Genomic DNA, 203,239 nt, shown 5'->3' with positions numbered 1-203,239 from the left:
AAAGTGAAGTCGCTCAGTCGTGTCCAACCCCTAGCGACCCCATGGACTACAGCCCACCAGGCTCCTCCATCCATGGGACTTTCCAGGCAAGAGTACTGGAGTGGGGTGCCATTGCCTTCTCCGAGATAAGTTTAAAAAAAAAAAAAAGACAACTTTTTTTTTTCTTATTCCCCTATTTTTAAAAAATGAAAGCTTCACATCCCAAGGCAACAGCAATGTAAATAGAAAACCTAGGAAACAGAGGTGGGTCCAGAGGGGCACTGATATCCCTCCCTGTACAATCTTTCTGACAGATCGCCTCCTCAGGATGGCTGGTGTCCTAAAACGACATTTGGACCGGAGGCAATTCTTACACATAGCGTTGTGGATATTGTAAAACTACACACTATATTTAAAGAGATCTAGTTGAAAGGTAAAAAATTTCTAGATACTTTGATAAAGACTTGGGTAAAGATACTTTAGAAAAACAATTTTGGCAGAAGGAGAATTGGAGACAAAAGAATTTGACAGTTTTTCCCCTGAAATTACAGTGTTTTGGGCTTTTTCAGATATATCAAATTCGATTTAAAGGTAATGTTATGCTTTGTACACAGTGAATCTGTTTTTATAACGTTTGAAAGTAAAGTCACTCAGTTGTGTTTGACTCTTTGCAACCCCATAGACTGTGTAGCCTGTTGCGCTCCTCTGTCCATGGGATTTTCCAGGCAAGAATACTGGAGTGGATTGCCATTTCCTTCTCCAGGGGAACTTTCCAACCCAGGGATCTAACCCAGATCTCCTGCATTGCAAGCAGACTCTACCGTCTGAGCCTCCAGGGAACCCATTTTAATTTAGAACCTTAAAAATAATCTCTACTCAATATCCTATAGTGGTCAAAGCAGTGAAAGAGCTTGGTGACATGTAGCAAAAGCCATTCATGTAGGGATGTCAGCCAAACTATTATACTTTCTCTAGAGGTTGATGTGTCAGAAAATTTATAACCTATTTGTATTTCTATATAAATACATCAAAACTGGCCCAAATTATAGTTTGTATGCTTGCTTTAATACAGAGAAAATTATTTGTAGTTCAGTTCAGTCGCTCAATCATGTCCAACTCTTTGTGACCCCATGAACTGCAGCACGCCAGGCCTCCCTGTCCATCACCAACTCCTGGAGTTCACCCAAACTCACATCCATTGAGTCAGTGATGCCATCCAGCCATCTCATCCTCTGTCGTCCCCTTCTCCTCCTGCCCCCAATCCCTCCCAGCATCAGAGTCTTTTCCAATGAGTCAACTCTTCACGTGAGGTGGCTAAAGTACTGGAGTTTCAGCTTTAGCATCATTCCCTCCAAAGAACACCCAGAGCTGATCTCCTTTAGAATGGACTGGTTGGATCTCCTTGCAGTTCAAGGGACTCTCAAGTCTTCTCCAACACCGCAGTTCAAAAGCATCAATTCTTTGGCGCTCAGCTTTCTTCACAGTCCAACTCTCACTTCCATACATGACCACAGGAAAAACCATAGCCTTGACTGGACGAACCTTTGTTGGCAAGTAATGTCTCTGCTTTTGAATATGCTATCTAGGTTGGTCATAACTTTCCTTCCAAAGAGTAAGCGTCTTTTAATTTCATGGCTGCAATCACCATCCGCAGTGATTTTGGAGCCCCCAAAAATGAAGTCTGACACTGTTTCCACTGTTTCCCCATCTATTTCCCATGAAGTGATGGGACCAGATGCCATGATCTTTGTTTTCTGAAGTTAATTATATGATGAAGAATATTTCATAATTATTTACAATGTTTGATATGAATTTCTCTCCTATGCTAGGGAGCTTAATGTGTTTTTATTATCTCTGTGGAAAATTATTCACCAAATTCAGGAAAACCAATGTGGAATTTTATAATAGGACAGTTATCACTTCCAAACAAATCCATTAGCACAATGACTACGTGTTGTGAGAAATGCAAACAACTTCATGAAAATGTAACCATTTTGACCTCAAAGAGTCACAATAATAGTTATCAATTATTGGGATTTTAAACTATAAATATTATAAGAGTTGCAAAGAGTATTATGATACCATTTAGGGTTCATGTCAATGTTAGTTCGTTTATCACTTAAAATGAGATGTAATTATTAAAAAAATTGAGTTTTAAGGTTATGTCCTTTAAATAATAGATTTTCTATCTTTAAGTAACATGTCTTAATTATTCATATTAAGTATTTAAGAGTGAATCACATGGTTTAGATGGGTGTTTGTCTAGTAACTAAAGATGTACAACCAGTTGCTGCTTTAGGGTCCCCTTAATACTGACGCCTAACACTAGTCTGTCTATTCTAGTTCAGTATTTAGTCTAGGCTTCCTTTTGATATGAACAAATCACAATATATATTTTTAAAAGGAAAATAATTAAAACATATTAGGATGTATGTGCTTGTAGCAAACAAAAAATGCTTTAAGTGTTAAAATATCTCTTTTCCCAAAGATGATTAAACTTTAATCAGTATTAGCCAACATTCTTACATATATGACCAAATGAGTTTGTAGATTAATGTAATAAACTTTCTAATAAAAACTTTAAAGTAGTGTTTATTGCTATGTTTGATTCTATTGTTAATTAAAGAGGAGAAAAATTATGATGCTACTGGAAAAAAATTTAATATTTTTTCATATGTGATCCCTTAGCACTATATGTACATTTTTTAAAAAACAACTATATTTTATTATATTTAATTGCTTATATACCTGCTTTTTCTCCAGATCACTTGTTCTTTAAAGACAGAGGCAACATTTTTGTTCATATTTGGATCCCTGGAACCCAGGTTAGTGCCTGAGATTCGGGTCTCTGTAAAAAACTTCAGGTTATCTTATGTGGATTTGCTTTTTAAATCTCAGTAACCTGTTAATGCTTCATTTTAAAATTTAAAATTTTTTGGAGGTCTCACTTTATAGCTGGAGAAGGAAATGGCAACCCACTCCAGTATTCTCGCCTGGAGAATCCTGTGGACAGAGGAGCCTGGTGGGCTGCTGTCTATGGGGTCGCACAGAGTCAGACACAACTGAAGCAACTTAGCAGCAGCAGCAGCACTTTATAGCCCTGTGTTCTAGGGCTCAGATATGAATAAAGCATTGCTGGTTCTGTCAGTCACTATTCACTGAGGGCTTGAGTGCCAAGAGCAGTTGGGGCTGCAGAGATGTAGAAGATGTGAGCTCAAGTAGCGCATTATTTCATGAAAGGAATAAAGCATCTACTTTAGCTGCATGACTGTGGTAAGTTACTTAACTTCTCAGGACCTTGGTTTCTATATTATATGTTGGAAATAATAATACAAAGGGTTTTGCGAGAATTTAATAACTTTAATTATATCTGCAAACACTTACTTCTCCAGGGGATCTTCCCAACCGGGGGATCGAACCTGAATCTCTTGTATTGACAGGCAGATTCTTTATCACTGAACTACCAGGGAAGCGAGGCATATAATTATAGGACCAGAGTGAGTTTCCTAGAACTGGAGATAAAGATTTCTCAATTTGGAAATTTAATCAGTTCAGTTCAGTCGCTCAGTTATGTCTGACTGTTTGCAACCCCATGGACTGCAGCATGCCAGGCTTCCCTGTCCATCACCAACTCCAAAATCTTGCTCAAACTCATGTCCATTGAGTCAGTGATGCCATCCAACCATCTCATCCTCTGTTGTCCCCTTCTCTTCCCGCCTTCAGTCTTTCCCAGCATCAGGGTCTTTTTCCAGTGAGTCAGTTCTTTGCATCAGGTGGCCAAAGTATTGGAGTTTCAACATCAGCATCAGTCCTTCCAATGAATATTCAGGATTAATTTCCTTTAGGATGGACTGGTTCGATCACCTTGCAATCCAAGGGACTCCCAATAGTCTTCTCCAACACCAGAGTTCAAAACCGTCAATTCTTCAGTGCTCAGCTTTCTTTATAGTCCATCTCTGACATCCATACATGACTACTGGAAAAACCATAGCTTTGACGAGACAGACCTTTGTTGGCAAAGTAATGTCTCTGCTTTTTAGTATGCTGTCTGTGTTGGTCATAACTTTTTTTCCAAGGAGCAAGCATCTATTAATTTCATGGCTGCAGTCACCATCTGCAGTGATTTTGGAGCCCCCTAAAATAAAGTGTGTCACTATTTCCATTGTTTCCCCATCAATTTGCCATGAAGTGATGGGAACAGATGCCATAATCTTATTTTGAATGTTGAGTTTTAAGCCAACTTTTTCACTCTCCTCTTTCATTTTCATCGAGAGGCGCTTTAGTTACTGTTCACTTTCTGCCATAAGGGTGGTATCATCTGCGTATCTGAGATTATTGATATTTCTCCCGGCAATCTTGATTCCAGCTTGTGCTTCTTCCAGCCCAGTGTTTCTCATGATGTACTCTGCATAGAAGTTAAATAAGCAGGGTGACAATATACAGCCTTGACATACTCCTTTCCCTGTTTGGAACCAGTCTGTTGTTCCATGTCCAGTTTTAACTGTTGCTTCCTGACCTGCATACAGATTTCTCAGGAGGCAGGTCAGGTGGTCTGGTATTTTCATCACTTGAAGAATTTTCCACAGTTTATTGTGATCCACACAGTCAAAGGCTTTGGCATAGTCAGTAAGGCAGAAGTAGATGTTTTTCTGGAATTCTCTTGCTTTTTCCATGATCCAGAAGATGTTGACAATTTGATCTCTGGTTCCTCTGCCTTTTCTAAAAGCAGCTTGAACATCTGGGAGTTCACCATTCACATACTGTTGAAGCCTGGCTTGGAGAATTTTGAGCATTACTTTGCTACCGTGAGAGATGAGTACAGTTGTGTGGTAGTTTGAGCATTCTTTGGTGTTGCCCTTCTTTGGGATTGGAATGAAAAACTGACCTTTTCCAGTCCTGTGGCCACTGCTGAGTTTTCTAAATTTGCTGGCATATTGAGTGCAGCTCTTTAACAGCATCATCTTTTAGGAATTGAAATAGCTCAACTGGAATTCCATCACCTCCACTAGCTTGTTCATAGTGATGCTTCCTAGGGCCCACTTGAAAATTTAATAGAAGAATGTAAAAACAAAAAATATGGTAACTACTGAGAAATGCAATCAAGAGAAAATTTCAAAAATGATAAGTATGAGTAAGAGAATTGGGAAAGACTCATCCAAGAGACCCAATAGTGAGAAGGGAAAACAACTGAAGTAGTAACCAAAGAAATATAGAACAAAAATTCCATAATCTGTACTCTTGTGTACTGTGAATCTTTCAGTTTTTTAGATCTTTATTTCAGTTATGAAAGGATCTACTGGACAAATGAAAGAGAATTAATGAAAAAAACATGGAAACAGATAACTCCTGATGAGTTTTCTGAACTCTAAGACTATAAAAAAATAAAATGGTACAAGTAGAATTAACAGAGTGCTTACAAAGTTAAGATATATTGAATAGAGAGAGTGTAGGGTGGAAGCAAGAAAGGGGAGGATACCAAGGTGGGAAAGGGTATAAGACTGCCTGACGTGTTCTCCTGCCTACTATGCTTCTGCAGCAGCAGCTCCTCTCTTCCTAGGACAGCATGGCTACTTGACAGGAGATTGCTAAATAGCCCCATTTCATTCTACTTGAAATCTCTGATCCAGTTGGCATAGATCAGGAAGAGACTGTGGCAACAGGAAGAGAAAAAGGACTCTATGTGACAGACTGGCACAGGAGAAACTAAAAATACCAAACCACCAGCCAGTCATCCTTTGGTGGTAATGGTTTAGTCACTAAGTCATGTCTGACTCTTGCAACCCCATGGACTGTAGCCCACCAGGCTCCTCTGTCTGTAGGATTCTCCAGGCAAGAATACTGGAGTCATTTGCCATTTCCTTCTCCAGGTTATCTTCCTAACCCAGGGATCGAACCCCGGTCTCCTGCACTGCAGGCAGATTCTTCACTGACTGAACTATCAGGGAAGCCCAATCATCCTTTACTGAACTGCTTTTAAGGAATCAGTGAATGTGTACATGGCTGTCAGCTTATGGTGGGTTGTACTTCCTCCTATACTGATAGCCTGGACTTGTTTACTGATGATAAAGCAATAGAAAAATCCACATATGCCTTGAAGTAGCCAACCTGCCACAGTGTATTTAATGACTGGCATATGATTGAGAAGTTTACGGAGCAAGTGATCTTTCAATATGTAAGAGCAGAACTTGAAGTCCATTAATTTCTTAAAACCTCCACTAAATACTTCACAAACGGAAAATATTGCTAGACTGATGCTTGAGCCTTTCCCTTTTCTAGGCTCCTACCTAACCATACAGGTTAGTTCTGCCTGTAAACAGGCTAGTTTAGCTACATCTTGTATATTAGGACAATCAAGAGAAGATAGGAACACTAACTTCTCTGAAGGTCCAGCCATGATCGGAGACTTGAGACATTGCATCCCAAGGGTTTAGAGTAGAACTTTAGATGCCATATTGAAATTAAGGTGAAGAATTGAGTGCTTGTGGATGAAAGCCAAAGTTCATTTACATATAAGTCATTTTATATCCCATGCAGATTTGGAGGTTCATGCTAGCATTCATGCTTTGAGTTCTACCAAGCATGCCACACCACAAAGGTTTATGAAGAAAGTGGTGCTGGTATGTGTCATCACTTTCCAATATTCAGAATCACACTTTAAGATTGATTTTATGGTTAAAGAAGAAGAGACTTTTTTATAACCTATTTCTTATAGAGGACCTGGCTTGATAATAATATAGTATTTTATATTATATAATAATTAATAACCTCAGATACGCAGATGACACCACCCTTATGGCAGAAAGTGAAGAGGAACTAAAAAGCCTCGCGATGAAAGTGGGAGAGGAGAGTGAAAAAGTTGGCTTAAAGTTCAACATTCAGAAAACGAAGATCATGGCATCTGGTCCCATCACTTCATGGGAAATAGATGGGGAAACAGTGGAAACAGTGTCAGACTTTGTTTTTTTGGGCTCCAGAACCACTGCAGATGGTGATTACAGCCATGAAATTAAAAGATGCTTACTCCTTGGAAGGAAAGTTATGACCAACTTAGATAGCATATTGAAAAGCAGAGACATTACTTTGCCAACAAAGGTCTGTCTAGTTAAGGCTATGGTTTTTCCAGTGGTCATGTATGGATGTGAGAGTTGGACTGTGAAGAAAGCTGAGCACTGAAGAATTGATGCTTTTGAACTGTGGTGTTGGAGAAGACTCTTGAGAGTCCCTTGGACTGCAAGGAGATCCAACTAGTCCATTCTGAAGGAGATCAGCCCTGGATGTTCTCTGGAAGGAATGATGCTAAAGCTGAAACTCCAGTACTTTGGCCACTTCATGTGAAGAGTTGACTCATTGGAAAAGACTAATTCTGGGAGGGATTGGGGGCAGGAGGAAAAGGGGATGACAGAGGATGAGATGGCTGGATGGCATCACCGACTTGACAGACGTGAGTCTGAGTGAACTCCGGGAGTTGGTGATGGACAGGGAGGCCTGGCGTGCTGCGATTCATGGGGTCGCAAAGAGTCGGACACGACTGAGTGACTGAACTGAACTGAACTGAATAATATAGTCAATATATCCACATGCAACTGTAGAGGAAAGTTACAATGATTAAGTAATGAATGAATGAATAATGGCTTCTGCTTACTTTGGCAATGCCAGGTTTAACTTTGTTATTCCTCAGCATTTTTTTTAGATGACTTGGAAATGTTGCTCCTTCTGTCCCATTCTATAATTGGCAATAATTCGTGATGAGAGCTAAAGGTTCAGGAAGCTAGTAACATAAAGGGCTATAGGATAACTACAACCTATATAGCAAAATATTTTACAATTTTATTTCGAAGCTTAAGTCAGGTCTTTGATATTTTGCCCACAAAGCTGAGAGCCCCAGTTCCAGAGGTTTTGGATGTCAAGAGCAGTTCCATTGAATTTTATGGCAGGTATCGGTAGGGAGTTTATTTTAGTGGGAAATGTTACACGCAACTTCTCCCAGTCTTTACATCCATGAACCTTCTATTACAGCTCAGTTGTGCCATATGCTGATCTTCATTCCATGCCCAGATTCTCCCTCATCTTCTTCTTCCCCACACTTCTCCCCATCTCTCCCTCTGTCCGCATGTCTGCCTGTACAGCATTTGCTCCAAGGCCTTGCTTTCCACGGGCTGCTCTCAGGCGATGATTGAGTGCAGGAAGGAAACCAAGGAAAGCCCTTAACTTTGAAATGAGGAACTCCTTTGATGGGTGACTTTGGCTCAAAGACTCCCCACTGGCCTGACCTGACCTTTCTTGAAACTGTACTCGTACTCCAGGATCTTCCTTCTGTCTCTGCTTCACAAGACTGGGCTTGCATCAGCCTAAGGAGAATACAGACCCAAGTATTCTGAGGTAAAAATATGTGTTGTGAAATCGGCCCTGTGCAAACCCATCTGTCTGCTCTGCTTTATGGTGGCACTCAGTTCTGTTTCTTAAATTCATGACTCTTTTCTTTCCTTGGTGTCAGCCTAGTGACCCCAGTGGTAATGCTGGTAAATGTTTAACAGTCAGCTCTCTGAAAAGAATGAAAAAGCAGGGATTTGTAGCATTCTCCCAGTTTCATTTTCCTAATGAAAATACATCGGTTTAAAATTAAAATAATTATAAGCTTAAAAAGATTCACTTTAGTATTTCTACTCACTGAGTACCTGGGCATTGCTAAGTATCAATTGCTGTCCTTTATGTTTGAATTGTGGCCATATGTTTATTAAATTTAAAATTTTTACGAATATTTTATTTGTGCTGTAGGTAGATTTTCTTTTCTGGTAAAAAACCAAACTAGAGTGGAGTCACTTGACCAAGGTAATTTTAAATCATCAGAATGAAAGGCAGGATTTTTCTTACCTGCCTGAGATGTTGAAAGAGAACCTGGAGGCGCTAAACTGAAATGTTGATCTCCAGAAAGAATGTATTATTTTAAAAGGATACAAAGAGGGGAGAAAGCTGGGGAAACATGCAGAGGCTGAAAATACTGCTATTTTCCCTCACAGCGAAAAGTATAAGGTGATTACCAATGGATACCCTTAAATCTAGAATGGGGAACCATGGGGCCATATTAATCACTAGAAAATGTCTTTTGGATATGAAAAGAGCACTGTTTCATTTAGTAGGGTAACCAGTTCTTCTATGAGCTGAGCAGGTTGTATAAATAAAATAGGGTTTCATAAGGTAATTTTGATTGAACAAACACATGTAAGAACACGATGTGCTTCATTAATGCTTTGCAAGTGTGTTTGCTCATTCGCACAGTCATGTCCGACTCCTAACTTCAGGGACTGTAGCCTGCCAGGCTTCTCTGTCCATGGGGATTCCCAAGCAAGAATACTGGAGTAGGTTTCCATGTCCTCCTCCAGGGACTCTTCCCGATCCAGGGATCGAACCCGAGTCTCCTACTTGGTTGTGTTTTAAAATGTTATGCTTAGTAAAAATTTCTTCTTTGGCAGTTACCAGTTAAAGGCAGACTGATTTAAGTCAAGACACCATCTCTAAAAAAAAATGTCACAGCCCAAGGTGATTATTTCAAGGAAAACTTTGCTTAGTGTTTACATCTTGAATTAGTCATTAAAACAAAAACCTAGACTCACTACTTTTTAGTCAGCACTCTTATATTGTAAGAAATTGGTTCAGAAGCTAAGAGAAAATCAGTTCTCCCAGGAAAACTTCAGAGGAATTTTGGAAAACCAGCAACTTCTCTGAGAGGCAGGAAGTGCTGTGAGCCAATGACAGAGATGCCTGGTGACCTCAGCTCTTAAGGGTGTGATCAGCCAGTACCCAAATCCTCTAGTCCCAGTGGATTTCTTCTTGACATTTTTACTCACAGCTATGCTCAGCATCTTGTTACCTAACGCACATCGAACTGGAGCCTGTTGCTTGTGTGTAATCATTACATTGTTGACTACAGTAGATTGCAGTTTCTTAATAGAATTGGAAGATGTTCCTTGATTTCTCTCTGCTAGTCTACAGAGGATCGTCTCAACCTTCTGTGAACTCCTTCCCTATGTCCATCCCACTGCATACAGACCACACCATCTCTTCCAAGTGACATTGCTTCATATTGCAAAGAAAATATTGGTAGTATGTTTTAGGGATTCTGACCTCAATTCCATTAATTACTGTTGCAGTAAGTCTCCATATTTATTTTACATAGAGCTTACTATCTTCATTGCCTGCTTTTGCAGTGCTTTATTAGTGGTTTTAATGTGACTACTTTAAATTCTTTTTCCGAATGAGAACATACTCTAAGTCAATATCATTTGAGAATGATAGGAAAAAAATAAGAAATATGGAGTGGCAGGATTGGTGATTTTTAGTTTAGACACCTGTGATCTTGATCATGAAAGTTCATTTCACTTGACTTTAGTCTATTCACCTGAAAAGATACACTATTCTTCATAGAATTGGCATAAGATGTAAAGTATATATTTGAAATCTCCAGGTGAATGTGCCACTTACTGGAAAATAATATAAAATAACTTTGAGATGTTGAAATATTTTGTTGAAGCTCACATTTACCAAAGTTATCATTGTAGGAAGAAGGGATATAAATGTAATTTTCTAAAATTAGTAGAATGGCATAAGATATACTTCTGAGGTGATTAGTCATTTAGTAGATTCTTAGTCATGGGTGGACACTAAGATAGGAAAAGATAAACTAGTAGTTCCAAATCCTGATTTAATCTGTTCAGCTGTAGGATGAACCTTCTGGGTAGCTCTGTATAAATCACTTTATCTTACACCATAGGAGTGACATCTGGTGTTTCTAGCAACTGATGACATCAGAGAAGTAAGGATGGGGAAAAAATGTCCATGAGATAATTTGTGGAAAAGTCCTAACCTTTGTGGAATGATGCTGCTGTGAAAACAGCAAATATTATTTTAATACAGGGATAATCTCATGTTAGGAAACTATTTTTAAATAAATTAATGAACTTCATTTTTTAGAACGGTCTTGGGTTTACATCAAAATTGAGCATAAAAGTATGTAGAGTTCCCCCAAAAATGTTCCTGTTTACCACTTCCCTGATATCAATATCCTCACCAAAGTGGTACATTTATTACTACTGATGAACCTACATTGGCACATCATTATGATTCAAAGTCTGTAGTTTACATTAGGGTTCATTCTTGCTGTTGTGCATTTTATGGATTTTGACTAATGTACATACAGGTATAGTGGCATTTACCCATCATTGTAGTATTGTACAGTGTGGCTTCACAGCCCTAAAAATCTTCTGTGTCCTACCTATTCATTCCTCTCTCCCCACTAACCCCTGGCAACCACTGATTTTTAACTCTCTATCGTTTTGCACTTTCTGGAATGTCATATAGCTGGAATCATATGTATGTAGCTTTTTCAGATTGGCTTCTTTCAGTTGGTAGTATGCATTGAAAAGCTTCCTCCATATCTTTTCATAGCTTGATAACTCATTTCTCTTTGGTGTTAAATAATACTCCACTATGTGGATGAACCACAGTTTGTCCATTCACCTGCTAAAGGACATCTTGATAGCTTCCAGGTTTTGACAGTTATAAATAAAGCTGCAATAAGTATCTATGTGCAGGTTTTTCTGTGGGCATAAGTTTACAGTTCACTTAGATGAAAGCCAAGGAGTGTAATCGCTGGATTGCATAGCAAGGAAATGTTCAGTTTTTTAAAAAACTGTCAAACTGTCTTTCAAAGTGGCTGGTCATTTTGCATTGTCACTTACAATGAATGGGTTCCCCTGGTGACTCAGTGGTAAAGAATCCACTTGCCAATGCAGGAGATTTGGGTAGGATCTCTGAGTTGGAAAGATCCCCTGGAGAAGGAAATGGCAACCCACTCTAGTATTCTTGCCTGAGCAATCCCATGGACAGAGGAGCCTGGCAGGCTATAGTCCATGGGATCTCAGAGAAATGGACACAACGACGACTGAGCAACAACAACATATAGTTGATTTAGTGACTTATCTTCTCATTCTTTTGATATTGTCTTTTGCAGAGCAGAAGTTTTCAATTTTAATGAAGTCCGGCTTATCAATTATTTCTTTTATGGATCATATCTTGATGATGAATCTAAAAAGACATCATCGTATCCAAGATCATCTAGGTTTTTTCCTATGTTATTTTATAGGAAGTAGTCTTTGACCCATTTTGAGTTAACTTTTGTGACGGGTGTAGTCTTTGTCTAGATTCATTGTTTGCTAGTGGATGTCCAGTTTTCTAGCACTGTTTGTTGAAAAAACAACCCTTGCTGCATTACATTGCCTTAGTTTCTTTATCAAAGATTGGTTGACTGTATTTATGTGGCTTGTTGCTGTGCTGTTTATTCTGTTCCAGTTGGTCTATTCTTTCACCAACCTTCTCCACTTCATCTATAGGTTAGTGTCTGACATTAATTTGGAGGAAATTCTTGCTTACTGCTTAAATACTGTCTGTTTCTTTTCCTTTTGCTATTCCCATTATGCATAGCTGTCCACGGTTCTTAAATATTCTGTTCTGTTTTTTCTTTCTCTTTGCTTTCAAGTTTTAGAAGTTCTGTTATGTTCTCAAGCTCAGAGGCTCTTTCCTCAGCTTTCCTAACCCATCAAATGCATTTATTTCTATTACAGTATTCTTGATCTGTAGCATTTCTTTTTTATTCTTTCTTAGAATTTCCATTTATCTGCTTAATTATCCACCTGTTCTTGCATGTTGTATATTTTGCCATTAAATACCTTAATCATAGCTTTTTAAAATTCCTGGTCTGGCAATTCCAAGCTTGCTGCCGTGTCTGACTCTGGTTCTGATGCTTGTTCATCTCTTCAAACTTTGCTTTTGCCTTTTACTATGCCTCATAATTTTTTGTTAAAAGATGTACATGAGATATTAGGTAAAGGGAACTCAGATAAATAGGTCTTCCATAATGCAGTGATGAAGTATGGAGGGAAGGAGAGAATTCTCTTTTTTAACTTTTTATTTTATATTGGAGTATAGCCAATTAACAATGTTGTGATAGTTTCAGGTGGACAGCAAATGAACTCAGCCATACATATGCATGTATCCATTCTCTCCCAAACAGGGGGAGTGTTCTTTAATTCTGTGATGGGTCTCAGCCTTGCTTTCTGAGCCTTGCTTCTGGGCTGTGAACCTCACAGGTGCTCTCAATTTTTAGGTGGGACAAGTTGATGAGAAAAGGCTGAAATTTCCCTCCTGCCAGGTCAGTTGCACATGTGCTTAATTGGTTAGTCATGTCCGACTCCCTGCGAAGCTCTTCTGTCCATGGAATTTTCCAGGCCAGAATACTGGAGTGGGTTGCCATTTCCTCCTCCAGGGGATCTTCCCAAGCCAGGGATGAACCACGTCTCTTGGGTCTCCTGCATTGGCAGGTGGATTCTTTACCACTGTGCCAGCTGGGAAACCCCCAAGTCAGATAGTCTGGGATAAAAGCCCAGCAGGTTAGGCTGTGCTTAATTAGTTTCTCCTGAGTTAAGCTTGTTAAGGGCGTGCTCTGGTGTGTTGCAAAATGGTACCCCTACCCCGTACCCCGATAGAAGCTGGAGAGGATTTTCCTCTGATATTCACTGTGAGAACCTAGTCTGAGCTCCTGGAGCTCATGAAAGCACGGAGGTCCTCCATGACTGGGCCCCTCTAGAGTTTTTAATTCTCAGATTTGTCCACACTGAGCCTCCAGCAGTTCACTAACTGCAGTTCGGGTTTTTCTGCCTCAGCACTGCTTCCTGCAGCCGTTTCTGCTCTGGTAAGTCATGACTCTACTCTTTCTATCCATCTGTCTGTCTCTTCAGTTTTGAGAGCAGTGGTCTGCCCTGTGACCTCCCTTTTCTGATGGATTTAAGAACAATTGCTGATTCTTTAGTCTGCTTGACTTTTTACTGGTTATTAGAATGAAGTGGCGACTTCTAAGCTCCTTACATGCAGGACTGGAAGCTGGAAGTCTAAAATACCATTTTTATATCAAGTAAATTTTGACTTTTTAAAATTATGACTGTGAAATTGTGTTGCAAACAAATGCTGAATTTTTCTTTCCTCTTGAATGTGCCAAAGATCCTTATTCCTCGGTTCAATACCACACTAAGAAGGGCCTACTTTGTTTTACTGGAAATTCTCAATTATTAATATTTCAGCTGTTTTCTTTTGATAATGGGGAAAATGTGCATTTTGAAAGTTTCATTTTAGTATTTCATGTAATGGTTTCCATGTGTATGGTGCAGAGTGAAATGTTGTACGTTTAGAAAATTATTTTTACCCTTTGGAAGCTTCTAGTCTAAATTGAATTTTCTTCCTTGTATGTAGCAACCATTCTTTCTGGTGTTTGATGGCAAAGCCAGGAGGAAAAGCATTAATGTGTTTCCTCAGTAACTTGTACTTCATGAATCCATGAAAAGTTCTAAAATATTAAAATGCAACTATGCATCCCAAGAATAAGATTCACAATATTTATTTAAAAGCAGCCACTAAAATCATTGTAATCAGACATTTCTTTCACTTAGTGAGTCGGTTATTATCTAAGTTATTACTCAGGTAATAAGTTATTACTTATTCATTTGAATGAGTCTAAAATTCATTCAAACTTTCCAATTCTACACTTTTTCCCTCTGGATTTTCTTATCCAAACATGTATGGAATAATGCCTGAATCCTTTCCTGTCAAAACCCTGCTGGGCAATAAATCACTTTCTATTTTAAGTAACAAGTGATTTCATTTATATCTGATCAAGACATTCAAATAGTTGCATAAATTAGTAAGACAAATCCAAGAGAAATAGGGCTTGGATACCTCTGTTAACCTTTCATTTCTCTGCAATTATTTTCAGTTACCTTGTGCAGTGATCTTATGACTTTTCAATACTTGCTGCCATCTCTGCTATCAGCAGGGTTTTGCCTAGATTCAGCATCATATGTAATCTATTCTAAGTTTGTTTGTTTGTTTGTTAAGTATTTCCATGGCCTGAATAAAAATGAAGTATGGTCATTTACCATTTTTGAAAGCTAAAGATTTTTTTCACCGTTTTTCAGCACATCAATGAGATGGGGCTGGGCTTTTTTTTTTTTTTTTTTTAAACCACTAGTCCACAGCTTTGAGCTCTCATTGGAGTGTAACGTCTGACCACATCCACACAGATTCAATGCCCTAGGTCTTGACTGTTTTTCTTAGCACTGTAAAGTTTCTGTGAGGCAGCTAATATGAAATACAGGAAGTCCAAGCTCAGGATAACTTGACAGTTTCCACTGAAGGGCTTTGAATTCTCATGGACCAAAGTTCAGTCAGAAATCAAATGAGTTATCCAAGAAGTGAAATTGTGCCTCAATACAAACTCAGGGAGGAAGAGAAATCTTTCCAAATATTGAACAAAGAACCTTAGTTCCTTTCATAAGTTTGTGTCTAATCAGAGGAGAAACTCAGCATGAATTAATAAACCAATGTGTACAGGTATCTTGTGAATATCTGGTGTGTCCTCTCTAACCCAGCAAACATTCCTATGTGTGGTTGTCCAGGCCAGGGGAGATGGAGAGAGGTAAAAGGCAGTTTGTCTTGAGTTTAGCTTCAGTCACTTCTGGCTTAGCTATGAGCATGTATGTCTGAACTGGGATGCATTATGAAGATATGCTTGGATATACAGAGTTTCTTAGACATATGGCCTGGCAATAGTTGTGAATTTTTAGTAAAAGGCAATTAATTTGGCAGGTTCTAGTGCACTTTTAAAAATTTCTACCTTTTCAGTTTCCTCTTTCTTTCACAATTTTTAAATTTAATTTTTATTTTATATTGGGATATAGCTGATTTACAATGTTGTGTTAGTTTCAAGTGTATAGCTGTAATTCAGTTGATTATATGCATATATCCATTCTTCTTCAGATTTTTTTTCATATAGGTTAAAACAGAATATTGAGTAGTTTCCTGTGCTGTTCAGTAGGTCATTGTCGGTTAACTATTTTATATACAGTAGTGTATATATGTTAATCTCAAACTCCTAATTTATCTCTCCCTACTGTGTTTCCCCTTTGGTAACCATAAATTTGTTTTTGAAGTCTGTGAATCTGTCTGTTTTGTAAATAAGTTTATTTGCATCTTTTTTTTAGATCCCTCATATAAGTGATATCATGTGATATTTGTCTGACTTAATTCACTTAGTATGATGATCTCTAGGTCCAACCATTTTGCTGCAAATGGCATTGTTTCATTCTTTCTTGTGGTTGAGTAATATTCCATTGTATATATATACCAAAACATCTTTATCCATTCATCTATCAGTGGACATTTAGGTTGCTTCCATGCATTCACTATTATAAATAGTGCTGCAATGAACATTGAGTTGCATGTATCATTTTGAAGTATGGTGTGTTCTGGATATTTGTCCTGGAGTGGGACTTCTGGATCATATGGGAGCTCTACTCTTAGTTTTATAAGGAACTTCTATACTGTTCTCCATGTTGGTTGTACCAATTTACATCCCCATCCACAGTGTAGGAGGGTTCCCCCCACCCCAGCATTTATTATTTGCAGAATTTATTTCATGCAAAGATGGGCTCGATAAAGGACAGAAATGGTATGAACCTAACAGAAGCAGAAGATATTAAGAAGAGATGGCAAGAATACACAGAAGAACTGTACAAAAAAGATCTTCACGACCCAGATAATCACGATGGTGTGATCACTGACCTAGAGCCAGACATCCTGGAATGTGAAGTCAAGTGAGCCTTAGAAAGCATCACTACGAACAAAGCTAGTGGAGGTGATGGAATTCCAGTTGAGCTCTTTCAAATCCTGAAAGATGATGCTGTGAAAGTGCTGCACTCAATATGACAGCCAATTTGGAAAACTCAGCAGTGGCCACAGGACTGGAAAAGGTCAGTTTTTCATTCCAATCCCAAAGAAAGCCAATGCCAAAAATGCTCCAACTACCGCACAATTGCACTCATCTCACATGCTAGTAAAGTAATGCTCAAAATTCTCCAAGCCAGGCTTCAGCAATATGTGAACCGTGAACTTCCTGATGTTCAAGCTGGTTTTAGAAAAGGCAGAAGAACCAGAGATCAAATTACCAACATCCGCTGGATCATTGAAAAAGCAAGAGAGTTCCAGAAAAACATATATTTCTGCTTTATTGACTATGCTAAAGCCTTTGACTGTGTGGATCACAATAAACTGTGGAAAATTCTGAAAGAGATGGGAATACCAGACCACCTGACCTGCCTCTTGAGAAATTTGTATGCAGGTCAGGAAGCAACAGTTAGAACTGGACATGGGACAACAGACTGGTTCCAAATAGGAAAAGGAGTTCGTCAAGGCTGTATATTGTCACCCTGCTAATTTAACTTCTATGCAGAGTACATCCTGAGAAACGCTGGAAGGGAAGAAACACAAGCTGGAATCAAGATTGCTGGGAGAAATATCAATAACCTCAGATATGCAGATGACACCACCCTTATGGCAGAAAGTGAAGAGGAACTAAAAAGCCTCCTGATGAAAGTGAAAGAGGAGAGTGAAAAAGTTTGCTTAAAGCTCAACATTCAGAAAATGAAGATCATGGCATCTGGTCCCATCACTTCATGGGAAATAGATGGGGAAACAGTGGAAACAGTGTCAGACTTTGTTTTTCTGGGCTCCAAAATCACTGCAGATGGTGACTGCAGCCATAAAATTAAAAGACGCTTACTCCTTGGAAGGAAAGTTATGACCAACCTAGATAGCATATTCAAAAACAAAGACATTACTTTGCCAACAAAGGTTCATCTAGTCCAGGCTATGGTTTTTCCTGTGGTCATGTATGGATGTGAGAATTGGACTGTGAAGAAGGCTGAGCGCCGAAGAATTGACGCTTTTGAACTGTGGTGTTGGAGAAGACTCTTGAGAGTCCCTTGGACTGCAAGGAGATCCAACCATTCCATTCTGAAGGAGATCAGCCCTGGGATTTCTTTGGAGGGAATGATGCTAAAGCTGAAACTCCAGTACTTTGGCCACCTCATGCCAAGAGTTGACTCATTAGAAAAGACTCTGATGCTGGGAGGGATTGGGGGCAGGAGGAGAAGGGGATGACAGAGGATGAGATGGCTGGATGGCATCACTGACTCGATGGACGTGAGTCTGGGTGAACTCCGGGAGTTGGTGATGGGCAGGGAGGCCTGGTGTGCTGCAATTCATGGGGTCGCAAAGAATCGGACATGACTGAGCGACTGATCTTATCTGATCTGATTCTGACTGGTGTGGGGTTATAACTCACTGTGGTTTTGATTTGCATGTCTCTAATAATTACTGATGTTGAGCACATTTTCATGTGCTTTTATTGATTGTGTTGTTTGTCTTTTTGTTATAGAACATCATGTGAGCTCACATGTATGTTATGTATTTTATGGAGATTAATCACTTGTTTGTATCATTTACAAATATTTTTCTCATATGGTTTCCCTTGCTGTGTTGTGCAAAAGCTTTTAAGTTTAATGAGCCCCATTTGTTGATTTTTGTTTTAATTTTCATTACTGTAGGAGGTGGATCCAAAATGATATTGCTGTGATTCATGTCAGAGAGTGTTTTTCTATGTTTTCCTCTAAGAGTTTTATAGTATCTTACCTTACATTTAGGTCTTTAATCCATTTTGAGTTTATTTTTGTGTATGGTGTTAATGAGTATTCTAATTTCATTCTTTTGCATGCAGCTGTACAGAATTCCTAGCACCACTTGTTGAAGAGACTATCTTTTATTCAGGTATATTCTTTCCTCCTTTATAGTGGACTAATTGACCACAGGTGTGTGGGTTTATTTCTAGACTTTCTGTCCTGTTTCATTTATCAACATGTCTGTTTTTGTGCCAGTACCATATAGTTTTGATGACTGATGCTTTGTAGTATAATCTCAAGTAAGGAAACCTGATTCTTCCAGCGCCTTTTTTCCCCCTCAGGATTGCTTTGGTTCTTCGGGGTCTTTTGTATTTCCATACAGATTAAAACTTTTTTTCCTAGTTCTGTGAAAAGTGCCATTATTCTTTTGATAAGGATTGCATTAGATCTGTAGATCGCTTTGGGAATTCCTTTGGATAATATAGTCATTTTCACAATATTAAATTTTCCAATCCAAGAACATGGTGTATCATTCTGTGTCATCTTCGATCTCTTTCATCAGTGTTGTGTAGTTTTCAGAGTACAGGTCTTTTGCCTCCTTAGGTAGGTTTATTTCCAGGTACTTTGGTCTTTTTGATGCAATGGTAAATGGGATTTTTTCATTAACTTCTCTTTATGATCTCTCATTATTAGTGCATAGAAATGCAAGAGACTTCTGTGTATTAACTTTGTATCCTGCAACTTTATTGAATTCATTGATGAGCTCTAGTTCTCTGATAGCATCTTTAGAGTTTTCTATGTATAATATCATGTCACCTACAATGCTGGTTTGAATTATTTTCCAATTTGAGTTCCTGCTCTTTCTTTCTCTCCTCTGATTGCCATGGTGAGGACTTTCAAATCTATATTGAATAAACGTGGTGAGAGTGGACATCTTTGTCTTGTTGTTGATCTTAGAGGAAATGTTCTCAGCTTTTCACCATTGAGAATGATGATGTTCAGTCGCTGAGTCTGAACAACCCAGTGGATTGTTGCATACCAGGTTCCTCTGTCTTGCACTATGTGGAAGCCATACATGTCCATTGAGTTGGTGATGCTGTTTAACCATCTCATCCTCTGCTGCCCACTTCTTTGGCTTCAATCTTTAACAGAATCAGAGTGTTTTCCAATGAGTTGGCTCTTTGCATTAGGCGGCCAAAGTACTGAAGCTTCAGCTTCAGCATCAGTCCTTCCAATGAATATTCAGGGTTGATTTCCTTTAGGATTGACTGGTTTGATCTTGCCATCTAAGGGAGTCTCAAGAGTCTTCTCCAGCACCATAATTTGAAAGCATTAATTCTTTGGTGCTCAACCTTCTTGATGGTCCAACTCTCACATCTGTACATGACTACTGGAAAAACCATAGCTTTGACTATACAGACTTTGGTCAGCAAAGTGGTGTCTCTGCTTTTTAATACATTGTCTAGGTTTGTCAGAGTTTTTCTTCCAGGGAGCAAGCATGTTTTAATTTCATGGCTGTAGTCACTGTCCACAGTGATTTTGGAGTCCAAGAATATAAAATCTGTCACTGCGTCCACATTTTCCCCCTTCTATTTGCCATAAAGTGACTGAATGCCATGATCATAGTTTTTGATAGTGATGTTAGCTATGGATTTCTCATGTATGGCCTATATTATGTTGAGTTTTTATCATAAACGGGTACTGAATTTTGTCAAAAGCTTTTCTTGCATGTATTGAGATGATCGTATGATTTTTGTTCTTCAGCTTGTTAATGTGGTGTATCATGCTGATTTGTAGACATTGAAAAATCTTTGCATCCTTAGGATAAATTTCACTCTATCATAGTGTATGGTCCTTTTAATATGTTGTTGGATTCAGTTTGCTAGTATTTAACACATTTTAAGAGCAAAGATTCAAGTTTAGATTTTGTCACAACTGTCTCCTTTTTATGTTCCCACTGGGAATATAAAAGGTAATATTCATCTCTAAACCTAATAATCTCTATTCATCCTGAGAGAAATAACTCAGTAGACCTGAATGGAGATTCTCTAAAAGGGCCTCAGAGATCCTCATTTTATGGACTCAACAAAGACTTTAATTCAGCTCTCAAGAAGGTGGCCATAGGGTCAGAAATGAAAAGGGAACCTTAAGTCATTTAAAGAGAGGTTACAACTCAGGAGTTAACACAACACTGATTCTGTGTTCCCATGACATTTACAACTGAGGATGTCTGACAGGAGTTGTAAATTAGAGTATATACTCTCAAATCAATTGTTGTAAGATGGTAAATATATATTCAAGGGGAAAAACTGGTAAAAATATCATAAAATTACCTGGGCTTATGGTATGTTTTAAAGATAAGTTTATTTTTTCAATGACTTTATAATTATTTTTATTTAATATTTGGTACTGGCTGTTTGTGAATTATTTCAATCCAGAAATAGGTTTTGTAACATGTCATCAGGTTATAAACATTTGTATATGCACAGAAAAGTTCTGGAAGGACATGCATACAAAAACCAGTTGTGGTTGCTTCTGGGGAAAAGAAGCAAGAAGGGAAATGGCTTTTCATTATATAAACTCTGTGGTGATTTTTATTCAGTTCTGTTCAGTCGCTCAGTTGTGTCCGACTCATTGCAACCCCATGAACTGCAGCACGCCAGGCCTCCCTGTCCATCACCAACTCCTGGAGTTCACTCAAACTCATGTCCATCAAGTCAGTGATGCCATCCAGTCATCTCATCCTCTGTCGTCCCCTTCTCCTGCTCCCAATCCCTCCCAGCATCAGAGTCTTTTCCAATGAGTCAACTCTTTGCATGAGGTGGCCCAAGTATTGGAGTCTCAACTTCAGCATCAGTCCTTCCAATGAACACCCAGGACTGACCTCCTTTAGGATGGACTGGTTGGATCTCCTTGCAGTCCAAGGGACTCTCAAGAATCTTCTCCAACACCACAGTTCAAAAGCATCAATTCTTTGGCACTCAGCTTTCTTCACAGTCCAACTCTCACATCCATACATGACCACTGGAAAAACCATAGCCTTGACTAGACGGACCTTTGTTGGCAAGGTCATATCTCTGATTTTCAATATGCTATCCAGGTTGGTCATAACTTTCCTTCCAAGGAGTAAGTGTCTTTTAATTTCATGGCTGCAATCACCATCTGCAGTGATTTTGGAGCCCAGAAAAATAAAGTCTGACACTGTTTCCACTGTTTCCCCATCTATTTCCCATGAAGTGATGGGACCAGATGCCGTGATCTTCGTTTTCTGAATGTTGAGCTTTAAGCCAACCTTTTCACTCTCCTCTTTCATCAAGAGGCTTTCTAGTTCCTCTTCACTTTCTGCCATAAGGGTGGTGTCATCTGCATATCTGAGGTTATTGATATTTCTCCTGGAAATCTTGATCCTGGCTTGTGCTTCTTTCAGTCCAGCGTTTCTCATGATGTACTGTGCATGTAAGTTGAATAAGCAGGGTGACAATATACAGCCTTGACGTACTCCTTTTCCTATTTGGAACCAGTCTGTTGTTCCATGTCCAGTTCTAACCGTTGCTTCCTGATCTGCATATAGGTTTCTCAAGAGGCAGTCAGGTGGTCTGGTATTCCCATGCCTTTCAGAATTTTGCAGAGTTTATTATGATCCACACAGTCAAAGGCTTTGGCATAGTCAATAAAGCAGAAATAGATGTTTTTCTGGAACTCTCTTGCTTTTTCCATGATCCAGCAGATGTTGGCAATTTGATCTCTGGTTCCTCTGCCTTTTCTAAAACCAGCTTGAACACCTGGAAGTTCACGGTTCATGTACTGCTGAAGCCTGGCTTAGAGAATTTTGAGCATTACTTTACTAGCGTGTGAGATGAGTGCAATTGTGCAGTAGTTGGAGCATTCTTTGGCATTGGCTTTCTTTGGGATTGGAATGAAAACTGACCTTTTCCAGTCCTGTGGCCACTGCTGAGTTTTCCAAATTTGCTGGCATATTGAGTGCAGCACTTTCACAGCATCATCTTTCAGGATTTGGAATAGCTCAACTGGAATTCCATCACCTCCACTAACTTTGTTCATAGTGTTGCTTTCTAAGGCCCACTTGATGGCGATTTTTATTAACCATGTCTAAATATAAGGTTCACAAATTCTCAAAAAGTACAAAACAATGAATGAGAGAAATGTCATGTGTGTGCATGAGGAGCTTATAGACTAATAATTTACTTCAAAATTAGAATATGTTGTGAGAAATGATAAACCAGATTTGTGCTGATGTGGCATAAAAGAAGTGTCTAATTGTAATAGCTATTTTTTTTCAAAGTATAGTGGATCTACAGTATTATATTAGTTTCAGATGTAAGACATAGGCATTTGATAGTTTTATAGGTTATACTTCAAAGTTTTTCCCCAGAAAAGGAAAAGGCTACCTACTCCAGTATTCTTGCCTGGACAGTTCTGTGGACAAAGGAGCCAGGCAGGCTACAGTCCACGGGGTCGCAAAGAGTAAGACGTGATTGAGTGACTAGCACATTTCTAAACTTATTATAAGATATATAAAAGACTATATCCCGTGTGCTATACATTACATCTTTGTAACTTATTTATTTTTAATTGGAGGATAATTGGTAACTTGTTTTGTACCTAGTAGCTTGTTCCTCTTAATTCCCTTCTCCTATTTTGTCCCTCCCCCAACCTCTCCCTTTCCGGTAACCACTAGTTCATTTTTGGTATCTGCAAGGCAACAGATATTTTCTTACAAAAGCAGGAGAAGGTATTGCATGATGGGGCCCCTTTTCTTTTCTTCCTATGGGGCATCCAACTTTAAAAAAAAAAATAATCCTCATTTACCAATTACCAGAAACATGGAATTCTATTGTGCCCAAAACAGATTCTCATGAACAAAGGAAGTAAAAGCAAACAAAAACCAAAGAGTAATTGTTTCTAAACAGAATATACCATTCTCACTGTGGGAAGAATCATTCTTTAATATAGTCTTCTCTGATTATTTTTCCCCTTTCCTTTTATTTCCAGCCATCTCTCAGGCAGGGTTGAGAATCACGTTCATGGTTTGCTGCTGTCAATTGTAAAGTAAAATATGGCCGTGGATTTGTTCATGAAGTGCTGATATTTTAAGTGAATTCTCCCGTCCTGGATGATGGCTGACCCAGCGGCTCTGTATCTGTGGCACTGGCTTTGCCAGCATGTGGCACAATGGTGACCGTGCCGTGGCAGTCAAGCTGAAGGCCATTTGCACAGTGTGACATGCCTCCTTGCTTTGTGCACTTGCGGGGATTTTGATGATGTGATCCATTGTTAGAAACAAGGGGCCACTTCATCTTGACATGGACAAAAGGGGTGAATTACTGAAAAGCTTGAAGGAGTTAAGTTTCTCACCATAAGCCAACAGTCTGGGAAGCATTGGCAGCAATATAATCCTTTAGAAACACATTGATCTTCGGGTTTCTGTTCATTGTATGCTAGAGTTCAGAATTCCATGCTTCTGAACTTTTTTTGCTTGGCAGGAAAAAAAAAAATGGAATGTTTTAAATGTATGAAACATAATAGCTTATTGTAACAGCAAAAGTATTGTGTTTGTAGGCCCCCGTTTGGCAGATTTTTCTTGAACGGTTCAGAAATCTCATGTTAACTTTTAATGCCTTTAATTGTAAAACGCACTTTAACCCCGAAATCGCCGCATCTCTGCACTGCCACAAAAAGAAACTGGTTAGTTTTGTTTTCCTGCATGTCTCATCGCTCCTTTTCTTTCTCAGTAGTCGAAGAAATACTTGAAAAAAAAATATTTTTTATATTGAGAGTTTATCTCAGCTGTTACCAAGACAAGTAATTCCAGTAATTAATATAGTCAAAATGAATAGGAAAAAAATCTGAGTCCCCTTGAGGCCGCTTTAAGCTTTCTAGTTAGTGAAAGTGGAAAATACCTACAGCAGATGATTCAGGCAATGGTTTCCCATTATGTAACAACCAGCTTGCAACAAAAGCCAAAGGAAGAAGGCAAATAGAGTAAATATGGATTTCCAAAGCTTCTGAATAAAGGTGAGAATAAAACATTACATTCTGTACTTCCAAAATGATTTTTCACTTGAAGTTTCTAAAACTGACAAGCACAATTTAGAATTACTTGACCTTTTATACTACTATTTCTAGTAGAAGAAAACTTTCATTTCTGCATATAACTAAAGTTCTTTTCATATTCCACAACAGATAGTGTTTAGATGGTGTAAAAAAAAAAAGCCAAGTTATTGAAACATAATTTTATCATCATTTCTATTACCTAAAAGCACAGGCTATAACAGTACAAAGAATATCATCTAACTTGAGGTAAATAAAGATTAATTTTAACTTGGTTCACATTAAGTATTTTGCTGAATACAATAGAACACGTTCTTAAATTTTAACCCCTCTCCCTATAAAAATGATTTTACATTGATGTTGAACACCTGTTTCATTTGAGTGAGTTTACTGATGTTATGTATTATGTACTGTGTGAATTCTCCACAACCAATGAATGATCCAGATTGACTTTCCCTGCCAAGATATGAGCTGATTAGTTCTGCGATGGACTGTTACAATCATAAAGTGAAAATGTATTTAATATTGACTTCACTAAGACACACAGGAGACAGATTGGCCCCTAACAATAGCATCATGGTCTTCAAAGCCAAATGGAAATGAATTTCAGATCTTGGACACCACTGCTTCTTCCCTTCTATCACAGGAATAATTAGTGCTAAATGTACTTTTCTTAAATGCATCAAAGATAATTTGATAGTTTGCATCAAGATTTTTGCCAAGTGTGTTTGGTTTCTGTTCCTATCCAACCATTAATCTATTAATCAATGCTCTTGGTAAATACTTAGCTCAAGATCAGTTTCCAGCCTTTAAACTCAAGCAGTCTGACTCCAGATCTTGCATTCCTAACCACTAAGCTGTGCATACCCAAGCAATGTTGATTTCACAGAACTGATTTGACTGGATACTTCCACAGATACCCTGAGCAAAGTGCCTTGAAAAGAGGATGAGGGAACTTATTTGTCCAATGAAATCTGATGACTTAGCAGAGGTCGAAGTTAAATTATGCTTTCCTCACATTCTAATTTATCTTATGCTACTTTAAATTAAATACCAAGGCAATATTTCTTTGTAATGTGTCTGAAATACTCCCAGTTTATAGGTTCTCCTAGAATGTTACATGCAATTTAGGTTCGCTGTTTTCATCATTAAGTTTATTTCTCTTTAAATGAAAGATCCATTTAAATTAGCATGCAAGTTAATTAAGAATGAGTGTGTAATTCATTTTATGGATAAGTAAAGTGAAAAGGTGTTAAGACACTTCAGTGCATAACATTTGATGCAATTTTTTTCTACTACACTCTGTTTATAGATAATGCTGTCTTGAGTGCCTGGCTATTTTTCTCAAAATGTGAGGTAACACAGTAACTATTATGAAAAGGGGGCTATGCTGTGCTTTAGGCAGATAATAAATAATGTAGTATTACTATTCAAAGGTGGGAATGATTATCTCTGGCTAAAGGAGTAGGATGTGGGAAGAAAGACCCAGAAGAACATCTCCCAGGATGGGTCTTGAAGAATAAGTAGAGCATGGTCTTATAAAAAAGATGCAGAAGGCCATTCCAGGTAGAAGGAATATTCAAAGGAGGACAACTCTGGTTCCTAAACTGTGGTAGACTCAGCTAACATGGGCTCTTTCCTGATACAAGCACTTGAAGATTCTGGGGGGAAAAATAGGAAAAATAATGTAAATATTATGGTTGAGACTGTAAGATAAAAAAAGTGGGAGGGGACAATCCTTTTGGTATCAAAGAGAGTTCCTGAAACATAGAGCAGTAGAAGTAGAGACTATTGCCACTGTGGTCAGAAGGTAGGATCTCAGACCCACAGTTAGGTCTCGAACAGGCCTAGAAGCTGAAGACTTAATGTCTGCCTAGAAATAAGAGTCTTGCCCTCCATATATGAAGTTAGGAAAGGCTGCTCACTCTGTGACAGGAAGCTAGAAGAGTGACATCTAGAGGACCAATGATGGGGAAGAATGTCCAGAGCAATGTGTAGGGAAAAATCTCCATAAAAAATGTATATAGTTCATCTAAGATGAAAATTTGACATAAAAATTATTCAGTGCTTTGTGATATCCCTAGATACCAGATATTGTAAAAATCAATACCATTCCAGAATGTCACTTGCACAACTCAAGCCACATAGGATTAAAGATAAACAATTAAAAAGATACAACGATTCCTACTGAAGATGGACTTACAACAAACATTACCGAACAAATGAGGAAATATATCATACTTGAAAATTAGCAAATACAGGAAGCAGAAGAGTAACATCTTCAAGAATTTGAGATAAATCCATCTGAAAAGGGAAAAAATACTTATGTATATTTATAGAGGGATAAACAAAGGAATGAAATCCAAAAGGAGAACCAACACATCAAGACAAAAGAACAAGTGGATTACAGAAAGAATAAAAAGAAATTTCTAGAAACACACAGTCATTTAAAATGTCAGGGTTAAACAGCAGATTACACAGTCAAGCAGGAATCTGTAGCAGCCATGAAACTGAGCGCGGCAGCTCTCCAGTAGGGAATGTAATTGATGAATGGCCCAGGTGCTTTGCTCTGAATCTATCCCCACATTCAGGCAGAGGCAATTCTTCCAACAGCCTGATCCAAATCAATGACTAAGTGCTCTAGGGATACTAAGGCAAACTGAGTCCTCAGAGATCCAGGAGTCTTCTAATGAGTGACTGTGCCCTGAGGTTTCCCAATGGCCTGGCAGAAACTTTCTTAGGGAGTTTAAGACACCATGTATCCAACACCCCTTCCTTCCCTCTCTCCTTTGAGGAGTCAGACTTGCATCCCCAGTCTGATAGCTTCCTACTTCCTCCAGTTCCCTCCTTTTCTCCTTCACCACCATTTTCTTCAATTAATCTCTTGCTGTCTAAACCCATCTTGATGGGGACCAAACAAATGCAGAAAAAAGACCTGAAATAGAGGTTTCAGAAAAATTATCAAGAATGCAAGACTGTAATAGTTTATATCATCCAAAAGCAAGGGCAAAATTAAAACATTTTTGTTTTTTAAAAATACAAGTAAGGCATTTTACTCACAGATCCTGTTTGCTGATACAATTCAGGAATAAGAACATGGAACCCAAAATGAAGGAACTGATCCTAGAAAATAATGATAAATACATGGCTATTTTTAAAATGAGAATTAAATATAAAAACAGCAAATGACATAGTTAATGAGAGTTTTTTAAATGACCCTAGGTTATTCAGTTCAGTTCAGTTCAGTCGCTCAGTCATATCCGACTCTGTGATCCCATGAATTGCAGCATGCCAGGCCTCCCTGTCCATCACCAACTCCCAGAGTTCACTCAAGCTCATGTCCATCGAGTCAGTGATGCCATCCAGCCATCTAATCCGGTGTTGTCCCCTTTTCCTCCTGCTCCCAATCCCTCCCAGCATCAGAGTCTTTTCCAATGAGTCAACTCTTCGCATGAAGTGGCCAAAATACTGGAGTTTCAGCTTTAGCATCATTCCTTCCAAAGAACACCCAGGGCTGATCTCCTTTAGAATGGACTGGTTGGATCTCCAGGCAGTCCATGGGACTCTCAAGAGTCTTCTCCAACACCACAGTTCAAAAGCGTCAATTCTTTGGCGCTCAGCTTTCTTCACAGTTCAACTCTCACATATCCATACATGACTACTGGAAAAACCATAGCCTTGACTAGATGGACCTTTGTTGGCAAAGTAATGTCTCTGCTTTTCAATATGCTGTCTAGGTTGGTCATAACTTTCCTTCCAAGGAGCAAGTGTCTTTTAATTTCATGGCTGCAGTCACTATCTGCAATGATTTTGGAGCCCCAAAAAGTAGTCTGACATTATTTCCACTGTTTCCCCATCTATTTCCCATGAAGTGATGGAACCAGATGCCATGATCTTAGTTTTCTGAATGTTGAACTTTAAGCCAACCTTTTCACTCTCCTCTTTTACTTTCATAAAGAGGCTTTTGAGTTCCTCTTCACTTTCTGCCATAAGGGTGGTGTCATCTGCATATCTGAGGTTATTGATATTTCTCCCAGCAATCTTGATTCCAGCTTGTGCTTCCTCCAGCCCAGCATTTCTCATGATGTACTCTGCATATAAGTTAAATAAGCAGGGTGACAATATACAGCCTTGACCTACTCCTTGTCCTATTTGGAAACAGTCTGTTGTTCCATGTCCAGTTCTAACTGTTACTTCTTGACGGGCATATAGGTTTCTAAAGAGGCAGGTCAGGTGGTCTGGTATTCCCATCTCTTTCAGAATTTTCCACAGTTTATTGTGATCCACAGAGTCAAAGGCTTTGGCATAGTCAATAAAGCAGAAATAGATGTTTTTCTGGAACTCTCTTGCTTTTTCGATGATCCAGTGGATGCTGGCAATTTGATCTCTGGTTCCTTTGCCTTTTCTAAATCCATTTGGAAGTTCATGGTTCACGTATTGCTGAAGACTGGCTTGGAGAATTTTGAGCATTATTTTACTAGCGTGTGAGATGAGTGCAATTGTGCGGTAGTTGGAGCATTCTTTGGCATTGCCTTTCTTTGGGATTGGAATGATAACTGACCTTTTCCAGTCCTGTGGCCACTGCTGAGTGTTCCAAATTTGCTGGCATATTGAATGCGGCACTTTCACAGCATCATCTTTCAGGATTTGAAGGAGCTCAACTAGAATTCCATCACCTCCACTAGCTTTGTTCATACTGATGCTTTCTAAGGCCCACCTGGCTTCACATTCCAGGATGTCTGGCTCTAGGTGAGTGATCATTTCATCGTGATTATCTGGGTCGTGAAGACCTTTTTTGTACAGTTCTTCTGTGTATTCTTGCCACCTATTCTTAATATCTTCTGCTTCTGTTAAGTCCATACCACTTCTGTCCTTTATTTAGCCCATCTTTGCATGAAATGTTCCCTTGTATCTCTAATTTTCTTGAAGAGATCTCTAGTCTTTCCCATTCTGCTGTTTTCCTCTATTTCTTTGCATTGATCACTGAGGAAGGCTTTCTTATCTCTTCTTGCTATTCTTTGGAACTCTGCATTCAGATGCTTATATCTTTCCTTTTCTCCTTTGCTTTTTGCTTCTCTTCTTTTCACAGCTATTTGTAAGGCCTCCGCAGACAGCCATTTTGCTTTTTTGCATTTCTTTTCCATGGGGATGGTCTTGATCCCTGTCTCCTGTACAATGTCACAACCCTCCATCCGTAGTTCATCAGGCAGTCTATCTATCAGATCTAGTCCCTTAAATCTATTTCTCACTTCCACTGTATAATCATAAGGGATTTTATTTATGTCATACCTGAATGGTCTAGTGGTTTTCCCTACTTCTTCAATTTAAGTCTGAATTTGGCAATAAGGAGTTCATGATCTGAGCCACAGTCAGCTCTCGGTCTTGTTTTTGCTGACTGTATAGAGCTTCTCCATCTTTGGCTGCAAAGAATATAATCAATCTGACTTCAGTGTTGACCATCTGGTGATGTCCATGTGTAGAGTCTTCTCTTGTGTTGTTGGAAGAGGGTGTTTGCTATGACCAGTGCGTTCTCTTGGCAAAACTCTATTAGCCTTTGCCCTGCTTCATTCTGTATTCCAAGGCCAAATTTGCCTGTTACTCCAGGTGTTTCTTGACTTCTACTTTTGCATTCCAGTCCCCTATAATGAAAAGGACATCTTTTTTGGATGTTAGTTCCAGAAGGTCTTGTAAGTCTTCATAGAAGCATTCAACTTCAGCTTCTTCAGCGCTCCTGGTTGGGGCATAGACTTGGATTACTGTGATGTTGAATGGTTTGTCTTGGAAACGAACAGATATAATTCTGTCGTTTTTGAGATTGCATCCAAGTACTGCATTTCAGACTCTTTTGTTGACCATGATGGCTACTCCATTTCTTCTAAGGGATTCCTGCCCGCAGTAATAGATACAATGGTCATCTGAGTTAAATTCACCCATTCCAGTCCATTTTAGTTCGCTGATTCCTAGAATGTTGACGTTCACTCTTGCCATCTCCTGTTTGACCACCTTCAATTTGCCTTGATTCATGGACCTAACATGCCAGGTTCCTATGCAATATTGCTCTTTACAGCATCGGATCTTGCTTCTATCACCAGTCACATCCACAACTTGGTATTGTTTTTACTTTGGCTCCATCCCTTCATTCTTTCTGGAGTTATTTCTCCACTGATCTCCAGTAGCATATTAGGCACCTACTGACCTGGGGAGTTCGTTTTTCAGTATCCTACCATTTTGCCTTTTAATACTGTTCATGGGGTTCTCAAGGCAAGAATACTGAAGTGGCTGTGCATTTGCCATTCCCTTCTCCAATGGACCACATTCTCTCAGACCTCTCCACCATGACCCGCCCATCTTGGGTGGCCCCACAGGGCATGGCTTAGTTTCATTGAGTTAGACAAGGCTGTGGTCCTAGTGTGATTAGATTGATGAGGTCATCGATAACATGAAATATGGGAAAATAGTTAAATCATTCTATGGAATAGTTATTGTTCAGGAAGAAGATAAACATTTGAATAAATTTATCCGTTTAAAGTCAAGTAAGCACAATAACTCAGTTGATAAAGAATCTGCCTGCAATGCAGGAAACTGCAGTTTGATTCCTGTGTCAGGAAGATCCACTGGAGAAGAGATAGGCTACCCACTCCAGTTTTCTTGGGCTTTCTTTGTGGCTCAGCTGGTAAAGAAGCCATCCGCAATGTGGGAGACCTGGGTTTGATCCCTGGGTTGGGAAGATCCCCTGGAGCAAGGGAAAGGCTACCTACCCTGGCCTGGAGAATTCCGTGGACTTTATAGTCCATGGGGTTGCAAAGAGTCGGACACAACTGAGAAACTTTCACAACCAATCAAAAGCACAAAAAGAGAAAGGTAGGATCTCTTATAAACGTGCTAGTTTGAACACATGTTCCATTCAGTTCAGTTCAGTCACTCAGTCGTGTCCGACTCTTCACGACACCATGAATTGCAGCACGCCAGGGCTCCCTGTCCATCACCAACTCCCGGAGTTCACTCAAACTCATGTCCATCAAGGCGGTGATGCCATCCAGCCATCTCATCCTCTGTCATCCCCTTCTCCTCCTGCCCCCAATCCCTCTCAGCATCAGGGTCTTTTCCAATGAGTCAACTCTTCACATGAGGTGGCCAAAGTACTGGAGTTTCAGCTTTAGCATCATTCCTTCCAAAGAAATCCCAGGGCTGATCTCCTTTAGAATGGACTGGTTGGATCTCCATGCAGTCCATGGGACTCTCAAGAGTCTTCTCCAACACCACAGTTCAAAAGCATCAATTCTTCGGTGCTCAGCTTTCTTCACAGTCCAACTCTCATATCCATACATGACTACTGGAAAAACCATAGCCTTGACTAGATGGACCTTTGTTGGCAAAGTAATGTCTCTGCTTTTTAATATACTATCTAGGTTGGTCATAAATTTCTTTCCAAGGAGTAAGCATCTTTTAATTTCATGGCTGCAGTCACCATCTGCAGTGATTTTGGAGCCCCCCAAAATAAAGTCTGACACTGTTTCCCCATCTATTTCCATGAAGTGATGGGACCAGATGCCATGATCTTAGTTTTCTGAATATTGAGCTTTAAGCCAACTTTTTCACTCTTCTCTTTCACTTTCATCAAGATGCTTTTGAGTTCCTCTTCACTTTCTGCCAGAAGGGTGGCATATCATCTCCATATCTGAGGTTATTGATATTTCTCCCACAATTTTGATTCCAGCTTGTGCTTCTTCCAGCCCAGCATTTCTCATGATATACTCTGCATAGAAGTTAAATAAGCAGGGTGACAATATACAGCCTTGACGTACTCCTTTTCCTATTTGGAAACAGTCTGTTGTTCCATGTCCAGTTCTAACTGTTGCTTCCTGACCTGCATATAAGTTTCTCAAGAGGCAGGTCAGGTGGTCTGGTATTCCCATCTCTTTCAGAATTTTCCACAGTTTATTGTGATCCACACAGTCAAAGGCTTTGGCATAGTCAATAAAGCAGAAATAGATGTTTTTCTGGAACTCTCTTGCTTTTTCCATGATCCAGAGGATGTTGGCAATTTGGTCTCTGGTTCCTCTGCCTTTTCTAAAACCAGCTTGAACATCTGAAAGTTCACGATTCACATATTGCTGAAGCCTGGCTTGGAGAATTTTGAGCATTACTTTACTAGCGTGTGAGATGAGTGCAATTGTGTGGTAGTTGGAGCATTCTTTGGCATTGCCTTTCTTTGGGATCGGAATGAAAACTGACCTTCTCCAGTCCTGTGGCCACTGCTGAGTTTTCCAAATTTGCTGGCATATTGAGTGCAGCACTTTCAGAGCATCATCTTTCAGGACTTGAAAGAGCTCAACTGGAATTCTATCACCTCCACTAGCTTTGTTTGTAGTGATGATTTCTAAGGCCCACTTAACTTCACATTCCGGGATGTCTGGCTCTAAGTCAGTGATCACACCATCGTAATTATCTGGGTTGTGAAGATCTTTTTTGTACAGTTCTTCTGTGTATTCTTGCCACCTCTTCTTAATATCTTCTGCTTCTGTTAGGTCCATACCATTTCTGTCCTTTACTGAGCCCATCTTTGCATGAAATGTTCCCTTGTATCTCTAATTTTCTTAAAGAGATCTCTAGTCTTTCCCATTCTGCTGTTTTCCTCTATTTCTTTCCATTGATTGCTGAGGAAGGCTTTCTTATCTCTTCTCGTTATTCTTTGGAACTCTGCATTCGGAGGTTTATATCTTTCCTTTTCTCCTTTTCTTTTTGCTTCTCTTCTCTTCACAGCTATTTGTAAGGCCTCCCCAGACAGCCATTTTGCTTTTTTTGCATTTCTTTTCCATGGGGATGGTCTTGATCCCTGTCTCCTGTACAATGTCACGAACCTCATTCCATAGTTCATCTGGCACTCTATCTATCAGATCTAGGCCCTTAAATCTATTTCTCACTTCCACTGTATAATCATAAGGGATTTTATTTATGTCATACCTGAATGGTCTAGTGGTTTTCCCTCCTTTCTTCAATTTAAGTCTGAATCTGGCAATAAGGAGTTCATGATCTGAGCCACAGTCAGTTCCCAGTCTTGTTTTTGCTGACTGTATAGAGCTTCTCCATCTTTGGCTGCAAAGAATATAATCAATCTGATTTCGGTGTTGACCATCTGGTGATATCAATGTGTAGAGTCTTCTCGTGCTGTTGGAAGAGGGTGTTTGCCATGACCAGTGCGTTCTCTTGGCAAAACTCTATTAGCCTTTGCCGTGCTTCATTCCGTATTCCAAGGCCAAATTTGCCTGTTACTCCAGGTGTTTCTTGACTTCCTACTTTTGCATTTCAGTCCCCTATAATGAAAAGGACATCTTTTTTGGGTGTTAGTAGGTCTTATAGGTCTTCATAGAACCATTCAACTTCAGCTTCTTCAGAGTTACTGGTTGGGGCATAGACTTGGATTACTGTGATACTGAATGGTTTGCCTTGGAAACAGAGATCATTCTGTTGTTTTTGAGATTGCATCCAAGTACTGCATTTCTGACTCTTTTGTTGACCATGATGGCTACTCCATTTCTTCTAAGGGATTCCTTCCCACAGTAGTAGATACAATGGTCATCTGAGTTAAATTCACCCATTCTAGTCCATTTTAGTTCACTGATTCCTAGAATGTCGACGTTCACTCTTGCCATCTCCTGTTTGACCACCTTCAATTTGCCTTGATTCATGGACCTAACATTCCAGGTTCCTATGCAATATTGCTCTTTGCAGCATCGGACCTTGCTCTATCACCAGTCACATCCACAACTGGGTATTGTTTTTACTTTGGCTCCATCCCTTCATTTTTTCTGGAGTTATTTCTCCATTGATCTCCAGTAGCATATTAGGCACGTACTGACCTGGGGAGTTCCTCTTTCAGTATCCTACCATTTTGCCTTTTCATACTGTTCATGGGGTTCTCAAGGCAAGAATACTGAAGTGGTTTGCCATTCCCTTCTCCAGTGGACCACATTCTGTCGGAACTCTCCACCATGACCCGCCCGTCTTGGGTGGCCCACAGGGCATGGCTTATTTTCATTGAGTTAGACAAGGCTGTGGTCCATGTGATTAGATTGACTAGGTCATAGATAACATGAAATATAGGAAAATAGTTAAATCATTCTATGGAATAGTTATTGTTCAGGAAGAAGATAAATATTTGAATAAATTTATCATTTTAAAGCTAAGTAAGCACAATAACTCAGTTGGTAAAACATCCACCTGCAGTGCAGGAAACTGCAGTTTGATTCCTGTGTCAGGAAGATCCACTGGAGAAGAGATAGGCTACCCACTCCAGTATTCTTGAGCTTCCTTTGTGGCTCAGCTGGTAAAGAAGCCATCGGCAATGTGGGAGACCTGGGTTTGATCCCTGGGTTGGGAAGATCCCCTGGAGCAAGGGAAAGGCTACCTACCCTGGCCTGGAGAATCCCATGGACCTTATAGTCCATGGGGTTGCAAAGAGTTGGACACAACTGAGCGACTTTCACAACCAATCAAAAGCACAAAAAGGGAAAGGTAGGATCTCTTATAAACGTGCTAGTTTGAACACGTGTTTCATTCAGTTCAGTTCAGTTACTCAGTTGTCTGACTCTGCAACCCCGTGAATTGCAGCACGCCAGGGCTCCCTGTCCATCACCAACTCCAAGAGTTCACTCAAACTCATGTCCATTGGGAGAAGGCAATGGCACCCCACTCCAGTACTCTTGCCCAGAAAATCCCATGGATGGAGGCGCCTGGTGGGCTGCAGTCCATGGGGTCCCTAAGAGTCGGACACGACTGAGCAGCTTCACTTTCAATTTTCACCTTTATGCATTGGAGAAGGAAATGGCAACCCACTCCAGTGTTCTTGCCTGGAGAATCCTGGGGACGGGGGAGCCTGGTGGGCTGCCATCTATGGGGTCGCACAGAGTTGGACACGACTGAAGCGACTTAGCAGCAGCAGCAGCATGTCCATTGAGGTAGTGATGCCATCCAGCCATCTCATCCTCTGTCGTCCCCTTCTCCTCCTGCCCCCAATCCCTCCGAACATGTGTTTAGCACCATATATTTCCCAAATTCCATTAAAATGGCAAAAAATAAATAAGAGATAAACCCACAAGGAAAAGGAGAAGAGAAGATGGGATGACAACAGCCAGCCTGTGTTTAAAAATAATTGAAGACATAAAGTATATTAACTAGAAATATACATTATAGCAGGGGACTAGGAAATACAAGAGCCTTTAATGAGTAAAACCTATAAGAAACAATCTAGCTCACATCACACAGTTAGGAAAGGACAGAGAATTGCAAATAACAGGTTTTCCTAAAGCATGGGTTGGTGTGGGGGGTAGCGGGGGATGTAGAGTTGAAGAATTGATTGAAAGCATAAAAAGCAGTTCAAACCTCAAACCACCTCCATGGTGCAAACAAAATGTCTGCTTTTCCACAGCAAAAAAAAAAAAAAGAAAGTTTATTCTCTGAAGACACTGTTCTTGAGAAGCTCTGGTGTTATTGGGTTGGTGTGACTAAGAGCAGGGGTGAGGTGCCAAACTAAAAGAAGAGTCAAATTTTGCAAGCTCCCTCCCCAGTCCTCTCCTTTCCTCTGGGCTCTCAGGGTGCTGATACCCAGGCTGAGAGTTTCAGGTAGACGATACAAAGACCCCTCATTGATGAAACTGACCAGCCCAAGATAACCAAATGAAACAGAAAACAAAAACAATTCTAGATCCTCTATCATGTAGGGATGTCAATAAGAGAAATTTCAATTAGCTTTTAAGGACCTTGTTCTTAAATGTGAATAGACATCCCGTGAGCACTAGACATTCAAGGAAATTTTCCAGAGTAAAAGACAGCCATAAAAATAATTGATTAAACAGAAAATAATCTGGAAGATGGAGCAAATAATTTGAATATAACTGATTAATATTCTATGAAAAATAGAATGTATTGCACCTTTGAAATAGTAACAAAAATTCATGTTGAAATATTAGAGAATAAAAAAGCTTTGGAAAGGAAAATTTGGACTGCAGGACCAAAATTTTTAATAGAAGAATTAGAACACAAAATTAAAAAATGATTCCAGAAATCAGAACAGGAATTTAATGGATCAGCAATAGAGAAAAGAAAGAAAAGTAGAAGATCATATTAAGAGCTCTATCAGTCAAATATAGGAGCTTTAGAAAAAAGGAACAAAAAACATAGGAAAGTATCAAAGATCTAATAGAGAAAAACTTAATGACCCAAAGATATGAGATTCCAGATTGAAGATGCCCCACTGATTGCAGAGTTCAGTTCAGTTCAGTCACTCAGTCATGTCTGACTCTTTGCAACCCCATGAATCACAGCACGCCAGGCCTCCCTGTCCATCACCAACTCCTGGAGTTCACTCAGACTCACGTTCATCGAGTCAGTGATGCCATCCAGCCATCTCATCCTCTGTCGTCCCCTTCTCCTCCTGCCCCCAATCCCTCCCAGCATCAGAGTCTTTTCCAATGAGTCAACTCTTCGCATGAGGTGGCCAAAGTACTGGAGTTTCAGCTTTAGCATCATTCCTTCCAAAGAAATCCCAGGGCTGATCTCCTTCACAATGGACTGGTTGGATCTCCTTGCAGTCCAAGGGACTCTCAAGAGTCTTCTCCAACACCACAGTTCAAAAGCGTCAATTCTTCGGCGATCAGCCTTCTTCACAGTCCAACTCTCACATCCATACATGACCACTGGAAAAACCATAGCCTTGACTAGACAGACCTTTGTTGGCAAAGTAATGTCTCTGCTTTTGAATATGCTATCTAGGTTGGTCATAACTTTCCTTCCAAGGAGTAAGCGTCTTTTAATTTCATGGCTGCAGTCACCATCTGCAGTGATTTTTGGAGCCCAGAAAAATAAAGTCTGACACTGTTTCCCCATCTATTTCCCATGAAGTGATGGGACCAGATGCCATGATCTTCGTTTTCTGAATGTTGAGCTTTAAGCCAACTTTTTCACTCTCCTCTTTCACTTTCATCGCGAGGCTTTTTAGTTCCTCTTCACTTTCTGCCATAAGGGTGGTGTCATCTGCATATCTGAGGTTATTGGTATTTCTCCCGGCAATCTTGATTCCAGCTTGTGTTTCTTCCAGTCCAGTGTTTCTCATGGTGTACTCTGCATATAAGTTAAATAAGCAGGGTGACAATATACAGCCTTGATGTACTCCTTTTCCTATTTGGAACCAGTCTGTTGTTCCATGTCCAGTTCTAACTGTTGCTTCCTGACCTGCATACAGATTTCTCAAGAGGCAGATCAGGTGGTCTGGTATTCCCATCTCTTTCAGAATTTTCCACAGTTTATTGTGATCCACACAGTCAAAGGCTTTGGCATAGTCAATAAAGCAGAAATAGATGTTTTTCTGGAACTCTCTTGCTTTTTTGATGATCCAGTGGATTTTGGCAATTTGATCTCTGGTTCCTCGGCCTTTTCTAAAACCAGCTTGAACATCAGGAAGTTCACGGTTCACATATTGCTGAAGACTGGCTTGGAGAATTTTGAGCATTACTTTACTAGCGTGTGAGATGAGTGCAATTGTGTGGTAGTTGGAGCATTCTTTGGCATTGGCTTTCTTTGGGATTGGAATGAAAAACTGACCTTTTCCAGTCCTGTGGCCACTGCTGAGTTTTCCAAATTTGCTGGCAGATTGCAGAGTAGAATGAAAAGAAACAAAAAGTCTGTTAAGAAAGTACATCACTGTGAAACATCAGTACCCTAATACATGGGTGATTAAGAGAAAAAGTTGAAAGTTTCCAGGAGGAATCACAGAATCAGATACAGAATGACATTGTACTTCTCAGCAGAAATATTGGAAAGTGTAAGGAATTGGAAAATGCTTTTGAGATTCTTAAGGATAATGATTGTTGGTTTAGATTTCATACCCCCATATTCAGTCAAATAATCAAGTGTGAGAGTGCGATAAATCATCTTTAGACATGCAAATTCGGAGAAAAAGCTGCATCCCAGGCACCCTTTTGTAAAGTAATCTTTATAAGCAATTTTCAGAACCTCAAGACAGGCTGGGAAAATAAGAAACAAGAATCATGGAGTATGTGGGTAGCAGAGCTAATATAGTAATAGCAGGGTGATGGTAAAGAGGAAATCCCAGGAAAGTAGGCATACTGGTTAAGTCAGTAGATCATGTCTAGAGTAAGTATTTTTTAAAGTAGCATAAAATACTATTTTATAAAATGAATATAATTATTCAAAGAAAGAGCTGAAAGTGTTCAAAGAGGTTGCTTCCAGGGAGTGGGATTTAATAATAGGAAGGCTAGCCAGTTTCTTTTCATCCTAATCCTAAACACTAAAGCTTTGACTTTGTAACATTTTTGTGTTAGTTTAAGGAAATTAATCTTTTGGATGAAGAGAATCTACAAATATAAAAAGAAAGTCAGTGTGGGGAGCAGTCAAGGAAGTGGAGAAAAGGAAATGGGGAATATTTTTGCACAGATGTATATATTGTTATTCGTTGCTCAGTTGCTAAGTCATGTGTAACTCTCCGACCCCATGGACTGCAGTACGCCAGGCTTCCCTGTACTTGATTGTCTCCTGAAGATTGCTCAAACTCATGTCCATTGAGTCAGTGATGCTATCCAACCATCTCATCCTCTGTCACCCTATTTCCCAACTGCCTTCCATCTTTCCCAGCACCAGGGTCTTTTGCAATGTCAACTCTTTGCATCAGGTAGCCAAAGCATTGGAACTTCAGCATCAGTCCTTCCATTGAATATTCAGAGTTGATTTCCTTTAGGATTGACTGGTTTGATCTCCTTGAAGTCCAAGGGACTCTCAAGAGTCTTCTCCAGCACCACAGTTTGAAAGAATCAATTCTTTGGAGCTTAACCTTGTTTATGGTCCAACTCTCACATTCATACATGACTACTGGAAAAATCATAGCTTTGATTACACAGACTTTTGTTGGCAAAATGATATCTCTGCTCTTTAATATGCTGTCCAGCAGCAGCAGGTTTATCATAGCTTTCCTTCCAAGGAGCAAGCATCTTTTAATTTCATGGCTGGAGTCACTATCCACAGTGATTTTGGAGCCCAAGAAAATGAAATCTGTCACTGTTTCCATTTTTTTTCCCCCATCTATTTGCATGAAGTGACAGGACTGGATGCGATGATCTTAGTTTTTTGAATGTTGAGTTTTAAGCTGGCTTTTTCACTGTTCTCTTTCACCTTCATCAAGCTCTTAAGTTCCTCTTTGCTTTCTGCCATTAGAGTGGTATCATCCGCATATCTGGGGTGGTTGATATTTCTCTGGGAAATCTTGATTCCAGCTTGTGATTCATCCAGCCTGGCATTTTGCATGATGTACTTTGCATATAAGTTAAATAAGCAGGGTGACAGTATACAGGTTTGACGTACTCCTTTCCCAATTTTGAACCAGTCCTTTGTTCCATGTCCAGTTCTAACTGTCGCTTCTTGTCCTGTATACAGGTTTCTCAAGAGACAGATAAGGTGGTCTGGTATTCCCATCTCTTTATGAATTCTCCACAGATGTTGTGATCCACAGTCAAAGGCTTTAACATAGTCAGTAAAACAGAAGTAGATGTTTTTCTGTAATTTCCTTGGTTTTTCTATGATCAAGTGGATTTTGACAATTTGATCTTTGGTTCCTCTGCCTTTTCTAAATGAAACTTGTGCATTGGAAGTTCTCGGTTCGCATCCTTCTGAAACCTAGCTTGAAGGATTTTCAGCATTACCATGCTAGCATGTGAAATGAGTGCAATTGTATGGTGAAGTGTTAGTTGCTCAGTCGTGTCTGACTCTCTGCAACCTCAGTGACTGTAGCCCACCAGGCTCCTCTGTCCATGGACTTCTCCAGGCAAGAATACTGGAGTGGGTAGCCATTCCCTTTTCCAGGGGATCTTCCTGACCCAGGGATTTAACCCAGGTCTCCTACATTGCAAGCAGATTTCTTTACTGTCTGAGTCACCAGGAAATGGTGGTTTGAGCATTCTTTGGCATTGCTCTTCTTTGGGACTGAAATGAAAACTGACCTTTTCCAGTCCTGTTGGCCACTGCTGAGCTTTCCAAATTTTGCTGGCATATTGAGTGCAGCAGTTTAACAGCATCATCTTTTAGGATTTGAAATAACTCAGCTGGAATTCCATCACCTCCACTAGTTTTCTTCATAGTGATGCTGCCTAAGGCCCACTTGACTCACACTCCAGGATGTCTGACTCTAGGTGAGTGATCACACCATCATGGTTATCTTGGTCATTAAGATCTTTTTTGTATAGTTCTTCTGTGTATTCTTGCCACCTCTTCTTAATATCTTCTGCTTCTGTTAAGTCCTTGCCGTTTCTGTCCTTTATTGAGCCCATCTTTGCATGAAATGTACCCTTGGTATCTGTAATTTTCTTGAAGAGATCTCTAGTCACTCCCATTCTATTATTTTCCTCTATTTCTTTGCATTGTTCACTTAAGAAGGCTTTCTTATCTCTCCTTTCTATTTATTCTCTGGAACTCTGCATTCGGTTGGGTATCTCTTTTACGGTCTCCCTTGTCTTTTGCTTCTCTTCTCTTCTCAGCTATTTGTAAGGCCACCTCAGAAAACCACTTTGCCTTCTTGCATTTCTTTTTTTGGGGATGATTTTGGTCACTGCCTCCTATACAGCGTTATGAACCTCCATCCATAGTTCCTCAGGCACTCTGTCTACCAGATCTAATCCCTTGAGTCTATTCCTCATTTCCACTATATAATCATAAGGGAATTGATTTAGGTCATACCTGAATGGCCTAGTGGCTTTCCCTACTTTCTTCAGTTTAAGCCTGAATTTTACAATAACGTGGCCATGATCTGAGCCACAGTCAGCTCCAGGTCTTGTTTTTGCTGACTGTATAGAGCTTCTCTGCCTTTGGCTGCAAAGAACACAGTCAATCCATGTGATCATTTTGGTTAGCTTTCTGTGGTATATGCATTCTTTTTCAGATTCTTTTCCCATATAGGTTATTACAGAGTATTGAGCAGAGTTCCCTGTGCGCTACAGCAGCTCCTTGTCAGTTATCTGTATATGGTAGTGTGTATATGTCAATCCCAGTCTCCCAGTTTATCTTCCCCCCACCCATGCTTTTCCCCTTTGGTAACCGTAAGTTTGTTTTCTATGTCTAGGAGTCTATCTCTGCTTTGTAAATAAGATCATTTGTATCTTTTTTTTAGATTTCACATATAAGTGACATCATATGATATTTATCTTTCTCTGTCTCTTTCACTCAGTTTGATAAGCTCTAGGTGCATCCATGTTTTGGCAAATGGTATTATTTCATTTATTTTTATGGTTGAGTAATATCCCATTGTTATAATGTACCACATCTTCCTCATTCATCAGCTGATGGACAAAGAAATGTCATTTTGATTATTTTATAAGCATGGAGGAAAAATGAAGCATAGCGACACCACAAATATAAAAGCACAAACTAAGATCTTAAAAATCTAAACTATAAGTTAAAAAATAATGTAACAGATGATACGAGTCAGATAAAAGTCAGAGTCTCATATAAAATAATAAATCCATGTCTGTTTTGTTTAAAAGAGGCATACTTAGAGCATGACAATGTAGGAAGATAGAAATTTAAAAAATGGAAAGAATGTATCAAACAACACTAATCAAAAGAAAGTTGTCATCTTTATATTAATGTCAAAATAGGCTGTAAGGCAAAAGTTTATTAGGGACAAATAATTCTTACATGTGGATAAAATAATTTACTTGGAAGCCATAATTTTGAATCCATGTGAGCCTAAAAATGTGGCTTCAATCTATATAAAGAAACACTGAGAAAATTTCAAGGAAAAGTGGAAAATGGCAAAAGTGTAGCATTTTTTAAAAATGTAACAATCTTGGGCTAAAGTTATATAAGTGTGTGTGTGTGTATGTGTGTGTGTGTGTGTGTGTAGATATACATAATAGTGATACAGGCATGCTGCTGCTGCTGCCGCCAAGTCGCTTCAGTTGTGTCTGACTCTGTGCGACCCCATAGACGGCAGCCCACCAGGCTCCCCCATCCCTGGGATTCTCCAGGCAAGAACACAGGAGTGGGTTGCCATTTCCTTCTCCAATGCATGAAAGTGAAAAGTGAAAGTGAAGTTGCTCAGGTTGTCTACTTGAAAGTACATGGATAAAGATGTATCTTTACGTATGATTTATTGAACTATCAAATTAGTTTTTATAAAATACAAGGAAAAAACAGCAAATCTTTCAGCTTCTAAGGATTTTGCTCCTAAATGTAATCTCAACAAGTCCAGCTCTTCTTGTTGTTTTCGGGAAATGAGAGTCTAGTCTGGTCCTGTATAAACAACTCTACATTCATATGATTTTAGATACTCTCCTTCTCCAGTTCAATTGTCATAGGTGTGAAAGCCCACCACAGGAAAGCTTGATGTGGTTGGCTTCTTTCCTTTTCCTTGGAAATCTCCCTTCTTTACTTCATAGAGGTGTTGTTGGCCAATGAGGAAAGGAGGTGGGGCATAAAAGGGGATTAAGGAAAAGGGAACAATTTTTGAAAGCTTACAGGGTTACAATCTGGCATGAAGCTTTGCTTTGTGGTCATACGCAAATTCTGGCTCGCTCTTTTAAGAGATACTTTTATGAAAATTTATTTAGAGACTTCTTGGCAATTTATAAATCCCTGGATTGGCTAACTTCTAACAGTCCACCTTTCTGTATTAGTCACCTTGTCTCTTCTAAATCATGCTCTTGGGAGTATCTCCCTCCCAAGCAGCAATGAAATCTTGAGAGAGCTATGCATCTATTTTTGCTAACAGATTCTGAAAGTACAGGCCAAATCCAGGCAGACCTCCGGCCAGGCTCTCATCTTTACTCATGAGTCAGGTACCAATTAGTATCCCCCAAGTCTAGGAAACACCTGTCGAGCTCTCTGATTGGTTCTTTTGAAACAGGCTCCTTGATTAAAATAAGAGTAGTATTAACATGACATTTGGATGGAGAGGAGAAATACCTTGGCTCTGCAGCATTTCTTCCCCAGCCTCTTCATCAACACATAACCAATTCCCTAGACCAGTCTCATGCACCGTTGAAGTGAGTGATGATCTAATGGTTGTAAAACCTGCCCCACATTTTCTTAGAATGCCTAGCAAAGATGTCCATTGACAACTATGCAACTTCTGGAAAACACTAAGCCAACAATAAATGTCAGTTAGTATCTTATTACACACATTACCTTGCACTCATAATTTAAAGCCCAAAAAAACAGTGCAAGTCTCAACACATCTCAAAGAACTGACATTATACAGACTGTTCCTTTATCTCAGTGCAATGAAAACAGATATAACTCAATGAAAAGATGACATCTTCATAGACTGGTAAATTTAAACACAATTCTAAATGAGTCATGGGTCAAAGAATTATTATAAGATTAGAAAGTAACTAGAATGGAATTACAAAGATAATCTCTACATATCAAAACTTGGGCACCTAAAATCTAACTTAAAGGAAAATTTAAATATATATATATAGTAGGAAAAAAATTTACCTATAGAGAGTAAGGATTTTAACCTTGATTAGATGTCAATAGGGTGTTGATCACAGAGTTTATTGTATTAGATTTTTATACTCTTTGTGACTTTTTGAAAAAAACAATTTTTTTTACTTTATTTTTGAGAACATCTCGAGGAGTTTATTTTTTTGAAAAAATCTAGGAAAACTCAAGGTCTTAATGACAATGGTAGTTTTAAGTGCAGAAAGCTGAGAAAAAAAAAATTTTTTTAAGCTTTGAGCTCCCTCTACAGGCCCAAAGAAAAACTTCCCAGATACAATAAGAAACTATAATAAGATAATAAACCCCATATAAAGGTGTTTTAAAATTCTCAGAACTCTTCACATTGCTGCTTCTCTTTAAGGCGAACATCCGTGATGGTGAAGCACTGATGTGTACCCAACTGCTGCGGGAAGAACCTATTCACTTCATCTACATTAGTTATGAGAGATACATTAGCCCGCCCCCTAGCGGACGTTTGCAAAAATGACACAAAGATGTCTTGCAAGATTAAATTATTAAATCGTATGCTTGAGAGAGCCCTGGTTGAGGCTCTCAATATTATTTAATCCAATCAGTCATTTTGTGCTTGAGGAAATGTAACTAACTTACTTATGACAATAATAGAATGTCTTCACAATGTGTATGTTTTTTCGTTTGTATTTTCTTGGTAATTTTTTGTTTAATTTCATTTGAGTACAGTTGGTGGCTCAGAGAGTAAGGATTCCGCCTGCATTGCGGGAGGATGTGGGTTCAATCTCTGGGTTGTGAAGATCCCCTGGAGAAGGGCATGGCAACACATGCCAGTATTCTTGCCTGGAGAATCCACATGGACTGAGGAGCCTGGCAGGCTACAGTTAGTAAGGATGCAGAGTCGGACACAACTGAGCGACTAAGTACAGCACAGCACACAGTTGATTTACAGTGTTGTCTTAGTTTCAGGTGTATAGAAACGTGATTCAGTTATAAGTATGTACGTGCGTGTGTGCTAAATAGCTTCAGTTGTGTCCCACTCTGAGAACCTATGGACTGTAACCCACCAGACTCCTCTGTCCATGGTATTCTCCAGGCAAGAATACTGGAGTGGATTGCTGTGCCCTCTTCCAGGGTACCTTCCCAAAACAGGGATGGAACTCATACCCCTTACATCTGCTTGTATTGGCAGGTGGGGTCTTTACCACTAGCGCCACCTGCGAAGCCCAATACATATACCTATATTCATTTTCAGACTGTTTTCTCACATACATTATTAGAATATTGAGCACAGTTCTCTGTGCTATCAGTAGGTCCTTGTTGGTTGTCTATTTTATATTTATTAGGGTCTGTGTTTCCCAGGTGGCTCAGTGGTTAAAAAAAAAAAATCTGTCTGCAATGCAGGCGACATGGGTTTGATTCCTGGGTTGGGAAGATACCCTGGAAAAGGAAATGGCAAATGGCAACCCACTCCAATATTCTTGCCTGGGAAATCCCATGGACAGAGGAGCCTGGTGGGTTACAGTCCATGGGGATACAAAAGAGCTGGACATGACTTAGTGACTAAGCAAAAACAAAGCATATGTAGATTAATCCTGAGCTCCTGATTTATCCCTCTCCTCTACATTTCCCCTTTGGTAACCACAAGTTTGTTTTTGAAGACTGGGAGTCTGTTTCTGTTTTGTAAATAAGTTCATTTGTGTCATTTTTTAAGATTCTACATATAAGTAATATCATATGACATTTGTCTTCCTCTGACTTACTTCACTTAGTATGATAATCTCTAGATCCGCCCACGTTTCTGCAAATGTCATTATTTCATTCTTTCTTATGGCTGAGTAGTATTCCACTCCATTCCACATATTCTTTATCCATCATCTTGTCAGTGAATAGTAGTTTGCTTCTGTCCTGTGCTAAGTCACTTCAGTCATGTCTGATTCTGTGACCCTGTGGACTGTAGCCCGCCAGCCTCTATCCATGGGATTCTCCAGGCAAGAATACTAGAGTGGGTTGCCATGCCCTCTTCCAGGGGATTTTCCAGACCGAGGGATCAAACCCTCATCTCTCAAGTCTCCTGCATTGACAGGAGAGTTCTTTACCACTAGCGCCACCTGGGAAGCCCAGGTTGCTTCTATGTACTGGCTTTTGTAAATAGTGCTGCAATGAACACTGGGGTACATGTATCTTTTGAAGTATGGTTTTCTCTGGTTATATGCTCCAGAGTGGGATTTCTGGATCATATGGGAGGTCTATTTTTAGTTTTTAAGGAACTTCCATACTATTCTCCGTGGTGGTGGTACCAATTTCCATTCTCACCAACAGTGTAGGAAGGTTCTCTTTTTCTCCACACCCTCATCAGTTGCTTGTAAACTTTTTGACGATGGCCATTCTGACTGATGTGAGGTTATACTTCATTGTGGTTTTGATTTGCATGTCTCTCATAATTGATGTTGAACATCTTTTCGTGTGTTTTTTAGCCATCTGTATGTCTCTTTGGAGAAATGAGTATTTAGATCTTCTATTCACTTTTGATTGGGTTGATTTTTTTAATATATATAGAGAGAGAGCTACATAAGCTGTATGTTTTGGAGATTAATTCCCCTGTAGGTTGCTTTGTCTGTGAATGTTTTCTCCCATTCCATGACTTGTCTTTTTGTTTTGGGGTTTTTTTCTCAATTTATAATTACAATATTATGCTGGTTTCTGTCACACATCAACATGGATCAGCCGCAGATATACATATGTCCCCTTCCTCTTGGACCTCCCACCCCATCCATCACAGAGCCCTGGTTTGAGTTCCCTGAGTCATGTAGCAAATTCCCTGAGTCATGATAGCAAACAGGCTATCTATTTTATATATGTTAGTGTATATAGCTCCATGCTACTGTCCATCGTCTTTTTGTTTTGTTTATGGTTCCTTTGTTTTGCAAAAATTTTAAGTTTAACCAGGCCTGATTTATTTTTGTTCTTACTACTCTAAAAGGTAAATCCAAAAAGATGTTGCTGTGATTCATGTCAAAGACTGTTCTGCCAATGTTTTCCTTTAAGAGTTTTATAGTGTCTGGCCTTACATTTAGGTCTCTAATCCATTTTAAGTTAATTTTCTTGTATGGCATTAGAGAATGTTCTAATTTTTTTTTCACATGTAGTTGTCCCGTTTTTCCAGCACCACTTATTGAAGAGACTGTTGTTTTCTCCATTATAGTTATGTGTCCTTTGTCATAGATTAATTCACCATAGGTACTTGGGTTTATTTCTGGGCTTTCTACCCTGTTCCATAGATCAGTATTTCTGTTTTTCTACCAGTATCATGCTATTTTGCTTACTGTAGCTTTTTAGTATAGTCTGAAGTCAGGGAGCCTCATTCCTCCAGCTCCGCTTTATTTAATCAGGATTGTTTTGGCTACTCCTGGTCTTTTGTGTTTCCATAAAATTGTAAAATATTTTGTTCTAACTCTGTGAAAAATGCTATTGGTAATTTGATAGGGAATGCATTGAATCCGTAGATCACTTTGGGTAGTATAGCTATTTTTATAATATTGATTTTCTCAACCCAAGAACATGGTATATGTCTGCATCTGTTTGTGTCATCTTTTATTTCTTTTAACAGCATCTTCGTTTTCTGAATACAGGTCTTTTGCCTCCTTAGGTAGGTTTTTTCCTAGATATTTTACTCTTTTTGATGTGAGGGTAAATTGGATTGTTTCTTTGATTTCTCTTTCTGATCTTTCATTGTTAGTGTATAGAATGCAAGGGATTTCTGTGTGTTCATTTTCTATCCTGTAACTTGATCAAATTGATTAAGCTCATTGATGAGCTCTAGTACTCTTCTTGTAGTATCTTTAGGATTTTCTATGTATAGTATTATGTCATCTGCAAGCAGTGACAATTTTACTTCTTTACTAACTTGGACTCACTTTGCTTCTTTTTCTTCTGATTACTGTGGCTAGGACTTCTAAAACTATGTTGAATGTAAGTGATGAGAATGAATATCCGTGTTTTGTTCCTGATCTTAGAGGGAATGCTTTCAACTTTTCACTGTTGAGGATGATGTTAGTTGAAGGTTTGTCATCAGATCAGATCAGATCAGTCGCTCAGTCGTGTCTGACTCTTTGCGACCCCATGAATCACAGCACACCAGGCCTCTCTGTCCATCACCAACTCCCGGAGTTCACTCAGACTCACGTCCATCGAGTCAGTGATGCCATCCAGCCATCTCAGCCTCTGTCGTCCCCTTCTGCTCCTGCCCCCAATGCCTCCCAGCATCAGGGTCTTTTCCAATGAATCAACTCTTTGCATGAGGTGGCCAAAGTACTGGACTTTCAGCTTCACCATCATTCCTTCCAAAGAAATCCCAGGGTTGATCTCCTTCGGAATGGACTGGTTGGATCTCCTTGCAGTCCAAGGGACTCTCAAGAGTCTTCTCCAACACCACACTTCAAAAGCATCACTTCTTTGGTGCTCAGCCTTCTTCACAGTCCAACTCTCACACCCATACATGACCACAGGAAAAACCATAGCCTTGACTAGACGAACCTTTGTTGGCAAAGTAATGTCTCTGCTTTTGAATATGCTACCTAGGTTGGTCATAACTTTCCTTCCAAGGAGTAAGCGTCTTTTAATTTTATGGCTGCAGTCACCATCTGTATTGATTTTGGAGCCCAGAAAAATAAAGTCTGACACTGTTTCCACTGTTTCCCCATCTATTTCCCATGAAGTGATGGGACCGGATGCCATGATCTTCATTTTCTGAATGTTGAGCTTTAAGCCAACTTTTTCACTCTCCACTTTCACTTTCATCAAGAGGCTCTTTAGTTCCTCTTCACTTTCTGCCAGAAGGGTGGTGTCATCTGCATATCTGAGGTTATTGATATTTCTCCCGGCAATCTTGATTCCAGCTTGTGTTTCTTCCAGTCCAGCATTTCTCATCATGTACTCTGTATATAAGGTTTGTCATATATGGCCTTAATTATGTTGATGTATGTTCTCTCTATGCTCACTTTATGTAGAGCTTTATTTTTTGTCGTAAACAGGCATTGAATTTTGTCAAAAGCTTTTTCTGCATCTATTGAAAGGATCATATGGCTTTTATTCTTCAGTTTCTTTATGTGATGTATCACACTGATTGATTTGTTCATACTGAAGGATCCTTGCATCCCTCAGATAAATCCCACCTGATCATGGGGCACAATTTGTTTAATGTATTGTTGAATTTGTTTTCCTAGTATTTTGTTGAGGACATTTGCATTTATGTTCATCAGTGATATTGGCCTGTAATTTCCTTATTTTGTAGTATCTTTGTTCTGGTATTGGGGTGATGCTGGCCTCATAGAATGAGTTTGGGAGTATTGCTTCTCTGCAATTTTTTGGAAATAGTTTCAGAAGCATGGATGTTAACTCTTCTCTAAATTTTTGATAAAATTTGTCTGTGAAGCCATCTGGTCTAGACTTATTTTTTTGGTTTTAAAATCACTTGTTTCCATTTCAGTACTTGTGATTGGTCTCTTCATATTTTCTAGTTTTCCCTGGTTCAGTCTTGGAAGGTTGTACCTTTCTTGGAGTTTGTCCATTTCTTCCAGGATGTTCTTTTTATTGATGTATAGTTGCTTTTAGTGGTTTTTTATCACCCTTTGTATTTCTGTGGTGTCCACTGTAACTTCTTTTTTATTTCTAATTTTATTGATTTGCGTCCTCTTTTTTTTCTTGATGAGTGTGGCTAAAGGTTTATCAATTTTGTTTATCTTTTTCCAAGAGCCAGATTTTAGTTTCATTGGTCTTTTCCATTGCCTTCTTCATCTCTATTTCATTTATTTCTATGATCTTTATGGTTTCTTTCCTTCTGCTAACTGGGTTTTGTTGATTCTTCTTTCTCTAGTTGCTTTAGGTGTAAGGTTAGGTTGCTTATTTGAGATGTTTCTTGTATCCTGAGGTAAGATTGTATTGCCAAAAACCTCCCTCTAAGAAGTATTTTTCCTGCATCCCATATGTTTTGTATCTTTATGTTTTCATTGTCATTTATTTCTAGGTAATTTTTTATTTCTTTGATTTCTTCAGTGATTCATTGGTTGTTTAGTAAGATGTTGTTTATCCTCCATGTGTTTGTGGATTTTACTATATTTTTTCCTGTAATCGATTTCTAATTTTATAGCCTGTGGTTAGAAAAGATGCTTGATATGATTTCAATTTGCTTAAATTTATTGAGCCTTGATATGTGGTTAGAAAAGATGCTTGATATGATTTCAATTTGCTTAAATTTATTGAGCCTTGATATGTGGCCCTAGATATGCTCTATCCTGGAGAATGTTCCATGTGCACTTGAGAAGAAAGTGTATTCTGCTGCTTTGGAATGGAATGTTCTATAAATGTCAATTAAGTTTATTAGGTCTAATATGTCATTTAAGGCCTGTGTTTACTTAATGATTTTCTGTCTTGATGACCTGTTCATTGATGTAACTGGTGTTAAAGTAGTTGTGTTACTGTTGATTTCTCCTTTTATGGCTGTTAGCCTTTACCTTATATGTTGAGGTGCTCCTATACTGAGTGCATATATATTTATAATTGTTATATATTTTTCTTGGATTGATCCTTTTGGTTATGATGTGGTGTCCTTCTTTGTCTCTTATAACAGTCTTTATTTTAAAGTATTTTATCTGATATGAGTATTGCTACTCTAGCTTTGATTTTCATTTGCATGGACCTTTTTCCATCCCCTCACTTTCAATCTGTATGTATCCCGAGATCTAAAATGCGTCTCTCACCGATAGCATTTATATAGGTCTTGGAAGGAAATGGCAATCCACTCCAGCACTCTTGCCTGGAAAATCCCATGGTCGGAGGAGCCTGATAGGCTCTAGTCCATGGGGTCACAAAGAATCGGACACGACTGAGCGACTTCACTTTCACTTGTTTTTGTATCCATTGAGCCAATCTCACTCTTTTGGTTGGAGCATTTAATCTACTTACATTTAAGGTAATTATTGATATGTATATTCTTATTGCCATTGTGTTAGTTGTTTCAGATTTGTTTTTGAAGGTCTTTTTCTTCCCTTCCTCTTTTGTTCTCTCTTGTGATTTGATGTCTAACTTTACTGTTGCGTTTGGATTGCTTTTTCTTTTTTGTGTGTATATCTGTTGTAGAATTTTGATCTGTAGTTCCCATAAGTTTTTGATACAGCAGTCTGTATATGTACAAAATTGTTTTAAGTTGCTGGTCTTTTAATTTCAAATGCATTTCCAATATCCTGCATATGTATGCTCCTCTTCTCACAATTGCTGAGGGGGAGGTATTTGTTTTTAAATGGAGGATAATTGCTTTATAATATTGTATTGGCTTCTGCCACATGACAACATGAATCAACCACAAATAGACATATGTCCCCTCCCTCTTGACCCTCCCCAGCCACTCTCCACCCTATCCTACCCCTCTAGGTTGTCACAGAGCAGTAGGTTGAGCTCCAGTATGGAGATTCCTAAAAAACTAGGAATAAAACTACGATATGACCAAGCAATCCCACTACTGGGCATATACCCTGAGAAAACCATAATTGAAAATACACATGTACCCCCAGTTTTAATAGCACTGTTTACAACAGCTAGGACATGGAAGCAATCTAGATGTCCTTTGGCAGATGAATAACTAAAGAAGTTGTGGTACAAATATACAGTGGAATATTACTCAGCCATAAAAAGGATCATTGGTTTTGACATCATATTTGTATGAGGCTGATTTCATACCTTTACTTCATGTTTACCTTTGCTGGTGAGCTTTCGCATTTATAATTTTCTTGAGTCTAGCTGTGGCTGGACTTGAGTGTTTTCTTTCCCATGTTATGGAAGTTTTTGGCTATAATATCTTCAAATATGTTCTCAGACCCTTTCTCTCCTCTCCTTCTGGGACCCCTGTAATACAAATGTTGGTGTAAATATAACTAGTATTTCTGATCAGATTGTGAAGTAGAGTGCTCATGTGATCATGTTAGCTCACAAAATCTTTACTGGTAGCTGGAATCAGGACAGAAAAATAAGAACTGCATATTCTCAGGGCAGCTAACAGCATGTGTAAAAAAGAGATGGTGTGAAATATTTAAAGCATTGAAAGAAAAAACTACCTATTAGAATCTGTACCCTGCAAAATTATTCTTCAAAAGTGAAAGAGAAATAAAAACTTTCTCAGCAAATAGAAATTGAAGGAATTTCCTGTCAGTAGGCTGCCTAGCAAGAAAGGTTAAAAGATATTCTTTTTCTGAAACAAAATAATGTATATTAGGAACACTGATCTACATAAAGAGAGGAAGAGCATTAGAGAAAGTAAAGTGATATAATGTTATCTAAAAGTGGGCTTAGATTAGTTGTAAATTGCTAACTCTAGTGTTGTTCAGTCACTAAGTTGTGTCCAATTCTTTGAGACCTCATGCCAGGCTTTCTTGACCTTCACTATTTCCCTGAGTTTGCTCAAACTCATGTCCACTGAATCAGTGATGTCATCCTCTGTCGCCCCCTTCTCTTCTTGCCCTCAGACTTTCCCAGCTTCAGGGTCTTTTCCAGAGAGTTGGCTCTTCACATTAGGTGGCCAAAGTATTGGCGCTTCAGCTTCAGCATCAGCCTTTCCAATGAATATTCAGGGTTATGTCCTTTAGAATTGGTTTGATCTTCTTGCTGTCTAAGGGATTCTCGAAAGTCTTCTCCAGCACCACAGTTTGAAAGCACCAGTTCTTCAGTGCTCAGTCTTTTTTATGGTCCAGCTCTCACATCTGTACATAACTACTGGTAAAAACCATAGTTTTGAGAATATAGGCCTTTGTCAGTAAAATGATGTCTCTGCTTTTTAATATGCAGTCTAGGTTTGTCATAGCTTTCCTTCCAAGAAGCTAGCCTCTTTTAAATTCATGGCTGCAGTCACCATCTGCAGTGATTTTGGAGCCCAAGAAAATGAAATCTGCCAGTTTCCACTTTTTTCTCATCTATTTGCCATGAAGTGATGGGACCACGTGCCATGATCTTCATTTTTGAATGTTGTATTTTAAGCCAGCTTTTTCACTTTCCTCTTTCACATTCATCAAGAGGCTCTTTAGTTCTTCTTCACTTTCTGCCATTAAACTGGTATCATCTGCATATCAGAGGTTGTTGATATTTCTCCTTGAAATCTTAATTCCAGCCTGTGCTTCATCCAGTTCAGCATTTTGAAGGATGTAATCTGCGTATAAGTTAAATAAGCAAAGTAACAATATATAGCCTTGATGTACTCTTTCCCAGTTTTGACCAGTCCATTTTTCAATGTTCAGTCCTAACTGTTGCCTCTTGTCCTGCATACAGGTTTCTCAGGAGACAGGTAAGATGGTCTGGATTCCCATGTCCTTAAGAATTGTCCACAGTTTGTTGTGATCCACCCAGTCAAAGGCTTTACCATAGTCAATGAAGCAGAAGTTGATGTTTTCTGGAATTCCCTTGCTTTTGCTATGATCCAGTGGATGTTGGCAATTTGATCTCTGGTTCCTCTGCCTTTGCTAAATCCAGCTTATACATCTGGAAGTTCTTGGTTTATGTACTGCTGAAGCGGTTGGATTGAAGGATTTTGAGTATAACCTTGCTAGCCTGTGAAATAAGTGCAATTGTATGGTAATTTGAACATTCTTTGGCACTGATTGCCTCTCTTTGGGATTGGAATGAAAATTGACTTTTCCCAGTCCTGTGGCCACTGCTGAGTTTTCCAAATTTGCTGGCATATTGAGTGTAGCACTTTAACAGCATCAGCTTTTAGAATTTAAAATAGTTCAGCTGGAATTCCATCACCTCCACTGGCTTTGTTCATAATAATGCTTCCTAAGGCCCACTTGACTCACACTCCAGGATGTCTGGATCTAGGTGAGTGATCACACCATCATGGTTATCTGGGTCATTGAGTTTTTTTGTGTGCAATTCTTCTGTGTATTCTTGCCACCTGTTCTTAATCTCTTGTACTTCTGTTAGGTCCATATACTATTTCTGTCCTTTATTGTGCCCATCTTTGCTTGAAAAGTTCCCTTGGTATCTCTAATATTCTTGAAGATATCTCTAGTCTTTCCCATTCTATTGTTTTCCTTTATTCCTTTGCATTGTTCACTTGAGAAGGCTTTCTTATCTCTCCTTGCTGTTCTCTGCATTCAGTTGGGTATATCTTTCCCTTTCTCTTTTGCCTTTCACTTCTCTTTCTTCAGCTATTTGTAAGGCATCCTCAGACAACCACTTTGCCTTCTTACATTTCTTTTCCTTGGGATGGTTTTGGTCACTGCCTCCTGTACAATGTTATGAACCTCTGTCCATTGTTTCTCAGGCACTCTGTTTACTAGATCTGGTCCCTTAAATCTATTTGTCAGCTCCACTGTATAAGGCATTTGATTTATACCTGAATGGCCTAATGGATTTAGACCTAATGGCCAAATATCCTTCTTTGAGCCTGAATTTTGCAATAAGGAACTGATGATCTGAGCCACAGTCAGCTCCAGGGTTTTTTTGTTTTTTTTTTTCTTTTTGCTCACTGAATATAGCTTATCCATCTTTGACTGTAAAGAATATAATCAGTTGATCTTGGTATTGACCATCTGGTGATATCCATGTGTAGAGTCAGCTCTTGTGTTGTTGGTAACCATTACCAAAAAATTAAGTTATTGTTTATATATTGAGAAAAGAGAAAAAATAGAATCATATAAAAAGGTCAATTAAAATCACAGAAGCCAGAAAAAAAGGTGGCAGACAAAAAAATTAAAATGTAAAAAAAATAAGCCAATTAATAAAAAATTATATCAGAGTGGGTAAAAAGCAAGACCCAACTATATGCTGATTATGGATACTTTAAATATAGGAGATTTTAATTCCAATATCTCAGTTCATAAAATAGCAAATTAATAATTTTGTCAATGGAATATATAGATAATATAAGCAATAGGTAGGTAAAAGTGTTTTGCATGGAATTAAGTTCCATTACTTCATATTCTCTTTACATATACATTAAAAATTGGAGCTAATTGGATATGTTTTAGGACACAAAATCTTAGTCAATTAAAAAAATTATATGAATAAGAAGTGTAAATATTATAAATAATTGGTTAACAAAAGCAAATGAATTCATTGGCTATTGGATGCAAATCAATTCAATAAGACAACTGGTAAAAAAATTAAAATGATGAAATAAGTAGCCTTCTTATATAAAAGCAATAATCCATTTGAAAATTCAATAGAAGAAAAGACCCTATTGAAAATGGCAGGAAAAATATAAAATACTTAAGAAAAACTTATGAAGAAATATTTAAGTTCTAATTTTTTATCAGGGTACATAAAGACTGTTTTGACAAGACAGCATTATAAAGATGTCAGTTGTGTTTAATGCAATCTACTTGATAGGATCTCAATTAAAATTTATCATCTGAGTTTTGTTGTAGTATAGAAGAACTGATCATAAAGATCTAGTAATTTGATATGAGAAAGATAAAAAATTTCTGCACGGCCACACACACACACACACACACAAAGTCAAAGCCCAAATTACGAAGAAGACAAAATATTTGCGATATGTATTATATATAAATGCCTAATTTCTTTACTGTATGAAGACTGCCTATAAACTAATTATAAAGTCAATAATATAATGTAAACCAGAGATCACATCAAAAGAAATACAAACAAAAATGCTTAATCTCACTCTTCATAAGATAAATGCAAAGGAATATTTTTTCCACCTGTAAATCAGCAAAGATTCAAATATTTGATAACAAACCTTAGTTGAAGAAGAAGTAGAGAAGCAGGCCTCATACCTTACTGATGAGGGTATAAATCAAAACATCCCCAATGAAGAGCAATTTGACAATATTTATCAAAATTCCAAAAACATATCCTTTGATTAAGTAACTCTACTTTTGGGAATGGCACCCCACTCCTGTACTCTTGCCTGGAAAATCCCATGGACGGAGGAGCCTGGTAGGCTGCAGTCCATGAGGTCGCTAAGAGTCGGACATGACTGAGCGACTTCACTTTCACTTTTCACTTTCATGCACTGGAGAAGGAAATGGCAACCCACTCCAGTGTTCTTGCCTGGAGAATCCCAGGGATGGCGGAGCCTGGTGGGCTGCAATCCATGGGGTCACACAGAGTCGGACACGACTGAAGCAACTTAGCAGCAGTAGCAGTAGCATGCTTTATGATGTGTAAAATGGCATGTATCCAAGTAGAATCAATATAGCATTGCTGATATTAGCAGAAGATTGAAATGAACTAAATGTTTAGGAATTGGCACAAGTTAAAGAAATTATTGGCAATCTAATCCATTCAATGGAAGTATCAATATATATAGCTCTTTATAAATGAAGTAGCAGAAACGAATGATGTGGAAATAGCTCCAAGGTGTGTATGCATATGTGTGTGTGCATGCATGTGTTACTGACCAGGGTTCTTGGCCTCCTTAATTAATAGAAATTGATCAGAGGCCAGAGGAGGCATTCTGGCAAGGTTTTATTGGAGTACCTACAGCTGTTGGGAGGCAGGGGTTGAAAACAAGTAACAGGTTCCCTCTTGGTCACTCACTCACTGAGTGGGTGGTAAGCCGGTTCCTTATATGGAATGAGGGTTGGGGTGTTTTCAGGTGTTGGGTCAGAGGGGTGGGTTAGGTGACTTGCCCACCCCTTTGTGGTGGTGTGTGCAGGGGGCATGCCTAGTACCCTGCTTTGCTCCTGACCCAACTTTCGTTCCTGGCTCTTCAGAAGTAGCAGTTAGGTTTTTTGGTCTTTTTTTTTTATCTTGTCCATAATTTTCCCCAACTTTTAAGGCATGCAGTTATTTTTAGTCCCTTATAGTTTCTTTGTATTTTGTTGTTCATGGAGATGTTTGTCCAGGTGCAAGCATTGCAGCAAAGGGTCCCAGGTTCCAGCCTGTCTCATTCCCCACTGAGAGATGCTACACCGTTATTCTTAAGGGGTAAGGGGCTGAAGGTCTCTTCTGAAACTTCTTTCTGTTGGACAGGGGCTGCAGATCTTAACCTACCCTAGAGGTATAGAAGTTTCCTGTTGATTATTCCAAAGAACTGTAGGGACCTGGGCCACCCCTGGAATGGGTTTAATAGCTTGAGCCATCGTGAGTGAGCCTTACTTCAAACTGTTAGAGCCTAGAAGACACAAACCTAACCAGAAGTTGAAACAAACAAGGGAAGAACAATAATACCCATTAAAGAGCCTAGAAAGGGAAGGAACCAGATTAACTTTGGGAAAGTGGAGTCACTCAGTCGTGTCCGACTCTTTGCGACCCCATGGACTGTAGCCTACAATGCTCCTCCGTCCGTGAGATTTTCCAGGCAAGAGTACTGGAGTGGGTTGCCATTTCCTTCTCCAGAGGATCTTCCCAACCCAGGGATCGAACCTGGGTCTCCCGCATCGTAGGCAGATGCTTTACCATCTGAGCCACCAGGGAAGTCCATCTTGGTCCACCAGTGGAGGCAATATTGCCTCTGCCAAAATTGTGAAGCCACTCTGTGCAGGCATTTATTTCCTTAATATTAACTTGTGCCTGTCCTGTTGCATTGATCCAGGGGCAGCAGGTAGTATTAGGCATCACACGAACTACCTTTTGATGGTGCCTGTCTTTTGGATAGGCATCTCAGGTTTTCCACTGGCTCACAGATGTATATTTTCCTCTGTTGTGACCTGTGGGGTTTCTGGAGGTAAAAGCTTTAGTCTGGACAAATGTACCCAACTAGGTATCCTTGCGGTTTGACAGCAGCGAATGTGGTCAAAATTACTTTACAAGGACTCTTCCATTTTGGCAATGGTTGGTCTTCAGGGGAGCCTCTTTCCAGGTTTTAAGAAGAACTTGGTCCCCAGGGTTTATTTGTGAACTGTTCCTTCCTCTGTATTTTTAATGGGAGCTGGCAGTGCTTTGTGGGCATAGTCCTAGATTGCCTTCTGAACTTGTCCTAGATTAATAATAAACCTCAGGGTCTGGTTCACTTCCTTCTTTAATGCAATGTCAGTAGTAAAAAGGCCTCTCATAGGTCATTTTAAATGTGCTGAGCCTCAGACCATTCCTTGGGGCTACACAGACCCTGAGGAGCGCAATAGAAAACAAGTTGGTCCCAGGTTCGACAGGTTCTTGGCAGAGCTTTGCTAAGGTTTTCTTTAAAGTATGGTTTATTTTTTTACCTGTCATGGTCGGGAGAGGGAGGAGGATGCCAAGAGGTATGTAGCTTGTAGTTTATCCCTAGCGTCATTGTGAGCCCCTGTGTGATTTTTGGCCATAGGACCAGTTATCACTCCAGAGGGACTTTGAAAGTCCAAACTGAGCAATTCTTTTCTTTAAAAGGGACTTAACCGACTTCCATGGCCTTTTCAGATCGGATGTAGAAGGCTACAACCCATTCTGTGAAAGTATCAATAAACACCAGAAGGTATTTATACTCTGATCATGAGGGCATTTGGGTGAAATCGAACTGCCAGTCTTCCTTGAGATATGTCCCTCGGTATTGAAGTGGCCTGAGTAACAAGGGAGAGATCGGATTGGCTTGTGAATTATTATGGGCTCATAAGTCACAGGCAAGTGTCACTTATTTTAGTGTTCTTTTAAGTCCCTTCCCTGAAAAAAGCCTTTTGCACTGAGTCCCATAGTGCATCCCTCCCATTAAGGGGTGGTATCATGTAAGCTCTTAGTTTCCATTGTTGGAATCAGGAATTAGAAACTTCCCTTCCTTTTTATATCAACATGTGCTTCCCTTCTCATAGCCCCATTTCTCAGCATGTTCTTGTTCCTGTGGGGAGTACTGGGGAGGCTGGGGGAGCCAACCACCAGAACCATAACTTGTTCAGGTTCCTGCAGAGGAGCTGCCTGTTTTGTAATCTAATCAGTTTTGCTACTTCCTTGGCTCACAGAACATCCATCCCTCTGATGGCCCCTCCAGCTGGACTACTGCTGCCTGGGTCAGGAGCTGCTCTCCTTCTAAAAGATCGAGAATCACATCTTTATGTTTCGGGGGTGGGGGAATTTCTAGCAGCTAACATGCCTCCTTCTTTGCAAATGGCAGCATGAACATGTAGCATATGGAACCCATACTTAGTAAAAATTTAATTTCTTATCCCTCCCTGCTTGCAAAGCTCTCATTAATGCAATTAGTTTGGTCTTTGATGTCTGGGGTGGCAGGGCCCTGGCTTCTGTGAGTTCATCTAGACGAACTAAGGCATACATACCCCGCCCTTTGGGTTACCATTTCTATAAAGCTGGTCCCATCAGGAAATCATTCGACCTCAGGACTGTGAAGAGGTTCATCTAGAAGATCAGATCAGCTGGAATAAGTTTGTTCTGTGGTGTGTATATACTGTTGTGCTGTCTCTACTCTCAACCACTGGAAGCAGAGTTGAGTTGGTATACCTTTAAGGTCATTTGGGGGTGTCCATTAGGAGGGCCTGATATCTTGTTAACCTTTCTTCAGCCAGTCAATGATGTCCTTTGACTTCAGCACAGATTGTACCACTGAAGAGTTAACCCATCTAAGTGTTGTCCTAGGGTGAGCTTGGAAGCCTCATTAACCTATAGGGATAGGGTTGTTCCTGTACAATGTTATGAACCTCTACCCATAGTTCTTCAGGCACTCTATCAGATCTAATCCCTTGAATCTATTTGTCACTTCCACTGTATAATCATAAGGGATTTGATTTAGGTCATACCTAAATGGTCTAGGGCTTTTCCCTACTTTCTTCAATTTAAGTCCGAATTTGGCAATAAGGAGTTCATGATCTCAGCCACAGTCAGCTCCCAGTCTTGTTTTTGCTGACTATATAGAGCTTCTCCATCTTTGGCTGCAAAGAATATAATCAATCTGATTTTGGTGTTGACAATCTGGTAATGTCCATGTGTAGAATCTTCTCTTGTGTTGGAAGAGGGTGTTTGCTATGACCAGTGTGTTCTCTTGGCAAAACTCTATTAGCCTTTGCCCTGCTTTGTTTTGTACTCCAAGGTCAAATTTACCTGTTACTCCAGGTATCTCTTGACTTCCTACTTTTGCATTCCAGTCCCCTATAATGAAAAGGACATCTTTTTTGGGTGCTAGTTCTAGAAGGTCTTGTAGGTCTTCATCAGTTCAGTTCAGTAGCTCAGTCATGTTCAATTCTTTGCAACCCCATAGACTGCAGCATGCCAGGCCTCTCTGTCCATCACCAACTCCCAGACTTTACTCAAATTCGTGTCCATTGAGTCAGTGATACCATCCAACCATCTCATCCTCTGTGGTCCCTTTCTCCCGCCTTCCATCTTTCCCAGCATCAGGGTCTTTTCCAATGAGTCAGTTCTTCACATCAGGAGGCCAAAGAATTGGAGTTTCAGCTTCAGCATCAGTTCTTCCAATGAATGCAGGGTTGATGTCCTTTAGAATGGACTGGTTGGATCTCCATGCAGTCCAAGGGACTCTGAAGAGTCTTCTCCAACACTACAGTTCAAAAGCATTACTTCTTTAGTGCTCAGCTTTCTTTTTAGTCCAACTCTCACATCCACACATGATTACTAGAAAAACCATAACTTTGACTTGATGGACCTTTGTTGGCAAAATAATGTCTCTGCTTTTTAATATGCTGTCTAGGTTAGTCATAACTTTTCTTCTGAGGAGCAAACGTCTTTTAATTTCATGGCTGCAATCACCATCTGCAGTGATTTTGGAGCCCCCAAAAATAAAGTCAGTCACTGTTTCCATTGTTTCCCCATCTATTTTCAATGAAGTGATGGGACTAGATGCCATGATCTTAGTTTTCTGAATGTTGAGTTTTAAGCCAAAATTTTCCCTCTCCTCTTTCACTTTCATCAAGAGGCTCTCTAGTTCTTTTTCACTTTCTGCCATAAAGGTGATATCATCTGCATTTCTGAAGTTATTGATATTTCCCCTGGCAATCTTGATTCCTTTTGTGCTTCATCTAGTCTGGCATTGCTCATGATATACTCTGCATATAAGTTAAATAAGCAGGGTGACAATATACAGCCTTGACATACTCCTTTCCCAATTAGGAACCAGTCTGTTGTTCCATGTCCAGTTCTAACTGTTGCTTCCTGACCTGCATACAGGTTTTTGAAAGGGCAGGTCAGGTGGTCAGGTAGGTCTTCATAGAACTGTTCAACTTCAGCTTCTTCAGCATTACTGGTTGGGGCATAGACTTGTATTATTTTGATATTTAGTGGTTTGCCTTAGAAATGAACAGAGATCATTCTGTTGTTTTTGAGATTGCATCCAAGTGTTGAGGGAGTGTGTAATTTCCTCAGTTCTGTCTCACCACAGCAAAAATTTGAAGCGTCAGATGGACCAGGGTTATAGCTCAGTTTTATTGGCAAGCAAAGGAAAATACATACTTGAGGCATGAGGGTGGGCTGACCCAAAAGGCACGAGGAGAAGAGAAGTCCCCAGGCCCAATTTTGGCTCCTCTTTTTATATGTCTTTTCTCCTCTCCCTGAGCCTGCCCTATGTAAATCGGGCTAGCCAGGAGGGCTGTTTGTTTTACCTGAGGTTCTCACTCCAGTCCTCGGACCTTCCTTTGTTCTATTTCCTTGGGCTTTTCCCTTTGTCTTTTAGCCACTGCCATTTTGGACTCCTTTTTCCTAATCTAACTACCTAACACAAGTACTGCATTTCGGACTCTTTTGTTGACCATGATGGCTACTCCATTTCTTCTAAGGGATTCTTGCCCACAGCAGTAGATATAATGGTCATCTAAATTAAATTCACCCATTCTAGTCCATTTTAGTTCACTGACTCCTAAAATGTCAGTGTTCACTCTTTTCATCTCCTGTTTGACCACTTCCAATTTACCTTGATTCATGGACCTAACATTCCAGATTCCTATGCAATGTTGTTTCTTACAGCACTGAGCTTTACTTTTGAGAGGGTAACAAGCAGGAAGGACAGGGGTCTCCAAATGGAGGAAATAGGCTGCAAGTGTCAGACATTTTTTCTCTCTCTCTTAAGCGGCAGGAGGAAACAAACTACAAGCATTAGATATTTTCCCCTTTTCTATACAAATATAAAAAGAGGTTTGTTTTAAAATTCTGTGTTGCCATGATGACACCTAGTTCCACCTGAACTGAACTTTTCTCAAACCTTGAGCCAACCAATGTATTTTTCTTATGGAAATGTTCATCTTAAGCTATGCTAATGAACTATGTATTTACCTTAGATTCTGTCTTCAAGTGGGTTCCACCTAAGACGCAGAATCCACTTAACAAACCAGTATGTTTTACTCATGCAAATGTTCTCTTAAGCTATGTGAATGAGCCTGTATTTGCTTGGAAACCTGCCTTTCTTCAAGATTCATGTCAATCATTTCATGGCCCTGGACAACTCACCTTGGGTCAATGTTATCTCAAAGTGCATGTTACGGGTGAGGGGCCTGATGCCAGTCTCTGAGTTTTGAGACATTTCCTTTCTCCAATTAGCAGACTGCTAGTAGCTATATAACATCTGGCAATGGCACCCCACTCCAGTACTCTTTGCTGGAAAATCCCATGGACGGAGGAGCCTGGTAGGCTGCAGTCCATGGGGTCACTGAGGGTCAGACACGACTGAGCGACTTCACTTTCACTTTTCACTTTCATGCATTGGAGAAGGAAATGGCAACCCACTCCAGTGTTCTTGCCTGGAGAATCCCAGGGACCAGGGAGCCTGGTGGGCTGCAGTCTATGGGGTTGCACAGAGTCGGACACGACTGAAGTGACTTAGCAGTAGCAGTAGCAAAGACTAGCAGGGGGACACTCTTTCTGATGCCCCCTTCTGATGTCTATGTCAGAAGCTTTCTCTATCTCTATTATACTTTAATAAAACTTTATTACACAAAAGTTCTGAGCCATCAAGCCTCGTCACTGGTCCCAGATTGAATTCCTCTCCTTCAGAGGCCAAGAATCCCGGTGTCTTTCACAGCTCAGCAACAACCTTTTACTTCAATCACCAGTCACATCCACAACTGGGTGTTGTTTTTGCTTTAGCTCTGTCTCTTCATTCTTTCTGAAGTTATTTCTCTACTGTTCTCCAGTAGCATATTGGGCACCTGCCAACCTGGGGAGTTCATCTTTCAGTGTCCTGTCTTTTTTCCTTTTCATACTGCTCATGGGGTTCTCAAGGCAAGAATACTGAAGTGGTTTGCCATTCCCTTCTCCAGTGGACCACGTTTTGTCAGAACTCTCCACCATGACCTGTTCATCTTGGGTGGCCCTACACTGCATGGCTCATAGTTTCATTGAATTAGACAAGGTTGTGGTCCATGTGATCAGTTTAATTAGTTTTCTGTAATTGTGGTTTTCATTCTGTCTTCCCTCTGATGGATAAGGATAAGAGGCTTATGGAAGCTTCCTGATGGGAGAGACTGACTGTGGGGGAAACTGGGTCTTGTTCTGATCAGTAGGGCTATGCTCAGTAAATCTTTAACCCAATTTTCTGTTGCGGTGCAGGGCTGTGTTCCCTCCCTGTTGTTTAACTTGATGCCAAACTATGGTGGAGGTAATGAAGATAATGGTGACCTCCTTCAAAAGGTCCATGCATGTACTGCCACACACAGTGCTCCTGACCCTGCAGCAGACCACCGCTGACCCATGCTTCTGCCAGTCACATCACCAGTCACATCCACAACTGGGTGTTGTTTTTCTTTTGGCTCCATCTCTTCATTCTTTCTGGAGTGTATTTCTCCACTGTTCTCCAGTAGCATATTGGGCACCTACCAACCTGGGGGGCCTACACTGGAAACTCCTGGACACTCACGGGCAAGTCGGGGTCAGTCTCTTGTGGGGGTCACTGCTCCTTTCTCCTGGGTCCTGGTGTGCACAAGGTTTTGTTTGTGCCCTCCAAGAGCCTGTTTCCCCAGTCCTGTGTACATTCTGGCGGCTCTATGGTGGGGTTAATGGTGACCTCCTCCAAAAGGGCTTATGCCATGCTCAGGTCTGCTGCACCCAGAGCCCCTGACCCCACAACAGGCCACGCTGACCCATACCTCCACAGGTAATGCTCAGACTCAGTCTCTGTGGGGTCTCCTGGTGCACAAAAGGTTTTGTTTGAGCCCTCTGAGTGTCTCTGGTGGGTATGGGATTTGATTCTAAATGAGATTTTGTGCCTCCTACTGTCTTGCTGGGGCTTCTCCTTTGCCCTCAGACATGGGGTATCTCTTTTGGTGGGATCCAACATTCTCCTGTCAACAGTTGTTAGACAATGAGTTGTAATTTTGGAGTTCTCACAGGAGAAGATGAGTGCATGTCCTTCTACTCTGCCATCTTGTTTAGTCCCAGAGGTTCATGACATTGTGCAGGAGGCAGTGATCAAAACCATCCCCAAGAAAAAGGCAAAAAAGCAAAATGGTTGACTGAGGAGGTCTTACAAATAGCTGAGAAAAGAAGAGAAGCTAAAGGCAAAGGAGAAAAGGGAAAATAACCCATTTGATTGCAGAGTTCCAAAGAATAGCAAGGAGAGATAAGAAAGCCTTTCTCAGTGATCAGTGCAAAGAAATAGAGGAAAACAAAAGAATTGGAAAGACCACAGATCTCTTCAAGAAAATTAGAGATACCAAGGGAACTTTTCATGCAAAGATGGGCACAATAAAGGACAGAAATGGTATATGGATCTAACAGAAACAGAAGATACTAAGAAGAGGTGGCAAGAATACATAGAAGAACTATACAGAAAAGATCTTCATGACCCCAGATAACCACGATGGTTTGATCTCTCACCTAGAGCCAGACATCCTGGAATGTGAAGTAAAGTGGGCCTTAGGAAGCATCACTGTGAACAAAGCTAGTGGAGGTGATAGAATTCCAGTTGAGCTATTTCATATCCTAAAAGATGATGCTGTGAAAGTGTTGCACTCCATACACCAGAAAATTTGGAAAACTCAGCAGTGGCCACAGGACTGGAAAAGGTCAGTTTTCATTCTAATCCCAAAGAAGGGCAATGCCAAAAACTGTTCAAACTGCCACACAATTGCACTCATCTCATATGCTAGCAAGGTAATGCTCAAAATTCTCCAAGCCAGGCTTAAGCAGTACATGAACCACGAACTTCCAAATGTTCAAGCTGGATTTAGAAAAGTCAGAGGAACCAAAGATCAAATTGCCAACATCCACTGTATCATTGAAAAAGCAAGAGAGTTCCAGAAAACATCTACTTCTTCTTTATTGACTACACCAAAGCCTTTGACTGTGTGGCTCACAACACACTGTGGAAAATTCAAGAGATGAGAATACCAGAACACCTGGCCTGCCTCCTGAGAAATCTGTATTCAGGTCAAGAAGCGACAGTTAGAACTGGACATAGAATAACAGATTGGTTCCAAATCAGGAAAGGAATATGTCAGGGCTATATATTGTCACCCTGATTATTTAACTTATATGCAGAGTACATCATGAGAAATGCCAGGCTGGATAAAGCACAAGCTGGAATCAAGATTGCTGGGAGAAATATCAATAACCTCATATATGCAGATGACACCATACTTATGGCAGAAAGCAAAGAAGAACTAAAGAGCCTGTTAATGAAAGTGAAAGAGGAGAGTGAAAAAGTTGGCTTAAAAATCAACATTCAGAAAATGAAAATCATGACATCCGGTCCCATCACTTCATGGCAGATAGATAGGGAAACAATAGAAACAGTGACAGACTTTATTTTTTGGGCTTCAAAATCACTGCAGATGGTGACTGCAGCCATGAAATTAAAGACGCTTGCCTCTTGGAAGAAAAGCTATGACCAACCTAGACATCAGAGACATTACTTTGCCAAAATAAGTCCATCCCTGGTGGATCAGATGGTAAAGCATCTGTCTACAATGCGGGAGACCCGGGTTTGATCCCTGGGTTGGGAAGATCCCCTGGAGAAGGAAATGGCAATCCACTCCAGGACTATTGCCTGGAAAATCCCATGGACAGAGGGAGCCTGGTAGGCTACAGTCCATGGGATCGCAAAGAGTTGGACACGACTGAGCGACTTCACTCAGTCAAAGCTATGGTTTTTCCAGTAGTCATGTATGGATGTGAGAATTGGACTATAAATTCAGCTGAGCACTGAAGAATTGATGGTTTTGAACTGTGGTGTTGGAGAAGACTCTTGAGAGTCCCTTGGACTGCAAGGAGATCCAACCAGTCCATCCTAAAGGAAATCAGTCCTAAATATTCATTGAAAGGGCTGATGCTGAAGCTGAAACTCCAATACTTTGGCCTCCTGATGTGAATAACTGACTCATTGGAAAAGATTCTGATGCTGGGAAAGATCTAAGGCAGGAGGAGAAGGAGACAACAAAGGATGTGATGGTTGGATGGCCTCACCGACTCAATGGACATGAGTTTGAGTAAGCTCTGGGAGTTAGTAATGGACAGGGAAGCCTGGCGTGCTGCAGTCCATGGGGTCGCAAAGAGACGGACACAACTGAGGGACTGACCTGAACTGAACTGATGATTTCTCCTCCCTACAGGCAGCTTGCCCATCCCAGGGCTACTGAATCCAGTTGTTTTGGAAAGCAAGTTATTGGTCTCTGATTTGTCCCATTTTTGGGGACTCCTAGTGTTATTCCTGACCTCTTGTGAATGTATAGAGTGAAAGGCTGTCCAAATTTGAAAGTCCCAATGCTGGTGTTCTACTCAGCTCAGTATTTAGAGTCTCAAAGGCCCGCCGGTATTCCGTATTCCATTGAAGGGGTTCCCTTTCTTCTCACTTAAGAGCCTCATAGAAAAGTTTGGGACTTCCCAGGTGGTTCGGTGGTAAAGAATCCACCTGCTAATGCAGGGGACACAGGAGACACAGGTTTGATCCCTGGGTTGGGAAGATCCTCTGTAGGAGGAAATGCAACCTAATCCAGTAGTCTTGCCTGGAAAATCCCATGGACAGAGGAGCCTGGCAGGCTATAGTCCATAGGATCACAAAGAGCCGAACTCTACTGAGAAACTGAGCATGCACGCACAGGGGTTTTGCTTATAAGGCCATAATTTGGAATCTCTCAGATACGAGAGAGCCCAGTCAACCGGAGAAAAACTCGGAGTTGCCTCTGTGGTTGGAGATGGTTGCACTAATGGCTGTATTTCCATCTGTGGTCAGGGCTCGTGCCCCTGGGGTCAGAACAAATCCTAAATATTGAATCCATTGCTGTGAGATTTGAGCCTTGGTTGGAGACACTTTATATCCCCTTTCTGCCAGCAAATTTAGGACCCTAACAGTACTTTTATGCTAATCTTGTTTGGCCTCACTGCTTATCAATAAATCATCAACATATTGTAGCATAATTCCCTTCTCAAGACTCCATTCCCTCAGTTCCAAATAGCTGGGGACTGTCCCCAAAACCCAGTGGAAACACTGTCCAGGTATACTTGGTAGCCTCCTGGGTGTCAGAGCCCCTCCATTCGAAGGCAAAAAGATATATTGAGGGTCTGGATATAGAGGAATATAGAAAAAAAAAAAAAAGACATCTTTGAGGTTCAAACAGAAATGCTGAGAACTCCCGGGTACTTGGGTGTGGGTTTGGGTAAATAGTGATGCCTGCCTCATTCACTGTTCATAAACCAACACTCCCTATTACGCTTCTGAATGGGAAGGATCTGAGTGTTGCAAGAGATTGGCAGGGCCTAATGAGTCTGTGTTTTAGAATTCGGTGAGCACTAGTTGGATTTCCCTCAGGGCCTCAGGCTTTAAGGGATATTGTCTTTTCCAGGGGTATTTCCCTGAGGTTTTAACCTTATTTTTATTGGGGGAATACATTTTGCCCTTCCTGGTACTGAGGTATCCCAAACTGTAGGATCTACTCATTTCCTCATTTCTTGGGGGATGTCTTGTAGAATATTTTGATGACCAGCAGGTGGGTATTTGGGGCTACTAATTGATGCATTCTCTGAATTCTCTATTTCCTTGGACTTCACCCTGTTCTAAAACTACATAAAGTACAAGTGTTAGTCACTCAGTCATGTCTGCCTCTTTGCGACTCCACGTTCTGTAACCTGCCAGGCTCCTCTGTCCATGTGATTCTCCAGGCAAGAATACTGGAGTGGATTGTCATTTCCTTTTCCAGGGGATCTTCCAGACCCAGGGATCAAACTCGGGTCTCCTGCATTGCAGGCAGGTTCTTTGCTGTCTGAGTCACCTGGGAATCCCTAGCTCCTCATTATTTAGCAAATCTCTTCCAAGGAGGGATACAGGGCATTCTGGCATATACAAAAGGAGTGAGTAATAATAGTGGGCCCGGCACCATAGGCACTGGGAGATGGCCCTACCTTTGGCTGTCCACTGGCTCCTGTCACAGTACAATCACAGTTGGAGAGGGGGTTGGCTGGCCAAGTCAGAACAGAGCAGGCAGCTCCAGTATCTACAAGAAACTCAGTTTTCTTATGGCCACACAGAGGGTGACCTGAGGCTCCCAGGAGTAACGAGGATGGATTGAGTGGGATCTGGAACCAGGCAGGCAGTTGGGCCCCGTCAGTGAGTGTGCGGGACTCTCTCATCCAAGAGACTTGCAAGGAACGGGGGCAGTCAGTGTTGCCCCTCAGGTATCCTACAGGAGGGTGCTCAGGACAGACCGCTTTCTCACGCTCTTCCTTCCGGCAAAAGGCACGTTGGTTCGGGCCCAGGTGGCTTCTAGTGGTCTGTCTCTCTAGATGGTGGGTGGATCAAAGCAGCCAAAAGCTGTGTTTTCTTTCTTAACTTCTGAACCTAATTTACTTTCTCCATGAAGTCTCAGTTGTTACAGATCTTAAAGGCCTCCTCTACCAAGGTGACAATGGGACTTGTGGCCCAGCCTCAAACTCCTGCAATTTTCTCAGGGTATTAGGAGTAGCCTGGGTAATAAAATGCATGAGCTGTAGAGTCCTCCCCTCTATGGACTTAGGGTCTGTATTGGTGTGCTTGCTGGAGGCCTCTGTCTGCTGGCTCAGTAAGACTGTGGGTTTTCATCTTGACTGTGTTATCTCTCGGACCTTGTCATAATTTACAGAATTCACCATATACCTTTCAGTCCATCTGACAGATGAGTAATATAACACCTCATCCCAGCCTGGCCTACACAACCTTCATAGTCCTCATATGGGTCATGTTCTGGGATTGTATCCCCACCCGCCTAACAGATTTGGTGTGGATTGGGGCCGCTAGGCTATGTACGTGTTTCCTGGCCTTTCTAGGTATTCACTCCTTTTCATCTGGGGTACAGCAGTGGGCCAGAATAACCATGATGTCCTGCCACGTGAGAGAGAATGTCAACCCCAGCATGATAAATCCATCCCTAAACTTGTCAGGGTTCTCTGAGAACCTGCCAAACTTCTCCTTACAGATTCCTAAGTCCCCCACTGAGAAGGGGACATGCACTCCAGTAATTGCTCTGTTCCCATCAGCTACTTCACGAAGGGCATAAAGGCCTGTGGGACAGTGGTGGGGGTGAACTTTGAACCTGATCCTGGATGACAGGAAGTTCCTCTACACCTTACCCCAGAGGGATTAGTCTCTCCTTCCTGGTGTGATGGAGGAGATAAAGGGATATAAAGAGGCAAAGTTGGGATTGGTCAGAAGGACCCTGAGAAGTAGGTGGCTCCAGGGATGCAGATGGGGCTTGGTTTCGTCCCTGAGAGCTGGGGAAGGTTGAAAGAGGATCATCTAAGATGTTACAAGTGTTTTCTGATTTCCCAGGCTTTTGATTATAGGAGTCACATAGTGAGGTTTTGGTACAGGACCATGAATGCTTGAATGTAGAGAACCTTAGTTTATTTTTCCCATCTTGTGACAGCAAAGATCCAATTGCAAAATGGTAAGTATCATATACCTAGCATGTTTCAGGTGACGGGGTCATTTCTTATTTACCAGGATTGCTCTTACCACAGATTTTCTCTTAGATAGGCTAGAGGGAAGGCAGCTTAATTAACAAAACATTGTCAAAGGACCATAGTATTGATTGTATAATAAAATCAGATCAACATCACCAAATAGGGACTTATAAATTATGAATCAAGTGGTTGTAAATGGGCACTTTCAAATCGTCTTTTGAGTAGGTTACATATTTCTCAGATATTTTTGTTTTCAGTTTTACCTGGGGCATTCAAAATTAGTGAGTTTCAGTGAGGTTTGCCATATGGTTTAATGGTTTCTTTTAAGTCACAATAGGAAGGTCACATCAAGCAAATCATTTTTTTAGTATCTGCTAACATGTGGATGAGATGGCTGGATGGCATCACCGACTCAATGGACATGAGTTTGAGTGAACTCCGGGAGTTGGTGATGGACAGGGAGGCCTGGTATGCTGCAGTTCATGGGGTCACAAAGAGTCGGACACGACTGAGCAACTGAACTGAACTGAACATGTTTTCTGTGGTCTTTGTCCTGGGAGTCTGATAGAAAGTAAGAAACAAAGCAAAGCAGATAGTTATAAGGGCCTTGTAGAAATGATACAGATAAAATTCAATAAAGGTTCAGAGAAAAGAAATTTTTTGAGGGTTCAAGGAGGACTTCATGGACTATAAATCTGATGGACCTATAATCTCCCCAGGCTGTAGACCTAATAACGGAAAGGATTTGTTATTGCCATTTTTATATTAAACAAGGTGAAGTGGTCATTTGTTTGAATGTTGGTGTTTTGGATCATAAAAAGTAGGTTTCTATCAATTCTCCTTCCTAATCAGAAAAGAGGGCTTCCCTGATGGCTCAGTGGTACAGAATCCACCTGCCAATCCAGGAGATGAGAGTTCAATCCCTGGGTCTGGAGATCCCTGGAGATCCCTGGAGAAGGAAATGGCAACCCACTCCAGTATTCTTGCCTGGAGAAAATTCCTCCCATGGACAGAGGAGCCTGGGTGGGCTACAGTGCATGGGCTTTCAAAGAGTTGGACACAACTGAGGACTAAATAACAACATTATGGTTTACAGACCCATTTTCAGGCCATTTGCCTCCATTCCCTAACTTATGCCAGGGCCAGGCAATGTTAAAGTAGTTTTTCTCTTCTCAGCCTATTTTGAAAATTTTCCAGTGTTTAAGGATACACTGCAGAAATGTTTCTTCTGGCTTAGAAGAGGATCCTCGCATGTTGAGTAACCTGCAACCAATAAAAAGCCCTTCTAGAAGTGAAGTCTGGAAACATTTACCAGGAAGATTTTGTCCTATAATAAGTTTCCCTACACTGAAGATGTTTCTTGAGATTGAGCATCTGTGAAGTCTAGGATGTTGGCTACTTGTAAGTGGCCAGTCCAATATGAAATCTGTCACAATGTCTGGGCTGTCAAAGTCTGAAGCAAAGAGGGTCCTGCTGCTGCTGCTGGTGCTGCTAAGTTGCTTCAGTTATGTCTGACTCTGTGCGACCCCACAGACGGCAGCCCACCAGGCTGCCCCGTCCCTGGGATTCTCCAGGCAAGAACACTGGAGTGGGTTGCCATTTCCTTCTCCAATGCATCAAAGTGAAAAGTGAAGGTGAAGTCGTTCAGTCGTGTCTGACTCTCAGCGACCCCATGGACTGTAGCCCACCAGGCTCCTCCCTCCCTGGGATTCTCCAGGCAAGAGTACTGGAGTCGGATCCTAGAGGTATAGAAAGGAACTCCTGGAAGAACCGCAGATGGGCACAGTGGAAAAATGCCACAGGGAATATTACCACAGGGGATTTTTTTTTTCTTTTCACATAGAGTAAGCTGTGACACTAGGAAGTAGAAGAACCCCAAATCCTCCCCCCTATCTGTTTGGCAGCCACGATAAAACTGGGGAAACCCTGATGATTCCATCTGACACATGCAACAGTGAGTTTGAACAATGTTTACCGTGTAATTTAACATCCCAAAGGAACCCAGTTAGTTTAGGATCTCTCTTTGGGATGCTCCAGGGGCCCCATGTGGCAACCATGAAGTGTCTTTGACATTAGCATTCCCTGATTCAGTTCAGTTCAGTTCAGTTCAGTCGCTCAGTCGTGTCCGACTCTTTTGCGACCCTATGAATCACAGCACGCCAGGCCTCCCTGTCCATCACCAACTCCCGGAGTTCACTCAAACCCACATCCATCGAGTCGGTGATACCATCCAGCCATCTCATCCTCTGTCGTCCCCTTCTCCTCCTGCCCCCAATCCCTCCCAGCATCAGAGTCTTTTCCAATGAGTCAACCCTTCACATGAGGTGGCCAAAGTACTGGAGTTTCAGCTTTAGCATCATTCCTTCCAAAGAAATCCCAGGGCTGATCTCCTTCAGAATGGACTGGTTGGATTTCCTTGCAGTCCAAGGGACTCTCAAGAGTCTTCTCCAATACCACAGTTCAAAAGCATCAATTCTTTGGTGCTCAGCTTTCTTCACAGTCCAACTCTCACATCCATACATGACCACAGGAAAAACCATAGCCTTGACTAGACGGACCTTTGTTGGCAAAGTAATGTCTCTGCTTTTGAATATGCTATCTAGGTTGGTCATAACTTTCCTTCCAAGGAGTAAGCGTCTTTTAATTTCATAGCTGCGGTCACCATCTGCAGTGATTTTGGAGCCCAAAAAGATAAATTGTGACACTGTTTCCACTGTTTCCCCATCTATTTCCTATGAAGTGATGGGACCAGATGCCATGATCTTCGTTTTCTGAATGTTGAGCTTTAAGCCAACTTTTTCACTCTCCTCTTTCACTTTCATCAAGAGGCTTTTGAGTTCCTCTTTGGAATATCCTATAATCTCCAGAAACATGTGTCTTCCCAAAGCACAGTTCCTTTCCTTAATATGGTGCAAGATGTATCTAATAAACCCAAGCATCTTTAGTTTGCCTCTTACGAGAAAACAAAGGTAGGTAAATGTAGACCTGTTTAGCAATTAATGTTCCAGTATTTCATTTTACTTAAAATGACCTGAAAACTCAGTGAATTTCTATCATTTAACTTAACTTAGTTTTAAGTTACCAAAATCTGGAGGGACTTTTAAGTAAATATAATAGGACAAGAGCTTTGCAGTAAATTCTGTAGAAGTACTGAAAAGCTCTTATCCTACTTAAAAGTGTAATCATATTGGGCAGTTTTCCTTCCTGACAAAGTTGATAACAGAAACAATATGTACTTAGTGATTTTCAGTAACCTAAGGTACAAGAAAAATATTATACTTAATGCTGATAACTCTAAAGACAGATCTGTATTAAATCCACAAGCTTAAGCTAGACAAGTTAATTTTTGACAAAGCCAGATATCTCATAGTTTTCTCACTTGAATGTAAAAGGCCTCCTTTTTTCTCCCTCAGTCTGGGGGACTCCAGGTGGACCAGGTGGTTTCCGAGAGTCCAGGCACAATAGTTACGTTGCAAAGGCAGAGGAGAAAGATGCAAGCTCCTCTCTTTTATTGTTTTGCTCTTTAAAATCCTACTAAGTAACCCAAGACTGGAGTTTCAGGCAGTGTAGGCTGTCTTTGCATTTCAAGACTTAAATGCTCCACTATGCCCACACTGTAGACAGAGACTTGCAGGAGCAGCTGGACAGACAGAAATACATAAAACAAAGATCCTTTTAAAAACATGTACCAATAACAGAAGGTGGACATCCCTGGAGGCTCAGATGGTAAAGAACCCGCCTGCCAACGCAGTAGATGTGGGTTGGATCCCTGGGTCTGGAAGTTCCCCTAGAGTAGGAAATGGCAGCCAACTCCAGTATTCTTGCCTGGAGAATCCCAGGGACAGAGGCGCCTGGTGAGCTACAATCCATGGGGTTGCAGAGAGTCAGACACAACTTAGCTTCTAAACAACAACCACCGCCAATGACAGAAACTTAAAGACACAAACAAGGAGTCTTCATGATGAAGGGGATGGGAGTGTAGGGGTGAGCACCAAGGGAGAGATAAAGGGAGGAAGGACAGAAAAGATTGAAAAAGAGAAAGAGGCAGAAAGAGAGAGATTGCCATTTCAATCCACACCCCTGTGGGTGTCTATTCAGGCACCAACCTGTGCACTTCTAGAAAGGGCGAGTGAAGGAGGGAGCACTCTGCCCACTGTCCCCCAGGGTGATCAAGCTCAGGAACCAGCCAGTTGTACATCATCTGTGGGACTCTCACCTATGCATACACCAGTCAATAGAAATCTGCTGCCTCAGCTTGCTCCCAGGGGGGCTTCTCTTGGCGGCAGGAAAGTACAGATGAGAGAACTGGGGTGATAAGACTTCCAGCCACTGCACGACACAAGGTTTGAACCGCTATCATTCTTGTAAATCTCCCATTTGGGAGAGACCAAGGTCTCCCCGGTGTGAGGGGAATCTCTCCCTGGCTACTTGTCACCCATCAGGGTGAGCCAGTCCCAGCCAGAGTGAGCAGGTCTCACAAGCTGAGAGGAGTGATTCTGAGGCTGTCTGACGTTCACTGTCTCGGATGGGAGGACACAAGCTGGAGAGGACAGAGAGAGGAGTAGAGAGATTTCAGGGGAGAGAAGGGGAAAATGGTGAGGGAGAAAAGACAAAGAGAAGGGGGAAAACCTTGCCCGAATGAGGGTAAGAGGCCAGGAGGGCAGACTTACCAAATGTAGTAACACTGAGACAAGAGAGTCAGGTGACAGCTTGTCACCCGTGGGGAAGCTGCTTTCAAGTAGGCCGAAGGTGCTCGGATCTTCTCCTGGGAAGGGGACAATCGTCCCTTCATGGTTACCACAAAGGATGTTACTGACCAGGGTTCTTGGCCTCTTTAATCAGTAGAAATTGATAAGAGGACAGACATGAAATTCAGGCAAGGTTTTATTGGGGCCCCTGCTGCAGCAAGGGAGCAAACACCAGTTTCCCTTGCTCCCCAAGGGGGCACAAGCTGGTCCCTTATATAGGGTGAGGGTTAGGGTGTTCAGGGGTTGGGCCAGAGGACTGCCTTATGTGGTCTGCCCACCCTTGTGTGGTGTTGTGTGCAGGAGCGGTGGGGGGCCATAAGCTGTACCCTGCTTTTGTTCTTGGTTCTTCAGACATGGCAAATGGGCTGTTGGGTCTTCTCTGTATCTTGTCCATAATTTTCCCCAGCTGTGTGTGTTCACAGTTATTTTTAGCCCCTTATAGTTTCTTTGTATTTTGTTGCGTTAGTATACAATATTTTCCTTTCTGACTTATTTCACTGTCTAAAATAGGCTCTAGGTTCATCCACCTTATTAGAACTGAGTCAAATGTGTTCCTTTTTATGGACCTTGACAGTTTGGAGGAATACTGGTCAGATATGTTGTAGAATATATATTCTCATGGTTCCTCAGGATTATGGGTCTTTGGGAGGAAGACTACAGAAGAAAGTGCCATTTCATCACATCGTATAGAGGGTAGACTCTATCAACATGGCTTACCACTGTTGATGCTGAGTTTGAGCCAAGGTGTTTTTTTATGAGAGCAAATGGAAAGGCAGAATTGCCATTCATTGACCAGGAAGAGTATAAGTGGAGTGATTTTGGAAACATTAAGAGTTTTAATTAGCCTTCTGATTAAATACCAAAAACTAAAGCTACTGAATAGGTTAGAATGTAGGAGAGAAGTTAATGGTTGAACATATAAATGGTGGAATCTCTGGAATATAGATCCTATTTAAAGCCATGGACTAGATCACTAAGAACTTGAAAAAAGGGGTGCAGGGTTTTTTGTTTTTTTTCTTTTAAGATTTCATCAGGAAGTTTTACTGCAAATGAGAACAGTTTTGGTTTTTACTTTTCCTGTTAAAACTTTTAATCTTTTTCCATTATTTCTGACTTTAAGTGAAATCTTCTAATAGCTCCACATTAAGTATGATATTTTCTATGCTATTTTGCATATGCTCTTTATCAGGTGAAAGATGCCTTCTAATTCTAGTTAACCAAGAACTATTGTGAATAAGAGTTGAACTTTCTCAAATGCTTTTTTCTGTATCTGTTGGTATTATAGACTTCCTGGTGGCTCAGATGGTAAAGAATCTGCCTGCAATGCGGGAGACCTAGGTTTGATCCCTGGGTTGGGAAGATCCCCTAGAGGAGGGAATGGCAACCCACTCCAGTATTCCTGTCTGGAGAATCCCCATGGACAGTAGGGCTTATAGTCCATGGTGTAACAAAGAGTCGGACACGACTAAGCACATGGCACGTTAGTATTATTAGATTGACTTTCTCACATTTAAAATTTATTAAATCATCAGTACATTCTTCTGAAATGGAACCATTCGTTCCATTTCGAGAGAACCTAGTTAATCACCATGTATATCATCATCCTTGCCATCATCATTCTTGTATCCTCTGCAATTCCATTTTGTAACATTTTATCTAGTACTTTTCATCTATATTCATGGATACAATGCCTTATTTTCCCATCTTATGTTGTTAGGAAAGTAAAAGTGTTAGTCACTCAGTTGTGTCTGACTCTTTGTGACTGCATAGACTATAGCCTTCCATGCTCCTCTGTCCATGGAATTCTCCAGGCAGGAATACTGGGGTGAGTACTGGAGTGAGTAGCCATTTCTTTCTCAGGTGTCTCTGATAATAAAGAATCTGCCTATGATGCGGGAGACCCACGTTCAATACCTGCGTTCAGAAGATCCCCTAGGAAAGGGAATAGCTACCAACTGCAGTATTCTTTGGAGAAGGCAGTGGCACCCCACTCCAGTACTTTTGCCTAGAAAATCCCATGGACGGAGAAACCTGCTAGGCTGCAGTCCATGGGGTCGCTAGAGTCGGACACGACTGAGCGACTTCACTTTCACTTTTCACTTCCATGCATTGGAGAAGGAAATGGCAACCCACTCCAGTGTTCTTGCCTGGAGAATCCCAGGGACGGGGGAGCCTGGTGGGCTGCCGTCTATGGGGTCGCACAGAGTCGGACACAACTGAAGCGACTTAGCAGCAGCAGCAGTATTCTTGCCTGGAGAATCCTATGGAAAGAAGAGCCTGGCGGGCTACAGTCCATGGGGTTGCAAAGAGTCTGACACGACTGTGTGACTAATGTCGTTCGGAAGTCATAATTAACATCTGTCTCAGAAATCACTTAACAATCCTTCACTTGTCAGGGAAGGAAATTGAAGCTCAGAGAAGGTAACTCCAGAGTTGCATTGTTAATTAGTGGCAGTATTAGATTTCTAGTCAGATGTGCTTTCCACCTTACTCTGATGACCTGCTCAGCGACAGTTCTAAAAGAATGCCAGTGGGAAGACACCAAATGGCTATGTACATGCTTTTGGGTTGGTATGTGATATGTGAACTAGGGGACTTTCCCGGTGGCTCATCAGTAAAGAATCTGCCTGCAATGCAGGAGACAATGGGTTCAATCCCTGGGTTAGGAAGATCCCCTGGAGGAGGGCTTAGCAACCTGCTCCAGATTTCTTGCCTGGCAAATCCTACAGACAGAGGAGCCTGGCAGGCTATGATCCACTGGGTCGAAAAGAGTCAGACACAACTGGAACAACTGAGCACGCACACATGTGACCTAGAGTCATTTATCTGCTAGGCTGTCTTTCCAAAATTTCATTTCTAAGCCTTTAAGAAAATGCTGAATTGCCAAAAGAATAAATACAAGTTTTGAGCTGTAATTATTGCTTGAAAATGAATGTGCTTATTAAAAACAACTGTGTTGTTTTTCCTTTTTCTTTTTTCTAAACTATGATGTAAAACCTAGAGGGGAGAAGTGGAGTGTTCTTAAATTCAAAGGTTTGAGAAGCACTACTACAGGTATAAATATTTAGGAGTTGTTAGGCATTGGAAACAACTAGTTAAAATTATGCAAACTTAACTTTGTAAAAATACAAAAGTCTAAAAAAAATCTAGAATATTTTGTAGTATTATCACATATTATCATTGTGGTTTTTGTATTCTTTTTTTTTTCTTACCAGAAAACTCATTTTACTTGCTTGGTTTCTTGTTTAAAGTAAAATTTCAGATTTTCCAAAGAAAGCATATTTGTTCTGCCTCCTACATGATTATTTTTAGCAAAATCTCATTTAGGGGAGAAAAGGAGATGATTGTAAGTGTTTTATGCAGTGTATGTTCTATGCATAGATCTTTATAGAAAATTCAAATCCATTCAAAAAAAAAGTTTATAGAGTACTCACTCTGTGTAAGCATTTGAATATACTGGGATTCTAAAGACAAAGTTATTGCCATCAAGGAACTTATAAATGAACAGTGAATATAGACACAACCAACAAAAATGCAATGCACAAAGATTTAGAATGGAAGAAAACTTTGAGCTGGTTCTTGAAAAATGAGGAGTGGCTCAGACAGGAAAAAGAGTCTACTTGCAATGTGGGAGACCTAGTTTCAATCCCTGGGTCAGGAGGATCCCCTGGAGAAGGGCATGGCAGCCCACTCCAGTATTCTTGCCTGCAGCATCCCATGGACAGAGGAGCTTGGCAGTCCTCTGGGATGGCAAAGAGTTGGACACAACTGAGTGACTAAGCATATCACAACACAAAAAAGGAAAAAGGCATGTCAGGAAGAGGGAGTGAACAGAGCAAAGGGTTGTGAGGTGGCGGATCCTTGAGGCTGGTGCCTGGGGATGGAGGAAGATGCAGGAAGAGAAGAGTCTAGAAAATAAACATGAGTTTCACTGTTGATGTTTCACTACTCTCTCAATTCATCCCACCATCTCCTTCCCCCACTGTGCCCACAAGTCTGTTCTCTATGTCTGCGTCTCCCTTGCTGCCCTCCAAAAAGGTTCATCAGTACCATCTTTCTAGATTCCATTTATACATTAATATATGATATTTGTTTTTCTCTTTCAGACTTCACTCTGTATAACAGGTTCTAGGTTCATCCTCCTCATTAGAACTGACTCAAATATTATGGCTGAGTAATATTCCATTGTATATATGTACCACAGCTTCTTTATCCATTTGAAAGGTTGCTGCTGCAAGCCATGTGTTACATCGGGATTCATGACCTCCGGAGGAGAGGATTTCGATCCGGGGTCAGAGATGAGGCTTGACTACTTGCAGCTTTTTGTGTAGCAAAGTTTTATTAAAGTGTAATAGAGATAGGGAAAACTTCTGACATAGACATCAGAAGGGGAAAGAAAGAGTGCCCCCTTGCTAGTTTTTAGCAAGGCATTTTATGTCTGTTGGAGAGCTTCTAATCAAATAAAAGAAACACCTCAGGGTTGAGGGAGTTTCACCAGGCCCCTCTCCCACAACGTGCATTTTTGAGATAGGATGGCATGATGTGTGTCATCCCCAGCCATAAAGCAATTGACATGAAAACTGGTGTGTTGAGCCATTATCAGTCCAAGGTTTGAGAAAAGAAAAAAAGAGGTTAGTCTTAGGCAGAAACACTTTCATCAACAGAGAAGGGAAAAAAATATGCATGCCACTTGCAGTTTATTTCCTCCTGCTGCTTTGGGACCTCTGGCCTTCTTACCTGTTAGCCTCTCACATTCATATGTTGATGGACATCTAGGTTACTTCCATCCTAGCGATTGTAAATAGTGCTGCAATGAACATTTGGGTACATGTGTCTCTTTCAATTTCGGTTTTCTCAGGGTATTTGCCTAGTAATGGGATGGCTGAGTCATATGGTAGTTTTAGTCCTAGTTTTTTTTTTTTTTTTTTTTTTTTTTTTAAGGAATCTCCATACTGTCTTTAGTAATGGCAGTATCAATTTACATTTCCACCAACAGTGCAAGAAGTTTCCCTTTTTTCCACACCCTCTCCAGTGTGTACTGTTTGTGGATTTTTTATTGATGGCCATCCTGACTAGTGTGAGGTGCTACCTCATTGTGGTTTTGATTTGCTTTTCTCTAATAATGAGTGATGTTGAGCATCTTTTCATGTGTTTATTAGCCATTGTATGTCTTCTGTGGAGAAGTATCTGTTTAGGTCTTTTAGCAGGTGGATTCTTAACCACTGGACCATCAGGAAAGGCCTGATAAGTTGAGTTTTTAATATTTTACCATGCAAGCAATAAGGAGACAGAGTGTTTTTATAAATGCATATTTTTTTAAAGATTCGTTTATTTTCTCTTTTGGCCGTGGTAGATCTTCATAGCCACACGCAAGCCTTCTCTAGTGGCGAGTAGGGATTACTTTTTGAGGCAGCATGCAGGTTTATAATTGCAGTGGATTCTCTTGTTACGGATCACAGGCTCAGTAGTCGCAACTTGCACACTCTAGATCACTGATTCAGTACTTGTGGCTCACGGCCTTAGTTGCTCTGCGGCATGTGGGATCTTCCCAGATCAGGGATTGAACTGGTGTCCCCTGCATTGCAAGGTGGATTCTTAACCACTGGACCACCAGGGAAGTTCCTATAAATGCTTATTTTAGGAAGGTAAGTTAGTTCGTTGAAGCAAACTGCAGTGGACTCTGGTGATGATTGTGTTTGCACAGGCAAGGGGCAGTTACTGACATGTCCACACTGTAACTCACATGTGCAGAGAGTAACTCTTTAATAGCTCTGTAACTAGCACAAACACAAAATTTATTGTGTAAAGTGGAACACTTTTGAGAATAAAAAGTGGTTGCTTTTACTAGTTACACTGGGAATACAGTCGTAAATTGGGAGTGTCCTTGGCAAATTGAGAGGTTGAGTTACTTTGTAACTAGATGAAGTTTTCTTTCCTGAAAACAAACAAGCACATCAAACTTTTATTTGGAAATTACACCTCAGACTCACCTAAATAAAAATCTTTTCAGTTTAAAATAGTCATTGTTGGGTGAATATTTAGACAATTTAAAAGTCAAACAGTAACACATACACAGAGATTACTGTGAGTCTGGCACTGTTCTAAGCACTTGCCACATATTTAGTTATTCAATCCACAAGTGAAGGACTGAGGAAAGTATTAAGTTCTCAGTTTATAGGTGAAAAAAAATCCAGATACAGTGATTTTAAGTGAATACGCCCAAGGCCAGCTGTTGACTTAGCAGGTATTGGTGGCAGGATTGAAGCCCAGGGCATCTGGTACCAACATCTGTGTCCCAATGTTCCTCACACTGCCTCTCAGACTCTTGGTCATGGCTTGCTTGCCTCCAAAATTTGAATTCTGGATAAACAAAATGGCACCCCTGGTGACTGAGATGGTAAAGATTTCTGCCTGCAATGCAGGACACCCAAGTTCGATCCCTGAGTTGGGAAATTCCCCTGGAGAACAGAATGGCAACGCACTCCAGTATTCTTGCCTGGAGAGTTCCATGGACAGAGGACCCTGGTGAGTTACAGTCCATGCAGTCGCAAAGAGCTGGACATGACTGAGTGACTAACACATATGTTCCGTGCAGTGTTTGGGATAACCCTCCTCATTCCTAGTTGCCAAAGGCACTTCATATCCTCTTTTGTAGGAGTTGGGTGTGGGCATGAGACCTTGAGCTCTATGCCTGGGCCAGTACCCTCGACACATCCACTGACATGTCCTTCATGGCTATACAACTCACAGACTGCTCTCTCAGTAGAGCCCATGGTCTCTCAAACAGATTCAACTCTGTCTCTAGTCCTGATTGTGCTGTAGATGCTCAGAACCTCAGCCTGGTCTCCTCTCCACCTGGAGAAACACACATCAATATTCACATGAACAGTACAAACTTTATGGACTGTTTTAAGACTATATATAGATCTGTTCGGAGAAGGCAATGGCACCCCACTCCAGTACTCTTGCCTGGAAAATCCCACGGGCGGAGGAGTCTGGTAGGCTGCAGTCCATGGGGTTGCCAAGAGTCGGACACGACTGAACGACTTGACTTTCACTTTTCACTTTCATGCATTGGAGAAGGAAATGGCAGCCCACTCCAATGTTCTTGCCTGGAGAATCCCAGGGACGGGGGAGCCTGGTTGGCTGCTGTCTATGGGGTCACACAGAGTCAGACACGACTGAAGCGACTTAGCAGCAGCTTAGCAGCAGCATAGATCTGTTAGCTCTGAACTGAGCTAGGAAAAAGCCTCAACTCAAATGGGAAATAGTTTGGTTTGCTTTTGTTTTTGAGCCAGAAAGACAAAATTCTACTATAGCACTGTATATCTCATAGTAGCTCAGAAATGAACTCTATTATGTATTAGAGACTTCCTCTAAGAAGAAATTTGATGAGTTTTGCTAGTAACCCAGGTGGCGCTTTTGGTAAAGAATCCACCTGCCAGTGCAGAAGACGCAAGAGACATGTGTTGGATCCCCTGGAGGAGGAAATGGCAGCCCAATCCAGTATTCTTGCCTGGAAAATTCCAGGAAAAGAAGAGCCTGGCAGACTACAGTCCATGGGACCGCAATGAGTTGGACATGACTGAGCATAAGACAAGGCTACTAGCTAAAGCCAAAAGACCTAAGTAGTTTGTTTGTTGTCATTAAGCTATATTTTTCACTTGACTTCCCTCACTGCCCTTTGTCTAAGAACATACCTTCTTTTTTTTTTTTTTTTTAAGAACATACCTTCTAACCCATCACCTCAAAATTAGGCAAGGATTTGGGGGTAGAGATAAAGAATTCTGGGTTCTAATTCCAGGTCTACACACAATTCTCAGAGCCTTAGTTTTCTTATTTCTAATATTGGAATAATAGTAATAATACCTGACATATAAGTTCTTTTGAAATTCAAGTGAAAAGTGATGAGTAAAACATATTACAAATGCAATTCAAGGTTAATGTCAAAACTCATTTTATAATCCTGTTTATTTGGTTAACTCCCATCTCTCATGACCCATATAGTGGGTAGAACAGTGCCCTTCACAAAAAAGATATGTCCACTGGGAACTTGTGAATAGGAGCTTATTTAGAAATATGGTCTAGACCCTCAAGGACCTTTAGATGAGATCATTGTGGATTTAGGGTGGGTTCTACGTGCCAAGTGGACCTTAGAAAGCATCACTACAAACAAAGCTAGTGGAGGTGATGGAATTCCAGTGGAGCTCTTTCAAATCCTGAAAGATAATGCTGTGAAAGTGCTGCACTTAATATGCCAGCAAATTTGGAAAACTCAGCAGTGGCCACAGGACTGGAAAAGGTCAGTTTTCATTCCAACCCCAAAGAAAGGCAATGCCAAAGAGTGCTCAAACTACTGCACAATTGCACTCATCTCACATGCTAGTAAAGTAATGCTCAAAATTCTCCAAGCCGGGCTTCAGCAATATGTGAACCGTGAACTTCCTGATGTTCAAGCTGGTTTTAGAAAAGGCAGAGGAACCAGAGATCAAATTGCCAACATCTGCTGGATCATGGAAAAAGCAAGAGAGTTCCAGAAAAGCACCTATTTCTGCTTTATTGACTATGCCAAAGCCTTTGACTGTGTGGATCACAATAAACTGTGGAAAATGCTGAAAGAGATAGGAATACCAGACCACCTGACCTGTCTCTTGAGAAACCTATATGCAGGTCAGGAAGCAACAGTTAGAACTGGACATGGAACAATAGACTGGTTCCAAATAGAAAAAGGAGTATGTCAAGGCTGTATATTGTCACCCTGCTTATTTAATTTATATGCAGAGAAACGCTAGGCTGGAAGAAGAACAAGCTGGAATCAAGATTGCGGGAGTAATCTCAATAACCTCAGATATGCAGATGACACCACCCTTATGGCAGAAAGTGAAGAGGAACTCAAAAGCCTCTTGATGAAAGTGAAAGTGGAGAGTGAAAAAGTTGGCTTAAAGCTCAACATTCAGAAAACGAAGATCATGGCATCTGGTCCCACCACTTCATGGGAAATAGATGGGGAAACAGTGGAAACAGTGTCAGACTTTATTTTTCTGAGCTCCAAAATCACTACAGATGGTGACTCTAGCCATGAAATTAAAAGACGCTTACTCCTTGGAAGGAAAGTTATGACCAACCTAGATAGCATATTCAAAAGCAGAGACATTACTTTGCCAACAAAGGTTCGTCTAGTCAAGGCTATGGTTTTTCCAGTGGTCATGTATGGATGTGAGAGTTGGACTGTGAAGAAGGCTGAGCACCGAAGAATTGACGCTTTTGAACTGTGGTGTTGGAGAAGACTCTTGAGAGTCCCTTGGACTGCAAGGACATCCAACCAGTCCATTCTGAAGGAGATCAGCCCTGGGATTTCTTTGGAAGGAATGATGCTAAAGCTGAAATTCCAGTACTTTGGCCACCTCATGCGAAGAGTTGACTCATTGGAAAACACTCTGATGCTGGGAGGGATTGGGGCCAGGAGGAGAAGGGGACGACAGAGGATGAGATGGCTGGATGGCATCACCGACTCGATGGATGTGAGTCTGAGTGAACCCTGGGAGTTGGTGATGGACAGGGAGGCCTGGCGTGCTGTGATTCATGGGGTCGAAGAGAGTCAGACACGACTGAGTGAGTGAACTGAACTGACCTGAACTACATGCTCAGCTGGTAAAGAATCCGCCTGCAATGCAGGAGACCTGGGTTTGATCCCTTGGTTGGGAAGATCCCCTTGAGAAGGGAACAGCTACCCACTCCAGTATTCTGGCTTGGAGAATTCCATGGACTGTATAGTCCACGGGGTCATAAAGAGTCGGACATGAGTGAGTGACTTTCACTACATGCAATGACGGGCATGTTTATAAGAGAAAGGCAGACAGGAGAGAAGGCCATGTGGACACAAAGCCAGAGACTGGAGTCAGGCTGGCATGATCCAAAGAACAGCTGGCACCCATCAAGCTGGATGAGACAGGGAAGAGCTCTCAGAGAGGCCCTGCCTCTCTTCCAGTTCTCTAGAAATGAGAGAGAATAAATTTCTGTTGCTTTTAGCCAACCAGTCATGGTAATTTGTTTTGGAGTTCTTAGAAAACTAATATAGTCACATCCAATCCATCAGGAAATCATGACAGCTTAACCTTCAAAAGATGTCCACACCATGTACTCCCTCCCCTGCCTGCCCCATTAGCTATACTAAGGCATGTGTGTGTGCTCAGTCATGTCTGATGCTTTGAGACCCCACAGACTGTAGGCTGCCAGGTTACTCGGTACTCTAAGGCAGCATCACTTCATTGTGATCATTCTGCTTTTGTCTTTGCACCACCACCCCCTTCACAGTTCTCAAACAGCAAACAGAATATGACTTAAAATGGAAGTCAAATCTTATCTGTCCTCTGCTCAAAACCTTCCACTTGCTTCTCATTTCTCTCCAGATATAACCCAAAGGCCTTAAGATGGCCTCCATGGCTGCCTACCATCTGGCCCTGCTATCTCTCTGACCTCATTTCTAACCACCGTCTTAGTCCCAATTTCCTTCTTGTTCTACAGACATGCCAGGCACCCTCCCTCAAAGCCTTTGGGTGTTCTTCCCTCTGTTCAAAGAATCACAGGGCTGCTTCCCCGTGATCTCAACTAAAATCCTACCTACTCAGAGACACCTTACACTTCTGGCCCATCCAAGGTGGCCTCCCCCAGTTATTATGAAGATCACATCACCCCATTGACTTTCCTCAAAGTACCCGTCACAAACAGTACTCACTTTATTTTTCTGCTCATAGCCTGACTCTCCCTTGAGAAGATCTGCCTCTCCCTCAGTGTAAGGATCTTGTCTGTGTTGTTCATTGCTACATTTCTAGTACTGATGCTCAGGACATTGCAGACACTAATGAATATTTGTTGATTGAATGGAGAAATCAACAGTTCTTACAGTTATTAAGGGTGTTGACCAAAAAGGATGGGAGATGGTAACTCTTTTCAGCACCACCCCAAACAGCACTCTATGGAGAGTAACCCAGACAGCCACCTACACACATTCTCAGGGGACAAGATAAAGAGTCACCACCTCAGGGACCAATCCATTGAAGCTGAAAATCATTTTGTCTGAAGTTAGGGCACAGTTAAACAGTATTAACTCTTTAGTGAGGTATTTTAAAATGCTTTTAGCTGTCAAGTCTGAGAAATATATTAATGCTAATTCTACAGATGAGTTCCTGAAATAATTTGAAAATAAGGTAAACAACAGTTGTTTATGTATTTAACAGCAGTTTACAAAGTGCTTTTGTGTGTCTTATTTTGATTCTCTTACCTGCTTGATTAGAGATGGCAAGTATTCTTATCTTACAGATAGAAGTATGGAGACTCAAGGAGAATAAGCGATCTGTATAAGGTAACATGACTGCACAAGCAACATTAGGGCAGTCGGGACTCAAACCAGGACTTCTGATCGCAAATTCTTTATATTCCTCCATTGTACTGTATTGATTGATTGATTTAGGGTACATTATTGAGCACCGACCTTCAGGACCTGTTTTAAGTGCAGCACATAAGGTTAAGAAAGTGGATAATTTTCGATTTTCCATTAAAAATATGTGTAATATATGAACTTGGGGAAAATCAGTATAGTATCTGCCACCCTGCTCTCTTTCGGGAGGCAACCGCTATTATCTGGAAATCTTTGAAAATACATAGGATAAGTCTGTTTTGGGAGCGAAGTTGCCTGGAGGCTGCATGCCCTTGGGTTGGGGGGAGGTAATCGCCTTCCCTGGGGGCGGCCATGGAGTAAGTGAGTAAGTAAGAGTAAGTGAGCTACACCCAATAACAAGGGTTCCATTCTCGCATGCTGAGGTTGAGTGGTGGAAAGGAGGGCAGTCGTGTTTCTGGAGCAGGGAGCGCCCGCCCTGGTGGCACGAAGATCTTTCGACCCAGGTGCTCCAGCAGGTTCAACTGGCAGCGGTCTCTGGGCGGGACTCTGCGGGGCGAGGCCCTGGGGGGGCGGGGCGTGGGGCGGGACTCAGCGCGGGGCGGGGCGGCGCGCCGGGGACGTGGCAGCCTCAGGGACTGGCGCCTCCGGTGGCCATCTTGGAGGCGGGCGCACGCGCTGCAGGGTCTTACCTGCGTCTTGCTCGTCTTCCCACAGCAGTAGTCTTACACCCAGCCTGTCTAGCCTCCACTTTTCATTGCCACGCAGACACTATCTCGAGCCTGCAGGTAAGCGTTAGTCCGGCAGCAATGCGGGTGCATGTGGGCGGCGGGATGGGGCTCAGGCGCCCAAACCAGCGCCCAGGGGCGCCTTGCCTGCGAGATGGGCGGGCCGGCGGGGCCGGGAGGCGAGGGTCGCTCAGAGCTCCTCACTGGTACAGTCCAGGCTTCCGCTATTGGAGCGTCCAGGGTTCAGCCCAGGCACCGGTAGGCTTCATGAAGCAAGCATTCCTGCTGTGGATTTTGCGGAGAGTGCGGCCCGGGGGTCTTGGCAAGTTCTAGGGTCCACTCCCCGTACCCACACCGGCGCCCCTGGGCTATTTGGCTCCACCTTCCACCGCGCTGGCCAGAGGGGAGAGACCGGAGGCAGGCGACCTTGGCCCGGCCCAGCCCGCCTGGAGACGTGGCAGAGCCTGGGGGGAGGCCGCTCCCGCCTAGGAGACTCCCGGGTCAACAAATCGGGTGGGCACTAAAAAGTAGCTTCTTTAACAGTGGGTTCCCCCATAGATGCCTAGCGCCGCTCTGGAGGGCTTTTGCACTCTGCTGTCTCTTTGTTCATTTCTGGGGCCTGCTTCGAGCAAATTTGAGGGATAGCCTGTGTCCTAGATGTGCAGAATTTGTCCAGTTTAAGAGAGTGTCGTTGGAAGTAGTTCTTGAGAGACAGCATGTGTCTTTCTTCGAACATGACACGTTTTGACATTCCAGTCTTTTTCCTTTACAGCCGCTATTTGGCCAGTGAACATTTATAGAAGATTTATTTTTGGGATCAGAACTGGGAATGCAGAGACAAAATTCAGACCTTCCTGCAGAAGTGCTCACTAAAGGGTAGTAGAGAGCATCTATTGAACCGGTAGCACATCAACAGTAGTAATCGTTTTTAATAAGATTTTATGTTTATCAGAGGTTCACTAGTCCATCTGTTGCATCTTTATAAGTAGCCACCTTTAAGAGAAAATCCAGGGCACAAGAAAATTGGAAGAGCAGAGTGCATCCAGAAACAGACCCAGTTTTCCAACCCATTTCCATCACTTTTTCTTTAATGCTGATACATTAATATACTTTTTGTGTTGAGACTAAGCATTAGAACCTCTCCCAACTCTGACATTTCCCTGTTACTTTTATCACAGTAACTTTTCTTTTGTAGATGGTATTATATTCCCTAGTGGCTCCATGGTTAAGAATCCTCATACAGTGCAGAAGACTTGGGTTTGATCCCTGGGTGGGCAAGATCCCCTGGAGGAGGAAATGGCTAGCCTGCAGAATTCTGGCCTGCAGAATTCCGTGGACAGAGGAGCCTGGTAGGCTACAGTCCAAGGGTCACAAAGAGTCAGACACGATTGAGCACATTGTTTATGAATCCAAGATTTACCCAATATTGTTGTTAAACTAGTTCTCAAACAGTCTAGCTTTTAAAGACAGAAAGAAATTGACCAATATTCCATTTTATGGGTTGTATTCATTGTACAAGTTCGTTTGCAAGTGCATTCAGTAATGTCTACCTTTAAATTTGACTCCCACAAATCACTTTGAGGATTGGTAGCATTTGTAGTAGGAAGATGAATAACCAGTGGAAAAATGAGATTAAGAGAGATAGCTTGGTTAGGGAGTGATAAAGTCCCCAGAAGATGGTTCTGTCCCATATTATCTACCTTTGATCTGTTGTTAAGTCACTGAGTCATGTCTAATTCTTTTCAACCCCATGGACTGCAGCATGCCAGGCTTCCCTGTCCTTCACTGTCTCCCAGAGCTTGCTCAAACCTACGTCCATTGAATCAGTAATGCCATCCATCCATCTCATCCTCTGTGCTCACCCCTTTCTCCTCCTGCCTTCAATCTTTCCTAGCCTCAGGGTCTTTTCCAGTGAGCCATCTGTTTGCATCAGGTGGCCAAAGTATTGGAGCTTTAGCTTCAGCATCAGTCTTTCCAATGGATATTCAGGGTTGACTTCCTTTAGGATTGACTGTTTGGATCTCTTTGCTGTCCAAGGGACTCTCAAGAGTCTTCTCTGGTACCATGATTCAAAAGCATCAATTTCTCGGCATTCAGCCTTCTTTATGGTCCATCTCTCACGTCTGTACATGACTACTGGAAAAATCATAGCTTTGACTATCGGACTTTTGTTGGCAAAGTGGTGTCTCTGTTTTTTAATATACTGTCTAGGTTTATCATAGCTTTTCTTCCAAGAAGCAAATGTCTTTTAATTTCATGGCTGCAGTCACGATTCCACAGTGATTTTGGAGTTGAAGAAAATAAAATTTGCCACTGTTTTCACCTTTCCCCCTTCTATTTGCCATGAAGTGATGGGACCAGATGCCATGATCTTATTTTTTTGCATGTTGAGTTTTAAGCCAGCGTTTTCACTCTCCTCTTTCACCCTCATCGAGAGTCTCTTTAGTTCCTTTTCACTTTCTGCCATTAGGGTAGAAGGGCATCTATACATCTGAGGTTTTTGATATTTTGATATTTCTCTCAGCAATCTCAGTTCCAAATTCTGCTTCATCTAGCCTGGGCCTTTCACATGATGTACTCTGTTTATAAGTTTAATAAACAGGGTAACAATATACAGCCTTGACATACTCCTTTCCCAATTTTGAACCAGTGCATTGTTCCATATCCTCTTCTAACTGTTGCTTCTTGACCTACATACAGATTTTTAAGGAGGCAGGTAAGGTGGTCTGGTATTTCTATCTCTTTAAGAATTTTCTACAGTTTATTGTCACCTACACAGTCAAAGGCTTTAACATAGTCAATGAAGCAGAAGTAGATGATGTTGAATGAAAGGATTTTGCCTGTCTGGATATCTGCTTCCTACTTCCTGCCCATAGATCTTTCATCTACACTCAGAGCAAAACTTTTAAAAGTGTTGTACATATTTTCTTTACTTCCTACCTCAGTCCAGTTGAAACTGGTTGCTATCTTCACTCCATTTTGGAAACAGCTCTCACTAAGTTTTAACTCCAGTTTGGGAAATCTGTTCACTTTTTCATATATCATCCTATTTGGCTTCTCTGCAGCATTTGATCGGAGAAGGCGATGGCACCCCACTCCAGTACTCTTGCCTGGAAAATCCCATGGACAGAGGAGCCTGGTAGGCTGCAGTCCATGGGGTTGCTAAGAGTCGGACACGACTGAGCGACTTCACTTTCACTTTTCACTTTCCTGCATTGGAGAAGGACATGGCAACCCACTCCAGTGTTCTTGCCTGGAGAATCCCAGGGATGGGGGAGCCTGGTGGGCTGCCGTCTATGGGGTCACACAGAGTTGGACACGACTGAAGCGACTTAGCAGCAGCAGCAGCATTTGATACCGTTGCCTTGAAACACTCTTCTCTGGTTTTTGGACACTGCTGCCTTCTGGTGTTTTTCCTGTTTTTGTGGTCTCTCATTCTTCTCTGCAGGTGTTTTTTTCCCCTCCTTGGCTGTTCTTCAAGGGTTCGTTGCGCCATCTTCTTTTTTCACTTAGTCTTCTCAGTTTATCTCTTTTCAGCACATGACCTTAGAGATTATTAGTGAACTGATGAAGCCCACATTTATGTGGTTTCTGAGCTGCAAAACAAGTCAGCTGCACTTGGTTGTTTCAAGGAGTTTGCACTTAGCATGTCCAATATTAAATACCCTGTAATCCCTTCTTTCCCAAAACATCAGACACACACTTTGACGTCCTCCAGTGTTCCTTATCTTATTGAATGGCACCACCATCTGTCCAGGTGTGCACGTCATGCCTTTCCCTTTTCTGGACCCCATATCCAGTCTATTGCTGGGTCTTACCACTTAAACATCTCCTGAGTCTATCCACTCTTCTCCATCTCCACTGTCATAACTTTAGGCTAAACCAAAGTTTTTCAGCCTTGGCATTATTGGTGTTTGGGGCCAGATAATTCTTGTGCGGACTGTCCTGTGCATTTTAGAATTTTTAGCTGTATCCCCAGCTTTTACCTACTGGATGCCCCTAATACTCTCTAATTGGTTTTTTTTTTTTTTTTTAATATTTATTTATTTGGCTACACTGGGTCTTAGCTGTGGCATGCGAGATCGTTCTTTTCAGTGAATGGGTTTCTCTGGTTGTAACGTGCGGGCTCAGCAGTTGCAGCGTGCACGCTTAGTTGCCCTGCAGCATGTGGTGATCTTAGTTCTCCAACCAGCGTTCGAACCCACGTCCCCTGCACTGGAAGGCAAATTCTTAACCATTGGACCACAAAAATGTCTTCAGTTCACTTGTTCAGTCGTGTCAGACTCTTTGCGACCCCATGAATTGCAGCACGCCAGGCCTCCCTGTCCATCACTACCTCCCGGAGTTCACTCAAACTCAGTCCATCGAGTCAGTAATGGCATCTAGCCATCTCATCCTCTGTCGTCCCCTTTTCCTCCTGCCCCCAATCCCTCCCAGCATCAGAGTCTTTTCCAATGAGTCAGCTCTTTGCATGAGGTGGCCAAAGTACTGGAGTTTCAGCTTTAGCATCAGTTCTTCCAGAGAACACCCAGGACTGATCTCCTTCAGAATGGACTGGTTGGATCTCCTTGCAGTCCAAGGGACTCTCAAGAGTCTTCTCCAACACCAAAAAAGTTAAAAAGCATCAATTCTTCAGCGCTCAGCTTTCTTCAGTCCAACTCTCACATCCATACATGACTACTGGAAAAACCATAGCCTTGACTAGACCTACCTTTGTTGGCAAAGTAATGCCTCTGGCTTTTGAATATGCTATCTGGGTTGGTCATAACTTTCCTTCCAAGGAGTAAGCGTCTTTTAATTTCATGACTGCAGTCACCATCCGCAGTGATTTTGGAACCCCCCAAAATAAAGTCTGACACTGTTTCCACTGTTTCCCCATTTATTTCCCATGAAGTGATGGGACCAGATGCCATGATCTTCGTTTTCTGAATGTTGAGCTTTAAGCCAACTTTTTCACTCTCCTCTTTCACTTTCATCAAGAGGCTTTTTAGTTCTTCTTCACTTTCTGCCATAAGGGTGGTGTCATCTGCATCTGAGGTTATTGATATTTCTCCTGGTAATCTTGATTCCAGCTTGTGCTTCTTCCAGCTTCAGACACTGCCAAATGACCCCTGAGGGGCAAATCACCCTTCTCCACTCCCTGTTTGAGAATCACTAGTCTAGAATGTTATTTGAAATACTTCTGTATCCTTCTTAAGGGTCTTCCTGTGTCTGTTCTACGTAGATGCCCTATGGCATGGTCTGCATTCTTTGGTCAGAGGAATGTTTTCAAAACACAAATGTGAATTGCCTAAAGCAGCCTAAATGTCCTTCAGCAAATAAATGGATAATCAAACAGTGGTACATCTATAAAATGGAATAGTTTTCAGCAATGAAAAAGAACCAACCACCTATCCATCCAATGGCTTGGATGGATCTTGAGAGCACTCTTGTGCATGAAAAAAGCCAATTTCAGAAGGCTATATGCAGTATGGTTTTATTTTTGTAACATTCATGAAATGAGAAAATAGAGAACAGTTGTTTGTCAGGGTGTATGGCAGATGAGAGGGTGTAACCAAGGAACAGCATGTGGGAGTTTGGGGAGATGAACAGTTCTGTGTCCTGATTGTGGAGGTGGCTCCCTGAGTCAGTGCATATGATGAAATGTCATGGAACTGTGTACACACTCACACATGTAAATAAAAGCAGGTGAAATCCAAAGACGGTTTATACTTCAGTTACTCATATTGTGCCAGAGTTAATTTCCTAGACTTTGTGGTTGAACCCTAGTTAGGTAGGATGCTGTCATTGGAAGGAGCTGGGTTAGGGCACTGATGAACTCTGCTCTATATTGGCATCTTCCTGTGAGCCTGAAATTCCTTCAAAGAAGTTAAAAGACAAATACATCATCCCTAGTTTGAATGCCCCCACAGTGACTTTCTCTTAGAAGATTCCACTCTTTAACATGGCTTGTAAATCTCAGTACAGTCCGGGCTCCCATCAGGTCTGCAATCCTCATTCCTGTTCCTTTCTGACTCTACATAGTCACTTTTCCTGGCATGTACCCTCCTTGTCTTCTTTCCCTTTCCTAATTAAATCCTGATCATCCCTTTCTGACCCCAAGTCAAAATCATTTTCTAGCAAACAGAATTGTTCTTACCCTCAGAGCACATCATGCAGGCTGCAGTTCTCTGTATGTTGGTGTTACTGATTGTCTCCTGGGCTGGACTGTAAGTGTCCTGTTTGCCTTTGCTTACCCTCTTATTTCCAGAGGCACCAGTGTAGGGCTTGGCAAGTGGTTGACCTTCGCTGAATATTGGTAAAATGAATAAAAACTTCAAAAATGTATTTGATGTATTTAGAAGTTCTGATTTTATACTTGAAGCAGGCTTGAAAGTTTGTAATTTTTAAGGAAATTTTCTAACATTTTGTAATCCATTTTTGTCTGTTAGGGAAAATGCTCGTGGCACTTTTGCTAAAACCTGACTTTTCTAAAAGCTGAGACCTAATCATTTAGCCATTATGTTGTTTAGTTGCTGTCATGTCTGACTTGCATCCCGGTGGACTAGCCTGCCAGGCTCTCCTGTCCATGGGATTTCCTAGACAAGAATATTGGAGTGGGTTGCCATTTCCTTCTCTAGGAGATCTCCCTGACCTAGAGATCAAACCCGTTTCTCTTGGCTTGGCAGGTGGGTTAACCATTATGGGGGTACCTTTTAGAATGTAAACAAAGAAAAACTGGGACTAGGGAAGAATACTGGAGTGGGTTGCCTATTCCTTCTTTAAGGGATCTTCCCAACCCAGGGATCGAACCCACATCTTCTGCATCGGCACGTAGATTCTTTTCTCTGAGCCACCTGAGAAGTGGAGTAGCCTGTTAACAGGAGTAGCCCATGTACACTGCTTAGTGAGGAGGGAGGAAGTGTTTCAAAAATACTTTACATATTTTTGAAGTAATAGTGACTGGAATCTAGATATAAATCTAACATGCATTCCTGTGGCAGAAATTAAATTAGTAATTTACTATTTGAAATATATTGGGTAATTAAATAGCTAACATAAAATTATTTCTCAATTATGAAGTAGGTGTATGAAAAAGTCTCAGATTGTTTGCACATTAAATAAGTCTCACAGACTACTTTTTTAGAAATTTTGACAAATCCTTCACCTGGAAATAAGTGGCATTGTATACAGTAAAAACAGACATCTATCTGTTGGTTATTTATTTACATTTGAGCTATGTAATTTTTATTTTATTGGCATGTAGTTGCTTTACAATGTTGTGTTAGTTTCTGCTGTACAGCAAAGTGGATCAGCTCTATGAATACATATATCCCTTCCCCCTTAAACCTCCTTCCCATCCCCCCACCCCAGGCCCTCCCCTGTAGGTCATCACAGGGCCCTGAGCCTAGGTCCCTGTGTTACACTCTCTATCTGTCCTACATGTGGAAGTGTGTATAGTCAGTCCTGCTCTGCAGCTTATCTCCCCCTTGCCCTCTCCCCACCCCACCACCATGCCCACATGTCTCTCTGTGTCTGCATCCCTGTTCCTACCCTGCAAACAGACTTGTCTACCATCTTTCTAGATTTCATACATATGTGTTAATACAGGATATTTTTCTCTTTCTAACTGACTTTACTCTGTATGACAGACTTGGGTCTATCCCTGACCCAGTTTTGTTCCTTTTTATGACTGAGTAATATTCCATCGTGTGTATGCACCCCTGTATCTTCTTAATCGATTCATCTGTTGATGGCCATCTAGGTTGCTTCCATGTCCTGGCTGTTGTAAATGGTGCTGCAGTGAGCATTGGGATGCATGTGTATTTTGAATTATGGTTTTCTCAGAATATGTGCCCAAATGGTGGCATTGCTGGATCATATGTTAGTTCTGTTTTTAGTTTTCTAAGGAACCTCTATACTGTTCTCCTAGTAGCTCTATCAATTTACAGTCTCACAGTGTATGAAGGTTCCCTTTTCTCCACACCCTCTCCATCATTTATCGTTTGTAGATTTTTTGATGATGGCCGTTCTAACCAGTGTGAGGTAATATCTCATTGTAGTTTTGATTTGCATTTCTCTAGTAATAAATGACGTTGAGCACTTTTTCATGTGTTTATTAGCTATTTGTATGTCTTCTTTGAAAAAGTGTCTATTTAGATCTTCCATCCATTTTTTGATTGGGCTGTTAATTTTTTTGATATTGATCTACGTGATTTGCTTGTATATTTTGGAGATTAATCCCTTGTCAGTTGTTTCATTTGCAAATACTTTCTCCCATTCTAAGGAAGGTCTTCTCATCTTGTTTATGGTTTCCTTTGCTTTGTAAAAGCTTTCTAAGTTTTATTAGGACCCATTTGTTTATTTTTGGTTTTATGTTTTTTTAGGAGGTGGGTCAGAAAGGATCCAGCTGCATTTTATGTCAGAATGTTTTATGTTTTCCTTTTAAGAATTTTATAGTGTCTAGACTTGCATTTAGATTTTTAATCTATTTTGAGTTTATTTTTTGATGGTGTTAGGAAATGTTCTAATTTCATTCTTTTACATGTAGCTGTCCAGTTTTCCCAGCACCCTTACTGAAGAGGCTGTTTTTCTCCATTGTATCGTCTTGCCTCCTTTGTCACAGATTAGGTGCCCATTGATGCCTCAGGTTATCTGTAGACATTGAACTGTATTTCTGTTTTTGTGCCAGTACTGTATTGTCTTGATTAGTGCAGCTTTGGAGTACAGGCTGAAGTCAGGGAGCCTGATTACTCTAGCTCACTCTTTCTCAAGATTGCTTTGGCTGTTCGGGGTCTTTTGTGTTTTCATACAAATTGTAAAAATTTTTTGTTCTAGTTCTGTGAAAAATGGCATTGGTAGTTTAAGAGGGACTGCACTGAATCTGTAGATTGCTTTGGATAATGTAGTCATTTTCACAATATTGATTATTCAGACGAAGAACTTGGTATAGCTCTGCACCTGTTTGTGTTGTCTTTGATTTCTTTCATCAGGGTCTTATAGTTTTCTGCATACAGGTCTTCTGTTTCTGCAGGTAGGTTTATTCCTAGGTGTTTTATTCTTTTTGTTACAATGGTAAATGGGATTGTTTTCTTAATTTCTCTTTCTGATCTTCCATTGTTAGTGAGTGGAAATGCAGGAGATTTCTGTGTATTGATTTTGTACCCTGCAACTTCATTGGTTAGCTCTGGTAGTTTTCTGGTGGCATCTTTAGGATTTTCCATGTACACTACCATGTCATCCACAGTGAGTTTTATTTCTTCTTTTCCAATTTGTATTCCTTTTATTTCTTTCTCTTCTCTGATTTCTGTGGCTAGGACATCTAGAACGAACTATGTTGAATAATATTGGCCAGAGCGGGCACCCTTGTCTTGTTCTAGAGAAAATGCTTTCAGTTTTTCACTATTGAGAATAATGTTTGCTGTGGATTTGTCATATATGGCATTTACTGTGTTAAGGTAGGTTTGCTCTGTGCCTGTTTTCTGAAACGTTTTTGTAATAAATGGGTATTGAAATTTGTTGGAAGCTTTTTCTGCATCTGTTGAGATCTTCCTGTGATTTACCCCTTCCATTTGTTAATGTTGTGTATCACATTGATTGATTTGCATATATTGAAGAATTCTTCCATCCCTGGGATTAAACCCCACTTGATCATGGTGTGTGATCCTTTTAATGTGTGGTTGGATTCTGTTTGCTAGTATTCTGTTGAGGATTTTCGTGTGCATGTTCATCAGTGATGTTGGCCTGTAATTTTACTTTTTGTGTGATGTCTTTGGTTTTGGTATCAGTGATGGTGGCCTCATAGAATGAGTTTGGGAGTGTTCCTCCCTCTGCGATTTTTTTTTTTTGAAGAGTTTGAGAAGGATAGGTGTTAGCTCTTCTTTAAATGCTTTATTCGCTAACTATACAAGCTAAAGCTGAAACTCCAGTACTTTGGCCACCTCATGCGAAGAGTTGACTCATTGGAAAAGACTCTGATGCTGGGAGGGATTGGGGGCAGGAGGAGAAGGGATTGGTACATTTAACAGAGGGTGAGATGGCTGGATGGCATCACTGACTCGATGGACGTGAGTCTGAGTGAACTCCGGGAGTTGGTGATGGACAGGGAGGCCTGGCGTGCTGCGATTCATGGGGTTGCAAAGAGCCGGACACGACTGAGCGACTGAACTGAACTGAACTGATAAAAGGTTTATAAGTATACTTTTTATTACTGTGTAATCTTTATTACATTTTAATATTTTTAGTTGTACTAAAATTGAAAAATGATGGAAGAAAGTGGAATAGAGACAACGCCACCTGGGACCCCCCCACCAAATTCTGGGGGCCTGGCTTCTGCTGCGCTCTCCTCCTCCCCGGCTCCTTTAGGTACGTGCAGTTGTCTAGCATCAGTGGGTTTTGAGGAGAGTCAGGATACTGTCATCTTTTCTCAGAGTCATTTAACAAAAGCCTAGAGACATACCTCAGAGATACTGTGAGTTCAGTTCCAAAACACTGCAGTAAAGCAAGTCACATGAATTTTTTTATTTCCTAGTGCATGTAGAAATTACGATTGAACTATACTGTAGTCTGTTAAGTGTGTAATAGATTATGCCTATGTCTAAAAACAATGTACCCACTTCAAAATGTAGCCACTTCAATTAAATACTTTGCTAAAGCATTGCTTTAAAATGCTGGCTATCATCTGGGCCTTCAGCAAGTTGTAATCTTTTTGCACTGCCAAAGATCAGTGATCATGCATCACCATAACAAATAAAATAATAATGTAAAATTTGAAATATTTTGAGTGGTACCAGAATGTCACACAGAGACACAAAGAACAAATGCTGCTGGGTAAAACGGCACCGATAGACTTGCTTGACATAAGGTTTGCCGCAAACCTTCAATTTGTAAAATGAAGCAAAATAACTTGAGGTGTGTTTATATACTAAAACTTCTGTAATCTTTGCCAGGATGAAGGTAAATAGCCTTTTTTATTTAAGCCCAAAGGCAGAAAACATCTTTGTTTTGCTTTAATTTTTATTTTTTGTTTTCATATTAACTAGAAATCATCTTTGTTATGACAGAAATATCCTAGAAAGCGCATGTTAGCTTTGTCTAATGTTCTGTGACTTCGTGGAGATTAACCTTCTGACCAAAGTTTTTGAGCCTTAAATTGTGAGGTTTTATGCTCGTATTAGCAGAGATGAAAACAGGTCTGTTTTATTAAAAGCACAACAAAACAAACAGAAACACAAAGATGTGCAATACCATAACTTAATTTTATATACCTGCTGCTTTTACTGATGGGAATTGAAAGTCATTTGCACTCAGTCATACTCATGTATTGTTAATTATGTATTTAAAGATAACTCTTGGGAACAGGGTCTGTTAAATTGAAAAATTTTCCAAGATGGTAATAAGATACTTTGAAAACCAAGTGAAAAGCATGTCACTGAAGTGTGGTTTTTCCTCCCCTCTTTCCTAGCCGCAGCCAGCACCTTCTCTTCTCCAAGCGGGTCCTCTGTGCAGAGCCTGCCACAGGTGTACTCCACCCCCCAGCCGTCCCTGCCTCCTGTGCAGCCTGCGGCACCCTTGCCCTTTGTGCCATCTTCACCAGTTCCTTCCGTTCCTCCACTCGTTACCTCTCTGCCACCTCCTGCTTCTCCACCGACGGCTGCTGCCTTCAGTCATCCTCCTCTATCCCACTTCCCGCCTTCCACCTCTGCCCCAAACACTCTCTTATCTGCACCCCCTTCGGGTCCTCCCACTTCGGGATTCTCTGTTGGCTCAACTTACGACATTACGAGGGGACATGCAGGAAGAGCTCCACAGACACCCCTGATGCCATCGTTTTCTGCACCTCCAGTGACAGGTATTCTCTCATTGACACTTTGAAACAGGTGGCTGGCTATAGGGAATGTATTATCTGTTGTTTTTTTTTAAACAGCTTCATCGAGGTGTAATTCCCATAGAGTTCACTTCCACGTGTACAGTTTAATAGTTGTTACTATTTTTACCAAGTTGTGCAGCCATCACCACAGTCAATCTTAGAACCTTTTAATCACCCCCAAAGAAACTGCACACCTGTCAGCAGTCGCTCCATACATCTCCCACTCCTCATGGTTCTCAGAACCACTAATCTGCTTTCTGTCTCTGTAGATTTGCTTGTTTTGGACATTTCACATAGATGGACTTGTATTAATATGTAGTCTTTTGTGACAGGCCACCTTCACTTAGTGTGATGTTTTCAAGGTTCATCCATGTTGTAACAGGTGTCAGAGCATTCTTCCTTTCTAGGACTGGATTATATTCCATTGTATGGATATACCATGTTTTTATTTATTCATCAATTGATAAACTGTTGGGTTGTTTCCACTTTGTGGCTATGGTGAGTACTGATTTTATGAACCTTGGTGTGCAAGTTTTACATGGAAATGTTTTCATTTCTCTTGAGTATATACCTAGGTTCAGAATTGCTGAGTTTTTTTTTTTGTTTTTTTTTTTTTTTCCTGAAGGGCTTCATTTTTTTTTTTCTAAGTAAAATGAAGTAAAGTTGCTTTATAACATTGTGTTAGTTTCAGGTATACAGCATAGTTACTCAGTTATACATATATCTATATCTATTCTTTTTCAGATTCTTTCCCATTATAGGTTATTACAAGATATTGAGTAGAGTTCCCTGTGCTATACAGTAGGTTCTTGTTATTTATCTGTTATATATATATAGTAATGTTTTTCCGTTAATCCCAAACTCCTAATTTATCCCCTCCTCTTCGCCTTTGATAACCATCAATTTTTTTATTTTTAGTATGTCTGTGAGTTTGTGTTGTGAATAAATTCATTTGCATCATGTTTTTAAATTCCACATATAAGTAATAACGTGATATTTGTCTTTGTCTAATTTACTTCACTTAGTATGATAATTTCTAGGTCCATCCATGTTGCTGCAAATGGCATTATTTCATTCTTTCTTTATGGCTGAGTACTATCCCATGGTGTATACATATACCACATCTATTGAATCATCTGTTGATGGACATTTAGGTTGCTTCCATGTCTTGGCTCTTGTAAATAGTGCTGCTGTTGGGATGCATGTCAGAATTGCTGACTTTAGTACAACTATCAGACTATTGTCTAAAGCAGCTGCACCATTTGTTTTACTTTCTTAGCAGCAGTAAAAGAGGGTTCTTGTTACTCTGCATGAATGTTTTATTCTCTTTTCTTTGATTTTCAGAGCTTTCTATTTTCATTTAAAGTATTAAAATAAAATGGATGTTACTTAATATATGATTTTTATATGATATAAAACTTAGAACATGGTTAGTATGTGAAAGCAAAAGTCGCTCAGTCGTGTCTGACTCTGTGACCCCATGGACTGTACAGTCCATGGAATTCTCCAGGCCAGAATGCTGAAGTGGGTAGCCTTTCCCTTCTCCAGGGGAATCTTCCCAACGCAGGGATCTAGTCCAGGTCTGCATTGCAGGTAGATTCTTTACCAGCTGAGCCACGAAGGAAGGGAAATGTAAGACAAAATTACAAAATTTTGTCCTAACATTTTGTGCGGTTATAGAGAAACACCAAGGTGAAGTCTGAGTTTAGCTTTACTTAAAAATTATCAGAACTGAACAATCCAGGGAGTAGTTTTATTTAGCCATGTAAAAGTTCAAAATCAAGTAAGTGTATGTACCGTAAGTTGGTGGTGTCGGACTATTTTATTTTCTAGGTCAGGAACACCTAGAAATGGCTGTTCTTTGGCTTCCCTGGAATGGTTGTTGGAAATCAGTATTAAAACTTCATCCTGTCATATTCTTCCTATTGTTTCTCTAATTTTAGGAAAAGAAACAACTTTGTTGTGATTTTTTTTTTTAATCCAGTTTGGATTATCTACTTTAACAAAAATTTTTGCAGAGTGCAGGTATGACACCCATGTGTATGTATTTGTGGATTTTCTTTTTTAGTTAAAATATTGTATATGGATATGTTTACTAATTTTTATTTTCATTTTGTATAATGAGCTTGAGTGCTTATATCAGCTATTTTTATGCCTTAAGGAGAATCAGGCTGTAGCTGTTTGCGTCCACATGCTACATTGGACAAACATGAAGTATTTTGGGGTATATTTTTTTGTCCATTTTCAGGGCACTAGATAATAAGCCTAAGAAGAAGGAAAGAAATTTCTTTTTTGGAGTTTGTATAATTTAGGTGATTCTTTGAATTCATATCTCAGTGTTGAAATGCCTGAGTGTATAGTAACATGATTAAAGCTGTTTTGAACTACTCATTTCATATGTTGTAGCATCTTTTTTATAGGAGATATTTTATAGAATAAATTACATGTGTTAACATTTTTGCCATTAACTAGGTATTTTGCCAACTCCTATTACTCAGCAAGCCGGTTTGACATCTGTGGCACAGGGAACTGGAACCACATCAGCCATCACTTTCCCAGAGGAGCAGGAAGACCCTAGAATTGGTAGAGGTCAGGATGAAGCTTCAGCTGGTGGACTCTGGGGTTTTATTAAGGTAAGGGGTATTTACTTTAAAAACCGTGTGTAAGTTTTTAATTATAAAACTTAAGAGAATTTTGAAAATAAAAAAGAATAGTATAAGGAAAAATCATTGTAAAATATCTTTTTAGTCTTATTACACTTTTTCTGGGCTTCCCTGATAGCTCAGTTGGTAAAGAATCCTTCTGCCATGCAGGAGACCCCGGTTTGATTCCTTGGTCCAGAAGGTCCACTAGAGGAGGGATAGGCTACCCACTCCAATATTCTTGGGCTTCCCTTGTGGCTCAGCTGGTAAAGATTACACCTGCCATGCGGGAGACCTGGGTTTGATCCCTAGGTTGGGAAGGATCCCCTGGAGAAGGGAAAGGCTACCCACTCCAGTATTCTGGCCTGGAGAATTCCATGGACTGTATAGTCCATGGGGTTGCAAAGAGTCGAACGTGACTCAGTGCCTTTCACTTTCACTATACTTTTTCTATAGTTCCTCTTAGTCTTCTGGATGTGCATATCTAGGTAGATATATCTCTTTAAAAGCAAAGTGGAGTAGGAACATGTGGACACAATTTTGTGTCTTTCGTTTATCTTTACTTCGTGATCATGAACATCTTCCCAGCCATAAAATATTCTTCAGTCTACTTTGCCCAGCATGTTATTCATTGCATTTATTTCCCATGTTTTAGTTCACTAACCTGTTATTGGCATTTTCTGGTTGTAATTCTTATTAATAAAATTATGATGAGCCTCTTGTATGCAAATCTTTGTGTACCTCTGCTTTATCAGGGTTAATTCCTAATAAATGTCAGTGTGAACATTTTAAAAACTACAGATATATATTGCCCTCCAGGTAAATTATAACAGAACACCCCGCTGTAAGATCTTTCACTTGTGAGAAGTGATTATTAATTGAAATATAGTATTTTCTAATTTGACAGGCAAATAATACCTTGTTTAAATTTACATTACTTTGTTACTGAATTTGAGTTTTTTTTTAACTGTGATTTTTGACATTTGTATTTTTCTTTTGTGAAGTCTGTATTCATATTCTTTGCCCAGTTTTGAATTGGGATTACTTTCTTTATTGACTTCATAAGAACTCTTAATATTTTATTTTATGCTGTCATACATTGCCATATTCTCCATTTTTATCATATATTTCAACTTTATTATGCTTTATTGACACACAATCTTCAAAATTTTTGGGAGTCATTTATATGAGTTTTTTTAAATGATAAAAATGACCTTTACCTACTACATTTTGATAATTGTTTTTTATGATTTCTTTTAATTTTCTTATGGCAGTATTTTTTTTACCATACCATTTGATATAGCTGATACTTGAATATATTATGGAGGTGGAAATCAAACTTACTTTTTTCCCAGCCACTTAATCGAGTATTCTGAAATCATATCCCAGTGATTTGATTTGTCACCTTCATCTTAGTTACTAAACTGTGTGTGATAATGTCAGTTAGTGGGCTCTGTATTGTATTCCACTGCTCTGCCTGTCCTTGCAGCAGTACCACACTATCTTAATACTTGTGACTGTTTGTTACACTAATATTTATTGAAAGCCTACTCTGTGCTGAGGTGGGGATCGGAGTATCTGTTGAGTCAGATAGAAAGGTGGGTTTGCAGTCTTTGCATTCTTAAAGACAAATCAGCACTTGATTGTATTAAGTTTTCTGTTTTTCTCTTCAGAATTTTTCTGTACTGGTATTTTCCATGTATTTTTCTTAACCACTTTCTTAAATGATTCCAAAGTCACTTTGTCAATCAAGTTCCCTTCAGTAGACTGAGGGTTTGGTTGCAATTGGATTATACGTTAAACATATTTTTTGATTGTTAGGTAGTTAAGCTGATTTACAGCATTTGAGCTTTATGTATTAGAAAGATGGCATTTTTTCTAAGCTTGCTTCTTTCTATCACTTTGTGCTTTTTAAACGTTTTCTTTGTGTAGGAACTATCACTTCTTTTTCTTGTTAAGAGCCTGTGTTTGCATGTCAGTTACCAGTTGTAATAGTTCAGCTGTACAGATTTTGTAAATAACTCTTCTAATGTTCAGCATAAGATGAGTTGACAGTCTTAAATATCAATGTTATGAAGACATTTTTGTTTTGAATCACCTTAGGTTAATGGTAGTTGAGACAGGTGGAATCATGGCCTGTTAACCAGATGCCATCTCAGGAGGCATTGCTCCCTCTAAGTCTATTTGACTGTGGGAGAAGCATAGATGAAAGGAACTCCTCAGATCTGGTTCTTTCTATCTACTAGTGTGGTTTTAAGAATTCAGAGGAATAGGTCTGACTTTTTTAAAAGTGAGAGTTTGGGAACAAGACAAATAGGAAGTAGGAAAAAAGAAAACTTTCATAGAATGTAAAATATTATATATTAAAGTAATTAATTTTTCTGGGAAGTAAAGATAAATTGTTTTTACTATTAGGGAACAAAATATGAGTCTTTGGAGAAACACTTGATTACAGACTGTATTTGGGACACTAATGGACAAGTTTTGCCTAGTCTTTTATATAGATAACAAATAATGAAATGAAGTAAAAATATATGTTTACATAGAAATGCAATTAACATATATGCATACACATATGCTTATATACAATAAACATACTTTCAAGGTCAGTGCTGCTTGAAATGGGGTCTGTTGGTTGCTGTCAATCCACAATGAGATAAAGAGAAGTTGAGAGGAAGTGTTTTGAAATTTCATAGCAATTTGACGTTGCCATAGCCTTATTTTTCTTACACTTTAGAGAAGCATAGGTCTGCAGTGCATTGGAAACTTAAAGTTTGTTTCACCATCACAGTGATTTTTGCTTAGAATGTGTATTCACATGTGAATTTGTTCTGTGCAGGGTGTGGCTGGGAACCCTATGGTGAAATCTGTGCTCGATAAAACAAAACATTCGGTAGAAAGCATGATTACAACGCTGGACCCTGGCATGGCTCCGTATATCAGTATGTACTTAAACTAGAGCAGCATCTGCCATGTAAAGTATGTGCTCATGTCAGCCACTGAGTGTAATCCTATAGGTCTTACAATCAGTGGCAATCCTATGTTCTTACGTTGATTGTTAGTCTTGGTGCTTTTAATTCATGTTTTCCTTAGTCATTAAAATTTTTGAAAACTTCACAGCACGAACTTTGCAGGAGTAAAAATTTCAATTATTAGTATACTTGCTGATTTTAATTATAAATATGGTTAGTGTTGCTTTATATGAATTTTAGTAAAAATTTGAATTATTAGTATACTTGCTGATTTTAATTATAAATATGGTTAGTGTTGCTTTATATGAATTTTACTATCACTATTGACATTAGAAGTGTTGATTTGTTCATATTTGGCTTTTGACATTTCTTCAGTTATCTACTTTAATTACATGTGGTTATGTGTAACTCAGGAATAAACTTTTTAGAGGCTGTTAATCTGTTTACTAATAATATTTCATTACTGAAGTTTGCTAGGGAAGCTATTTTAATTTTAACCACCTTGGAACCCTCATTACCAAGAATTTTCCAGATGGTTAATGTACATATCCAATAAGTGAAATAACATAATCTCTCAGCAGGATTTATGACCAATTATTAGTAAATCTATTGAAGATAATAATTTAGTGGCCAAAGCTGCGCACCAGGTACTTGAACAGAGATTTTTCAGTAGCAATAAAAAGTTAATAACTTTCTCAAGTCTTGAGTCTCTTGATAATTGACTGTCTAGTAAATGTCAAAAGACAAGACCTACTAATGGTAAGTACCATTTATTAAATATGATCTGCCAGATACTAATTCTCATAAGAGATCTGCAAGCTAGGTGTCATTTTCCTCAAGTTTTAGATGAGGAACTTGTGTTCAGAGAAATTTACTATTATTCTCTGTCATACAACTTGGAGCTAACAGCCACTTTGCTTCCCTTTAAGTAGAAAATTGAATCAAAGAATTAATTCAGCTGAATTGTCACGATTTAGAATTGGACCCTACCATATATATGGATTTTATATATTCATAGTAATCAAGTTTGATATAATTTGTAGTATATTTATTCTTTTCACAGGATCTTATTTTTCATGAGAAAAAGAAGAGAATTAGTATTTTTGGAGCTCTTGTTGTTTTAATGGGTATTGTTAGACCCATTACCTATTTGAAGCGTTTACCTTATTAATCCTTAGAGCAAGCTCTGTGAGGTGGCAGGAATTTTTCTATAAGGAAACAAGCTCTGTGACTTCCCCAAGGTAACAGAGCCAGTAAATGATAAAATTGGGACTCAAACCCAAGAGTTTCCTCAGGCTAGTACTCTGCATGACATCTAGAAAAAGGGGGGGGGAGGGGAGAGAAAGATACAAAATGAAATTTCTATTATTAGCAGATAAAAAGCAGTAAGACTTGAGTGTGAAAAAGCTATTGACAGCAAAAACTAGACCATTTGGATCTAACAAAACTCTAGTGGAACTTAACCATCTTTTTATACAAATATTTTAGAAATCACTATAACAATTTCAAATGTATCAAGAAAGCATAGGAACTATTAGAAATGGATTTTAACACAGTTTAAGTTTCTACATTTTTTTTGATGAGCTGTCTTTATAATCATTAAAAGTGACATGAGTCATCACAAACTGAACAGCTTTTTGAGCTGAAGCCTAATGGAACAGTACTTTGCTTGGGTCAAGAGCTATATCCCACATGGAGGGGAAAAAAAAAGACATATTCTTTTTCTTTCCTATGTAACCCATTGCTTTTAGGTTTTGATGACTTAAGAAATTCCAATAAAGATGGGATCTGTGGAACATTATTCCAATCAGGAAAAAGTCCATAATAAAAAGCTCAGATATTTGGAAAATACTTTCAACTGCTCCAAAAGACACTAAGGAACAGCATAGTGTTGTTTCAAGAGCAAAATGTTTCACAGCTTTTTTGAGAAATCTCAGAACAAGATGTTAGATGACAGGGTGAAGTGTGTGTGCTTACCTCACATGGTAGAGTCAAAATGTACAGGCCTAGGGTGGAGTCCTGATATCATTGCTAAGTAGCTGTGTTACCTTGGGCAAGACCTTGTTGGCCTCAGTTTCTCAGCCAATTAAAAGGTTAATCTATATCTTAGGTCGTTTTGCCAGGTTGGTACTAATTATGTCATAAAATGTTAGTGCATGTAGTAATTAAGAGAATTCATTAATTTGAATTTTTCTTCTGGTCTTTTTAGAATCTGGAGGTGAACTGGATATTGTAGTGACCTCAAATAAAGAAGTAAAAGTTGCTGCCGTCCGAGATGCCTTCCAGGAGGTCTTCGGCCTAGCTGTGGTTATAGGGGAAGCCGGACAGTCCAACATTGCCCCACAACCAGTGGGCTATGCAGCGGGATTAAAAGTGAGTAATAGAACATCTTTTTAGGATATAGAAACTGCTGGTTTATTTTTTCATAATTCTGACAATAATTCTATGGTCTCTGTGGAGTTGTTGGGTTTTTACATACTGAAATACTAATTTGGTTTTTAATTGGACAACTCTCTAGTGTTACGACGATAGTGGAATTTTAAAGAAATCTAAAAATATGTTTTGATTATTGGGAGCAGGGTTTTAAATTTACCTGGCGAGTCCCCCTTTTCTCTTGTACTTGGTAAGGGGATCTCAGCCACTCACCGAAAAATCTTTCTTAGCTTGCTTACTTTGAGTCTTCTCTTTCCTTGTCCTTTTAACTGATTTACCTTAGAGACCCAACTACCTGGCAAGTTATAGGCACAATGCCTGTGTATAATCAGAGTTTGCCAGGGTCTCACCAGCATGTAGAAACCTATTAAATCTTATAATGCACTCACCTAAAGTAAGACATTGCTGTACTTTTTGGTAAAGGAAGATGACCTTGTGATTGCATCTGTAGGTGTCTATAATCCTTACATAATAGTGGCAGATGATAGAATGGCTTATTTTGAAGACAGATTTCATACACTTGCATACTCACACCTCCACTTGAATCTCACATACTTGGTCTTCTGGCCTATAATCATTAAAAACAAACAAAAACCTGTCGGTTATCCAAACCAATCTTATTACCATACTAGACATAGTCCCCCCTAGCCTTCTAGGTGCTAAGTTCCGAGAGTTCTGCCCTCCCTCTCATACATGTTTTATCATCACCATCAGTATACAGACATGCAAGAACAAGTGAACAGTTCATCAGCATACAAACACTGCTCCCACCTTAAAAAGAAAAACCAAAGAAAACCTTAGTTTTTTTCCCCTGTTTCCCCATCACCTCCTACCTTAGCTTTTTGCTTCATTTTGTAGCAAAACTTCCAGTTACCAACACTTTTATCTCTAGTTCTTTTCTTCATATTGTCTTAACAGTCCCCTCAGTCAGGGTGTCACCTTCCACCACTCCACTGAGGATGTGCTCTCAAGGTCACCAGTGTAGTTCCATCTTCTTTGCTCTAGCATGGGCTTTAAGACTCCTCTGTAATGTCTTTTGTGCTCACGGATGCCACACTTGGTTTCCTCCTTGCCTCTCTAGTTCCTTTCTGCTTTCTTTGTCGGCGCCTCCTTTTCTCTCCAGCCTCTTGATGATCTCTGTCCCCTCATCTGTGTTCCCTGTCCTGGTGATCTCATCCAGTCCCATGGCTTTGAATAGCCGCTGTATGCTGACAGATTTGAGTTTATGTCTCCAGCATAGACCTCTCATGTAAACTAGGTTTATATAAAAGTTGCCTTTTTGACACCATCACTTGAATGTCTCAATACGTCTAGTCCTCAACTACTTTTCTTTCCTTCTATCTGTTTCCCCAAGATTTCTCCGTCTCAGTTGATGACATCTGTGTCCTTCCATTTTCTCAGATGAGAAACCTGGAGTCATCCTTGACTTCTCTCCTTACCCATGTCCAACTCATCAAGAAATCTTGTTCACTATACGTTCAAAATACATCCAGCATCTGACTGCTTGTCAGTGTCTTCATTGCCCCCACCCTGGGTGAAGCCATCACAAGGTCTTGCTGAAATCTTGCATTCACCTTCTAACAGGTCGTCAGTTTCTACCCTTGTAGCCCTGTAGGTTATCTTCAACAGAGGAGCCAGGATAATTCTTTCAGCACACTAGGTCAACCCATGTCACTCTCTTTTCAGAACTTTATGTTTCCCATAGTGTAAAAATCCAAATTTCTTACCATGGCTTCCACAGCACCATATGACCTGGCTGAACTGGCCTACTTTTTTTTTTCCTGATTGAAGTATAGTTGATTTTCAGTGTTCCTGGTGTATAGCAAAATAATTCAGTTATATCCTATATATATGTGTGTGTATTCTTTTTTAGATTCTTTTCCAGTATAGGTTATTAGAAAATATTGAGTATAGTTCCCTGTGCTATACAGTAGGTTCTTATTGTTTATTTTTTTTTGTATATATAGTAGTGTATATCTGCTAATCCCAAAATGAAAGTGAAAGTGAAGTCACTCAGTTGTATCTAACTCTTTGTGACCCCATGGACTGTAGCCTACCAGGCTTCTCAGTCCATGGGATTTTCCAGGCAAGAGTACTGGAGTGGGCTGCCATTTCTTTCTCCAAGGGATCTTCCCAATCCAGGGATCGAACCTGGGTCTCCTGCATTGCATACAGACACTTCACCATCTGAGCCACCAGGGAAGCCTAATCCCAAACTCCTAATTTATTCCGCATCCCCTTTCTTCTTTGGTAACCATAAGTTTGTTTTCTATATCTGTGAATCTGTTTCTGTTTTGTAAATAAGTTCATTTGTACTTTTTTTTTTAATTTCACATAAGCAATATCATGTTTGTCTTTCTCTGATTTACTTCACTTAGTGTCATAATCTTTTAGGTCCATCATTTTGCTGCAAATGGCAGTGCCACATCTTATTTATCCATTCATCTATTGATGAACATTGGGGTGTATGTATCTTTTCAAGATAGAGTCTTTGTCTTTTCCAGATATATGCCCAGGAGTGGGGTTGCTGAATCATATAGTAATGCTGTTTGTAGTTGTTTAGGAAACCTCCATACTATTCTCCACAGTGGCAACACCAGTGGCCTTCTGTTGTTCCTCTGGCTTCGTCTCCTCTAGTCTTACGCCTTGCTCACTCCATGCCAACTGTATTGGCCTCCTTACAGGTCTTCATCCTTGTCTAACAGGCTGCTCTCTTGCAGCCTTTCCACTAGCTCTCTGTGAGACACTTTTCTCACCTACTTGGTTGACTCCCTCACCTCCTTCGAGTCCTCAAGTCTTCCCTGTGCAGCGAGGCCTGTCCTGACTGCCTAGTTTAGGACTGCAGGCTGCACCCACTGATCCTGCACTCCTGATCCCTCTAACCCTCTTTTTTCCCTCCTATAGCATTCAGCATTTTCTGATCTACTATATAATTTATATTATTTTTATTTTTAATGCTTTTTTTCCCACTAGAATTTAAGTTCTACAGGAACATAGATCTTTGTTTTATTTACAGATATGAACTCTTAGAATAGTGCCTTGTTTTTTTGTTTTTTTTTTTTAAATGAATATCTAGCAGCCTTATTGAGGTAATTTGGTATCAAGCCACAAACAGTACAATTGAAAGTGCTAGGGTAAACTTTTAAAAGTAATTTTCTCAACTAAACAGTCTAATGCAAAAGATGTTTTCACTCTGGGAGCTGTTTCAAAGTTTGGGGTAAACAAACCTTACCAGAACAGATATTTCCCTTAAGAGAGCTCTGGCTGCCCGTCTGCTGCCATGCTGTGATAGTGCCTTTGCCATCAGACAGCGCACTGTCTTCACACTTGTCTCTGTGAGCTTCTGGTGAGACACAAAGACTGCAAGGTCGAGGCAGACCCAGAGAGTTTTTAGGAACTCAGCTTCTCCTTCCTCAGTTTCCACATGCATTCTTTCCTAAAATGTTCTGACTGAATACATACTTGTAATGGAATCTCCTTTCTCATCTCCTCTTTATAAGCTCTGCCCTCTCCCAGTAGAAAATAAAGACATATCTCGTGTCCCCAGATTACCTCAGAACATGAAATCCTCCCGAGTGTCATCCAAAGGGACAACTCCAAATAACGTTTTGGATGTTATGGACGCAAATGACACAGTGACTCAGTAAAATCTTCTGGCAAGTCATGTGGTTTCTGATTGTTCTGGAAAAAAAACAGAAAAAGGACCAGATAAAGTTGTCAGCTGATAAGTTGTTAATACTTTCTAATGATAGATCACTACATGATTTTTGGAATATAACTCAGAATTTCATGGTTTTTAAGGCTTGAGTCTTCAGTATTTTGTTGTGCTAAATATCATTACATCAAAGATATTTCAGATAACTAGATACTGAACTTGAAAGGCTGATGGAGATTTTTTTCTGTAAAAACCTTATTTTATGAACATAGTTTAGTTTATGTTGTGATTTTGCTATTATTTGACAGATTTGTTTTAGTATTGGTTTTTGCCCCTCAAATTTAGACATGGTTTCCTTTTCCACAGTCTTTAATACAAGCTTCAAATTCATTGAAACTGATAAAATATCAAACTAATTTGTAATTTTATCAGTTGTTTATTTTGGGTACACTAGAGGGAGCTAATGAGAAGAAAATAAAGCAGAGTATTAAAATTTCAAACCAGATTTTTTTCTATCCATCTGCTTTTATTTGAAGTGAATGGTTTTTTGAACTAAACCTAAGTTTTCCTTTATGCATATGAAATTGTTTCAGTTCAGTTCAGTTGCTCAGTCGTGTCTGACTCTTTGCGACTCCATGGACTGCAGCATGCCAGGCCTGCCTGTCCATCACCAACTCCCAGAGCCTGCTCAAACTCATGTGCATTGAGTAGATGATGCCATCCAACCATCTCATTCTCTGTCATCCCCTTCTCCTCCTGCCTTCAATCCTTGCCATCATCAGGGTCTTTTCAAATGAGTCAGTTTGCATCAGGTGGCCAAAATATTGGCATTTCAGCTTCAGCATCAGTCCTTCCAATGAATATTCAGGACTGATTTCCTTTAGGATGGTCCAATTAGATCTCCTTGCAGTCCAAGGGACTCTCAAGAGTCTTCTCCAACACCACAGTTCAAAAGCATCAATTCTTTGGCACTCAGCTTTTTATAGTCCAACTCTCACATCCATAGATGACTATTGGATAAACCATAGCTTTGACTAGGCAGACCTTTGTTGGCAAAGTAATGTCTCTGCTTTTTAATATGTTGTCTAGGTTGGTCATAACTTTTCTTCCAAGGAGCAAGCGTCTTTAAATTTCATGGCTGGAGTCACCATCTGCAGTGATTTTGGAGCCCAAAAAATAAAGTCTGACACTATTTCCATTGTTTCCCCATCTATTTGCCATAAAGTGATGGGACCAGGTGCCATGATTTTAGTTTTCTGAATGCTGAGTTTTTAGCCAACTTTTTCACTCTCCTCTTTCACTTTCATCAAGAGGCTCTTTAGTTCTTCTTTGCTTTCTGCCATAAGGGTGGTGTCATCTGCATATCTGAGGTTATTGATATTTCTCCTGGCAATCTTGATTCCAGCTTGTGCTTCATCCAGTCTAGCATTTCTCACGATGTACTCTGCATATAAGTTAAATAAGCAGGGTGACAATACACAGCCTGCCAGTTCTAACTGTTGTTTCCTGACCTGCGTACAGATTTCTCAGGAGGCAGATCAGGTGGTCTGGTATTCCCATCTCTTGAAGAAATTTTCCACAGTTTATTGTGATCCACACAGTCAAAGGCTGTGGCATAGTCAGTAAAGCAAAAGTAGATGTTGTTCTGGAACTCGCTTGATTTTTTGATGTAAGGAAATTAATCAGCCATAATTAAAGTTAGGAAGCTCCCGAGACTTCTCTAATGCTAAGTATTACTTTTACTGAAAAACCAGGTATATTGACCACTGTCTTATAGGTTATATTCAACAGACATGTTGTTACTATCCATTAGAAATTAGGAAGAAGTGTGGAATCCAAGTTGCTTAGTTTAAGCTCTCAGAGCACAGTGTAACCTCTAGAGGCCTTTCTGCATCTTATTTCAGTTCTGAGATAATTACTTCAAATTAACCAAGCCTTTAAACTACCTAGTTTTTTATTCTCCTTCACTGCTAAGTTCCCTGGTAGCTCAGACAGTAAAGCATCTGCCTACAATGTGGGAGACCAGGTTCGATCCCTGGGTCAGGAAGATCATCTGGAGAAGGAGATGGCAACCCACTCTAGTACTCTTGCCTGGAAAATCCCATGGATGGAGGAGCCTGGTAGGCTACAGTCCATGGGCCCACAAAGAGTCGGTCATGAGTGAGTGACTTCACTTTCACTGCTGAAAAATAAAGTTAAAATTCCCTTTTCAAAACATGGGACTAATATTGAAGTGTCTCTACTTGTGACTCTAAAAGATGTGCATTTAAGTAAATGCTGTGGTCAGAGGAGGAGAGAGGCTGATTTACCCGCTCTGCATATTCTGGGTTCCATGAATAAAAACAAGAAGTAAACTTGTCTTCCCAACTCACCATCCTATCTTTCATAGGTGCTAATTCATTTCAGGTAAATATTTTGTGAACCTTATGCAGTATAAGCCGTGTGCTATAGGGTAGTTAAAAATGAACTGACTGAGTTTCTGTTTCCTGGGAGCATGAAATCTAGGACTATTTTTTTATGGTACATAGTTGAGATACCATCTTTAAAAAGTTGCGAATGAATCTCTATAAACAGCCCACTAATCCCCGTATAGTTTTTACTGAATTAACATTTACTTAAACATTTTTATAATAAAAATTAGCCATAACTACCTTTTGGGAGGAGTGAATTAGGCAGATGTACTTTATCCCATACAAAGAATTAAGTTCATCTTAGCTGTTGTATTTTCTCCCAAATTCAGTAGTGATCTCCACATTCAATTTGGTGATGCCTAACGTTAGGGCTATAGGCCTTTAGAAGCCCTTGATGTTTCTCTTGTTCACTTTTTCATGTTGTAAGTTCTTACTGAGTACCTGTTAAGTTACATGTTGTGCTAGGTAGCCGAGATACAAGAGTAAGCAGAAATACAGCTTGATTCCGTTGTAGTTTAAATCACATCTTCTTTCATGTTTAGCAACTAATGACAAGTTGGTTTACATGTTCTCACTTTTTTTTTATTTGTTTCTGAAATAAATTCTATTGTTTCTAAAAGTGCCCTGGCTTTCTTAATTTTTGTTTTTGAAGAATTGACCTCATAATCTCATTCACTGCTTAGTGCTGCTGTTCATGATAAAAATAGGTGTATTATCCATGACTAGTTTTACTCAGAAGTGTTTTATGTAGCTTTTTGAACTCATTCTCATAACATCATTCATGAGTACTTGTATGAAGTGATTCAAATGAAAGTAGTAAATGGCAGCCTTGTCCTTGCTAATCCAGCTTTTAATTTCCTACTATAGATATATATTTCATTCATGATTTTTGAGTTATCTGTATAGTATTCTCAGCCCCTCAGTTTTATTTCATAAATGGCAATTATTTTCTTGAATAAGCTTTGGTGTAATGAATACACTGCAGTTAAAAAAACTGTCATTTTGGTGCATAATTTAAAAGTGAAGTCGCTCATCCGTGTCCGACTCTTTGCAACCCCATGGACTGTAGCCAACCACGCTCCTCCATCCACGGCCATATATATAAAAGGACTCAGAAGAGAAAAAAACATATTTACTATTGATAAGATTGCTTACCTAGAAAAATTTGAGAGAATCAACCAAAGAACTACTAGGATTGAAACATTTAAGATGGCCTCTTGTCAGATAAACGTTAAAAAGCACATAGTTTTCTTATATTAGTAATAACCAATTAGACCATGGAATATAAAATTATTCATTCCACGACAGCAACCAAAATAATAATGCGTATAGGAATAACTTGGAGGATGTGTTGCAGACTATCAGTACTAAGGGGAATATGAGTGAGCCTCTTCACTATTTACTTGCTGCTGTTCTGTATGTTTTCATGTTTATAATGAGTATATATGTATTTGGGTATAAATGTGTACACACATTACTTATATAATCATCAATTAGCATATTTAATACTGATTAACTTGAAATAGTTTCTAATATACACTGTTTCTATTCAGGGTGCCCAGGAACGGATAGATAGCTTGCGTCGAACTGGAGTGATTCATGAAAAACAGACTGCTGTGTCAGTAGAAAACTTCATTGCAGAATTGCTTCCTGACAAGTAAGAGGCTTTTTTTTTTTTTTTTTTTTTTTTAAAAGCATAGTTATAATTGTTTTTTTTTTTTCTTAAAAAGAGAACTTTCATGACAAGATCTTTTCATCTTTTCTGTTAGCAACTTTCAAGTATGCAAAATTCATTATTAATCCCACGTTGTACATTACATCTTCATGACTTATTTTATAACTGGAAGTTTGTATCTTTTGATCCCCTTTATCCATTTTACCCTGTCTCCCACTCTTGCCTCTGCATCCACCAATCTGTCCTTTGTATCTGTGAATTTACTTCCCCACCTCTACAGGTAAGGGAGAGCATATGGTATTTATCTTTCTCTGACTTACTTTAATTCCATCCATATTATTGCAAATGGCAGGGTTTTCCTTCCTTTTTATGGAATAAGATACTATTTTATATCCACATGCATATAAATATATATACCACACCACATGTATATATATGTGTGTGTGTGTGTGTGTTTGAATGTGTATATATAAATCACATTTTGTTTTTTCATGGACACACACTGAGGTTGCTGCCATGCCTCGGTGGTTGGAAATAATGCTGCCATGCTTTGGTCTTAGTAGATTGTGTGTATTTTTAGGAATTTATGCATTTCTTCTAGGTTGTCCAGTTTTTTGGTGTATAAAGGGTTCAGTGAGTGGCTTATTATATTTCTCTTAGGAGCAAAAATAGAATTGCTCACATTGAATGTCTAGTAAAAAATGTATCTTACTTTAGAACCAGACAGAAAATATGTTATGGTCTAGCTATATCATCTCATTAGTTATGTGACCTGTGTAGCCTAGCTCACATTTCTACTCTTGTTTTCTCCTTTTTAATTATAAAATTTACATTGTGTTGCCTGAATTCTAAGACTGTGTTCATTATCAATTAAATAAGATACAATGGTGCAGCTGACTTCCCTAACAAACACAATCATCTTGCATAGCTGTTCAGAGTAATGGGAAGTCTGGCAAGATGGCCTGGAGGCAGTCACCAGGTTTGAGTTCTGTTGAGCACTACCTCTCTTCTATGTAGGTTGGGAAAAAACCTCTAACAACATTATTTGTCATTGTTTTTGAGGGCATTAAACTTTTAATAGATAGATTTTTTGATCAGAGAATATTTTTTAATTTTCAGAATTGCCTTATATTAAAATACTATAAGGCAATTTAAGTTATATTAAAATAACTTCCCAACTTTTTCCTGTTTACCATGTTATTTTGTTGCTTTTGGGTTTCCCTTATGGCTCAGCTGGCAAAGAATCAGCCTGCAATGCGGGAGACCTAGGTTGTATCCCTGGGTTGGGAAGATCCCCTGGAGAAGGGAAGGGCTACCCACTCCAGTACTCTGGCCTGGAGAATTCATGGACTGTGCAGTCCATGGGGTCGCAAAGAGTTGGACATGACTGAGCGACTTTGACGCATTTAATTTTTGTTTTAGTATTGAGTAACACTGTGCCTAGTACTTTGTAGCTATAGTGTACAAAAATGTACTCCAACTTTGAGGGTCTATTATAGACCAGGTGGGAGAGAAAATATATACACAGATAAACAGTTTAAAATGACTCTGTAAGTTTGTAAATCTTTACTTATAGGAAATGTTACATACATTTTCACTGGAAATAATTTGATGTGGAATAGTGTCAGATAAGAGTCATGAATGGTACTTGAACTGAAGTTTGAAGAGTAGTTAAAATTTGGATAAGTGAAAAAGAATAGGTAGGACATTCTATGTGGAGGAAGAGTGTGAAGATGATTAAGATACATTTAGGTGTCAGTGATTGTATCAGCTTGGCTGAACATTGTTGGATAGAAAGTCAGGAGTAGTTTGGGGACAGATTAAAGAGCTTTGAATATTCGGTTGGGAAGTTTGAACTTTCGTATAAGCAACAAGCAACAGTCCACTGATGATGATTATTTCATTTTTTCCCCCTTGATTATCCTTTTAATACTGATGTAAGGGTTACCTTAGAGATTCCATCATGCCTTTTCCATGTATTACATTATAGTACAAATTATGACTGTTGATAATATGATTTACCCCCTACATCTTGTGCAGTATTGTAAGTTATCTGAATTGTGCATATATTTTAAACTCAAGATATTGTTAGTATTCTGTGCTTTCTGTTCACTTCGATTTATTCTTTGAAGACCTTCCTTCATTTTTGGTTTTAAGTCTGGGATCATTGTCACTCTGCCTAAAAACATTCTTTGTACTGCATTAGACTTTAGCCACGAGTTCTCTCAGCTTTTGTCCGAAAATGCCTTTGTGTACCTTTGTTTCCGTAGGCTGTTTTCTCTGGAAAAGATTGGCAGATTCTTCTTATGTAATACTTTAAAGATGCAATTGCACTGTTCTCTGGCTTCCATCATTTCTGCTGCATCAGCTATCCAGCTTGTTGTTTCTGTGAAGAGAATGTGATGTTTTGCTGCTTTTATGATTTTGTTTGTCACTATGTTTTTGCAGTTTTACTATGGTACGTATAGGTGTGCTGTGTTACTTATGTATTAAACTTCTCTGGATTCACCAAGCTTGATTCTTTCTTTCACTAGATTTATGTCTTTTGTCCGTTTTGGAACGTTCTTAGCCACTTTACCTTCAGAATTGCCTTCTGGCCCATTTTCTCTGTCCAGGACTCCAGTGACACATTGTTCACCTTCTGGCTGTACCCTACATTTCTCAGGTGGTCAGTCCCCACTTCCCTCTACTTGCTCCCTCTAGTTTTCCGCTCTATTCTTTAGTTTGAGTATCCTCTATTTACCTGTCTGCTGCTGTGTAGCCCATACACTGTTTTTTGTTTTTTTTTTTAATAGATTCAATTTATCTCTTGAATATCTATATCTTTTCTTCTAGTGTGACTACCTCTGTTTTCTTTAGTATGAGTCATTAAAGATCCTTGTCTACTGAATCCAGTGTATGGGCCTCATTTAGCCTCCTTTTGGTGTAACGATAAGGCGCTGTCTTTGTCGATGCCTCACCTCACGGTCTTTTAAAGCAGGTGTTGTTTATAAGAAACTCGAGAGTCTTCAGGTAACCCTGAGAAGGTGCACTGTTTGCTGCAGGGAACAGTAGTGAGGGGTGTGAAAGGGGTGGTTTGGTGCACTGCAGTCACGACTGACCCGAGTCCAGACTGGGTAGTGCTCAGCATCCGCTGAAGGTCTTAAAGGGTACCTTTATAAAGTTGTCTCTGTCGAGAACGTTACTCCATTTTATCTTCCTTGCTCCTACAGCTCTCAGATACCTTGGGTTATAATTTATAATCTCATCCGGCTTTTCATTGGTCCGCCATCAACTGCACCATCATACCTAGACATGGTACTTTTTTCCTGCCAAACAATGCTTTTTTGAGCAGAAGAGTAGCAAGTAAGTAGTATTAGGAAGTCTGTTGATGGTTTCCAGTGTGGTCAAGAATGAGAGAGGATGGAAAGGTTGTGATATTAAGATACAGAAGGGGGATAGAGGAAGAACATGAGAGCAAACAGCAAACCCACAACACAAAACACTTGATAGTCTGCTTTGGCTACTAACCTTTGTGATGTTCCCATAGGAAATAAATGCACAGAAGATAGAGAAATGCATGCTTATAACTTAGGCAAGAAAAGACCAATGTTGTGTGGCCCCTAACAGAGCAGAGCCAGTAAAGACCTAGCTATCTGTGATGACCTTTGCATCAGTTCATGCTCCATGAGGAAAATTAGCATCTTGTGTACCAAAATGGAAAAATACCTATGTAAGCATGAACTGTCCTTATTCTGAAATTAACCTATCAAGTTTAAAAGTATTGGGTTATGTGTAAAATGGATTAAAATGTCCTTTTGGGAAGTAATCGGTGATGGTGGGTAGTCTTTCTTCGGTAAAATACAAACTGGCATACCTGTATCAGCTCCTCAGGTTCTATTTCGATTTTTTCCTGCTACATAAAATCCAAAGTCTTGGAACTACCATTCTTCTTAAGTCCAGGTGACTTCCTTATAGGATTTGGCCAAGTCTGCCTTATTTCACCAGCCACAAGGAGAGGGTGAGGAGGAGGAGAGAGTTCCTTGGTGACTGTCCTTGAGCATGAGCAGTGGCGACCGCTCCTCTTCTTCCTCTGGATGGAGAGTGGAGGTTGGGTAGAAGGACAGGAGGGCGGAGGCAGAAGGCAGAGTTACTCGGCCAGCAGCACCCGTGAGAGGTACTGAAGAGGTCTCCGTGATCCTGACAGTGATGGCACTTTAGATTTGAGCTGGAGGAGAATGGGATGCTCAGGCTGAGGGGCATGAGAGCAGTGTGGACGCGGGGAGTTCTAGTGTGTGCTCACAGGCATTGTGCGAAGACTGTTGTACCTTCAGGGGCGCTGCTTTCCAGGAAGTCCGTGCCGTGCCTGGGAGCTGAGTCACTGCAGTCCTCTGCTGTCTGCACGATACACAATTGTGTAAAATAAAATACTGAGTCATATCCCAAGTAAAATACTGAGTCATATCCCAAATAAAATACTTAAATAATGATTCATATAAGATAACTTATTTAAGGCTCTCAATTTGAAGCAAAGTTTTGGAATATGAATACTGTAGACATAATGAACTGCCATTTACCACTCAAGCAAAGTTGTTATTCTGTTTACTGTTTTGTTGTTTCTTTGAATATGTTAAAAAGTTTCCTAATCTGTATTATATTTCATAGCACTTTAATCTGCATATTTTTAAATTTTCTTGCTCTATATTTTCTCATTTAAAACCATGATTTCCTGCTTCTGGTTAATTAAAATGCTGATGATGTACTGATAACCTCACCTAAGTCAGTTTTAAAATTTATCAATTCTTAATGTGTATCTTAAAATGGAAGAAATTTTTCTTGATTCATGAAGCTGTCCTCAAAGTCTGATTCATTGTGAACAATTCAGAAATTGTGATTAGAAACATTTATCAGGAATGAGGAGAGGATTTTTTATTTCCTGAATGAGCTTATTTTTAGGTCAGCTAGAAACTTTGCAACTTGGCTATATACTAATCATAGAGTTGGTAGTATAAAATTTCCCATATGTTAGCAAATGATGTTTTTAATTATGATAAGCTATTTGCATTTTCAGATGAATAAATATATCTGTTGCATATTTGAATACCTCTAATTGCCATTCTTCTCCCCAAAACTTAGCAAGAAAAGGAATTTTCCATGATGCGTGGTTTTCAATTATTTTTGTTGTTCTTCCCCATTTTTCCCCCTCTTGAAATTAAGCCAACAGGGCAGTTATATATGTTGTTTTTATGATTTATCTTTTAATCAGTCTGCTAGTGTTTTGTCCGAAGGACAGTACTTTATCAATTCATAGAACTTACTTAGCACATACACAACTTGAAACTCATACATTCTGTTGCAGATGGTTTGACATTGGCTGCCTGATAGTTGAAGACCCTGTGCATGGCATTCATCTGGAAGCATTTACACAAGCCACACCAGTACCCTTGGAGTTCGTACAACAGGTTAGTTTTATCCTTTTTCATTATGCTCCAGAAAGGCTTCAAATATTGTTCTCAAAATAAGATTTTTATTGAAAATATGGTATATTCTTGATTTTTCTTCCCTCTTTTTCCTTTTAATCTTTTCTCTTTTTCAATTTTCTGTCCCTTCCACGTTGTTTCAGTACCTCCCTACTTTTATTTTCCAGCAGTCTTTGGTTAGTTGCCCTTTTCTTCATTGTTTTGCTTGCTTGTTTTTATGATTGGGTGGCTCAGATGGTAAAGCGTCTGCCCGTCTGCCCACAGTGCGGAGACCCGGGTTCGATTCCTGTGTTGGGAAGATCCCCTGGAGAAGGGGATCCAGGCACTCTTGCCTGGAAAATCCCATGGACGGAGGAGCCTGATAGGCTACAGTCCATGGGGTCGCAAAGAGTCGGCAACGACTGAGCGACTTCACTTTCACTTTCATTACCTTTGGATTAGAAAAAAATTTACCTATTCTGATTTTATGTTAACCTTTCATATATTGTCTCATTTATCTCACATTTTCATTTTTCCTGGTTATTCTAGTTCCTTTTTCTTTGTCCTCATCTTCCTCTTTAATTTGTTCATCGTTAGAAACATGTGGAAACATATATAGAAGCAAGTTTACAAACCTTGGATGAAAGGCAAATGTCTTTTCACTTTGCTGAAAAATGTTTACTTATCCACATAGTTTCCAGAAGAATGTAAGCATTAATCTATAATGAGTTTCATTCCTTCTACATTTTTGTTACTTTTAATCCTTTCTTGAACAAAATGGAATATAAGAGTTTATTTACATTGGACTCTTTATACTCATAAATATCATTTCAAAACTCTCAAAAGTTATTTGGGACCTTAGGTTTTTGAGAATTCTCTTGGGATTCTCCCCCAAGAGAAAGTATGTATGATGTATGCACTCACATATAAATTTGGCTTATGTGTTTATGAAGCCCCTTAAAGCAACCTGTGACCTTCTTAGGGGTTTACATTTTAGATGGAGAATAAGAATTGATGCTTAAAGTTTTGTTTCCACAATACCATACCACTGATTTCATAATTTTTACCACAATTTCTTTTCAGAAGTTGAAGAAAGCATTTTTATATACACAGTAATGTTAAATTCACTCCAATATGAGGGTGGTTAAAAGATTGTAAACAAATGCTATGCCTACTGCTATACTACTAATTTAGAAAAATTACATACTGTTGTTAATTTTCTAGGAAAATATTCTTGAATTAACAATGGCAGTTTATAACCATTAGGTTGAACCATACAAAATTGTTTTTTGAAGTTAAAAAAACAGCCACATTTTGGCAGTTTGATGTGATTTAACTTAACTATCTTAGTAAAGCCTTTTAATGCAAGAATTTCACCTAGCTCCCCCAAAATCGAGTTCTAAGATTAGCCTAGCAGGCTACGGTTTATGGCATCGCACAGAGTCAGACACGACTGAAGCAACTTAGCACACACGCACGCACGCACAGTGGTGTTATAAGTGAGGTATAAAAGATATTCAAAGAATAGATGACTGATGCGTCTAATGCATAGAGGTAGAAGTTTTCCATTTTATTCTGTGAGTCTGGCTTGTAACCTAACCAAAAACAGTAATACAGTATCACGTAAGAACTAATTGGTAAAATTAATAAAATTTAGAAATAGAACAGTAAAAAGGGTTCTGAAACCAGTTCCTCTGTGTGTTTGAGGAGGTGAGGTAGTTCTTCCCACACCTCCGATCTGTTATCCAATACCTGCTGGATATCCTATAATTCAACCCTTTCTGACACTTTCTACCTATAAAGAGTGGTGGATCCCACAGATGAAGGGGTCAGTGTAAGTCCAGATTGCTACATAAACTTCTGATTGAGGAAGGAAGGATATCAGATTCTCATAAGTGGTATCATATGATCTCACTTATATGTTAAAAAAAAAAAAGAAAGATACAAATGAACTTATTTAGAAAACAGAAATAGACTCACAGACATGAAAAATAAACTTATGGTTGCCAAAGGGGAAGGAGTTGGGGGGAGGGATAGATGAGTTTGGGGTGAATAGCTGTACACGACTATGTATAAAATAGATAACAATATAGACTGTATAGTACAGGAAACTACTCAGTATCTTGTAGTAACCTATAGTGAAAACGAATCTGGAAAATAACAGATATATACCTACATACGTATAATTGGACTACTTCACTGTATACCTGAAACTAATACAGCATTGCACATCAACAACGCCTCAATTAGAAAACAAGCAGGAGTGCTTTCAGAAGTAAGGTATGGCTTCACCCTTTCAGGCATGTGGTATAATGGAGCAACAGATAGTATCATCTTTTGCTCTGAGTCTTTTTTTTTTTCCCCTTTTTTCCTTCATTCATACTCAAATTTTTCTACCTTTCAAAGTGACTTAGGTTCAGCCCCTGTGCCAGTCTAGATTACAGACAGCAGTACTTAGTCTGGCAAGTGCCTCCCCCCTATCCACTTCTCAAACAAGATAAGGGTACAAGGGTGCAGAGTGGGTGGGCTGTCTTTACCACCAGGCCACGTAGCGGCCATCACTGTGAGCCTGTTTTGCTCCATGGAGTGAAGGTTCATCACAGGCCCTTAGGAATTGTAACAAAGATTAAGACACATATTTACAGTTTCTGGCTTAGAAATCATCTCTGTTTGTTTCTTGCACTTGCCACTTTGGTCATCTGACTGCTACCTCAGAGGGAGAAAAAGGTTGAGGTGATCTGAGAAGGAAAGAAAAAAAAGCTCTTATCCCAGTGTTCTCTGTCCTTGGTGAGAACTGCCTAATCACACTAGCACCCTCCGCCACCTCCTCCCTCCCAGAACAACGCTGGACTCTACCCTGTGCAGACCCTCCTCTAGCTCTTCTTGTCCTGCAGGCCAGCCTCTCACACCTTTCTCTTCCCATTTAGACAACCAGGGTTTCGGTTACCTGTTCAATTCTCTATCAGACTCTTTCTGAGGGGCTGCATTTACCCACTGGACATTATAGGCTGTAAAAGTGTGTTCCTTACTCTGAAGAAATGGAGCTCAGCCATCCAAATTGGTGCACTGTCTTCTGTTCCAGTTCTCTTACAACACTCTGAGCACTTGCCTCTACCACTGGGTAAGAAAAGCCTGGCCCTGAGTCAGCAAAGTCACCCAGGCCTACCCGATAGCTTGCCAGATATGTTCAGGGCCGTCACAACTGGGAATCTGCCACACAGCCATCTGCGGTCTCTATCTTTTTTTTGCTGGCAGACAGAACAGTTCTTATTGGCATTTTGTGCATCAGAGTGTACAAGAAGAGTGTGTCTAGGGTAAGCCAGTCTCACATTGCTGCACTAACCCCATATCCACTTAACTCTTTGGATGCAGGTGGCTGTCTCAGGAGAGCACAGGGGGATATCTGCCTGTGATTCCATTCACCTTCCAAGCCTGGAAAGGAGTTCTGATGGGCATCAACGTGCCCTACTTTAATGCATCCCTCTAATTCCCACAGGGCTGTGTGTCCCATATGGACATCCCTTTTATAGGCCAGGTTGCCACTACCCTCCTGCCTAACCATATGGCCAGGCCCTTGGCCACTGCCCATGAGTCAGTAAAAGTCAAAGATACAGGATGTTTATCACCATTCAGTTCTTTCATCAGTGCTGGGAAAACAGCATGCCTTTCAACCTTAATGAGCCAACTGATTTATTTTTAACTTCCTCAGTCAGAGTGGTGGACTTCCAAATAGTATGTTATCTATTCACTCTGGAACTGCTACCCATAATCCCAGTAGCTCTTGGTTGTTCACTTTAGAGCTGTTCATAGCGTGCTGTCTACCTGGGCAGTTGGTTCCAGCAGGTCCTCTGTTGATTCCAAAGTCTGTCCTAGAGGAAGAGCGACACTGGAACTGTGAGTGTTTCCTCCTAAGATTCCCCAGAGAGCGTGATTCTTTATAAACCATTTCCATGTTATTACGGAACACTTCTAGGCACTGCCTTCCCTATTTGGGTGTTTCTCCATCATCCCAGATGTTATGGGTATTTCAGATTTCAAGATCATTTTATGTCCTTTAGTTTACATGAGTAGCTTTAATTAATAATGTCCTAGACTAGCAGTAAACACCCTTTAAGTAGAAACTCTCTCATTTGAAGTCCAAGACGTCTTTGCTGGGAGGCACTCAGATTTTTGCCATAAGCCTCAGTCTGCCCTTCACATAGGGCTGTGGCACAGAGAATTTTGTCCCTACCAGCACTGCAGCTTCTATTCAATGCTGCAGGCTCAGACAGTATCACTGGTTCCGAATAGCATGTTCAGTTAAAAATGCTGGAAGCGTGGCTTTCCATCCCTTCTGTTTTACAACCATAGCTAGAGAGGAACCATTCTCCAGTAAGAGAGAGTCTCCATCCTCAAAGTACAATCAGGTTAAAAAGAGAGAAAACACAGTCACTTATCAAAACCTGCTCAAACACCAGTTCTATAAACTTACACATATTGTGATTCCATCATCACTTACGTTCCTCACTGTACTGCCCACTGAGACTTCATCAACAGGTTTGGTTTTGTAATACTAGATAGGGGACATGTTCCCCAGCCAGACATGATATCCGTCCAGCTGTATAAAAGAGACACAACTTTGTTACACCTGCTTAAATATTCAACTTAATAATCCTGTCAACAATTACATTTTTATTTTCAGTCTAATTGTAGCACATTTCAGATCTTCACCAGTGGACTTTGGTAACACAGCTCAAGGGACTCCCGTGTCAAGTCCTGAAAACTACTGTTCTCCACTCTTGTACATACTGATTTCCTACTTAGTTATCCTGCACGATTTAGCTCATTATGAAAGTGAAAGTGTTAGTCACTCAATTGTGTCTGACTCTTTGCAACCCCAGTGACTATGGCCCACCAGGCTCCTCTGTCCATGAAATTCTCCAGGCACGAATACTGGAGTGGTGCCATTCCTGACCCAGGGATTATCTAACCCAGGTCTCCTGCATTGTAAGCAGATTCTTTACCATCTTTGCCACCAGGGATGTGCCACCATGACCTGAGTAACAGGTGTATTGAGCAGGTGAATAGTTCAGTCATCACAGAGCTGGTTGCACATGGCCTGCATAGGAGGTATACTGGCTGCTTCATTGGGTGTTCTGCTTGACTTTTATAATGGCATGATGGACAGACCCCTCCCAGGGTAAATAAACCTTACAGTGCTTTTATCTAGTTGACCCGACTGGCTTTTCCTTCAGAAGTAGTCTCCTATGTGTCTGGATCATACATAATTGTCTCTAATGGTTCTGCAACAAACTGTGGGTCCTGCATCAATGCAAACATGCTATTCTGTTCTGTAGCATTAAAAACCAGACTAGCTCCTAAATTAGTTATTTTCATGATCTATTTTAGCAAAGGTTAACTATTACTGAATCCACAAAATGAGCTGGCTCCTCCACACTGTACCCCTGGTTTCACAAGTTTCCTGATTTTGACCCACCTCCATAGTGACTATCTTTTTAGTGACCAGAGGTCTTAGAGATCTTTCTGTTGTCCCTGTGCAACTTTTCCCTGGGGAGGAGATGACTTTTAGACAAGTGACCAAAGCTCAGACTAATCAAAATCTGAGCTTGGTCTGTTTTCCAAGGCCCAAACCAGCATTTTTTTCTTTTAGTTTAGCTGTTGTACATAATAGTAACCAAGGATTGAATAGTTACCTTTTTTAAAAAATTAGTTCTCATTTCTTTATGTATTCAGTGAGCCAGCTCCCCAGGAGTTGGATGCATCTCTACACTCCATTATCAACTTTTTTACCTTGAATAATTGACTGCTGCACAGCTGCTGCTCCATACCACCCAGAAATCAGGTTCCTCATCCCCTGCTCTTGCATCCTTTCTTCTCAAACCACACAGTTCTGTGAACCAGGATCATTCTTGAAAATATTACTTCTGATACCAGTTATATAGGTTTTAAATCCAGTTCTAATGTTTGGGAGGGTTTTTTCCCCCACACTACCAAGCCATTCTAGGACATAGCTATCTGTACTATAATTCAGTATTGACACTGTCTACCAAGAGATAGCGCCAGAAGCTGAGGGTTCTGTCTCACAAGACTGTCCCCAGTTCCCAGATGCCAATAGCAAGCCTCGGCTATCACCTGGAATTCTCACTGGCCTACTATATATAGACTGGGGGTTGCAGTTACCTCTCCTTAGGAAGTCCATTTACTCACTAAATCACCAATTTCTTAAAAAGAATATAACTCAGGAACAGCCAGATGGAAGAGATGGATAGGACAAGGTATGGGGTAAAGACATACAGTTCCTCTGCCATCTCTGAGCCCCATTCTTTTCAAATCTTCACATGTTCACCAACCTGGAATCAGCAAATCCTCTGCTTTTGAGTTTTTATGGAGGCTTTATTACACAGTATGACTGATTGAACGTCAAGCCTCTGTCCCCTCCCCAGAGGTTGGGTGGGATGCGGGTGGTGAACAGGAACAAAAATTCCAACTCTTGTCACAGGGTTGATTCCCTTGGCTACAAACTTCTGTCCTTAAGTTACCTGAGAGCTTTTCAAATATCCCCTCAACACAACAAAAGATAGCCTTTGTATGGCCCTTATTGCTTAGAAAGTCCAAGGCAGCTTGTTGTCAGAAACACAAGACCAAATATAAATTTCTTAAATTATAAGTCACAGAATCCCAAACATTATATTCTGACAAGGATTTGTTCCAAATTGGCCAGTTGGTTCAAACACCAGTGAATCAATTTACAGAGGTGAATATATGAACAGATTAAGGGAGAAAAAGGATTTCATTAGTTGGAATTTGCTAGAAGTAACAACCATGCTTGGAAATCAAAAGAAAGCTGGAGTAGCAGTACTCCTATCAGACACAATAGACTATAAAATAAAAACTGTTACAAGAGACGAGGATCAGTCCAAGAAAAAGATGTAAGAGTTGTAAACATATATACACATAGCATAGGAGCACCTCAATATATAATGTAAATGTTAACAGCCATAGAAAGAGAAATTGAAAAAAATAATAATAGTGGGGATTTTTAACAACCCACTTACACTACTGGTCAGATTATCCAGACAGAAAATTAATAGACACATGCCTTAATTGACCCATTAGACCAGATAAACTTAATTGATATTTATAGGACATTCCAAGTAGCAGAATATACTTTCCTCTCAAAGTGCAAACGGGACATTTCTCCAGCATAGATCACATCTTGGGTCACAAATCAAGCATCTGTAAATTTAAGGAAATTGGAACCATAGCCAGCATCTTTTCCAATCACAACAGTATGAGGTTAGAAATTAGTTACAGGGGGAAAAAACTATAAAAAAGCACAAACACAGGAGGCTTAACAGTGTTACTAAATAACCAGTGTATCACTGAGGAAATCAAAAAGTACTAGAGAAATGACAGCAAAACCACCACAATCCAAAGCCTGTGGGATTCAGCAAAAACAGTTCTAAGAAGCTTATAGCAATACAGTCTTACCTCAAGAAATAAGAAAAACCTCAAATAAATAACCTAACCTTACACCTAAAGGGACTAGATAAAGAAGGAGAAACAAAACACAAAGTTAGCAGACAAAAGAAATCATAAAGATCAGAGCAGAAATAAATGAAATAGAGACAAAGCAATAGGAAAGATCAATGAAACTAAAAGCCAGTTCTTTGAAAAGATAAACAAAATTGACAAAGCTTTAGCCATCAAGAAAAAGGACTTAAATCCATAAAATTATAAATGAAAAAGGGGAAGTTTACAACTGACACAGCAGAAATAAAAAGATCATGAGACTGCTGTAAGCCACTGTATGCCAATAAAATGGATAACCTAGAAGAAGCAGACAAATTCTTAGAAAGGTACAACCTTTATAGACTGAACCAGGAAGAAGCAGAAGATACGAACAGTTCAGTCACAAGTACTAAAATTGAAACTATGGTTTTAAATCTTCCAATAATAATAATAATAATAAAACAACTCCAGAACCAGATGGTTTCACAGGCAAATTCTATCAAACATTTAGAGAAGAGTTATCACTCATCTTTCTTAAAATCTTCCAAAAAATCCCAGGGGAAGGAACACTCAGGCATGTTCTGCGAGCCCATTACCCTGATACCAAAACCAGACAAAAATATCACAAAAAAAGAAAATTACAACCAGTAATTACAACCAATTACAAAAAAAGAAAATTACAACCAGTATCACTGATGAACATACACACAAAACTCCTTGACAAAATACTAGCAAACTGAATCCAGCAATACCTTAAATAGGATCATAGACCATGATCAAGTGGGGTTTATCCCAGGGATGCAAGAATTCTTCAATATCTGCAAATTAACCAATGTGATACACTATATTAACAAATTGAAGAATAAAAACCATACGATCGTGTCAGTAGATGCAGAAAATGCTTTTGACAAAGTTCAACACCCATTTATGATAGAAACTCTCCAGAAAGGGAGCATAGAGAGAGCACCTACCCCAACATAATGAAGGCCATATACAATGAACCCACAGCAGTCATTCTCAGTGGTGAAAAATGGAAAGCATTTCCTCTAACGTCAGGAACGAGACAAGTATGTCCACTCAGCACTTTTAGTCAACCACATTTTGGAATTCCTAGCCACCGAAACCAGAGAAGATAAAAGAAATAAAAGAAATCCAAATTGGAAAAGAGTAAAACTGTCACAGTTTGCAGATGACATGATACTATATATAGAATATCCTAAAGATGCTATCAGAAAACTACTAGAGCTTATCCATGAATTCAGTCAAAATATAGGATACAAAATTAATACATAGAAATCTGTTGCATTCCTATACATTAGCAATGAAATATCAGAGAAATCAAGGAAACAATCCCAGTTACCATCGAATCAAAAAGAATACCTAGGAATAAACCTGCCTAAGGAGACAGAAGACTTACACTCTGTTCTTCAATCACTATCTTAACAGTTCTCAAAGACGACACAACCAGATGCAGAGATTACACCATGTTCCTAGGTGGGAAGAATCAATGTTGTGAAAATGGCTGTAGTACCCAAAACAATCTACAGATTCAGTGCAATACATATCAGATTATCAGTGGCATTTATTCACAGAATTAGAACAAAGAATTTTACAATTTGTATGGAAACACAAAAGACCACAAATAGCCAAAGCAATCTTGAGAAAATAAAATCAACTGGAGGAACTGGGCTCCCTGACTTCATAGTAATCAAAACAGTATGGTATTGGCACAAAAACAGACACATAGGTCAGTGGAACAGGATAGACGGTCCAGAGATACACACACACACCTATGGTTACCTAAGCTATGACAAAGGGGGCAAGAATATACAATGGAGAAAAGACAGTCTCTTCAGTAAGTGGTGGTGGGAAAACTGGACAATGGCATGTGAAAGAATGAAGTTAGAATACGCCCTAACACTATACACAAAAGTCAGCTCAAAGTGGATTAAAGACCTAAATGTGAGACTGCTGCTGCTGCTGCTAAGTCGCTTCAGTCGTGTCCGACTCTGTGCGATCCCATAGATGGCAGCCCACCAGGCTTCTGCATCCATGGGATTCTCCAGGCAAGAGTACTGGAGTGGGTTGCCATTTCAAACATAGGCAGAAGAGTCTTTGACATAAATTGCAGCAGTATCTTTTTGGATCCACCTTCTAGAGTAATGAAAACAAAAATGAACATAAACAAATGGGACCTAATGAAACTTAAAAGCTTTTGCACTGCAAGGGAAATCATAAATAGGATGAAAAAACAATCCTCAGAATAGGAGAAAATATTTACAAATGACAAACTGACTGACAAGGGATTAATCTCTAAAATAAACAAACAGCTCTTGAAGCTCAGTATCAAAGAAAACAACCCAATCAAAAAGGGACAGACGACCTAAATAGACATTTCTCCAAAGAAGACATACAGATGGCCAGCAGGCACCACAACTATTGAGCCTGTGCTCCAGAGCCCGGGAACTGCAGATGTGCTGTAGCTACTGAAGCCTGCGCACCCTAGAGCCTGTGCTCCCCAACAAGAGAAGTCACTGCAGAGAGAAGCCTGCACATGCAACCACAGAAAAGCCTCCAATGAAGACCCAGCACAGCCCAAAAGAAATGTCTTTTAAAAGTTTAAAAAGGATTTAGATTGTATGTTAACCATGAGTTTAGTGTGTCACTGTGGACATTTTAAATCAAGTACATGCGTGCAATTTTTTTTTTTTTGCCACCTTATAATTTCATACATTTGGCAGCATAGCTGTGTTTCTCATGGTTTGTCATAATCTCTACTAAAAGTAACTTGAGGGACTTTGAAATGTCACTTATACCTAGTTCCAGTGATTTTATTTTTAATGTATTAAAAAATACTCTCAATTTCTTTTTTCCTGAGGCTCAAAGTCTGACTCCGCAGGACTACAATCTGAGGTGGTCTGGCCTTTTGGTGACAGTGGGTGAAGTCCTGGAGAAGAGTTTACTCAATGTCAGCCGGACTGATTGGCACATGGCTTTCACTGGCATGTCTCGTCGGCAGATGATCTACAGTGCGGCCAAAGCGATAGCAGGCATGTATAAACAGCGCCTGCCCCCCAGGACCATGTGAGAAGCCTGGCCCCGGGCTACTGACACTTGCTCGCTTGGAGCTACTGGTAGAGAAGAGACAGACCCTTAAACTGGACAACTTTAGTCAGTCCAACTGTTCTGATCATTTCCTGTAGGCTGCAGTTTTTCTTTTCTAGAAAGGTGTGGTATCATTCCAGTAGATGAAAAGAAACAGGTCCTTTTTATGATTATATAATTTCACGTACCATAGTTCTCAAAAAATGCATAAATATTTTTATAGGACAGTTTGATATACCAGATTTATAAGGTGCAAATTCATGTGCTGAGGTATTTAACTTAATGATGTGTACTTGATTATTATTCTGTTTTTTAAGAAATAGTTGACTAAAGAACATGTTTACTGAATATTGTTTAAAGGCATTCTTTCTTTTAATTCATGATTAATATCTTCCCTGCCAGTCTTTGAAGCTTTTCATGTGTGCATGTGATCATGTCTGAGGCTAAGCTGTGGGCTCACCAACAGATGTAAGACACCTACTTGTAGGGAGATGGTGCACTTTTCTATGCATATTTTTAACATGGGCCAGAAGAGCAGAATTGATCATTTTCCTTTTGGTTATCATATTATACACATATGATCTGAAAAATCCTTTTTTTTTTTTTAAGTAAGTTTCAGCATTTCACATTCATACTGTATGATAAACATTGGGATGATATATTTTATTTTTCATTGCTCTGTGACATCTAAGTGGCAAATGATTCCAGTCTATTTAAATTAGAAGCATTAGGTATTTTTGAAATAATACCATTCAGCACTTCTAAGTAAACTCTTGACAGCAGCCATTATTTCTGCTTTAACTTATTTCTCCAGCTGTAATGGATAAATTTTTGAGAGGAAATTATTGTTTATGAGATTATATGACTTACTTTAAGGATACTTCTTATTTAGTTTGCCTTAAACACTGCTTTTCTAACTTTGTGCCCTTCTGCCTTTACTTTTTATGCAAGTTTTCAAAGAAACGATTTTATAGTGAACCTGGTTTATTCAGCGCATTATGTTTGTATTTAACGAAAGCTTCTTTTCCCCCCCAAATAATATATTTTACCAGTTTTGGATTTATACAAATCAAAAATAAATACTTTGTCATATACTTTTGAACTCTATATATGAAAGTTTAAATAACTTTTGAAGATTGTTTCTTATATAAATGTAATTTAATTTTTATTTACTCTTCTATATAATTCTTTAGAGGTAAAAAAAAAAAATTAGCACAATCTTATAAAATCTTTTAAGGTGTTGAAGCTATTATCCTGTACTGTCGTTATGTGTCCTGTTTGCTTTGTTTTAATATCATTTCAAGTACTTATTTGACTATTATTGTTTTTAACCTGACGGTGATAAGATTACATATTAATTTTCCACCTATGTTATGTGTTAATTCCCATGCCCTGTATAATGACCGTTGAGTGCAATTCAGATATCTGTGTCATTAAAAATAATGAGAGAGAGAAGACAGATGTGGTCAGTTGCTATAGCATAATACTTTCCCTTTTTACTGGTATTTATGGAACACTTCATCTGTGTTTCCTCCATCTTCCATGATTAAGGGAAGCCTTTTCTCTAACATTTCTTTTATTTTAAAAAGCTTCCCTTTATCATGGTGTGAGACTAACGACACATCACTGTTAGGCGTGAAGGAACATATGCCCATACTTCATATTTCTGCTTTTTTCCCTTCTATTATAGGGAAATTTTACAGATCCGAAAAATAATCCGAGTTTTCTTTTGATTTTACCAAATCTCAGATACCTTAATTGATGTTTTTGGGGGGATTGTTTTCATAAAATAACTTAACATTGACATCCCATTAGAGGACAGTCTTCAGGTCATCGGATAGCAATGAGAGTTATCCTATGATTTGGGTGTAGCTGATTTTCCGGTAGATGGTAATTTGCACCTTCTGCTCTTTGTGAGTGGGTAAGGACTAGGGAAGGGCAGATGGAAAAGATGAATACATGATCTCATTCTGGCCTCTTATTCCTTTTTTGGCCCAGAGTTACCTTTGAAAGGTTGATGCTTATGACTGATTCCACACAGTCAACTTTCCCAGCTTCTTGTTTATTTTTTCATGCTTGGATTTCCTTGTCATACAAGGTACAAGAAAAGTAATCTCTCACACACCACCGCATCCTGGGCCAGGCAGTCTTTTACTGTTGGTATTGTGGCATGAGATGTGCTGCTCATCAGCCTAAGGCCCCAGCTCCCTTCACCAGTCATCCAGCCGTCCTGTTCTATTCCTGCTTGCTTCCTTATAACTCCCCCACTAGCATTTTTTAGGGTGAGTTGAGCTGAGACTATTTCTTTTTATTTTACCCTCAAGCATCTTGGGACTACTTATCTTTAACATAGTTCTTTGCCAGTACCGTTTTTATCATGTTTGTGTGTGTGTGTGTGTGTGTGTGTATGTGTGTGTGTTGTTTTTTTTTTTCTTTTGAAGTGCTCCCAGAACTACTTACTGAATTTGAGAAGTTTGTATACTTTTTAGTTAAGAAGTGTGAAAGAGAATAGGAAAAAATATGCAGGAAGAGTAATTTTACATCAACCTCAATTGACAGAAGGTACTCAGATTACTCACATTAATAGCGTCTTGTTACTAAGTATATCGGGTAACCTAGAGCTGGGCCCCAGATTCTGGGTAGAAAAGATTGAGCCAGTATCAGTAGTTTTCTCCTCTGAGTCTCTTATTATTACTTCCCCTTTCTTTGTGCTTTCTCTCAAAGATTAATGAGGTAGAAAATTGAGATGAATGGATATAGACAAAATGGTAGTATGATAGTAAATATAAGTAGATAACAGATGAAAGTGTATTGTATACATTAATTTAAAATCATGCAAATTACTAATACACTCAGGGCCAGCTAAATTAGTTTAAGATGCTGTTGAAATTTACTTTGTTCCTTGGCTAGAAAAATTTTTAAACAGGAATTTGTGTTCTGTGAAGCCAAACTGGTAACATTCTATGTTCTAAAAGATGTTGGGTTATACATAAATTAAGAAACTTGGATTTTTACTCCCAGAATATGGAGAATAAGCTCTGGGAGTTGGTAATGGACAGGGAAGCCTGGCATGCTGCAGTCCATTGGGTTGCAAAGAGTTGGACACGACTGAGCAACAGAACTGAACTGATGCAGGATGATGTATTGGATAAAGCCAATTTTGTACATATGTAAATATGTCATAAATAAATAATACCTCAACTTATATCCCAGGTGATTTTTCAAATGTTAATGATATTCATATTATATTAGAAGGACCCATTTTCCTTTTTGTCTCAACTTGCTACTGGCTGCCAAGAATTATGGAATAGCAACTTTGCCCATCTTTCAAGTGGAACGGTAACATTCAAATACAGTTGACCCTTGAACAATGAAGGCTTTGGGGAGCTGACCCCTAAACATACAAGTCCATACAACTTTATAGTTAGCTCTCCATAGCCATAATTCCACATCAGAGATCAACCAACCACTGACTGTGTAGTACTGTTCTGCATATTTATTGAAAAAACTGTGTATAAGTGGACCTGCACATTGCAAACCCATGTTGTTCAAGGGACAACTGTGTGCCAGAGTTTCTAACTTCAAGGTTAAAGAAATCAGGATATTTGGGGGAAAAGGATACATTGGAGGTAGAAGGCAAGAAGTTAAGGCTGTTTTCATGAGGAACCCTCTCTGGTCATGAGTTTAATTTACCCTTGACCTCCAGGAGTATCCTCTTTTAAAAAAGAAAAAAAAGTTTATTTCTTACTCTGTTTTCTATTCTGAGTCTGTGATCCCAAGATAAGAGATTTTTCTTTTGTTTTGGTGGGGAAGGGGTACATGCCAAAAAACAATAGGATATTAATTTGAGGGTTTTGTTTATTTGCCAAAAAGTAAACTCTGGGGCTTTCCTGGTAGCTCAGCTGGTAATCCTCCTGCAGTGCAGGAGACCCCAGTTCAATTCCTGAGTCAGGAAGATCCCCTGGAGAAGAGAACAGCTACCCACTCCAGTATACTTGGGCTTCCCTGGTGGTTCAGCTGATAAAGAATCCACCTGCAGTGTGAGAGACTTGGGTTCAATCCCTGAGGTGGGAAGATCCCCTGGAGAAGCAAATGGCTACACACTCCAGTATTCTGGCCTGGAGAATTCCATGGACTGTATAGTCCATGGGGTTGCAAAGAGTCAGACACAACTGAGCGATTTTCACTTTCAAACTCCGGTGCAGCCTGGTATGTTGCAGTCCATGGGGTGGCAGAGTTCCAACACACTTAGAGACTGAATAACAACAAAGTATTGTTTTCAGTAGACAAGAAAAAAGCAGTTTAGAGCCCAGGAAAAGCCCTGTTAAATTCATACTTTGTTTCAGAATGAACTGGAAGAGGGGGAAAAAATATTCGGCAACAGAAACAAAATTGGCAATGTCATTATTAAGGAAATTTAATAATTTAAGGATGAAGGAAATCTTTGGAATAATCCATAAAGTGAACTCATTTTAAGGATTTAAAGCAGTCAGAAAGAAAAGAGGAGCTAACATTTATGAGATAAGTACCTACAGTTAGACAATGGAGTAGACACTTAACTTTTATAGATGACATAACCGAATCATACTAAGCTGCTTTTCCAATATCATCACAACAAACAAGTTACAGAGATAGAAGTCAAATGGAATGTGTGACTTGCTAAACCATTTTCTTCCAAGACAACCTGAATATTTGCTTCAGGAAATTAAAGGGTAAATCACTTATAATTATTTGTTGAATCTAATTGAATTCAAATAGTAGCATGAGGACTTTGCCCTAGTGTACTTTTAATTTTACAATATTATGTTTAAGGAAAACTGTGCCTTTTTATTTTTAATTTGAGAGGGCTATTTTGGGCTTTGCTGCTGGTATGAAAATATATTTCTGATAGCTGATTATTCTAACTCCCCAAATTAGGAAACCATAAACTAGGTTTACCTTTGAGTATCATTTTTAGGATAAATGCCAGAAATGTCATTATTGTTAAGCTAGTTTTCAAGCAAGATAATGACCACATACATTATTAAACATTATAAAAAGACTTACGGCTGCTTTAGAAATATCTTTTTGAGAATCACTGCTGTAATACAAATCCTGACTCATTCTGCATATACTAAGATATTTCAGAGAGCCACGTCACCAAGATGGCAACACAGGTTGTTCTTGACTTTGCCTCCTCTCACAAGAAGACCAGCTAAGAATTATTCATGGACAAGCTACCATTAAGAGAATCCCAAGTCGTGGAGATGAGGCTTGAGCATTTCCCAGTGCCACAGAGACCAAAACACGACATTAGATGGTAAAAAGGAATGGTACACACCAACTGCACTGCTCCTCTCCTAGGCTGGAACAGCACCATGCTGTGAGCCAATGGTAGGAAAAAAGCCTAGGAGTGACACCTAGTAGCGTGGGTGGTTCTGCGGAAGCTGCTACTCTGGTTTCCGCTGGAGGGTGCAGGAGAATCTTAAGGGCATGGCCACTGGGAATCTGATTGTGATGGAGACGGGAGAAGCAATAACCAGATCTCAGATCTTGGGAGTTCATACCTATAGTACTCAAGTGCCAAGAGAAGCTTTGCTTATCTACAGAACCAAGTCAGTGGAGCAATCTGATGAGGGAGCTTGGCAGGTGCAGGTCTATCTGATTCAGGTCCTCACATGAAAAGCCTAAATAGTCGTGGAATCTGCTCTGCCCCAGTCCAGACAAAGGGGTTTAGCCACAGGCCAGCAGACAAGGCCTGCCTGACCAGAAAGGCTAGCATGAATGCCTAGAAGCTGCACAGCCCAGCAATACTTGAGCAGAGGATTGGCAGGCAGAGCTTAAGAGTGTAGAGCAAGCTAAGTGGTTCTGTTCAGCCAGAGAACTTGGGGCACAGGGTGACCTGAGTCATGACCACAAACTAAAAGCCTTACTGGCCTTGAGGTTTGGTGTCCCACTGTATCCTGACAGGGAAACAAATTTGAAGCACCACCAATTCCTAGATACACCCATCAGCCTACTCAAAGGGAACCTAACTAGGAAGCTTTGTAGTCCATCCAACAGCCATGCTTACAGTGGAACTTGACACACAACACAGCCCATGGTTTTCCCCATCTGCAAGCAAAGCCTCTGGCCCCACCTGACCAGGGACTTCATTTAGTCTTGCTTGATTTGGGTCTCCAGAAAACAACCTGGGATCTGTCCTGCTGTCCTGCCATAGCAAGGAAGCTAACTCATTGCTTCACCTTTGCTGAGTATATATCCAACCCTGACTGCCTAGTAAGCCTGACCAGAGAATCCAGATAGCTGCAGAGCCTATCCTATAGCCTCACTTGGGCAGAATATCAAGCCAGCAGTTTTATCCAGCTGTTTTCAGCCAGTGGCACTCTCATTCTGAACCTTAGAGCTTGGCAGTGACTTCACCCCAAAATATACCTTGATAGCAAGCACCACCTGCCCACGGATGTTACCAGCAGACATGTCCAGACACTCAAACTGAGCTGACCAGTGATTAACTTTCTCTGCCAATGTGGACCTGTAAATTCTGGAAAAGAGGACGGCTTACTCAAACACACAGATTCCAGTGTAAGGAATCAAGGATCACATAAATGGAGGTAAACATAACACCAGCAAAGGAAACATACATATCTAAACGTTTACCATAAAGAAATGGAGATTACGAATAGTCAGACAAATACGAATAACCCTCAAAGAAGTTCAGTGAACTGTAGAAACACAGTGACAACTAAACCAAGTTAGGAAAACAAAGCTTGAACAAATGAGAAGTTCAAAAAAATGGAAATCACTAAAATAATCCAGAAATCTTAGAACAGAAAAGCACAATAACTAAACTGAAGATTTAAATTCAGAAGCTCAAACGCAGACTTGGCTGTGCAGGATAATCAATGATCTAGAAGACAGGACACTGAAATTATTGAGTCAGAGGGAGGAAACGGAATGAAAAAAACCTTCAGGAATTATGGGATGCCATCAAAAGAAACAATATCTGCATTATGACAATTTCAGAAGGAAAAGAAAAAGGACAGGAATTACATTTAAAGTTGCAATGGTTGAAAACTTCCCAATCCTGGGGAGAGAAATGGACATCCAAATCCATGAGCCACAAAGGACTCCAAAGAGGTTGAACCTGAATAGGGCTCGACTGTGACACATTATCATTAAATTGTTAGAAGTTGAAGGAAATTTTGAGAACAGTAAGAGAGACGTTACATACAAGGGAATCCCCATAAGGTTACAGGCAGATTTCTCAACAGAAAAATTTCAGGTCAAGACAGAATGGGATGGTATGTTCAAAATACTGAAATCAAAAACCTCGTCAACCTAGAATTCTTTATCTGATAAAACTGTTTTTCAGAAATGAAGAAGATAAAAGACTTTCTCAAATAAACGTAAGTGGAGGGAATTCATCACCACTAGACCTGCTTACAAGACATGGGTTCTCTGAATGGAAGTATAGACACCAATTAACATGTTAATATAAGGAGGTAGTGTAAAACTAATTGGTAATGGTAAGTATATTGTCAAAGTTAGATTTTGTAATATGGAAAAGGTGGTGCTTAATGCACTTAAATTCTAGTATAAAAGTTTAAAAAATAGTGAAAGTAACCATAACTCAAATAATGATTACTATAATTTGTTATTTATACAAAATAAAATATTAATGGCTATTAATAACAAAATATTTTATTAATAAAATAACACTAATAATGGTGTTATTGGTAACATCAGTATTCTAAAGTGTGCAGGGAAGGAGAAGGTGTCAAGTTTAGGAATGCTATTGAAGTTATCAGTTTCAAATAAGGTGTTATAATTTTAAAATATTTTATGTAAGTCTCATTGTAACCAAAAGGGAGAAACCTACAGTAATTACACAAAACAACATGATAAAGAGATCAAGCATATGGATACCAAAAGAAACCAAACGAAGTCAGCAGGATAAGAAACCAGGAATGATTCTACACCGCAGCCATAAAAAATTAAGGAAATGACAATATGTAAGTCCTTACCTATCAACAATGACTTCAAACATACATGGATTAAATTCTCTGATCAAAAGGCATTAAATGAGTGCATTAAAAAATAAGATCCAATGATTTGCTGCCTATACGAGATTTTTTTTTAAGATACAGACTGCTAACAGAGTTAAAAGAAGAAATAAATAGCAATGTAATAATAATGGAAATACATCCTATTCTCATGGGTTGGAAGGATTAGTGTTCTTACAAAATGGCCTTAGTCCCCAAAGCAATGTACAGATTTAATGTGATTTCAATTAAATTACCCATAGCACTTATACATAGAACTAGAACAAATACCCCCCCCCCCCACAATTTATATAGAACCATGAAAGACTCAGAAATGCCAAAGCAATACAGAAGGAAAAAGTCAAAGCGGAAGGCAAAAGGCTCCTAGACTTCAGACAATACTGCAAAGTCAAACTAGCGTGGTGTTGGCACAAAAACAGGCATGTGGATTAATGGAACAGAATAGAGAGCCCTGAAATAAACCCAAACACCTAGAATCTATCTTGACCAATGAAGCAAGAATAGACAATGTGAAAAAGACAATCTCTCCAACAAATGGTGCTGGAAAAGCTGGAGAGCCCCATGAAAATCAATGAAGACAGAACACACTCTTAAGACCATACACAAAAATTAAATCAAAGTCATTTAGATTCAAATATAAGATGAAGCCATAAATCTCTAGGAAAAAAAAATAGGTAAAACATTCTCTGACATAGATTGTAACAATTTATGTCAATTGTAACAACTGACATGGTAACAACTGTAAATTCTTAGGTCAGTCTCCCAAAAGTGAAAGTGAAGTCGCTCAGTCCTGTCCGACTCTTTGCGACCCCATGGACTGTAGCCTACCAGGCTCCTCCATCCGTGGGATTCTCCAGGCAAGAGTACTGGAATGGGTTGCCGTTTCCTTCTCCAGGAGATCTTCCCAACCCAGGGATCGAACCTGGGTCTCCCGCATTGCAAGCAGATGCTTTACCATTTGAGCCACCAGGGAAGACTCCAGTCTCCCAAGGGAGTAGAAAAAAAAACCAAAAATTAAAAAATGGAAGCTAGTCAAACTTACAAGCTTCTGTACAGCAAAGGAAACCATAAACAAAACAGGCAAAAGACCTAAGTAGACATTTTTCCAAATAAGACATACACATGGCCACCAGACAGCAATATGGAGTTTCCTCCCAAAATTAAAAATAGAGTTACTTCATGATCTACCAGTTCCACTCTGGGTATTTATCCAAATGAAAAAAGAAAGAAGGAAAACACTAACTCAGAAAGTTATCTGTACCCTCATATTCCTTGCAACATTATTTATAATAGCCAAAACATGGAACTACCTAAGTATCCCTGATGCATGAATGAATATAGAAGATGTGATGCATATATGAAATGGAATATTATTCCACTTAAAAAGAAGGAAAATCTTACAACAACATGGATGGACCTTGAGGGCATCAGGCTGAATAATACAGGCCACAGAAAGACAAATACTAAATGATGTCACCTGTATGTGGAACCACAAAACCACCACCACCACAATAATAGCAACCACAAACTCCTCATAGAAAAAGAGACCAGATTTGTGGTTACCAAAGACAGGGGGTTGGGGGAAGGGACAACTGAACCTAGATGATCAAAAGGGACAAACTTCTAGTTATAAATATGTACTAGGGATATTGTATAAGAGAGTGACTGTACTGAGTACTGCAGTATGATATATATAAAAGTTGTAAAGAAAGTACATCCTAAAGAGCTATCATTTTTAAAGTTTTCTTTTTTTTCTTTTTGACTTCCTCTTTTTAATGTTTCCTTGGTGAGATGAGGGATGCTTAGTAAACTTACTGCAGTGTTCATTTCACAATAAGTCAGACCATTGTAATGGTTTATATCTTAAATGTATACAGTGGTGTATGCCAATTATACCTCAGTAAAACTGGAAAAAAAACAAGTGTTGGCAAGGATGTGGAGAGAAGGGAACACTTGTGCAGTGTTGATGGGAATGCAAATTGCTATTAAACAGTATGGAGGTTCCCTCCAAAGTTAGAACTATTGCATGGATCCCTCAGTTCTACTTCTGGGCATTTATCCAAAGTAAATAACAACAATAACTTGAAAAGCTATCCGCACCCTCATGTTCATTGCAGCCTGGCTCAGAGTACCCAAGACATGGGAACAACCTACATGTCCATTTGATTTGACAGGCGAACGGATAAAGAAATTGTAGTACTGGGTTTCCCTGGTGGTTCAGTGGTAAAGAATCCATCTTCCAATGCAGGAGACACAGGTTCAATCCCTGATCTGGGGAAATTCCACATGCCTTGGAACAACTAGGCAGATGCACCATAACTACGGAACCTGTGCTCTAGAGCCTGGGAATTGCAACTACTGAGCCCACATATCACAACTACTGAAGTCCATGTGCCCTAGAGCTCTGGCTCCACAACAAGACTAGCCACCAAAATGAGAAGCCTGCACACCTCACCTAAAGAGTAGCTGCTGCTCACCACAGCTAGAGAAAAGCTCATGCAGCAATGAAGACCCAGCACAGCCAAAAAAAATTTTTTTAAAAGAAACTGGCACATATATACAATAGAATACTCTGCAGCAATATAAAAGCATGAAGTAATAACATTTGCAGCAACAAGGATGAACTTAGTGATGATCATACTAAGTGAAGTAAGTCAGAGAGAGACAAATACCATATGACATCACTTATATGTGGATTTTTATTAAATGATGCCATAAATGAGCCTATCTACAAAACAGAAACAAGCTCACAGACATAGAGAACAGATTTGTGATGAACCAAGTAGGGGGAGGAAAGATGGAATGGGAATTTGAGGTTAGCGGGTGCAAACTATTGTACACAGAATGGATAAACAACAAGGTCGCCCTGTATGGAACAGGGAACTACATTCAATATCCTGTGGTAAACCATAATGGAAAAATATATAAAAAGAATGCATACATATGCATCACTGAATCACTGTGCTGTGCAGCAGAAAGTAACACACATTATAAACTAACTATATGCCAGTTAAAAATAATCATAAATGGAACATTAATCCTCCATTCTCAACAATATTTTGGTCATCCAGACAGAGAATTCATAAGCAAAAAGAGGATCTGAACAACGCTAGAGACCAAAGAAATCTAAGAGACACGTATAGAACATTCTATCTGACAGCATCAGTTTACATATTCTTCTCAAGGGCCCATGAACCATTTTTTAGGCTAGATCATGTGTTAGGTCACAAAACAAGCCTTAGCAGACTCAAGAAGGGTGAAGTATCCTCTCTGACCACCATGGCGTGAAACTAGAGATCAACAGCTGGAGAAAGATGGGAAAATTCGTAAATGCATGGATATGAAGACTTCTGAACAACCAATGGATCAAAGAAATTAAAGGAGATATAAAGAAATTTCTAGAGACAAATGGAAATAGAAACACAACCTATCAAAACTGAGATAAAGCAAAAGCAGATCTAATTGAGAAGTCCATAGCGATATATGCCTACTTTAAGCACAAAAGTTAAAAAAAAAGAATAAGTCCTGGGTGTTCTTTGGAAGGAATGATGCTAAAGCTGAAACTCCAGTACTTTGGCCACCTCATGCGAAGAGTTGACTCATTGGAAAAGACTCTGATGCTGGGAGGGATTGGGGGCAGGAGGAGAAGGGGACGACAGAGGATGAGATGGCTGGATGGCATCACTGACTCAATGGATGTGAGTCTGAGTGAACTCTGGGAGTTGGTGATGGACAGGGAGGCCTGGCGTGCTGCGATTCATGGGGTCACAAAGAGTTAGACACGACTGAGTGACTGAACTGAAAGCATTAAGGAACTATAAAAAGTAGTACAAACTGAATCCAAAATTGGTACAAGGTAGGAAATAAGAAAAGATTAGGGCAGAAATAAGTGAAATGGATAAGAGAACAAGAAAACAATAGAAAAGATAAATCTAAGAGCTGGATCACTGAAAAGATAAATAAAATTAATAAACCATTAGCTAGACAAAACAAGAAAGAAAAGAGGATCCAAATCAATGAAATTATAAGTGAGAAATGAGACATCATAACTGATACCACAAAAATACAAAGGATTGTAACAGACACTATATGCCAACAAGCTGGCAGTCTTAAAGAGGAGAAGTTCATAGAAACATACAGCATACCACGATGGAATCAGAAAGAACAGAACATTGGTAAAGACCTGTAAGGAGGCTGAATTAAGCACCTGAAAACCTCCCAATGAAGAAAAGCCCAGGACCAGATGTCTTCATGGGTGAATGTTAGCTAACATTTAAAGAAGACTCAATCCCAAGTCTCAAATAGTTTCAAAAATTCTTAGAAGGAACACTACCAGACTCATGTTGTGAGACTCTATTACCCTGACACCAAAGCAAGAAAAGGATGCTACCAGAAATGTACAGGCTGATATCCCTGATGAATATAGATGCAAAGATGCTGACTTAAATACTAGCAAACTGAATTTGGCAGCACATTAAAAGGATCATTCACCTTGATCCATTATGATTTATCCCTGGGATGCAAGGATGGTTCAGCATACACAAAAATGAACGTGATATATGTCACTGATAGAATGGAAGGGGTGGAGGAACGTATGAACATCTAAAATACTGATGAAATTCAACATCTGCTCAAGGTAAAGACTCTGAACAAATTAAATAGAGAAGGAACAAACTGCAACATAAAGGTCATAACAAGTCCACATGTAACATGATACTCAGTGGTGAAAGATTGAAAGCTTTCCTTTAAAATCAGGAGCAAGAAAAGGATGTTCCCTCAGCATTTGTATTTATCATAGTATTGGAAGTCCTACCAAATAATACAGGCTACAGGAAGAATAAAAGTCCTCAGAATTGAAAAAGAAGGACAACTGTCTCTATTTGCAGATGACATTATTTTATATATGGAAAATCCAAAAAAAAATCTTGATCTCATCATCCACATGAGTAAAATTGCAGGACAAAAAATTAACATACAAAACTCAGTAATGCACCCATGTGTTAATGATGGCTATCTGAAAAAGAAGAAAATGATTCCATTTATAGCCGCACTACCATGTTCATATACCCTCTGGTGGCTTAGAGGGTAAAGCGTCTGCCTGCAGTGTGGGAGACCCAGGTTCGATCCCTGGGTCAGGAAGATCCCCTGGAGAAGGAAATGGCAACCCACTCCAGTACACTTGCCTGGAAGATCCCATGGATGGAGGAGCCTGGTAGGCTGCAGTGCATGGGGTCGCCAAGAGTCAGACACGACTGAGCAACTTCACTCACTCACCATGTTCATAGCAGTATATTTATAATAGCCAAAACATGGAAGTATCTAAGCATCCACTGCTGGATGAATGGATAAAGAAGATGTGATGCATATATGCAATGGAATATTATTCCATTTAAAAAGAAGGAAAATCTTGCCATTTACAACAACATGGATGGACCTTGAAGGCATTAAGCTAAATAATAAAAGTCGACAAATACCATATGATGTCACATATATGGAGCCACAAAACCACCATCACCACCACAATAGTAACTACCAAACTCCTCACAGAAATAGAGATAAGATTTGTGGTTACCAAAGACAGGGCATTGGGGAGAGGAGGAATTCAATCAAGTGTCAAAAGGGACAAACTTCTACTTATAAGATATATGTACTAGGGATAAAATGTACAGGAGGGTGACTATAACTAACACTGATGTACGATACACATAAAAGTTAAGAAAGTATATCCTGAAGAGTTATAGTAAAAAAAAGAAAAGGAGCTTTTCTTTTTTCTCTCTGGCTTCCTCTTTTTATTGTTTTCTTAGTGATAGGAGGAGTGCTAACTAAACGTAGTGTTCATTTCACAATACAGATAAGTCAAACCATTGTACTGGTTTATACCTTAAATGTGTGCAGTGTTGTATGTTAATTATACCTCAAGACAACTGGAAAATAATTATCAGGGGTTGGCAAGGACATGGAGAGAAGGGAACACTTGTCTCCTGTTGATAGGAAGGCAAATTTCTGTAGCCATTGTGGCAAACAGTATGGAGGTTCCCCCCAAAATTTAAAATTGAACTATTTCATGGATCCCTCAGTTCTACCTCTGGGCATTTATCCAAAGGAAACAAAAACAGTAACTTAAAAAGTTATCTGCACCCTCATATTCTTTGCCTAATTATTTACAATTGCCAAGACACGGAAGTAACCTAAGGGTCTACTGACTAAAAAGAAGTGGTATATATACATAATGGAGTATTATTCAGTCACAAAAATGAAATATTTTCACTTACAACAACATGAATGGACCTTGAGGGCATTATGCTAAGTGGAAGACAAATACAGAGAAAGACAAATATATTGTGATCTTCATTTACATATAGAATCTGATTTTTAAAAAGTGCTAAGAAAATCAAACTTGTAGAGAACCTATTAGTGGTTTCCATTGTTGGGATGGTAAGCAGATAATAATGGGTAATGTTAAAAAATTAAAACTTACAGTTATTAAATATGCAAGTAATGGGGACCTTTATTATGTAAGTAATATGTAGCGTGACGACTATGTTCTTAGTCATATGACTTAGTTCTTAACACTATATTGTATATGTTAAAATTACTCAGAGAACAGATTTTTTTTGTTCTCTAAGAAAAAATTTAACTGTGTGATGATGGATATTAACTAGACTTATTGTGGTAATCATTTCACAGTATACACAAGTTCTACATCATTATGTTGTACACTTGAAACAATGCAATGTTTATTATAGTGTCAATTATATATTATATATATATATATGTCAATTTTATCCTAATTTAAAAAATGGTAGAGGAGAAGGCAATGGCACCCCACTCCAGCACTCTTGCCTGGAAAATCCCATGGACAGAGGAGCCTGGTGGGCTGCAGTCCATGGGGTCGCTAAGGGTCGGACACGATTGAGCGACTTCACTTTCACTTTTCACTTTCATGCATTGGAGAAGGAAATGGCAACCCACTCCGGCACTCTTGCCTGGAGAATCCCATGGACGGAGGAGCCTGGTAGGCTGCCATCTATGGGGTCGCAGAGTCGGACATGACTGAAACGATTTAGCAGCAGCAGCAGCAGAGATAGCTTTATGGACAGGGAGAGGACTAATGAAGAGTTGAGGAGGCTGAGTTCTGGATAAAGAACAAAACTCAGAATGGTCAGGGAGAATGATACAATGAGCTCTTCCAAGGCAGAGCAGGGGGCTCATTCAAGCCGAAGAGAAAAACATTTGCTGAACTGGAAACCAGTATAGTACACTCCAGAGATTCCTGTTCTCATCTGTATTTGTGATTTTGCATTTGGTTGCTACAGGTAAGTTGGACAAACCGATATGACTTCTAGTTTACATAGACAATATCTACCCAGTTACCATTTTGTTTAAGCTAATTGCTACTGGAATGTGGATTGTAGCAGAATAGACTAAACTTGTTATTTGCTTTGTTATCTTTAGAAATTTTATGGGCTGAATCGTGCCCTTCCAAAATTCTTAGGTTGAATTCCTAAACTCGGTATTTTAGAAGCGGAAGAACTTGGAAATAAGATCTTTAAAGGTAACTAAGGTAAAACTGGACCTATAGGGTGGATCCGAAGCCAGTATGACTGGTGACCTTAAAAGAAGGGACTAGGATACAGGTCAATGGAGGAAAGACCATGTGAAGACTCAGCATGAAGAAAGCCATTTCCAAGCGGAGGAGAGAGGCTTCAGAAGACAGCATACCCTTGCTGGCCCTTTGAACTTTGAGCCCAAAGAACTGTGAGACATGAATCACCACTATATTGAAAAGCACTTAAAAAACTCTCAGGCAAAGTCAAATGCCAGTAGGGCTCAGGGAGGCAACAGAGGTAGAAACGTGAAGGGGCTGCCCTGGCAAACGCATAACCCACCAATCAGGGACAGGAGTTCTTAGCTTCAGATAATTGCTGCCCTGGGGGACTATGGGCCTTGCTGTGGCAAGATTTGACTTTTTCCCTCCAAAAGTATCCAGATGTCAGGACTTTTATACAAATTTGCCCAGTTCTTAAAACCCTGACCAAAGAATTTATGACAAAGGATTGAGATCCAGTCTCTGGGCTCCCAGTTGTGACCTGTTGGAATCTAACTGTACAAATCTACGTGTCAATTCCCCTGAGAAGTTTTAAATCGGGCGAGTTCTGTGACTGGTGTGTGGTGGGGCCCCAAAGTGTCAGTTTGTACCAACTGATCTCAAGAGCTGGGTTTTGCTAGAGCAGCACGGGATGCTACATGTATATTATGGATATTGAGATCAGAGTTACATTCAGTTCTCTCTCACGTAGATCAGCTATCCTCTTTCATTGGGCTGTTTCCTCCACGCTTTCCTCCAAATAGTGTCAAGATGAGATTCTTTCTTTCCCACCTTTGCAGAGTTGCCATATCCAGGATAAATCCCAACACTTTGTGAAAAATTAGGACCTAATACATTAGCCTAAAACTCTTCCTCCAACTTTTTATTTTCACTTATTTATTTAACATGGAAACAACAGGGAGAAAAAAATCAAGTGTGTCTAACAAACATACCTAATTAGATTCTGAAATCTCTTCTGTAACATAAAAAAACTGAAATACTTTTGAAGCTGAAGCACCAATTAGCAGGGCTTGTCATGGAAAGAACACTTATAAAGCAAAACTCAGTACCACACTTTGAGGTTTGCGTAATGGCTTTTTGGCAGGCCGGGTGTTTTTCCCCGGTTTCTTTGCCTCTGTCTAATGCTTTAAAAGGGTGTCGTCAAGTGTTCTTGTCAGCAGGAACCTGGCATTAGTACCTGGCATTAATGTCTCCTTCCTGCACCCCCCCATTCCTTGCTTCAGCCTCCTGACAGTGAGACAGCCAGCCACCCAGGCAAGGTTTTAGGAATCTGATGCTATGAAAAAAAGGGCAGTAAATTAGGGACCTGGAGTCTGTCTCTTTCAGAACACCCCACTTCGGGTATGTGAAATGTGTGTTGCCAGCAGGAGTTTCTGAGACAAGATGATGAAGTAGAGGTTTGCTTATAGGATTTTGTTTTTTCAGCTGACTTGGCCCTACTGGATATATAGGAGATGAAAGAAAAAAAACGATTAAACTGCCTAGTAGTAAAAACATACCTTTCCCTGCTTCTTAGTGTGAAACTAAGGAAGGGTAGATAAATATTTCCATGAAGTAATAATGTCCCCTTGAACAAGCTTCCATTAGTATATATACAAAAAAAAAAAAGACAGTCTATGCCAAATTCAAGTTTGAGTGAAAATGTGCATGGACTCACAGTGGAAAGAACAGAAATGTTCAGTATGAAACCAGAGAGACAATTAAGTAGATTTTCTGAGTTTGGGCTGTTGTTGCAGGAAGAACAAATCCACTTAATCATATACACACGTATATTATGTAACAGATTAAGTTTCGTCCAATGAGTGCCTATTTCCAGGTCTCCTATGCGCACGTGCATTAGCAGTGAATGCTAATTTAGCATTCACTTTGCATGGAAGGCACTATTATCTCCATCCTGTAAGAGAGGTTCATTACTTGCCTAAGGCCACACAGCTAGTAAGAGGTGGCAGGAAGACTTGAACCCTGTCCTGTCAGGGCTGAATTTCATGTTCTTTCCATTGTAACCGGTGAGATATAGATAAAATGAAGCTGACTTTCAAAGTTGTATAAAGTTGGATCTGTCTCGTGTGCATGCTGCTGTATGCCAGGCAACTGTGGGGGCATATGAAATAAATACTCCTGATTATGCTAAGTGATAAGTCAGAGAAAAAAAGAAAAGAATTCATAGATACGGAAAACAGATTGGTAGGTGGGGAAGTGGAAGAAATGGGTCAAGGTTATCAAAATGTACAAACTTCCTGCTATAAAATGAGCCTTGAGAATATAATGTACAGCAGATTGCTGTAGTTCTTAATTGTATACTTATACATATGTAACATACTGGGTTGGCAAAAAAATTTGTTTGGGTTTTTCTGTAAGGTGTTAAGGAAAAACCTGAACAAAACTCTTGGCCAACCCAATACATATATTACATAACCATATGCCTGTATATGTGAAAATTGTTTACAGAGATTTAACTAGACTTATTTTGATTACTTTGCAAGATATACAAATACCCAGTCATTATGTTATGTATTGGAAACTAGTGCTGTATGTCAATTACATCCCAATAAAAATATAAACATGCATTTAGGTTATCACTCTAGTTTTAGCAAATTTTTGTGTGGAGTACTATATAGTATAAAAGAAAATAAAATATTTTAAAAAATGAAATAAAAGAATAAGCCTCGAGTTTTGTTCCAGGGGAGGTCAAAGCAGAGACAAAGGTATAAACAAGTGATACCAAGACTCCGGGAGCAGCACTTGTGTCAAAGCAGATGTGGGGGAGGCTTCCTAGGGGAGATGACACCTACAGGTCAGGACGGATGGCCGGGAGTAGAGTTCTACACAGAGGGCAAAGCAAGAACATGAGCATGTGGTGCGTAGAGTGAAGGGCAGCATGTCCCGTGGCAGGGGAAGTGGAAGAAGGGGCTGGAGAAGTGGGCTGTGGTCGTTTTATGTCATTGTATTTTCCCATAAGAGCACCAGATAATAAATATATATGTGTATAACACACACACACACATATATATATATATGTATATTTTTACAGAAACAGTAGCAGTGTAAAATATGTATTAGCAAGGGAGAGAGAAGCCAACTTGAAATATATAAAAACAGTTTCAGTGGGAACAGATCAGGACCTGGATTAAGGCAGTGATGTCCAGGACAGATGAAAGCAAGATGTCTCACAGCTGGGTGATAACGCCAGCTCAGAAAAAGTGTCGTCTGCCTCCAGATTATGTGAGTACCATCCCTGAAGACTGTTTTCCAGGCCAAGAATCTGTTGTGACGGCAAGAAGGGCTTTTGACAGCGGATACATATGTAGGATGCATCTGTGGGCCTCACTGGCTCTAAAGGATTTCAGCTCACGAGAGGTCCACGTTCTGTTCTGGCTACGGACTGTGGGATATTTGTGTCCTGCCCTCATTATTCCACAGTTTCAGAGCCAAGAGGAATTGTGTAATTTTTGGAGCATACCAGAATTATCTGAGGCAGTCTGTTAGGGAAGTTCTCAGAGATAACTGACTAACGAATGTCCTCACCTGTGGAAGAAATGTGTTATCTCCAGGCACGTAAGACCCCTATTTTGTGAACCACAGATGGCTGCTGGGACTTGCCTCCCAAGCACCTTGCTTCCTAGCCTCTCCTTTCTCTCTTCCCTGTAAATCTGGCTAAGGATACCTTACCAAGAGTGGAATTCTTTGACTTTCAAACGAGACGACACACAGCCAGAGGCTGCTCCCCCGTCACTAGAGGGCACCAGCTGAACGTAAAACGTCTAGATGTGACCACCCATAAACTTCAAATAGAGCAAAATCTCACTGATATGCATTGCAATAAGGTAACTTCCCCACTGCTTCATCCTTATTAACTCCATTTCTGCTACTGAGTAAAACAAACATGCTAACTTTGATTCTGTAAACACAAAGAACATGTTTTTCACAAAATTACATGACTGCATCATCTTTGCTGCCACTTTTCTGGCTCTTACCATGTGTTGGTTTGTGTGTAAAACCTGATATGAACTTTGCACATGATTGAATTTTTAATTCTGCAAAGGAGTGAAAATGGTTGGTATGGGTGGAATGTCCACCCCAGACAGCATAACTGCAAGATAAAATTATACCCTAAAGCATATAGTTTTTCCACAAGAATTAAGACAAACTGCACAGACGCTGTAACCCTGCATGGGACTGCACAGAAACAGAACCAGAAAGAAGGTGCCAACTGTCCAGTTTTCCACTGCTTTGCTCAGGAGCCCAACCCCCTGTGCCAAGACCTTGCTGATGTTTGTACAAGCAAAACTGGACTGATCCTCCCTTATCTGCTTGTGTTTCCTAATCCATAATCTTGTGCTTCAAAAAAAAAAGGGGGGGGTGGGGAGTGAGTATTCACCACGGAGCTATTTGATTCTGTGGAGTGCTGACAGGTACTCTGTCCTGAGTAGAATTACAGGGACTCTGCCTACCCCAGGCAGACCCAGTATCAGGTCAGCTATAATTGGCACCTGGTGAGAGGTCACGAAACTCAGGCTGTGGGAGTGAGGGCAGTAGGGGCCCCGTGACAGCAGTTGCCATGCGTTTTCTGAGTGCTGTCAGGCAGGACCTTCAATCACAGCATGCTTTGTGCTGTGCGCTCTAAAAATGGAAATTAAACCACCAGATCCTCACCAGACTGTGAGGCTTGATGGATGAGCTTAATGAACCCAGGATAAAGGAATTAGACCAAGTAGAATGTAGAAAAAAGGTTAAGAACCGAGAGGCTTCCATGCCCTTGGGGAATCTACATAGTCTCCAGGACTGAGGCAAGTGGGTTGTGGGGGGTCACCCTGTGTGAAGGCAGGGCTGGCTGGAGGTCAAGTTCGGTCATATACCGAGAAGCCACTGAGTACCTAGTTCCGGGCTAGGCTTTATACCAGTTCAGCCTTAATGACATTTGTTTCAGCCTTATAGAAGAAGAAATGGGGCTTACACTTATTTTAAAAACTTACCCAAGATGACAGTGCTCATCATAAGATGTCACAGGAGAATAAATAACCACCATTGACCACGTACATGCCAACGGCATTCTCTGCTTGGACCCTTACAACACTTCAACAAAGGCATCACAACTATTTTGTAGATGAGAAACCCAAGGCTGCAAGAGCTTAAATCACTTACTTGTGTGCATCTCCACCTTCACCTCCTCCCGACTCTCTCAGCCCTGTCATCACCCTTCAGGTATCCTCAGCCACACCATGTGTGCTTCGTTCTAGAATTAAAAAAAAAAAAAAAAAAAAATCCTGATCAGTGAATCTATATGCATGCCTTGGAAATATAATTAAAATCAGGTCACCAAGACCAGCATGTCCCAGGCATCTGGCCCTGTGCTTCTGGCCATTCCAAGGGTTCCATGGCCAACATAACTTAGGACACTGGACATGGTTTACCTTCTTTCTCAGAGGCTCCTCAACTTACCTACCACGTGAGATCTGGGAAAATGGAAGAAACGTTCCTAATTGAGGACAAGAAAGTTCTTTTCGTTTGCACAAAGCCCCTGTGCTTCAACCACATGACCTGGAACCTCAGCCCCCTCCCTGTGGAATGAACTAATACACAGAACAGCACAGAGAGCAAGTTCTGTATAAGCAGGGCGATTATTGCTACCATCATCTCCACCGGAAACAAGGCTCCTGGAGCACACGGCGGTCTCATCAAAGGTGTGGGCCCGTCCTCCAGAGCCCCCTTGACACAAGCGAAAAGGTGCTTGGGGAAAGGTTGGGATTCTCAGACGGTCACGGCTGGCACTCTGCTCAGCCTCTCTGTGTCTGTGTCATAAGACAAGGAATAAATAGTCTCTTCCTGCTACTTTTCGTGGAGATTAAGGCAGCAAAGGAGCCCAACAGGTGTGGGTTGTTATCATTAGAAGGTCAAGGGACCACACCTGTCAAACTCGAGGCTCTGATGCAACCCAGGAGAAACTGAACTTCTCCAGGTACAGCTTGGACGCCACTGTGGGAAACGGGAAAAGTTCTTCATTTTAACATTTATTTGGCCCAAAGCAGATTTGAAGGTTAATCTCATTCCTTCTAGGGAGAAAGTCCACGGAATGGAAAAACGTTTGGAGAAGAGTGAACACTCTCCCCTTTGCCGGAAGAGAGTCTGAGAAGCGGTCTCAGACCTCATCTGCAGGGAGGCAGCTCAGGAAGGTGCGCAGCGGCACGGCCGAGAGCAGGCAGGGGAGGCAAGGTGAACGCGGGTGCCTACAAGGGACACTGTCTCTTCATCTCCCATGATTCCACATAATCCTTTAAATAAACACAACATGTTTCCATGTGAGTAACTGTCTCATTCCATAGATGTCTAATCTGAAGGAATAGTAGGTTTTTTTCTGGAAAATTACAGAGGATCGGAGATCCTTCCTCCCACGCTTGGCTCCGCCCCGTGTAAGATGGAGCACGTGGGTTTGTCGGCGCCGAGCCAGGGGAAGCTGACAGAGGCTGAGGCAAGGTACTGGCAGAGGAAGGGAAGGCTGGGGAATGTCAGAGAATGTTATTCGGAAGGACAGACAGGCTTCTTTTGTCAAGGCTGCTTACTCCACACGTTCTTCCCAGAGGCTGATTAAGTCCTGCAGGGAGAGAGAACCCACAGCCAAGAAAACAGCATACACATTACGGAATAAAGCGAAGGAACACGTGTTTGTGCGTATCTGTGTATATTTGTGTGTGTGTGTCTTTACATCAAAAACAGAAAAGGTACCCTCTGCAAATCACAGGGGAGAACAGCAATTTCGAAGATTAGACATAAGCCATTGATGAGATTTTGACATCTTAAAATGGTGCACTTAATAAATTGCTTTTACTAAAAAAAAAAAAAAAATGTCCACTGAAGTGAACTCACAGGAAGCAAGACAGGTTTTTTCAGTTTAAGCCAAGGGATTGCAGTTATGTTTGTTGAATATACAGGGAAACACTTGTATTAAAGAAGTGCTCAATAAATATTACTATCTTTCTCCTTCCTGGTTTTTTTTTTTCTTTTTATCAAAAAGGGAAGATAAAAATGAAAGCAGGTAGGAAGGAGGGAAAAAATAGGGAAAGAGAGGAAAGAAAGAAGGAAGGAAGAAAGTTCAAGAAAGGAAGAAAAACTTCCCTGAAGATTCTACCTGCTAAGACATGGAAGAAATTGGTGTCTTTAAATAGTGATATTTGTGGACATTTCAGGCAGTTTCCTACAGTGCATCCTGTGAGTAAATACCATAGTATAGGGTGCTCTTTAAAAATTAGACTTTACAGCCAGTTCACTATATAACACCAACGATGCTTCTTAAAGAGACACGACCACCAGCCGTCAGACGGTTCCTCCTATGCTTGTGTCTCATCTCTGAGTGTTTCTCTTACAGAAGAAAAAAAAGTTGTGTTGTTTTTTTTTCTTAGAAGCAGTTGTGAACTGTACCTTTAAAATCTAACCTTTGAAATCTGGCTATGATCATTTTGTTGACCTTAGCTGGACTGTATTATTATTCTCTTGAAGTCGAAAGGCGTGAATAGATCTCTTTGTGTGCTCAGCCCTCCTCCAAGCCAGGCCAGCCTAGGTTTTGTTTTGGCACAGTCACGAGTACAACACAGACCAGTAGGTTTTGATTTACAGATATACATAAGTAGATGTGATTTCCTTTCCAGGAAAAGGGCACGATGGCTAATATGCTTTAATTTATACACACGAGGCTCTTTTAAAAGGCTGACCTGCAGCTGGGGCTTGGTTAAACTGGGTCCTTCAGCAAGAAGCATTGCTCCTGAATGCTCCTTGGTAGACTGTCAGTCTGGAAAGACATGGAGGCAAGGAGGTGGGAGGGGAAGACTGACCGAGGAAGAATTTGGAGGGCAGGCACCTAAACAGCTCACTGTAAGCATTTCCTAAATTTCACACGCATCCAAATTTTCCTTCTCCAAATCTGGTTTCCTTTTGGTTATTTCCTGTTTGTTAGGCACGGGTGGTCCTTTCACCAGGAAATACCGACAGCTATGTTTTTTGTGATGTGTAGTTTTTTGTTGTTGAAGATTTCTATTAAAATGAGTTTGACTTGGTCCCATCAGCTTGGTGTCAATTTTCTAGTTGTCTACATGGTTCCTTCAGGTGTCATAAGTGAAAGCTCTGACTTAACCATCCCCAAAGCTCAACAACATTTCCAGGAGCCCCAGAACAATGAGTCTTTTGGATAAATGAACGTTGGCAAGTTTAAGCAGGGAGGAAAATAGGGTCCTTTTGAGCATCAGGACTCTCCTGTGCTAGGTGGCCACTCGGCCGGTTTGACCACAGTGCTGGGAAGGTCCAGGAAGGCTGTCTCCAAGTTGGCTAGACAAGCTGCACAGACAACAGTTTTTGCTTGCCCACAGGTTGTACCCCTAAGCCTGGGGAAAGGTCTGCATTTTTTAGTGGGGACCTTAAAGAAAGGCGTCTCAGCGTTTCTAGCCCCATTCTGCACATTTGTCTTTTCTTTGTTCCCTGACAACCCGGAGAGACAAAGGCTCCTCTGTCCTCTGTTTGGTTGGCCTGCCCTCTGTGGAGCGCTCTGCTCCCTCTGCTATTCGAACTCCATCAGGACTCTTCCTGTGACGGGAAGGTGATAAAAGAAACACACTTCAGATAGAAAAACAAGTGTCCAGGAAGGATCTTGTCATTAGGTTGAGACAAATGAAAAAGCCAGGCCTCTGGTCTCTCCACCTGGATGTGGAGCAGCTGAGGAGGAAATGTCACTGAGCTCCAAGCAGCCGTCAGCAGGGTGGGCGCAGGGGGTGGGCTCCTCCCCTGTGCACGACGGAGCCAGGACCTGGGGGCCGGGGCACCTCCCAGCAGCGGCTCTGTCTACAGTTTGGACAGTTCTTCCTTCCTTTCATCTCATGTCAGTTTTTCCCCCTCCCTCCTTTTTTATACTCTCACCGACCCCCTTTCCTTCCTTTACCTGTCAGTGTTCACCCTCTGTTCAAATCTCAACTCCAGTTATCTTTCATCCACTTAGCAGATCCCTCCTATGGCGTGACCTCTTCTCTATGGCATAAAATACGTGTGTGTGTGTGTGTGTGTGTGTGTGTTGCTCAGTTGTGTCCTTCTCTTTGCAACCCCATGAACTGTAGCCTGCCAGGCTCCTCTGTCCATGGAATTCCCCAGGCAAGAATACTGGAGTGGGCAGCCATTTCCTTCTCTAGGGCATCTTCCGGGAGAAGGCAATGGCACCCCACTCCAGTACTGTTGCCCGGAAAATCCCATGGATGGCGGAGCCTGGTAGGCTGCAGTCCATGGGGTTGCACAGAGTCGGACATGACTGAAGCAACTTAGTAGTAGTAGGACATCTTCCTGACCCAGGGATTGAACCTGGGTCTCCGGCATTGCAGGCAGATTCTTCACTGTCTGAGCCACCATAATACTAATAATGGCTATCAGTTATTGAGGGTTTATCATGTGCTTTTTATCTTGCTATAGGTGTTCCATCCACCTCTGAGGGAGGTGCTGTGTTCATCAGGATAGGCTGGTGGTTGCAATAAGCAGTCCCAGCACTGTGGTAGGAGTTTGTTTCCTGCTTTCATTCAAGTCTGGAGCATGTGTTCTCACTGGCAGCATCTCCTGGGGCTCACCTTTAAGCCTCAAGCACTGGCTTCTCCACCCTTTTCATGATGTACCTTCCCTATCCTGGAGTTTAGAGTGGAAGGCAGAGAGGATGTGGACGGTCACGAGAATGTTTTAGGGAGGCCACTGAGTGGTATCCGATCACTACCCCCCCCGCCCCGTTATCATCCACAAGTCTGATATATGGCCCCTCCTAACTGCAGGGGAACCAAGAAATGCAGGGTGAAGGTGAAAGTGCATGATGGATGCATCATGGTCTCTTCCACAAGTGGGTGCTGTCAACCCCTCCACATAAGGAAGATGGGGCTCAAAGATTCAGCATCAACAGCTAATAATAGGGAACCCCAACTCCAACCTTGCAAATCTGACTCCAGAACTACACTCTTCATCTTGTGTGCTGCTTTCTGTGATTCTCTTCTGATAAAACACGAGTCCCTCTTTCATGCTAACACTTTACCTTTTACAAATCTTTACTTTCCCACTTATCATAGGGCTGCACCTACTGTACCAGACTGTGAATGCCCCAAGGAAAAGGAACGCTCTTTCTCATCACAGTATCATCAACAGATGATGCACTATGCCTGGGGAACAGTGGGGCTCAATAAAAGCTTCATAAATGAAGAATAGCTGCGGTTTGTGTGTGGCATCATATAAGGGGCCCTGGGGGACTGGATTACTTCACTCTACAGCTTTTCTAGATGACTGTCAAGGAGTCTGGATCAATGCAACAGCCGCCCCCACGTAGCTATTCTGAACCCAGCCATAAGACTGATCCTTTACAAACATAAGTCATAGGTATCTTTCTTCTCCCAAAATGTCTCCATGACAAAACTGTATCCAGATTTTTTGTTTCTTAATACCATACTCTAACGAAAGAAACCAGGACTACCCAGAGAAATGGCTGATTTCAGGGTGGAGACAGGAAAAATGCAAGATGAGCCTGGAGCATCTTAGAGTAAGTGTCAGGAGATGAGGATACGCGAAACACAAAACAAAGTAAAAACAGGGCACGTCGAATGGACATAGAAGCCGATGTGAAAGAAGTCCCAATGTCCAAAGCCAGAACTATGGGAGGAACAAAATAAATAATGAAGTAATAGATTATAACCCAAAGAATAAAATGATTTTCCATGAGTCTATACTCCTATAAATAAATGCATAACCAAATAATGGAAAAGGCACAGAAGAATTCTTTATAGAAGAATTCCAAATATTAAACACAGAAGGAATTAAGGAAATAGGAAATCACCATTAAAGCATCACCTGTTACAGTCAAGATTTACGGATGGATGCTATTATTAGTAGGCAAAACTCTGAGAGAAGCAGGATATTTTCATTCTTTGAAGTACCTCCTCCAAAATATTAACTGTAGGCATACCAAAAAGTTGTCTGGGTTTGGTTCCAGGCTACTGCAAAATAAAGCGAATATTACAAAAAATCAAGGCACATAAATTTTTTGGTTAACACATACATACAAAATTCAGTTTAGGACTTCCCTGGTGGCGCAGTGGATAAGAATCCACCTGCCAATGGGTCATGGGTTCAATCCCTTGTCTTGGAAGACCCCAGGTGCCATGGACAGCTAAGCCTATGAATCACAACTACTGAGCCCACACTCTAGAGGCGGAGACCTGCAGCTGCCAAGCCTGTGTGTTTCAACTACTGAAGCCTGGGCACCGAGAGACCCTGCTTTGCAACAAGAGAAGCCACTGCAATGAGAAGCCTGGAGCACTGCAACGAAGAGTAGCCCCTGCGTGCTGCAACTAGAGAAAGCCTGTGCAAAAGCAATGAAGACCAAGCACAGTCAAAAAGTAAAATAAATAACCATGTAAGAAATAAAAATTAGTTTATATTATGCTGTAGTCTATTAAGTGTGCATTAACATTATGTCTAAAAAATTTATATACCTTAATTTTAAATGCTTTATTGCTTGAAAAAAAAATGGTAACCATCATCTGAGCCTTCAGCTCATCATAATCTTTTATGCTGGTGGAGGGTCTTGCTTCAGTTTTGATGGCTGCTGACTGATCAGGGCAGTGGTTGCTGAAGGCTGGGGAGGGGGACCTGCAGCAATTTCTTAAAACAGGACAATTTCTTGCTATATTGGTGGTCTCTTCCTTTCACTTGAACATTTAGAGGCCATCATATGGTTATTAATTGGCCTAATTTCAATATTTTTGTGTCTCAGGGCATAGGAAGGACCATGGAGAGGAAGAGAAATAGAGTATGGCTGGTCAAGGGAGCAGTCAGAAAGACACCCAGTTATTTATCAATTAATTTTGTTGTTTTCCATGGGTGTGGTTTCTGGGGCCCCAAAACAATTACAGTAGTAACATCAAAGGTCACTAATCATAGATCACCGTAATATTAGTAATAATAAACATGATTGATATATTGTCAAAACTATCAAAATGCGACAGAGATACAAGTGAGCAAATGTTGTTGGAAAAATGGCACCCACAGATTTTGCCCAATTCAGGACTGCACAAATCTTTGATTTATAGAAAAACACAGTATCTGTGAAGCACAATAAAATGAGGGTGCCTGTAATTATTGCGCTGGTTTTAACATACTTCCCACAAATTCTTTGTTACTGTTCATTCCAGAATGTGGAATTGTGGACTGGACTTTCGACTCATTTCTAATGAACGTATGGAAAGGGGAAAATAGTAACTTTGCAGCACAGAAACTTGGCAGGTATCACTTGCATCAAAATTAACAATACCATCGTAAACCATGGTAGCATCATGTTCCTCACAATATGTGATGAGAAAGACACTTCATTTCTGTTGGCTTCTTCCTTCAAACCCATAGCCCTAGTCATTAGAAAACATCAGACAAACCAAAATTAAGGGACACTTTACAAATATCTGACCAGTACTCATCAAAAGGGTCAAAGTCATAAAAAACAAGAAGGGGAAGCTGTCACAGTTTGGAGGAGAGCTCAGCATGGTATCCTGGACTGGATCCTGAGACAGGAAAGGGACATTAATAGGGAAACAGGTTAAATCTGAAATGTAGTTCAGAGTCTCAGACTAATGTTGATTATTTAGTTTTGATAAATATGCCCTGGTTATACAAGATGTTTACATGAAGGGAGACTGAGTGGAAAGTAATTGAGAACTTTCTGGGTTTATCATGGAAATTCTTCTATAAACTGAAAAATGATAGAAACCACTGAAGAAAAAAAGCCTCTCCTTTCACACTGAGTCAAATCTGAAGTCCCTTCAGTTGCCTACAAAGTCAGACATGATGCTCACGATCCCCTCTCTGTCTTGCCTCCTCTCATTCTGTCCCCACCTCAGGCAGCTTCAGCTACAGGGGGACTTTCCCTCTTATTCCCCAGACACCTCCAGCCTGCTCCCACCTTGGGGTCTTGACACTTATTGTTCCCATTGGTGGGAAAGCTTCCCCCCAGATATTTTCATGCCTAGCTCCCATAGCTCTTGGAGATCTTTACTCAGATGTCTCCTAATCAAGAGACTTTCTCTGACCCACCTGTGTAAAAGGACACGCATAACCCACCCCCTCCCTTGCTTTACTTTTCTCTGTTGCTCTCAGCACCATCTCTCATTCAATAGACTTTGTCTATTTTTCCTCATTTTTCCTTGTGGCAGGCAGAACAATGCCCCCCCACACCCCACCCAAAGACGTTCATGTTCTAATCCCTGGAACCTATGACTATATTGTGCTTAGTCACTCAGTTGTGTCCAACTCTTTGCAGCCCCATGGACTGTAGCCCACCAGGCTCCTCTGTCCATGGGATTTCCCAGGTAAGAATACTGGAGTGGGTAGCTGTTCCCTTCTCCAGGGGATCTCCCCAACCCAGGGACTGAACTTGGGTCTCCTGCTTTGCAGGCAGATTCTTTACCGCTTGAGCTATCAGTTTGCCATATGTCAAAGGGAAAAATTAAGACTGCAGATGGAACTAAGGTTGTTAATCATCTGACCTTGAAATGGGAAGGTTCTCTGGGATTTTCTAGATGGCCCAATATAATCACAAGGGTCTTTAAATGTGGAAGAGGGAGACAAAAAATAAATTGGAGGGATTTACCATGAGAATGACTCAGTTCTCCACTGGTGGTTTTAGACAATTAAGGAACCTGTGAGCCAAGCTATGGGCAGGCTCTAGCTGCTGAAAAAGATGGAAAACTCTCCCCTAGAGCCTTTAGAAAATTGTAGCCCTGCTGACATTTTGTCTTTAGCCCATTTTGACCTTTGTCAGACTTCTGCTTTAAAGAACTATAAGAGGAGTACTATGAAACTCCTAGAGGAAAATATAGCTAAGACACTCTTTGACGTAAATCACAACAATATCTTTTTGGATCTGTCTCCTACAGTAATGAAAATAAAAACAAAAATAAACACATGGGACCTAATTAAACTTAAAAGCTTTTGCACAGCAAAGGAAACCATAAACAAAATTCAAAGACAGCCTATGGAAAGGGAGAAAAGTGGAGAGCTACATACAGAAAAATAAAAAATTAGAACATCCTATAACAACATACAAAAAAATAAATTAAAAATGGATTAAAGACCTAAATGGAAGGTCAGATACTATAAACTCAGAGGAAAACATATGCAGAACACTGACATAAATTGCAGCAATTTTTTTTTTGGATTCACCTCCTGAAATAATGAAAATAAAAACAAAATAAAATGATGAAACCTAGTTAAACTTAAAAGCTTTTGCATAGCAAAGGAAACCATAAACAAAGCGAAAAGACAACCCACATAATGGGAGAAAATATTTTCAAATGAAGATACTGACAAGGACTTAATCTCCAAATATATAAACAGCTCATGAAGCTCAATATGAGAAAAACAAACAACCCAATCATAAAAGGCAGAACATGTAAAGAGATGTTTCTCCATAGAAGACAGATGGCCAATAGGCATATGAAAAGATGTTCAACATCACTGATTATCAGAGAAATACAAATCAAACCTACCATGAGGTATCACCTCACATCAGCCAGAATGGTCATCATCAAAAAGTCTACAAATAATAAATGCTGAAGAGAGCACTGAGAAAAGAGAATTCTGCTACACTGTTGGTGGAAATGCCAGTAGATACAGCCACTACAGAGAACAGCATGGCAGTCCCTCAAAAAACTAAAAAATGGAGCCAGCATTTGATCCTGTAATCCCATTCTTGGGCATACGTCCAGAGCAAACCATAATTTGAAAAAATCTGTGCAGCCCAATACTCATTGCAGCACTATTTTGTAATAGCTAAAACCACTAACTAGGTCAAACCATTCAGGTATGACCTAACTCAAATCCTTTACAATTATACAGTGGAAGGGACAAGTAGATTCAAGGGATTAGACATGATAGACAGAGTGCTTGAAGAACTATGGACGGAGGTGCGTGACATTGTACAGAAGGGTTCAAGCTCATCCCCAAGAAAAAGAAATGCAAAAAGGCAAAATGGTTGTCTGAGGAGGGCTCACAAATAGCTATGAAGAGAAGAGAAAGGCATATGAGAAAAGGAAAGATATACCATTTGAATGCAGAGATCCAAAGAATAGCAAGGAGAGATAAGAAAGCCTTCCTCAGTGATCAATGCAAAGAAATAGAGGAAAACAATAGAGTGGGCAAGACTAGAGAACCCTTCAAGAAAATTAGAGATACCAAGGGAACTTTTCATGCAAAGATGGGCTCAATAAAGGACAGAAATGGTATGGACCTAACAAGCAGAAGAGATTAAGAAGAGGTGGCAAGAATACACAGAAGAACTATACAAAAAAGATCTTCATGGCCAAGATAATCACGATGGTGTGATCACTCACCTAGAGCCAGACATCCTGGAATGTGAAGTCAAGTGAGCCTTAGGAAGCATCACTATGAACAAAGCTAGTGGAGGTGATGGAATTCCAGTTGAGCTATTTCAAATCCTAAAAGATGATACTGTGAAAGTGCTGCACTCAATATGCCAGCAAGTTTGGAAAACTCAGCAGTGACCACAGGACTGGCAAAGGTCAGTTTTCATTCCAATCCCAAAGAAAGGCAATGCCAAAGAATGCTCAAACTACCGCACAATTGCACTCATCTCACACGGTAGCAAAGTAACACTCAAAATTCTCCAAGCCAGGCTTCAATGTTATGTGAACTGTGAACTTCCAGATAGTCAAGCTGAATTTAGAAAAGACAGAGGAACCAGAGGTCAAATTGCCAACATCCGTTAGATCATCAAAAAAGCAAGAGAGTTCCAGAAAAACATCTACTTCTTCTTTATTGACTATGCCAAAGCCTTTGATTGTGTGGATCACAACAAACTGTAGAAAATTCTTCAAGAGATGGGAATACCAGACCACCTGACCTGCCTCCTGAGAAATCTGTATGCAGGTCAGGAAGCAACAGTTAGAACTGGACACGGAACAACAGACTGGTTCCAAATCGGGAAAGCAGTATGTCAAGGCTGTATATTGTCACCCTGCTTATTTAACTTATATGCAGAGTACATCATGTGAAATTCCAGGCTGGATGAAGCACAAGCTGGAATCAAGATTGCCGGGAGAAATATCAATAACCTCAGATATGCAGATGACACCACCCTTATGGCAGAAAGCGAAGAACTAAAGAGCCTCTTAAAAGTGAAAGAGGAAAGTGAAAAAGCTCAACATTCAGAAAATAAGATCATGGCATCTGGTCCCATCACCTCATGGCAAATAGATGGGGAAACAGTGGAAACAGTGGCAGACTTTATTTTGGGGGGCTCCAAAATCACTGCATATGGTGACTGCAGCCTTGAAATTAAAAGACGCTTGCTCCTTGGAAGAAAAGTCATGACCAACCTAGTTAGCATATTAAAAAGCAGAGATATTACTTTGCCAACACAGGTCTGTATAGTCAAAGCTATGGTTTTTTCCAGTACTGATGTATGGATGTGAGAGTTGGACTATAAAGCAAGCTGAGTGCTGAAGAACTGATGCTTTTGAACTGTGGTGTTGGAGAAGACTCTTGAGAGTCCCTTGGACAGCAAGGAGATCCAAACAGTCCATCCTAAAGGAAATCAGTCCTGAATATTCATTGGAAAGACTGATGCTGAAGTTGAAACTCCAATACTTTGGCCACTTGATGTGAAGAACTGATTTGAGAAGATCCTGATGCTGGGAAAGATTGAAGGCAGGAAGAGAAGGGGACAACAGAGGAGGAGATGGTTGGAAGGCATCACTGACTCAATGGACGAAACTCCGGGAGTTGGTGATAGAGAGGGAGGCCTGGCGTACTGCAGTCCATGGGGTCGCAAAGAGTTGGATACGACTGATCAACTGAACTGACTAAAAACATGGAAGTAAATTAAACGCCCATTGACAGTGGAATGGATAAAGATGTGGTACATATATACAGTGGAATATTACTCATCCTTAAAAAAGAATGAAATAATGCCATTTGCAGCAATTATGGATGAAACATTAGAGATTATTATACTATATGAAGTAAGTCAGAGAAAGACATATAAAATGATATTGCTTATATGTGAAAATTTTTTTTAATGACATAAATTGACTTATTTCCAATACAGAAAGAAACTCACGGGCACAGAAAACAAAATTACGGTTACTGAAGTGGAAACAAGGTGGGGAGAAGGACAAAGTATGTTGGGATTAACATTTACACACTCTTATGTATCTTCCCAGGGGGCGCTAGTGGTAAAGAACCCACCTGCCAATGCAGGAGACATAAGAGACATGGGTTTGATCCCTGGGTGGGGAAGATATGCTGGAGGAGGTCACGGCAACCCACTGCAGTATTCTTGTCTGGAGAACCCCAAGGACAGAGGAGCCTGGCGGGCTACAGTCCATAAAGTCACAGAGAATAGGACATGACTGAAGTGATTTAGCACGGTGGGGCACTGTTATGCATTAAATAGATAACCAATGAGGACCTACTCTATAGCACAGGGAACTGCACTCAATATTTTGTAATAGCTTATAAGGGAAAAGAATCTGAAAAACAATATATGTATATATTCACTGTACTGGTACACCTGAAACTTAAATGATATTGTAAATCAACTATATTTCAGTAAAAAAATTAAATATAATTAAAGAACTATAGGATTAAAAAACATGTTGTTTCAGGCTAATAAGTTTATGGTAACTTGTTACAGCAGTATAGAAGACTGGCTCATATGCACGAAATCAATGACCCATTCCTAATGTCCATACAGAATCCTGGGTCTGACGGGTGCTGTCATTTGTCCAGAGCGGGAACTGCTGCCCAAGGTAAGGACACAATCTTGCCTCTGACTGTTTTATCACAAAATCTCCAGAGGTGATCAGAAAGACAGTCAAGTCCTGGGAGCACAGGGGCTGTGTCTGAGGGTGCGTATCAGTGTGTGTGAGTGACGAGGGACAGTGCTGTTGTGCTGAGTTTCTGTCGTTCACTCAGTGACGTCACGGGCATGGTCCCTATCTTTGGGGTAAATGTTGTAAGGTCTTTGCCATTTCTTGTGTTCAAGATCTCGGCTCTCTAGGTGGACTTGGACAACATTCCTAGGCACTTTGCTTGAGTGCCTGGCACCACCCTGTCTGCTATAGACAAGAGAGAAAACTGTCATGACAGCATCCTATGGCGTTAGGTTTAGGGCTGACTCTGAGGCATTAAAGAAATCTTATGAGAAGCTGATTTACAAAGGCAGTACAAGCACCTCTCTTATTTATACTCAGAGTCCTTTTCAACTAGAGTTGGAATTTTGAGGGGTTATAGATTGATGGGTGAATTTGCTTGTTTTTATTGTGTAGAATAACAGAAGAGTCAGAAGCAATATAACCAAAATACAAGAGAGCTTTATAAATAAAATAGGAATAATAGATACTTGAAAGATAATATCTCCAAGCACTTTAGAAATGATGAAAGTGCCCTAGAAATGTTTAGATGAATGGCTGTATATTCCTTTCGGAATGGGTTTTTGTTGTTAAATTTCCTTTTATGAGTAAGTCAGCAAAAGTTTTTACCAAATATAAGACACAAATTGAACACCAGGCACATCCACCATAAAGTATTCATTGATTTATTTAATATAGCTGTAATCATGGTGGAGCGCTAGAAGACTTTGGTTGGCATGTGACAAGAAAACCTGATTCGTCTTGGCTTAAACAGCAACGGGGATTTACTGGCTTATGTAACCATAAAGTCCCACAGTAAGGCAGGCTGCAGCAAAGTTGATCCAGACGCTTACAGTGTCACCAGACTGTGCTCTTTTTCCCTGCAGTTCTTTCAGTGCTACTTTCCAAAGTGTGCTGGCTTTCTCTTGGACTGGCTTCTCTCACCTCTACTGGTTCCCAGAAGGGTCAGCTTTCCTACTCATATTTGGTGGACAGAGCCATCCTGGAAACATCCCATCCCTGGGAAATTCAGGGTTGATAACGGCAGAGCAGAGGTCCCCAGACAAGGGCTGCAGGCAAAATCTAGCTAGCTTCCTGACGTTACACATCAGGTCTTATTAGACTACAGTCATGCCCTTTGGCTTACACATTGCCCGTGGCCGCTCTCACACTGCAAGGGCAGGGTTGAATGATTAGCACAGAGAACTATCACACACAGCCTGAAATATTTACAATCAGGCCCTGGACAGAAGTTTGCTGACCTCTGAAACACAGTCATAGGGAATAACTCTGAGATAACTCTCAGCCCAGAAGCTGTTTTCTTCTCACCAACAGCAGTTAATTCATTCAATTTCTCTTCTTTCTTTTTCCCACCAAAGAACAAATGGAAGACTTTTCTCAGGCAAATACAGCTAGTGGTTTTCAAGTCATGAGTCAGATTCCGGACATTTTCAGATTTACATGGATCCTCATAATAGCAATAGCTATAGTTAGAGAAATGGATTCCGTGAGGACCATACTGTAAATTAATATTAATACCAACAGCACTACTAGAGGCCAGATTCCGTATAACACTCTCCCTATAGTAACCTCTCACAAAATCTTGAGAAGTGTATCCCATAATCATGCCTACTTTATAGACGAAGCACTGAGAGATTAAGAAATGTCCCTGGTTTACACAGCTGGTAAGTGGTCCAGAGTTCATGGTGCTGATCAGTCCTCGTGGCTGCCTCTCTGAACTGGAATCCCAACTAAGCAAATGCAGACAGGGACTAAGAATTATCTGTGATTTGTGATGTGGCTCAACACAACAGAAAAGAACAGGGCACTCCACATGACCAGACAAGGAAACAAAACACAAAGGAAGTCAGGGACAGCAGATAAAACTTTCCTTTAGCCACCCTCGCTAAACGTTCAAGCAAGAGCCTGGTGAGGAGGGCTTTCAAAGGGAACAACAAAGTTCCCTTAGTCCAAAAGGGCTAATTTCTAAATTACCAAAGTTAAAACCTGAACCACGTCAGTCTCAGACAGAATGAGTTTCTTGGAATATGCTCCTTAGAAATTGCTCCATTGAAAAATGGTCCTGGGGTCGACTCATGTGTGGAATACAGCATCCACTAACCCACTCGAGGAGATTCCCAGTGCAAACATTAGGAGACTTCAGAAATGCTAAATAGAGTAGGGAAACCTGTTTGCTTGACCCAGTATTTAGTCAATTTATCTGACCACCAAACATTCTTTGGGTTATGTATAAGGTCTAAAGATATCCCAAAGAATAAACCATTTTTTAAATGGAAGTATATTTGATTTACAATATTTACAATGATCGTTTCAGGTATACAGCACAGGAATTCAGTTACACACATATATGTATACATCTATATTTTTCTATTCCTTTCCATTTATAGTTTGTTACAAGATATATCTTTATAGTTTGTTACAGTATGAAAAGGCAAAAAGATGATACTGAAAGATGAACCACCCAGGTTGGTAGATGTCCAATATACTACTGGGGAAGAGCAGAGAAATAGATATATAAAGAATGAAGAGTCTGAGCCAAAGCAGAAATGATGCCCAGTTGCAATTGTTTCTGGTGGTGAAAATAAAGTCCAGTGCTATAAAGAACAATACTGCATAGGAACCTGAAAAGTTAAGTCCATGAATCAAGGTAAATTGCATGTGGTCAAGCAGGATATGGCAAGAGTGAACATTGACATTTTAGGAATCAGCAAACTAAAATGGAAGGGAATGGGTGAATTTAATTGAGATGACCATTATATCTACTACTGTGGGCAAGAACCCCTTAGAAGAAATGGAGTTGGCCTTATAGTCAACAAAAAAGTCTGAAATGCAGTACTTGGGTGCAATCTCAAAAATGACAGAATGATCTCAGTTCGTTTCCAAGGCAAACCATTCAGCATCACAGTAATCCAAGTCTATGCCCCAACTACTAATGCTGAAGAAACTGAAGTTGAACAGTTCTATGAAGACCTACAAGACCTCCTAGAACACCAAAAAAGATGTCCTTTTCATCAACAGGGGACTGGAAGGCAAAAGTGGGAAGTCAAGAGATACTTGGATTAACAGGTAAATTTGGCCTTGGAGTAACAAAATGAAGCAGGGCAAAGGCTAATACAGTTTTGCCAAGAGAATGCACTGGTCATAGCAAACACTCTCTTCCAACAACACAAGAGATGTCTCTACATATGGACATCACCAGATGGTCAGTACCAAAATCAGATTGATTACATTCTTTACAATGGAAGATGGAGAAGTTCTATACAGTCAGCAAAAACAAGACCTGGAGCTGACTGTGGTTTAGATCATTACTCCTTATTGCAAAATTCAGTCTCAAATGAAGAAAGTAGGGAAAACCACTAGTCCATTCAGTTATGACGTAAATCAAATCACTTATGATTATACAGTGGAGGTGATGAATAGATTCAAGGGACTAGATCTGGTAGACAGAGTGCCTGAAGAACTATGGATAGAGGTTCATAACATTGTACAGGAGGTGGTGACCAAAATTTTCCCCAAGAAAAAGAAATGCAAGAAGGCAAAGTGGTTGTCTGAGAAGGCCTTATGAATAGTTGAGAAAAGAAGAGAAGCGAAACGCAAAGCAGAAAGGAAAGATATACCCAACTGAATGCAGAGTTCCAGAGAATAGCAAGGAGAGATAAGAAAGCCTTCTTAAGTGAACAATGCAAACATACAGAGGAAAACAATAAAATGGGAAAGAACAGCAATCTCTTCAAGAAAATTGGAGCTACAAAGGGAACATTTCATGCAAAGATGAGCACAATAAAGGACAGAAACAGCAAGGACCTAACAGAAGAAATTAAGAAAAGGTGGCAAGAATACATAGAAGAACTGTACAAAAAGCTCTTAATGACCCAGATAAACATGACGGTGTGATCACTCACCTAGAGCCAGACATCCTGGAATGTGAAGTCAAGTGGGCCTTAGGAAGCATCACTACAAAGAAAACTAGTGGAGGTGATAGAATTCCAGCTAAGCTATTTCAAATCCTAAAAGATGATGCTGTGAAAGTGCTGCACTCAGTATGCCAGGAAATTTGGAAATCTCAGCAGTAGCCACAGGAGTGGAAAAGGTCAGGTTTCACTCCAATCCCAAGGGAAGGCATTGCTGGAAGAAATATCAACAGCCTCAGATATGCAGACGATACCACTTTAATGGCAGAAAGTGAAGAAGAACTAAAGTGCCTCTTGATGAAGGTGAAAGAGGAGAGTGAAAAAGTAGGTTTAGAGCTTAACATTCAAAAAATGAAGATCATGGCATCAAGTCCAATAACTTCATGGCAAATAGATGGGGAAAATGTGAAAACAGTGTTAGATTTCATTTTCTTAAGCTCCAAAATTAACCTGGATGGGTACTGCAGCCACGAAATTAAAAGATGCTTGCTCCTTGGCAGAATAGCTATGATAAACCTAGACAGGATATTAAAAAGCAGAGGGATCACTTTGAATACAAGGTCTGTATAATCAAAGCTATGGTTTTCCCAGTAGTCTTGTATGGTTGTGAGAGCTGGACAACAAAGAATGCTGAGCACTGAAGAATTGGTACTTTCGAACTATAGTGCTGGAGAAGACTCAAGAGCCCCTTGGACAGTAAGGAGATCAAACCAGTCAATGCTAAAGGAAATCAACCCTGAATATTCATTGGAAGGACTGCTTCTGAAGCTGAAGCTCCAATACTTTGACCACCTGATGTGAAGAGCTGACTACTTGAAAAAGACCCTGATGCTGGGAAAGATTGAGGGCAAGAGGAGAAGAGGTGACAGAGGATGAGATGTTTGGATGGCATCACTGAGTCAAGGGACATGAGTTTGAACAAGCTCAGGGAGATAGTGAAGGACAGAGAAGCCTGGCATGCTGCAGTTCATGGGGTCGCAAAGAGCCGAGTATGACTTAGCGACTAGACAACAATAAGATATTGAATATAGGATAAACAGACTCATGGACATAGATAACAATCTATGGCTACCAAAGTGGGAGAGGGGACAGGGATAAATTGGGGATATAGGATTAACAGATACACACTACCAAAAAAACTTTTGATCCATTTTGTTATATAATTGAAAAGCATCATTTCAATGCTTAATCATATGAATTATTCCCTATCCCATAATGTGAAACCACTGCTTCTCAAGTTAACTTTTTTTGGTTGTCTTTTTTATAATCTTATTAAAAGAGCCCTTCCATGGCAATTAAAATAGAAATCTGAAGCAGATGGGTTTCTGGGGGGCAGATGGACTGACCCAGCCAAACGGGTGAGATTCCTTGCCAAAATGTGCTGTGTAAGACCCACTCATGGGAGGATCTGTGACATTAGGTTCACCCATTACAATCATGGCATCATAAATAGTACTGCTATAATGTACTTAGGGCTTTCCTGGTGGCTCATATGGTAAAGAATCTGCCTGCAATGCAGGAGACCTGGGTTCGATCTCTGGGTGGGGAAGATCCCCTGGAGATGGGAATGGCAACTCATTCCAGTATGCTTGCCTGGAGAATTCCATGGATAGAGGAGCCTGGTGGGCTACAGTCCATGGGGTCGCAAAGAGTCAGACATGACTGAGTGACTAACACTTTCACAATGTACTTAAATGTGAAAGAGCTAAATTGTGCAGGATAACTAATAGGAAATCAGAATACAGGAAGAAAAATAAACCCTGCAAATAATGCAAGTAATAAATTCAAAGGAATTTAAAGATTGAAGCTATTGGCATGGCAGGGACTATTGCCAGCAGTGAAGGGTACATGAAAGATGGGAATGTCTGAGCTGGAGCTTAAAGGGTCTAGTGAGCATAGGTGGAGTGGGGAGGGAGGAGAAATTGGGGTGGAGCTCAGGCCAGCAGGAGCAGAGGTAGCCTGGATGGACACAGGACTGGAGGCTTGAAGTGGGTAGAGGTGATGGATGTTGTTGGTGAGATATGAGAGGTGAAGTGGCCTATGCACAGAAGAGTCTAAAATCCTGAGAGGATTGTGGCTTCAATTCAGCTGATGACATTGTAGGTTTCTGAACATAATCAAAGCGTGTGTTGTTTAACAGAGCTCTTGCAGGCTGCAGCATAAAGATGAACTGGGAGGGAGGAAGCTGAAAGAGGAAGTAGCGTTCCCTTATGACAGAGGAGAACAAGACCATTGAAGGATGGTTTAATCTAGTGCTGTGCTTCCAAGAAGGGCAAATTTCAAATTACCAAAGTTAAAGTCATTGATTTTATTTTTCATACATTTGTGCAGAGGCATTAATTCTATAAGCAACTGTAATGGACCCAATCCATTGTTTAATCACTGTCATAATTCAGAAATGATTTGCTTGCTTTGTTTGAAAATAACCTGTGTATGTCAAGGGCCTATAACCACATATATTGTTTATCACAACATCAGAAACAACTGTACGTTTTGGGAGTATTTCTTCCTGGGAGCGGTATGGTGGGGGCTGTGTGAGGTGGTAGCGGGGCTCAGTGGTCACTGCAGGGAGTCCTGAGGGGGTGAGCAGGGGAGGGGCACAAGGAGAGGTCATGTGCGCTCATCCTAAACCCCTGTGGGTTAGGGTTAACTGCTCTCGACAGACTTGAGTCATTTCAGTGACCTTTCATTTTAAAGGGGAGAGTCTCAAATGCCACCATCTCATTTTATGACCCTTTCTCATGGTGCCCAAATCGTGGCCATCAAGTTCTGCTCTAAGATCCAAGTCAGTAACATATATTAAAGAAATTTCTGCTTTCCCCAGATGTGAAATATAACATGAGTCCTTAGTGAAGTCATTTGAGGGGGGGATTGCATCATGTAACATGTAAATGACCTGCCTTAAAACCTCTTTGCCTGTTCAGCTCCATGAAGCCCCACGATGCCCAGTAGCGGCTCCTCCAAATCTCTTCCAACCCTGTCTCTAAGTCTTCAGGACCCTCTGGCCTTTTTACATTGCTTTTGCTTCTCCTTCTCTCCCTATTGCTTCTGAAAGTTTTCCTTTGCAGAGAACGCAAGCTTTTTATTTATTTTTTTTCTTTCTTTTGTCTGCTGCTGCTGCTGCTGCTGCTAAGTCACTTCAGTCGTTTCCGACTCTGTGCGACCCCAGATACGGCAGCCCATCAGGCTCCCCCGTCCCTGGGATTCTCCAGGCAAGAACACTGGAGTGGGTTGCCATTTCCTTCTCCAATGCATGAAAGTGAAAAGTCAAAATGAAGTCCCTCAGTCGTGTCTGACTCTTCGCAATCCCATGGACTGCAGCCTACCAGGCTCCTCTGTCCATGGGATTTTCCAGGCAAGAGTACTGGAGTGGGGTGCCATTGCCTTCTCCAATGCATGAAAGTGAAAAGTCAAAATGAAGTCCCTCAGTTGTGTCTGACTCTTCACAACCCCATGGACTGCAGCCTACCAGGCTCCTCCGTCCATGGGATTTTCCAGGCAAGAGTACTGGAGTGGGGTGCCATTGCCTTCTCCGTTCTTTTGTCTGCTGCTGCTGCTGCTAAGTCACTTCAGTCGTGTCCGACTCTGTGCAACCCCATGGATTGCAGCCCACCAGGCTCCCCCGTCCCTGGGATTCTCCAGGCAAGAACACTGGAGTGGGTTGCCATTTCCTTCTCCAATGAATCAAAGTGAAAAGTGAAAGTGAAGTTGCTCAGTCGTGTCCGACTTAGCGGACTGCAGCCTGGACTGCAGCCTACCAGGCTCCTCCGTCCATGGGGTTTTCCAGGCAAGAGTACTGGAGTGGGGGTTCTTTTGTCTAAATGTACATAAATCAGTATAAGTCCTCTAAGTATTTTTCTTCACTTTACTCACTACTGCATCCATGAAACAAAGGCCAGGAAACTGAGCAACTCAGCTGAAGAATCTTTCTTAGAAAGCTGAGGAGAAGATGGTGAAAACTGTGTTTGCCTAATAGTGTACCTGCCTCACAGATGGGGGGTGACCCATATTACTAAGAGGCTGGAACTTTTTAATCCAGATTATCTGCAGATTAACTCAAGCAAAGATGATCTCTGGAAAGTAGAAAGCTGATTACAGCTAGCAAATCAATGGGGTCTAAACCCTAGTGGGTGCCTTAAAAAACTCTGACTTCAAATGAACTGGCTCCTTTCCTGAAGTTTCTGCCACTTGGAAGCAAGTGTTTGGGCGTCCTGATTTACAGGATGAAGACTCATGCCCCAGGCCAGAGCCCTGAATGCCAAGCAAGGCCACCTTGCTTCCCGTGGTTGTAGTTTAACGTCAACCATTTCAGAAATTTCTGCGTGTTATTTGAGGACTGAACGGTGACTTGCTCTCAGCCTCGTGCTCTCTAGTGTCTGTCATCATCAAACCCCAAACATTACTATATCCAGCATCCACGTCAGGTCCCCACGTTATGACAATGAGAGGTGGCTGGGTGAGATCTCACTTCTGAAAATAACTGGGGCTTTCCTCAGCATTTCTAGGCATCCATAAGGAAATCTTTCTCTCCTGCTCTTCCTTGGGTCTGTGGGTCTGTTTTCTTTTACACTGTCCTTGTCCCTCTGTCTGTCTCACAGTTATACATACTCCTGGCTACATGTCTGGGTGTCTGTATTATACAGCTTTGTCCCAGCTTGTCTTTGTGGTTTCTTCAGGAATTCCTTGAGCACAGAAAATAACTCTTCCCTTTAGCCATAAAGAGATGGGTAGTAAGGCTGGCAATGGACATCTACAAAAAGGATTTCAGCAGTTCACGCTAACATGTTTAAGGATCAAGACACTACTAAGAGAAGGGATTAACTGTATATTAAAATTATTCCCAGATGCCAGAGAGATTAGATGGAGGACACATATTTTAACTGAAAATCAGTAATGATGACCAGTAAGGATATGTCTCCTTATTTTTTACCAATAATTTGCATTTATGAAAAGGGAAAATTATATAAGGATGTCAGTATTTTGAAGAATAGTGTGCTTTACTAGCCAGAAGAAACTTTAAAAATTACCTTGAGCAGCTCCCCAGCCCTGAGGATAAAGACTGCAGCTCACAGCAATGGAGTAATTTGCTCAAGGTTCTTCTGAGCAAGTGGTCAGAGCTTCTGTGTCAGGGATCTAATATGTGCTAGATGTTATTCTAGGTCCCAGGTGTGTCACAAATGAGGTCAAGGTTGCTGGTTTTTTTTTGGTTTAAACATCAGAGGAGGAGGCAGATAATAACAAATGAACAAGACATTTTAAACAGTGAAGACTCCTTTGATGTTATCAAAGGAAGGTCATGATAGAGAGATGGAAAGAGGGTCTGAAGACAGGACCTTGGTGCTGGGGCCTTGGTCGTGAGACGTGCTAGTCTGGTAGAGCAGTGAAAGTCTGAATGTGTGGGGCGCCAGAGCACTCTCATGCCTCCAGATAAAGCACCCTTTCAGTGCAACCATGGATGGAAGGCTGTTATCTCCTTAGGATGGCCCCCGAAAGATAAGTAAAACCCATATTAAGGATATTCTATACATAAGAATCATACAAATAAGTACCTACCATAAATAGCAACAGTCCTAGAGCCTTAAAATCTTTTATTTACACAGCATCCATTCCCTGCCTTTGAGCATCTTAAAGCCTGGTGAACTGCTTCTCATTGCAAAAAACAAAAACAACAAAAACAAAAAAAACAAAAAAAACCAACTTCCTGGGCTTTGACAGTTACTCTGAAATCTATCTAGGGCGAAGGAATGGAGGCAACTAATGTGACTTAAGCAGGTTCTGATCAAGATCCTGTCCTCTTCTAAAAAAGAGTCATTGTACCCAGGACTTTGGCTTCATGTTTTATCTACCATACATATTGAGGTTTAATTATATAATTACACTTACACAGTACAACAAAGTACAACTATGTGTGTGTGTATGTATGTGTATATATATATATACATACACACACACACACACACGCAGCACATAATATTGATTCTAAGACTAATACTAATCACTGGAAATAAATGAGAAGAATCAGTGAAATTTCAGTGAGCAACTGCCAACACTGCAAAGCATTTTTTTCTTTTTAAAAATAAAAATTTGGCTAAATACATTGGGATTGAACGTGAAGAAGTCAAGCTTCAGTTTGGTCATTATTCTTCAGCCTGTGATCATCTAAGGAGCCACTAAGATATGAATTAATATATATTTAGCGCTGATAATAAAAAATACATTTTGTTTAAAGTATTATCTCCATGCCTATTTTCAGAGAAAATTTCTCCTAGATTATGTGGGCTTCACATTACAATTGAAGAGGGGAAAACAGATGCCTTCGATACTCAGATTTAAATTTTGGAGACAGGGGAAAGGATGGGAGAAGGGATAGATAGGGAGTTTGTGAACATGTACACAGTTCTATATTTAAAATGGATAACCAACAAGAATCTAATTTATAGCACATGCAACTCTGCTCAAGGTTATGTGGCAGCCTGGATGGGAGGGGAGTTTGGGGAGAATGGACACATGTATATGTATGGCTGAGTCCCTTCCCTGTTCACTTGAAACTATCATAACATTGTTTGTTAATCCACTATATTCCAAAATGAAATAAAAAGTTTTAGAAAAGTTTGAAGAAAAGGGCTAGTCTAAGACAGGGTATTTTTTTTCTTTGTTTTTAAAAACAGGTTTAACAGAGATGTTGTGATTGTTTAAGACATTTCCAAAGGATCTTTACAATGGTTATGAAATTGTTTTCCATCTCACTGCAATAACGTTCCATAAATTGTCGAGGGGGATGGGGTGACCATAAAGAATCTAGAAGAGTTTCGTAGCCTTGAAAATGCGAAAAATCCGCATGGCCTGATCTTTCTCCAGGAAGTGGGGTTTGTATCCAGTCACGATGCGCGAGCCAGAGTTGGGTGAGCTGCTTGCTACTCCAGAACTTGGCAATACAAGGCGATCTGATTGTCACAAAGCGTAGAATTTCTCAGAAAGTGTGAGTGGTGGAAGGGTGAGAGTGTGAATGTACCCTTCCTGGAGTAAAACAGGACCTCCAAGGCTTCTCTGTGGTTTCCACTGAGCTTACTATCCAAGAATAAAACATGAGGTGCCAAGGATGTGAATTCCCACGTGCGGGCGTGTTAAGGAGATGGCAGAAGCTCTGTGAAACTGATCAAGGGTTCACAGATGTTTTCTTTGGATCCAGTTTGCAGTGCTATGGGAGTCTCTACTGTATTTCTCTCTTAACCCCAGTCTGGCTATGGAGAGGGGAAGAATGTCACCCTTAGGCCAAAAGAGAGGAGGTTCGGAGGGCCACTCAGACAGCAGACTTTGTGTCGGGCACACTCCATCCCCAGGTTTGACCCTGTGGCCTGGAGTTGGCAGAGAAAAGATGAGTGCACCTCCTCGGGAGTGAATTAGACTGCGGAGTGAGAGTGACTGCTCTCCATGGATCGGGTGTGGGTCTCATAGGGAGAGCCGGCTTGGCCATGAGGACAGTCTGGAATGGCACAAGGACACCTCTGAGGCACACGCTTCTGAAGCCCGAAGGCAGAGGGGTGTAAGCGGATGGCTCAAACAGAGGCATGGTCTGTTCAAAGGCACTGGGGCCCGGGGCACAGCTGGGTTTTCTGAGGAAGTTGCCCAAGTGTCCCACACAAATAAAAGTCAACCTCAGATATCGCCCAAGCCCAAAGAGCACTGACACCAATTTACTCTGTACTTTTTCTCTCTAAACCCTACACTGGGGCCTATTCACAGGGCAGGTCAGAACAGAAACTGGAGGTGGGAGGAGAGCTGACCTGGTAGAACTCTGGTGGTGGGATCAGGGGAAGCAGACCTGGATGCAGTGATGGGGAGACAACAAGTTTTAACTTTAAATGAGTTAGGAGTTTTGTTACTGTATCAGAACAGACAGAACTCTGTGTCAACCAGACCAGACCTGATAATGTTTGAAGACGACCAGAGAACTTTTCTCATCTAAGCATCCTTAGAAACCAGAGACATTCCTGAGATTTCATATCAGGCTCAGGAGAGCATGGCTGAGGCAGAGAAAAATAAAATGAATTCGGCTTTTGGATCGATTAGTAAGCTGGTTTCCTGACTGGAATACACACTGAGATTATGCGGCTTTTGGGTTCCAAGGAAAAGGTCAAATGCTGATGACCAGTAATGGTATTTGCTCTATTTGCATTCTCTCTGAAACAGTGTCTGTAAAGCGCTTAGCACAGCACAAGCCCTCCATAAACAATAGCATTATTATGCTAGTTATCTTTATTATTGCAGGCATCTGATTTAAGACACATCCAACGAGACTCTCAGCACTTCTCAACCAGCAGGTTAACAAGCAGGGAATAGTTCCAGACCTCAGTAGAGGGAGCTCTGAACCCATCCCTTCACAGGCCAAGGGATGGTGGTCCCTCTTCCAGCTGCGGCTCCCCTGGAAAAACAATTTAAGTGATGTATTTTGGGGAAGTACCATGGCCGAGCGATCAGGTCATCCTGACTTGGAATCTTGGCTCCGCGATTCAGTAGTGGGACAATGATTAACTTCTCTGTACTTCAACTTTCTCATGTTTAAAAAAATCCCCAAATAACATGTACCTACTGTGGGGGGATTAATATCTACTTAATTGGACTGATGTGCATAGTGGAAAGTCCATTTGTTTGCTTTCTTCTTCCAGTTCACCTAGCCATGGTCCTTTTTTTAAATGCTTGAAACTCCTCTATAAAAGCCCCTTTATCTTAAATTTTACTGCTCTGTGCCCTGTTTCCTTCACTTACTTGGGAAAGTGGCTTAATAAATAGATCTCTACTAAGGCAGAAATGAATGATCATTGCTTAGACTGGAGATGACCTTTTAAAAGAGAAATTTGGAAGACAGAGAGGAGAGAAGAAATCTGAGATCCTGAAATTTCATGCTTGTACCAAGCTGATGGGGAAGATTGAGGGATGGAAGGAGCACATGAAGCACCCTCAGCAGGCTGGGGGTGTCCCCTCATGACAGAACTATTTTTTTCCCAGGTGAGTATCCAACTCTTACAGCCAGTGACTGGCTACCTGCTCTGTATGCCTCTGCGCCCAGCTCTAAACTCGGACTGAGCTTTGCAACAGAATCACACTGGGTCTTTGTAAATCAGAGAGGAAGGTATGCTAGTCGAGAGAGAGGTGGCTTCTCAAACCCCAAACCAGACAGATTTCAGTTTCACTCACCAAACATACCCACAATGAGAAGACGGCACTGAAATAGAAGGGTGGATGAAAAAAAAGAAGATGAAAACTTTGCAAAGAGGAGCAGAAGATGAAGAGATGAAAAGTCCCCCAATTTAAATGCTCATGGTTGTCCTTGAACTCTTTATCTGCCTTCCTCGTGAGTTAATACTTATTTCTGTTGGATCAGCACACAAGCTAAAATCTGCCAGGTACCCAGCCAGTGACAGGAGGTCACAGCCTAATGCCTCTCCACGCCGTTTAATCTGGAGCTGGCATTTGGCAGTGTTTGTGGGGACTTAACTTTAATTAATTGACTCCTTAGGAATCGAGCTGACACAGTTTCCCTTTCATGGATTTTATAAAGTTGAAAATTTTTTCCTCAGAGAAGCTCAAGGCGTTCTAAACCCCTGGGTCTGCAGAGGATGCCATCACAAGTCTTCTCTCAAAGGGTCACTCTCTTCACACAACAAACAGAAAGGTCATTCATCCTCATGAGAAACTGAAGGTTTTAAAGGATAATCAGAGGGATAATTCAGTGAGGAGACTGAAGAGAAATAAAAATACTATAACTGAGCTGTGGCCCCTGAATATTCGGTCCTCCTCTCCTTTAGGAAACTTTCTGGTGACTTCCTTCCGCATCACATTGAACTCTGTTGCATGATTTAGTTCTGCTGAAGAAACCTCAGCACCCTCCCGCTCCCTGCCCCATCTCAACCTCTCCCCAGAGGTTCTGAGCCCACATGAGTCGGCAGTCATCCCTAGTCTGGAAAGTACATGTGACCTCACGCTGGAGGCCAGAGTTGCAGCAGCTGGCTGAGTTGCGCTCTCCCTGGGGTCCAAGGGTGTGTGAACATGTCTGCAGAGCAGAGGATGGGCTGCCAGGCTCTGCTTTCCTGTCTAGCCAGGGCAGCAGGGTGAGAAGGTGCCTTGGAAGCAGAGTGAGTCATGCTTCAGGCATTGCACGGAGCTCTGGGGAAGCACAGGGTGAATCTGTAAGTGCCCCCGAGGGTGTTGACGTATGTCTCAGGGAGGGGGCTGAAGTGAGGTGAGGTGAAAGCTGAAGACCTAGAGACGAGGTGCTGGTAGCAGAGTCAACATTGATGGAAGACAGCTCCCTTAGCGGGCGCAGCGCCTGCCTTGATGTGGCTTTGCTGGCAACCACCTTGCTGTATGTTAGTGCCCTGGCCAGGTGGGAGCTGCAGTGGTAGCACTCTGGTCCATGTCTGCAGCGCCATGCCTCTCGTGGGCACCGTCAACAGTAATGGACATCAGGCTGCAGTGGGAAGTCAGCCAGGACAAGAGGTGGCTCCCGAGTGAACGGCAATAATACCTGTGAATACTGTGAGAAGTGAAAACTACAAATTCTGAAAGAACTGCCTCAGGGAGCAGGTGCAAGACCACTCTGAGAATTCTCAGAAGTATCAAGCTATAGTCTGAGAGTTCCCCAGGCCTCACAGAGCTGAATCAGAGAAATGCTATGTAATGGCATTGTTTTAAGACTCTTGCTATCCTAGACTGCTGTGTTATAGGAAATCAAGCCTTTGTGTATTAGGTTAGTGGATCTACATTGTGATTCTTGATGGTGGGCCATGGGGATGAGACAGCTGGAATGCTGAGTGAGAAGTCTGCTAGGTAAGGAAGTGGCTGGGCCCTGGAACTGGAAGGTAGAGAGACCCAGTGTGGTCCTTGACTTTCCCTTCTCTTTGAGGTGGTGGCTAGGCTGTATCAGCAGCACCACTGTTTCTGTGGAGCCTGGCCTATCCCCACGCTTCTAGTAAAACAGCGCTGAGGACTCATTTTCTGGAGTAGACTAATTGAGAGTAGAGAGAGTAGACTAATCGAGCCATGGTAGCAAGTGGTGTTTGCATAGGGGGATACCATTCTGGCCAGAGCATGTGTTAGACTATCGTATACCTCTAGCCCAGCTACTTTAGCATCATGGCATGGTGGCCTTGGGATGGTGACTAGGTTTTTGTGTAGGGCAGGGACCTGTGTCTCCAGAGAGTTATAGGGCTGAGAGCAATCTTAGCTGAACAAGACACCAATGCTTCTCTCCCCTGAATGAGGAGAAATTCTGATCAGGTCAGCTTTGGCAGATGTGCTGTGGTCTCTTCAGTAGGCAAAGACTGCACAGGCACAGTGGAAATAACAACCTCTGCAGCTGAATCCCTGACTATTTGACCGACTGCTATAGACTGAATGTTTGTATCCCCTCAAATCCATATGTTGAAACTCTAAAACCCAAGGCAATGGCATTTGGAGGTGGGGTCTTTGGGAGATGATTAGATGATGAGAATGGAGCCCTCATGAATGGGATTAGTGCTCTTATAAAAAAGGCTCCAGAGAGCTCCTTCAACCCTTCCACCATATAAAAACAAGAGAAAAGGCCCTCTATGAACAAGAAAGCTATGACAAATCTATACTTCATACTAAAAAGCAGAGATATTACTTTGCCAACAAAAGTCCACCTAGTCAAAGCTATGTTTTTTCCAATAGTCATATATGGATGTGAGAACTGGACCACAAAGAAAGCTGAGTGCCGAAGAATCGATGATTTTGAACTGTGGTATTGGAGAAGATTCTTGAGAGTCCCTTGAACTGCAAGGAGAACAAACCAGTCAATCCTAAAAGAAATCAGCCCTGAATATTCATTGGAAGGACTGATGCTGAAGCTGAAACTCCAATACTTTGACCACCTGATGCAAAGAACTGACTCATTGGAAAAGACCTTGATGCTGGGAAAGATTGAAGGCAGGAGGAGAAGATGACAGAGGATGAGATGGTTGGATGGCATCACCGACTCAATGGACATGAGTTTGAGCAAGCTCCTGGAGTTGGTGATGGACAGGGAAGCCTGCTGCAGTCCATGGGGTTGCAAGGAGTCGGATACGTCTGAGTAGTTGAACTGACTGACTGATGAACAAGGAGGCAGGCCTTCACCACTCCCCAAATATGCCAGAACCTTGATCCTGGACTTTCCAGCCTCCTGAGCCACGAGAAACAAATGTTTGTCGTTTAAGCCACACAGTCTTTGGTATTGTTGTTACAGTAGCCTGAAAGGACTAAGATTCTGACCAAGGAGAGTATTCCATTTACTCATCTGAAAGGGTTGCTCATTTAAATGGGCTGAATTTAACTGAATTGAATGGACTGAATTTAATTCACTGGACTGAATAAATACCTCTGAGTCTTGGAACTTCTTTCAGGAAAAAAGATCTCCAAGATGGAACTTTCTTCCATGGGTAGATTGAGGGATGAGAGTAACTGAATTAGAATATTAAAAAGAATGATACCTTACTAGATTATACTGGTCAGAATGACCATCAATAAAAGGTCTACAAATAACAAATGCCAGAGAGGATGTGAAGGAAAGGGAACCCTCCTACACTGTTGGTGGGATTGTCAATTGGTACAGCCACTGTGGAAAACAGTATGAAGGTTCCTCAGAAAACTAAAATATAATTACCATATGATCCAGCAATCCCACTCTTGGGCATATATTCAGACAAAATTATAACTAAAAAAGGTAACATGCAGCCATATGTTCATAATAGTACTATTCACAATAGCCAAGACATGGAAACAGCCCCAATGTCCATCAACAGATAAATTGGTAAAGAAGATGTGTTTCAAATATACCATGGAAGACTACTCAGCCATAAAAAAGAGTGAAATAATGCCATTTTCAACAACATGGATGCACCTAGAGATTATCATACTAAGTGAAGTAAGTCAGAAAGAGAAAGATAAATACCGTATAATATCGCTTATATGTGGAATCTAAAATGTGGCACAAATAAATCTATCTACAAAACAGAAAGAGACTCATGGAGATCAGACTTATGGTTGTCAAGGTGGGAGGGTTGGTGCTGGGAGAGGAGGGATGGAGTGGGAGTTTGGGATTGGTAGATATAAACTATCACATTTGGAATGGCTAAACCACAAGATCCTACTGTATATCACAAGGAACTATTACCCAATCTCCTGGGATAAACCATAATGGAAAATAATATTTTAAAAAAGTGTCTATATGTGGACAACTGAGTCACTTTGCTGTACAACAGAGACTAGCACACTATTGTAAATCAACTATATTTCAATTAGAAAGAAAGAATGGTACCTTATTTTGTTTCCCAAGCTGGTGAATAGTACAGAATGATCCCATACGTCACTGCAGATTATTGGGAAGCTAATAAATGTATGTGTCCACTCAGCTGCTGATTGCCTTCAGTGCTGATGCAATGGCCTCAGGAGAACTTTGAAGAATTTGAGAAATCAGTAGTTCCTGCTGGGAGCTGTGCTCATGTAAAGATACAGAAGAGCCTGCAAACACAAGATAGACAAGTGAGAAAACAAGTTTGAAGCTCGTCTTCATGAATTAATTATAAAATGCCTGAAGTAGAAGATCAGATCTGGTTTGAAAAATAAAAATGTCCTGCAGTTTAAATCACTGAGCTGTCCCCATCAGCTTCTAGAAATGATCTCTGAACTCAGTCTTTCTTTTCACAGTCCTTGTGAAATAATGAATCACTTCTCAAAGATGACGGCTGGATAAAATAAGAGATGAAACAACAAATAAGAAGATCAAAACATTTTCTTCCAGGAAAAATGAAACCAGGCACCTTCAAATCTCATCGACTTCGCTGTAAAAAGTTTTCCTTCTTAAATCGTTATAGCACATATTTGCTTAAATTTTGCTACATGTCCAGGACCAAGATTTAAGAATGAGTTGTGGTCTTATTTCAAACTTTTGTCAGCTAATGCAATGATCCATAACACAACGGCTTTATTTTTTCACATACTCTCCTCTGAAACATCATGTAGTCAAAATTTTCAGAGGCCAAATTGATTTTGGTCAGCCAAATTAGATTATGTCCAGCAAGTGTCAGAATGAGTAAAGGATGCCTTGAAGACTGTCAGGGGAAACCATCTCAGTCTACAGGTAATAGTCAATGGATTAGAAACTTGGTTCAGGTCATTGTGAGGGTCATTGTATCTCTAATTATTATTGCTGTCTCCTGGGAAAACCAGGGAATTTTATATCTGAGGGCCTGACTTCACCTTCTTTTCCAATGCTAATTATCCTTTGAGGCCTGTTCAGGTTATCTGAAAACTGTCCTTGAAATGGAGATTTGTGTGCAATAGGTTATTGTAGACACTTGAGAATAATACCTGTAAAGGAGCAAGGGAAGCAAGACTGATCAGAGGAAGAAGTTGAGCTGCTACTGTTGCAACCAAGGCCTTAGCCTATCCTACAGGACCTCTGGAGCTGTGATCATTCTTCTGTGTTGCCTAAATTTAGGCAAGAAGGAAAGGTATCAGTATTTTGCATCAATGACTATTAGATATGGGCCATCCTCAGGGAGAGGTGTACCTCAGGTGAGGCAGTTTCCTTTGCTAAGGGCAATGCCTGGAAAGGGAGCCAGCTATGAGCCCTCAGGGGCCAACATTCCTCTCATGGAATGGAGAGGGATGGAGGGATAATCTGGGTGAGACATTCAGATCCACCACAAGGTCCCTTATTGAAGAGGTCCCTTAATTAGAGAAGTTTTTTCCTGTGGTCTAATACTTTGTATGGAACACATTACTCCTCAAACTTCCTAGCTTAAAACAACAAACATAATTTATTATTGCTGCTGATATCTGTGGGTCAGAAATTCCCAAGTGGCTGGGCTGGGGTGTGTGTTCTGCCTGAGGTGTCTTGTGTGAATGTAGTCAGATGGTGGCTGAAGCAGCTGAGAGCTGGCCAGGCACCCTTCTCTCTTCCTGCAGTCTTGGGGCCTCTCTTAGTGGTCTCTTTGGCTGGCCTACTTTGGCCTTCCTCACAGCATGGCCACCTGGTACTTCTCATTGACTTGGAGCTTAGGGCTCCACAAGTGAAGTCGCAAGAGAATCTGGAAGACACTGCATGGTATCTTCTAACTTAGCCTCAGAAACCACTTGGTTTGTCAGGAGCCCACCTAGCCTCAAGGGGAAGAGACAGAGATCCCACCACTTGATAAAGAATGACAAGGTCTATAAGAACACGTAGGATGGGACAATTTTTGAGAATACAAAAGATGATGAAGGCATTACTTTCTGATGGTAATAAACCCAATGAAAAAAGTTTAAAAATAATTGTATAGGGACTTCCCTGGTGGTCCAGTGGTTAAGAGTCTGCCTGCCAATGCAAGGGATGTAGGGTTCGATTCCTGGTCCAAGAACTAAGATCCCACATGCTGCAGAGCAACAAAGCTCATGCACTACCACTGCTGAAGCCTGTGTGGCCCAGAGCCCATGCTCCACAACACGAGTGCCCGCCACCACAAGAAGTCTGCACGCTGCAACCAGAGTTGCCCCTGCTCATCGCAACTAGAGAAAGCCTGTGTGCAGCAACAAAGACCCAGTGCAGTCAAGAAATAGATAAATAGAAATAATGGCAGAATTCAGATCCTTTGATTTTTCAGAATTATATACATATGTATATAAATTCAATGGTTCAAGTATTATGGATCTGCATTAGCAATAAAACACTTGAAGTGTGTAAGTTCAGCCCCAAATAGTTCATTAATTGTAGGAACCAGATGTACAGAGATATCAAATCCAGCACTACTGTTTTCTGTTAAGTGCTATGTATGAGGATATAGCAGACACTAGCTGGGCTTCCCTGGGAGCTCAATGGTAAAGAATCCACTTGCCAATGCAGGAGACATGGGTTCGATCCCTGGTCCGGGAAGATCCCACATGCTGTGGAACGACTAAGACCGTGTGCCACAGCTTCTGAGCCTGTGCTCTAGAGCCCGGGAACGACAATTACTGAGCCCACACGATGCAACTCCTGAAGCCCGAGCAGCCTAGAGCCTGTGGTCTGTAACAAGAGAGGCCACTGCAATAAGAAACCTGAGCACAGTAACTAGAGAGCAGCCCCTGGTCTCTGCAACCAGAGAAAAGCCTGCAAAGCAACAAAGACTCAGCAAAAAATAAATCAGTAAAGAAAATTATAAAAAAGAAGACACCAGCTAAAAAACTTATTCCTGTGTCACAAAAGCCAATTAAATGAATAACTTCCACATTCATTTTCATTCATTATCAACCTAAATTTTTCATTTTGTAATGCATAGACCTCAATAGTCATTTCCGTTTTTTGTGGCTGTGTAGGTGACTTAGATGGTAAAGAATCCGCCTGCAATGTGGGACACCTGGGTTCGATACCTAGATTGGGAAGATCCCCTGGAGAAGGGAACATCTACCCATTCCAGTATCCTTGCCTGGAGAATTCCAAGGACAGAGGAGTATGGCAAGCTATAGTCCAGGGGGTCGCAAAGAATTGGACACAACCGAGCGACTTCACTTAGGATATTGTAAGAGCAGCACTCATGTTTTCAACACACTAAACCTCAATTTTAAACCACATACATACTATGGGCTTCCCTATTCTTACTTGCCCAAAGAAATGTGGTCTGCACAAGGGAGATTTGGACTTCAAATTCAGTTCCAAAACTTACATAACTTTGATATCAGGAAAATTCTGTTAGTTGCAACTAGGATGGACTTTTGGATTAGTTTTGTTCAGTGTTAATATGTTTGTTGCTCTGACGTTTATTTGATGCTTTCCCAGGAGGAAAACACAAACACTTCCCTGTGATGTAATGTGAGAACCTATCATCATGTCTCAGAGTTTTGCTCTTTGGTGATGGGATTCAGACACTTCTCCTGTCTCCATCATTTCATCTGACCTCTCTCAGTGCCATTCTAAGTAACTGGCAGCCACTCAATCAGCATTTGTTACAGGGGAACAAAAACTGTGTTTTAGGTTCAGAATCCACCAAATCATGCTTTTCACAAAAACGTCTCAATTGTTTTATTATAATGTCCATTGGTCTGGATAGGAAAGGCTGTTTAGTTGACAACATGTTGCGATCAAGTGTACAATGTACAATTTAGATGATAATAAATGAGGTTCTAAATCCTTTTATGATGCAGAGCACTTTGTAGCAGCGCTTGGCAGTATAATCAATGTTGTTTTCACGACTTATAGAAAAAAGCATCTGATGAAAAACTGCTGTTGCAAAATGCCATTGTATTTTAGTGCTTCTACCAAAAATGAACATATCTAAAAATAACTTCTAAAAGAAATGATTAAAACCCCAAAGATATAAGTTTATCTTAACGTAGTTAAATAATAGCTATCTGTACATTTCAAACTATATCCTAAAGTTGGAAATATTAAAAGCAAAGAATTTTTATTGTTTGATAAATATTACATATTTTCCTCTCTAGAGAAGCTTTTCAACTTTCTATCTCTTTGAGGCTAGAGGAGCTGGTTGGGAGATAGGTTTGCATATTTGTTTGAAACCCTTCAGAACTACCCTCAGTTCAGTCTCTATCTGCCATGAGTCAGGAGCTCTGACTAGAGCTGGGTCTGGGTCTCTGGGTCTGGGTCTCAACTAGAGTTGCACTGGGTCTCAAAATGCAAAAGCACAATGAAGGGTAAGGCTAGGGAACATTTAAAATTGCTGAATATTATCAAAGGTGCAAAGAAATGCTTTGGATGTTCCTCCTGCTACCTTTAAAACCAGCTGAGGGGAGAGGGTAAAAAAAAATGGAAAAAGACAAAACCAAAGGATGGGGAAGAAAGAGAAAAGTGTTCCCTGCTGGTGAAGGGGCAAGAGAGCACCAACTGGGAAATGGCTTAATTTTGAGCGAGTGTGTGTGTGTTTTATGTGTGTGTCTGTATTTAAGCTTGGTCATTATTACTTAGGAGAGTATTATAAGGTAGGTTGGTATAATGCACCTATGCATTTTTATTTTTAATGTGTGCTGAGTCGCTTCAGTTGTGTCTGACTCTTTGTGACCCAATGAACTGTAGCCCGCCAGGCTCCTGTCCACGGGATTCTCCAGGCAACAGTTCTGGAGTGGGTTGCTGTGCCCTTCTCTGGGGGATCTTCCCGACCCAGGGATTGAGCCCGAGTCTCTTACATCTCCTGAATTAGCAGGCAGGTTCTTTACCACTAGCGTCACCTGGGAAGCCCCTTTTATTTTTAATATTGAAGGGAAAAAAGCTCTCAAGGAGCTTGGGTCGTAAGCAGGGGCAATGGCTGCCAGTTCAGAAAACCCAGATCACTGTCTTCTCAGGCACCTCTTCTGGTTAGCAATGATGAGGGGCAGGAGTTTCATTTTTTTTTTTTTTCCCTTTAAGGGAGAAACACTAAGGGATTCTGGGGAAGTGACCTTGAATGTTCTCTCAAAGAAAGAACGCAGGCAGTTCTACGCTATGTATTTCAACCTCTGTCCTTTGTTCTCCTCAGACTCTCTGAAATTTGTCACTTTTGTCATTTTCCTTTTCAGAAAGTGACAGTTCCCTGGAGATTTTTCACTCCACATCATCTCTTGACCTTTCTCTAAGAGGTTGTTTCTCATTTCAGTGCCAGCTTGCTGCATGGCCCTTTTTTATTTGCAAGTTTTTTTGGGTGAATTCTTTCTTGTGTGAACTTTCTGTACTTCAGGCTGTATTTTACACTGGGGCCAACTCTCACTTGTTAAAGAAAACCTTATAGCCAGGATAAATTAAAATAATAACCTCCCCGGTTTCCCTGCAAGCTCTTGTATTCTACCATTTCAGACTTCCATATTTCAAATCTTATGCAAATTTGACTTCTGAGGATTTCTTCTTAAGTTTTGTAGGCAATTTCACTGAATCTGAAGAAATATTTGCTCCACTGAGATTATTGCAGAAATATCAAATGGAGGATTTGATATTTCCCTTTCTCCTTAATATGGTTTTTTTTGTGATGTGAAAGTTCAATATTCATAGATGATCAAAACCAGTAGCATTCATATTTTACTCTTCCTAGTTTGAAGCACCACTGATACAAGTGGATAAGACAGCAAGAAGAAATATTTATTTAATGATACCTTCTGAAATAAGAAGGAAGAAATAATTTGGAGAAAAATGTTGTCTTTGACAGCATGAAATTATTCCTGAAGTTTTAATAATGGAGAACATATTTTTTACCAAGCGTTGACTTAAAATAGCTCAACTACTTCATTTGTTGAAATGTAGTCTATTTGGACTTCAGCTGAATCACCTGATTCCATCCAAAGTAAACAGTAAAATAAACATCCAATATGGAAAAAGAACCTGGTAACATTATACAAATACAAGAAAAAGAAGGGAGATGAATCTATCCCTCTTTCTTGTTTTAGAAACTTCTGTACAAACCAAGGTAAGCAAAGATGAGTCAGAGAAATCCTAGAAGTTAATACAGCATTCATGGAAGACAGATTTATTTATAAAACTGCAGTAGTTTAAATATGTTCTAGTAAGTGTTACATCTTTACTTATCCAGTCTGTTATATATTCTTACCTCTCAAAAATTGCACTGTTTCTGAGAAGTTACATAAAAAAAATTTTCCATCATGGAATTTTTCAAATTATTTGGGTGAGTAAGCAAATTTGTCATCCTCCAACGCCTAGTATTAAGTGAGTAGCAACTGATGAAAAAGTGCTTAGGCCTCTTTGGGCTGGGATGTCGGGGAGGACTCGATATCTGTTTTAAGAAGAAACACACTTGCTCCAAAGTAAAGGTGATACAAGGGGCTCCCCTCTTTTTTTCTTCTTTTGAGTTTACTAAATGTGCTAGTTTCCTGCTACTGCTGTAAGAAGTGCCATAAACCTAGTGACAGAAACAACATCGATTTATTCTCTTACTCTTAGTAGGTCAGAAGTCAAAAGTCAGTCCCACTGGGCTAAGCCCAAGGCATGGTCCAGGCTGTTCGCTTGTAGAGGGTTTAAGGGGAGAAGTCGTTTTCTTGCCTCTCAGCTTTTAAGGCTGCCGTAATTCTTTGGTCACAGCCCCTTCCTCTGTCTTCAGAGCCAGCAGTGTTAAGATCTATCTTCTCTGACTTCTGCTTGGGTCCTTACACTTTCTGCCTCTGATCTGAACACTTCCTGCATCTCTCTTGTAAGGACCCTTGTGATTATCTGGGTAGTTGGGCTCCCTTGGAAGCTCAATGGTAAAGAATCTGCCTGCAATGCAGGATATGTGGGTGTGATCCATGGGTCAGGAAGATTTCCTGGAGAAGGGAATGGCTACCCACTCTGCTAGTCTTGTTGGGAAATCCCATGCACAGAGGGACCTGGCAGGTTACAGTCTGTGGGGTCACAAAAGAGTTGGACATGATTCAGCGATTAAACACCACCACCACCACCACCCAGATTATCAGCATAATCTCCCCATCTCAAGGTCTTTAACTTAATCACCTGAAAAGGCCATGTGCTATGTTCCATATTCACAGGTTCCAGAGATTAGGACATGAAGAACATCTTTGGGGACCCATTAGTCCGCACAGCCTAGTAAACAAATGCTCTACAGCCCTCAGCATTTTTCTAACTGAGACATCTTTTAAACGTTAGAACACCAGGATGCCTTAGAGTCAGCAGGCCCTATTCTCATATCTGAGGAGGAAGTTATGAAAGGGTAGTGCAAAAGTTTAAATGGAAGCCCTGTTACAATTCTAATATTTACACCATCTTGTCTCACAGAGATCTCTCTGTTAAAGATTTATTTACAGATTTTGGGCTTAGGAACTTAACTTTTAAACTTATAACCCCTGTTTGCAAGAGAGAATGAGAATAGGAATACGTAGATTCTGTGAAATAAATTTTAGGAGGACTTTGCTTTTTTGGACTTCTTCCCAGCAAAAACAACATTTTCCATTTACAGTTGGTGCCATTTTGAAAATGATTTGTCAAGGTTTCTTGAGGCTGGTCAATGAGTTTCAAATATTCTAATCGATGGACTAGGTTAATTTTTACACTAAGACTTTCCCCAAAAGCATTAAATCAATATGCAGATATTTCTGTCAACTATTCTGTTCTTACTTAGGTACCACATTTTATGCTGATTCTCTATTCCAAAATAGGGGGACATTCAATAAAAAGGTACCTTGGAGTGAGATAGGGACAAATGAGCTCCAGAAATACTGGCTGATGGGAATAGCAGACTGGTTGGCAGAGGGCAAAATGAGCTGTGGATGGTCGCAGTCAGAGTACTGAATCCTATATCCATCCCCAGTATACGTGGTGGTTTCTGAGGCTGAGGGGCATTTCAGTAGGTCTCAAGAAATACCCTCAGCTATCTCTGTCCCAGAATATCCCATGGGAAAATCTTTATGTGCAACTTCCTAGGGGTTTTTTGTTTTTTTTTTTTTCATTTCTTCACTGGGTTACTGTTGATTTTTTAAATTTATTTTTAATTGGAAGATAATTGCTTTACAATATTGTATTGGTTTCTGCCATACACCAACATGAATCAGCCATGGATATACATATATCCCCTCTCTCTTGAATCTCCCTCCCAACTCCCACCTCCTACCCGATCCCTCCCTTCTAGGTTGTCACAGAGGGCAGCTTCCTCGGTTGCTGGAGCAGCCCCCATGTGGAATCGTATCCTACTGCTGTGGACCTCCTCAGTCTGACTTTCTGAGCAATGACAACATGGGCAGCCACTGAAAAGTACCAGAGCAAGGGGAGAGACCGGAGCAGCATCCATCATGTGCCCATCTTTGACACGACCCATTAAAATGTCAAAGATGTCATTCTTCCCTTCACACTGAGGGTTCATCACAGTTTTTGTCATAATGAAATGAGTCGTGTAATAAGGCTTCTTTTAAGATTTTCTAGATCCCAATAAATCTGTCTGCATTTCATTTTAATAAAAAATTTTTTAATTAGTCACAAAAATGCCAACAACGCCCAGTCATCATAAATCCTAGTTTAAACGTTATTTAAGGTGACTAAGATTTTTTTTTTCCACTCTTTAGCTTATAACTCAGTTAGGGATTTGATTTTCAAGAAGTCAGAAACCTATTTTTCTATACTAAAATATCTGTTTTTCTTGAGAAACATTAATATTTTTCCTTGTCTATGTATAAATTAGTTCACATAGGCAGTGGTGTTTCTTTTTCAGTTAATCTAAGAATTGGATTTTATGTTACTCTAAGTGTCTATTAATTGCTTATGAAAGTACAAATATTAAATCTATGGCCTTCACTTTTTTTTTTTTTTTACTGTGATCCACAATAAGAAATGCATTTTATGGTGTAACCTAACATAGATAGACATTTACTTTTTTTTTTCTTTTTCTGGCTGCGCTGTGTAGCATGTGGGATCTTAGTTCCCCAACCAGGGATCTACCAATGCTCCCTGCAATGGAGTGTGTGTGGAGTCTTAACCACTGGATTGCCAGGGCAGTTCAACATTTACTTATTTTCCAAACAAAAGTTTTATGGGAAATAATTTCCCTTCTTTTAGAAGCAAGCTGCTGTTTTCTGTGTTATTCTGTTTCATTAAAAAAAAAAAACTACTTGTTATGACCCACTAAATTGAACAATATGAGAAACATTGTCTTACTAAATAAAACAAAAACTCATTTTGAGTTAAAAGGGAAAACAAGATCATGGGCAATCCAAATTAATTGTCTGACATTTTCCATTATAAAAAGATTAAAACATTAAATCCTTGAATCATGAAGATTTGTGAGGATTATGGTTCATTTTTGTTAGATATATAATGACTTTTGGAACACTGATATTGAGTATCCCAAACTATCAAGAAAAATAAGATTTAAAAAAAGCTGTGGGAATGGTTCAGCCCTACATGGTCAATACAGTCCATTTATACACCCATGGTCACATTTTAGCACATAGAGAATCGTGTCAAGGGTGTCCACACAAGCTAAATGCATATATCTAAGGGAGTCAAATGTTAGCCCTTTTCTTGATCACTTGTAACCCCTTTCCTCACAAAAAAAAGGAGTTACAAGAGTTGAGTGTTTCAATTTTGGAATAACATCAAGGGGGTCGCTAAGAGTCAGACACGACTGAGCGACTTCACTTTCACTTTTCACTTTCATGCATTGGAGAAGGAAATGGCAGCCCACTCCAGTGTTCTTGCCTGGAGAATCCCAGGGACGGGGGAGCCTGGTGGGCTGCCGTCTATGGGGTCACACAGAGTTGGACATGACTGAAGTGACTTAGCATAGCATATCTCCATCGAAGAAGCTTCAAGATGCTCTAAAGGTGTTCTATTGGATCAGGGGAGAAGGTATTACTGGGAAAGGTAAACTTTTGCCCAATGGAGGATGAAGTTTCCTTTTTCAGATGAGCTGAGCTGTCCTCTAGAAAAGGGCCAAATGACCATGTTGAGAAGTTGAAGCCCAGAAAAGATCAAGATGCATCTCTACACCAGAATTCAAAGGTGAAACAAGATTAAGCTGTAAAGTAGGAATGATAAACCAAACTCTTGTTTTTCCACTGGTTATCACTTCAATGTTGTGAACATATATAACTGTTTCCAGTTTTTCCTCAGACCCTGTGGTGCCTCTGTTTTGGAAGAGCTCTAGGCACATCGTTGTTATCCTGCCGGTTGCCTGGCCCAGCTGCTTCTGGGCAGAGGGAGGCCAAACCCTCCTTGGTGGCTGGTGGGCCACCGGTATCTCTTAACCGTGCATGAAGCACTCCTGCTGGAGAGACACGTTTTTCTTACTTTACTCCTCTAACACATTTTTTTTTTTACTGAATATAAATAACTTCAATTCATCTTTACTTTTATATTGCCTAAGTTTCTGATTCCACATGCATTTTGCATCAGCTGAAGAGTTTGTTGAGTGGGTGACCTTCACATCCTTTTACAAGGAGAAAATACAAAATGAGAGCTGGGATTACCATTTTAAATGGAAGAGCTATAGTTGGAAGAAAAATATCTCCTCAAGGTCCTTGAAACAGAGTTGATTAGTCACAAAGAGGCAGAGGCAAAATACCTCTCCTCTCTTTGCACTGTTTTTGCAGCATTTCTTGACTAGTCTTTAGGTTCTAGGTTTTAAAAGGAAACCCCAATATGCCAAGAAGGATGAATAAGAAATGGGAAATAACATTCTCTCAGTTTCAGGGGCTTTGCATCTGTACTCACTTCAACTGGCCCAATAATACCATTTTTTTCCTTCATCAAATTGTCATGGAGCACTTCCTGTGCCATGTTCTTACACACACATATACAAAATATATATTTTATATAGGCATATATGTATCTTCCAGTAAGTGCTAGAGAAAGCAAACATATATCAAAGTAAGAGGTAAAAGGAATGTGGAAGGCAGGCAAGAGCTCTCAATTATAATGACCTCTGAGCATAATCCTACAGTCAGGGAGAGAAAAGAGCCCTATCTGCATGTGCAAAGCCCTGAAGTGGGAACTGCTTGACAAGTCTAAGGGACAGCAGGAGGGTCCACGTGTCTCTGCTGAGTGAGTAGTGCAATAGGGGGAGGGGCAGTGGCTCGGGAGGTGGTGCATGAGACATACTTACACTAAAAACTATTTGCTGCTTATCTAAAATGCAAAATTAACTGACTGTCCTGTATATTCTTCTTGATCTATCTGGCAACTTTTTTTCTTCTTCCGTCCCTCTTTCCCTTTTCCTTTCCTTTTGCGCGGTTGTAGTATTCATGTGCCATTCAGTTAGATTCATTTTTTCAGTTTGCAATCAGTTTCAATTTTACTTTTCCATCCTTATTGATTTAATTTTATTTTCAAATATGTAGAATACTAACACTTTCAAAAATCAGAACTGTACAAAATTACGTCCTCAGAAAAGCATCACTCCCTCCTCTGTACCGCCCCCCCCCGCCCCACTGCTACCTTGTTGGCCACCAGCTTTGTCAGCGCCAGGGTTTATCATTCCTGTATGTTTTGCAGTGATAAGAAAACAGATGCATAGTTTCTAATTTTCATGCAAAATCTGGCATTCTAAATATGCTCTTTCATACTTGGCTTTTTTCCTCTTAATAATATCTTCAGGAAATCCCTCTGTATCAGTTTCATAAATATCTTTTTTTATTCTTTCTGAATAGTTGTATAGTATTTTACTGTGTGTAGTACAACAGTTTATCCAACTAATCCTCTGTGCTTGAACATTTAGGAAGTTTCCCATGTTTTACACTTTCAAGCAATGCTGCAAATGAACAACCTTATGCATATGTATTTTTGTATTGATGCATGTGTATCTTCAGGATAAATTGCTACATGTGGGACTGCTGGATTAACAGCAAACCCACATGTAATTTTGTTAGTTAGTGCCAAGTTGCCTCCATAGGGATGATACCATTTTACATTCTGACCAGCAGTACATGAGATCACCATTTCTCCACAGCCTCACCAAGAGGTTGTACTGTCATGCTTTTGAATTTTTGCCCATATGATGAGCTGTTGTTCACTTGTGTCTGACTCTTTGTGACCCCATGAACTGCAACACTAAGGAATGGTATCTCGGTGTACTTTTAATATGCAGTCTACTTATTATGAAATGGAATATCTTTTTATATGTTCAAGATACATATTTAGATTCTTTTTGTGAATCATCTGTTTATATCTCATGCCTATTTTTTAATAGGGTTTTTTCTCTCAAAAATAACTCATTGTCTCTTAGGGATATTAACTCTTTAGTGATAATATGCTGCAAATATTGTCTCACAGTTTGTCATGTATCTTTTGATTTTGTTCACAATCTTTTAAAGCTGATCAATTTCTGTATTTAATATTAAATTCTATTGATCTGTCTCTCAATTCATGGACTGGGATATGCTTTGAAGGTAGAGCTGACAAGTATACCTGTAGTGGATTCATGTTGATATATGGCAAAACCAATACAATATTATATAAAATAAAATAAAATAAAAAATTAAAAAAATTTTAATATAAAAAAATAAAATGTAAAAAAAAAAAAAAAAAAAACATGATTCGTTTGATGTGGGCCATCAGAAAAAGAGGAATCAGGCATTAACTCCAAGCTTTTGACCTAAGCCACTAGACTGTTAGGGATTCCACTTACCGAGGGGCATTCAGTTTTTGTGGGGAATACCAAGAGTCCTGTTTCGCATACATTAAGTCTGGGGTACCCACTAGATCTTCTAGTAGAGATCTCAGGTATAGATGGTTACGAATGTGGATTTGGAGAAAATGCAAGAGATAGACATTTAGAGTCAGCCATATAGAGACAGAATGTAAAACCATAAAGCTGATGTTTTAATACAAATGTTATGTCTGTTCTGAGAATATTTTCAGGGTTTAAGTCACTTGTCCAGAGCTGGGCCATGAATCTAGGTTGTCCTCTGGATTTGTTTTCTAAACCTGTCATAACAAATACCACAGACTGGGTGGCTTAAACAACAGACATTACTCTCTCCTAATTCTAGAGGCTGGAAGTTCAAGATCAGCGTGTTGGCAGGGTTGATACTTTCTGAGGCTCCTCTCCTTGACTTGCAGACAACTGTCTTCTCCTCTCTATGTTTTCTCATGGTCTTTCCTCTGTAATGTGTGTGTCCTAACCTTTAAAAGGACTCTAGTCATATGGATTAGGGTCCACCCTCATGACCTCATTTTCATGTAATTACCTTTTGAAAGATTTTATTTCCAAATATAGTCATATTCTAAGGTACTATAGATCAGGCTTCCACATAAGAATTTTGAAGGAATGTAATTCATCCCACAATGCTTCTCTTTCTATGATACAACTAAAGAGTTGGACGTGACTTAGTGTCTGAACAACAATAACAACAAATGTGTCTGAGAAGAAACATGGACTTAGAGTCTGAAAATATATTGTTTCACAAAGAAATTAAAATGATGATTACTTCAATGCTTGGGAGTTAGTATTTCTCCTCTGTTTGAAGGATATTTATGTGGAGGATATAAACATGAATGATATTTAATATGAGCCCACTGTCCTCAGATCTGCTCCCAGGGAAAGGGCCTTGTTTTCTCTGGGAAACATGGGATATGGAAAAGCCCCGGACAGAGAAATTCCAGCAGTAAATTTGGGTCTTGTCTGTGCTGGAGGGAAGTTGAGTGAACACATTTTAGAATTTATGTCTATATTTATCTTAGAGAAATCATTCTTTGACCACTAATAAATGTGCATTAATATAAACCAGAAACATCTCCCAGGTTAAAAAAAAAAAACACCCCAAGTTCTATCAATAATATACTTTTAGCTACAAGTAACTTCAAGGAAATTTCTCCTTTTAGATAGAATCCTAAGTTATTCAGGAAAATTAAGAGTCAAGGCATAAATTACTATAATTAAATTACTAAATATTTATATATTTGTAAACACATTACAAAGAGAAGACTAAAACTCTCTGCTGCTGCTGCTGCTGCTGCTAAGTCGCTTCAGTCGTGTCTGACTCTGTGTAACCCCATAGACGGCAGCCCACCAGGCTCCCCCGTCCCTGGGTTTCTCCAGGCACGAGTACTGGAGTGGGGTGAAAACTCTCTGGGCTTCTGGAAATTATTCTGTAAGTTCTCCCAGTCACCTTTACTTGCAAAGGTCCTGAAAGTTCTTTCCTACACTATTTTGTAATCTGTTTTTTAATGCTTTTGCTACTTGGTTATTATTCACTAGACTACAATATCTTGGTATAGGAAAACATCTTTAATAACAATTACTAGCTAAAATTCATTGAGATTCTGTGAGAGACCAGTTACTTTTAGTTTGCCTTCCAAGAATTTAGAGTCATTTCCTAGAACTTTGTCACTGACATCTGTGTTAATTTTTTTGGAATTAGAATAGGTTATATAACATTTCTGCTTCTTAGAATAAATTATATGAACTGAATAGAATTTGTTTCAAGACATTAAACTGCAATAAAGTTTGAACAACTTAAACTTTGGCTATGATAGTCTAACAGGATTTTTTTTTTCAAGTATAAGATTGAAGGGTGTGTCAGAAAGAACATTTCCATTACCTAGCTTGCTTAGGAAGGTGACATGGGCAGCCTAAAAGGTGATGTCAGTTGTGGATAATGGATGGAAGAAAGCATAGACACTGCAAGATGAAGTAAACAAAATTCACACAAAAATGTGAATGTTGATTTCACCAGTACACCAGTTAATTAAGGTTAACTCATCCTTCACTCACCAAGGCTTCTCTCGTGGCTCAGACGGTAAAGAATCTGCCAGCAGTGCAGGAGACCCTGGTTCGATCCCTTGGTTGGGAAGATCCCCTGGAGAAGGAAATGGCTACCCACTCCAATACTCTTGCCTGGGAAATCCCATGGACAGAAGAGCCAGTGGGCTACAGTCCATGGGGTCGCAGAGTCAGACACAACTGAGTGACTTTCACTTTACTTCACATCCGTAAAAATTGGAAAATCTACCCTAGTGAGAACAAAATGTGGGAAAAAAATAACTTCTAAATACAGTCTCATATCCTACCCCATCTTCCTAGGATGGACCCTCATCTTCAAAAGCCTATGACTTTCTGCTGCACCTTGGGCTCAGGCCTTGCATACAAACATTATCTCCAAACTGGGTTATTCAGGCAGTCACAGAGGTTCACAGAGGTACACAGTGAAGACTGAACACTTAAAATTCTAACACAATACTTCATCCCTGTTTTGGCATTTCTCCTTTTTTCAGTAAACAAAAATAGCCTGGGCCACTCTAGAGCTGTGAGAACCCTAGCAGATATGGATGACTTAAAAACATCGCCAGCAAAACACCCTCACTGGTTGTGGACTCACTGTGCTCTCATGAGCTGCATTCCCTAAATGATGTGGTTTGGAGCATAAAATGATTCCCCAGGCCTGAGTCCCTGTCTCCTGTGGGCCCGACTCTGCTTCCTGTCCTCCGCAACTGTATTTTGAGGGAAAATCACACAGGACTTTGGTCTCTGGATGGTTTTAGTTCCCTTATGACTGCTCCCGTCCAGTGAGGGTTATAATCTGGCAAACTTTGAAAACATACCAAACTCATCCCAACCCAGCCAAATAAAAAGTCTAAACAGGTTAAGTACAGCTTTCCCTGACCTTGTCATGATTAGCTCTTCCTAAGGTATTTATTTTTAAGAGCGACACTATCTGCTCATTATCTGCTCTAGAGAGTATAAAATGACAGCAGAAGTGAGTGTGCTGAGCCATTTAAATGCTATCCAGTGGGCTTATTATACACCTGGATCACACACAGAGAGAAACAATGAGATCTCTCCTTGTGGCCTAATTCACAGTTTGGGTTAACTTTACTTTTATTACTTTCCTGATAAAATCTACTGGAGTGACCAAAACCACAACCAAAGTGCACTCAGGAATATGCTTTTATAATGCTTTCTCTATAAATTCACATACACAGAAAATGGGTGAATAGAGTTTCTGTTGTGGAAATAAATGAAGACCACCCAAATGAGATCAAACAAAGTCTATTGTTCAGGGCTTACTCTAACAAGGGAGTTAGCCACCATCACTTGCATTTGGCAGATACTCAAAGTCAAGCAAAGGGAAGGGAAAACTTTACAGTGGAAAAAGGGAAGGCTGCAGGTATGCCCTGACTGGAGGCTTTTGGCATGAGGAGGCTGTAGGCAGACTAACTAGAAGCAGGACACCCAATATGATTGGTTAGGGGTGAATATTTGGCTTTCTCCAGCTGGTCTGAAGATGGAAATGGGGGTAAATTAGGGAAGATGTCAATTAACAATCAAGTCTTGGTTATTTGGGGCCAGTTGCCATAAGGATAATTGAATTCAGGGGCTGACGGCTGCAGGTTGTAAGTTAGAGTTCTATTTTTATTGATACTTACAGCCTGGCTGTTTAGTCTGTACAGAGTCTCTCACCATAGGTGATTATATATTCATAGGGATATTTTCCATATCCTGAAATGGATCCTATTTTCTATTGTATACCACAAACAATAGTTTCCCTCAGAACACTGATTTTCATGTTGGAGTTTTACCTTTATATATAATCAAAGTTTTTTCTTTATGACTTTGGGAATTTGTAGCTTTACTATGGCAACCTACTCCAGTACTCTTGCCTGGAAAATCCCATGGATGGAGGAGCCTGGTAGGCTGCAGTCCATGGGGTCGCTAAGAGTCGGGCACGACTGAGCAACTTCACTTTCACTTTTCACTTTCATGCATTGGAGAAAGAAATGGCAACCCACTCCAGTGTTCTTGCCTGGAGAATCCCAGGGACAGAGGAGCCTAGTGGGCTGCCGTCTATGGGGTCGCACAGAGTCGGACACGATTGGAGCAACTTAGCAGCAGCAGCAGCAGCAGCTTTACTAAGAAGGTCAGCTCCTTATAAAATCACAACATATGCCTCCTAAATTTCCTCTTAATATTATTATAGTTTAAAAATAACTTTGAAATCTAGATAAACTTTATTTTTACATTGAGTGTAAAGAGGAATTACAATCCAGGGAAAATTATGCGCCAAAAATATACACACACCCCAGCATTCATTGTAGCACTATTTACAATAGCTAAGACATGGAAGCAACATAAATGTCCATGGACAGATGAATGGATAAAGAAGATGTGGTACCTATATACAAAGGAATATTACTCAGTCATAAAAAGAATGAAATAATGCCATTTGCAGCAACATGGATGGAATTGGAGATTATCATACTAACTGAAGTAAGTCAGACAAAGACAAATATCATACAATATCACTTATATGTGGAATGTAAAAAAATGATACAAATGAACTTATTTATAAAATAAAAATAGAGTTACAGACAGAATACAAACTTATGGTTGCTGTTGCTGCTGCTGCTAAGTCGCTTCAGTTGTGTCCGACTCTGTGCGACCCCATAGACGGCAGCCCACCAGGCTCCCCCATCCTTGGGATTCTCCAGGCAAGAACACTGGAGTGGGTTTCCATTTCCTTCTCCAATTATTCTCTTCACTTGGTTTTAATTTATTTCTTTAAACTTAGGTCACTGAAAAAATCACTTTCTAAATTTCAATTTTCATGGGCTTTTTTCCCCTGTGACTATTTAATACGGTTATTGTGTCATAATACAAGAATGTGATTTGTATGATTTCTGTTTTTTGATTATTGAGGCTTATTTTGGTCTAAACCACATCAATTTTTATGAAGTTCTTATTGATTATTAAAAAATAAAGTACATTATTTATTTCTTGGATAAAACATACATACATGTTTAATCTATGATAAACCTTGGTTCATAGACCTAACATTCCAGGATCCTATGCAATATTGTTCTTTACAGCATCAGACTTTACTTGCATCACCAGTCACACCCACAACTGGGTGTTGTTTTTGCTTTGGCTCCATCTCTTCATTCTTTCTGGAGTTATGTCTCCACTCTTCTCCAGTAGCATATTGGGCACCTACTGAACTAGGGAGTTCATCTTTCAGTGTCCCATCTTTTTGCCTTTTCATACTGTTCATGGGGTTCTCAAGGCAAGAATACTGAAGTGGTTTGGCATTCCCTCCTCCAGTAGACCATGTTTTGTCAGAACTCTCCACTGTGACCCATCCATCTTGGGTGGCCCTACATGGACTGATTGATAGTTTCATTGAGTTAGACAAGGCTGTGATCCATGTGATCAGTTTGGTCAGTTTTCTGTAATTGTGATTTTCATTCTGTCTGCCCTCTGATGGATAAGGATAAGAGGCTTGTGGAAGCTTCCTGATGGAAGAGACTGATTGTGGGGGAATCTGGGTCCTGTTCTGATAGGCGGGGCCATGCTCAGTACATCTTTAATTCAATTTTCTATTGATGGGTGGGGCTGTGTTCCCTCTCTGTTGTTTGCCTGAGGCCAAACTATGGTAGGGGTAATAGTGGTAATGCCAGCCTCCTTCAAAAGGACTTTTGACCACACTGTTGTATTCAGTTCCCTAACCCTGCAGCAGACCACTGCTGACCCACGCCTCTGCCAGAGACTCCTGAACTCTCACAGGCAAGTCTGGTTCAGTCTTTTGTGGGGACACTGCTCCTTTCTCTGGGTCCTGGTGTGCACAGGTTTTGTTTGTGTCCTCCAAGAGTCTCTTTCCCTAGTCTTGGGGAAGTTCTGTAATCAAATCCCACTGGCCTCCAATGTCAAATTCCCTGGGAGTTCTCAGTCCCTTTGTTAGATCCACAAGTTGGGAAATCTGTTGTAAGTCCTAGAACTTTCTTAACAATGCAAGAATTTCTTTGGTATTATTGTTCTGCAGTTTGTGGGTCGTCTGCTCCGTGGCTCTATGTTGTGGCTAATGGCAACCTCCTCCCAAGAGGGCTTATGCCACCTGCTGAGTGTCCCAGGTCTGCTACAGCTAGAGCCCCTGTCCGTGCGGCAGGCCAGGAGATGGCAAGAGTGAACACTGACATTTTAGGAATCGGTGAACTAAAATGGATCAGAATGGGCATATTTAATTCAGATGACCAGTATATCTACTACCATGGACAAGAATGCCTTAGAAGAAATGGAGTAGCCCTCACAGTCAACAAAAGAGTCCAAAATGCAGGACTTGGGTGCAGTCTGAAAAATGACAGAATGATCTTTGTTTGTTTGCAAGACAAGCCATTCAGTATCAAAGTAATCCAAGTCTATGCCCCAACCATTAATGCTGAAGAAATTGAAGTTGAACAGGTCTATGAAGACCACAAGACCTTATAGAACTAACACACACACACACAAAAAAAGTCCTTTAATTTCCTTCTTCAGGGGATCTTCCCGACCCAGGGATTCAACCCAGGTCTACCTGCAATGCAGGCAGATGCTTTAACCTCTGAGCCACCAGGGAAGCCCCTTTCATCATAGGGGACTGGAAGTCAAAAGTAGGAAGTCAAGGGATATCTGGAGTAATAGGCAAATTTGGCCTTGGAGTTAAAAATGAAGCAGGGCAAATGCTAACAGAGTTTTGCCAAGAGAACGCACTGGCTATAGCAAACACTCTGTTCCAAGAACACAAGAAATGACTCTACACATGGACATCACCAGATGGTCAATACCAAAATCAGATTGATTATATTCTTTGCAACCAAAGTTGGAAAAGCTCTATACAGTCAGCAAAAACAAGACTGGGAATTGACTATGGCTGAGATCATGAACTCCTTATTGCCAAATTCAGACTTAAATTGAAGAAAGGGGGGAAAACCACTAGACCATTAAGGTATGACCTAAGTCAAATCCCTTATGATTATACAGTGGAAGTGAGAAATAGATTTAAGGGACTAGATCTGATAGACAGAGTGCCTGAAGAACTATGGATGGAAGTTTATGACATTGTACAGGAGGCAATGACCAAGACCATCCCCAAGAAAAAGAAATGCAAAAAGGCAAAATGGTTGTCTGAGGCGGCCTTACAAATAGTTGAGAAAAGAGAAGTGAAAGGCAAAGAAGAAAAGGAAAGATATACCCATCTGAATGCAGAGTTCCAAAGAATAGCAAGCAGAGATAAGAAAGCCTTCCTCAGGGATCAATGCAAAGAAATAGAGGAAAACAATAGAATGGGAAAGACGAGATCTCTTCAAGAACATTTGAGGCACCTAGGATACATTTCATGCAAAGATGGGCACAATAAAGGACAGAAAAGGTATGGACCTAACAGAAGCAGAAGATATTAAAAAGAGGTGACAAGAATACATGAGAAAACTAACCAAAAAAGGTGTTAATAATCCAGATAACCATAATGGTGTGATCATTCACCTAGAGCCAGACGTCCTGGAGTGTAAAGTCAAGCAGACCTTAGGAAGCATCTCTATGGACAAGGCTAGTAGAGGTGATGGAATTCCAGATGAGCTATTTCAAATCCTAAAAGATGCTGCTGTTAAAGTGCTTCATTCAATATGCCAGAAAATTTGGAAAACTCAGTAGTGTCTACAGGCCTGGAAAAGGTCAATTTTCATTACAATCCCAAAGAAAGGCAATGGCAAAGAATATTTGAACTACCACACAATTGCACTCATCTCACACACTGGAAAGTAATGCTCAAAATTCTCCAAGCGAGCTTTCAACAGTAAGTGAAGCAAAAATTTCTAAATGTTCAAGCTGGATTTAGAAAAGGCAGAGGAACCAGTGATCAAATTGGCAGCATATGCTGCATCATAGAAAAACCAAGAGAGCTCCATAAAAACATCTACTTCTGCTTTATTGACTATGCCAAAGCCTTTGACTGTGTGGATCACAATAAACTGGAAAATTCTTCAAGAGATGGGAATGCCAGACCACCTGACCTGCCTCCTGAGAAATCTGTATGCAGGTAAAGAAGCAACAATTAGAACCGGACATGGAAGAATGGACTGGTTTCAAATTGGGAATGGAATACATCTAAGCTATATATTGTCACCCTGCTTATTTAACTGATATGCAGAATACATCATGCGAATAGCTGGGCTGGATGAAGCACAAGCTGGAATCAAGATTGCTAGGAGAAATATTAATAACCTTAGATATGCAGATGACACCACCCTTATGGCAGGAAGCAAAGAGGATCTAAAGAGCCTCTTGATGAAAGTGAAAGAGGAGAGTGAAAAAGTTGGCTTAAAATTCAACATTCAAATGACAAAGATCATGGCATCCAGTCCCATCACTTCATGGCAAATGGATGGGGAAACAATGGAAACAGTGAGAAACTTTATTTTCCTGGGCTCCAAAATCACTGCAGATGGTAACTACAGCCATGAAATTAAAAGATGCTTGCTCCTTGGAAGAAAAACTGTGACAACAGCATACTAAAAATTAGAGACATTACTTTGCCAACAAAAGTCCATCTGGTCAAAGCTATGGTTTTTCCAGTGGTCGTGTATGGATGTGAGAGTTGGACTATAAAAAGCTGAGCACCAAAGAATTGATGCTTTTGAACTGTGGTATTGGAGAAGACTCTTCAGAGTCCCTTGGACTGCAAGAGATCCAACCAGTCCATCCTGAAAGAAATCAGTCCTGAATATTCATTGGAAGGTCTGATGCTGAAGCTAAGATCCAGTTCTTTGGCCACCTGATGCGAAGAACTGACTCATTGGAAAAGACCCTGATGCTGTGAAAGACTGAAGACAGGAGAATAAGGGGATGAGAGAGGATGAGATGGTTGGATGGCATCACTGACTCAATGGACATGAGTTTGAACAAGGTCTGGGAGTTGGTGAATGACAGGGAAGCCTGGCTTTCTGCAGTCCATGTGGTCACAAAGAGTCAGACACAACTGAGTATTTTAACTCAACTGATGATAAACCTCAAAACCTTTATACCCTTATTGTCTTAAATATAAATAAGAAAGTTATGTTAAATCTCTCTGTCTGATATTAGATTGTCAGTTTTCTCTCTGAACATCTAACAGCTTTTGGTTCATATTAAAGCAATGTGATTGTGGAAATTTTCATGACTA

At 40.4% G+C, this 203,239-nt stretch overlaps 1 protein-coding gene and 1 non-coding gene across 11 annotated transcripts; one reads left to right on the top strand and one right to left on the bottom strand.

Moving 5' to 3' along the window:
• Positions 1 to 13,250: 13,250 nt before the first annotated feature.
• On the top strand, positions 13,251 to 152,949 carry PRRC1 (proline rich coiled-coil 1). 10 transcript variants are annotated; one of them, XM_055548515.1, is made up of 9 exons: positions 13,251 to 13,723; positions 96,931 to 97,051; positions 98,151 to 98,537; positions 101,028 to 101,188; positions 104,037 to 104,139; positions 106,379 to 106,542; positions 114,222 to 114,325; positions 119,682 to 119,784; positions 129,699 to 130,092. In XM_055548515.1, the coding sequence occupies exons 2-9, from the start codon at positions 96,949 to 96,951 to the stop codon at positions 129,774 to 129,776; spliced, it is 1,203 nt and encodes a 400-aa protein (XP_055404490.1). In that variant the 5' UTR covers positions 13,251 to 13,723; positions 96,931 to 96,948; the 3' UTR covers positions 129,777 to 130,092. The 10 variants fall into 10 exon arrangements, with proteins under 10 accessions (XP_055404490.1, XP_055404501.1, XP_055404505.1 ...); XM_055548526.1 differs by having other exon boundaries at positions 13,253 to 13,723; positions 129,624 to 129,731; XM_055548530.1 differs by lacking the exon at positions 129,699 to 130,092 and adding an exon at positions 128,740 to 128,802 and having other exon boundaries at positions 13,254 to 13,723.
• Positions 57,447 to 57,518, bottom strand: TRNAR-ACG (transfer RNA arginine (anticodon ACG)). The gene has a single exon. It is a non-coding gene; the product is annotated as a tRNA-Arg (tRNA).
• Positions 152,950 to 203,239: the final 50,290 nt, after the last annotated feature.

Source organism: Bubalus kerabau, chromosome 1 (assembly GCF_029407905.1).
Source record: "Bubalus kerabau isolate K-KA32 ecotype Philippines breed swamp buffalo chromosome 1, PCC_UOA_SB_1v2, whole genome shotgun sequence".
NCBI classification, from domain to species: Eukaryota; Metazoa; Chordata; class Mammalia; order Artiodactyla; family Bovidae; genus Bubalus; species Bubalus kerabau.
The sequence above is the reverse complement of the archived record's forward strand: the minus strand, read 5'-3'. Positions and strand labels throughout refer to the sequence as shown.

What these genes read in the sequence shown, in the direction of transcription:
- PRRC1 (XM_055548484.1), top strand. Translation starts at nt 96,949, where the DNA reads ATGATGGAAGAAAGTGGAATAGAGACAACGCCACCTGGGACCCCCCCA. An exon ending in CTCCTCCCCGGCTCCTTTAG is followed by an intron (nt 97,052 to 98,150) that starts GTACGTGCAGTT and finishes CCTCTTTCCTAG; the next exon opens with CCGCAGCCAGCACCTTCTCT. An exon ending in CCTTGGAGTTCGTACAACAG is followed by an intron (nt 119,785 to 130,171) that starts GTTAGTTTTATC and finishes TTTTTTCCTGAG; the next exon opens with GCTCAAAGTCTGACTCCGCA.